At 41.8% G+C, this 288,358-nt stretch overlaps 1 protein-coding gene across 2 annotated transcripts; it reads left to right on the top strand.

Moving 5' to 3' along the window:
- The first annotated feature begins 97,574 nt into the window (after positions 1–97,574).
- OLFM3 (olfactomedin 3) lies at positions 97,575–242,884 on the top strand. Of its 2 annotated transcripts, none has more exons than XM_075936622.1 (6): positions 97,575–98,015; positions 207,059–207,205; positions 211,796–211,951; positions 217,351–217,570; positions 232,397–232,503; positions 238,059–242,884. In XM_075936622.1, exons 1-6 carry the CDS (start codon positions 97,947–97,949, stop codon positions 238,734–238,736), a joined length of 1,377 nt encoding a protein of 458 aa, XP_075792737.1. In that variant the 5' UTR covers positions 97,575–97,946; the 3' UTR covers positions 238,737–242,884. The 2 variants fall into 2 exon arrangements, with proteins under 2 accessions (XP_075792737.1, XP_006119861.2); XM_006119799.4 differs by lacking the exon at positions 97,575–98,015 and adding an exon at positions 199,933–200,143 and having other exon boundaries at positions 238,059–242,881.
- The last annotated feature ends 45,474 nt before the right edge of the window (positions 242,885–288,358 follow it).

Genomic DNA, 288,358 nt, shown 5'->3' with positions numbered 1-288,358 from the left:
ACCCCTGAGATTAATGTTACCAAGGTTAGAAGAGATCTGGAATTCTGATAAGATTGAATATTGCTGGGAAAAGAAAAGTGAAAGAATCCACTTAGTGAAAGAATGTAGTCCTCCCCATGACCCAGATCTATTTATTCTAGGGAGTCACTCTACAGTGAAATTATCTGAGCTGTGGTGATGAAAGATGGCTACTGAGATAATAACGATAGCCAAGAAGTTAATTTTACAAAGATGGAATTCTTCTTGCATACATAAGATAATGAGTGACTTGGCAGCTAAATGATAAACTAAAGACATAATGTAGTATGGTCTCCTTTCATACATAGATCTGACTACTAAATTCAACTGTATATTCATCCACCTTCCTTCATATAAAGAAATATCTTTAATAATATGATGTAGTCCCATGTTTATATTATGTTCATACTAGCTTAATTTAAAAGCATCTCTCGTTGTATATATGCTTTTCATATCATCAGAGGAGTTAGAGATTCAACAGAATTCTTACATTAAGGGATCAAATTGGGGAAAAAGTAGCAGAATCCTTCTAAGCTCCACCCACCAAGACATCACTTTTAGCAGATTGTATAACTGATCATATATATGCTCTGAGAATGTTTTGAGCCTGACTTCCTTTCAAGGGAGACCAACTGCCACACTAAAGTTCTTGAGCATTTAGTTAGGTCATTTCTCCTTCTCCTTGCTAATAAGGCACTACACACAGGGTATGTCTACACTACAGCGCTAATTCGAACTAACTTAACTAAGCTAATTCGAACTAACGGATCCCGACTAAAAAACTAGTTCGAATTAGCGTTTTGCTAATTCAAACTAGCATGTCCACATTAAGTGGACCCTGAACCGGGGTTAAGGATGGCCAGAAGCAGTGCCGGCAGGGCATCAGATGAGGACTTAGAGTGTGGAGCTGCTGCCTCAGGCTAGCCGAGGGCTGTGCTTAAAGGGACCCGACCCCCACCTCAGACAGACAGTTCTCAGGGGTGCCCCGCTTGCAAAGCAGTCCTGGCTTGGAGTGCCCGGAGTGCCCACACTGGGCACATCACAGCACTTGGCCATCAGACCGGCTGCACTTGCTGCAGGCTGCCATCTGGGGAGAGGAGGTAATTGGGGGCTGCAGGAGAGCTTCCACCCTCAGAAGCCCACAGAGCCAGCCCAGTCCTCCCCATCGGGGGCTCGTACCCCATTCCTCCCTCACCTCCTTCCACTTACTATTCCCTAGCCCCCCTTCCTGATGTACAAAATAAAGAACATGTGTGGTCAAAAATAGAATCTCTCTTTATTGAACAAAACTCGGGGAGACTGGGAAAAGGAGGTGGGAGAGGGGAAGAGAGAGGGTGGGAGAGGGGAGTGCAACTAAAATGATCAGAGGTTTGGAAGAGGTCCCATATGAAGAGAGGCTAAAGAGACTGGGACTTTTCAGTTTAGAAAAGAGGAGACTGAGGGGGGATAGGATAGAGGTCTATAAAAGCACGAGTTGGGTGGAGAGGGTGCATCAAGAAAAGTTCTTCATTAGTTCCCATAATAGAAGGACTAGAGGACACCAAAGGAAAGGAATGGGTAGCAGGCTTCAAACTAGTAACAGAAAGTTGTTCTTCACAAAGCAAAGAGTCAACCCGTGGAACTCCTTGCTGCAGGAGGCTGTGAAGGCTAGAACTAGAACAGAGTTTAAAGAGACGGGAGATCAATTCATGGAGGTGGGGTCCATGGAGTGGTATTAGCCAGGGGGTAGGAGTGGTGTCCCTGCCCAAAGTTTGTGGAAGGCTGGAGAGGGATGGCACGAGACAAATGGCTTGGTCACTGTCTTCGGTCCATCCCCTCCAGGGTCCCTAGGGTTGGCCGCTGTCGGCAGACAGGTTACTGGGCTAGATGGACCTGTGATCTGACCCAGTACGGTCATTCTAAGTTCAGGGCTCAGGGTCGGGGGTCTCAGTGGACCACCTTGATTTTCATGCACACCTGCTCCTGGGTGGCCAGGCTGGCAGCTCTCCTGCCCTAGACGGCCACTTTCCTGTGCCTAGTGCGGAGATCGTGGACGAGGTCCACGATGTCCGCACTAGACCTGGCGGGTGCCCGCCTCTTGCGGTCCCGGGCAAGCTCCCGGGAGCCGCCAGCCTGGTCCTGGGAAGAGGGGGAGGGATGGGAGGCATCGGGTGGCTGGCTCAAGCCGTGCCAGGTGCAGGGTCTGCTGGCTAGGTGCTGGCAGGCTTACACCTGGCACAGGCATCGTAGCCAGCCCGTGCCCCTTTAAGGGTTCCGGGGCCGGGAGAGGGGCATACGAGTTTCCCTGGTGTTGGCCAGAGTGGCCACCAGGGAAAGCTGGGGAGGGCTAGCCTCCCACTAGTTCGAATTAAGGGGCTACACAGCCCTTAATTTGAACTAGTAAGTTCGAACTAGGCTTAGTCCTCGTACAATGAGGTTTACCTAGTTCGAACTAAGCGCTCCGCTAGTTCGAACTAGCGGAGCGCTAGTGTAGCGCCTATCAAAGTTAATTCGAACTAACTTTGTAGTGTAGACATATCCACAGAGATTTAGTGAAAGTGAAGATGCAATTTCTATGTGTTATGACTTAACAGAACTAGAGATAGAACTTCCAGAGGCTCCTTCCCATACAATCTTCCCAGCAAGTTAAATCCAGCACAGTTCCAAACAGCTTAAAGGCAGAGCAATTGTTACAGGGGCAATGGCAGTCTGACTCCAGTGAAATCCACACAGGGAACAGGACCACAAAGGCCTCATTTCTTACTTTTCTTTTCCTGCAGGAGGGTTGAAGCAAGAGGTACCTCTTTCTGTACCAAATACTGAAGCTTTCCGCTCTTTAAACAATGCAATGCAAGGGTCTAGCCAGCTAGTGCCTGAAAATGAAGTAGCAACTGTAGCACCACTACTCTCAATCTCTACACTGGATACCTACCACTCAGGTGTGACAAGTAAATCCTCAGTGTAACATTCCCTTCACCTCCCCAAAAAAAAAAATGTCCACTGAGTGGCAGGAGTGGGATATTTGCCTGTGATGTGAGAAAAATTCTTCTTTAGCCCCTTAAACTCTGAGCCAAGTAAAAGTTCCAGCAGCAAAACCAGAAAAAAAAAAGAATCATGAGGGATGTAGGGTGCATAGGGAGCAAAGGTAGATACATGGGAGCACTGACCCAGGAAAAGCAATATAAAACTTCCCCCAAATATAGGTGCTCTCAGGAAAATAAGTTGCCCGCATGACCACAGATTGGACAAGTCTATGGGGGTTAGAAACTACACCACAGTACTGCTTGAGCTCTGCTCTTACACAAGATTGGCAAGGGTTGAGGAAAACACGTCACTGCTCTCTCCCTTCCAGCTAGCCTCCCAATTGTGTCAATTGAGAGGACAGTACAGTCAACTGTAACTTTAACTTCTCAGGCCAATAAACAACTACTCTTGGGAGAATAATAAGCTGTCTAATAGACATTCACATTTTCCAATACATAGATGCCATTTTATTTTGCTTCCTTTATTGCATGATTCCATGGACCATACTAAATAATTGTTCTATCCCTTTGGCATTTTACACTCTTAAAAGGTTGGTTGGCATTTTTTTACCCATTAGTAAGCCATGGTTTGGGCAAGACAAATGTATTAAGTTCTCAACTTTCCTGAGGCACCAGTTTCTTTGTCATATTTTGTTATTTCTCTGTGAATTATCCCAGTTTTATCTTTCTGGTTCCAAATATCCCTCCCCACAAAAAATAATAATGTGCAGTCTTTCAGGTACAGTCTTACTAGTTGTGCATAGAGATAGATGGTCACCACACAGATACAGAAGTTTCATTTTTCTGTCTTATGCACATGAAAAAAAATTGTTAACATGATTTATTGAAACCCACAAAAATTGCCAGGGGTGGTACTGCTCTACACATGATTGATTGATTAGATGGCAAACCATCAGTCACTGACTCTCTCCTAGTCTGACACTGGAAATTGTGGGAACATCACAAAAGGTTTATACTTGGTCTCACGACAGTTGTGTGAGCATTTACTAACTAAGGAGGAAGGCTTCTGTACTTGGGCTATGTGTCAAAAAATCTGATTCATGAGCAAATTGCACTTTTGCAGTTGGGTCACGTTGCCACAACAACAACAAAATTGTCAGAGTTAATATTCAGTCTATAATATTACTTGGAAAAACAGCAGATGTAGTCAATGTGTTCTGAGAGAGTCAAGTAACAACATTTAGGTAAATGTGAACTAGAAGTCAAGTCATATATGAGCATATGGGAAATAGCAAGCCAGATTCTGTTCTCATTTACATAGGTATTAATCATGAATAATTTCTTTGTAATTTAGAGGGCTGCACTGGTGTAATTGAATGAAAATCAGACCTAATCACTTTAATCCATGAATGGGTTGATGAGATAATGAACAGCTAGCCTTTTTTATTTATTATCACAGCTGTTGGCCCTCTTGTACTGTGTAGCCCAGACTGCAACTCCATGGTGGCAAGGATAATTGTTAGTCATAATCACTCACTTTCTCTATCTTCCTTATTAATGAGAATCTCCCCTCCCCCCCCCCCAAAAAAAATAGAAAAAAATCAATAAAATGTTTCAACTGAATAAGACATATTTAAACCAGGCACCAAAATATTGAGGCCTATTATGGTTGATTTTTGATTGCTTGGGCTTTTTTAAATGTGATTTTTGTTGTGGTTATATATGAAAAATAAACCAAGATTACACCAAAGAGAAAATAGAAAGAAAAGGAACAGGTAGAAAGGAAAACAAATTGGTCATATCGGTCACTTGCAAATCACAGTATATTAGATGCATCAGACCAAATGAATGAAAGTTCATGGAATATTAGAAAAGTTCATGAAGAGCGTTCACCTTTTAAACAAGCTCTTAGCCTCAGCATAAGCAATGAAAAGTAGCCATACGTTCTGCTGTCAAATAAAATGTTCTTATGGCTACCCATTGTTTCCATATCAAGGGGAAATTTTATGATAATGTATCTCAAATAGCCCTATTTTTATATGTATTGAACTAACGTCTCATTGTATATTTGTGAATTAAAACCTTTGGTTTGGGGGGGTTTTTTTACAGCCACTATTAGCAGCACATTTTGTGCAGATTAATTCTATATCAAAGCACAGTTAGTAATACAACATAAGAAACTACTGTAATGTTACTACATAATACAATGCATACAGCATATTTACTCTGAGAATCACACCTCTGTGCTTTCTTAACCCCTTTATTCTTTAATTGCTACATACAAAATGTACAATGTAAGTAACTCTGAAATAAGGATTCTATTATTAGTCTCTTAGAATTGATAAAATACATACCCAATTTCAGATTCTTCTTACCCCACAAGCCATAAAAATGGCCCTTCCCATGCAGCTTATTCTATAAAGTTGTGCTAACCATTACCCTGATTTCAAACATTTCTGTTGTTAATTTACCATGTTAATACTGAAAATAACTTGTTTGTAGTATATGTTGAGTCAGTTTTTCATACAGAACTAAATATAAATCACACGTGAAATTTGCTGAAAAGAATTAAATAAAGTAATATTTTTAAAAAGTGTTTCTCAGATATAATGAGCCATTTTAAAGAATATTAGACATACACAAAGCCTATTTCAAGTGGATAAACAAGTACATGCATTCACTACATTTATTGGTAGTCAAATTCATTTTGCTTCAATTCAACTGATTTCAGCAGTGATTAAATTTGGCCCAGAATTTCTAAGTACTTGAAAATAAGGCAAATAGTTTCTTCATGAATCAAGCATTTGATCATTAAGAGCCCTTGGTGACCCTTCTATGCATAATTGGCAGTCAGCATTGGGTAATTTCCTTGTGTCAGTATTACTGCTCTGCTTCTTCAGTGAATAAAACTCTTTCTGTACCAACTGTCAGCTCACTTTAACACAATGAGATTAATTACAGACTCTGACATTGATCTGTGGATCTTTGGCTACAGCAAATCACTGACCAATGACCTTGGCTGCCTCCTGTACAAATAGACTACAATTCATATATATTTCTTTCTCCATATCTTCCAATGCCAACACAATTCTTGTTATGGGAATGAGAAATAGCACATGAGATCCCCCATAATCCTCTTCAAATATCATGTTGCTTGTTGGCTGGAATGGCATGACCTATTCGTGTGATAGTCAATGCCAGTTCTCTGAGAGACAATCTGTACTTCTTGCCTGAGGTTAAACGTAGGCCAGAGCTTTGATTGAGAATGTATGTACTGTATATCACTATAAAATAATATATATTTCGTAGGAAATGGTCATAAATGAAGACTTTTCAAAACTCTTCTTTTCCCTCTCTCCTTCATGCAGGGCAGAGGATAACAACAATCTCTCTATTATAAATTCTTACACAGAGTGACACTGATTAAGGGCTAATTCAGAAGCTTCCAGACAATGGGGCCAACAGCCCCCATGGACCCTGGGGCAAGGTGTGGGGGGAGCAGCTCTGTGCCTCAGGAAGGGGTGGAGCCTCGAGTGCAAGGTGCACGGCTGAGAGTAGTCAGCCCTTAGCACCACCCAGATGCTACACACCCACCCCAGTCCAGTTGAAGCCTCTAGACCAGACTATCAACATCCCACTCCCTACTAAAGTGAGCTTCACCATCTTGGATATCATCCCCCTCACTTTCTGGAACCCCACACTTCCTTCATCCTGAGATATTCTGATCAGACCAGGCCAGAGGAAGAGGCAGTCAGAAAAGCATCACCACACGTACCAGTCTCAGCTGAACCTCAAACACTAGGATGAAACACGACTGGGATCCAACAACCACTACAGCTCCATCCTCTCAACTAACTTCTTTTGTCTTCTCCAAAAAGGACAGCTGTTACCATCTAAGGTACTGTCAAACCTTTTTCTTCTTAAAATGCTCTCCAGCACGAGGGAAAGGGAACAAGGAATGTTATTTAAATTAAAGCCTTACTTAATACTTCACGTACTCAACTGCTTTTCCTTCTTTTTTCCCTCATTAATAAAAGATGCAAAGGATTTTAAAGGTGTCTTTGCCATGTCCTAAGCAGGCTGAGATATCTATATATATATATATATCACACCCTGAATCTTGTTAAAACATTTATTTGACACTGGACGGTGACTTGGTTATGCAAGTCATACCTTTGGACCATGTATTCCACAATAATTAATATACATCCCTTTCCAAATCTTAGATTGGGGTGGGGAACCCTTTTTGGGTCAGGGGCCACAGATCCACAAGAAAAAAAATATCAGTTGGAGCCACACATAAGTGAGAAGAGAAAAAAACCCACAACCCTCACTGACATGGCCAAGAAGCTATGGGGGCCCAGTTGATTGTGTCCACTCTAGCCCCATGGGGAGGGGGCTGGAGTGCGAATGTGGTCTCCCCAATGCTGGAGAGGGAGCCCTGAACCTCAAGGGCTAGATCCAGGCAAGAGGAAATAACTGGAGACTCCTTTGAAGTTTTCAAGCAGCAAAAATCTTAAGTTTCCCATCAAATATTGCTTAGATATGGTTTATTCTTAAAAAAAACTCAGACACATTACTTATGAGATACAAATGAATTTGAATCACTGCAGTCAATGGGAATCAATATTAGGATTTTTGAGTCAAAATGATAATGGAGTCTATGTTTCATGGGAAGCAACCATTTTTAAAATGTTAATAGCAAAAATTATTTCAAATGGGCACCATTCTAAATAATGACTCACTGACTGCCAAATTCCATAATTCAAATCTCAATAGCATCTGTTTTTGGAAGAGGATTAAATAAATAAATCTACCCTTTTAAAAAAACTGCTAAACAAGGTTACCAAAATGGTTTCCTTCAAAATTTTCCGAGAAAAATGAGCTTTAACACTGAATCTGCTATGTGAATTATTTAAAATTTAATAAATATGTTCACATATAGCAGACCTTAACTACAGCATCTCAGACACAATGATGTACTGTCACAATCTACACTATTATTCTGATGCTCTGAACCAGAAGTGAACTCTGTAACCAGTGATCTCAAATCTGTCTCCCATGTTGAAAGCTCCATTTATTCACTGCGTGCTCCTCTCATGCTCATAAAGCCAGTGAAGGCTAATCATTTCTAGACATGCTCTAGAGTGAGTAGAGTGAATGTTGAACATCCAATGGATCTGAATTTCTGCTGGAAGCAATTCCTGTTTAGCCGATAATCTTTAAAAATACAGTCAAGACAAAGACAACAAGAAGCTCAATGCAGAATTATTCCGTCAAAAAATCACTGTGGATCAGAGGCTCCAAGATTAATACACGGGCAAGTTCAATTGAAGCCAAAAGATATTAAGTTTTTGTGGACATAGTGAACGCACAATGCATACTGCAATAGCTTATTGATTCTCACAGAGGTTTGATTGACCCCAGTTTTTGTGATGATTATTGAAACCCCTAGGAGCCCATGTCATGGAAAAGGATGCCATTGTTAGGGACACATAGTACTTGCAAACTAAGAATTAGACAAAAGACCATAAGTGGCTACAGGTAGATGGGGAAGTACAAGGAAATAGGGAGATGATACGTGTCAGCGTGAGAAGCAGTGGTCTCATCACCCCAGCAGCCTGTTGTCAAGTTGTTGGGTTTTTTTGGAAATCTATCACAGGGTGGCTGGCCCCTTAAAGCAAAACCAGTCCAGTTCTCTATGCTAGAATAGGCTTTCCCTCTTTAGCCAATTCAGAAGATGGAGCAGCACTTGGGACCATAAAGAGCCAGGCAGCCAGAAACCACCAGGAATCAAGAGCAGCAGGATTTTCCTGGGGGAGGAAGCCAGAGCAGAAGGTGCTAGAAAAGGGGGACTCAAGGGAGAAAGCTCAAGGCAATGCTTAATTGAAAGCAGTACAGCCAAAGTCGGTGATAGGTCCTGAAGAGGAGGAACTTTTTTCTGAGAGCTGCTACACCAGATTATCACCTACACCCTAATGAAAACCTAGTATCTCTTTAAAAAAGGGGGCCATGGGGAATTAGAGATCATATCGGAAAGATACAGGAACTAGTTATTATACAGGTTGGACCTCCCTGGTCTGGCACCCTTGGGACCTAACTGGTCCCGGATGAGGGATTTTGCCATATCAGGGGAGGTGATTTGTGGCCCCTCCACTGCTGGCCCCACCACCCACTCTGTTTCCAGCTCTCCTGGCCACCCCAGCTGGGTTGCATGGGACAGCCTTCCTAGCTTTCCCCCCTTCACCCTTGCATCAGGCCAGGCTCACCCCCTGGCCCTCCCCACACACACACACATTGCCCTGGGCTCCTGGGGCCCTCCCATGCTCCACAGTGCACTGGGATTCTGTGATCCCGGAACATGTGTGTTCCTGCTGGACCAAGGATATTGGCAGACCAGACAGCCCCAGTTTATAACCAATACACTCAATTTATAAACACTTAAACAGCAATAGGTTATAAGTAATGGTCGGCATGAATTTCCTGCCAAACCAACACAATTTCCTTCTTCGACAGGGTTATTGAACTAATGCATAATCAGGGAACAACAGAGGAGTTATATCTTGATTTTACTGGGGGTATGTCTACACTACCACCCTAGTTTGAACTAGGGTATGGATGCAGGCGGGGTCAAAAGGTTTGGGTATGGGGGGCAGAGGGTTAAGGAAGGGAGGGGCTGGGTGCCAGAGGCAGGCTCTGGTTAAAAGTGGCTCGCTGTGCCACATGGCTCCGCTCAGGCATGAGAGGGAGAGGAGGGAGAAGGAGGATGAGGGCTTTCTACACTGCTCCTAGCAAAAAATCTTGGCTGCTATTGGCTAGAAACTGAGAGATCGGCCAATGGCAGCTAAGAGATTTTTCTGTGGGGTGGGAACAGCATGAGAAGTCTACCTCCTCAGCCATCCGGAGCAGACAACAGCTGGCTTTTTAAATTGTGAACTGATCTCTGCTAAGGATTCTAGTGAGGGGGGCAGGTTGGATCTTGTGGCTTGGCAGGCTGGATCCAGCTTGCTGGAAGCCTCTTGCCCACCCCTGGACTATACTCAAAGACCCATGGGGTAGCTATGTTAGTCTGATTCTTAAGAAACAATGAGGAGTCCTGTGGCCCCTTAAAGACAGAGTTTATGGTGCCACAAGACACCTCATTGTTTACAATCAAACAATTAATTATCTATGGCTATCTGAAAAACTCTGAAGGACCATCTAGTAGGGTTGTCCAAGAATGAGTGATGGGCACAGGCCAGGTACTATGCAACTTGGATAATGGAGTGGCCAGTAAGGATATAAAATTTGCAGATGGCACCCTTCTGATCTGAAATCAACAAGACAATATTCAAAGATAAGTGTAAAATACTAAAACAGGAAAAAAATCAAAATAGGGAAAACTATCTAGTCATCAGTGTTGCATAAAGCCTCCACCTGAGCTATTACTTGATTTATACATAAATTTTCTGGAAATGCATTAAACTGTAAGGTCCTGCCAACACGACTTAGAGAATTACAAGACCTGCTGCTGACTGCATTGTTGTGAACACTGTTTAAGAGGGTGTAAGGGGTTCCACTCTTTGAGCACATGCCCCTTGGCGGCTGAGGGGACTCTTATAGTGTCTACTCACCTGTCTGCAGGCGAGGCATCATCCAATAAGTGGCTGGAGATCAGGCCTCTTCTTTTACACACACACACACACACACACACACACACACACGGTGTGGTTCGCAGGGGGGTTGGGGAGTCCCCGGCCCAGGGACCCTATAAGTAGCAGTTACCTGCTAAGTTTCAAAGTACTTAGTTGCTGTTATGTCCCTGGGCCATTTCCCTGGGATGCTATTCCATCCAGCCCTTTTCTAGGGCCTTGTGGTTGAGTTCCCCTTGCCCGGGGTTCTGTCTTTGGCTTCTTAGCTAGCCTTCAGCCACAGGATCTGGCTTCCACCAGGTAAGATGTCCCAACTCCCACTCAGAGCTCTCCAGAGTGCTGGTGTTCCCCAGTCAGCCCTGAGGTCTTTTTGAATCAGGCTCCAAGAAGGAACTGACAGGCCCTGTCCTAGCAGCTGCTTTTATATCCACCTGCTGCATCCTGATTGGCAGACACTCTGTTCCACTCTGAGGGCCTCTCTACAGCTACTGTTGCTGGCCAGGGTGCTGAACGGTCTCCTGCAGGGATGTTGGGCTTTGCCCACCCCATCATATGAGGGCAGTTGTCTTCTAAGTCACTTTATTACTGATGATTAAGATGGAAATTGTTCTCAGTCTGTTGCTGTGCTCTGGAAGGTATCTTTGTAACCATTGAGCTTTTAAGCTTTGTACTTGTCTCTCTGTAACCTTGCCTTTTAAATTCTGCACCTTGTAAAATTGTTGAGCTTTGCAACTTTGTAACTCTCAGCCACTTTGCTTGTAATTTGCTCTAAGATGCATGCCACCCTGTGATAAGAATGTGTGTGAATGGAGTGTGTTTGAGGTGAGGGAAACAGCAAGGCTGAACACAGGGAGCCAGGAGGTAACTAATTAAAGACACAAGGCTGCCCTAAGCAAACAAAGGGCCAGAAATGAGGGAGCTCTGGGCATGCTCCTCGATGACAATGTGGAGGTAGGACCCCTGTGTGAGTAACCGGAGCCACCCAGCTCTTATAAAAGGAGAGAGAGCATGGCAGAAGCCTTCTTTCTGACTAGCTTGCCGGCAGAGATCTATGGCTAGAGGCAACCCCTCGGAGTCAATATGCTTTGGCTTGCTCTTCAACCTTTTGCCTGTGTAAGTGTGTGAGTGCCTGAGGGCATGAATCAATGTGTGTGTGAATGGATTAATAAATGTGTGTGTGTTTGTGTTGGTGAGTGAGATAGCTCACTCCCCTTCAGTTTAACCCCACAGTGGCATTCAATGACAGCTCAATCCCCTTGAATTTAACCCTTTAATGCAGGGGTTCTCAAACTTTGTGATACCGTGACCTCCCTCTAAGTTGCTCACGACCCCCCGGGGGGTCAGGACCCACAGTTTGAGAAATGTGGCTGTCACGGATTGTTAATTCCTCATTTAATAAATCCATATGGGTATGTCTACACTTGCTCCCTGGTTCGGACTAGGGATGCAAATGTATCCAACCAAAATTGCTAATGAAGCGGGGATTTAAATATCCATAGCATAATCTCACCCATGCATTATTCCTCTCAACAGCTGATTCGAACCAGAAAGTGTGCTCCGGGACGTGTTAGTTTGAATCAAACCCTTTGGTTTGAACTTACGTTACTCCTCATTTTGACCAAAGGTTTGATTCAAACGAACGCATCCCAGAGCGCACTTTCTGGTTGGAATCAGCTGTTGAGCGGAAGAATTCACAGGCGAGATTATGCTAATGAAGCACAGGATATTTAAATCCCCGCTTCATTAGCAATTTTGGTTGGATACATTTGCATCCCTAGCTCGAACTAGGGAGCAAGTGTAGACGTACCCTATGAGTATAACCATGGGGTGGTCTCTAGTGAAATTTGGGGTAACAATCAGCACTGAAAAAAAGGAATGAAAGCTTCCCTAACCAGGAAAGACCCTGTCATGCTATCCTTTCTTGTCAATTCTCAAAGGCCCATTTCTGAAACACTTTCAGGGGTTATGCCTTAGCTTTAGATAGTCACCTGCACTTGGCATTTGAATCTCAGTCAACTTTTATGAGAACAATGTCAATGGAGATAGCACAGGATGGGCAAACTATGGTCCATGGGTTGAATGCATCCCATTAAGGCTTTTAATCCTGCCCTTGGGATCACCACTCCCTGCCTGCCATGGCCCCATGTTGCTTGAAGAAATGGCCCGAACAACCTTGAGGGCCCCAGGGAAAGAGGTCTCCATGTCCTGCTCCTGCCTGTAGGCACCCCCACATGCAGAACCCATTGGCCAGGAACAGGGCTTTATGGCGAATGGGAGCTGCAGGGGCAATGCTTGCAGACAGTGGCAGTGTGCAGGGCTACCTGAATCTTCACCTCCAGGAGATGCTGCCATACATACTAGCCACTTCCAATAACTATGGATATGTCTAGACTGCATCCCTCTGTCAGCAGAGGGATGCAGATTAGGCAGGTCGACATTGCAAATGAGGCAGGGATTTAAATATCCTGTGCCTAATTTGCATAAAAATGGCCACCGCATATTGCCGACTCAGAACTTTGACAGCAAAAAGCAGCAGTCTAGAGGGGATCTGTCAAGAAAGAAAGCCTTTTTAGACAGATCCCTTATGCCTCCTGTAAGGAGGTTTACAGGATCTGTCAAAAAAGGCTTTCTTTCTCTACAGATCCCCCTCTAGACTGCCGCTTTTTGCTGATAAAGTGCTGAGTCAGCAAAACGTGCTGGCCATTTTTATGCAAATTAGGCACGGGATATTTAAATCCCTGTCTCAATTGCAATGTCAACCTGCCTAATCTGCATCCCTCTGCCAACAGAGGGATGAAGTCTAGACATATCCTGAGTGAAGCCAGAGAGCTGTTCTTAGCCACCCTACCTGCCCAAGGTAAGTGGTGCCAAGTCAGAGCCCACACCCCAACTTTTGTTGCCTGATATACAGTTCTCTTACCTAGATGTGGCTCCTGAGATAGTGGAAGATCTCAATTTTTGATACTTAAAAACTAGGCTTAAATTAACAACATTTATCAATAAAACACTGATCATTCCTGTATTCCTAGACAGAGATCCAGATCTGAAGATGGTGTAAATTGTCATGAGCACCACAGAAGTCAGAATGGAGGTTTATTCATCTCTGCTGAGGATCTAGCCCTATGTCATATACGTTCAAGGGAGTCAGTTTAGGTAACTTATCATTGTAATTGAAGCTGGCATTATTATTGTTATTACTGAGTAGTCATAATAAATAATGAACAGACTTCCTCTTAAATGTATCTGATTTGCACATCTGATTCCTATGTTTCCTTTTGCAAGCTGAGAAACTCTTCCAAAAATAATTCCCCAATCTGAAAATAATCACCATTGAGGAAATTACTTTAAAAAAATCACAAGGAACATTGATATGGCAATCATTTATGATAATGAAAAAAATGCTGGCATTTTGGATTCAGATAAATGTGAAGTCACATACAGAATTTATACTGGGAGAGTTAAGAATGATAGCACACAAAGTCAATTTTACAAAAGGGTTTATGCATTAGTAATGACCCTTTGCACTTCTACAATACCTTTCATCCCAGGTTTTCAAAGAGCATTCCAATCATTAATTAATTCAGCGCCGCAAAAAAAACCTATTCTATATACTGTCCTTTAAAGGAAGAAAGATTTAGGTGATACGGCACACAACTTTAAACACACTTTGCAGGAACCCTGTCATAATTGACAAGGTCACAATGAGCGTCTTTAGTAGCAGCCACAGAATGGAATTAGGTATAACCAATTCGATAATAAACTGCATTCGCAAACTCAGTGAGGATGTGGAAGCACTTAATGTTATTCCTCATCCCCGACGATTTTGCTACTACTAGTGGCGGAGGAGGGTGGGGAGTGGGAAGGAGTGAGCTCTACTAACCCTTCTCCCTGACCAGCAGCATCAACAATCAACAGAGGAAAGTGAAGCCCTTCAGCTACAGTACAGTGATTTCCATAGGTGGAAGGCACCATTCTGTATGTAACACCTGTCAGCAGAAGGCACAACCCTGTAGCATAGAGAAACCCTACATATTATCACTCCTATTGTATAGTGAGAGAGATTGGTGTAGAGGGAAGTCATGTGACTTTCTCAAGGCTACATAGCAAATCAATGGCAAAGACAGGAACAAGGTCCTGCAGACTGAGCTCCCTAGCTTGAGCTCTGATCACAACACATATATGTACTCCCACACACACTGCGACTCATCTTGTGTTTGTGGAAACTGTAGCCAGCCTTTTAAAATGGTTCCTGGAAGAAGGAATGTCAGCATGGATGTTTAGTAAGAACCAAAACATTTGGAATTATGAAAAATCTCTCTTCAAAATCTAGTACACTTCCAAAAATATCACAGCCCCATTTCACTTCCATGTACCAATCCTTTATCAAAGTACTCCTGTCACAAAGGTCTTAATGATCACAATTCTGGATGTAGCACATGCTTCCCTTTACCCTTCTTATCTGTGTCCACCACCAGTCTGACATCCAGCAAAGTTACATCATGGACTACAGTACCATGACTTCAAAATATGGGCAAAACGGAGTAAGCTGGTTATAAAACAAGGATTACATTCACGCAAATATCTAGATCAGCCATGATGGACAAGAAGTGCTCAATAATAAACATTTGGGACATGACAGTTTAATGGGGTTTTAGAAAAATATATTCCAGCTCATTTATTTGATTTGTAGTGAGAGCTCCTTAAATTCAGTGAACCATACATTCTAACAGACTTCGTTCACAATTCAGCATCCCAATAGATGAAAGTAGCCCTACTGGGCTACTATGGACTAGTGGTGTCAATGCGTCAGATCAATGAGGCTGTGTGCTAAAAATACTTATGAAATGTTCAAAGAAAATAATATGCAACAGTAGCATAGATGTGCTTTTTAAAACATGACACTGTAAAAAAATCTCCTTTATTTTAAAATAATCTTCCTGTAAACTTTTATTCTCAAGAAAGATACTCCCTGAAAAAAGAGGATAATAAAAAAAATGCTAACAGACCACATTAACTGCAGTGAGATTTAATTGCACCTCCGTTCCACTGCTGATTTTTTTGTAGCAGCTCTCTGATTTTGCTCCAGTTATACCAAGTCCTGTCCTTTTTAAATGTAGTTCACTCCTTTATTATGTTGACAATATTAGCTTTGAATTATTATGTAAATTTAGATTCTAAACTCGGTTTTTGGCTTGGGGTATATCTACACAGCAAAGTTATTTCAAAATAACAGTAGTTATTTCAAAATAACTTTACTAGTATCTACATAGCCAACATCTACACAGTCTACATAGCGGAGCGCTTATTTTGAATTTGGTAAACCTCATTCTACGACGAACACCACCAAATTCAAAATAGCTATTTTGAAATAAGTGCTGTGTAGACACTTATTTTGAAATAAGGGGCCTCCAGCCTTCCCGGGTGCCCTGGTGACCACTCCAGCCTCAACCAAGAACACTCCTCTCCCTCCCCCCTTGCCAGAGCCCTTAAAGGGGTTGACTGTGGCCACAGTGCCTGTGCCAGCTCCAAGCCTGCCAGCCCAGAGCCAGCAGTCACTGCCCCTGGCCCAATGGCCCCAAAATATGAGCCATCAAGCCACTGGCAGCCAGCCCTCCACCACTCCCCAGGAGCAGTCTGCCAGCTTCCAGGAGCCTGCCAGGGCCCAGAGAAGGCAGGTGCTTTCCTGGTCCAGGGCAGAGATCATGAACCTTATTCAGGTTTAAAAGGGATGCCCTCAATATCAATGATCTCCACACTAGATGGAGGAACGTGGCTGTTTATGGCAGGATAGCTGCCAGCCTGGCCACCAATGCCCACATGCAAACCTAGGAGCAGGTTCGCATGAAAATCAAGTTGGTCTGGCGAGAGCCCTAATCTGAGCTTCTCCTCCCCCTTCTTCCCCTTGCTTCCCCCTTCCAGTTCCCTCCTCCTAGGTTTCCCCCTCCCATCTTCCACCTCCTTTCCCCAGTTTCACCAGAGTTTCATTCCCCACCCCAGTTTTGTTAAATAAAGAGAGTTTGTGTTCATGAAAATAAGTGTATTTTATTTTACATCAGGAAGGGGGGTTAGGGAGGGGTAAGTGGAAGGACGTGAGGGAGGAATGAGGCACAAGCCCCCAGTAGAGTAGACCAGGGAGGCTCTTAGTGCTCCTCAGGTTGGAAGCTCTCCCACCAGGCCTCCTGGATACTGACAGCCTCCCGATGGACCTCCCGGATGGCAGCTGGCAGCAAGTGCAGCCAGGCTCACAGCAATGCATCCAAGAGAAGCACCAGAGTGCCCAGGGGCAGCTCTGGCTCCATGTTGCAGAGTGCTGTGGTGTCCTAAGTGAGAGCAACCAGGGCACACAGACAAAATGCTTTGCTGTCCCTCATTGAGGTAGGCAAGCAAGCAGGGAAAGCTGAGAACCAGCTGTCCGGGGGGGAGGGGGGGAGGATCCCTTTAAACACAGGTCTCAGATAGCCTCAGGCAGCAGCCACACAAACTAACACCTGACCTGATGCCCTGCCAGACCTGGTTCCATCTGGCCTTAAATGCGATTCAGTGTCCACTCAGTGGGACACGCTATTTCAAAATGCATTTTGTGTGTAGACTTATTATTTCAAAATAAGCTATTTCAAATTAACAATTTCAAAATAAGATATTTTGAAATAACGCTGTAATGTATATATAGGCATAATCAGTTTTTTCCATTAACTTAATGGAGGCCTGCCAGTTAGTAAAGGCATAGGATTAGAAGTCTAGGCTCCTGGTACCAAATACATCCCTCACCCTGCAATTGATTCTGCATGAATAGAGTTCTAAGCCTGGGTGGATCCCTCCTCCCCTTCCCGCCCCTTCTCCCCCCATCAATGAAGTAGTGTTACCTCAGCTTCCTTGAGAGAGCACTCCAAGCTCAGATTTGCAATCAGATTCATGTGAAATGCACAACTTCCCAGGATGTTCAAGTATTAACAATGACCAAAGGTGCTCTTCTCACTTGCATTTAGCAAAATAAGTTTGCAAGCTCTTTTTGAACATGGAGCTTGCTATACTTGGCTGGGCTTTTGTCAACTCAAGTTTATTTTAACACAATGAGCTGTACTGATCCATAGTGCTCACCTGAACACCACTCACTCTCCAGCTAATGAAGAAATATGGACACAGACTTGTGAAAAGAGATTTCACATAGGGAATATATTACAAACTATATCCTTAGCCCGCAATGCCTACCAACTGGTCTACACATAAAGTTAGTGTTGGTTTTGATTTATAAAGTGCTAAATAGTACTTGACTACTTCAACAATTGCCTCTCATCTCATATGACACTGCAGCAATACACTTGAACTCACAGCTTTCTAGGAGTAAATGGAAGGGGACAGAGCAAGATTTCTAGGGGGCAAAGAAAATTTTTGTAGATCCTGAGATGACAGTAACTAGAGCATACTAACTGAAACAGATTATAGAGATTTTATTCATATTGATTTATTGGAGCTTTGATATGCATTTTAATCAAAATGTGTACAACTTTTATAGATATGAGTTTTAGTGAACTGATATAAAACAATATAATACACACTATTGATAAGCCTGACTTATACATCCAGTCCAAAACAGTGCAAAAGAGAGGGAATTCAGACTAGATCATAACTTTTTTGGTTCAGATTTATCTCTAAGCATTTAAATGGATTGCACAGTCACTGGATGCTTATGATTAAATACATGCGGTCCATAATTACTTCAGTTCACAATGTTAAAAACTACAATAAAAAAGTTACTCTCTCATCTTTCCTTATCTATTTTCACTTTGTGAAATATTCATATTATCACTGCACATGGGAGTGACACCCTGTGTAGGGACTAAATTTATTACAGCAAAACTAGACATTTAGGAAAGTTTATACCTGTAGGTTAAAGCTTATTGCAATGAAATCCCTCATGAATACTATTTTTCATCTCTGGCTGTAATTATGTGTTGCATAATGGGTAATGAGGGTTCAGTACAGTACAGGATTCATTGAGGTCATGACTGAACAAGTGAATTTTAGTGAATAATAGCTGCAGGGTCTAGGGTTATATTTAATATATGTTCCTTTGTTTTTCTCCTTTTATAGCTACTCTTTTGGAAATCAGAATGCCTTATTTCTGTTCAGTGACTTTGTGCCCTTTTTACCATGAGGGAGCTACATTGCTCAGGTCTGCATCCTATTGGACCATACTCAGTGGAGATGTATGTTACACTACATAGTGGAAGTCTTATTCAGTAATAAAGGAGGTTGGAGAGAAAAGATCACTCAGTACAGATTACTCTGTATGGGTATGTCTACACTACCCTCCTAGTTCGAACTAGGAGGGTAATGTAGGCATACCGCACTTGCAAATGAAGCCCGGGATTTGAATTTCCCGGGCTTCATTTAAAACCCCGCTGGTTCGAACCCCGTGCAGCACGGCTACACGGGGCTCGAACTAGGTAGTTCGGACTAGGCTTCCTATTCCGAACTACCGGTACACCTCGGTACACCTTTATACTTACTTCAGTGGGCTTGTGCTAGTGCAAATTAAAGTAAAGCTTGGTCTTTGATATAAGTTCCTGCCCTTTGTTATAAATTGCTAAGTTGTTTTCTTTCAAGTTAGGTCCAGTAGAAAAGCACCTCTCCGTCAACAACAAAAATAAATACTCTTGGAGTTGTATCTAGTATTCTGGCATGCTTCAGGTGCCTGGGAGTACAATATCATCTTATGTTTATCTATGGCCCTTCAGCCTTTGAGATCTCTTAGCGCTTCACAAAGTTGACAAACATATACATCAGAAGCACCAGTTGTGTCAGAAATGGCCACATTGGAAACTTCCCAGAAGACAAGGATACTCAGTTCCTTTAAATTATTTTTATGTGTCATGCTTGGACATTTATGCCCCCCAACAGTATTTCATACATTCTCATTCTTTGAAAGACAGATAAATTCAAACAACAAACTTTTATATCACCAATAAAACAGAACACAGTTTGTACTTACAGAGCACCAGAAAGCTGCTATATAACAATAGTTAGTTAGATGGTTTCTCCTTATTGCTTCAGAACAATGCATATTTTCCTCATCACCAACATATTAAGTCATTAATTCTGTCAAAGACACAACCACTCAAATGAATTCGGAGTCAATCTAAAGCAACATGTCTTTTCCCCTTCCCCACTATACAAAAGGAGACATTTGCCAGGTCTTATATTTGAATGAGTATCATTCAGAGCTACATTGTCAGTCAACCATTGCCTTTGAGATCCTATGTATTAGATTGCGGTGGGCATAATTTTGGCAGGGGAGCTACTAAATAAATTTTGGTATGTGGTTATGAGCCAACTTCACACACACCCCCGGAAAGGGTGGAGTCTGGAGCAGAAGGGCTAGGGACTAGCCTCCCCCCAGAGTTGTCTGGGGCTGGAGGTTTTGAAGTGAAAACAGAACAAAGGGCTTATGGTTCCCACCCCCGCTACTACCATGTGCCTGGCATGGGTCCTAGTTGCTGCCTCTCTTTAAAGAGCTCAAGGCTCTGGCACCTGCAGGGGTAGTGTCGCAACTGGGAGCAGCAATTTAAAGGACTCTCAGCCCCATTGCTACAGTATTGTCCGGCAGCTCCGGTCTCTGCTGGGGTAGTGCCATTGACCGGGAGCTGGGAGTCATTTCAATAGGATCCTGCTGCCTGAACCACTGCCTGGAAATTCAGTGGCATGGGCAACAGGATATAAATAGAAAGCAGCCAGATGCAGCCCATGGGCTGGATGAAAGTGTTAGGTGGGCTGGATCCGGTTCCCTGTACTAGATGCTAGGTTAGACAGTGTAGTATCAGATTAACTAAAAAATTTTGACAGAAACCCACCAATTCAACTAGGTTAAGATGAGCTGTTAGCTGTCATTTATTATGGTAACAGCGTTTCTTATATTTGTAATGGGAATAAGCCATCTATTGGGAAAAGTTTTGTTTATAATTGCGTGTTTATCCATTTGTGTATCTATGCTGAGGTAATTGTAATGGGGCAAATCTTCTCTGTTTGTAACCCATAGGTACCAGTAAAGCCTCAGAAGCTTAAAATGTATTGATTTTCCTGTAAATCAGAGCTCTACCTATCCTTCACCACATCTCATCATACCACTACTCCCAAGATATCCCAGTGATTGTTGATATCAGTTTATCAGTGAAGCACAGCTGGTTTAAGCTGAACCCAGGCAAGACAGAGATGATGCTTGTAGTCAGAAGAAAGCATTATGAAGAGTTTTCAGTCTTCTTTGATTCAATCCAGTCTATAGTTTAGGAGCAATGATGGGTTCCTTGCTAAGATAAAGGTCTCATGCAGCAGCATCTGCAGCTATTACTTTTTACTATCTCCTGTCTGTTGGGTGACTGTCTGATGACCTGGCCTTTCCTGCGTACACCTTTGTCACCTCCAGCAATATAGCATACCTGGGTAAAATGCCACGCAACATAGGAAATTCCACCTCGTACAGCTGTGTGATGCAACACAGCTCCTCAGTGATATGGCTACTGTGGGCATATCAGACCTGTCATCATTTTGCTATTCTGTGGGAAGCCTGCAAGTCATGTTCAAGGACACATTCTTATGATCAGAGCATTGAATAATCCGGGACCAATTATTTGAATAATCATCTGATACTCCTAGATGAAGACAATGGCAGCACCACACTTCAGTGACATTCTGTATCTTAAAGGTAAAGGAGCAAGAGACAGTTCTCTCAGGTGCTGGTCGGAGACAGTGGAATAAACTCCTACAAACATTAAATGACCATCCCAAACATCACCACCCTCCAGTACAAGTGAAAGGAGTATTTCCACCTGTCTTCTCTAATGAGCTGTCTATAGTAATAGAAAGTATAGGTTGGACTTCACTTGTCCGGCACCCAACTGATCTTGGATGAGGGATTTTTCCAAACTGGGGAGGTCATTTCAGGTCCCCTGCTGCTAGCCCCCGGATTGGCTCCCTGCCCCCCTCCCCAGCCCAACTGAACCACACACCAGCTGCCAAATCCCAGTTCCCCCCTCGCAGCCCACATGAGCCATGCACCAGCTCTCAGGCACCCTTCTCCCTGCAGCATGCTGGACTCTGATCCTGGAACATCCGTGGTCATAAGTCTATAGCCCTCTGGCTTTGCCCTGTCATGCACTAATCATCCATAGATGTTTCAAACATCAGCAGGTCAATGCACATGAGAGCTGGGCCCACCCAGCTAGATAGTGTGTGGCAGGCAAAAGCACTATTGATTCACACTTCATCTTGATGCACACTAACTCTCCATGTAGGCAGGCCATGATATAAGCACATAGCAGCATGCATATTGAAAAGCAAACAATTTCAAAACCCCAAATTAAAACCCAACCAAAACAAAAACTCTTCATGATCCATAGAAGTAGCAGACTCTAAAATAGACCAGAATACCTTGTCCAAACATTCATTAAGCTCAATGGTGGAAATGGAAATGTCAAGATCTTTGGTAATCATACATGTTTCCCAATAACTTCGTAAAACGATAGCAAAGAGTAATGGATAAGAAAACAAAGAGAAAGATGGAGTTTCCAGTGGGTGTTCACCTCCCTAAATTTTCCCATAGGAGGAACACCTGGGACATTTAAACAGTTTTAAATGACTTTTTGAAGTATTTTATGACATTTTAAAGTAGTTTAAAGGACTCGGGAGATGAGGTTTCTGGCTGCCTGAAGGAACTTCAGAGATGAAATAAAATGGAGAACAAAGTAAAAATAAAACTTTCAAAGTACAGTAAAACTCCAATAGTCCAGCAGTCCTGATAGTCTAGCACTCCTGATAGTCTGGCATCAAAATGGCAAGAGCCTAGTGAGTGAGCTTCGGCAAAAAATGAGTCACAAGGTAACAGCGGCAGCAGCTGAACTGAGCGAAAAGGGTAAAAAAAGGTTAAAAAAACTAAAACGTTACAGTATACTGTATACAGTATGTACAATAAAAAGGGTTAAGAACACTTTATATACAGTATATACTGTATACATAACGGCTACGTCTAGACTGGCCCCTTCTCCAGAAGAGGCATGCAAAGCAGGCAAGTCAGAATAGGGAAATCCGGGGGGGATTTAAATATCCCCCGCGGGATTTAAATAAACATGGCCGCCGCTTTTTTTCCGGCTTGGGGAAAAGCCGGAAAAGAGCATCTAGACTGGCGCGATCCTCCAGAATAAAGCCCTTTTCCGGAGGATCTCTTATTCCTACTTGCAAGTAGGGCTTTATTCCGGAGGATCGCGCCAGTCTAGACGCTCTTTTCCGGCTTTTCCCCAAGCCGGAAAAAAAGCGGCGGCCATGTTTATTTAAATCCCGCGGGGGATATTTAAATCCCCCCCGGATTTCCCTATTCTGACTTGCCTGCTTTGCATGCCTCTTCCGGAGAAGGGGCCAGTCTAGACGTAGCCAACCAGTTTATAGTACCTCCTGATACTCCGGCATATCTGATAATCCAGCACCACCTAGGTCCCATAGGTTCCGGATTATCAGAAGTCTACTGTAAATGTATTTATTTTAGGCCTCATTTCCAGGCTTGGACTGCTTTCCTGACCAAGTTGAACATTGTGTGGTTGAAAACATAACTCAGTACAGCAGTGATTGCACAGCAGCATCTGAATCTTTTGTGAATCAGGCAGGAGCTTTGCATTTCATACATTATTCACAACTAGCTGCCGTCATTCAACAAGGTCAGGAAAGAGGAAAAATGCTGTACAGGGAATAAAGTAATAGTACAGTTTGGGTTGTCAAATTTTGAATTAGTTCAAAGCTCTCTTATGTCGTTACTGAATGGATACCCTCTCATTGGCTATAAGGGACATATGTCTGTAGACAATGGACATGATTGATGAGGATTTAATGTTTGCATTTCCTCTAGCATTGGGGAATTAATACATGAACAAGTGCTCCTTGAATTTGATCTAGCACTAACTACAGATCTATCGACGTATCAGGCTACAACTTTAGGCCATAGTGGATGTTTATTTAATAGTTCAATTCATCTTTATTGGATTCACTTTCTGCACTCCCTTTCTTTCCCATACGTTCATCTGAAACTCAAGCACTGCTTTCTCATTCTCCTCTTCTGTTTTCTATCAATTAGATTTAAAGGATATTCTTATAGGAGTTCATTATATCCTTTCATGTTTCTATAGTTTACTGAGTTTAAGGAAGCTTTTCTCCATATCAGACTCCTTCCAAAAACCCTCCTTTTACATGACCACATATGCAGACACATCTGTATGAAGAGGCTCATCACTGAAAACCTAAACAGTATTTCGTTCTTGATGGATTGTCTCAGATGCTGAAGCCCTTTTCCCACACAACAGCTGCACCATCACCAACAGCAGTGCAAATTTAATTAAATTCTCCTGTCACCATGTTTTATTCCTCACTTGGAAAAGAAATCTGTAGGGTGAGAAGATGACTCAATGGTGCATTCCGACTTTGTTCTCTGCCACGGAATTGTTACATATCAGGCATAACATCCAGGATAAATGCAAACAAACCATTGTAATCAAGTGACAAACAGCGAAGCATCCTTCACCCTGAATATAAGGCCCAAACAAAGCATATCTAAATCCATGCAGGAATTTAGGAAGAAGGGAGGCTGGACATCATTGGATTAAGGGTTGACTGGGCTGATGTGGGTGAAAGAGAAGCAGGAGATCAGAAAAGGGGTAGACCCAGACTAACAGTAGTGCTGGTAATATGGCCCTGAGAAAAAGCTTTTGTGCTAGTTGGAAAGGAAGTTTCAGAACAGAAAGCTAATAAACTATCTTCTCATACTGAATTCTTACTCTGCTAGGAAAACAGGACTTATATGAATAATCTTTGTAAATAAACAAGATTGACTCAAAGATAAAACACTGCCGTCATACTTCCCCTCCTATCTGTAACAACTATCCTAAATTTGGCTAGCTGATAAGGTCAAAAGGAACAAGAACCAATTTATGCCATTTTCTCCCAGAACCTGATTGTGATGTGAAGTCACATGAAGAAAGTGAGTACATAATTGGTTGCATATGTATACAAATGGAGTAAGAAATTAATACATATCCATAATCCCTAATTAACATATTTTGTCAAAATTCCTTTCCTTTGTAGGTCTGAAATATACATTTCAGAAGCACAATATGAAATTACTAAAATGTTACTTGGTATTGCTCAGGTACTCAATTCATTTTTGTTTTTTGGAAACAAATGAAAATGTACATGCTTCGTTTAAATCATTGCTCTGAAGTGGGATTGGGGATGAAGGGTTCAGTATGCAGGCTGCCCCAGGGAGAGAGGACAACCCCAGCCCTCTGTCATCGCAGCAGCTTGAGGCCAGGTGAGACGCACCTGTCCACGGCTGCCGCAAATCCAGCAGGCATAGCTGGGGGAGGGATGCATATCCGCCAACTGGGGTAGGTCAAGGTTTGTGTGTCCCTGTGCTCCCCAGCCAGAGTGGGGAGTGCAGCCAACTATGCACTTTCTTCTCATTCCCTGGCCCAAGGGAACAGCCAGCATTGTTCCCGTATGTATCGGGGAGGGGGCAGCTTCAACCGTCACGCCCTTTGTAAAGGATGCCTTAGGAGGCGCAAAGCTCAGGGCAGAGCATTCCCAGATGGGGTGCTCCCAGCCAGTCCCTTTCACCTCCCTGGTGAGTCTACCATTTTTCTGTATGGTTTCTGAGAACCAATCTCATTTTCCTGGCACAACCAAACCCTGACCTTGTTTAAGCTATGGTCCTAGTTCTTACCATTTAAGAGGAGTTCTTGAAAAAATGGACAGACAGAAAGATACTCAGATATATAGTAGATTGAACACTGAAGAAGTTGGAGCAATTTAATCAGTTAACTAAAGCCAGTAATATGGGTAAATAATTGTTGTGAATGGTGAAGCTTGCTTTCAGATGGCTTCAGCCTTCAAAGGAGGACAGAGGTTGGATTTACATGGTGAATAACTTTGTACAGACTCTACACAAAGGTGAATTTTTCCAAATGGTAACTGGTATAGCCATATTAACCATAGTTTTCAATGGACAGACAGACATTTAGAATAAACCAAAGGCTGAGTTTGTGTTGACATAGACAAATAGAAGACAAATAGAAGAAAGATAAACCAGATCATAAACAGAACACTGATGATGATTTTTCCCCCCAGGATGAAATTCTGATAAATGTAGTTTTACAGAATATTTTTAGTATAAATTTGTGCAGGATTTCTTCAGTTGATATATTAATGTATCATAATTTGTAATAGTTGAACCAAAGAATGGAGACATTTTAGACTCTGGGAATTATGAAATAGTTTTCCTGTGTGACCTAACACTGCCAGATGTTTGTGAACTAATTTAGTGTTGTATTTGCAAGTGCTGTTTATTACGCAACATTATAATTTGTGTGCAAGATTACTACCATCCAAAAGTTTTTTTATTTTACTTTTTAACTTCTACACCACAGTTGAATAATTCCTACACAGCAGAAGCATAGGCTAGCCTAACTGGCAAAAACATCAAGCTTCTGGGTAAATAGTTCAAGCCTAGCAGACTCAGCTCAGCACAGTAGTCTTCTCAGAAGACCACACTGCTATTGTTACCTGTGCTAGCTGGGTTAAAGCGAATGCAGATAAGTTTGCTTATGCAAAGCTTTTGCTAGGCAGACTTACCCTCAATTTAATTCTCCCATTAATTTTAGTTCTTATATTTATTTCTATTATAGAAGATACAGGTCCCATAACAACTTCTATAATATAGTGCAGATCTTTAAAGATCTTCCTTGGTTAAGTTTAATTTACTGTTCTCATATACATTTTTGTATTTCCTTTACCCAGCTGGAGGAGGACCAACCCGGAAGACATTCGATAAGCAAGTCTCCCACTGAGCCACACAGAGCTCTCAGATACATTTATTTTAGATTTCAACTAGAGTATTGCCATGGGGGTAGCCGTGTTAGTCTGTATCTGCAAAAACTGAGGAGTTCAGTGGCACCTTTATAGATATATATGGACACACACCTCTGTGATTTCCACTCCATGCATCTGACAAAGAGTTTTACACCCACAAAAGCTTAAGCCCAAATATATCTGATAGTCTTTAAGGTGCCACAATACTCTGTTTTTGTATGCTGTAGTGACCCAACACTAGATTTACACTGGTGTAAATGAGGGTATGTCTACACTACAGCGCTAATTCGAACTAATTTAATTCGAATTAGTTAATTCAAACTAAGCTAATTTGAACTAACGCATCCAAACTAAAAAACTAGTTCGAATTAGCGTTTTGCTAATTCGAACTAGCATGTCCACATAGAGTGGACCCTGAACCGGGGTTAAGGATGGCCGGAAGCAGTGCCGGCAGGGCTTCAGATGAGGACTTAGAGCGTGGAGCTGCTGTCTCAGGCTAGCCAAGGGCTGTGCTTAAAGGGACCGGACCCCCACCCCAGACAGACAGTTCTCAGGGGTGCCCCGCTTGCAAAGCAGTCCTGGCTTGGATTGCCCGGAGTACCCACACTGGGCACATCACAGCACTCGGCCATCAGACCGGCTGCACTTGCCGCAGGCTGCCATATGGGGAGACGGGGCAATTGGGGGGCTGCAGGAGAGCTTCCACCCCCAGAAGCCCACAGAGCCAGCCCAGTCCTCCCCATCGGAGGCTCGTACCCCATTCCTCCCTCACCTCCTTCCACTTACCCCTCCCTAGCCCCCCTTCCTGATGTACAAAATAAAGGACAATTGTGTTCAAAAATAGAATCTCTCTTTATTGAAAAAAACTGGAGGAGACTGGGAAAAGGAGGTGGGAGAGGGGAGGGCAACTACAATGATGAGGGGTTTGGAACAGGTCACATATGAAGAGAGGCTAAAGAGACTGGGACTTTTCAGCTTAGAAAAGAGGAGATGGAGGGGGGATATGATAGAGGTCTATAAAAGCATGAGTGGGGTGGACAGGGTGCATACAGAAAAGTTCTCCATTAGTTCCCATAATAGAAGGACTAGAGGACACCAAAGGAAAGAAATGGGTAGCAGGCTTCAAACTAGTAACAGAAAGTTCTTCTTCACAAAGCAAATAGTCAACCTGTGGAACTCCTTGCTGCAGGAGGCTGTGAAGGCTAGAACTAGAACAGAGTTTAAAGAGAAGTGAGATCAAGTCATGGAGGTTGGGTCCATGGAGTGGTATTAGCCAAGGGGTAGGAGTGGTGTCCCTGTCCGAAGTTTGTGGAAGGCTGGAGAGGGATGGCACGAGACAAATGGCTTGGTCACTGTCTTTGGTCCATCCCCTCCAGGGTCCGTAGGGCTGGCCGCTGTTGGCAGACAGGCTACTGGGCTAGATGGACCTTTGGTCTGACCCAGTACGGTCATTCTAAGCTCAGGGCTCAGGGTCGGGGGTCTCAGTGAACCACCTTGATTTTCATGCATACCTGCTCCTGGGTGGCCAGGCTGGCAGCTCTCCTGCCCTAGATGGCTGCTTTCCAGTGCCTAGTGCGGAGGTCGTGGACGAGGTCCACAATGTCTGCACTGGACCAGGGGGGTGCCTGCCTCTTGCGGTCCTGGGCAAGCTCCCGGGAGCCACCAGCCTGGTCCCGGGAAGAGGGGGAGCGCTGGGGGGCATCAGGTGGCTGGGTGCTGGCAGGCTTGCACCTGGCACGGGCATCGTAGCCAGCCCGTGCCCCTTTAAGGGATCCGGGGCCTGGAGGGGGGCAATAGAGTTTCCCTGGTGTTGGCCAGAGTGCCCACGAGGGAAAGCTGGGGCGGGCTAGCCTCCCACTAGTTCGAATTAAGGGGCTACATACCCCTTAATTCAAACTAGTAAGTTCGAACTAGGCTTAGTCCTCGTACAATGATGTTTACCTAGTACGAACTAAGCGCTCCGCTAGTTCAAATTAAGTTCGAACTAGCGGAGCGCTCGTGTAGTGCCTATCAAAGTTAATTCGAACTAAGGTCCGTTAGTTCAAATTAACTTTGTAGTGCAGACATACCCTGACAGCAGAATTTGATCCACTCTTTCAAAGGAAATTTTGTCTATAAAAAAATGCAGGATAGAGACCTATAAATTTTGCCCCTGCGTAATGATGCTTTTAGTCTCCACATTCTGTAGAATATTTACCCACTAATAAGAAGTTTTAAAGGTCTGCTAACTATTCTGGCTTTGCGGTTTCCATTTTCACCTCTAAAATAGAATAAAAAAATTGCAAACAGCTAATTAGTATGTATATTAAATGAGGAAGGGTATGTCTACACTGCCACCCTAGTTCGAACTAGGGTGGCTAATGCAGGGATTTGAACTTGCAAATGAAGCCCGGGATTTAAATATCTGGGCTTTATTTGCATGTTCCCGGATGCTGCCATTTTTAAATGCCCCGTAGTTCGAACGACCTGCCCGCAGCTACACGCAGCACGGACTAGGTAGTTCAAATTAAAGCTCCTAATTCAAACTACCTTTACTCCTTGTGACAGGGCGTTCCCCCTGCACTGGCCCTTTAAGGGCAAACCCCAGCCTGGAGCAGGGCCTGGGAGTTTAGCCCCGCTGAGGCTGCATTAGTTGATTAGGGCCCAGCTGGGAGCTATGTAAGAGCATGGGCTGCTGCTCCCAGGGAGAGTAGTGAGAGCCTGGCTGCTGAGTAGGAGGCTCCCTGGAGCTGGAGCTAGGGCAGGGCAGGGCAGGGGGGAGGCAGGGCTAGGAGAGCTCTGGCCAAGCAAACCCCCAGACTGCAGGGCCTGAAGAAAGGCCTGATGAAGAAACAACCACCCCCGGAAGGGGGGCTCAGAGACCGACGTGGGCACTGCCGGAGGGCAGTGTCCTGAAGAGAACGCCGTGGCCTGGAGAAAGAGGAAAAACACCACCTGAGGGAAGGTACCCTGCCAGCAGAAGGAGCTAATTCCTGAGGACAGACAGCAGGGGGTGCTATGGTGTTGAGTGAACCCCCTCACAGATGGTGGAGAATGCGGGCATGTGGTCCCCCCCTGATACAAGGAGGTTACTTTGGTGAACTCAGGCCATTGGGCCTGCTGCCCTGCGACCAAGGGGGCTGGTTTGGACCCGGGACATTAGAAAACAAAATGGACGTTTATTGGAGGCTGTGGGTGACCCAGCCTGCTGAGCAGCAGAAGAGGCTGGTCGGGCCGCTGCAAGGGTGGGCACCCAGACTCCAGGGTCACACAGGCACCAAGGGCTGGGAGCCAGGGCCTGGACTTAAAACTTGTTTCTCCTGCGGACATCGGGGCCACAGGAGGAGGGAGTGCCGCTACTGGGTCAGGTAAGGAAGGCCCCACCCAGATAAGATGGATATTGGGAGAGCCCCCCTGTGAAGGCAACAGGGGGGGTCACGAAGGTGTTGGGCCTGTGGGGAACCTGGGCGCCTGAAGAGGGAGTGAGCCAGGGGGACCTGCAGGGCCCCGGCTAGCCCGAGAGGAAGGGCTAAGCCGCAAAGGGCCTGGCGGAGGGCCAGGACCCAGGGGAGGCACAAACGGTGCTTCCATTGCCACACGGCAGGCCATATCAAAAGGCTTGCCCCCAGGGAGTGAGGCAGATGGCCCAGAAAGAGAGCCAGCGTAAGGCAACTCCCCAGGAGGGAGTGGTGGAGATGAGAGCTTCTAGGAAGAGGAAAGCTGAGGCCTGGAGGCCCAGCACAAAATGGGGGACCCACCTCAGAGAAGGCAGGGCTTCGGTGGGAACTTAGACTCCTGCTAGGGTAGAGAGGATCACAGTGGGAGTCCAGTCCCTGGAAGAGGGGAGTAGGCTGCTCCTGAGAGTGGAGAGTCTGCAGGAAGAGAGAGACACCCTACGGGCTCAGCTAAGGTGTACATTGGGGCGTTAGGGTACTTCCCTCCCCCCGTGAGAGATACTTAACGGGGAGGGTGTGCGACAGGGCGTTCGCCCTGCACTGGCCCTTTAAGGGCAAACCCCAGCCTGGAGCAGGGCCTGGGAGTTTAGCCCCAGCTGAAGCTGCATTAGTTGATTAGGGCCCAGCTGGGAGCTATGTAAGAGCATGGGCTGCTGCTCCCAGGGAGAGCAGTGAGAGTCTGGCGCTGGTGCTGGTGCTGGTGCTGGGGCGGGGCGGGGCGGAGGCAAGGCAGGGCTAGGAGAGCTCTGGCCAAGAAAACCCCCAGACTGCAGGGCCTGAAGCACGGCCCGCTGAAGAAACAACCACCCCCGGAAGGGGGGCTCAGAGACTGACGTGGGCACTGCTGGAGGGCAGCGTCCTGGAGAGAACGCCGCAGCCTGGAGAAAGAGGGGAAACACCACCTGAGGGAAGGTACCCTGCCAGCAGAAGGAGCTAATTCCTGAGGACAGACAGCAGGGGGTGCTATGGTGGTGAGTGAACCCCCTCACACTCCTCCTTCAATGAGCTCCTCCTGCAATGAGGAGTAACGGTAGTTTGAATTAGGAGCTTTAATTTGAACTACCTAGTCTGTGCTGCGTGTAGCCGCGGGCAGGTAGTTTGAACTACCGGGCATTTAAAAATGACGGTGCCCGGGAACATGCAAATAAAGCCCGGGATATTTACATCCCGGGCTTCATTTTCAAGTTCGAATGCCTACATTAACTACCCTAGTTCGAACTAGGGTGGCAGTGTAGACATACCCTAAGAGAATAACTTATACTGTATATTACACACACCACAATATTTATTCTTCCCATTTTTCATCTCATCTCAGAGTATGAAACTCAGCCCTGTACAGAAAGCCCGGGCTTTGCCTATATGTTATTTATGTTATATTCACAATTAGATCCACCACAGTAAAACATAACTGCAAAGGAAAAATATTCAGTCAGATCTAAAGGTTAAATTGTTTTAAAAAAAAAAGACTTTTTTCTAAACAATCTGAAGAAAAGCTATTGTCTTCATATTTTTAATTAGCAGAACAAGATTTAGCCCGCAAAGGCCTGTTGAGATCAGTGCAAACTTTGAAAATATATTGTCAAAAAAACCCCACATGTGTTGAGAGCAACTCATTACGAGGTTGTTTTGTATTTAATTTTTTGGTTGTTTGTTATTAAAAGAGACTCAAATGGACTTTGCTATCAGTGCAGCTAATGATATTGGCAAGAAATGACCATACAGCAAAAGGGCTATTATTAATCCCTCTTTCCTTTTTATAGTAGTGTGGTTGCTTCAGGATAGGAAAGAGTGAAATTAATGTACTGTTTAACGGCTGTTTTTTTAAAATGCTCTAAAGTCCTCATTCTTATTTGGATTGTGTTGAAAATAGATGTGTTCCTACTCAATGAAAAGTGGCTACCATACAGTGGTGAATTCCCCTCATAGGGTTTGATTCAATTAGATTATTACTCCAGAGCATTTTTTTAAACCTGCATACCTCCACTGAAATTAACTGAAAACAGGATTTGTACATTGTTGAATCAGAGCCACAATCCTTCAACATAGCAGCAGATAGTGCTGAACCAATATTCAGCAGAGCTCTAAAAACAGTCACATGCTAGTCTCTGTCTATGAGCTGTTAAAAGGTTATGCAAAAAGCTGTACAAAGGAAGCCATTTTTGAGTACACTATGCTTTCTTGGTCCTTCAAAACCCAGGAACTATGCGACATTCTTGCAGAATCCGTACTGATCGTTAATACATAAGATAACTATTTTCATAGCTGCAGACAGAGAATAGTTTCAACATTAGTTAAATTCATAGCAGTTGAGTGGTAAATCTCATGATTCTAACTGTTTCTATTGATTCCACAAGATTACTGGGCCAAAGGAGACTAAGACATCAGCAGTAAAGGATTAAATTTTACCCAAAGAAATTGCTGTTTCAAAAACATAAAGGATAAGCAAGCAAAGAGTCACCGGGTAATGTCAGACAGAGGGAGTCTGCTCTAAGCATGATACAACCCATAATCTTAAATTATGATTATGTATGTGATCAATGCATGCATACATACAAACAAAAGAAACAAATTAAGACTGTAAGAGCAACCTTAACTTTGGCATTTGCTAACTGTGGACTGCTGGACACTGCAATCTTACTACTATTTTTAATGTATTGGGTGTTTGGTATCCCAGGCTTTTATAAAATCTAACCAAAAAAAACACCACAGAAATGAGAGTCAGCAGATTTGGAACCTTTAGATCCATCACACAGACCTGTGTCTATCAACCCTGTGCCTAATGAAGATAGCAATAATAGGTTATCATCGTTTACATGGACATGTACCAAGAAGAGATGGGACACTTAGCTATTGGATTTCACTGATATATCTTGACAGCAGAGGAAAAGTGAGACTTAGGAACCTTGGGGGTAGAGGAAAGTGCACTGTATGAGTACAGATTCTTCTTCCTATTCATTCCAAGCTTGACTCCTTCTGCTCCATTTTGCCTATCATCCTGGCTTCTTATTCAAGTCCCATGTTTTTAACCTCGCCAGTCCCAATGTCCACTCTTGTGTCTCATTCACCTTGCCCAGCAAATCCCTATCTTGCCTTCTCCAGATCCCCTGTCCAAGAATCCCTCAGCTTCTACTCCCAGGATCCTTACTTAGCCAGTCTCGCTCCTTGTCTGATCTGTGCCTGTCCCTGCCACCTCCCATATTGGCCACTATCCCTCCCCATGCTCCTTAGCCAATTCAAATTTCCGGTCCGCCCCCTGCCAATCATTCCTAAATATTCCCCATACTCTGGCTCCTACTGAAATAATTTTGTACCCTACTGTGACGGACCAGGCCGTGTCTGGGCACAGCTAAGGGCGTCCGCTCAGGGCGAATTGCTCAAATCCGGGGTTCCTTACAGCCCCCGACTGGCGACCTCTCCACACAGGCCACGAACCAGTCTCACAGAGCGCTTCAGCTGCCTGCCTGAAGCCTCCCGAGCAAAACCCCTCAGACACCCCAGCAATATCCGTGCCCCAGATGGCCCCGGGCCTATACACAGGTGGGGGGTCCTAGCACCCAATCCCACCTACCCCGAACAAGTTCTGTCCGGTTCCAAGAAACCAGCCACAGATCCCTGGTCAATTTACCCTCTGGACCTTACCCACAAATCACGCTGGGCCAATCCTTTAGAATCTATATCTAAAGGTTTATTATTACAAGAAAGAAAAGCCTGAGAGTAAGGTTATTAAAGTACAGTACGTTACATGCACCGAATCTCCCAGTTCTCGATGCAGGCTCTAGCAGAGATGTTGCAGCTGCTGGTTTAAAAGTTCTTATTGCACATCCTACGATCAGGATGGGTTCACAGGTCTTCCGGGCTCTTCAATCCCTGCAGTGTTGCCTCTGGGATGACGTGCTGAGCTGAGAACAAAATGGCATCGACCACATGGCCTCTTTATACTCCTCCCTGGCCTCTTCCAGTATGCAGCAAGTCACCTGGTCAGGTTTCCTGCTGGCTGCCCTCAGGTGACAAATCCCATTCTTTGGGTGTGTCCATAGCCTATTGAGAGTCATTGTTCCACAGGGCTTTGCTACTCAGCCTGTCCATAGCCATGCTTAACCACATTCACAGAAATATTCAGCTTCCACACAGATTACAGATCTACACACACAGACATTATATATTCACATAAACAGTGTACACAGGATCAGAAAACAACAAGCTCCCATTCAATACCCCACATGGCTCCCTTTCATACAGATTTCTGGGGCCAACACCCCCACCTAGGGGTGCAGCAGCGATCTGGCTGCTTCCCTCCAACTCGGTAATGTGACACCCCCAACGCAAAATTGATGCAGGAAGTGATGCCAGTAACATCACTGAGGGCATCACAGGCCTCCCCAACCAAAATGGTGGTGTGCCTCAGTTTCCCTTCTTACACAGGACCTTCTGGCTGGAACCCTTTTTGTCCTGTAAGAAGTTCCAAGACCAGTTACACGTGTTAACCACGAAATAGCAACATCACAATGTCCCCTTACATACCGTCTGTCGTTTGGTACATCTCCAGACAGATTACATGGTATTTTCATAAGCTCATGCACACTGTATACCGTTACAATTCTCTGCAACAATAATACATTGGTTACAAGAATTAACATCAGTAACAAAAACAATCCTATGCCAGGTGTATACTGAAATTCTCCGTCAGGCCCCTTCTCTGGCCCCACACCATTGCAGTTTTGGCCCTTCAGGATTAAACTGCAAATCTTCTTGGCCAAAGCAAGTCCTGCCCTTCCCCCTTGTCCTCTGGGCTCCAGGCCTGAAACCTCTGGCCTGACCAAGACAAAGGGCTGGCTGGGTGTGACTCCCTGGCTCACAATGGCCCTGGAATCCTCCCCCTTCCCCCACTCAGTGGGGTAACAGCAGTGAGCTGTAGACTCCCAAGTCTCTCCTCTGTCCCTCTCTAACCTCTGGTTCCACATGGAACCAGATATCCACCTCCCTGATTGAGTATGAGTGTCCACAGTGTCCAGAGATGGGAGCATAACTGCCATCTCCTGCATCCTAGGGAGAGTGACCACACAGCTGTTCTGCTCTGCATACTTGGCTACCCAGCCCTTCTCCTGAATCTGAGACACTAAGTTCCCACTCTCCTCCTTCACCTGGGAACAATCCTGTCCCACACACACTGACTTCCCAGCAAGCTGGTCACACACAGTCACTGGGTTAGCAGCCTGCTCCAGTTCTCTGGATGTTCCTGCCTCATCTGGAACAACCCTCAGTTCCTCTGAGACCTTTCCAACACCATCCACACTGGGTTTCCCTAAACCCAAGTCAGTGGAGTCACTGTTAACAGACAAATTCTGTCTGTCAGGCACCAAAACAAGTGCCTCACACAAGAAGCTGCTGCCGTTTACAGGCAGAGCTTTCTCCTGAATGCCTTCTCCCAGCAAGGCCCTGTCACCTCTCTCAGTTACTGCAAACTGCTTGCTACAAGCATTGCCAGGACTCTCCTCCCTATGAGCTTCCTTAAGCAGCAGTTCACCCTTCCCTGGCTCTGCAGTAGCATTGCCCTGCTGAGCCCCAACCAATTCCTCCTCCATTTCCCTTACTCCCTGAGTTATCTCTGGCCCCTCAGGTGGATTCACAGACAATCCCCTCTCAGGCACATAGACAGACCCACAAGAGACAGGGTCAGAGGCATCTTCACTCCCTGTGCAGCTCTCTAGATGGCTGTAAACGTCCACACCATCATTAGGCACCAGAGTTAACACACCCTCATTCTCTCCTTGTGCCCGGGCTAAGGGGTCTCCCTGCTCCCACCGAGTAGCTCCCCCCTCTGCCAGCAACACAGCAGCATCAGGCACAATATCAGGGTCACCACTGTCTGGTCTCTGGGGTTCTGGTAAAACACTGACTGACTCTACCTGAGTCACCTCATCCCTCTCCCCAGCAGACACAAACCTTGGGTCACCCCCTTCCTGGGCCTTAGCCATATCCAGACCCAACTCTGGGACAACCAAACTGCTCTCAGCCTTCACAAGCTGTGGGGCACCTTCCGCAGACATAGGAAGAAACTCTTCCCCACACACAGCCAGACAACCAGAGACAGCTTCTCCCTTGTCCCAACACCCCTGGCTAATCTCAGGCATATAGCTAGCCACTGGGACAGCTTCCTTTACTGCCCCACTGCTACTTCCACCAGCCAAATTGCCAGCTTGCACACACTGTGCTTCTTCACACAAATCACTTTCAGCTTGTGCAGGTTCAATTCCACAAACCTCACCAGCCACCAACTCCTCAACTAAAACTTCACTCTGGCCAGCCACTCCAGGCTGCCCCAGAGAAACATTTCCCTGACTTCTGGGCTCTTCCTGCCCTGGTTCTGATTCCAGCCTCACCTCTGAGGCATCAGATGGGCCCTCACCCACAGACTCACTGCCCCCCTGCACAGACACACAGCCATTTGCCACAGGCACACATGTAGAGACACTTTCCCCTTGGTTACAGGGAGACTGACCAGCTCCAGGAAACTTTCCATACCCACATGCACCCCCTTCCCAAACCTCCCTGCTAGCTACAGGTAACACAAAAGGTTTGCATTTACACATGCTTTGGGGTTGGGTCATCACATCAGCTGGGTAAAATACGTCTGCCATATCATAAGCACATCGCATACCCACAGAGTTATACATTGAACCTTCAGGAGAATACAGTCTCTCTTGTTCTTTTAGTCTCTTAAGCTGGAGGTCAAGTCTAGCGTTTTCCTCCTTGGCTAGGGCCATCTTCTTTGCATGCTCTGCCATTTCCTTAAGCTGACGTCTGGCCCTTTCTGCCCTTCTCTCTGCATACTCTGCCATTCTCTCTGCATGTTCTGCTTTTCTCATCTCAAGTTCCCGATCCATCTCCTTCTGTCTCTTAGCAATTTCTTCATCTGCCTTCTGCCTTCTTTCAGCAGCTTCCCTGGCTCGCTTCTGATCCCTTTCATTCACATCTCTGGTTAGTAACAACACTACCAGATCTAGTTTAGAGGCCCTTTTCCTAAAGGCAATGCCTCTCCCCAAGCACAAATCCTTCAGAGCACTTTTGCTCAGACTCTCATATAATTCCGGGATCATCGCAGCGGCTCTTTAATCAACCAAACTCTCAACACCAAAAATCAAATTTAGACAGCGTGGGGTCCTGATCCCAAAGCTCAATTGACCAAGATCTGTGGATCCTGCCGACTACGCCACTGTGACGGACCAGGCCGTGTCTGGGCACAGCTGCGGGCGTCCGCTCAGGGCGAATTGCTCGAATCCGGGGCTCTTTACAGTCCCCCTGACTGGCGACCTCTCCAAACAGGCCACAAACCAGTCTCACAGAGCGCTTCAGCTGCCTGCCTGAAGCCTCCCGAGCAAAACCCCTCCGACACCCCAGCAATAGCCGTGCCCCAGATGGCCCCGGGCCTATACACAGGTGGGGGGTCCTAGCACCCAATCCCACCTACCCCGAACAAGTTCTGTCCGGTTCCAAGAAACCAGCCACAGATCCCTGGTCAATTTACCCTCTGGACCTTACCCACAAATCACGCTGGGCCAATCCTTTAGAATCTATATCTAAAGGTTTATTATTACAAGAAAGAAAAGCCTGAGAGTAAGGTTATTAAAGTACAGTACGTTACATGCACCGAATCTCCCAGTTCTCGATGCAGGCTCTAGCAGAGATGTTGCAGCTGCTGGTTTAAAAGTTCTTATTGCACATCCTACGATCAGGATGGGTTCACAGGTCTTCCGGGCTCTTCAATCCCTGCAGTGTTGCCTCTGGGATGAAGTGCTGAGCTGAGAACAAAATGGCATCGACCACATGGCCTCTTTATACTCCTCCCTGGCCTCTTCCAGTATGCAGCAAGTCACCTGGTCAGGTTTCCTGCTGGCTGCCCTCAGGTGACAAATCCCATTCTTTGGGTGTGTCCATAGCCTATTGAGAGTCATTGTTCCACAGGGCTTTGCTACTCAGCCTGTCCATAGCCATGCTTAACCACATTCACAGAAATATTCAGCTTCCACACAGATTACAGATCTACACACACAGACATTATATATTCACATAAACAGTGTACACAGGATCAGAAAACAACAAGCTCCCATTCAATACCCCACATGGCTCCCTTTCATACAGATTTCTGGGGCCAACACCCCCACCTAGGGGTGCAGCAGCGATCTGGCTGCTTCCCTCCAACTCGGTAATGTGACACCTACATCCTCTTCTTGCTGATCCCAATCAGTCCCTATGCTCCTCTGCTGGCTCCCATGCTCCTTCCCCACTTTCCACCCCTTGGCTTCTTTTCTGGCCAGTCCTGGTGTTCTGCTTCACTCCAAGTCCTAGTCCCAGTTTTCCTTCACCCTCATACAGGCGTCTTGACCTTAGTCTACTTCACCTGACTCCCAAAATCTGGAACTTGTCCCCTTTGCATTCCACTCAGCTTTCTCTTCTGTAGAGACTATGCTCAGCAGAGTATCATTGAAGTGCAGGGCAGACATGCTTCCGGCTCCTAATGCCAGTGTTCAGTCCTGACCCAGCCTGCAGCAGCCCAGAGCTGCAATTTCAGGGAAAGTGCCCCCCACCACAGCATGCTCAGTATGGATGAAGCTTTCAGGGCATTTATCTGTTTTCTCACAGCTTTACAACAGGACCAAATTTGGGCAGATTTATACAGGGAAAGGAAAAAGCTTATCCCTGACACACAGGCCACCCCACTGCCAAATTTCAGTCCTCCTCTAAAGAATGGGACAGTCAGAACTTTTCAGATAAAAAGTCACCAAAATTCTGCTAACATAGGGAGGGAAATATCTTTTCCTTAGCCTCATTCTCAGAAATAACATATCTATTTCAGCTCATTTTTCCCCCTAAATAAGGCTGAGGACAACACTTAGTATGAAAAGCTTCAGCTCAAAACAGATACATTTGGCAAAAAGTTGTATGCCGCTTCAAATTGAGTGTTAAAATGGAAAATGTCTGACAACTAGGGATGTTAAAATGGTTAACCAGTTAACTGTTTTAACTCCGGCATCCCGCTGCAGCCATGAAGTCCTGCCAGCCTCTCTGCAGCCACGGCCACTTGGGTCCAGCCCAGCGTGCTTGGCTGCCACCAGTGTTTGCCGGAAAGGTCCAAAAAACCAGTCAGCATACTGGTATTCTTACCAATTAATGAAATACATGAATTTTGGGGGTATGAGCCCCTATCCCTATAATTTCCTGCAGTTGTGGAGTGCAAATGATTATCTTATATGTGTATTATGTTTTGTGTAGTGCAATGAGAATTTTTACAGTGCTCAATCTTATTGTGTGGTAACATTACTGGAGGACAACAAAAATTCTTAATGGAGAATTCAGACTATACTACTATACATTTTAAGACCCGTGTATGGCAAGCCACATATGGGATTGTTAAAAAATTAACCAACATATCTTATTGTAACAGGATTGGTAACTTACTTTATGAAAGAGGTTCCTGGCATCAGGCCCAGCAACTGGGGATGGGGAGCAAAAAAGGTCAATTGCCCCAGGGCTTGGACATCCCGACTCCAACTGACACCACTACTGCAGTGGCTGCATTAGGTGCCGATGGGCCGCCTTTCCACTCAGTTCTGAGGGCTTGGGAGAATGAGAGGTGGAGAAAAGTACTGCAGACCTGATGGTGCTGAGGGCTGGCTTTCCCTTCTGCCTGAGACCCCACCCCTTCAGGGTATGGAACTGGCCCCACACACTTTGCCCTAGGGCCCGTGGTGGCTGTTGGTCTCTGTGCGTGGCACATCAGCTCCTGAAAAGAGCATTAGAAGAGTTGTTTACAAAGAGACTAGGGAGAGAGAAAATGGCTTAATAGATTTTGTTTTATTGGTTATTGTCCTATAATAATTTTAAAAAAAGGAAAGCCTGGGAGCTTTTAGCATTATCAGTAACAACAATATTTGTCTCTTACCTTTCTCTTCTACCTGTTCCTTTTACCTTAGATTGTGTATTAGATGAAGACATTGAAGTATATAGCTGGAATAATATTCATTATATAATAGTCAAAGCATCCGCATATACACTTCCAGTAGCTAGCATGTGTTTCACAAGTTATTTGACAATGACTTTCTGCAAAAGCTTTAAGGGTGTGTTTTAGAAGTTTTTAAAAACATGCTCAATGCCACTGAGTCTTTATAATGGAATAGAATTTGTCCTAGGAATATACACGTTAACGAGCGCCTTATTCTACATAAGTTAGTAACTAATGTCAAAAGAATAGTAAGTTGTCACAAGATAATGGTCTCCAGCTATAAAACCTAGGCAGAGCAGAGAGGTTTAATCATCAAAGCTGTGGACATTGATTCTGTGACAACATTCTATTCTAATGATTTTATTTCAGCAATCTAAAGTGACAGATGTAGATGTTGTTCTTCACCAAACAGATGCTAGGGCAGTAAGGTGATAGCTCACTGTGCAATTTTGTACACTGAAAAGCTCACAGAAGACACAGGGCCTAGTGTATGATTCAGGATTTTTTTATGCCATCTTATTAAAAAAGAGTTAGTTACCTGAAGTCTTTTGTGTTTTTTGATTGCATTTGCTATGTGTGGATGAAGTTTTATTCCTTTAACTCTTTCCACACAATATTGATCAGCTATCCAACAATGTGTGTCCTGGAATGAAAACTCTTTTGGTGTACTAAGGTAGCATCATTTTGCCAGTAGTCCCATGATATTTTCTGTATATGAGAAGGGTTAAGAAATTTAAGTGATATGGTGTTCAAAATGTTAATGCTTGCAGGAGCCACTCTGCATTAGTCTTCTCACTACTGCTGCCACTCCTGTTAGCAATGATGGGTTTATGGCTTTACTGGCAAAACACTCACCCTCCCATAGATAAGGACCACAAGTGAAAGCACGAAAGCCACTGTACCTTCTCCAGATTTTTGCCTTTTCAGGTCCCCATGCCACTTAATTGTTAAGAAAATTCCAAATAAGTTTGGGAGTCACACTTACCATCTATGAAAGTCAAACTTTATTCATCAACTTGTCATGATGGCAAAAAAATGAATATGCCTGTAGGGTGCCTAACCTGTGTACTATGTGGAAAAAGATGGAGAGAGAGAGAGGGAAAGTAGGCATGTGAGCTTACGCTATGGCTGAAGCATGGCCAAGTGCCAAAAGAAAGATGCAGACCTAGGAATGCCATGTTTTCAGAGAGATAAAAACTATTGTGGAGAGGGGTTGTGCTTAGGTGGGCTTGGAGTTTGCTTTCACTGATTTTTTTTTTTTTTTTTTTTTTTTTTTGTGAGCAATAGAATGTACCAGCCATTACTAACAGTCAAAAGATAGGGTGGGATTTATCCAAACAATCATCTAAAGAAGGATGTGCCATTAGCTCACAAGTCCTGCACCCCACCCAAAGGATGGGGCTACTTTTCAGGCTCCACCCTGGCATTGGCTTCCAGCACTGTTGCCATTTAGTGTCCTAACTAGGATCATCCTTATCGCACACAGTATCCATTCCAGAAACTAATGCATTAGTCTCCAAAATATCTATTAAACTCCTCAGAACATTTCTAGTTACAATAATAAGATTAGCATCTCTCTTCTGGGATAGCAGCTGCCAACAAACTTGTAGTCTGAAGAAGCTCATCACTTACATAAAATAAAATACCTCATAAAACATAACACAAGCCAACATAATTTACTTTAACTGATCCTCCTTGCTTCCTCTCAATTAAAGAGGCTTATTTACAAGAAACCTTCAAAATTTTTATTTATTTGAAATATTTTTACTCTAACTCTCTATTAAAATATTCAAGGCAGCTTACAAAATGCATCAAGGTTGCGGTAACACAACATACCATCAGATATACTGTACAGTTAGATAACATGAGATTAGCAAATATTCTTGTTAAACACATCACATTATGGTGTCTCACATTAAGCATTATCTTAGCTTTTCCTCAAAAGCCATTTGCTATTTAGAGGTTTTTAATAGTTCAAATGGAGCTGATGGAAACATCTGTCAAACTGTCAAGATGTGCCATTCTGTTGGAACTGAAGCATTGAGCTGAATTGTATTGGTTTTGATGAATATTCCATCAGAAAGGTTTCTCAGACCAAGGGCTGGGTTTCTGGACAAAGCCAGAAGGCTGAGGAAGATTCATTTTCTATAGTTTGGGCTTTAGGGAACTTGCTTCAATAGTGCAGGAGACAGGTTCAAGTCTCTGCTCTGAATAAAAGGTGGTATCCCATATGTCAGGAAACTGCCATAACAATCATGCTATTATCTGTTCTGAAATGGTTCTCCTCCTCGGCTGTGTCTACACTGGCCACATAACCCATAAAACCCCTGGGGAAAAGCCGGAAAAGAGCGTCCAGACTGGCACGATCCTCCAGAATAAAGCCCTATTCCGGAGGATCTCTTATTCCTACTTGCAAGAAGAGATCCTCCGGAATAGGGCTTTATTCCGGAGGATCGCGCCATTCTGGATGCTCTTTTCCGGCTTTTCCCCAAGCCGGAAAAAAGCGGCGGCCATGTTTATTTAAATCCCGTGGGGGATATTTAAATCCCCTGCGCATTTCCCTATTCTGACTTCTCTCATTTCCATAGCTATTACGGGTTATGTGGCCAGTGTAGACACAGCCCTCATGTTTATCTTGCCATGGAATATTTCAGGTGGTACTTTTTATTTTATATTGTAACAAAACCAAAGGTTGAAATCTTGACATTTTTGCAAAATGGAATGGTTTTCCAGCTAGCTCTAGGCACATGTAGAACTGGTCAAATAAAACTGCCAACATTATATATATAAAAAAAGCTGAAAAATCTGAGGAAAAATATCATCAGGCAGAAGGGATAATTGAAGAGCCCCACTTGGCAGGAAAAAGCGCTCTACTCATTGGGCCAAACTTTACAAGGCAGGCATGATGTCTTCTGGCTATTTTGTGAATGGTGTGTAAAGCTCACTTCTGAATTCAGCCCAAATGTTTAAGGGCTGGGGCCTAAAACTATCCAATGAATGCATATCCAATTCCTAAGTATTTTTGGATTAACTGAAACTACAGGTCTTTCGACATCCATGGTCCAGCATGATTTTAGTTTAACCAGATGTCCACTTATCACGGATGTGGGTAAGTTTCCCATGGCCCCATAAAATTTGTTTACAGCAAACTTTACAGACCTGTCTGTCAGTGTTCTGTGCTGTTATGTAGCTCTAATTTACTCCTCAAAGTCTTTAAGAACCCAGTAAGCAGTGGAAGTGTTGGTAATGCCACTAGATAATATTGACCTTCCATGGTTTGGCAAATTCTCTGGTTCAGCACCAGTCAGTTCTCAATGGTGCTGGATTAGAGAGGTTCTAGAGATGTGGGGTTTTTAAACAACATTTGTATAATCTAAGATTACATGAGATCATATTAATGGAACAAATTAAAAGTTCTAAACATCTGAAAGTGAAGCAGATAAAAATGTAACATCACTAAAAACTAAGGGTTGTAACTAGCAGTTGGTTGCCAGGTGTTCTGAGCCACATAAAGGACAATATGAATCTAGTAGGGAAAGATTTTCTTGTTAGGTTTAGAGGCTTGTAGGAGCGTGCACTTGCTGACAACACCAGAAAAACCTGGAAAAGTCCTTGGATGCATGTTACTTGTGTCTCTTGAGTTATCCCCATACCAATATGTAGAATCCAGTAAAACAAATGCTGTTCAGTCAGGATGTGTTTTGGGAGGAGCGGAAAAAAAGCACGTGAGATTTTCTTGAAGTGAAATTTGATTGTGAAACCACTGGTTTAGTCTTCATCTTATTTACTTGGCTTTTGCAAATCTGACTCACTATGCTATATAATGAAAGTTATACAATGATTCAGTTATTCAAATGAAGACTACAGACTAAACTCTTAGACCTAATCTACACTATAGCAGAAGGTCAACTTGAGATACACAACCCCAGCTACATTACATAGTTGGAGGTGACTTACCTTAAATCACATTTCTGCACTGTCTACACAATGGGGGGGGGAGGGTAAATAGGTGCAAGAGCTTTCCTTATTCTTCAAGAAAAGCAGAAGTACTAGCTCTGACAGTGGAACTTTCTGAGGTCGATTTAGCGGGTCTTTACCGGACTCACTAATTGAAACCCAGAAGATTGACTATGACAGCATCAATCTTCCACGTAGTAAAGAGGTGGACTTTGAGTAACAATACAAAATATATATATGTAGTAGGGAAGGAGGAAAACTTTCCAGGTCTAAATATTGTTTTAGCTTTTTATCCTACAACAAATACAGTTTCAACCAGTGATTTCTTTTTCAGTATAAAATAAACAGGGATGTTTGGACAAACTAATATTTTTAAAGGCAGTGCTGAAAATTGGGATATTCTAGCTGATGAATAATGCAGTGGTAATTAATGAGCCAAAAAAAGTAATCATTTTAAAAAACAATGTCTCAAAATAACTAAACAGATTGGTCACAGAAGATACTGGTTTAAAAGAGATGACAATGTGCTTGGTACCACAGAGAAAATTTACATCTGGGAGCTCAAAAATTGTTGTCCCAGATCCCACTTAGCGGCCACCACCAGCTTCCCCAGAGCTGGGCCTGCACCCAGAGCAATAGCAGCCTGGCAACCCAGCCTGGCTGTGCACCAGAACTGGAGCCGGACTTCAGTGAGCTAGAGCTGGGCCATGGTGCAGCCCCAGAACAAGCCACCCACTTCAGGAACAGCTAGCCAGGCAGCCACTTAACTTTATTCCATCCCTACCCAGAAGTTAAAAGAAACCGGCAGTCTCTTTATTTTAAATACATGAACATAGTCACCTCTCTGCACTTCATTTGACAATTTGGGTTTTGGTAAAAAGCAAAAAATTTCAAGCAGTGTAAAGTTACATCTTTGCCTTCCCATGCCCCAAACGAGCAAATATCCCAGTTGCCTATGTGAAACGCTGAAAGAGGCTAGCTTAAGAAATTATGAAAAAGAAATGATAGAAACTATAATTACAAAGGAAATTAGGTTACAAAAACACTGTTTAAAAAGGTGAGATATTCAGTTGTGACCATGCCTTTGTCCTCATGCAAAGAGTGGAGGGCCCAGTTTTATGCCCCCAGAAGGGGGTGGAGCTTTAGGCAGAAGATGTGAGGCTGAGGCAGCCAGCTCTCCATGCCACCTGAAGCATAGTGCTGCTCCCACGTTGTACCCACCAGGACAGTCTCCACTATCATAGGGCATGGCTCCATCTCTCAGAAGCACAGCTCTTCCCCTTCCCACCTTAGTTAGTTGGGGCCCTAATGATCTCAGTATTCAGAGAGGTGTCAACTCATACAGGGGGTGGGTGAAGGTAGAGTAGTATTTGGCTACTTCTGCTTTTCCCAACACAATACCCCCCCCCCACACACACACACACACACACACAATTTGGAAGATTCACTACTTTGTGTTCTCATCTCCTGCCATCCCAGTAGAAGATCCCAGAGGGTTTTTGTTCTCTCAGGGATTACCTTTTTAATGCAAACAAGTAGTTACAAGTCTAGAATGCAGATGGTAGAACAGATAAAATTAAGCATGAGACTTCCATGGTTGCAGACGCAAAGCAAGAACCTACTTGTATTTCCCAACATTCAATATTTATTCTATTTAGAAAAGGGAGGGGTGACTTTTTGCACCAGTAACATTTAAATAAACAATGCAGCTACATCTAGACTGGCATGATTTTCTGCAAATGCTTTTAACGGAAAAGTTTTCCGTTAAAAGCACTTTCAGGAAAAGAGCGTCCAGATTGGCATGGACGCTTTTCCGCAAAAGCACTTTTTGCAGAAAAGCGTCCGTGGCCAATCTAGATGCGCTTTTGCGCAAAAAAGCCCTGATCGCCATTTTCGTGATCGGGGCTTTTTTGCGCAAAACAAATCTAAGCTGTCTACACTGGCCCTATTGTGCAAAAGTTTTGCGCAAAAGGGACTTTTGCCCGAACGGGAGCAGCATAGTATTTCCGCAAAAAGCACTGATTTCTTACAGTAGGTAGTCAGTGCTTTTGTGGAAATTCAAGCAGCCAGTGTAGACAGCTGGCAAGTTTTCCAGAAAAGCGGCTGATTTTCTGGAAAAAATGGCCAGTCTAGACACAGCCTTCCTGTTATCTGTGGGTGTCCTGTCTGCAAAAGTCTCATCCTTTCTGGAATAGAAGTTTCAGTAATTCTGAATGGGGAATTTCTATTAAGTTAGCTATACAAGTCCATGCAATTTTTTAAAAAGAGAAAAGGGTTATCATTGCCTAGATAATAGTGTTAATTTATCTTAAAAGGTTAAGCCTGTATAATAAGCTCTACTACCCTACAATAAATTTACTTTGCTATTGAATTTCTAATAAAACATTTAAACATGGAAAAAGTGTATATGTGACTTGTCAGATGAGGAAGTCTCCTTATAGCACACTCCTTACAGCACGCTCTTTGCCAGCAGTGTGGCTACTCTGCACAAAACCATCAGAACTGCAACTGACTGGATGATTACCCCAATGCAAGGGTGACACTCCCATGGTGTACAACCATTATAGGGGATTGTATAACACACAAACTTGGCTTGTTGCCAGGGTCGGAGGAAAAACGGGGCTCATTTCATTGCCTCCTACATTAATCTGATCTTGGGCTACATTTCTGGTTGCTTTAATGTTATGCAGGGAAGAAGAGGGGCACAAAGCAGGATCATAATGAGGTGAATACAAATAATGGAGTAATCCAGCTTCACACAGTAGCCCCTGCTCTGCTCTCTCTACATTTTAGATTTGACCCTGGTGCTGTTCATCTCTACAAATCAAGGATAAATAAGATGGCAATATTAAGGTGAATAAGAAACGTTTATAATTAAAAGTCAGGGGTAAAGTATGCTATAGGAAAAGTAGAGCTAGCTAAAGGAATAGAAGCAAAAATTTCCTTATTTATATGGCGATCTAGTAGATTGTAGGACAGTCTTCTAACTGCAGTGGCTGAAGCCACATTACTTGATTCATTTAAAAATGGATTCCAAAATTATAAAGACTAAAGTAATAGGAAACAATTCTGTAGTGGAAGTAGAAAAGACAAGTTCACCAACTAGAATGATGATCGTCACGTCTAGCTTCCTTAATTCTCTGAAATGTACATTACATATATATTTCTTAATCAATTTCGGGCAGTCTCCCTATCTGTAAAGTGCCATGTAAAATGGCAATATAATATTATGCTTTTCTAGAAGGTCTGCATACAAAGGGCAATAATAAAAATGGATATTTTAATATCTAGCATAAGTTTAATATTCCTTGAAGATTTGCTAGCTAGGGGAAAATGTGTGTGTTGCATTTTTGTAGCCTTTAGGAGATGAACTTATCCATGTTAAGCAAAAGCAATGAGAGAACTAAAATTTCCATTTGGCAGGTTTGTGGAAGTGAAGTTCCAATTACCATTATATCAATAGGCAGACAAGAGAGATATAGCACAAACAGCTCAAGGATATAGGATGTCAGGGAACGTCCACACTATAGAGAAGATTGAAGCTAATGCTGTCAATCTTCCAGGGTTTGAATTACCGTATATACTTGAGTATAAGCCGACCCGAATATAAGCCGAGGCACCTAATTTTACCACAAAGAACTGGGAAAAAATATTGACTCGAGTATAAGCCTAGGGTAGGAAATGAGGCAGCTACTGGTAAATGTAAAAAATGAAGATAGATACCAATAAAATTACATGAATATTTATTTCAAAGAAAACAATAACCTAGCTCTGTAAGTGGAAAAGGGGGTCAACAAAAACAATATGGTATCAAAAATACCGTAACTCCCGCTCAAAGTCCTCCCGCCAATCCAATGAGCCCCTGAAGGGCCGCCTGCAAGAAAGCGCCCAGCGCCAGCACCAGTCACACACGGGAACAGACGCTCGGACACTCGGCCCAACCAGCTCAGCCCCCGCCGCCCCCGCCCGGACCTTTCCCAGGCCAGAGCCCCTCTCGGCTGCTCCCCGAGCCTCCCTGCCGGCGGCCCCGGGGTGAGGCCGCTGGCTCCAAGCAGCACCTGCGGGCGCACCCGCAACCTAAGCGGCCGGCAGAGGCTCCGAGCGCCCCGCGCAGCAACGGCCCCCGACACACGGAGCCCAGCCCGCTCCCGGCAGCGCCCCCCGCCCCGAGTGCCTCGGTTACCGGGGCTGGAGCTCCGGGCTCACGCAGCTAGACCCGGCCGGCGGCAGAGACGCGCTGAGCCCGCCCGCGAGCAGGAGGCATGAAGCCGTTTCTGGAAAGGCCCCGCCGCGCAGTCCATAACAATAACACCTCCTGACAGATACGACAACCTGGATGCCTTAGAACCTGACCAGCGTACTCACTTTCCTAAGTTCTCGAGACGCTGACTCGAGTATAAGCCGAGGGGGGCATTTTTCAGCACAAAAAATGTGCTGAAAAAGTCGGCGCATACTCGAGTATATACAGTAGCCGGTCTAGTTAAGACAGCTAATTTGAACAGAGGGGCACTCTGGTCAATGCTGGTAGTCCTACTTCCACAAAGAATAAGGGAAGTCAAAAGCAAAGTGTTCTCCCCTAGACTTCCTGCAGTGCAGACAGTGCCAAAAGTCGAGTTAAACTACTTTGAGTTCAGCTACGCAATTAATGTAGTTGCAGTTGCATATCTTAATTTGACCTCGTCCCATAGTGTAGATGTACCCTTACAGATTAATTTTCCATGGCATGTCCCTGAAATGCATAACTTTATTAAATACTAGAAGGTTTACCTGGTGTTGCTTGGGTCCTTAACACAAATCATTTGTTTTTCTTTATTTAAATCATTGTTCTGGGTTGAGGCTGGGTATGAGGGGTTCCCATATGCAGTCTGCCCCAGGGAAGAGAGGACAACCCCAGCTCTCTGTCACCACAGCAGTTTGGAGACAGGTGAGAAGCACCTGTCCATGGCTGCTGCAGTGGTCAAAGCCTGGAGAGCGGTGAATGTCTCCTGTCCAGGGGACAGATACACAAACATATCATAAATAGCTGTCAGATTTTTGCATTGTCTGCTTCATATTTGAGAGAATGTATCTACCATATACAATGTATACCATGGGAGCTTAATGCTTTTAAATGCCCTTTGTGCCTTTTCGAAATCTCCTCAAATATATAATGTGTTTACTCTCTCAGGGTATGTCTACACTACCCTCCTAGTTCGAACTAGGAGGGTAATGTAGGCATACCGCACTTGCAAATGAAGCCCAGGAAATTCAAATCCCGGGCTTCATTTGCAAGTGCGGTATGCCTACTTTAACCCGCTAATTCGAACTAGGAGGATAGTGTAGACATACCCTCATAGTTAACCAGTGGCATCAATTCTCATAGCCAAATAGCAATCATCACACAACATAATCCTTTGTTAGAAGAAATTAAATCAGGTCCTTTTTTGTATTTTTAATATTAATCTATATAGGGTTTGATCCAAAGCCTAGTGAAATCAATAGGAGCCTTCCCCTTGATTTCAAAGACTTTAGATCAGTTCAGTGATCTTGCTCTAGGATTTGTTCAAGATGAGGCTTGAATTGTTTCCTAAGTGTATATACAAGAAATCACATTATAAAAGTGTCTAAAGTGCCCCAAATAGGATTGCTACAATATTTGTATATTGATTGAAGATATGTACACTTAAATTGCAGGCCAAACGGTATGGAAAAATCCAGTAAATGTATCTCCTCCATGGGCTTCTTTAATATTGTATGAAATATGGTTGCTTTAATTCTTTCCTCCCCCTGACAAAATACATTTAAATTGGTATTTTAAAGATGGTATCAAAATCTGAATAAGTATTTCAGTTTCTTGGTCTACATAATGGAGATGATACCGCTATAAAGGGCTTTGGGTAGACAGGAAAACGAGGGAGCTTTAAAATTAGGTATTTTAACATGCAATTATACACACTATTTGTTAGCAGTTGTTGGCGGTGTGCATGTTCTCTGTGTGCTGTACAGGCTCTGTGCAGATAGCTGGCTCAGCAGACCACATCGAAGTGCCCAAGAAAACCACAGACTCAGTTCATTGACAAAAGGTGCCTGGCCAGGTTTATTGCCAATGAAGCATGGTAATATCACCCCCACAGACTCTACAGAGATACTAAGACTGTTACATTAGACTAGCTCAGTGACATTTCCTATTTTATAGACTTTAGTTCAGGCCTTAGGCCTTACAACAGGCTACTTATACTAGGCCTCATGTCTCTGGCTCTTTTTTTCCATTACATTATTCAACCCGATTTTATTTCTGATCAGGTTTCTTAGTTAACTGTAACCAGCTCCCTTACAGTTCCACTAGAATCAAAGTCTTTGTCTTAAGCCTCTATAGCTAAAAATAGCTCCATTTCACAAAGTAAAGTTTTTCAGGCACTTTATGATAATGGAAATTACATTCTCCCCTCCCCCCATCAAGAGCAAAACAGCCTCTTTATTACTTGGAATAAAACAGTGACTTTTGCTATGAATTTTAAATATGTCAAGTCATTTCCTTTTGAAAAGTGGCTCCTGCAGAGTGCCTATATTACAGGATCATTTTTAATGTGCTGCAAAAGGTGCAAATGACATGTTTAACTGAAATGACACCCAGCCTCAGGTGGCTCTTGATATGCCTATAGTAATAAAAAGAAACTACTCACTACTAATTCATTAGGCATGCCATAAATGTTGCCTTACTGAACACACCTCATGCAGTCCACAACTATGGGCAAAGTCACTACCAGGAAAAAAATGTTTCATAGTGACTTAATATGCAGAAAGGTGTAGTGCTGACTTTGCTAGTGGATGTTGATGTTGATTTATATTAATGCTTTGTTACCTTTGCCTTAATCTGAGCAAAAGTAACTCTGAATCAGTATTAATTTCATTCTGGTGAACACTGAAAGTAATTCCAAGTAGATGAAAAATCAACGAAAAGTACAAATAATGTAAGTAAATTCAAAGTAGCTCTGAGAGATGCACTGAATATTCAACACTCAGCATTTATTCATCCTAACAGCACACTTTTCAACCAGATTATTTTCAAATACCTGAAGTAATCTTGTGTTATGGGTTCTCCAATAAAATCTTTACCACTTGCCTTTTCCAATAAATGTTTGCTGCATTGCTTAATATAAAGACTCCTGAGGTAAGTCAATAGGATAAACAAAGTACATATTTTAATGATCACACAACATGTAAGCTATAAAATATCCCTCTCGAGTACGAGTTTTAGATTCTGAGGAGTTTTGCATTCGTTTAACAAATGTACTCCCAACAAATTCGCTGAGGGCATAACACGCACCCATGTGAAGAATCTTGGCAAATGAGTAGAGTTGAAGGAAGTATCTTTGAATGGATTCTCTGGATGTGTGTAAGGAAACTAGGAAGAGCCCTCTATGTTGACTTCCTTATTCTCTATACCATCCTCAAACCATAGCAATGTTGTGCCTACCTTTTCTCACTTCATGCCTGAAATGAGGTTTGCGTTTGGAATTCTATAAAAGAAAAGGGGACCTCATACCCATTACGGATGAAATATCCTGGCCCTACTGAAGCTAATAGTATTTGCCATTAAACTTCAGTTAGGCCAAGATTACAGATGTAGATTATGAAACCTGTAAACAAATAAAGTGCCTACCTCCTTCTCTGATGTGCTGTCAATGACAAGATTAAATATAAAGAAGAATTCACTGTTCAGATTAGTCTCAATATTTTAAACATTTAAAACTATTTCAGTTAGTTAGCAATACAGAAGACCTCCTCCCATTTCCAAATCTAGTATCTCAAGTCGGAAAATTTAAATGAAGATACTTGTTGAAGGTGTCACTTCACTCAGAGAACCTCATTAATACTTTCTAGGATTATCCCAAGCTACAGAAGTTGGGGGGGTGAAGTTTCAGTTGCCTTCAGTAAAATTATGTGTGAGGGCAACATTTTGAGCCCTTCTTTGAGACTTCCAAAGCTCGTTTCCAGAGCTATTAGATTAGATTACACTTGGAGTTGATAAATATTGTCTGTGTATTCCAACAGAAGAAGAAACGTTCAATATGGGTTTAATCAGGCCACAACTTTATTATGCCAGGGACTATCTAGCAGATAACAGGAACGGTGGAGGTTATGCTCCGTTGTTTTCTCCCGTAATTAACCAGGATATTACAATCCCCAGAGGTGGGGGACTTCAACCAATTCCTCCCCTTTCCATCTATATCTTGAGCAACTCCATTGCTGGGATCTTACCAGCCAAGCTTTACATATGAGGAGCAAGGTAAATTATAATGATGGAGGGTGGCTCCATGAAGTACCAATCGTAGGAATCCCCAACTACCCCCAGCTTGCTCAGTTACCAAGCACCTCTCAATTAAGTCCTTTCCCCAAGACATTTACAAGTCACTGCATGGCTTCTTTTAGAGCGTCCCTGCACCGAACAGTTGCAACATTAGCTTGGCTGTCTTCTCCCCACACCTACCTGGGTTCTCAGACATCTCATGAGTCAGCCGCCACACTGGCCTCCTTTCCAGCAGTTTTAGGTCTCCCTTCCTCCTCCTAAACCAAGAAGGATTGCTCTTTCTGGCCAACCAGCCAAATAACCTCTCCCTCCCCCCCCCCCCGCCCGCCTAAAATGCAAAGTGGTGATTCTATTAGAATGTGCACATAAATGAATACACAAAAAGGCTTCCTTTGGAGGAGTAGAGATTGAAATTGGGTTTTAGTGGCTGAGGACCCATTTCCCACTGAAGTAAGTGGAAGCTGCTCAATATTTAGTAACTCAAAAAATCAGGGCAAAAGTATATTTTAGAAGCTTGTCGTCATAATAGGCAGGCCTGTTGAACTAAAAGTGTCTCTGTACCAACAGAGTTTTGATTTCAAGTATAACACAGGCCAGACACAGTAGTATACATCTAAATGACATAATTCACATAAATGTTATTTGGGGAAAATCATGGAATAAGGAGATTTTTTCTAACCCTACCCCGTTTATATCATCTACTGTTCAGAGCAAATGTTGGTCTAATTTTGACTGCACATTATAAAAGGCTGAGTAAGGAACTAACTTGCTTATGCCAACCTACAGAGTTTGAAGTGTTATGTTTACAAGGGGGAAAGGAAGCTAAATTTGGAAATAAACTAAGATATAAATAATTGACTTCATTGAGACGATCCATGAATGATTCAAAGCCTAGTTCGCTGTTTGTAGACATCAATTAAAACATATTAAATGTGAGCATGTGCAGTTCTGACACTAGAAAGAGAATGGATTTAAAAATTAAAGGCTGATGATAGTTCTGTTATTAATTATAGAACTGGATGAATATTGCACACAAAAAATAAAGCCCATGAGAGGTCATGTGAGGCACAACAGCAGCTAAGCAATATCCCTGAGCACCTGGTTAAGTATTTTTAAAATCCACATTTTGGAGCCAAAGTTTTGTTCCTCAAATCAATTAAGTAAGAGAAATAAACTTTCTAAGACTCTAAGGAATATTTTCTGATGATTCAGACAGACAAGCCTGCTAGTTGGGTTATTGAAACTCTCAGCCCTGAAAGTGGAAGGTCAGGAAGACATTAATAAAAAAAAAAGATAGTGGAACCATGCACTTTGAGAAACAGTTCTCTGGCCACTAAGATCACACCAGAAGTTACAATTTACTAGAGAAATAAATATTAAGGGAAAGTTTTCAGAAGTGGTGTAGTTATAGCCCATCTAGTTGAAAGGGTAAATAGATTTTGAAAATACCCCAACAGCAGTGGATAAAGAATATAATCTGCAGTTCCTGGAAAATAAATTTAAACATGAACACACAAATATTCACGTGGAATTGAACATAAGAACATAAGAACAGCCATACTGGGTCAGACCAAAGGTCCATCTAGCCCAGTATCCTGTCTACCGACAGAGGCCAGCACCAGGTGCCCCAGAGAGGGTAGACCGAAGACAATGATCAAGCGATTTGTCTCCTGCCATCCCTCTCCAGCCTCTGACAAACAGAGGCCAAGGACACCATTTTATCCCCTGGCTAATAGCCTTTTATGGACCTAACCTCAATGAATTATCTAGCTTCTCTTTAAACTCTATTATAGTCCTAGCCTTCACAGCCTCCTGTGGCAAGGAGTTCCACAGGTTGACTACACGCTGTGTGAAGACGAACTTTCTTTTATTAGTTTTAAACCTGCTCCCCATTAATTTCATTTGGTGTCCTCTAGTTCTTCTATTGTTTTCATATTCATCCAAATAGGGTATTAAAACACAAGGTATTGTTTAATCTCACTCAATACAACTAAGCAATACACCTCAAATTTTGAATATTAGACAAAAATATTTGAAAATATATTTAGGATTAATATTCTGTATGGAAAATTGAAAGGAATTTTAATCTTCCTGTGGATATTCCATGAGCAGTAGAATAAACTAAATTCATCACAAGTCATTTATTATGACTTTAGAGTCAGCTAGTTAATTATCCATCACAGATGCTGTCATCAGTCAGCGTTTTGGGGTTGTCCTGGTGAGTTCCTGACAGGTCCTCTACTCAGTCAGCAATGATAAACTTGTGTGTGTGTGTGTGTGTGTGTGTGTGTGCGCGTGCGTGCTCCCTCTATCTAAAGCGTTAAACTCCGTGCACTTGGGTCAACAAAGTAGACCTCTGAGAGCCCCCAGAAACAACAGATTCAGGCAAGGATGAAACCAGTCGAGCAGGTTTATTGCCAAATGTTATGCTTTAACAGTTGTTAGCAGAAAGTCTCAATGCTAAGCCACTGTGCATTCTGTAAGCCTTGGTAATGCCGCCACATAAAAAAGTGCATGAAGCACACCCTCCGCCCCCATGCAGTGTCAGTCAGCACTCACTTTTGTGGTGCCCTTTTATAGGCATATACAAACAAGTTACATCACTTCTTACATACGAGGTTGCCACCCTCTATTTCCTATGACCTTATAGAAGGGGGGCTTACTTACTATCCATCATGCTGTCAGCTTCGACCCGGTCCTGAACCTAGGTCAGTATGTCCATTAATTTTTTTTTTGCGGGGGGGGGGGGGGTCAGTTGGTACCAAGATATTTCTTACTGAGATGTTCTGCTACTCCTCTCTGGCTTACAATCCGTACCTAGTGCCTCCCTATGTTCTTCCATGCTCAACCTAATTTACACAATCATACAATTATCATTAGGGCCTCTTCCTTGGCTGTCGTGTTACTGAACCAAAATCTTGCTTACTAGATTCCAGGCCTGTTGCTCTTTTTATGTTACAGGACTTTATTCAGTCCTACTGACTCCATGTTACTGACCCTCAACTTACTACAGATGCTATTGTATTGCAGAAGACTTACGCTCCTTGCCATATATGGACCTTTTCTTAACCCACTCACCAGACCAGAACCTACCACAATGGATGACAATTGACTTCAGCATTGAACTCCACCCTGCCAGGCAGCTAGAAAAGATTCTACCCATTACTTGAGGTCCTCCAAGAAAATCTGTGACAACCAATTTTATATGGTAGACGGTCCTCTCTAGATGGCTCTGGTGAAGTAGGTGTAATTGATTCTCAGGAGTGAAATCACTGCACTCCTTTCATGACAATAAACTCAAGTTCTTGCTTCACTTTCTTCTGCATCCATTTGATATTCCTCACCAGAGGTAGCATGAAAGTATCTTCAAACAGACCAACCTAATACCAGGGACAGGTCTGAAAACTTTTCAACATACTTCTTTATCTTAATGAAGGAGCTAACCCTATTTAGTATGTATAAATGATCTTCTGTGGAGTGAGCAATGGAATGGAGTGGAGAATGGAAACAATCTTCCACATAGTAGATGGGGGGGGGGGGGGAGGAAGGCAACCTAGTCCCATAGTATGCATTTCCTTCTATGCCTTCTCAGGCAATCACTGAATTAGGGATGACTGCCCCAGGTCCCCCATGCTTGCTAGATGTTTTTTCTTTACTCCAATGGGTAATATGCCAGACTACATGGAAGACTACATTTTAATATGCATGTCTTATGAGCCCTGTCCATCTCTCCGGTGTGAATGAGAATGACCTAGAATTCTGATTCACTTCAGGTTCTGCCGACATTGCTCTGTAGTCAATATTCTAATTCTAGAACATGGGGTCATAGGTGCACCCAGTTAAATTCTACATTGGACTGGTCTGATTGAGAAATTCAGGGAGTGGTTCCTCATTGTTTAATAGTTTAATGAAGATGTGACCTCCACATTTTACCATTCTCTAGAATGTGTTTCACTGCTTGTGTGCTGCATCTGTACGGAAATGGTATTCCATTCAGCATGTGAAAAGAAAGTCATCTATAATGGGGCCTGAGGCATTACCAGAATATTGGAGGAAGAGGTGTATGTTTGTTTTGGATACCTGCCCAAATCTCAAATTCCAGAGTAATCTAATTTAGTATTCAGCTGAGATAATCAGAACACACAATTCGAAACATCTTATTTTCAGCCCAAAGATCACTTACATTTTAGGTACATTTATTTTTAGCTACAACCATGCAGAGTAAAGTGCACTCTTATGTTGGCAGTTAAATTAAACAAGAGCTATATTGCATATACAAACTAATTAAATGATCAACACAGAATCAGATTTGCAAGGAAATAATGAGAAACACTCAAGAAAAAAGGGGCAAAGAACAGTCATTGCAAGACATCTTTCCTATCAGAAATGCTAATGATTTAGCAAGCACAGAAATAAGTACCCTATTATCCATCCTCCAGTACAGGAGTTAGGTATTTTGGCAGTGTTGGAGCAAGAAAAGGTGGGTGGCTGGACAAGGGAATAGACTGGTACAAAAGAGACTTCTGAGGGAGAATGGGACTGCCTGGGCCAGAAAATTGGGTTCAGTGGAAAGAAGAAAGACTGAGTAAAGATGAGGAGTGACTGGAACTGCTTGTACATGGAGACTCTGGAAACAAACTGTCACAAAGAAGTTTGAGAGGACACTGGGACTGACTGAATGGCGATCTTAAGCGGGATAGGGGATAGGGGTTTGACGAGCCTAAGGAAAGAGGCTATAGTCAGATTACTCTGATGGAAAAGTTTACACTTGTGTGATGCAGTTATACCCACCTAACCCTGGATACAAACAGTGATATATCGATAGAAGAGTTTCTCCTGTTGACATAGCTACCACCTCTCACAGGCTATGGCTACACTGCCTTTTTTTTGAAGAAGAGGATATGCAAATCATGCTCACATTTGCATATCTTCTGATTCTTTTTGCGGAAGAGGTTTTGCCAATAAAAAGCCCCATGTAGACGGGGCCATTTGTCAGGGAAAAAACCCTGTTTCGCAAGATCCTGTAAACCTTGATTTTTGAGGAATAAGGCATCTTGTGAAAGAGGGAGGGGGTTCCAACAAATGTCCTGGTCCACACGGGGGTTTTTATCATCAAAACTTCTTCCACAAAAAGAATTGGAAGATATGCAAATGAAAGCGATTTGCATTTTTTCTTCTGCAAAAAAAAAAAAAAAAAACAGCAGTGTAGTCATAGTCACAGAGATGGATTAACTATGCCAACAGAAGGTGCTCTCCCTTCAGTATAGTAGCATCTTAACTGAAGTGCTGCAGCTGCACCACTGAAGCAATTTAAGTATAGACGTGCTCAGTCCACCCCATCCACCGCATGTACTGAATCCCATTGCGGGGGGGGGGTGAGTATGTGATTATGAAGTTAAAGAATATCGAATGCACAAGAGGACTAAATTAAATTTTCATAGGCCAATTTACTTCTAGTGTTTCCACTGGCATGCAAGACATTTACTTTCTTTCAACAGGTTTTTTTTTTCAATGTATATATACATACCTACTGCTAGCATTCTATTGTGAAAAGTTAAAACAAACAATAGGAAGAGCCCCAGAGAAAAGCAATAGTCTCATCAGCCTCTCATATAAAACTACATCTCTCCACAACACTTCTAACCACCAGCATTCCTGCAGGTGAAAGACTATATTCTGATGTAAAGAACTCACAGAGGAACTGCTAACACAAAGGATAACTCGGATCCGTGAGTGATGAGAATCATAGATTGATGGAGCTTTATACTCTGTAAGGTCCAGGAATCTTTTTTAAAATCTGTAAACTGTAGGATTGAAAATCTATTTAGTTCTGGGTTTGACCTATCACAATGGATCAGTGTTCCTGATGCTTTCCATCTTCTTACTCATTGTAAATTAGTGGGTTTGGCAATAATCTTTCTTACTCAATATCCAACTGCTATTGAGGCCTAGATATCCACTACAGAGTATGACCTGGAAGAAAACAACACCATGTTGATCATAGGGAAATAAGGTTGCAGAGAAGAGATTAGTAATGCTGCAGTTACCTCGCCTCACCACATTCTACCCTCACACACAAACTCTGCACAGACATCTCACATGGTGAAGCTGGTATGGCCAGAACAAAGGAGGGGAGAAGTCAGGATAGCTAGGGTAAGGGGCATGTTCCCAATCCAACATGGGGATCAGCTCTGGAGAGAGGGGGAAGGAAAGCTTGAATTAATGATATTTGAAGAAACTATCCCTATGCACTCAGCCTCAGCGCAGCACAAGTGTGAGAGGAGGGGAAGATAATGGTGCCAAGGCACCTGAACTAGTTTTGCAATCAGGTTAAAGCTTTTAATTAATTTTACCAAAATGTTGTCCTGTTTACCTAGCAGTTATTTCCAACCTGAACTATAAACTGAGCCACACTGCAACTAGGTTCCACTGTTTATCTGACAGTTTTCTGGTGAACTGATATGCTTAAATGTAATCAGTGTATTAACAAAAGCTTGAAAAGAGGCATCTAATGTTTTAAAATAGACTAGTCTATAATTATTGTGGAGAAGGCAAGTACAGTGTACAATGCTTTGCCTCTGAGCACAAAGATGATGAATCATTTTTAAATGAAAAATTGAACAAAACTCAGTGAGAAAAAAAATAACACAGATTGATTCATTGTTCAAACATTTTACCTAATTCGATTCACTGTGGCACTTTTGCAATAGGAATTGCATTTTTCCTGAAATATAAACATAACACAGCTGACTGAAAAAAATAAGTCTCCAATTCAAGTGCAGAGTAGAGTGGAAGAATGACTTCTCGTCTCTTGCTCACAGCACTCCTTTTTAATGCATCTCAGAAGCATGTTTGCCTTTTTAGCTATTTAGTTTATGGTCCATTATGACGCCTGGATCCCTTTTAGCAGTACTCCTTCCTAGACAATCACTTCCCATTCGGTATGTGCTAAACTGATTTTTCCTTCCTAGGTGGAGTGCTTTGCATTTGTCCGTACTAAACTTTATCCTATTTACCTCACACCATTTCTCCAGTTTGTCCAGATCATTTTGGATTATGACCCTATCCTCCAAGGCACTTGATACCAAGCTGGGAGGAGTTGCATCTGCAAACTTAATAAGCATATTCTCTGTGCTATCATCTAAGTCATTGACAAAAGTATTGACCAGAACCAGCCCCAAAACAGATCCCTGAAGAACCCCAATTGTTATGCCCTTACAGCATGACTGTGAACCATTAATAACTACTCTCTGAGAATGGTTATCCAACCAGTTATGCACCCACCTTGTAGTAGCCCCATATACATTTTATTTCCCTAGTTTATTGATAACAAGATCATGTGAGACCATATCAAATGCTCTACTGAAGTCTATGTATACCACATCCACTGCTTTTCTCTTAACCACAAGACTTATTATCAAATAAAGCTATCAGATTGGTTTGACGTGATTTGTTCTTTACAAATCCATGTTGGCTGTTACCTATCACCTTAGTTACCACTTTGTCCACAACAGAGCTACAGGTCAGCTCTCATGTGCTCAGACACTGTCTGTTTGTGCCATCATGCAAGCCATAAAGTAGATGGCTTAAATAGTATACATAGCCATGTCTTCTTTTCCCTCTTCTCTACATACTCTGTGGTGAAGAGTCAGGCCCTAAAAGGAGATCCTAATATAAAAGGGCCTGTATACGCTACAGGAAGCTACTATTCATGGATCTTTATCTCCCTCCATGTTTTATATTCTCAGTAGTAAGTAACCCATCTTTTAACACTCAGGAGAACCACAAGACACAATCTTAGGTCATGTGAGCATCCATTCCAGAGAGATATTGGATAGAATGGATGTTGAATACCTCTTCAGCTGTCTTTGGTTTGGCCTGTTAAAATTTGAGGACTCTCACTGCAACAATGTTAAATGGCAAAGTAGCCATCCTAACACAATGGGAGAAGTGTATGCACGTGCATGCATGTAGCACAAATGTTTGTTGTTAACTAGAAATAATAATTTTAAAAACATTGGTGGCCATCAAAACGTCTGGATGTTTCATTTGTCAGTAATCTGTAACCAGAGCAGGCGTGGTTCCTCCTAAAGCAGAGAGTAAAAGGGAGGTGAAGTGTAGGAACTCTGGCTTTCACTTTGGAATGAAAAGCTTTCATGGGAAGCTGCTCATCTGGATAAAACAGTTCTCCCACAATGAAACTATTCTGATTTACATCAGTTGAGAATCTATCCCTAAGCATCCACATAATTTGGAGCCCACATGCTAGGTGGATTTCAGTCTTACAGAATTGTAAGCTGTAAAAAAGATTTCCAAGCATAGGAAACTGAATTACGCTAGGTAGGAAGTACATTAACATTCAGACCAATAAAATTTGGACATGAAAAGGATGCCAAACCATTGTATTGGTTCCCTCTCCAATACTCCCTTGACTTCACCTGATAAACACACTTATTGTAGTCACTGTTTACAATAATTAAGGAATCATTTGTACCTCTTATGGTAACTCTGATTACAGTGCCATTCAAGAGAGCCAGTTTAAGAATATCTAACTTATTTCTTCTCCTACACAACTGTAATTTCTCTCTCCTGAAGTGTCACACTAGGTTCAGTGCTCATCTAGAACATTCTTATACTTCAATACCCCCTATTTATTATAATGTAAGCATTATTATACCTTTATAGCAGTGAGTTATCTTGTTAGCTGAAATCTTTCAGATGGCATAGTCCTCCTGCCCAGTAATAATGGCTAATATAACTGCTCCAGAGTGCTTCTTTTCTATTTCTACCTGAAGAAATTCAAGTGGGGGTTGGGTGAGTCTGGAAGACGTCGGGGGGGAGTACAGAATGTGATTATATTAAAATCATTGCTTGTATAAAATATCTGGCAATGTTTTCATAAGTAGCACAAGAGGGATTTTCTGAATAATGAAGTTACTCAATTAAAAATAAATTAACGTACAGGATTAGCAGGGTGCTAGAAAAGACTGAAACAGTTACCTGGCAATCGATCAAGGACCTCGTCTTATAAAACAATACTAGCATAAAAATAGCACATAAATCTGAGAGGTTGATTACTAAAGCTGTTGTGGGAGCTTTAGTTTATAAAATAATATTGAATTAATGAGAAATAAGGCTAGGGAGGTGAGTTTAATTATTCTGAATAGTAGGATTTTCATACTTAGCCTCTTAGGACAAGTATGATTATGTGGGTCACGTATCCAAAATGCTATTTGTGCATATTTCACTAAAAGCCCCAACTTTCCCTAAAGAATATTCAACAATAAATCTTATTCATAAAGCATCAACTCAATAGTGTATTAAAATGAAAATATTTCCTTTGTGAATATGCAACCATTAAGACAAACAGACAATAAACACAAAAAACAGATGATTTTTAAGTAATGTACTTCCCATACTAATAATATGGTGGTGTTTTGTTTCCTCTCCAATCTTCTTTTGAATTTATATTAACTATATTTTGGACAAGATTCAAAAAACCGTTTTTACCTTTGGCAGTTCACTGTCAATCTGCTGAGCTGTTAGGTAAGCCTTTTTAGACACATCCAATCAATGAGATTTACATACTGTGCTTATGTATAACATATTCAATAGGATCAAAGAGCAAATAAGCATGTAAGAAAAATATCTGTACTGGCATTGAACAGAGAGACCCTCTTTCCTTTGCACCTACTTTTTTGCTGTTTTAGATGGTAAACATTTATATAACTTCCTTTAGCATGTCTCTACTTCTTTACTTTTTAGTTAGGTTTCGGGTATGTTTTTCTCCATAATAATGAAACACTCCAATATAAATATGTATGTTTTCATTTTCCCCATAAAAATGCTATTTGATGGGTTAATTTTTACTGTAAGACTGAGATAAATAAATTACTATACATTTTCTAACTGTTCTCTAGAAATGTTTAGGAGAAGATACTGGAGAATGATAGATTATAAATAGATTATAAATTTCAATAATATCTTATGGTGTACACTCACCACCAGAGAATCATCTGATCTCAGCATATTAAATTGCAGAAATGTTGGAGCATAAGCTTTTTGTCATGCATCTGATGAAGTGGGTCTTTGCCCACAAAAGCTTATGCTACAACACTTCAGTTAGTCTATAGGTGCCACAGGACTCCTTGCCACTTTTGCAGATTCAGACTAACACAGCTACCCCTCTGATAAATTGCAGGAGTTATTCATTTCTGACAGCTTCTCTTGATTCAACAACAGTAAGCCTCTTATGTGTCCTAACCCTCCAGCAAAGTTGCTCACAGTCCAGGACCCCTTCTCAGGTTAAGGAAAGAGTACCCCAGAAAAGGAAGAGCTAGACTGCTGTGTCTAGACTGGCAAGTTTTTCCGCAAAATCATCTGCTTTTGCAGAAAAACTTGCCAGCTGTCTACACTGAACGCTTGAATTTCCGCAAAAGCGCTGACGATCTCATGTAAGATTGTCAGTGCTTTTGCGGAAATATTATGCTGCTCCCGTTTGGGCAAAAGTCTTTTTCCAAAAAACTTTTGCGCAAAAGTGCCAGTGTAGACAGCAGAGATTTCTTTTCCGCAAAAAAGCCCCAATCGCGAAAATGGCGATCGTGGCTTTTTTGTGGAAAAGCACATCTAGATTGGCCACGGATGCTTTTCCGCAAAAAGTGCTTTTGCGGAAAAGCGTCCTGCCAATCTAGACGCGCTTTTCCGAAAATGCTTTTAACGGAAAACTTTTCCTTTAAAAGCATTTCCGGAAAATCATGCCAGTGTAGATGTAGCCGACATGTTTTGGTTTCCTGGGCTACTTCTATCTTTCCCTGCTTGTCAGCATTGTCCACAGATCTTTAAGCACTGCTTCTCTTGCCTTGGAGTTATGGCTGCTCATGGCTTTTTCCCCAGCTAGCTTCTGATGAGCTACCTCTAAGCTGGACTGTATTTCAGATAATCCCTCTGTCTCTGTCCTCCTAGAGCTGGGACTGTGATTCAGGTAGTTAGTAATACCCTCTTTTAAACAGAAGTTCCTTCAGCCCTTCTCCTCCAGGAAACAAGGCTGTGATTCAGGCAGGCTGTTTTCCCCTCCTTCAAAGAGTTGTTTACCTGGTTCTCCTCTGTGGAGCTCAGGGTATGGTGGGTTAAGTAGTTCACTCACACACCAGGACAGGAGCTGTGGTTCAATATTACAGTGACTCATGCCTCAGGATAAGTGTTCCCACAGCTTTTCTCCATCAAGGTGGTGCTTTGATTTAAGGTGGTGAAGGGCCTTAACTAACTCCACCTTTAGCCGGCCCCTTTTTCCCAGTCAGCCTTCCAGCTCAGAAGATCCTGTACACAATCCTCTTCTGCCTTTTGATGTGGGAAGAGGCTAAATATATGGTAGTCCCCTTATTGAATTCATTATAATTGGCTGGGAGATAGATCCTTGCCTTACCCACTCTGCAAGGCTTTTGATATCAGGCCCTTAAAGACATAGTAACCGAATTCCTGAAAAACACTTAGTAACCATTTCTTCTCTTCCAACATCTCACTTGATATATCACGTATCAGAGGGGTAGCCGTGTTAGTCTGAATCTGCAAAAGTGACGAGGAGTCCTGTGGCACCTTATAGACTAACCTTATGCTCCTACACTTCAGTTAGTCTATAAGGTGCCACAGGACTCCTCGTCACTTTTGATATATCACATCACTCAAAATCTTAAAAGGCCATGCAATAGGACAGGGATATTTTGACTTCTACCGATGACTACTCTTAAGGGGATGGATCACCCATCATTACCTAATGATTTTGTCCACGATCCTGTGAAGACTCTATATGCATGCTTAATTTTACACATGGTGAATAGTCCCATTCCAATCAAATCTGGGACCTCTGGATCTTTATGCATGTGTTTCTATTGCATCAGCTAAAAGACACATATCTCTTAATCATGGTTATAGCATGCTCATAAACCTCTAAGGCTACGTCTAGACTGCAAGCCTCTTTTGAAAGAGACTTTTTCAAAAGATACTTTCGAAAAAGCAAGCCGCTTTTTTGAAAGAAAGCACCCAGGCAGTCTGGATGCTCTCTTTCGAAAAAGCCCTGTTTGCATTCAAGAACGCCTTTTTTCGAAAGAGCACGTTCTTCCTCGTGAAATGAGGTTTTCCGCCACTGAAAGAAAAGCCGCGTTCTTTCGATTTAATTTCGAAAGAACACGGCTGTAGTCTAGACACAGGAGAAGTTTTTTCGAAAAAAGGCTACTTTTTTCAAAATAAACCTTGAGTCTGGACACAGCCTAAGGGTGTGTCTAAACTGCAGGGTTTTTTCGGAAAAAAGTGGCCTTTAAAAAACAAAAACAAAAAAAACAAAAAAAACCATTTCCCCTGCATCTAGACTGCTGCCAGATTCTTTCAAAAGTAAATCAAAAGAACATGGCAGTTTTTTTGACCACAGAAAATCTCGTTTTACGAGGAATAACACCTTTTTTCAAAAGTGCTCTTTCAAAAAAAGGCGCTATGTAATGAAAACAGTGCTTCTTCAAAAAAGAGCATCCAGACTGCCTGAGTGCTCTCTTTCAAAAAAGCAGATTGCTTTTTCGAAAGTACTGGTTGAAGTCTAGACACTCTTTTTCAAAAGGGGCTTTTTTGAAAGTATCTTTCGAAAAAGCCTCTTTCGAAAGAGGCTTGCAGTCTAGACATAGACTAAGTGGCCTAACCACTGCAAGCAGGGGACAGACCAGTGTGCTACTCTGAGTAAGCAGAGGGTTACACATTTTGGCAGAATCAGAGCCTTTCTTGACTGGAGCTATACAAAATACAAACAGATATTATAAAACTTAATCCTCAGACTTGATCTCTCTTAACCCCCCAATGGAATGTATACACATTTTTCCTAAGGACTAGTTTAATAAAATTTTCATGCTAATTTTGCTTGTGAACTAAAACATCATCAACCTCAGGTCTCCCTAGCTGAAAGCTTGTGTATTAGATTGCTCCACGACCTTGTCCACCTATGGTACTGATTAGTCTGTTACAACACAATACATTCATGTGATACCTTCTCTGAGATTTTTGTATTCCTTGTGCTTTTGTATAAATATAGAACCATAATATAAACTTAGATGTATTGCTAACAAACAAGCAAAAGTCTTATAATACGTGGAAAGAGACCTTAATACTGAGACAAAAGTGATATTCATAATATTATTGTAACTTCTTTTTAATATTAGTTGTTACAAACTATTTTGTGCCTTAATGTTGCAGACCAAGTGCATTGTATATTTTAGTTACTTATGTTATAAAATGTTTGAGAAGGTTAAAGAAATTTCAGGAGACTTTTACCTTGCCTCCCAAGGGCAAATAATCCTTCCTTAGCCATAAATTACTTAAACTTTGCCTTGCTTTAACCTTACGCTCTGTGTGTGTGTGTGTGTGTGTGTGTGTGTGTATATATATATATATATAAAATACATATATATATATATATATATATAAGGTTTTCCTGATGCATGACAGATTGATGTCATCAGGTCTCTGGCCATGAAAGTGGTGGGGGAGGAGGGAAGAGATTGGTAAGTACAGGCAGTCCTCGGGTTACATGGATCCGACTTACATCGGATCCCTACTTACAAACGGGGTGAGGCAACTCCGCACTAGCTGCTTCCCCCCAGCAAACCAGGGAGATGCGAAGCTAGCACTCCCCCCAACAGACCAGGGAGATGCAGAGCGGCTTCTCTCAGCATACATCTCAGTTTGAGAATAAAGGACTGAGGGAAGTGAGGTGTGGGAGAATAAAACTGAGCTCTGGAGAAATGTTTGGCTAGAGTTTCCCCTACAATATGTACCAGTTCCGACTTACATACAAATTCAACTTAAGAACAAACCTACAGTCCCTATCTTGTACATAACCCAGGGACTGCCTGTATAGCAAGCAGAGAGCAGCCTCCTAGTGTGTTCTGTTCAAAGATAGATTGGCTATTGAAATTTGTGCTTTGTAAAAAAAATATAATAGAAGTTTAATTACTATAATAAACAGACTGTAATTCTAAGGATTTGGGATAAATAGACATATACTAAGAGGCTGTGTCTAAACTGGGCCACTTATTCCGGAAAATCAGCCGCTTTTCCGGAATAAGCTGTGAGCTGTCTACACTGGCCCTTGAATTTCCGGAAAAGCAATGATGCTCTACTGTACAAAATCAGCCGCTATTCCGGAAAAACTATTCTGCTCCTGCTCGGGCATAAGTCCTTTTTCCGGAACACTGTTCCAGAAAAGGGCCAGTGTAGACAGCCCAGTAGTCTTTTCCGGAAAAAAGCCCAGATCGCGAAAATGACGATCGGGGGCCCTTTCCCTGAAAAGCGCGTCTAAATTGGCCACAGATGCTTTTCCAGAAAAGGGGCTTTTCCGGAAAAGCAGCCTGCCAATGTAGACGCTCTTTTTCCGGAAATACTTATAATGAAAACTATTCTGTTTTAAGCATTTCCGGAAATTCATGCCAGTGTAGACACAGCCAGAGTGTCTTATCGAGACCAGGAAACCTCCCTTTAGTATAACTACCAGTTGGTATCAGCTCATATTTATACTGAATACAAATGAACTTAGGGTTCAATCTAGAAGTAAAATGGGCTACCCAGAAAAAATTTATGCAAATAATTCTACAGTTATTGTTGTTTAAATAAATTTTATTATTACTCCAAAAACTGCAGAGACGTTAAGGATGCCTCAGAAGGTAGTGGGTTCTCTTCAGATGGTAAAAAGTAGTGTATTTGTTTTTCTAAACTAATTAGTTCAAACCTATAATAGACTTGACAGAATTTGATTCCATTTTTTTTGTAAATTTGACAGATAATGCCAATATTTATTTTTAAGCTTTTTCATTTATATCTATTTTAATTTTCACAGATGTGAGAAATGAGGGACATCAGACAATAATTATTTAAAAGCAGTAAAAGTTGAGAATCAAAAAGTTAAAAATGTGTAGCTTTTAGACTCTCATATTTGAAAGCCAGAAGGGACTATGATGATGATTTAGTCTGCTCTTCTTCACATTGCAGGCCACAGAGCCTCATCCACTCTATAATAAACGCACAGCCTGTAAGGCTACATTTACACTGCAGTGCTATTTCAGGATACTGGAGTATCCCAAAATAGCTATCCCACATCTTAACAGCAAACCCATTATTTTGCCTCACTATTCCAATGTCCTGTAAACCTCCTTCCACAATGAATAAGGGATGTTTCAGAATAGTGGGTTATTTTGAAATTTGGTGCTGTGTAGACAGCTCAAATTGCGTATCTTATTTCAAACTACAGTGCAGTGTAGACATTACCTAATTGAGTTACTGAAGTCCTCAAGTCACAATTTAAAGATTTACATGATTTACAGAAAGTGTAAACAGTGTATATCAAAATATATGAAGTATCTTTAAATCAAACTCTAATAAGTTCTCCAGAAGTACATTGTTTCCCTATCCATAAATTTTGATTATTATTGGTATATATATTTTCCTCCAGTTTCTGTGAGTACAATGAAATTGACATTTACAGAGTTTTCAAATAAAAATCTAATCCTGTCAAACCTACCTATAAAGTTATAGCTTTAGGAGTATTTGAATGAATGAAATAAGACCTCATTGTGTCAGTGCCGCCAACAATCATGATTTTATTCCAACTTTTGCAATATTTGGTGTTTTTCTTATAGCTCTGTCTCTTCAAGTCCTGTTATTTGTGTGAGAATGTCAGCTTTCATTTTTAGAGGAAGTTTCTAGCCCTCAAGGTTGCAGAGAACACTTTGAAAACATGATCCCTAAAAACTCAAAAAATAGAACTCAAAATTCACTGATTTAAAATATCTCATGAAATGGGACTGGGGCAGGCTAACTCATTTTTGAAGGGTGGAGGTTTATAATACTGTTTTCTTAATAGTTTGCAAGACAGTTGTCTTAAAAGTCAATAGTTCTTTAATGCAGCCAACACCTCCTATGGTAATCCCATCTTGGCTTGAGATGCCAAGAGTCAAACACACCTTCTTTCACTTTCTATTTCCCACACCACCCTTTCTCAAATCACGTCCTGTGTTCCAGCTAGCCTGTAAGACCCATTACATTTTCCTCTCCATAAAGGATGCAATGTGTTTTAGTGTGGTTAACAAGAAAGAAAGAAAGAAAGAAAGAAAGAAAGAAAGAAAGAAAGAAAGAAAGAAAGAAAGAAAGAAAGAAAGAAAGAAAGAAAGAAAGAAAGAAAGAAAGTCTCATGAGAGGGAGAATACAATGACTCATTCTGCTACATTCTCATAAATTGAAACATAAATTGCTAAATGACACTTGCTTACATAACAGGGATGCTTCTCCCATAAAAGTGCAATATGCAAAAAATAAATAAATAGAATCATCTTTCAGGAACACTGCTACATACACTATGGGTACGTTTACACTGGCGGCTTCTTGCGCAAGAACAGCTGTTCTTGTGCAAAAACTTGCCGGGTGTCTACACTGCACGCACGTTCTTGCACAACTAAATTTACAGTCTAGCATCGGAAAACAGGGCTTCTTCCATAAGAGTTATTCTTCTCCCCAAGAGGAATAAGCCCTTGCAAGAGCTCTTGCGCAAGAGGGCAGTATAGACAGGCAACATGAATTTCTTGTGCAAGAAACCCCTACGGCTAAAATGGCCATCAGAGCTTTCTTGCACAAGAGTGTGTCCATACTGCCATAGACACTCTTGCACAAAAGAACATCTCTTGCGCAAAAGCACATGCCAGTGTAGATGCGCTCTTGTGGAAGACTTTTTGCTCAAGAACTCTTCCTCAAAACAGTTCTTGCACAAGAAGCTGCCAGTGTAAACAGATGTAGCCCATCAGTTTCAATGACTGGAATGCCAACAGCTTCTTACCTGCAACCCCAAAATTCTAGACTCTGAATTAGAGTAGGCCAGAATTATTGATGTGCTATATTTTTCTTATAAAAAACAAAACAAAACATTTTTTCAGTTTTAAATTGCCAAAAACTGAAACATTTCTGCCAAAAAATTGTTAAAACCCAATTTTTTAAAAATAATTTTCATTTAGTTGCAAACCAAATTTTGTCAAAAAAAATTGCAAACATTTTCAACCAGGAATTAGGAGCAGGCGCAGAACCAGGACATCATCCATTCTTCTGTGTCTTCCATTCAGTTTTGCAACGAGTAACAGTGAGGGGCGATGTGATCAGGAACTACCACTGAAAAATGTGTTAAGGCAGAGGATGGTACTAACAGCACACAAGCAAAGCTGTTCCTAGAGCATTTCCCTGTGATGCACAGAGCCCTAGGCTGCCAACCTTCAAATGGTAGCACCAGTGTCACATAGTAGCAGCAGTGAGGAAAGGGTATATGTGTGTACATAGTGTTATACCTGGTGCTAGAATGGCATATGTGAACACAGTATGGCTATGGAAAGCGTACACAAAAATGTATGCAATCCAGTATTTGTGTGTGCAAGACTTAGAGTCATTAATACACATCTGGAAAACACTAGAAAGAGTTGTGAGGCCAGGGTGCTGAGGAGAGTGTACTTAATGGGAGGAAGGAAAGGACTTTATTCCTCACAAGTGATATTGTTCTGTAAGGTGTGTCTATGCCAGCAGTTATTTTAGGAGTCTCCATATGGTTCATGAAACTATACTTTGACACCAATGATACTGTGAGAAGTGAACTCATTTAAAAGCTCTGTAGCTATAGAGTGGCCATGGGATGTGAATTTGGTAGGCTGAAATCACATTTGTGCTTCCTGTGCACTCATCTGGATGTAATGTGGCTAAAGCACAGCATATAACTGTTGCCAGATACACATTGGCTACGTCTAGATTGCATCCCTTTTTCAGAAAAGGGATGCAAATTAGACGTATCACAATTGCTAATGAAGCGGGGATTTAAATCTCCCCTGCTTCATTAGCATAAAAATGGCTGGCACTTTTTTTTGGCACGGAGCTTTGCCGGAAAAAAGCGCCAGTCTAGACGCAGATCTTTCAGAAAATAAAGCCTTTTCCTAAAGATCCCTTATCCCTCTTAAAATAAGGGATAAGGGATCTTTCGGAACTACCTACTCCATGCCGCGTGTAGCCGCGGGCACGGAGTCTGAACTACCAGGGATTTAAAAATGGCGCCGCCCAGCAAGGTGCAAATGAAGCCCGGGATATTTAAATCCCGGGCTTCATTTGCAACTTCGATTGACTACATTAACCACTCTAGTTCGAACTAGGGTGGTAGTATAGACATACCTTTAGATACTTGAAAGCTGCTCTCATGTCCCTTTTCGGTCTTCACTTTTCCAAGGTAAACAAGGTGGAGTTCTTCAGCCTTGCCTCATATCTCATGTTCTCTAGACCTTTCATCATTTGTGTTGATCTTCTCTGGACTTTCTCCAGTTTCTACACATTTCCTGATATGTGGCACCCAGAACTGGACATGATACTTTATCTGGGGCCTAATGTAGATGGCTTATTCTCTGCCTAGGGGCTGTGAGACTGGGCGGGTTAATTTCCAATCCTTCTATTTATTCTTTTCCTAAGACAGGAGGGCACAGTAGTTCTGATAGGGGCTCTGCAGGAAGGCAGCCTGCACTGCCCCCTTCCTGAAACCTTGTGCAGGTGTTAAACAGCTGTCCAGCCCAGGGTAGAGGTGACTGCATTTCAGCATGCCTGAAGCAACACTGCACCAACAATGTACAGGAGAATGGCTCCTGAGCATGGCTTGCTCATGACTGCTTCAGTCCCACTGATGGGCCTAAGCCTCTTTCCTTCCACTCCCCTGCTTTGCAATGGGGCTGTAGACTCTAGGGGAGGGGGGTGGAGGCAGGCAGAGGTGTCTCCCTGCAGCAGATATAGACACGTCTCTGTATTAATCATTCTCTCATTGAAGTTTTTAGCTTTGTAGTGAGTCCTTTTACATGGAAACTTTGTATTACATCTTGGTAGAACAGTCTCTAGGACAAGCGAGGCAAAGACTGTCCCTGTGGGGTGAATGAGGTGGGAATGTATAATGCAGAAGGTGAGCACCTCTGGGCAGTTGCAAAGGTTGGAGAGAGGATGGAAGCCAGATCCAAGATCAATGAGCCCTGGGAAGTGGGCCCATTGAAACGAAACTGGATATGTGGATGCCTTGGGAGTCTGCAGCAAGGGCCTGCTTTGGAAAGCCCCCTCTTTGGAAGTGAATGTGGCAGCTCTGAGACACCACCCAGAAGCAGGCACCACAGACACTAACTGCAGAGTCATGGGACGGCTCTCACAGATCTTGCACATGCATAAGATGATAGATCTGCAGGAGGGGGGGCATTGGCGTAGTGAGGGGGCCGGAGGGGTCAATTGTCCCTGGGAGAAAAATAATATACAATTTAGTTAAACATAGATGTCACACGTTTTTAAAAGGAATACCATATCTCCTGCCTTTTGTCTATTTTTGTCTCTTAGGCCCCCAGTTAAAATTTTCAAAAGCACTTGAGTGATTAAAGTCATTTTTGAAAATTGGATTTGGAAATCTAAGCTCAGATTTTCAAAGGTAATTAAGCTACTAAAGAGAAAGTTGCCAACTCGGATCTTCAAAGATATCTATCTGATCTTTACACACCTTTGAAAATCTGGTCATAAGTGTCCTAGTCAGTTCTGAACATGAGATGTAGGAGCCCAGTCCTAATTTCTTCAGGCTTTTTTTTTTTTTTAAATTTGAACATTTATCTACACTAATTCCCCTCCTTTCTCTTTCACTATCCAATAAATCCATGGATCAAAATTATAGGTACTTTGTGAATATGCTGATTTGAGAGTGGAAAGATTTCCTATTGTCATGTATGATTCCTGGTAACCCATCTCAAATATGAAAAACTAGGTTGATATCTGTTTATATCAGGAGCAGTTGAATTCAGTTCACCATTTGCAGTATCTTATTAGGATGTTTAGTGGAGAAGATATTGTGGGGGTTTTTTATTATTTATACTGTGGGCAAAGCATGGGCTCACAAGAATTCCTCCATTGTTTTACCATGAGTCTCAAAATATTTGGTGTTTTTCTAAAGGCCAGAGTCAATTGATTATGTAGGAATCTCAGCTTTCTTTTAAAAAAAAGTTCTCTATACTTCTGGGCCTTACAGCTAAGGAGGAAAGCTTTAAAACATGAACCCTAAATACTCAAGAAACAAAAGGCCAATAAAAATCCAACATGTTTTATTTTTAAAAAAATCTTATGATTTGTAGACCAGTCTCATAACCTTGTGATGTTTGGGTTGACAATACTGCTCTTTGATTGGTGAATTTAGAGAGGTTTCTCCCTTCATTTTCCCTTTTCACCCTCCTATTTTGTCACAGGTCATCAGAGAATCAGAGACAATGGAGAGTAGGGTGAGCCCATGACTATGGTTAATGACTGGTCAGGGTGACTAACTATTATCAGCCAGTGGTCTGAATGAGCTATCTACAGCCATCTGTTAATCAACTGTAGGAAAAGGCTTCACGAGCAAACCTTATTTATATAGACAACCTACTTTGCCACAGTGATCAGTAGACACACTTACCGTGTCAAAGTGATCAATTTTGGCTCTTTTGGGTTGAAATTCACTTAAGACTTGGAGCTGAGAGAATGAAATGTTGTAATCCATATTGTATGATTAAAAGGTAAAAGACCTGAACTTAATATGACCTGTCTTATGGTCTACCATAACTTGAACACCAAGCAGAGGATAGTGAGTCACATCTAACTGAAAGTCACAGAAGATGGAAACAGGGGTTGCAGAGTCTATTTGGGAGTCCTCAGTTATATCTGACACTTTACATCCAGTGTTTAAAGGCAGAGCTGACTAGAATCAATTGAGAGTCCTTGTCTTGTCTCAGTGATCGTTTGAGCAAAAATCATTGATAAAATCTTGTGTAGACTGACCTTGGACTCAACATGCAGGCAATATGTGTTGAAGGGCAGTACAAAGGAGGCAATGGTGGTGAGGTACAATGTTACCTAGTGAAATCAGTGGTGCTGAAATCACTAAAGACTGGAATTTGACCACAGAACTGACACTTTCTTAACAAAGACTCCATTTTTGCTATTTAAAAAGTAAATCAATGTAACAGAAAACTGCAACGCTCTCTGGTAACTTTTTAAAAATCAAACTTTAAACTTTATTGAAAAAATTGGATAGTTTGCAATTGAAAATATTTGACCTACACTTAAGGCAACTGATTTAATTTTGTGTAAAATTTTGCATAATAAAGGACAGCATTTTTTTTTGAAAATGTTCAACTATATTGATATACGTTTTGATCAGATCTACTTCTGATGTGATATTTGTGTGTGGTTGTGGTTTGTTGTGTGGGTGGTTTTGGGGTTGTTGGTTTTTTTTTTTTTTTTTTTTGACTTGACAAAAAATCCTGGTGGAGGGGGGGAGGGGAGAGGGCTCGGCCAAAACGGTTCGAATTGGGCCCCACGCTTCCTAAAGACGGCCCTGGTCATAGTCAATGTTAGCCTATTTCTCCTGAACAGCTCCACACCCTCTTTCTAGAGCAATGGTGGCAGCATAAGACTCACAGGCCTTTTGTGGTCCAACAGGGTTCTATGTGATGCATGTGAGACATTTTGTTTGCCTTTTCCCACGCCCAGAGTTGCCAGATTCTGCTGGTTTCCTTCTGCATAGTTTTTTTCCTACTGGTGGTGACACCACATAAAGCAAGTGCCCATGAAGAGAAGTGCATTCAGATTGCACGCAACAGTGACTGTGAGAGCCATGCGCTCCTCTGCAACCAATCAAAGTGGTGCATGGATCAACTGGCACACACCACAAACTCTAGGTGCTCAAATGCAGTTAGCAAAACTGCTCTATCCCGGGAGACTGTCTTGCTTTTGACTGTCTTGTGGCTCACTAAAATAAAGGTAGACCTCTTATGAGGCCCACTCGCTAGCCCAGGTTGCCCATTGCTGCTCTAGAGTGTCTTTTTAACTATTTAATGTCCTTTGGATCTTTTGTCTCCCAGTATTGGCAAAACCATTTGGCTAGCTACCTAGAAGTAGCTAATAGCTCAAGCACCATTTCTTTATAATACCCTCACATGTTCACTGGAAAGTTGCTTATTATTAGCCACTGTATTGCCTTCTGCTTCCTTCCTAGCAGCCCTAACTTCTGAACTAAATTAACATATACATAAATATTCCAATAATCCAGTATAGCCAGACAACTGTAATCTCATCACTTACCGTACTGCTAAATGATTGCTGATCAGCCCCCTCTCTTTCACAAGCATGTCTTGGAATACTACCTAACTATAGATTATCCTTCTGTCTTTTTTATATTACATGTGTGTGAATACCATAACAATTTGGACCATCTTGACCATTCCTATACAGTATACAAGCTTCCATCTTAACTGTCTTACACCCAAACATTTCCTGCAATTATCAAAGCCAGTGTAAACAAAGGATACATTTGATTTCCTGTAACTCAGCATTAAGGGCAACTTTAATAGGATCAAACTGAAGGTTTACAGGGACTACAGAGATAGAGTTTCTGAATGCTTAGCTGACGGCAAAACCTACATGCACACAGTAAGGATGTTGTTGTATGAAGGTAATTGTTCTTCTTTCAATTCTTCAGAAAGCTCATGCTGTATTAACATTCTGAGTTGTTGTTTTACATGTACCCTTTATTTTGTGAACAGCTCAAACACAGGAAAGTAAACATTTGCCTTGTCATTTTTGATGTACGTAGAAATATTTGTTCTGGCTCAGTAGAAGAAAACCAGAAGTGATTATGACAAGGGCTTTTTTCCCCTCTCCCCCGAGTATAGATTTTGTTAATAAAGTACACATGTATAAAAAGACAAGATCACTGATATGTGCATGGCACTCTCCCAATCCTGCTTAAAAAACAATTATTATATTAATTTGTTCTTAATTTTCCAAGGGGATTCTGCAGAGCTCACATTCTGCATTAATTGTACCAATCATAACAACATTCAATTAACTGAGATAATCATGAAGATTCTGGTTGTTAAGCCCTCAGTGGGCTGAGTAGAGAGGGGCTCTGTACCAGTTGTTGTCCCCAGGTGCTGGCAGAGTGGAGGCAGTGATACCTTAAACAGGGTGCAGCATGCATTCGTTCCCAGACTGGCATCATGCTACAAAAATGCAAGCTGTGGGGTCTTGGTCTTGCTCCTTTCCCCACTCATCCTTTCAGAACTGTAATGGTATTGTTAGACCCTGCTTGGACCTAGGGCAAAGATGAGTACTTTGGCAATCCCTTACACAGAGATGCAAAAGGAAAAGGTCAACTGTAATTTAGGCCTAAAAGTTGTAATTTTAGAATAACATATCTCACTTAAAACTAATCTATTTAATGTAAAACTCTGTCACTCTTGATTTGTAGCCCATCCCACATTACCTTTCTGAGAGAGGAATAGCATGTGAACTCGGCATTTATATTTTCATAGTACTTTACAAACATTAAATAATCCGAATACTTCATTTAACGGATTGGGAAAAATGAAGACCTCATAAGTTAAGTGACCTGCCCAAGGCTACTTAGTAAGTTGGTGGCAAAGTCAGAGTGAGTACTCAGGAGTTCCTGGCTGCCTGGTTTATAGAAATGCCTATAAAATATATCTGAAGAGACTCCTGCTATGTGGCTACTCAAATATAGCTGGTACATTAGACTAAAACAGCTGAATCCAAACATCCAAAAGAGATGTGATCAATAGGAAGATGACTCGGATAATTGCACTTATGAGGAGAAGGGACTGAACTAATTAGCATCTAGATGGCAATCAGAGATTATTTCAGAGAATAGAAATGGATACAGAGTGCACAGACAATCATTATGGCATAGTGGCTATAGTCAGAGGCATGCAGCGCATGAACCAAGCATGGAATGCATTTGTGTCAACCACCAAAGAGAAATTATCCATGAATAGCAGTAACAGCTCCAGTGTGGCCATATAGGGTTCAAGCTGTGTTGACAGGACTTTTCAAGGTGAAATGTAGCAACTAATACCGGAATGGAAATTAATCTTTCGATTCGAAGCCAAGAAATACAGATTGCCTAAGTTTCTACAACCCTGCTATGAAGCCAAGAAAACAGTATATGTACTACTTACAGAGGGCCAGATTTTCATTGTGGCCTCTAAAATTGCACCCAAAATCAAACAAAGATGCACATGCTAGATCCCCAACTTTGTCTGAGAAGTCTGTGGTTACAAACATCATTTGCTCCCATCAGTAAGTATGTTAGATGTTTGAACTCTGCCTTTTGACTGTATGTATATAATACCACAAATGCTCTAGAAGAATGTGTCTCTTGGTGAAGATAAAGATACTATTTTCATCGACAGTTAATGGCCAATATTACTGAGAATTTAAAGAATGTATGTGGAAATTCCTGTATAGCATTATTATTCTTTAATATTTGTATATGTCTACACTTGCAGCCTATTTCGGAATAGGGCTGCAAACGTAGGCATTCGGAATTGCAAATCAAGCCCGGGATTTAAATATCCCATCCTTGATTTGCATCTTTCCAGCCGGGCGCCATTTTTTGAAATTTACAAGCCCGGAATAACTGTCTGCGTCTACACACAGCAGTGAAACGGGCGTTTGAAATAAAGCCCTATTTTGAACTGCCTGTTATTCCTCCTGCAATGAGGTTTAACAGGTAATTCAAAATAGGGATTTATTTTGAATGCCCGTTTCACTGCTGTGTGTAGACGCGGGCAGTTATTTCAGGCTTGTAAATTTCAAAAATGGCTCCCGGCCAGTAAGATGCAAATCAAGCGTAGGATATTTAAATCCCGGGCTTGATTTGCAATTCCGAATGCCTACGTTTGCAGCCCTATTCCAAAATAGGCTGCAAGTATAGACATACCCTTTCAGTAGCACTGAAGATACCAGTCATGGACCAGCACCCCAATGTGATTGGTGCTATGGGCTACTATTACATTATCCCATTTTAGAAGTCAGTGTTTTCACTGGAATGTTAGTGAAGCCACCTAGTGGTTCAATGTATTTCTTTGGTGAATATTTGAATCTCTGTAGTGTTACTTTTAGAGCTGATCAAAGTGTAGGAAAGAAAAATTATAATTTCAGGAAATCCCAAAGCATTTTTCATCTCTTTCCTTTTTGTTACAGTGATTTTTCATTTTCAAGAGTTTCTTATAAACTCTTTTAAGATTAAAGTGTCATTTTCAAACAAAGACATTTTAGAATAAAATTGAGAAAAGAATCCCATCATGTATCTGAAATAACAATCAAAATTAGAAATATTATTAAAACATTTTGCTCAATGAACCACAGGATAATTTTAAACAGTTAACATTTTCATCACAATTTTTAAATAGACAATTTAACGCACTTTAAAATGTTTTCATGAATAAAATTCCATTTCAAAAAAAGGCCAAATTTAGATGAAAATATTTTCTTTCACTCTGCAGTGGGTATTTTAATCAAACGTAAGTAATATATCTCTAAAAAAACTTTAAAAAGAAAAAGTAGAATTTATAGCTCCTTATTATTTACTCTATCAGTCTGGCATCCATTGAGTTAGACTAAATTATTGGAGTAATCTTTCCACTATATTTAAAAGCTCTCCATGTCATCAAACTGGCCTCCTGCTGAAAAGTATCATTAAAATGCCAGCCTCCACTAAGAAATGCAACAGTTCAATGCCGTGCAGGGGATATTAAAATAGTAACAGGTATTTGTAATATGTATTTTGAACATTCCTTTAGAAAGTGGCTACCATTAAAATGTCAACATTTGCCATGTAATAGCAGCAACCTACAATATTTGTGAAAGGCTAGATTTTCCCAGCTCTCTGAGTCACCGTTCCTTCCTAGAGCTGCTCCTGGGTCAGCCCAGCTCCATGTCACCCCTTAATAAGAACTGATTGAAAAATTACAGTCTAGCCTTACTACTTTACTGAAATTACTGCATCATTACATCTGACAAGGCATTGCTCTCCTACCTGATCTTGTGGCTAAATCTTTGAATACTGATGGAAAACATTAAAAATGGGCACACATTACAATTTACAAGAGAGAACATGTCAAGATTACACACACAGTGGCTACATCTACACTAGCAGCTTCTTGCACAAGAACTCTTTTGTGGAAACTCTTCCACAAGAGAGCATCTACACTGGCATGTGCTTTTGCACAAGAACATCTCTTGCGCAAGAAAGCTCTGATGCCATTTTAACCATAGGGCTTTCTTCCGCAAGAAATTCATGTTACCTGTCTACACTGGCCTCTTGCACAAGAACAGTTGCGCAAAAGGGCTTATTCGTGAGCAGGAGCATCAGAGTTCTGGCGCAAGAAGCCCTGATTTTATACATTAGAACATCAGTTTACTTGCGCAAGAACACGTGGCCAGCATAGACAGGCAGCAAGTTTTTGCGCAAGAGCAGCTGCTTTTACGCAAGATCGCACCAGTGTAGACACAGCCACACAGTTTACAAATTAGGTTTATATCCTGCTCGCATTGACCACAGTATCATATCCACATGTTGTGTCATACATTTTGTAAACCAGTAACAATAAACCTTCAGTCAATTTTTCTGTGAAGCATGAATTTTTATTTTCAGTATTAAGAAAACTGAAACCTTTACTAGTATTTATTTCAAATGGGGGCTACTTCAATGTAACATAAGATTAATACTATACCAGGAGATCTAAAGAAATAGAAGCTGTTTGGGAAATGCTGTTTTTTCCACCCTTCACATTTATTAATGTTAAGATAGAGAATGAGATGTAAGTTTTAATTGCCCAGACAAGATACGTTAATTCTGTAGTTGTAAGCTTCTGTTTTTATTGATAAATTCAGCTCACAAAAAAGCTCAGACTGAATTTGAAGCGTGGTCCTCTCATTAGCTTGACTGCATTTTTCATCTGTGAAATTCAATGCTTAAACTTCTGGAGAGAGCTGGTTGCCAATGCAAAAACAAAGCAAGTTGATATTTGTAAGTAAGAACATGATATGAGAGAGGCTTGTCCTTTTATGTCTGTGGAAAGAAGTTGGGATTCTGACGCTGGCAGAGTAGGTGCATTAGGCCTCAGCAGAGCTCTGACAAATTCACTCTTGGAAACCAGTCTGCTTCACCTATGTATTAGGTTAGGATGAGTACTGAACTTATAACAATGTGTTTAGACTTTATGAAATGGTTGTAAAATGCTGTGTGCATTAATTTCATATATGTAAGCTTTTGCTTTAAAGATGTAAAAAATGTTTACTCTAAATTGTAAACTCAGGAGGGATCATCTTCTAATCATCAAGAAAGCCTATTGAAACTAAATGGACCATTGTGAAACAGCACAATACAAAGATTTTGTCAATCACCCTTTCACACTCATGAAAAGGCTGCATACAAAACGGTTTATCCCATTAGCATGAAGTCTAGAAGAAGGAAATAAAAACAGCTGACTAAAACAGTTTTTTACCTCTCTTCTGCTCTTCGAACTCTCACAGGGTGATAGCTACAAAACAAAGCAGAGATCCCTAGGGTCAAACTGGCTTAGCCCCAAAAGATATTCAGAGCTGACCGATTAATATACTTCTGTTGCATTATGAAATAGGGATGCTAACTCAAGTGGTTACATATTTACACTAAACCACAAGATTTTTTAGTGGTTACACGTGGAGGGGCAGATGGAAGCCAGTGCTCTCAGAGAGCTAGCTCCCACCTGCTCCTCCTCCCCCACTGCCTCTAATAAAGAAGCAGCAACGTGGGTGGAAGGCAGTTCCATGGGAGCTGACATGCATGGGAAGCCAGCTTGAAAGCCAGCTCCCCATATGTACCAGCTCCCACCTGCCTCCTGCTTCCTCCTTCTTCCAGACGCCTATATAAAAGCAGCAGGGGATTGTGCATGTAGTTGGGTAGGATTAACCGATAAAATCAAGCTTATCAGTTAATTGTTTAAATGACTATACGTTAACATCCCTATTATAAAACCACATACTGTAACTCATTTGTTTATATATGTTGACTTGCATTAACCCTATCATTTTTTCTATAATGAATCTTAGTTTATTACTGGATTAACTTCAAGCATTGTCTTTAATGAGAAACCTCAGGTATAAAGTGACCTAAGGTAAGTGACTGGTCTGGGACTGAAAGCATCTTGAATCTTTTGTGATTCTGATGTATAGCAACCAAGTATCAGTGAATCTATTATGCCTGGGTGGCAAGACAGACTGGAATGTCCACAGGGACTTTCTGTGACTCCGTGTTAAGACAGTTAGGCTACGTCTAGACTGGCATGATTTTCCGCAAATGCTTTTAACGGAAAAGTTTTTCCATTAAAAGTATTTGTGGAAAAGAGCGTCTAGATTGGCACGGACGCTTTTCTGCAAAAGCACTTTGGCACGGATGCTTTTCCACAAAATCTAGATGCGGTTTTGCGCAAGAAAGCCCCGATTGCCATTTTCGCGATCGGGGCTTTTTTGCGCAAAACAATACCGCATTGTCTACACTGGCCCTCTTGTGCAAAAGCATTTGCGCAAGAGGGCTTTTGCCCGAACGGGAGCAGCATAGCATTTCCGCAAGAACACTGACAATCTTACATAAGATCATCAGTGTTCTTGCAGAAATTCAAGCGGCCAGTGTAGACAGCTGGCAAGTTTTTCTGCAAAAGCAGCTGCCTTTGCAGAAAATCTTGCCAGTCTAGACTCAGCCTTAGAGTACTTCAAGAGTTCATCTCTGTTACTAGGTTGGTTTTGAAATCCAATTATAAATTAGACAGCTAGTTTGGGGTCTTTGCCCTCCTTCTCAACTGTCTCCCCAGAGGTTGGTACTCATGGTAATTCACCACTCCAGAGAGCATAACAAGGTGTAATATAAATGTAGAAGTGAATAAACGTCTAGTAGTCTGGGATTTGAAAATTATTGAAAAGTGTCCAGAAATTGCTTTTATGTTTTAAAACTATAAAACAATGGTTCTCAAAGTTGTTCACAAAACTGCTTTGAGAAACCTGATAACTGGTTATTCCAGTGTGTTTATTTACCATCTCCATGGCCACAGAGCCTCACGGTTCCCATTGGCACTGGTTTGCCATGTGCAGCTAAGGGGAGTCGCGGGAAGCAGCATGGTCTCCATGGCCATGGAGCAAGTAAATAAACACACTGGAGCAGCCCATTAGTAGGTTTTGCAAAGTGGTTTCATGTACCACTTTAAGAAGCACTGCTGTAAAGTGAAAGAGAAACTGAAATTATGTCATGTTGGGCTATTGACTATTGGGCTATGAGATCTCTCAATTAACAAAAATCAAGCCTTGAACCTTGGGAGAGTCCCACCAAAAAAAAAAAAAAAGGAAGCTCAGATCTTACAATTGCTTACAAACATTCTTAATGTTCTATGCAGAAGGTAGAGTCATGTAAGTTAATGAAAATACTCACAGACAAAACATCTATGGATTCAACAGGGCCAGGATTTTCCCCACCATGTGCACAATAAATGGAATGCATAAATCTTTGTAGGACCAGGACTGTAGGCTACTGCCATGAATAATTTATTCACAAATTACTCAGGTGATTTAGCACTTTCTTATATCACCAATTATCTGTAAACAGGTTGTGTCTACTATGAATTCAGGTTTGTTAGATAGTTTTTGCAGATAAAAAAAGGCCTATAGATTTCTTTTGAGGTATTCAAGTTTTGTATTCCTTACTGCATGCACTTACAATTTAATAGTTAAACTGCGTGATTGATTACCTAGGTCACATAGTAATGTTCCTCTTACCTGATTAGATTACCTAACCTTAATAGACTCCTTTCCAAAATATATTTCCTTTAATCAGGAAACCAATTTCATTTCATGTTTACACATATCTTGACTATGGGCCTAAAATTTGCCTTCTGCAAACATCCATACAAACAGAACTTTTTTGTATGAATATTCACAAAAACTAATTAAAAGGGAGTGGGTGAAAATTAAGAAGGTGCTGAACTGATTTTAAATTCCTGATTATCTACAATTATTAAAAATGCTTTGTTCTTCTTACACAAACAGGAGTATTCATTATCAAGTCCCAGGCAATATTCAGCATAAGTGAAAAAATATTTTCTCAGATGGAATTCTAAATTTTGTCTTTTATATCATGATTCTCTGTATCTGCAGGTCCTTTATGGATGTCAGGAAGAGAGTAGGGCAGCCAGTCATAAAACTTTTCCAAAGAAATTCATGAAATGAGTCCTTTATATGCTATATGAGAGTATTCCTCAGAAGCAGCATCTTCTGAGTGCTACTGTCAAGGCTACCCTAAGCTGGATGTGGTCAAAGAAAAGAGTCCAGAACATAATATTGATATCTCAGGATGCAGGGACATTAACAGGGAAACGGGCAGTGTTAGGGGTTTGCCCCTGTCTGCGGTTAGCCCCCTCTTTGGGGTTGATCCCTTCCCAGTCTTTGCAAACCCCCTGGTCACCTCAGTGTCCGTTTGTCCTGTGCTAACCCCTGGGTTGCTCAATGAGTCCTTGTGTCAGCCAGGAGGGAAGGGGGACTGTCCCTCTCTCCAGGTCCCAGCCCAGGACCCTAAGAACAGGTGTAACCTACAACCTGCTCAGCAAGGGGGGCAATGCCGCAACTCACCGACCCCTGGGTCCTCCTTGACCCCATCCTGGGATTCTTCCTTCCCTCAGGCCATCCTCCATCCTGGCCACTCTGATCAGCTTTCTCCCCTGGCTGCCTGGTGCCTCGCTGGTCTTGGCATCTCGGGGTCCCACAGCTTCTCAGTCCTCCGATCCCGGCTTTGCCGCCTCGCGGGTTCCTGCCGCCGACTCGACTCCTGCCCTCCTCCTCCTTGAGGACGGGTGTCCTCCTTTTTAAAACCGGCGCCCTCTTCCTGGGATGCCGGTGCATGCACTCCCCGGCCCCCCGGTGCATCGTCCAGAGGAATCCCCCTGTGCCTGCACAGGCAGCAGCAGCCCAACAGGCTCGGCAGAGCCGCTTGCGCCGCTCAGGTGCGGGGCTTACCCCTTCAGCCCCGGCCACCCCGTCACAGGCAGATATTGATGAAAAAGAAACTACCTATTGCCTGCATTCAAGAGACCAAATGGAAGGCAGCAAAGCCAAGAGATATTTGGGCAGGCTATTAGTGACTACAGGTTGAACCTCCAAAAACTGGCACTCTCTGGTCTGGCAACATCCATGGTCTGGCGCTACCACTGATATTCCTGGATCAGAGAGCCAGGTAGCCTAGTGTTAGGCAGGAGGGCTATCCAAAAGCGGGGCCAGGCTGAAGCAGCAGGACGGGACAGGGGTTTGGGCTAGTGGCAACCCTGAGCACCCTGCAGCAGTGAGGCTGGAGCCAACAGCAGCCCCCAGCCACCTGTGGCACTGAGACCAGGCCCAGAGCAGCACCCGCAGTTCAGGACTGGGCAGTCGACAGTCGGTGGCAGTGTGGGGCTGGAGCCAGAGCTATGGGGAGCCAGTGGGAACAGGGCCAGAGTGTGCGGGCTGCTGCAGGACAAGAGTTCAAGCCCTTGACAACCCATGGTAGCAGGGCCAGGGATGAGGCTGGCAGCAGCCCCAGCAATCTGTGGCAGTGTGGGCAAGGTCAGAGCCTCAGGCAGCCAGCAGAAGCATGGGGCCAGAGCCTGGGGGCTGCCACCGAGCCGGAGCCCAAGCCCTCAACAGCCCCTGGGAGCTCATGGCAGCAGGGCCAGGACAAGAGTCATCCCCAACCAGCTCAGCAGCAGAACCAGGGCTGGAGCCAGCAGCAGCCCCTGGCAACCCATGGCAATTATGCCAAGGTTGGACCCATAGCAGCACAGTGTGGGGCTGGAGCCAGAGCCTGTGACAGCTCATGACAATGTGGGTTGTTGGAACCCTCAGGCAGCAGTAGCAGGGCCAGCAGGGCTGAGAGTAGTGATGAGGCCCTCAGAGCTGTCAGTGCTAAGAGTCGAGAGCTGAGGGACTGTGGCAGAGACCCTTCCCTGGTCCAGCAAATTCCCTAATTCGGGGTCAATCAGGTCCTAAGAGTGCCAGATCAGGGAGGCCCAACCTTTATATTATGGCATTCTGGTTATAAGTAATGTCCTTGTTTCAGTTTTAGATAAAGAGATGTGAGAATGTGTAGTGGTTGTGGAAAAGAGACTAGATAATTTTTTTGTGAAGTTAGCACTGGAAAAGTGCTCCTGAATTGGGGTGGACTATAAGCAGCCTGGGGAGTAGATGCATTTTGCCAGAATTAGCCCCTTGCAAGCCACCAGATGCTTTATTTACCTGTGCATCTGCAGGTACGACCGCTCACCATTCCCATTGGCCGCAGATTGCTATTTCCAGTTGTCAGCCGATGGTCAGGGCAGTGTGAGTGTGTGTGTTACACCCAAGTCTTCAATTGCTGGGACGCAAGGTCCCATTGCAGTGGGCAGCCTAGGGAGGCTGATGAGTTTAACATCCATGTCTTTAACCACTAGGATCGGGATCCCTTCGCGGCGGGCAGCCAACAGGCTGACAGACACCCCAGAGTTTACAGGGAGAGCTTATTACACCTCAGACTTTGACTGCTAGGATACATGATCCCTTTGCAGCGGGCAGCCTAGGGAAGGCTGAGAGATGCCCCTACGGATCTGTCCTCTGGAAGCGACACAATCCAAATGCCCAGCTCTGCCTGTATCTGTCCCTTATGACCAGCTGGAGTTCTTTTAAATTGTGCTTGGTTCTGTTACAGCAACTGAAGGAGTCAGGTTAAAGCTTAAACAGTTACAGGTTTATTAAAGAAGCTTATAAATCATATGGTTACAATGGCTATTGCTCTATTTCTTAACTGCTAGCAAATATAGATCTTAAAAATGGTTACAAAGAAAATAAAGATAGAAAATAGAAATAATGGCACCAAGTGACAGCTTAATCTTTAAAGAGCTCTAAATCTATGTGTACACTTAAGACAAAGGACACATCCAGGTACAATTTTTACCCCCTTCTGTGCCTCTCGACTCCAGCGTATCAGGCGAGGGCCGGTCCCTCAATTCCTAAGAAAGACGAATTTGAGGTGGGTGTCCCCGTGGAACCTCGGGAGGCCAATCACCTAACTCGACCAGCAGATAGATAGTAGATTGACGCTCAGAGTAAGTGTCCTGCTGGACCCATCTTTATAGCCATAGGGGCCCGTATCCTCTTTCTTATCTAAGATGCCAAATTGTTTTGGTCCGTCTTTGTGATGCCAGTTCTTACAAGGGAGTTTCAACTTAATTTACACTTACAAGAGAGATAACTAAATTGTGAGTACTGGACATTTTTTTTACTGGGCGGGAGATTCCTCCACCCGGACAGTGTGTGTTCATATCAATATGGGTGCCATCCAAGGCAGTTCTCACAGCCTCGAGGTCAACAATTGGCATATCTCTGTTTACGGCCATCTAGGGTCACAGCAGCCAGCATATCTGGGCCTTCTGTTAAGGCTTCAAAGACTATGTTGATCTTACTGCTCTCTCTATGCCCTGTGTGCGCCAGGCAAGCAAAGATGGATGTTACAGGTGGGAGAGGGAAGGGGGTTCCTGTCTGGCTACACCAGTCAACAGCAGCTGCAAGAAACAATGTCCGCTTTCCACAGCCCACTATAGCTAGGAACGGTGACCTGTGTCTAATGGGAGCCACAAGTGGTCATATCTATGGATGCACAGGTAAATAAACTAGGCATCCAACTAGGGACTAACCTTGACAAACTACATCCAGCCTGTGTGCTGCTTATTACCCACCCCTACCTTAAACGTTATGGCTGTGTCTACACTGGCATCCCTTCCGGAAAAGGGATGCTAATGTAGCACATCGCAATTGCAAATTCCACGGGGGATTTAAATATCCCCCGTGGGATTTGCATTTACATGGCTGCCGCTTTTTTCCGGCTTGGGGAAAAGCTGGAGAAAAGCGCCAGTCTAGACGTTATTCTCTGGAAAATAAAGCCTTTTCCGGAGGATTTCTTATTCCTACTTTCAAGTAGGAATAAGAAAGTAGGAATAAGAAATCCTCCGGAAAAGGCTTTATTTTCCAGAGAATAACGTCTAGACTGGCACTTTTCTCCGGCTTTTCCCCAAGCCAGAAAAAAGCGGCAGCCATGTAAATGCAAATCCCGCGGGGGATATTTAAATCCCCCGCAGAATTTGCAATTGCGATGTGCTACATTAGCATCCCTTTTCCGGAAGAGATGCCAGTGTAGACACAGCCTGTATGTGTTGGTGGTATGTGGCAAGTAAGAAAAAGAAAATTTCTGAGGAAAATGCACATTGTGACCTTGAAGGTCATTTGGGGAGAGATGGTAAATGTTTCAAAAGAAACATAGCAGCCTTGATTATGGACATAGAAACAAGGAATAAGGAACGATCTTATAGTACTTTAAGACAAATGATTTGGTAGTTAATTTTTCACTATGAAAGAAGAGCATCTGATTACCAAAAAAAAGTGGTAATAAGAAAGCACAGATAGATTCTTGTTACACCGTGCTGAGTAAAGAACATAAAAAAATTGTAAGATCTTCCCAAGAGAAAACTTTGCAACTCAGCCTAAAATGCTGCTTCTTGACAATGAATTTGTGTCACATATAAGAAGAAATAGTCCAAAGCCAAACAGGAAATCAAGTGGTGGATGCTTAATGAAGTTGGCAAGGAGTTTAAAATGGAAATGCTGGGAAAGATCTCTTCAGAGGGAGTAAGGGAAAATACAAATCAATGGTGGAATCATATTGCAGGCAAAAATCAAGAATGGGCAAAGAGCCTGTTTGATGCAACAAAAACAAAAGCCTTTTCCCCCCATGAGATCTGTTAATGGAATGAAAAAATTCAAGAGCCTGTCAAGGAAAAGGAAAAGTATTTTAAACTTTGGCAAGAGATGCTCCAACAGCAGGATTTTTCAGGAGTATAAAAACACCAAAGAGCTAGCAAAAAAGAAGAGGTGGTAGCTACTTCAGCTAAAGCCATTGAAGGTTTGATTGTACATCTTGAAATAACAGAGAGTGTGAAAGAAATATAAATAGTAGAGTAAATAGACCCCAGTGTTCCCTCTAAGATTTTCCATATAAAATAAGGGATGATTAACAGGGTGCATGACCCTGCACCCGCTCACCATGAAAACCATCCAGCTTGGCACTCAGTCTCACTCCCACCCAGGCTGGCTCCCACTGTTCCTGCACCTGTGGGTTCCCCATCACCTACACCTCCATCCTGTGCACCCTTTACCACTAGCCCTGCATTGTGCCCCCATTGCTCCTAATTTCTGCACAGTGCCCCCTTCATCCCAGCCCCTAGACTTTCCTCCCAGTTGTAACTGCAACTCCTACCCTGCACTTCCAGCATGTCCTGTCACACTGCCCCAACCCCTGCCCAGTACCCTCAATCCCCTTTGCCCAGCAACATCCATGCCAAGTTGCCCCTCACCCTCTGGTTATGGCACCCTGGGCATGGGCCCAGTTTGCCTTGTGACAGGGCAGCCACCCACTATGTGGCTCTGGCTTTGTACAGCAGAGCTGCCACCACTGCCTGCCACATAGCTGCTCCAGCCCTGGTCACTGAAGGTGCTGCCACCACTCACCATGCCGGAAACCACCCTAAACTGTGGATAACAGATCTATCCAGCAGGGAAGGGCTCTTTCTTTTGTATGGCTGTTCAGTAGCACTAGCAAGAACATTGGACAGTGCATACAGCCCCAATTCTTATGTCTGACCTAGTTCAGACAAGCCATCCTACTTCACATATTCAACAGTCCTAGCTGTTTCACTTGGGTACCTGCTGCGTTGCTTCCCTTGACTCATGATTAGTGAGGCACTAGGCTTCTTCAGAAATGACAAAAGGAAAAAGCAAAGAGAAGTTACAGAACTGTTGTAAGTGTGTGTTTGTTGGATGCTGCAGGTGGTTAGAAAATCCTTCTCTCCCCTTTGTGCTAATATGCAAAGCCAGAATGCTGCCAAGCCATCTTAAAGTCTGCAAAAGCAATGGCTGAAGTGTGAGACGCTCGAATGGCAAAGTTGCTCTGCTGGAATGAGGTGCCCATGCTGCAGCAAGGAAACTGGGAACCTTCATCTTTGATAAATGAATTAGTTAAAGACAAGTGGGCAACTGCACATCTTGTAAGTCCTGTAGCAGCTGGAACCTGCATCTCTCACTCCCAACCCCAACCTCCAGATTAAAGAGCAAGCTGCGATTTTCCCTACCTTCGTACAAGAGATTTCTCTTCTCAGTGCTGCCCACCCCTAAGGGACCAGCTCCTCTTGTGACCCACTACTTGCTGCCAGGCAGGATGGGAAAGAGAGCTAACAACTACCTCCACAATCCCATTGCTTAATGCACTCAAGGGAAGCACTTTTACCTCTACCCAGCAGGGCAGCATTTGAACCCCATGCCAGAGGGAAAACTGAGGAAGGTTGAGAAGTACTAGGCAAGTTGGTAGCTTGAAGGTGAAAAACTGCAGCAAGTTGCTCCTGAAAGGTGAGTTTCTGGTGCATTTCAAGAACTTGATACATGAAAAGGGCTTAAGAAGGCAGGCTGAAGGATCCACTTGGCCAAATTTTCAAAGGTGACACAGGAGTGTCCTGATTTTCAGTGGTTCTGCTGCACCCCCCCAGACAGGGAGTGAGGGCTGGCCTGTGGGGGGAAAGTTGCGGGCTTGTATTTGGAGTGCTCCCCCTACAGAAACTTCCCAGTGTCACCACCACTGCCTCACCACCCATAGCGGCTTTTTCGCCACCTTACTCTGAGCAGCCACACCCACACGGCATCCTCTCGCTGCTCGATGCTGCAGCCGCAGCTGGCAGAGAGGCCACTTCTAGGGGACTGGAGAATCCAGGAGAGCTCCTCCTTGGGCACTGTGCTGCAGAGCGGTCCAGCCGGGACCTGTGGAGCCTATGCCGAGCTCAGCCTGTCCTGTGCGGGAAGCGTGGCTCAGTATTTCCCTAGCAGGGGCACGTCTGGGGCTCTGCCCAGCCACTGCCATTGGAACTGGGCTGGTCACATCCCTCATGGTGTTCTCCAAGCCTGTGACTAATGGGCATGATAGGAGCTGTCCTGGCCCCAGCTGGCTCTGCAGGAGGCTGGTTCAAGCCCCAGCTGCCCTGCCTGGCTCAGGTTGAGCCCAACACTGCCTTTCCACTAATGCAGCCTGGGTCAGGGCCACGCTCTGGCCCAACCATCCCAGTTCTGTCCCTACATGGGGACTCAAGCTGCACCAGGCAGAATTGAGCCCTGCCGCCAAAGCAACCACAGCTCCAGCCCTGGCAAAGGGATGAAGATAGAGCCAGGCCACATCTTGGCTGTCCAGATGCACCTAGGGGGCCAGCCACCCACCACATGGCCCTGCCCCAGATTAGATGAGCAGCCACTGCGCAGACTCTGATGAGGAGGTGGGCAGGACTCAAATTCTTGATGCACGCCTGTGCAGATGCACACCTTAGGGGGAACTATGGACAAAAGAACTAAAGATACTGATGAGATCCAAGTTATTAAAGTGGAAATATTTTAACCAATGAGACCGAGATAAGGATCAGTGAGAAATTAATTATGAGTGAAGACAATCCAAAATAACCATGCTATAGGATAAAACCAAACCAGGATCTGGTGGCATCAGAAGTAGCAGAATCATTGAGCAAGATGTAAAATAAGAATGCTCACAATGGCAGATTTGCAGAGGTATGAAAGTGGCTGGGCCAAACAGGCTGACCATAGTGACTAAACTGTGTAATTTCATCATGGGAATGGATATGATGCCTGATGGCTAGAGAAGGAACATATTTACGAGACTAGGAAATATATGACCAATAACTACCATAGCGTTAAACTTATCAGCCACATGACTATATATTATCATTCCTGCAACACCAATTTGAAACAGTAACATTCATCATTTATGTATCTCACTCTCAAACCAAATATCCAGTGCCAGATTGGCTTATGGACATTTACGGTGCCATGTCTTCGATGACCGTGACATCAAGATGCGGACCAAGATTGTTGTCTACAATGCCGTAGTCATCCCAACATTGTCATTGCTTTACCTAGATACTGAAGGCACAAGGATCTGTTTCCACACTTGTGTTTCTTCTGGCTTTCAACATACCACATGCTCATCTTTACCTTTACTTAACATTAGATACCTTGGTCCCAATTCACGTCTCATTTACACCAGTATAAATTAAGAGTCATTTCAAATGCATTAATGGAGTTACTTGGGTGTATAACTCATGTGACAAAAGAATCAGACCTTCTATGCCAAAATGAAATACTTCTATGTTGCCATTTTAAACCCAGCAATTTATACTAAATTTTATAAACAAGTATTTATTACAGATGGTCAGCTATGCCATTAAAAATGCAAGGGTTATTGTCTCAACTACTGAGTATTTTTGGTATGCTTCTTTTTCCTTTTTCCAAAGAAGGGATGTTTTGGAAATATTGTTCACTTACATAACAAAAATGTGCTAAACAATTTCTTTGATCATCTGAACCCACTCTATTAAATATTTTATCTGATAGATTTTAATTACACTGTCACTGAGAAATGAAACAAAAAGTGTGTGCAGCAAACCGTTCTGGTGTCATGACGCAAAACACTACAACAAAGTTTCTTCACTTCCCCTGTAGCAGCAGTTAATTCATAATTATTGTGGTCATAGCAGTGCCAGTTCATCCAAACGAGGGAATGTCTACACTAGGAAATTATTTTGAAATAACTAAATTTGAAATAATAACTCCCAAAATAACAAAATCAAAAGAGTGTGTCCCCACTATGGGGGAGCCTTGAAATTAGTCCAAGACAGGCTCCGATATTGTGGACACACTACCTCGACTTAGAGTTCCAGGAAGCACTGGGAGTAATTACTTCAAATTACTCTGGGGAGTAGTTATTTCAAAATAGCAGTAGCGAAGTGTCAACACTAATGATATTTTGAAATAACTATTTTGAAATAAGTGTTGTTCCCTGAGGAGAGCAGGAGTACAGATTTCAAAATAACCAGCCTGTTATTTCAAAATAATGGGCTTGGTTGTGTGGACGTACCTCTTATTATTTTGAAATAAGTGAGGTTATTTTGAAATAATTCCCTAATGTAAACCAGGGCCTAATCAGTTATGCTTCTGATGTGCTAGAAAAAGGCAATCATTAGGAATTAATCTTTTGTCTTAAACATCTTAAAAGGATATTACAACACAAGAAAGAAATAATTATATAACAAATAAATGATAATATGACCAAATTCTCAGGTGGTGTAAATAAGCTAGCACCATTGAAGTCTATGTACTGTACCAGTTTTCACCATCTGAAGAGCTGCCTCTGTCTTTAATTATCTTTATTTAGAAGAGAGAAAAATAAATTGTTTGTCTAAAAGCCATTGCAGGAGTTCTTGGAGTTATTTTTAATGGGCGCTACAATTTGAACAGCAGTTCCTTTCAGGATAAAGCTTGGCAGAACTGATTGCAAAGGGATTAAAAGGATTATTTGGTCATACACTATTTGATAATGGCAATTAGATACACCAGATTCACTTAGAAAAGACTTCCTTTTTAGAAACCAATAAACTGAAAACCCTGTTTAATGTGGCTTATCCTTTTGTTCTTAAAAATCTGCTTCTTGGCTTCCATTGATTTCAGAGAAAATATCAGTGTTATCTCTTGATCTTTCATCATTATTTAAAATTTAATAGACTTCAAGTTTAGGGACCAACCAGTATGGATCAACTTAAATTTTTCAGACCAATTATTCACTGGCAGCCAGGTGAAGATAAAGTTATATAACCTTAACAATTAACATGTTATTGTCATAACAGTACCTTAGTTATTATCTAAGGCTATATAAGTGTATCTCCAAGTTATATATTAAACTATACTTATTATGATTAATACAAAAGGGCTTTTAAGCCCAAAAATAATTAAAATTAAAATAATAAAAAAAATATTATAGAAAATATACCCTCCTTACAGGAACTCATTTCTCATTATAAGAAAACCTACGCAATCTCAGACTGAAGAAAGAACGACAGTCACATTACACTGAAGAGGAATGCTGGATACATTTCTTGGTGCATTTCTAGGAGGTACTCAGATATGATGATAAAGGGCAGAGTTAAAAAAATAGGCTATCAAGATGACTATCATTACACTAGAGGTGTCAAACTCAGTGTGTAGTGCATGGAACTATGTTTGTATACAATTAAATATATGTATCTTGTATATCAACACAAGTTTCTAACATACAGAATTGAATAACAGTCTATCTTCCTCCAACTGCTAGCAATATGCATTGCAATATGGTTTCCAAAACAAGTTACTCTAACTTTAGTATCACACAGAAAATCCCTCATTACCATTATTAAGCATATGGTTGAATATTTTGCTCAAGTCCTACTGAAGATCCTGGGAATTAAGCATGTGCTTAAAGGTAATGATTTAATGATTTACTTTAGCATTTTACTGAATCATAGCCCTCTTGTTGGTTACATGGCTAAGTTAGTCTGAATTTAATTTATTTTTCAGGCATATTTTGCACATCCAGAAGGGAAAAAAGCACCTCAAATAATAGTTTCTGTCCATTTTCACCAAATTATACACTTCAGCAGATTGCTTTTGGCTCATATGAATGTCTGATTGAGAAAAGTCCATTCTAAATATTATCTTTCTCCCCTACAGTGTGTGTCAATATCATTGGGAATGGGACTGAGACCTTTCTGTTATTCCAGATAATATTCAGAGTCATTATGCAGCTTCCTTTTGGCCAGATCCTTGCAAAATCCAGTTAGCTACCATTGCCTCAAACAAATGATTAGTTCCTGAGTCCAATTAAAATATCTGAGGAGTTCTGAAAATCTGAAGGTTTGTCTTTGTTAGGGGCAAAACAATTGGTCTTTTTATCTTACCTTGTTCTATTCAATATTTGATTAGTTTCAAAGACAGACATTCCAGCCAGCATGATGAAATTGTCAGAAAAATTTACAACTTTGATAAAGGTCTTTTGAAAAAAGTGTTATATGATTTACTTTAAAGTTCTTAAACTTTGCCAATTTTGCACATGATGGGTATGAAAAAGAGAGAAGAAGTGAGGATAAACTACAAAGGAAAGGAAAAGTATTAGCCAAGGATGTACTCTAGAAAGGGACTCTAAATGCTCTCATACTTGTCTTTGTAGTTTTGTAATCTGTATGGATTTTTTTCTATAAGAGGCAATTTCTATTGAAGACATTGTCCATTCTCTTTCCATTGCAGACTCTAAGATTTCCAGTGCTATAGTATTATTGCCTTGGTTATTATTAAACCTGTATTAATATATATGACTGTCCCTTTTGATCTTCTTATTCCTTTCCTATGCCTAATATACATTTTCCATAAGAAACTTTTAGATTCGTTTCTTTCTGTTACACTTTGTAGAAGAAGATTCAACATGGACTCAATACTGGGCCAGATCCTGTTTCAACTGTAATCAGTGGAATGTCAGTGGGAGCCTCCTTTTGTATGCTTCATGAGATTGTATGACTTTTTTTATGTGAAAGGGCATCCTTTGGACATATGCTTTATATGGAAATTAAAGAGTTTACAGCCTAGTGAAAATAAATTGCTGACTGAAATGTATTTGTTTTAATAATGCTTCAGATTAACTTAAAGTATTCTTCATTCTAATTTTACCATTCAAAGAATTAGCAGTTCTTCAGACAACTACGAAAATTTCAAAGAGAATTTGAGATTTGGAAAATACAGTAAACTGCTACCCCAGAAATGGCATTCTTCATTCTATGGCATTCTTTCAGTGACCTGCAACTATCTTCCCTACACTGATGGTTTATCAGATTTCTCATATGATGCCTGTGGTATGTGTGGGGAGGGTCTGTTTTGTAATAGTTTTTATTAATCTTTCAGTGATACTGAGCAGAGCTCCTGATTGGTCAAGCACAAAGGTTATGGACTGGTGGGAAATAGTGGTTCGTAACCCCATACCACCACTCACCCCATCTTGTGGCAGCACCCAACTTACTTCCCAAAGAGGAGAATCAAAAAGACCACTTCCCAGTATCCATAACTGTATCCTTCCTCAGGCATAAAACAAAATAGTCTAACTGTGCTGCTTACCTACCCCTGTATCATGCAGCTTTTATAGCTATTGTGGTGTTATGTGCTTCTCCTGGTAGTGGGTGTGAGTGGTTTGAGTGAGAGGCTGGGAAATGGAAAATGAAAAAGTGTTTTTGTGAAATGTGACACCAGATCTTGTGAAAACAGATTGTGGTGCGAGAAGGCTCTGTCTCAATTAAAGTTTGTTAGACTTTTTGACTGCATGTCTTGCTTCAGCATCTACTAGTTCCTTACAAGGGAGGATCAGGTAGTTTGCAAGGCCAAACTCTGCTTCGTTTAGTGTACCAGCTGCTTTTGCTTTTTCTCTCTCCATACTCTCCCTCCAACCTCTCCTTTCAGGTGGAGATGGGGTAGCTCCAATTGAAATACCACTCACAGGCAGGACTTTAAGCATCAAGCCAGGCTTCTCCTTCAGGGGAGCCTTCTAGATACTACAAGCCTTCTAGATACTACAAGCTACTCTCACAGCTTCCAAACAGACAGCCAAGATTTCCTGTCCCTTTCCTTCTCACTGCTCCCTCTCTGCAACTGTGTCACAGTGGAACAGGAAGAGAGGAGGTGGCCAGCTTAGTGGCCTCTTGACCCTGAACAACAGAACATTTTACTACCAGGTGGCAACCAACATGAGGAGAAAGGTTTACAAAGGGATATGCAAGATTTCTGGGCCTCATTAAATTAGATATATATTAAAGTATCTCATCAAGTCTAGCATGTAACTCATTCAAAGTGGCTACTATTTCTTGTTAAACTTAAAGGCTGTGTCTAGACTGCATCCCTTTTCCGTAAAAGGGAAGCAAATTAGACACATCGCAATTGCAAATGAAGCGGGAATTTAAATCCCCCCGCTTCATTTGCATAAACATGGCTGCCTCTTTTTTCTAGCTCAGACCTTTGACGGAAAAAGGGCCAGTCTGGATGGGGATCTTTTGGAAAATAAAGCCTTTTCCGAAAGATCCCTTATTCCTCTTAAAAAAAGGAATAAGGGATCTTTTGGAAAAGGCTTTTTTTCCCCGAAAGATCTCAGTCTAGACTGGCGCTTTTTTTCCAGCAAAGATCCGAGCCGGAAAAAGGCAGCAGCCATGTTTATGCAAATGAAGCGGGGGGGATTTAAATCCCCGCTTCATTTGCAATTGCGATGTGTCTAATTTGCATCCCTTTTATGGAAAAGGGATGCAGTCTAGACACAGCCAAAGACATTGAAGCCGTAAGCTGCCATTTTCAAAGATGGCTGCCATTTCTTTGTAGCTTTCACATGTGAAATGAAGCTACCTCTAGGAAAGTCGACCACCATCTTTCATTGCATCCACTGGCACTGAAGCCATAATCTCCTTATGCAGATGGCTTCTCTTCTATGCTCTAATGGTTTCAAAGTAGACAACTGTAATGATAGAAAAGAATGTGGGGAGCAGAAGATAAGTTAGTGTATGTGGGGTCCAGCAAAGAGATTGAGCAATGTATTCAGAATTGTGGGATATAGGAAGTATTTTGAACATGCCTGGGTAGAGAGTGAAGATGGTGCAGAGGGAAAGAAGATGGCAAAAGGGAAAATGCAAAATGTGGAATATTGTTATAAACAGACAGCAAAAATATGGGGAAGGGAAGTGAAAACGGGGAACAAGTGCAGGAAAAGAGTTTGGATGGAACATGAAGGGTCTTTCTATGGGCTCAAAAACAGAATGCAAATTTCCCTGCCCCATCATAATATTTATTAATTATTATTATGATTGTTTATTTTATTTTCCTCTACATCATGGGGACTTTGCTAGATTTTGTTTTAAACCAATAGCCTTCAAAACATACAATCTTTAAGCTTATAAAGTGGAAGCTACTGTATATAATGTATCCCCATGATTCACCAAAAAGACCTGATGACAAACTGATTCTATAGCTGTAGGTAGTCATACATTTTGTAAAATCTTCCACAGAATTCCAGCATTTTTAGATTTTCAAATGCATTTATTCTCCTTTGACTTTCTTTAAAATACTCATAGTGCTTAAGAACACTGTCTTCTAGAGGTCAGTGATTGTGATGTCTTGTACTCCTACCATGTTCTTGAGCTGCTCATTCATACCCCTAGGGATTGCTTCAAGTGCTCAAGCAATCACTCAGATTTTCTTTGTTCTAGTTTTCTGTAATAGTTCCGCTTCACAGAGCTCTTCATACTTTGCTCCCTCTACCCCTCTTTTTTAATGTTTCTGTCTATTGGCCATATCAATTAATCTGGACTTGTTTGTCTACAGTCTGCAACAATTATTATCCAACCTGTTTGCCGGAACCATTCAAATCCCATAAAATCTTAGCCTCTTCATTCTTTAGAGAGTTCTGAGTATAGTGGTCATACTATTGCATACTGTGTTTAAATCCCAGGTTGTGTAATATTGGGATTATATGCCCTCTCCCCACAATCATTAGTCTCGATATTTGTCACTTAACTTTGGGGGGTTGGCTAGAAGTGAGAAGTGGGAAACTGGATCATTGGAGGGAAGAAAAGCAGTGAAAAATGTGGAGAAAAGGGACCTGGCTGTGGGTAAAGAGAGAGACCCCTGTAAAAAGATAAAGAAATAGGGGAGAGTTTTGGATGAAGAGAAGGGAAAGGATCAATGAAAATTGCAGGTACTTTGCAACCCTGCTCCTTAATATATTCATCTTCACAATGGGGACCAAGGACTGACTTATGATCTACCTCCCAGGTAAGTGAAAGCCCCTTGAGATCCTCGGTGAAAGGATTAGAATTTGTGTATTATGCTTACATAGAAGGGAACAGGAGACACCCTCTCACTTCATGCTCTCACATCCACAAAATGTCCCTCAAGTTGCTTCTTAGAACTTAGAAGCTATGCAACTCCCTAACAATCCCCGCCCTTCCTAGAGTCCCCGTCGCCGGCCCTTGAACTCTTGGGTCTCAGCCGCTTAACTCCCTAGCTGGGAGAGGCTCCTGGCTGATGGGTAAGAGAAGGGAGTAAGTAGCACACAGGGCCAGTCCCTGATCCTCCTAATGTCCTGGCTGGTCACCACCTCTGTTGCTTTTCTACCGCCCTCATCATCCGTCTCCTGGCGCAAGGTTTCAAGCAGTCTCGGGTTAGCACTCGGATATCTAGCCGCCTCTAGAGCAAGGGACAGAAATGGCTGGCAGCACGTTGCTCTGCCCACAGCAAAATGCTGCTGTCTCCTGCCCGAGGGGGCAAGGAAAACTCTGTCCCAAGGCGCTGGGCAGCCCCCAGCGTGTGGGCTCCGGTGCCCTGCAGGCTCTCTCTACTGTCGCCTCTGCGCAGCTCAGCCTGCCCGCAAACCCGCCAAGTGCAGCGAGCCAGAGCCAGCCAGCCGGTCCTCGTTTGGTTAACCAATTCCCAGCGCCACAGCCCCGAGCCCCCCAGAGCTGTGCTGATGTCACATCCGTTGCCCGCGTCTCAGCCCCTCTGCCAGCAGCGAGGGCTCCCCTCTTTTCTTGGGTCAAAACTTTTGCGGTGGGTTGGTTGCGGGCGGAGGGAAGTTGTGGGGGGGGAGAGGTCCTGGAGGCGCTTCAGCACCACGGCCAGCGCCTTCCTCGCTTGCCTTCCCTGGGCTGGCGCTCCCCTCCCTCTCCGCGTTAAGGATGCCTGCGGAATGATTGTCCCTCGGGCGGCTGCTGCTGCTGCTGCTGCTTCCATTCGGCTCGGGCGGGCGGGCAGAAAGTGCAACTGACTAGCGTGGGCTCTGCAGCGGGAGTGGAGCGAATGCATGAGGAGTGAAAGCAGAGGAGCAACCCCTGGCTCAGAATGCAGGCGCTCTCCAGCATCCTCAACCTGCTGCTGCTGGCTTTGCTCGCCGGGCTCGATCCTTCAAAGGTAGGAAACGGTGGATGGTGGTTTGCATGAGACCCGCTGAAAGCTGCCCTCCTCCTATGCCCTATGCCCAAGTCTTCCCCCCACCCTCCAGCTTCCTCCTGCTCCTGGCGGATGACAAGTTCACCTACCGCAAGGTACATAAATAAATAAAAATACATGTTTTAGGAAGCAGACAATGCGCATCTCTCGCGGTTTGGCTTTGGGAGCGGAAAGGCTTTGGTGTGTCCTTTTGTTGTCCGATCAGCCACACTGGAGAGGAGGGGGTAGGATATGTTGTTGTCAAAGCTCATTGCGATGTCTGGTTCCATTGTTTAAAAAAGAGATGCCTCTTTTCACCCTCTCCCCCCCTTTCTTTGTGTGTGTGCTGGAAATTGGTCAATAATTCTAACAACGCAGACGTGCTGCAGTTTGTGTCCAAAACATTTAGGATACCCGTACTACCGAAACCCCGAATAGAAAGGATTAACTCTTTCTGATCGCTGTTACTCGGAGCCCCCCTCCGGAGTTTACTTTGTCAGCCAAAAATAAAAGAAGCTGGTGATAGAAGCATTACCACGCTCAGACTAGGATGAAAACAATTATCTGTTGAACTCTGGAAGCTGTCCAGCTCTGGTTGAAATTAACAGTAGCCTACCTGAAGTATAAGTGAAGGAGATATTTATAGTGATCAATGACTATACATGGGCTATTATGAAACATCTGGCCCTAGCATCAGTGTAGTAAGAAATGAAAATAAATGTACTTAGACTGAAAAGCTGAAGTGTCACAGGAAAGAAAGGGCTGGGTATTTTTTCACCTTGAGTACAATAGCCATGCTCTAGACTGCAGCAGAGTTGTATTATTTTCAGGTGCATTCAGGTATCAAAAATATCAACTGTGAAATTGAATTATGAGTACTTAAAAGTAAGCAACATTTTATCGTATACAACCTGCCTTGTTTAGGGCATTAAAAAGCCTATAATAATTTATTCAAAATCAGCCTTGTCTGATACCATTTAGTAACACTGGTGACTGAAAACCTCTAGGCCTATAGATGTGTGCAGTAGAAACTTAGAATTTGTCTCATCTGTCTCAGTATTTGTTATGCACTCTTTGGATTCCTTGTAGGCTATATAAAAAGATAATGAGACACAGAACTTCTGTAGAGTATTACCAGGAGAAGAACACGTTGTGTTGTCACCACTTATACAGTATGTATGTGAATGTCGTTTTAATTATGATGGTTAAGTACTAAACAAATTAATGAAACATTTTCAGCACTATTAAACAGCTTTTTTCTCTTGATAGATGTCAAAATTGCTCACATAAAAAGCAATATATATGTTTTCTACAAATACAGTAAACAATGTGCAGCTTGAAAATACACTGACAATTTTAAAGCTATATAAATGTAAATAGAATTTACATCTGTAGAAACAAGTTTGGCAGATTTTTAAAAATAATAAATCTAAGTGAAATTTACCTTACAAAAGCCATAAAGAAGCTCAAATAGCTCTTAACATGTGTTATAAGCTTTGCTAATAAGTTGTATCAACAATTCTATTAAAGAATGTTTAGTAGCTATTGTATTCTACAAAGAGATATTCACCAGATAGATGAGACTTACACATATATGAGCAGCAGCATGTGCTTGTTTTATATTAATGAAAGTCCATACATACATTTTATATTCTATACATACATTTTGTTCTACCTGCTTTTCTGTCCATGTGAGGGGCAATGTTATACCCTAATCAGTTCTGTTAATGTCAAAGAGAGTAACTGCCTAGGAGCAACTATGGGCAGAATTTATTCCAATTTGTCTAAGTACAAAAGCGTAAAAAACCCTACTACAGCAACTGACATGAAGCTGACATACTTCCTCTAGCCCTGCCCGTCAGGTGTCAGCTAAGTCCCCCATCTTCATGATGGCAGAAACTCTCCATCATACATGTCTATATTCATTTAGAACTGAATAGCCACCTGGTATGGCATAAATTAACTTTTCAAACTTTGCTTCTAACCCTTTTGGTACTTATGCAGAGGGCATAAAAATGGCCTTTTATTCTACACTCTGTGTGACATTTTAGGGGGCATTAAAATGTTCATTGCAGCCTATTTTAATTTTGCAAAGGGGTCATGGACTGAAAAGCAAAAATGTCCTTAGGATAATGTAAAAAGAAGAGCCTCCAGTCAAACTTTGCTATTTAACAGTACTGAGTTGGGTTTTCATAGATCTAAACACTCAAGGCATACAGTTCTATCAGTGATATTTTTAACAGGTTAAGCATATTGAATATAGCAAATTATACATCTAATTATTCACATTTTCAGACTTTGAATAATGGCTTCAAATGTCTATGACAAACTGTATATATGCAAAACTCATCTAGTTTTATGATGGCTTGTTTTTTATTGCCTTTTAATATCTTTATTTCAGTTATTAATCATCTTCAGTAAATTAGCACACAATGGATGAAAGGACTTCGCAAATAGCAATGGTACCAATGTATTCACTTATCTATTTAAAAAGAAATGAAGTAATAATTCTCTCCTTTTCATGTGTACCATTTGAAATTAGTTGGAGAGAGCAGGGAGTGTAAATATGACTTTTTTTCAAACAAGAATTATCTGTGATAACTTCTAGCAGCTTTTATGCTTATCCATTTTGGTGAGGGATAATTCAATTGGGGACATATGTGTACACACACACACACACACACACACACACTTATGATTTTTTACACACATGCTGCATGTGCGCATTATAACAAATCACATTAGAAGTTTTTTAATAGATGATACAATATAGTTTTACTAATTTATTAGATAGTGTTATACATATACTCTGTAGACTGTAATATATATATCTGATAAGTTATTTTAATATAACAAATACATACATACATACATACCTTATACCTAGACTTATATAGCAGTTTTTGTCACTAGGTCTCAAGCCCTTTACAAAAGTGGTCAGTATCATTTTTCTCATTTTGCAGATTTCACAAAAATCAAAAGGTTCTCCAACAGAGAAGCCACTGTTAATTCTAGGAGGATCATATGATAGTTACACTCTTAGCAACTGCGACAAGCTTTCTGGGTTAGAACTTACTAGGTTATCTCCCAGTTTCAAAGTGTTTAAGTATCGCCACCTCATGGTAAGATATGTAACTAGAAAAAATGTATAGTTTAGTCTTTAATTTCTGAAATTCTAAAGAGTTGATATAAACTGAGTTTATTTAGTTTCTACACTGACATGTTTTCAGTGTTTCTTTAAAATATGACAGAATATTGATTGTGCATGGAAATTCTTTTTTCACTAAACAGAAAGCAGTTCACTCCAACTTATTGTACGTGTGTTTAATGCAGCTAACAAACTATCAATTGTAGTTCAAGAAAATGATTACAATGTTTTGTCTGTTAATTAAACTATATTCATAATATCTATGTACATGAAAAATTTAAAAAGTGTATAATGACATACTTCAGTAAAGTTTTATTTCCGTCTGAGTGGGTGCATAGTCAGCAAGAATCTTAGTTATAGTCAAAAGGTTTCAATTAAAATACAAAAGCTTCCCTCAGAATTATACATGGATCCAAGATTTTGAGAGAAGGAACTATTAAATATTTGGACATTCCTAAGAATTACTGCTAGATGGCATCTCTGTGCTGCTTTTCGAAAATGGTGGTGTTTTACAATGATCTTGACAGTATATAAAGCGGTCTTCCTTTCTAAGGACCACCTTAGGAAGACCATCATTACACAATAAACAAATAATCAGTGTAACAGAAGTAAGCATTTCAAAGCTGTTCAGCTCTGATCTATGAAGAAAATAACAGAGATGGTGGAAAGGACTATGTTCATTGTTGTTGGAAATATTTAGATTTAATTTTGAAATCCTATTACTTAAATAGGCCTGAAAAGCGGGTATGCATCATTCAAACACATTCAAAAATATCAACTCTGAAATTGAATTATGAGTACTTAAAAATAAGTACTTAAAAGTAACATTTTATCTTACACAACCTGCCTTGATTAGGGCATTTAAAAATCCTATAATAATTTATTCAAAATCAGCCTTGTCTGATACCATTTAATAACACTGGTGACTGAAAACTCTAGGCCTATAGATGTGTGCAGTAGAAACCTAGAATTTGTCTCATCTGTCTCCGTATTCGTTGTGTACTCTTTGGATTCCTTGTACATGTACATTATTTCTCTTAATTCCATAATTATTTTATGTTTCACATATGATTGGTTTTGATTTCTTGAAATTTATTAAAACTGAATGTTTCAGAAGAAGGCTGACTAATGTCATCAGAACAGGATCAAAAGTATAATATAGATGGGAAAATAGAGTAAGTTACATGTCTGCCTTTTATTAACATGATTTTGGAAAAATTCAAGAAACAAAAACATAGTTAAAATTCATCATTTGTTACTACAAAGTACATTCTGTATCTTCACTTTAGATCAGATTGTACCTGTAAATTTTCAAAATCCATAAATTATTCAGAAATTGTAACACTCTTCAAACTGTTTGCACAATTAGCAATTTTTTTCTTTAGTAGCAAGTAAAGGAAAAAAAGAGTTAAAGTTTTCTTCATGGGTATAACAAGTTAAGAAATCTCATAAAGGGAATGAATTAACAGTAATATTATATATGTATCACAACACATTTTTATTGAAAATGACTCAGTTTGATAATCCATTTGCAAGGTACATGTAAAATCTCATTCGCCACCATGAAATTAATTTAGCCTCTTTCTTCTAGTGTCAGTGGTTAGTTCATATGAAAATCTTCCATTAATCATCAAGCCTACATAGGACATTGTAGACTAACTACGTCTACACTGGCATGATTTTGTGCAAGAACTCTTCCAGAAGAGAGCGTCTACACTGGCATGTGCCTTTGCGCAAGAGATGTGCTTTTGGGCAAGAGCATCCTTGCCAGTGTAGACCTCTCTTGTGCAAGAAAGCTCTGATGGCCATTGTAACCATAGGGCTTTCTTGCACAAGAAATTTATGTTGCCTGTCTACACTGGCCTCTTGCGCAAGAACAGTTGCACAAAAGGGCTTATTCCTGAGCGGGAGCATCATAGATCTTGTGCAAGAAGCACTGATTTCATACATTAGAACGTCAGTGTTCTTGGGCAAGAACTCGTGGCCAGTGTAGACAGGCAGCAAGTTTTGGCACAAAAGCAGCTGCTTTTGCGCAAGATCGCACCAATGTAAACACAGCCTAAATTTACTTCTGGAAGAATGCTTGTGCGTTGTAGACAGCCAGCAAGTTTTTGCGGAAGAATGGCTGTTCTTCCGGAAGAAGCTGCCAGTGTAGACGTGAGTCTTGTCAACTACCCTGGTATCTGATATCCCATTTCTGAGCAAGGTAGGTTAGAATTCAGGAAAGAACTGTCTTCAGCTACATGTAACTTTGTCTCATCAATGAGTTAGCCATTAGTGGCTGTTCTAGTCCTATTTGTGAACAGGTCCAAATTCTGATATTCATACCACTAGTTCTTTCAGCAAAATTTAACACAGTTGATCATCAGACAGTATTTTATTTTTTTAACCTGAGAGACCTGGAAAGAGTAACTGGAAATTAATGAAGTTGGGTTATGTATTCCCTCCCCATTTCAACCCCAAAGAGCACCCCTTCCTTAGTGGGTGTGATGTCACACAAGGATCTCCCTTTTCTTCCATTTCATTTAAAAATAATACTATTGGGAAGGACTGTGGGAAAACAAGTGACACCTTACATAGCTGCCGTCTCTTGTTATTTTATCAAAAAGGTCATAATTTTAGAGATGGGGGAGAGATGTTAAGTTGTGAATTATATCAGGAGAAAAATAAGACTTTATCATGTGTTTTTAAGCGCTAACTAAAACTGACCATTGTTTCACATTTTCAATAAGACTGAAGCCACAAGTAGTTTTAGACAAGATGGCTACTGTTTCCCCATATGTACTGCAGGTGGAAGTTGAATGGCTATTGACTTCCAATATTTTCAGTGCAAAGACAGCTTCACAAATGTAGATTTAACTACAGTTATCGATGCATTGAAACCGCCAGGCCCGACTACTATCATTAGCTACATTAAGAAACTAGCTTGGAGACACTGAAGAAGCTACAGCTGACTCAGGACACAGCAGCCCCACTCAATAATGCAGTGAGGTATAAGTACATCAGTACAGAGCTCTGGATTCTATCTGTCTCCCCTCAAAATTATTATTAATTAGTGAATGCACAAGTGGGACAATGAAGATGAAAAATCAGAAATATAAAGAAGGAGCGTAACACAGATGTGCAAGTCAAACAGAAAAAAATGTCAGAAGTATCATAAAGGCTTAGGTAGGCATCATATATTTTAGCCATTCAGTTGCCTCAGGGCCAGCTGTGTGGAGACCAGAAAGTTCTCCTTATAGTCCAACATGAGATGAACAGCCATTCAGTAGATTCTCCACTGTATCACAACTACCCAGTTCTAGTCATTTGTCATACGCCTCAATACCCTGCATTTGAAAGAATTGAGCTTTCCTCAGAAATAGCCTGGCAGTTCAAAACTATGCAGACTTTCATTAGACTGAGGAATGAGGAGGGAGTTTCTTATAGAAGGTTCATCTCACTCCCATTCTGCTCACCACAGCATGACAGCATCTGCTATATAGATGTCCAGAAACATAGTCCAGCTTGGTCTTCTGCTGATGAGTCGGTGGAAAGCACTTCCCATATATCTTTGAAAATTGGCTGTTATAGAATCTACTGGATTTTGTCAAAAACATTATCAGGGCCATCGTGAATTCTGGTGCCCTATGGAGCCCAAGCACCTGCACTGCCGCTGAGGGGGCAGCACTGTGGGTCGAGGGGGCTGTACTCATGGCTGTAGGGGGCAGGAACAAGACAGGAAGGCTGGAGCAGAGGCAGGAAGAATGGGACATGGTACAGCCTGACAGAGCTGCAAGCCAGGAGGAGGAGCAGGGGTCAGGGACTGGCAGAGCAGGCTAGTGGTAGACATATACAACATAGGCACTGATAAATGTGGGGCACAATGGTGCCTCAAATTTAGTGGTGCCCAACCCAATTGCACATTCTGCAGGGCTCTGGAAGTTCTTTGCTGCAATATAACACCTGATTTTAAGGATGCAGGATATTAGCAAGGTTTCTGATAGTCTCTAGGTTTCTATTGATCTCATAGTCCCTGTTATTATTCTCATCATTTGATTCAGGTGTCCATCAACAAGCTTTGTATGGGAAGTTTAACCGTACAGGCATAGTAGAGAGCTAGCACCAACCTGCACAATATTGTATGTTAGAGTGCCAAGTTGAGCCCTCAAGCTCACTTTTGGGGCCATTTCTGCTCCTACTCTTCTGAGCTACCTAAATGTAGGTAGATGTGTGAGCTAAAGTATACTGATTTGGGATCATGTAGTTACTATGACAACAAATATGGAATGTGCACCTTGAGACAGAGATAATATTTTATTTGCATATGTCAGTTAAATATGCTTCTAAAATCATGATGTATCAGGGATAAGTGTAAAAAGTTCAATGTGATATCTAATTAGAGCTATTAGTCCTGTACCTAATACAAATACTGAGATAATATACAGCAAGGAATATTCTAATTTAAAGAACTGTAGTGTTGTTAATGTTGTTGAGGTATAAAAATAAATAGTGACCCTACAAAATATTTAAGAGATTTCAAGAACTTGGAAATGAGGACCAATGAACTTAAAAGTCACAAGTTAAGGCAATAATATCCTATGTCTCACAAACAGAGTTGGCTGATATTTGTGCATCTCAGTGCTGCTGCAGAACAGAGCAGACTATTCTATAATAGCTTTCCAAACTGCAAAGAATAGCTTTCCCTCCTGCCCTAGCTCACAATCCAACCCCCTGCATCTCAGTCCAGTGCCCCAGGTCACAACAGCCTCCTTCACCCAAACTCCCTCCCTTACTCCAAGCTATCTTCTGCGCCTAACTTCTATCCCAGACCCCGCACCTCCTCCATTAATATCATGGAAGAGTATGGCCCTTGTCTGCTTTCCAAATTCTTGGAGTGACCCTCCCCCATCAAAAATTATTACCCTCCTCTGGTATAGTCCTTTGGGACAGTCCAAAATTGATTCTCAGACCAGCCAATAGAAGCTTATTCACTGAGTCAATCTTATGAGGAGAAAGGTGCAGCTTCACTCATTTTGCAAGAATGTTTGCTCTAGTTTGTTTTCCTCCATCAGTTATTTTTGTTTTGTTCACATTCAGTAACAGTTACAGCCTTTGGGCTTTTATTTCCAATCAGATTGTGAGCATCCTTGACAATGCTGCAGAGTGAAGTCTTATTCACTGAACAGGTACAGCATAGGAAATGGTATTGCATGCTGCTCCACATAGCCTCGCTCACCTCAGGGATCACTTGCAGAAGTGAAAAACTAGTTCTGTTTCATGCCCACTCTGTGTGCATCTTTGCACAGCCAGCCAGCAAAGGTGCCTAATTAGTGTCAATGGAGGTGACAGGTTTTTGTGATATGGAAGTTTTTTCACTGGGAACTAGACTGAGACACCTAAACTCATTTTATATCGGTCAATAAGCAGCCGTACGATGGGAACTTCCAATTATTATCAAGCTAGGGTGAATTTGAACTGCTGGCCTAGGAGTAAATGGTATTATATCTCATTGACTCATTCCTTCTCTGCTTTTTATTTAGAGAACAGAGGTTTCAGAACATGTCAATTCCATAAAAATAAAATTTTTACAAAATGTCTACTGGCGCTTTATAAAAGGATTTTATTGAGAGTGAGTCTACAGTATGGCAGGCCTAAAGTCTTTAGAGAGTGTGTCTTTAGACAGCAGGGCTAAAGTTGAATTAAGCTACAACAATTGCGTAGCTTAAGTCGAAATAGCTTACCTCAGCTTTTGGAGAACACTCTTCCTTTAACTTCCCTTACTCCTTGTAAAATGAGTGTTACCAGAAGTCAAAGTAACAAGTCCTCTAGCTCAACATTATTTGGAAATAATGGCTTGTAATGTAGACACGCTCTTTGTTATTTTGGAATAATATCAGTTATTCTGAAATAACACTGCTGTGTAGACATAGCCTATGAAAAAATCATTTAATATTTTAGCCCTTTATGAGTCTCTTGGGGAGTATCTAATGGTTCATAACAGCTTTAGATGGCCCAAAATACAGTACTTTTTGTTTATTCATTCCCCTTAGAAATGTTGATAATCAAGAAGAAAGCCATCAGACTCATTCCCTGATATTTATTCAAATGAATCCCAGTAAATCTGATTATAGCTGTAATCTCCAATTTACTATTACTTCACTTGAGAACATATTTCAGTTGGGACAACCAGGATTTAGGTACATTCATCCCTCTGATTCCAGGGAGTAATACTATTTGCACCTTTCTGCAGCTGTGGGGGAAGTTGTGTTAGAGTAGTGGGGTGAAGGACGATCCCCTACAAAGGCAAGGAGCGGAATTCCTTTATAAATTTCCAATAGCAGTTTAGGGAATTTGTTTGTGTTTATATAGCTGATGTGCCCTGATAGCTTTTGTATTTATTAATATATTTTGCCATATGTATGTATGGTTACAGGTTTCTTTAAGTACCCAAATTAAGGTCCTGATTCAGGACAGCACTTATACATACTTTAATCCATCCCCAGTCAGATGGTGCATAAGCACATGATTAATTTTTAAGCCTGAACTTCATAGGACTTGAGCACGTGTTTAAATCCTGTACTGAATAGGGTTTCTTTCCAGAATGAAGGCTGAAGGTAAATATGATGCAGCAATATTTGATCACATAGTTGTTATTTATTTACATGAACAGTCCCATTGCATATATTATAGGGTTTAGTTTCAATTGTTGTTTGTATTTATTTATTGCCTTTGGGAGTAATGTTTTTTAAATATGCCTTTACATGAGTCAGAAAAGTAATTTATTTAGTGTCCAAATAATCATTTACTCCTATATCATTTAAATAGTGGTTATTTATGTTTCAATTTCAAGGTAGTCTTTTGCGGCAGATTCCTTATTTTTCTTCTCTTTATTACAGTTATACTGATGCTGTGGTGTACAGGCGAACTTACATTCTTAACACATAGTGTATTTCTGTATTTTTTTTAAATAGATTTTCTGTTAAAGTCAGTGGAGAATAGAGCAGCTGAAATCTTGCATTGCTATAACAATGTCATATATCGTACATGGAACATTCAGTGACTGAGATTTACTATGCAGAAGTAGTTCAAAAGAATTGTATTGTTAAAAATAATCCATGCAGATCTTCATGAAATGTTAGTAATCCTAATGTATCATTTTCAAAGTAAAACTTCTTTCTTTTTAACACAATGTGAGCAGTTAGTGGTTTTTTAAAATGGTGAATCACTCTGGACCCAACAGAACTGATCCTCATCCTACTACATTCCATAGGAGCTTTGCTGCTTTCTGTAGTAGGAGCAGAAGCAAGCCCATTATCTGTAGTTTATAGCTCATTGGCTCCCCATTATTTTCCAATTAGATAGTGCTAGCTGAACATGTGGCTGTTCACTGGGACCCTCAGTCCAGCACATGTTGTGAAAGGACTGTGATGTATTCATTCCTTCTAAGGATTCTATTTCTGTACCACAGACACCTCATAAGTCATTTTCTTTCTTAGCTGTTTAAAACAGGGGGGGGGGGGGGGGGTTCTAAAAGTTATTTTTAAAGGGAGAGCTAGAGAGAGAAAAACTGTTAATAGTGTATATATATATATATATATATATATATATATATATATATATATATATATATCAATTATCATGCTCATAAATTATATTCATGGAGAGAAAGCACTTGAAATTAATACTGGCTGGGAAATAATTTTTGTTTCCATGAAGACATTTTTTGGCTTTCATTCAGATTTCTGGTAGAAACTTAATTTCAGTCATCTCTACTCAGAGACCCATTTAACATGTAGTGTTTTATTGCAGATTTTTGTCTTATTGTTCCTCCATGTGTTTCAGACTCAGTTGTTCTGTTTGGGTCCCTCTTTAATATCTAGCAAATTTTAAAGAGAAGTGAAATAGACTTACAGATAGAATTGATTAAATCATTCACATGAGTGGAACACATAGACAATGGCTTCGCCTGTAAGTTTATGAGCATCTTCTGAGAAGTATTGTGTGCACTCCTCTCCCAGCAGCTCTCCAGGAATTTGGGGCTTGGGCCTAATGAGATCTCAAACAAACCATACATACTATCAGTGTGTGTGTGTGTGTATTTTCACAAAGTGTTAAAAGGACTTGTATATGACAACCTACCAAATGTTAGAATATCCCTGTTCATTAAGAAATGAAGGGTATGGCTACACTTTGGGGGTTCATTTGCATATCTTCTTCTGATTCTTTTTTCCAAAGAGGCTTTTCTGATATTTGGCCTGTCTACACGGGGCCAAATGTCAGAAAAACTGTGGACAGAAAAATGTATTTCCTGATTATAGAAACTGTCTTACTAAATTAACTTTTCCATGAGAATTTGTCCCTTAAATTATTTGTTGCAGTATGTCCTGCATTAATTGTATTAATGTTCACAATACATCAACATTTTTTATTTTTGTGATTTATGCCGAGTGGATTTCTACCTAATAGATTTAATCTAGCATTAGAATGCTTATGTCATGACAAGTTAAGCCAAACAATTACTTAAATGTGTATTTCAAACTGTTAGCATTACATTCAAGATAGTTGTTTTAAATTGCTTTTCCTACTGTGTCTGCGTCATTCAGGGTAAAGTATTTTCATTTTCTTTTGTGTTGTGCCCTGATACACCCTGATTATTTCCCAATCAGAAGCTGTTTTCTCCCTCCCTCTTTTTCTTTCTGTATATATGCCTTTACATGAGTCAGAAAAGTAATTTAAAAAAACATTTACAGAGAGAGAGAAATGAAAGACAGAGAAAGCAAATAATTTTTTTGGTGCAATGGCTTTTTTCTTTTTTAGTAACAAATGGTTTTCATCTGTTATTCCACATACTTCTAATTGCAATCAATTGAACAGTGTGAGCATGTGACAAAGACTTTCAGAATGAAATCTGAAGACAAGTGCCCCATAAATATATGGATGACAATGTGGGGAAATGACTGACTGATCTTCCACTAACTCACCTTATTTTTGGTGATTATTTATACATACATAAAAGAGGAGGGAACCAAGAGGAAGGATGGTTTTGCGGTTCAGGCACTGGACTGAGAGGCTATGTCTATAAAGCAACGTTATATCGGAATAACTAATGTTATTCTGAAATAACAAAATGCGCATCTACACTACAAGCCTTTATTCTGAAATAATGTCAAGCTGGAAGACTTCTTATTCTGATTTTACAAGGAGTAAGAGAAGTTGAAGGAAGAGTGTTTCTCTTCCTTTGACTTCCTGCTGTGTAGACACCACCTAAAGCCGAGGATAATATCCCCTCCCCATATGTCTATATTGTATATTTGGACTGTAAACTCTTCAGGACTTGAGGACTGGATCTTGGCTGCATCGCCTCTAGGTGCATCCCTAATACCAATACAGACAGTCCCCGGGTTACATGGATCTGACTTACATCGGATCCCTACTTACAAACGGGGTGAGGCAACTCCGCACTAGCTGCTTCCCCCCAGCAGACCAGGGAGACGCGGAGCGGCTTTTCTCAGCAGACACCTCAGCTTGAGAATAAAGGACTGAGGGAAGTGAGGTGTGGGAGAATAAAACTGAGCTCTGGAGAAATGTTTGGCTAGAGTTTCCCCTACAATATGTACCAGTTCCGACTTACATACAAATTCAACTTAAGAACAAACCTACAGTCCCTATCTTGTACGTAACCCGGGGACTGCCTGTACTAACGATTGTATTATTTCTAATGTAACCAAATGCATCTTTCACTCTAGTTATCTTATAAATGTAAAGCAATTGCTTATTAACAAACTCATCAATTTACACAAAAATAGCTCCTAGCTGTTGCTTAGTCCTGCAGCTTCTTGATCTGTCGTCTCTCATGTAGCTATCGAAAGCTGCTACTGACCTAAGACTATGGTTATCCACATTGTGAATGGTAGTGTGAGGGGGACAGAGAAGGAAGAGACCATCTACTAGTTTGGTCTTTCTTCCTTAATTTAAAACAAGTTCTATCAGGATAAGTTGGTTGAGATACTTTTTCTTTCTGATTCCATAAATTGTGAAAGGGAGCAAAATCAGAATATACTCCCTTTCACATCTAGAACTGGGGAGGGACATATTTGAAAAATCTATAGCCAGATTCATGGTTTTAGTTCTGGATTGGACCATCAACTGGAAAATATCTATTTTTGTTTGTTTGTTTTTGTTTTCAGTGATTTTACAGAAAGCAAATATAAAAGAACAACTCAGTGCACACACATCTAGGGAGCTGATATTCACAAACCACTGAAAATGCAAATACATCAAGCCAAAATGTATAGAGAAGGGAATTATATTAAATTACAATCATTCAATTCCAAAGTAATAAAAATTCTCTGGGAGCATTCACATATCACAAAGGCCTAGAGGTAAATAGTTGTAGTCAACAGTTCACAAACTACCTATGATCTGGAAGGTGTTCATCCTATTAATTATCTATAATTAATTCAGAAAGATGTATATATTATTCATGAGCTAGAATGAAAACCTACATTCACTGAGTTTTTGTTTAATGCTGTTTTACTAGTTCTACTCTGTAGCCGATACATGTAGCGTCACACAAAAGCTAACAAGTTCATATAGATACGGCCATTTTTATTAAACCGAAAAAATAGTTATTCGTTATCATTTTCCTTCAGACTTATGTTCTCTATTCATTACATCTTTTTCCAAATCATTAAAAGAAGCTAGGCATCTGCGAAGACAGATACGTTTATGAACTTCATTCATAACAACTTCTGGAAAAAAAGATAAAATTACATTTTTGATAACGTGGTTTGTATGATATCTGGGCTATACTCTAACCATTTAAAAGACAATGTGAATAATAATGAGTTGTCTGAAATATCCAGTCACGGTATTTCACTTATCTGTGACCAGGAGCATAGGACTGAAGAACAGAAACAGAAGAAAAGTCTATTCCTGAAGCAGAGACCGATGCATTCAATTATACAAATAATGGATGAGTCCAAGTACAAACTATTTTTGCTGTGGTTTGTTTGCGCTGTCATCTGTTCTAAAAATTTTCTTTCAAATATTTATTACATATAATAAAAAAAATGTCCAGTTCAATTCTACCAAAAAAGAAATATTGGGTAGTTTACAAAATGATGGTTTAAGTACTTTAAGTCTTTTTCTTGATTTTCTACATGCCTACACCTTTGTCATAAATAATAGCAGACAACTGAGACTGTGAAGTTGTAATCTTATTTTTTCATTATCTTTCCTAAAGAACAGTTATTGATTTTTCCATATTGGAAGCTCCTCTTCTACAGACATGAAAAGATGAATGTATCTTTCCTAAAATAATTTCCCCCTTCTCAAGAGCGATAATCAGAGACTCTAATTTTGGTCAGTTGAGCAGTATCAAAGTTGAAAATTTCATGCATGTTAGGTACTAAAACATTTTCTGAAGTGACAGAGTCTTTTTCATAATAGCATATAAAATTCTATACCAATGCCATAAAAAGGTCCAACTAACTGAGTAACCCATCCTGATGGTGGCCCATTACCCATATGGTTCTTTTTTAAAAACTTACTAAACGATATCTAGTGATCATGAGTTTCACAGCTTATATGTTAGGTAAGAAATATTTACTATAATCAATTTTAAATTTTGGCCTTAGAATCTACTATAACATCCCTACATTCTTGTATTTTAAGGGGCAAAAAGAAGTACCAATTTACCTTTACTAAATGATTTGTTATTTTTTATACTTTGCTTATGGCCTCTCTTATCTGTTTTCTCTCCATACTAAACAGTGCAATTTTTTTTCAATTTCTCTGCATACAGAAGTCTTCCCAGGCCTCTAATCATTTTATTGGCCATCTCTCAGTGAGTAGTTCTGCTCAATTCTTTGTGAGCCAGATTGACCAGAACTGAATATAATGATACAACTGAGGAAAACTAATTTGTCAAGTTTTATGTTTCTGGTTCTGAGAAGAACGCAGAATAATAATCAGAAGTGACTTTCAGGGAGTGTGTGTCAGCAGCAGGGTTCAACAAGAGAAATACAGAGCCTGATTCTCATCTGACTTCAGTTTTACACAGGTGTGGAACCTCATTGATTTCAGTGGAAATACTCTTGATTGATGCTGGTGTCCAGGAGAGCAGAATTTGGCCTGGTGTTCAAGTATTAAACAGAATCAATCTAATATGGATTAGATTATGCCTCTGAAACACAGCTCTCTTTGGGGACAGTGCAAAGCCACATTGCATGGGTAAAGCATCAGGGGCATTCTGACGGGAGCTAGATGGAGTATCAGAATAGCACAAAGCTTTTTTAAGGGGAGCATTGTGAGCCTTATATATGGTTGACCAGCTGTACTAGGAAGGAGCTAGGAGAGGAGAAAAGTCCTGGATCTCTCTATTCCTTCATTTGTGTACCAGACTCCCCCTCAGGAAGCTACTCCAAGGGCAGAAAATACCATTCATATATTCCTGCTTTACTCATGCCCCCCCACCGTGTACACAAGCATAAGGGCTGGTCAGGATATAGCCCCATGTAAATATGTCAACAATTAGGCTGCATCTACACTACCAGGTTATTTTGAAATAAAAACTCCCAAAATAACTATTTTCAAATAAGCTTATTCCTTTTCACAGCTGGGAGTTTTTATTTTGAAATAACAGGCGTGGTAGTGTGGACGCTCGCCTTGTTTTTTTGACATGAGGAGAGTTATTGTGAAATAACTCCCCAGGGTACACATGCCCATAGTGTAAACCACCAGGAAAGTACTATGTCAAGAATGTGATCTATTAATCAAGACTGGCCTCAGCCATAAACAAATAAACTGATCTCTGAGGCTATGCTCTATGAAGGCCCCACCTTCCATGCCAGCTCTTTGACCCTCAGCCTGACCCTATCTGCATGTCCACCCATCAGCTGGGGCCCCACAAATCTTGCTGGTCAAGCTTTTCATTTACAGTAGTACTACCTGACACAGTTTGATTAGCTCAGCAAGCAGTGATTTACATACCTCTGTCAGTGACATACACTATTAAGCTGAGGGTTGGCAAATTCATCCTAGGGTGGTATCTGTGTGTATGCTAGAAGCTATCTTTTCCCACCAGTTTGCATACAATTGTCATGCAGTGCAACTATTCTTCTCCCTCAGACAAGTGTATCCAAACTGTAAAAGGTAGGAGGGATAAATGGTCCCATAATAAGAATTTGTATAATTAGCATGGTCAAAGCAAATTGTACATTTCACTCCACCACGTTGCAACATGTGGCTATCAGAGCAGCAGATTTAGGCCCCGTGGTTATATACCACCTGTCTCCATATTCTGTGGTAGCAACATCTAATTCATGAACCCCCTAGGCAGTTGTGACTTTCAGCGGGTTAAATAGCTGATTTGCATTCTAATCAGAGGGTTATAAAGACAATCCTTACAGATCTGTTGCTGTTCTAGTACTCTAGACACTGCTAAAATAAATATAGCTTTATTAGCTGATGGCTACAGAAATACTTCTCAACCCTGCTTTCCTTTAACACTTCCTGCAGTGTTCTGCGATCTACATAATACTATCCAAAGAACTCAAACTTCTGTGCTTTTGTCTTCATCTTCTGTTGATCTCTTTGCCCTCCGGAGTTATTTTCTCATTAGACCATGTATATATTACATCTAGTACATGTTCAGTCAGTGAATTTGAAGATCTGTATTTCAGCAATAGATGAAAATCACTGAATCTGAAGTACTAGAGAAATTCCAATTATTGGACTTACATTTTCCTCAGTGGCCTTTAAACTATTCCCATCGTCTTCCTCTGCAGTGGCTATTGCTACAACTCTCAAAGCTATTTACAGCTATCCACAATTTAAACAGCCTTTAAACATTCATCAACCTCACAGCTGGAACACTAATTCAAGTCACTCTTACCAACTAAGTTTCTATTTAAGGCATTTCTATTTGCACTGTTCTGTTTCTCACAACACTAAGAAGAAATGTATAAAGCATAAAAATGGAGCTGGCTTAGTTCCACTATTTTCAACCCCGCTCCCCCCCCCCCCTCCCATTATGTATATTTCTCTTCTCTCTGTGTTTAGTATGAATAATGTCTTTCACACGGAAATATCCTCTTTATGTGCCATTTTATTATTTATCTTTAACACTGAATGGAAAAAGAGTGTGTGTAATCTGCTAGATAAACACTGTGATAAAGAACAAAATCCCCATCTGCAGAACAGGCATAGTAATGGGCAGTGATTTTTCCCAAACTACCCCATAAGGGCTGGACAACATTTTCCACTGGAAATTATTCTTCAGAGAAAAGAGACATCTTTTGAAAATGAAAATATTGCTGACTTTTTTTTTCCAAAATTTCTGACCCTTTAATGGAAAAAAGCATTGTTTTGCTTTATTGCTCTCTCTCTCTCTCTCCTATTTGTCCTTTCCACCTTTTCTTTCTTTTTTACCTCTTTTTCATTTTCTACTATACCACTGTAAAATGAGGGAGGGAGAAAACAAGAGGGAAAATGAGGGAGAAAAACTATCGTCAGTCAGGCAGGGTTGTCCCGATGAGTTCCTGACAGGTCCTCTACTCTATCAAAGATGATAATCTTTAGGCTGCGTGCGTGTGTGCATGTGCTCCCCTGTCTAACACGTTAACCATGGCAATTAGTCAACACAACAGACTCCCAAGAGAGTCCCCAGAGACCATAAATCAGATAAGGATTGAAAGCACCTCAGTAGGATTATTACCAAGCGACATACAGTAATAGTTGTCAGCGAACATACTCGCTGCAGCGCCACTACACCTATGTAAGCCTAACACCCAACTAAACACTCTGGATTATAGCTTCCCCTTCTCGGTCTGCCACCCTCTGTTAGCTAGTTACCATCCTTTACCTAACAGAAGTGGGGGGGAGGGTTCCATTACTATCCATCATTCTGTCAATTTAGACCCTGTCCTGAAACTAGATTGGTACGATTGTTATTTGTGGGGTGCATGCTGGTATAAAGATGTTTCTTAATGAGGTGTTCTATTACAACCCCTCTGGAATGTGCTTACAGCCTATGCCTAGTACCTCTTATGTCTGAGTGTTTTTGTAACATCAGCCCTATTCCTGCAAATTTATGTGAGCAGGGCCTGCCTCTTGCTCACAGATTAACTTTTCTTTATATTAGCAAAGTCTTGTCCATTGTTGTCTAGACTTCACGCCTCACACCCAGCCTGGGATACATGAGCTTATGTTGCAGACCCTCATCTTGCTACAAAAACTAAGGGGAGACCCCCAAAAAAAGCTGAAAAAATAGGGTTTGAGGTTTTTACTTCAAACTTTTAATGAATGTCAATTTTTCTATTTGCATATCACTAGTCAACAATGAGCTCGAGCATCGACACCAATGTGGAGGAATTAAATCTAGGGATGAGGAAGCAATTAAATTTTTACTTTCTGCTGAGACTGGTTTCTAGAGTGTCAATTTTACTTGTTTTTATAGTGATGCTTGCACACGGTTTACTGACTGTCACTTAGGATGCTTATTGAGCCCTAGTCTACACTAGGGAATGATTTCAAAATAACCCCCCCTTATTTTGAAATAAGCAGCGCATCCACACTTCCAAGCCAGTTATTTTGAAATCTGTACTCTTGCTTTCCTTTGGGGAATAAGCTTATATAGAAATTATTTCAAGAGTTATTATTTCAAATTTAGTTATTTTGAAATAATTTCCTAGTGTAGACATGCCCTAAATGTCTATCAGCTCACTTTACCAAAGCCAATGATCAACCATTGGATAGTAATGACTTTTACTAAGTGTCTGATTCTGCTGCTGTGCAATTCAAAACTACCATTGACTTCTGCAATGCAGGGAAGAGCCCAAAATGTTAATATAATGATTTAAAGGAAATAAATGCTGTATCTGATTACAAATCCACTGAGCTATGCATGTCTCCAGTCTAATTTCTCAATAATCATTCTTCAAGAATAGTTAAACAAGTTTCTTAGTTTAATGTTTAATTTTCTGTGCAAATATGAAGCATGTTTCAATTGAGTATTTCTTGCAAAAATTTAACTTCCATTTCAGCTATTGTCATCTCAAAAGCCTATGCCTGTTTTTTAGTCGGTGAGGGATTGCTGATATTTTTTATCCTTCTCAGTAAATCAAGCCCTTCACATTATAAAGCTGTTTTACCCAACAATGCATTATGGGAATTTCCTTGTACAGAAATTCAGTGACTGTATTTTTGTTGCGTATAGTATAAAATATTTGGCGATACTAAATCATATCAGTAATAAAGATAACATTATTGCCCTCTGCTGTGATATGGCAGCATCCAACAATAAAATTCAACAATAACACCAGAGCATTGTGGTATCTGTGCTCTCTTTCAGAATTTTCTTCAGATACATTCTCCCCTGGATTAAGAAAGTGTTTATTTAAGAAACCAGTGCTCTCAGAATGTTCAATTTGTTCAGAACAAGGCTCTTTAAAATATTAAGCACTACACCCTTTACGGTGCTGTTACTCACTTCAGAGACTGAGAAGTGAGAAGCTGCTTTGAGAATGAAACATGTGGTCATGATTAAAAAGTAAACATTCGCTGACAGTTAACATGTCACTGAATCGAAGACACTCTCTATAGTAAGGGCTACAGGATGGTGTTTTGCTCTAGCTCTTAGCAGCAAGCACTGGCAAACCACACAGACTTGGGAGGCACAATCCTCCTTCCCCCAGCTGTCCAATTTTCAGAGCACTCTCTGTTGGGATTGTACAGCCTGATCCCTCTGAGACCCCAATATGGATGGGGTACAGGGCTAACTATCCATCAAATCCTATGTATTGTAGGTGAAGGGACAAAAAGAGGAGCATTCTCTAGGGCATAGGGACCATGATTCTCTCTCACAGATGGGGTGCAAAAGGAGAGAGGAATGCTCTTGTGGCCTCTGATCTCCGAGCATTGCACAAAAGCAGTGGATACTCTGGTTCTTGGAATAGTCTCTGCACTTGGCTACATTTTGCATATTTTTTTGAATATAAAAGTCATTTAAAGCTGTATTGGTGTGGCTGCTTCTGTCATCTCAGACCAATGACTCAAGTCAAAAGGACAAATACCCAATTTTAGCTGGTTTTAACCAGCGTCTCTTACAAGCTTTTGAAAATATTGGAGTTCTTCAGTTTCAGAATTGTGGGTGAGATCTAGGCATGTCCTACCTTGAAAAGAGCAAGTGGGCAGTGGTAGATTTAGAGCTAGTGGATCCCTGTGCACAGCTTCATTTTTGGGACTCTCCTTGGGACTTGGACACAGAGCAGCAGAGATGATCCCGGGCAATGGACAGCAAATGGGATTCCAGGCCTGGTGCAAAAGTAGAATCCACAGAGCCCTGGGCACAGGGAAGAAGCTGGAACCTGGACAGAGGGCAGCAGCAGAGTCAGGCGCAGGGCAGTATTGGAACCCTGGGTGCAAGGCAGCAGCAGAGCCCCACATAAAATGTGGGGATGCTGCAGCACACTCTGGCACCATTAGTTCCCATGCCTATATTTTGGGAGAGGGGGCCTGTTGCTGGGGGTCCTGTTCCACTGCAGGGTTTGTTTAATAGTAAATCTGCTCCTGTGAGTGAGGAGACACACTGAGTCTCTGTTTCATAGAGAATCTCAAGACCCTTTCTGAGGATAGTTAAAAGAGATTCTTGAGGAAGCTCTGGTTTGGCTCCTATGCCAGAAACCATCACTTGACAATCTTGTCAATTATCGGCCGGTTTCAAAGCTGGCATTTTTGGGAGGAGCTACAGTGACTCAGGGGGTGATGATGATGATGCACTTTTTTGCAGTCCTCAAGTAAGCCCTGTTTAAGACTGACACTGTAGCCTTGGCTCATAATCCCTAGCCATGGACAAGGAAAAATTATCCATGCCAATATTTTTAGTCTGCCAGATGCTTGTGTTTCAGGACCTAGCAGGAGGGGGATGGATTCAACTTGAAGTGGCCATGATGCTTTTAGGAATTGTATTATCTATGCATTTAGATGCAGGCTAGTGAAAGAGCTCCTCTCCATTTGTTCTAGACACCTTTGACATTACTCATCATGCAAATCTACCAAATTCCTTTTGCCATGAATCTCTCACTAACACTCCACCCCAATCAAAAAGTGAGTTAAATTAATGATATAAACAACTGAAATGTCATTCTTCCTGGACTCATTGGTTGCATTTCGGGTGAAGTAATTTTGACATGCTCCAGTCCATGTGGCAAGCCAGGTCATTGAGCATTTAGAGAACAGAGTGAAGTCTCTTTTCTGCTTAGTTTCTCTCTGGGATTAGGATCTCAGACATAGCCCCTGTGTTCTTCTTAGTGCACATAGGTGAGATCCGTGCCCCTCCTTCACACTTGCTTTGTTCGAGACAAAATCTGGCCCATGATGAAACAGTTCTTTTTTTTCCCTAAAGTTGGCTATCATAGAAACTAGAGATGGATAAGATTTATTAGGTCATCTAATGCATCTTCCTGCAAAGGAGCATAATAGGTTAGTGTTTCTTCATATGATCCCACATAAATGTGGCTGCTATTGAGCAGTTTTCTGATGAACGTGAAGTGACTAGTTTTTCTGTTAGAAGCATTGGACACCTTTTTCTCCTCTAAGAACCTTCCTGAACCAAACATACTCAGGAAGATATTGGCTAACATTTCCTTTAGCATACTTTGGTATATGTTATTTGGATCTGGTGATTTGTATGTTTTAATAGCAGCTAACACTTTAACAGCTAAAGAGGTCATCCTTTCACGTCTTCATTAGTCAGACTCTTTCCCCAGAGAGTATTGGTTAAAGATAAAAAGAATAATTTTTGAATAAAAACAGACATGGAAAATATTACTGTTTTCTCATTTGCTGTCTTTAATTCTACCTAAGATTCTGGGAACAAAGTGTTTCTATTACATCATTTGTTTATTAGGTATTTACCATTTTGAAATAAGTAGATATAATATATGTTGAGAGCAAAAACAATGATAAGAGATTTAGAAAAAATTACCAATTAAAGAAAAGATTTCTTTGGGGGAAGTTTAATCAAGAGAAGAAAAGGCTGAGGTAGAACATGATGATAACCTTCAACTATGTACAAGGTTGTTCTAAAGAGGATGGTAATCAATTGTTGTCCATGTCCACTGAGGATAGGAGAAGAAGTAAACAGCTTTGCCGGTAGCAAGTAAAATTTAGGTTAGATATCAGGGAAAACTTTCTAACAATATAGTTAAACAGTGGACTAGGTTACCTACAGAGTTTGTGGAATCCTTGTAACTGAAGGCGTGTGACGTGACACAAAAATATGTGTGGCAGGGTGTAGGCACTGACTTAGGGGGATGTACTATCCACTTTATGGGTCTATAATGCTAGACTTTTATATACATATCCTCTTTTTTCTTCTATTTTGTCACTCTATATTGATTCTGCCCCATTCAGACATTTACTACTAAGGACCACTAGGTTTTCTTTCTCCCCAGTGGGATGCTAATTTTCTTTGTGCCACAAAGTACCTATCACTTTCCTACCTAGGAAATGCCTTCTGTCTATCCTTTACTTGATTAGCTAGTATTTGCCATTATCCCTTATCTTAAGAAGGTGACATCATTACTCAGAAGCCTTTTCAATCTCTCCATCCTGTCCTTGCCCCCTCCCCCACACATCTATCCACCCATTTTCAGCCTCATGCTTTGATCTATCAACTGTTGCTCATCAGCACTGATGAATTTTTGCTACTATCTCCAAAATATTTCAAATCTGCTATTAACTCCCAAGATCTTATGTGTTCTGTTTTAAGCACCACAGCTGTCTGATGTTCGTAGGAATAAGTCTAAAACAAACAGATCTGATAAGCTGCTCCTCAGGCTGAAAAGACTCTGGCAATCCCTGCAAGGGCTCGCATCCATACTCTGAAGTTGTTACTATACCAACGGTCAGTGTACCTAAAATAACCCATGACAGACACAACAGAAACATTGCCCCAAACTACCCTTCTTTATACATAGGTTGCTGTGGGGAGGTTGTCTTTTTTACAGTCTATGTCTGCTACTGTAATATACAGAACGTTAACCATAGTTGAAATACTTTATTATTAGCATATCTATCACAGCCAATTTAAACATGAGAATTACACTGGATTATTTTCAGATCAAAAAGTTCATGTCTTCAGATCAGACAGAGTTCATATTTTCAGACCAGGCAATATTACTTCAGAATAGATGCCCTCTGTGGCCTCACGATTTTTTAATGCAACCTCATGTTGAAAATCAATGGGTAAAATTCTACTAGAGAACTTTTGTGAATAGTGCAAACCCTGCCAACTGGGCTTTGGAATTCTGTTTCCATTGGAATCCCTTTCCACTGACCCTGACATTTGAGTGTGGATTAACTACATTCTATATCTATCCCAGTGTGAATTTATGGACAGATCTCACAGTTGTGCACTGCCTCTCAATTCATTCAATTTTTCAAATGCAAGCATATATTAGACTACTGAGAGCAACACACACAGAGAGAGAGAGAGAGAGACACACACACACACACACACACACACTTAGGACTCACTTGTGAAGTATTTGTTTCGGTGAAGCTCCTTAACACACAACAGGAAAAGGGATTCTTGCCACAAAAACAGCTTAATATCTCCATGTCATTTGACTCGGCTGGCGTTTATTTGGGCATGAAACTAGAGTTACGACATAAGGCTGGATGAGGGCTAGCTGCCTGCAGTTTAACCCAAAGTAATATTGAAATCAATAATAGCTCAAGGTGATATTGACTGTGAAAAGGACATTTGTAATTAGCTGCTCATGTAGGTATTTTACCTTAGGCACCTACATTTAATACTTGTTTTTGTTGAAGATTACCACATAAGGCAAATAAAGTCATATTTACTAGGTCACCCTCTTTCTCCTCCTTCTTAATTTGTATAATTGTCAGTTATATGTGCAGTTACTTGGAAACTGCAAGGCTGGTGACTAAATAAATCTAATCTGTAATTATATGTATGATTGAGGTTCCTTTGGAACACGTTTGGCAAAGATTTTTCACTGACTCCACACATATCCAGGTACCCTGGCCCTGGCTAGCCATAGGGCTACACCACTGGCATTAAACAAGAGCTGAAATTGAACAGTTGAAATTGCTCTCTATTGTTGATTCCTTCCAGAAGCCTGTTTTTTATTTATGGAAATCTCTTGGGATCAGTGTTTGGGGCATAAATGCCTCCAAGTACATTTTGGTATTATACTTCTAATATGCCACCCGCAAAATTAGCATTTGTTTCAATGTTTGGCATGTGGTACAATTTCTGCTATTTTAACCATTATGTGTTTCATAATTATATATTTGTTGTAGATGGAGATGTAAAACAGACTACAAATTAATACATCCTAATTTAGTTCGGGTTTTGGGTAGGAAGAGAGAGGACTGCTATTAGAAGTCTGCAGAATGTGATGTATCACGACAGCACTATTAAAAACCATGCTAACCATAATAAGCAGGAATAAAATGTATACATCAGATAAGAAAAAACAGAAGGAAGACCAAATGCTAAACAATTGCAGAAAGAAAAAAAATTACTGAGCACACAAGATAAACAGAAGCACTGGGAAAGGCATTACCAAATTCTGAGGACTATGTATGGTATTTAAGAAAGCTATTCAGCTATTATTGATAAAGCAAGCTATAGATCCTATAAGGTGCTCACTGTTAGGTGAATTGGGGCTGAATTTATTTCACTGATCCATCTGTCTCAGACTCCCAACTAAGTGAAAAAGGGAAAGTCTCCCAAGAAAAACGTAATGGTCACAGCAATTACAACAGTTTCTCTCTCACTGGTTCTGCAGTATCAATCAAATGTGAGTTAGGGGTATATTACCACCTCTGCTACTAAAATACAATAAGAGTCACCAGAACACCATCCATCAAAGACAATCTCTTAAAGGACAAGCACATCAGTGCTGACTGCTTGTGTGAGAAAAGTGATGATTGGAAAGACCTAGTAGGTGATTGAGTGCATTTGCTGTCCAAAGATACTGTTCTTAGTAGACATGAGTAAACAATGAAAAAAAGTCTTCCGCCAATGTACATTCGTATGTTTAAACAATTTACTTTGACCATTTGCATGTCCTTCCTCCATTTTCATTGCTTAATACTGAAGCAAGCAAGATTGCTGGCAAGCACATTTTCTGAAATAGTGAATTGTGAGTATTCATGGAAAGTTGATTTTCTTATTTGTAACTGAAATTGATTCTTTAAGTTTTGCTCATTTACCTAAGGAATAAAAGTATTTAATGTGACCTATTTATCAGATCAAAATAGTAACTTTCAAACGTGTGCAATGAAATGGCCAGGAATATTTTGGCAAAATGGTGAGACAATGACAATCTATTTGTGGACCACTGTCCAATAGAATAGAAGGCAGATATTATTAAATTGATTATGTAGCAGAAATTATTTGCTCAATGACACATGGGATGGTGCTTTAACCTTGCCCCTTTGTCAGGGACCTAACAAATTTCACTTTCTTCTGATATTATATCCAATCCAGCTTTCATTGAAGTACATGAAATAGTCTCCAAACACCTGGGCTTCTGCAGCCTCACTTAAATTGCCCTTATCTTAATTTTATATCTCCTTGCTATTATAACCCTCATCCTTCTCTTGTGTCTGTACTCTTCAAAAATTATAATGCTCATATCAGCCTTACTCACTTTTTGGAATCAGCCAAGGAGCCCTGAATTCACTATATAGAGTAAAGAGATGGAATGTGAAATAATGTAGTCAGTCAATGAGGCTTTGCAGAAAATTATCACACTATATTTCAGTGGCAGTGAATACAATGAGGAGTAAGACAGCCTGAAAAAATCAATTTTTTTCAGAATGGATGGCTGAGGAGTATGTCAGGAAGCAAACAATATAAGGAATAAGCTACAGTTTCCCTCAAGTATTGCCCTACAAAAAGTGAGTCACAGTTATCTTCAAGCTGCATCACTCTTCATAACCATCCAAATGGTTTCAATGAAGAGGTAACAAAAAGGGTGTTTTTTTTAAATCTGCATATGAAAAGCCTATTCCTAATATTATATTTTCGAGCATAGTATTTATTTATACACAACAAAATAAATACTGAAGTTACCAAAATTAGAGCAGAACAAAAATGTCTTTCTAGGGGTGGGATTGTTATCTATATACATATATCTTATCCATTTGTGAATCTGTCTGTCTGTCTTCAAGTCCATTTATTCAAGAACTCCTCCTAAACTGTAAAAGCTAGAACCGCCAGATCTGATTTGCATTTTCCTTTTATCCCAACCTAAAGCAAAGTCAGGGTTTGTTTGTGCCAAGAAAATGGGAAGTGCCAGGAATGGGACTGTTTTCTATAACATGGAAAGGGAGAGGCACAGAGGGGAGGCACATAATGCTGAGAGTGGTCACTGGGGACAGTGAGCCTGCAAGGGAGAGTCATACTGCAGAGAGTCTACTGTGGGCAGCTACATCAGCAAGAGAGTGTCCGGCAGGGCTGGGTCCCCACCACACCATCTTGCCTGCCACCAGACTAGGTAAGTAGCCTCCCTGCCCCAAACCTTTCCCCCGCAACTCTTGGAGTGGGGAGAGAAAAGGCCCCGGTAGCTGGAGGCAGCTAGAAGGCCCTCTCCAGCCAGGGCCGGCCCGAGCCATTTTGGCACCCTGTGCCCCAGGCGCACGACGCCACCCCCGGGGCGCGTGGCCCTGCCTCTGGGTGCACGGCGCATGCGCAGACCCACCCCTGGGGCGTGTGGGCAGACACACGGCGCATGCGCTGCCCAGTCGGCCCAGCCACCGCCGATGGCGCATGGCCCGGGGCCGTCCAGTGCGGGCTGCACCTGGCCATGCAGAGTCCTGTGGCTGCAGGGAGAAGCGCGCTGCTGGCCGGTGCTGTGGGGGTTAACATGGCTCCCGCTCCAGGCGGCCGCTGCAGCCCGCCAGGACCCGGGCGCCCCCCATAGGTTAGCACCCTGGGCAGCTGCCCGGCTAGCCAACCCTTATTCCAGCCCTGTCCCCAGCTGGGGGCCTGGGAGGAGACAGACGACCCTTGCCAGAAGGTAGGGCTGGGAGGAGAGAAAAGGCCCTAGAGGCTGGAGAGGCACGGGGGGAAACAGAAGGCCCCTGCTGGCCAGGGGTGCTGGGAGAAGGCAGAAAGCCTCTGGTAGGCAGGGAAGATGGGGGAAACAGAAGGCCCGCATTGGCTGGAGGACTGGGGGGAGAGGGAAAGAAGGCCCCTACTGGCTTTACGGGTTGGGGGGAGAAAAGATCCTACTGCCTGGGATGGGGAGAGAAAAGCCTGATGGATGGAAGCCGTCCCCCACCCCGAACCTCTCCTCATCCTCAATCCTCACTCACACACACCCCATGTCTCCAGCCTCCTGCCTTGCCCCTCCTCACATCCCCAAGGCCCTGCCCTGACTAATGTACACCCCCCACACCCACCAGCAGTACCCTGCCCTGAAGGACCCAAGCAATGTCAGGTAAATCTAATTAAAATATGACCATAGTCATTGTTGCTACCATTGTTGCTACCACTTTTATGTAATTTCAACAAATCTTATGCAGGCTAACTCAGTGGTTCCCAACCACCGGGCCACAGCAACTGCTGTACAGCCGCTCAGAGGGCTAATGCGTACCCAAGCCTTGGTCTCCAGAGCCATCGCGAACAGACGACTTCAGCTCCAGCAGCCATCCGCCACGTGCCAGCTGTCAGAGTTGCAGCCAGCTGCTGTGTGGCGGCTCTGGGGGCTGGAGCACATATTTTGGCGGACAGGTAATAATTTATTTGCATATTCGATATTTGCATAATGAATATGCGACTATGCAAATAAAATGATGCCAGTCCGCCAAAAGTTTGTGAATCAGTTTGCCAGTCCATGGTATAAAAAAGGTGGGGAACCTCTGGGCTAAATGACCCTGAGTCAATCTGTAGAGACATATTAGAAAAGTATGTAAATGGTAATTAAGGCCATTCAGTGCTAGCTAAGCTAGAACTTTGAAATGCAAACACGTTCCTCCTGTGATTCATAATGCTTTTAGAAAGTTAATTTCAAAGTCAGACCCTCACATTTTTGCAGAAAAATCATTTTAAATTCACAAGGATGAGTATTTTTACTGGAACAGAATGAATATGTGCGATTTATCTGACCAATCAAAATGAACCTGAATATTGGACCATGAATATTGAGTACTTGCAGCAAACTGCTCATGACTCTGGGGGATTTACACCTTCCCCCTGCAGCCTCTCCCCTGGGTCACTTGCAGGTTTAAACTAGTTTAAATGGTGGATTCTCTATAAATTGAAGTCTTTAAATCATCAGATTTACCACTCAGTGAGCAGCTAAGGGTCTATTATAGGAGCGGTCGGGTTAGATTCTGGGGCCAGCAACATGCAGCAAATCAGACTAGATGGTCCCTACAGACATTAAATTCTATGACAAAGACATGGGGATTGTTTTAAAAAAATGAAAATATCAAATACCAAAACTTACATACAGCAAATAAATTTGAAGAAATCAATCTAGTCACAGATATTCTGCGTCTGGAAAATGAAACTACATATATCAAATAAATCACGCGTTGCTAAAAATTCATCCCACTCCATACATCACCTTTCTGGCAAGTGACACGATCAGCAAAACAGTTCAGGAGTCTGTGTCCATGACAATCAAATAAACTGAGCTTCATAAGCTGTAAATACGAATATTACTGAGATGCTCAAGACGGCGTCCAGGAGTTCTCTGCTCTCCAGGAGCCACTTAGCAAATTGTAAGCCTTACCATAAATAAATAAGAAATAAAGAGCTGATAGAATGTATGGATTAGCTTTGCAGTGTGATGTTCAATAAATCTTTCATCATATTTATGGAAGTACCTGAGCTATCCTGCTCTGTTCCTGCCCAGTCATTTTTCTTTAGTGAAAACGATACAGTAGACAGGAGACTGATAGCTTCGCTGTAGCAGAGAAAGTGTACAAGATACATAATGAGATAGTTTTTACAAAGTGTTTATGTAACAGTTTTGAGGCCAAAAGTTTTCTTCTTCTTCTTCTTCTTCTTCTTCACCTGGAAAAGAGGCCTTTGTGGGCTTAGTTAGTTTGAGGTCTAATTAAAAGTCATTACACCTCCTACCCTTTCAATTCTACTTAAAGTTCAGTATAATTCGAGTCTTGAGATTGATTCATGACCAAAGAGCATCATGGATGGACTCCATCCACAAAAGAGAAGCAGGAGTCTGAGCTCTTCGGCAGTTTTTACTTCTTATTGCTACAAAGTTACAAAATCATCTTTTCAGTAAGAAAAATAGCATTCTATTGCATGCCACAGAAACTCCCAGGAGGAATCAATGGTTTTTAAAAATATATAAAACTTTGTACTTCCCTAAAAAATGAGAAGCTCTTGTAAGTTTTTAAACTCGGGGTTGGTTTTTTTTAGTTATTCTTTCCCCCTTATAAAGTTCCTGAAAGGACAGGTTCAATGCTAGCACTGAGCATTATAAACTCAAGTTGGCAGCTGCAATGAAGGGAGAATGAATACAAGATATTTTTTCTTTTTTAAAACACAAAGGCTGCATCTAGGCTGGCATGATTTTCCTCAAATGCTTTTAACGGAAAAGTTTTTCCGTTAAAAGCATTTGCAGAAAAGAGCATCTAGATTGGTACGGATGCTTTTGTGCAAAAGCACTTTTTGCAGAAAAGCATCCATGCCAATATAGACGCGGTTTTGCACAAGAAAGCCCCAATCGCCATTTTTGCCATCGGGGCTTTTTTGCACAAAACAGTCCTCCCCTGTCTACACTGGCCCTCTTGCGCAAATACATTTGCGCAAGAGGGCTTATCCCTGAGCAGGAGCATCATAGTATTTGTGCAAGAATACTGACAATCTTACATTAAATTCAAGCGGCCAGTGTAGACAGCTGGCAAGTTTTTCCGCAAAGGTAAATGCTTTTGCGGAAAAACTTGCCAGTCTAGACGCAGCCAAAATCTTTGTCTCTTAAAAGGAGGAGTCAGCTAAAAGCAGATCAGGGCAGCTCATTTATTTCTTGGCTGATTCTGTGACCCTAGGAAGCCTGAGGGTTTTACCGCAGAGAAGAAGGGTAAAACTTAGTCAAGACTGCCAAAAACTATGTCTTTCCTGATTAGATATTTATTTTGTGATTTCCTTTCTGCTATTCAGGATGTGCGTGAATACAAATGACACAGTATTCCCTCATGTTCCTGCTTCATGTTAGAAATAGATGGGACAGATCCTCAGCTAGTTAAAACACCAATTTACACCAGCTAAGGATCTGGCTGTGACAATGTTCAATTCAGACCAGTGAGAGGTTACATCACCACCTGTCCTGCAGCTCTAATTGCCTCAGGTACTATACTACTGAGGCTCACAACCCTATCATCAACAGCTAGTCAATATGCTAAGGTTCCCAGAATGGCGAGTTACCGTGCTCACCCTGCCTCAACAAGTGAGAGATTTGAAGCTGCTAAGCTGTGTGACAATTCCCTGACACACAAACTTGTCTGCCTTGCTAGCAGGCTCCTCAGGACTCTGCCCATCCAAGCCTTGCTTTCAGGAAACAAAGCAAGAACACCGATTGCCGAGTTCCCCAGAAACATCTCCCTGACATGTCCAGCCTTCTGGAACACTCACACAGAAGTTAAGTTTGCTGCTCCTTTAAAGAGACAGTAAAAGCAAATTATTAATTTAATTTGTGTTAGAAATCACTCTGCTTTCAATCACAGCTCTGAACTGGTTTAATAGGACAAATGGATAAGAATAAAAGGACAAAGGATTGAGTGAAACCTAGTATAAGGAATAAAGATAGAAAGTGTTACAAGCAAACAAATGCCAAAAATAAATGTCTAAAACTAAAACTTACTGTCAGGAAGATACAATATTTGCCTAAGTAAGTTTCTCATCTAAACTTAATTCCCAAAAACTTCAACTCCAAAAGTGTTGCTGTATGATTTCAAGAGCTCTGGCCCTTTTAGGCTCTCTCTCACCCCCAAGTGCTGGATACCTATGAGATTCTCTTCCCTTCTTTAATAAATCCAGTAAATCTTTGCAATGTATTCTTTAAAAAGTAAGCACAGACCACGCTTCTCTCTCTTGCTGAGGTGTGTAGGTGCCAGGCTGTCTTCCCAAAGCTCCCTGTCTCTCTTCCAAGAGGAAGAAAGGCTTCCTTCTGTTCTTCCCTTGCTGTTGATTTCCCAACTCCCCTGCTGATTCATATGTAAATCGGGATTCTACTGTTTTCATTTCATACTATTTGGTATATCCTAGAGACATGTAGATAGTTACCTTTTCCCCGCGTTTGGTCGAAGGCTTGAAAGCATTATATTAGTGAGTACCCATAAATCTGTGCTGTTGATGCACATTTCATGTTATTAATCACCAGGATATCACTAGCTTACTAGATAGACCGTTATAATACAGTAATTTTATATACAACCAGCTGATTCAATTTTGTATAATTTGTGGTTCAGACACCTCCCCCGTCCCCTGAATTTGATGGCTGTCTTTACCATCTATGTAAATGTCCTTCCATTGACTCTGCCTGATGACTAGGGCCCTCTAAAATTCACAGTCCCTTTTGGTCAATTTCAGAATCATAAGATTTTAAAAATAGTAAATTTCATTATTTCAATTAGTTAAATCTTGAATGCCATGGTATTGTAACTGTAGGGATCCTGACCCCCCCCCCCCCCCGCCAAATTGGGTGTGTGTATGTTATGAGGCACTTTCCAGCTGCCCAGCTCTGAAGGCAGTGCAGAAGTGAGGGTGGCAATACCATGACCCCCCTAAAATAATCTTGTGATTCCCCACCCCCACACACCACACACTTTTGGGTCCCTGATCTGAGAAACACTATCCCCAGTGTTCCCTGTAAGTTGTGCGCTTGTGTGGCTTCTCAGGAGAAATTCAAATGTCACCCAGCTGATTAGCACAATGCCCATAGCTAGGTTTTGTGCTTCTATTGTCGGTACACATTTACACATTCCTTGGTGCATATATAACATTTATTCTGCACTTGGATGGAAGAAATTAGAGGGAATATTGTTGGTCTCCCCCCATGAAACTTGTATAGTATAGGGTAAAAACATAAAAAGTCAAGAGTTCACGGGGAGACACCAGGTTTCTGTGATGCATTTTTATGGCCGTGAATTTGATAGGACCCTACTGACAACCAAGTTGGTCAAACAAACAAGACACATTCCTTTCTGTAAGGTAGGCTATGCTTATGTATTGTTTGCCAAACACATTTTAAGAATATAATTCTAGCACATATTTTAAATCTTTGTACACTACACATGCATATATCATTCAAGAATACTAATGATTAGTAAGATTATCCAGGGATATATTACATGCCACCTATTGGGTATATACAATAAAAACAGTGTGATAGGGAGTAGTCAGTGTCAGGCTTGCAAGAGTTGCTGATACACAATAGTGAACTGCTAATGTATCACACTGGACCAGCTGTTTTTTAAACATGCTGTATGTAAACAATACTTTATGCTGGTTACTGTTAACTGACAACCTCTGAACTCCATGGATTAGTTGTTTTCTGGGTGAACAGAAAGGAGGGGAAGTCATGGGGCTGTCCAGTTTTGGGGCTGATTTTATAGCATCTAACAGTGGCTCCCAAAAAGTTTTCCACCAGCTTGTGTTCACTGATGCATATGATCATCCCCTGGCACATCATGTACAGATATTGAACAATGTCCCCTCCCTCAAGTTCTTAGCCTGCTAGAGAGCCACCAAATACTGGAGGAATCCCAATCGGAGAATATCCACCAAGTTTTTGGTCCTGTTCTGTCACCAGAACAGCAGAAAAGACCCAGGTAGGGTCAGATAATCTGATCCAATTTACATACTGAAGACATCTCTGCATCCTCTACATGTGGTGAAACCCAGGATTACCATTTCATTTCTACTCGAGAGACTTTTAACAAAGGAAGTCATATTGCTGTTTACTCTCAATTCATCACTAAATAAATAAAACTGACACGCAAATATTGCCTTGATATTTGAATAAATCAAGACATTCTGACACACACTTTGTCTATTATTATGGGTTGCTCTGAGCTGACCAGGCATGTATAAAGATTTTTTTCCTTGACTATAAACAGTACTGTTACGCTTTGGCAAGGATAAATTGCCCCTAGTGTTTTCATTCTTTTTATCTGGTGACCCACTGAGCTATAGATAAAGCGAGAGACTAAAATTGGGCTGTCAGTTACACTGGTGTAAATACCAAGTGACTCTACTGACATCAGTCAAATTACTCCAGATTTTCACCAGAGCATCAGAGGACAGAAATTGTTCCTTTGTGTACAGAAGAGAAACACAACCTCGCAGAACTTCAGAGTAAATATTAAAAGATGCCACTTATGATCATCCTAAGGCAATCCAAGAACTACAATTAGAACATAGTGAAGTAATGGAGCTATGCTGAATAACCCCAATAGAGGACTAGCTCAAAATTTTGCTATTAGCTATCTGTAGATTCTTACTAATGATGGTTCAGAATCTATTAACATCAATGACTAAGAATCTGCGAAACATAAAGATGTTAATTTTTACTTCTTCTGAGCTATAGTGTCCTGATCTTTGATGTATATTCTGAGCATTGTACATGTGCAATACCATTGCATGAAAACTAGGATAGTTAGAGCTCTGCATGGATACAACATTTGTATTTGTATCTGCATCTGTATCTTCAATCCAGTTACAGACATCCCCATTGACATCTGCGGATGTGGATACCTGTGGATAAAAAGTAGATAGTGCAGATATCCACAAATTTGCAGGGTTCTAGATACACAATTTATATCTGCAGCCAAATCAATATCCACAAAAAATGAGCTGTCTGTATTCATACCCACAGATGTAAAGGGGTATCCACAAATTTGCAGGGCTCTGGGAACAAGCCTTATTTTTTCTCATTCACAATTTATTCATTCACATTCTCGTCTCATGAATGTTTGCAACCAGATACATCTGTTACTAAACAGACAATGTGAACTAAAGCCTGCAGTTCTTATTCACTCTAAAACCCTGAAGGACATTTTTGTCTGAATAAGAACATCAAGATTTGTCCCTATGAGGTAGAGCTTCATTGAAAAAATGATGATGTGTGTATCAACATCCTTGCCAGGCCCCTGGGCAAGTTTTGGCGGGGAGGGTGTTCCCATGTTTCCAAAAGTGGTGGGGCCTCAGGTGGAAGGTTTGGATCCCAGGACCACAAAGCACCCCTCCCCGCCCTCAGTGCTGTCTGGAGTGCACGCTGCCATGCCCCTGCAACCTAGGCAGCCCATAGAGCTGCCTGGAGCTCACCGCGTGGTATTCCAGAGGCGATTTAAAGGACCCAAAGCTCTAGGCACTGCCACTGCTGGGCCCTTTTAGAATATCAGGCCCCAGGGCAACTGACCCCTTTTCCCTTCCTTTTCTTACCCCCATCAGCAGGACTGGTATATATTCCTACATATAATAGCATTTCCTGTAAGCTGTGGTCTTGTGCGGCCCTGCAGGAGAGATTCCAATACCATCGAGCTGATTAGCAGAATGCTTACAACTAGATTTGTGTTTCTCCTGGTGGTGCACATTCATGCATGCCTTGGTGCCCATAACAGAATTATTCTGCACATGGATGGAAAAGGTTAGAGGGGAACACTGACACATAAGTTCACCTTTATTTGTCTATATATTGTGTGTACATATATCTACATTCCTCCATAATTATATATTTCCAATAAATCAAATAACTACTATAACGTCTCTATGCAATGTATATAAGTTGTAACAAAGATTTAATTTACTGGAAACTTACAGCTAAGGAGCCAAGGTGGTATACAAGGCATAAATCCATTCACGTTGCATCAACTTCTGCCAGTAGCGCATCTCCCTGGCGTTTAGGGACCACTGTGACAATCTAGTCTGACCATCTACATAAATCAGGGCATACAATATGATGTAGCTTTTGCTTAATGTGGTTGAGATGCTTAGATGACAGGCACGATACACATTTGAATCATTATTAGTAGAGAAAAATTATGGGATAATTTAAGGAGTGTAAGTATCTGATGTGGCTTTGTGGACTAAAGGAAAGCAGAGCCAATAGACTGTCAAAGCTGCTCAGGATTTAGACCTAAAGATTTAGACCACTTAAGCAAGGAAACCAGGAGTGGAGTAATAACTCACTATTGGGTATGGAGTTGCTCTGTGGAGCCCAGAAATATAGGGCATGGTCCGAGCATACAGGAGCACCCTCCATTACTGGGAGTTCTATGGAACTCATTTAGTAAAATGAATTTAGTCTGTCCTGGAAGAATCTCTAGGGGGTAAGGATGAAGATCCTCTCACTGCCTTTCTTCTTCCTAGGGCAAAGGTACCTTTTGGCACTGATGTCCCAACAAGCGAATTGGGAGATGAATCAAAACACTGACTTTAATGAAACAGTGTGGCAAAGTCTTAACGCTTTGAAGATTTAGGGTTCAGTACATCACCAGTTGATGTTAAATGTCTTTCCCTTGAGTGTAACTGGATCATGCCCTTGGAGGTTCTATAAACAGTCCATGCCTAGATTGTTTCTCTAGGATATAGCCCTCGGTAATGGACATTGCATTGCTGTGCTGTCTCACAAGCAGCACAAAGAAGAATTATGTTCCCTGTTGCTCTCGGGGGTATTAATTTGCTGCTAGTCTGTGCCTTGCTATCCCTGGTAAGCTGGCTCATTAGTACTAGAAGATATGTTAGGGGAATGGAAGCTAGGATCCATCAATTCCCTACCCTTCCTCACCTACAAAATTTGGATATCCCTTGAAGGGGAAAAAAGGAGTGATTCTTACTCTTCCTTACTCCCCTGTGCAGGCACAAAACATCTCATAATCTAACCCTTACTTCTGAGTGTGTTTATAGTATGGAAAGAGAAATTCCATTCAGACAGAGGTGGAAATACTTATAAATGTGTTTGTTGGGAAGAAAGGGAAAGGTGGTAGTTTGAGGAGTTTTATATAAAAAGAGAGTTTATAAAAAAAATAACTATCTCCTCTTTTTCCTGATGATATTTCCTTCATGTTATCTTACTTCAGTTTGGTAAAATATGCCTCAGTGGTTTCAAAGTCTGATTTAGTCTGTTATGAGCTCTGCATGATGTATTTTAGATTTGATTTTGTTGAACCCGCTATGCATTAGTAAATTGTTTTTAATTCATATGAGTTACCTGAATCTCGGAGCTCCATTAACTTTCATTATGCTGTCTTTACAGTTTACTGTGTGGCAAGATGCCAAATTTCTGAAATTTCTTGTGAGAGAATAAACTAGTAAAAATGGGAAAAAAATTAGTCTTACAGAGAAAGTGAAATGTGTTAAGGATTCTGCATTTTAAAAAGACAGGCAGCAGCTTAATTAACATATTTGGCAGATACGGTCATTTGTAGGACCTAGGGAGACATAGTTTAACGAAAGGTTTGAAGTTCAAAGACACCTATGCATCAAATTTGCAGCAGTGTGTGTGTGTGTGTGTGTGTGTGTGTGTGTGTGTGTGTGTGTGTGTGTGTGTGTGTGTGTGTGTGTGTGTGTGTGTGAAGGTATCCTGAAATTTTTTTCAACTATTTATAGACAAATAGCAGAGAAGACAGGGACATGATTCCTTGAGCATTATAAATATTAAGTCCAGCAATTATACTAATGCTGTCTTGGTTAGATTTTTTGGTTAAAAGGCAGTAAGTTCTGTATTGTCAAAGACATGCCATAAGTGAGGACAGATACAATAGGATTAAAGGAAAAGCAGGTCCTAACTTCATTAGCTCCTGCAACCCAATGAATAGTAGAACTTCTTCCAGAAGCAAAAGGCATTACCATGATCCTTAGCCACTTTTCAACAGGCCCAAAGAGCACAAGGCATGGCAGATGCCACCCATTGCTTTTTACCAAGCCCCTTCTGGAGGTTTTTCATTGAGCCATCAGTTCTGTCTTGTAAACATTACTTGATTCTTCAGTTTTTGTAAACTGTTCACTCTGTCCCACAGTTTCAGAAGTTGAAGCCCATTCCTTTAACACAGTGGTTTTCAAAGTATGGGTTGTGACCCAGTACTGGGTTGTGGACTGCCAGGCACTGAGTTGCTTTGCTGTAGGGCAGGGGTTCCCAACTTTTTGACACGGGGATCAGTAAATCCATTCACGAGCTTTTGGAGGACTGGTAATATTCATTTGCATATTTGCATATTCATTAAGCAAATTATGAATATTCAAATAAGTTGTTTCTGGTCCTCCCAAAGCCCCCAGTGACAGTGTTAGCAAAGCTTTTGATACAGTCACCCACAATATTCTTGCCAGCAAGTTAAGGGAATGTGGATTGGATAAATGTACTGTAGGATGGATAGAAAGCTGGATAGATCAGGGTTTCCCAAACTTTTTACTTTAGTTGGAACCCGTTTTTTTCCAGTACTGTTTTTTGCAGCCCAAAAATATAAACACACACATAAAAAAAGAATGAAAAATGAATACATTTTCAGTATTTCACCCAGCTGCATCCTCCACCCAGCCTGGGCCAGGGCTTGGGGGACCCAGCGCCACATGGGCATTCCAGGAGGCAGGAGCAGATTGGGGCTAGGGTATCTGGCTAGGAGGGAGGGTGCAAGGAGGGGTAGGGTTGCCAGGTGTCTAGTTTTGTACTGGACAGTCCAGTATTTGAGGGTTTTGTCTGGGAAACAAATTGAGAAATTACCAGACATATAAAATGTCTGATATTTTCTAATTAGGTAAGTTTTATTATAATTAGGTGTATCAGTCCATAGCTGGGAACTGCCTGGCTGGTAGATGTATTCACGCTGCCTGAGTGTGTCTACCTGCCAAGCAGTTCGCAACTACTCGAGGGAGGGTATGGGGGAGGGGGGACAAAATGGACTACCCGGCCAGACTCACTCGTCTGCAGGGTCTGTAGGGTCTGCATGTGCCCAGTCAGTCCCGCTCCCCCCCCCCCCTCCCGATTTTCCCAATCCAACCCTGCTGCCCTGGTCCAACCTTGCTTCCAGCAGCTGGTTCCCCCCACCCATCTCCCCCGGCCAGCCCCGCCCCCTCCCCACCCGAAAACCTCCCAAACCAGCCCCGCTGCCCCCGTCCAGCCCTGCTTCCACTGCTACCCACCTGCCCGGATCTCCCCGGGACAGCCCTGCTACCCCTAGCCCTGCTTCGGCTGGCTGCCTGCCCGGATCTCCGCTGGACAGGCCCACTAACCCCAACTCTGCTTCCGCTGCCTGCCTGCCCAGATCACCGCCAGACAGCCCCGCTACCCCTAACCCTGCTTCCCGGCAGCTGGTTCCCCCTCACCACCTCCTCCCAGCCTGCTCCGCTCTGCCCCGCTCCCGGCAGCCACCAGGCATGCTGAGGCCCGGTATTTTTTTTCCCCACGTCCCAGTATCGGGCCGCGGCCCATAGTTTGGGAAACGCTGCTGTAGGGTGACCAGGTGACTAGTGAGGGTTGCTAAGGAAGGCTTCCTGCCTCTTCTGGCACCATGGATCACTCTGCACCCCAGAAGTGGTCAGCAGTGGGTCCAATTCCTAAGTGGGGGGCCACAGGGCTCCATGCACTTCTCTGCCCTGAGCACCACCTTCATGCTTCCACTGGGGAGGACAGTGCCTGTGTGTGAGAGCGATCTCCACCTAGGACTCAGTCCTCCTACTGGCTGATCCAGGGCACAGTAAGATGTGAGGTGCCAGACAGGTAGGAAGCCAGCTTTAGAATCCCCACTGCTCTGTGACCAAGTCACTGGAGGTAAATCCACACTCAACCCAGCATCCCAATCCCCTGCCTGCACCCCAAACCCCTCATTCCCAGCCCCACCCCCAGAGCCCACACTCTAGTCAAAAGATATAATTATGTTGGGTCACAGGTATCAACAATTTTCTTCAACTGGCTCTTGAGAAAAAAAAAGTTTGAAAACTACTGCCTTAATACACAACTATTTATTCAGGTTCACAATTAGACATCCATATTAATCTTAGCAAGGTATATTAGTCCTCACTAGCAGATTTTTCAAAGGCTATGTCTATACTACCAGGTTATTTCAAAATAAGTTATTTTAAAATAATAACTCCCAAAATAACTATTTCAAAATAAGTGTATTCCTCTTCACAAGCAGGAGTTATTATTTTAAAATAACCTGCCCTTATTTTGAAATAATGGGTTTGGCAGTGTTGACAGTCACCTTGTTATTTCAAAATATGGGGAGTTATTTCGAAATAACTCCTCAGTGTAGACATGCCAAAACAGGGCCGGATCCAAAGCCCACCAGGGTGAACAGGAATCTCACTGACTTCCATAGCCTTTGATTTAATTTTTGATCCTACTCTTCACAAACGTTGTCTGGGTTTGCAGACAGATTTATATGACATTAGGGTTCATTTAATCACTATTGTAAAGGCCTTCAAGAGTGAAAGAAAAGTAGTAGTCATAATAAGAGATCATTAAGTACATGCAATTTTGGCTCAGAATTGAATAAGGCAATCTAAGAGGCAAAAAGTTCACCTTCACATACCCCTTATCTTCATGCAGCTTTTGGCTATGACTGGTCTCCCTGTACTGAGTAGCAGTTTTTATAGATACAAAATGTCACCAGTTTAACTAATTATGTGATTTTAAAGTGATTTAGGTAAACTGGTACAAAAGCAGTGTGATGCTCCTAATAACTAATGTAACTCTTGTACTTAGACAAGATGATCTCAGATTATCACTGATGTTACTGTTATGTCAACTGAAAGCAGCTGCAATGAACTGAAACTAGAGTGAAATATCTGTGTGGAGACAGTGGTATCCCAGTCATGTCCATTTTCCTCTAGCACAGTAGAGAAAGTTGTCATGGCCAATGGAGGGGATGGCATAAAAGCTCCTACACCAGGCTTTACACCATATGGCTGTGTCTAGACTGGCAAGTTTTTCCGCAAAATCATCTGCTTTTGTGGAAAAACTTGCCAGCTGTCTACACTGGCCGCTTGAATTTCCGGAAAAGCACTGACGATCTCATGTAAGATCATCAGTGCTTTTCCGGAAATACTATGCTGCTCCCGTTCAGGCAAAAGTCTTTTTCCGAAAGACTTTTGCGAAAAAAGGGCCAGTGTAGACAGCACAGTACTGTTTTCCGCAAAAAAGCCCCGATCGCGAAAATGGTGATCGGGGCTTTTTTGCGGAAAACCGCGTCTAGATTGGCCACGGATGCTTTTCCGCAAAAAGTGCTTTTGCGGAAAAGCATCTTGCCAATCTAGATGTGCTTTTCCGAAAATGCTTTTAATGGAAAACTTTTCTGTTAAAAGCATTTTCGGAAAATCATGCCAGTGTAGATGTAGCCATAGGGTAACCCACTCTCAACCAATAAGTTTATCTGAATATAACCACAAAGCTATGTGGTGCAAAAATGTTGTACCACTCAGGAGGTTCTAGGCTTTTTCATACCTGAACAACATTTCTCTTTGTATATTTTTCTAACATATTTGTATTTAACATCAGTTCATATCATGATATCTGGTTTGCACAAACATAACTGAGTTCACAGACATAAAGATGGATACAGGACTATAAAGGACAATACAAAGATACAATTTTATCAAAGGAACTATCAAGAAGCATAGCTGGTACATATACACTTTAGATACACTTAGCCCTTAATAAAAGGCCACCATAGTTCTAATGAACCGATGACTAGATCTTGGATCGTGCCTTTCTAACTTTCAAAGCCCTGCCTCTGCCAGCTTCATCAGAGGAGCTCTATTCCTGTCACTCTTGTGCTTTTAAACCTAGTTTGGATAAATCTTATTTTACAATATAATTGGGGGGAGGGCGTGTTTAGACCTCTTGCTAACAGAAGCCAAGGAACTTTCAAACAGTTGAGTTTCCTTCCCAAATCCTGCCCTGCTCGGAATGACTCCTGCAACTTCAACCATCACTATGTCAAAGGCTGGAGGAACTAAAAGGAGACCCATCCAGGCAGCAGGGTAGAGGCCATTCAGTAGAGCTGGTAGAAAAGAGGTTTATTTTTCACCAGAAAAAAGCAAAGGCTGAAAAATGTTAGGTGACAGAAAATGGAAATCTGGAGTCTGGGGAGAATTAGATTTTTAGATTTTCAATTTCAAAAAAAAATTGAAAATTTTCTAAGAAAGCAGATACTTTCTGAACAAAAAAATTCTGTTAAAAATATTGATGGAAAATTTACAACCATTCCTATTATTGAGCCTTTGGATCTTTAGAAACTTCAAGGTCAAGCTCATAGAACCTCTATATTTCAATAAAACAGTTTTCATTAACAAAAAAATAAAATAGATACCATCTAAGAAAAATTATGCCTAAATTCTAAGGAGCACATTTTATAATAACCCATAAAGCCTATACTGTACTTGAAATGAATTATGTGAAAGCCCCTCCTAGTGAAATCCCCTCCTGGTTTTCACTGATGTCATGGGACCCGTTCTTTTAGATGAGAATGAACAAAAACTGCCTCAAGCTAATAACGATTTCAGCCTTTCCAGCTCTTGCCTGAGTCTCAGAAATCACCTTCCTGAATTTATCATCTCAGAATTACAAAGTTCTCATACAGTTGTCACCATGGCAAAAGACACTTCATGAAGGAGGCAACTGTGATTTAAACAGATTTACAATAGTGACACATGGAAATGGAATAAAGGCAGCAAAGCCAGATCTCAGAGCAGTAAACCTTATGTGGCCTGATGTTCAGTAGTGATTTCTTATGATCACTTTAAGCTGAACGAAAATCTAAACTTTGCTCCATTGGTTTATTTGTTAGTGCAACAAAATTGCTCAATTGCTACAAAAATAAAACTTGTAATGTGCTTTAGAAAAAAAAAAGCACATGAAGTAGCAGTGAATTATTTCCAGCTTCCTGTAATAGCCTTTTAGCTCTCATGTACTGATGCTGATGGAAGCCTATTTATTTTAAAATGTTTGACCATGGCCCCTTCTCACTGATAGATCCTCCATTCTGAGTCTCTCTGAAGGGCATGGAGCAGGGAGAAGAGAAAAGATTCTGCTCCATACAGATGTCTGACCCTATCGATGCCAGAAGAGGCAAACTTTCATACAGAGGATCCCCTCCATGCACTGATTTCAAAAAGACAATCAGGCACAGACATTTGAGTTTAGAGTTCATGAAGCTTATAGGTACGTTATTCCAAGTGCGAATGCACTCGTTAATGAAAATAATGCATCACATCTTTAAATATTCAAATTCTATTCTTAATTGGTTGCCCTCCATAAAAGATGACAGTTATAAGTACAACTAGAAATGGAAAATATGGTAAGGATGGGAGACCCCAGGCAATAACGCACCTTCCACCCTGTTTTGCAATTTATTTTTATCATCATGGCGACGCTGCTCCACAAATGCTGAATAATTGTTATTTTTTGTGCTGTATTATCAGGGAAGCTAGTGTAGACAACAAGAGAGATTGCTCCCTGTCTTAGTTTCTCTAGTTGGAACAAGTTATTGAGCTAGAAGTGCTCCCAGGGGAGTGGGCATTGATGATGAATAAGTCTGATTTTTTCCAGTACACATTTTCCTAGAATTTTGTGTCATTCCAGGCAGACCAAAGGCACCCACTGGCTGGCAAGCATGGGTTTCTTGATTTCCTCACCCAGTGTATAAACAAATCCAAACAGTCCAGTAATGCTAAAGAACAGATCTCATTTAATAACAGTAAAACGAAGCACATAACAGAAACAAAACTTTCACCCCAACATCTCAGTTGGCTAACTGGGTCATTCTTAGTCCAAGGTCCCCTTCTTTCCCCCCGCTCTGAGTCCAGTACTCAACACTCCCCAGGCTCATTCCCAGCAGTTCTCTCTATCCCAGTCTCTACCCAGGGTGTTAGGCTTTTTTGCCCCTACTGTCCTAAGTTTCTTTTCTGGAGTTAAGGGTCCAGGATGGTCCATCCACTGTGACTCTTCTCCAGGAACAGTGAATGAGCTTTATTAGGACAGGCTTCTAGCCAGTATCTGGGAGAACACAGCTAAGCCCAGGCCTTTTCAAATGTCTTCAGCTGCAAACTTTGATCTAGGCATCTCCTGCGACAGAGGAGGGGGAATACAAAGGGGGCAATTGCCTCAGGGCCTGGTGATTCTAAAGGCCCAAGGCTTCCAGCCACTACAGCTATCCCAGGCCCTTTAGAATTGTTGTGGGAGCACCATGCATGCACTATGCACTCCAGTCAGATCTAAGGGCCGTCGGCGGGCAGGGGAGAGGGTGCTGTGCCATCCAGACAGCACTGGGGGCTGGCTGCCCCCGCCTCACTCCTTCCACCCAATGCCCTACCCCTTCTGGGCATGCAGAGCCACACATCCCCACATTGCCCAGAGGCCCAGAAATCCTGTCAGCTCCCCTGAGCATCTCTTCTAGGTTCCTCAATTTGGAGGGGATCTTTCTAGGCTCCTTGTTCAGCCTTCCGGCTCAGGTGTCTGCTGGGGGCCCTCTTTGAAAAACTGCAAACTGTCTTCAGTTATTTTTCCTCTTAGTCTTGCTCACTATGGGATTTTACTTATCACTCCCCGAGTTTATTAAAATAGGCCTTCTTGGAATCTATTATCTTTATTTTGCTGTTCTCCCTCATACCATTCGTTAGGACCATGAACTCTACCATTTCATGATTGCTTTTACCCAAGCTGCCTTCCACTTTCAAATTCTCAACCAGTTCCTCCCTATTGGTTAAAATCAAATCTAGAACAGCCTCCCCTTAGCAGATTTCTCCACCTTCTAAAATAAAAAAATCATCTCCTACACATTCCAGAACTAATTTGTATCTTAGACTTTCTTCAAGTTCGTCACATGCCAACTGTGTGAATTCAATCACAAGATAATCAAGTCACCCTTCCTAGTCCATTCCTTCATGCCACTTTGAGGACTTGATTGGTATTTTCTGCCTTTTTCCTCACCAGCAACCTATTCATGATCTTTGATCTGAGGAAGTGGGTCTGGCCCACGAAAGCTCATCACCTAATAAACCATATTGTTAGTCTTGAAAGTGTTGCATAGTCCTGTCTTTTGTTTCAGCAAGACCAGACTAATATGGCTACATCTCTATTACTATTTTAGTGAAAATAGGATTTTGTACATTTTCTTTTAGAGGGATTATGACCTTTTGAGCAGAGCAGGTGTCTGGGAGTCAGGATTATTATGTGGTATTTCTGGCTCTTCCACTGACTTGCTATGTGGACTTGGGCAAGTCAGTTACCCTGTATGAGCTTCATTATTCTCATCTGTAAAATGGATGGGATTAAAATTGCCCACCTTACAGGCTTGTTGTAGAACTGAATGTGATATGTTAGATCTTTCAAATTCTCACATCAAAGGGTATGTACTGATGCAATGCATTCATATAGTAAATAACCCAAAATTAAGGTGAAACAATAAAGGTCTCATCAGTAGAATTCAGTGCAACATCTTTTAATTGCTCTCATTTTGCAGGCATTGCCCCCAGATCTCAGGAAGAGAGGGAGCATCATAGTAATCTCACCTTCAAAGAAACATCCTTTCTTATTTCTTGCCTCTGATAAGAACTTCTCATTTTCTAATACCAATGAAAGAGGCAATGAATTTTCAACCTGAATTCCTCCTTTCTTCCTGATCATCTCACTGGGTGTCTTCTCCACACAAAGCAGATCCTTTTTTATATAGATATTTAAGCCAAGTAATTAGAAATAATCTCTTTCCATAAATAGGATAACGATTGAGGAAACTTTCCAGCCAATCCATGCAAAAGCACTTGATTTAACCTGAATGTATCCAGTTTTTTCAAAAATCATTCCCCTGACTATATTTCATTTCCAGACATTTTATTTTTCAAGGTACATTAAAATGTTAGCTCAGTATCACAGTTCTAGTTAGTAGTGGGTTCTATTTTCTTCCACCAATGTTTTTTTTCTTTGCTATTTAGTGATGAGGATATTGCCCCAATAATTCTTTCTGGAAAGGTTTCTGTTGATTGTAGCATATCCTGTCTAACCTTCTTTCTGGCAGGTAATTTAACACTGGAATTGCAGAACACAGAATTTGTGGCTCAATTCTGCCTCCCCCCCATAGTCACCTTTTGAAATCCCTTTAGGGAACTTGCATAAAGCTTTTGTCTTTCTAGCAAACTCCTGATTTTTATGCTTATTAAATGTATAGGCTTAGTTTCAGATATCAGCCTTCCATATTTCCACTCTGCCTCTCAGACCATATCCACATTTCTAAGCTTTCTGTAGCATATTTCACAGGAACTGGCTTTTAGTTTGTGGATAGTGTTTGTCAAAAAAGGTCTACTACTGAGAAAAAATACACATGTTTTGGAATTTAATAAATACCTGTTTATCCAAATGGGCTGTGTAGCTAACACAAGGACAGGCAATAATTTTTCATGGGGGTGGCACGCTCCACAAAGTTTGGTAAGTCAGCTCAGGTTGACCAACTAGAAATAACAATTTCTATTGTTTTAATGAAATTCTCTCACCATTTATTGTAAGAAGCCATGTTCCCTCTGAGGTGCCTGGCAGCCCCACTTCACAGGTGATTAATCAGCCCCACCCAGTCAGGGCTCAATGCACAAAGCTGACTGACTGGGCAGGGCTGATTAATCACCTGTGAAACTGTGCTGCAGGGCAGTTTAATGGGACCCCTGGTGAGAAGACCTTAATATGTTCTTTAAACAAAGTAATTACACTAACAATTAGCTGAATGCAGAATTATCCAAAGTTTATCTTAGATTGCAATTTATACTGCAAACTGTTTCATGCACACTTATAAAATTTGTAATAACACTAATGCTGAACTTTTACTTACAACTTATGATAATTATTAAAGTTAAGTGTCAACGAAGCAATGAAAGTCACTCAATGTGAAGAAGAAAGTCTCTGATGGGTATTAAAAAGTGAGACAGACTTACTGGACTCCTAAGCACAGTGGGAGGTGCCTGGCTCCAGACCCTGGAAGGGGCAAAGCCTGGCCTTCCCAAGCCTTCCCTTCAGCACTGTCCAGCTTGCACTGCTCTGGGCTCTGGCAGTGATTTAAAGGGTCCAAATCTCTGATGGCTGCTGCCGCTGCTGCTGCCATGGTAGCAGTAGCCAGAGTAGCTTCTGCAATTGCTGGTGGTCATAAATTGAGATCAGGCCTACAGGCTTTATTTAACCTATCAGTAAACTAATGTAAGGCTGCATTACATCCTGCACTGAGTCCTGGTCACAAAGATTTTCAGGGTATTGAGATATCTGGAATTATAGGCTACGTCTACACTGGCCCCTTCTTCGGAAGAGGCATGCTAATTTCTAACTTTGGAATAGGGAAATCCACGGGGGATTTAAATATCCCCCGCGGGATTTAAATAAACATGCCCGCCGCTTTTTTTCCGGCTTGGGGAAAAGCCGGAAAAGAGCGTCCAGAAAGTAGGAATAAGAGATCCTCCGGAAAAGGGCTTTATTCCAGAGGATCGCGCCAGTCTGGACGCTCTTTTCCAGCTTTTCCCCAAGCCGGAAAAAAGCGGCGGCCATGTTTATTTAAATCCCACGGGGGAATATTTAAATCCCCCGCGGATTTCCCTATTCCAAAGTTAGAAATTAGCATGCCTCTTCCGAAGAAGGGGCCAGTGTAGATGTAGCCATACTGTATTTTAAATGTTCCTTTAAGACAAAATTTCTGGTGACATCTTCAGTAGTTGGTTGGCTCATCTTAAAACAAAGATTGACTGAACTAGACAAAAAACAGTCCCTTGAATGGCAGAAGAACAATAGGAACCATTTAGTGAAATAAAAAAGATCAGACATTTAGGAAAGAAATTGTTTATTGTGACCATCATAGTTTTGAGCAACAGCAATAAACACATTTCAGAGGAGCTGTTTTGTGGCTTCTTGGAGACTAACAAATAAATAACGGCACAAGCTTTCAAGGGATGAGTCAACTTTGTCATATGCATGAAGTGGAAACTTTATTTTGGCAGAGATCTAGACACATGCAAAGATGAGAGTGTGACATTACTGTGGGGAGGACCAGTGCTAATGAGGCCAATTCAGTCAGGGTGGATGTGGCTCACTCCCAACAGTTGATGAGGTGAGAAAATGAGGAAAAATACTTTTTGTAGTGAGCTAGCCGCTCCCAGTTTTATTCAGACCTAGTCTGATAGTGCCAGGTTTGCATATCAATTCCAGCGCTACAGTTTCACATTTCAGTCTGTTTTGGTCAAAGATTGCAACGTTCAAGTCTGTTACTAAAGTGTCTATGGATACTGAAGTGCTACCATTGGAAATTAAATCTACCCTTGGGTAGGGATATTGAATTTTACCATTCCTTTGACGTCTGACTTCTGTCCATTTATTCTTTTATGTAGAGACTGTCCAGTTTTGGCCTCAGTGCTGGCTCATGATGGTCTATATCACATTAGTAAATGTGCAGGAGAATGAGCCCCTGATGGTAGGGCTGATGTGGTTAGGGCCTATGATGGTATTACTTGGGTAGGTGTATGGATGGAGGTGGGCTTGTTGCAGGAATTGGTTCCAGAGTTAGTGTTCCTGTTGTGTGGAGTGTAGTTGGAGGTGAGTATTTGATGCAGAATGAGGGGCTGCCTGTAAGCTAGGATGGACCTGCCTTCCAATGTAGGTAAGACATTGTCATCTACAATAGGTTGTAGATCTTTGATGATGTGCTAGAGAGGTTTTAGCTAGATAATGATTCTGTAGATTTCTCTGTTGGTCTCTCCTATAATTAGTGACTTCTGGGTACCTACCTGGCTCTGTCAATCTATTTCTTCACTTTCCCAGGTGGGTATTGTAGTTTAAGGAATAATTGATAAAGATCTTGTAGGTTTGTGTCTCTGTGGGCTTTTCTATACTACAGAAAAGATCGAAGCAACTGCAGTCCATCTTCTGGGGTTCAAATTAGTGGGTCTAGTGAAGACAAGCTAATTCAAACTCATAGGGTGCTCCTGTCGGTACCAATACTCCTGCTCTAATGAGGAGTAAAGGAAGTCAAAGGGAGAGTGTGCTTCCATAGACCTCCTGCTGAGTGGATAGCCTCAATACACGATTTAAGATACTTCAGCTTCAGCTATGTAATTAACATGGCTGGGGTTGCAGATCTTAATTCGAATTTATCCCCTAGTGTAGAACTAGCCTCAGGGATTAGAGCAAATGCAGTTTCTATCTTAGGGCTTGTATCTTAGGGCTTGGCACTTGGCACTGTAGTAGCACTGGTCCTCTGCATAGTAATATAGCACTCCCATCTTTGCATGTGTTTATATACCTGCCAAACTGAAGTTTCCACTTCATACATCTGATGAAATGGGCTCCAGCCCATGAAGCTTATACTCAAATAGGTGCCACAGGGCTCCTCATTGTTTAAGCAATAAATACACTGCTTTAGTCCTTATTTGATTTCCAGCACATGGCACAGAAAATCAATATTTGCCATTTCAGTGCACTCTTGGATATCTTTGCCTCTCTTAAAAAAATCTCCATAAAATCTATGAAGACTAGATACATTGCTATTCATAATTGCAGTTACCGTTAGAGTACCTGAGGTTTGCGTTTTCTTAATTTATTAGGCTGTGTCTACACTGGCACGATCTTGCGACAAAGCGGCCGCTCTTGCTCAAAAACTTGCTGCCTGTCTACACTGGCCGTGTGTTCTTGTGCAAGTAAACTGATGTTTTACTGTATGAAATCAGGACTTCTTGTGCAAGAACTATGATGCTCCTGCTCAGGAATAAGCCCTTTTGTACAACTGTTCTTGCGCAAGAGGCCGGTGTAGACAGGCAACATGAATTTCTTGCTCAAGAAAGCCCTATCGTTTAAAAAGGCCATCAGAGCTTTCTTGCACAAGAGAGCATCTACACTGGCATGGATGCTCTTGCACAAAAGCACATCTCTGTGTGGACACACTCTTGCACAACTACTTTAACCCAAGAACTCTTGCACTAAAGAGTTTTTACGCAAGATCATGCCAGTGTAGATGTAGCCTTAATGTTTGACAAATCTCCAGTGACTTTTTATAGCTCTGCTGATAAAACAAAGAGCTATTCAAAGAGAAAAGATGGAAAGTTATTTGGGGTGTCATAAAGGCAAAAGTATTGTGACAATTTTGAAAGTCAAGAACAGGGGAGAAGCAGCTTATCTTCCATATTCTATTTATGCTACGTGCAAAAAAAGTAGAAAAACTCTTACAGATGCATAACAATGATTTTAAGATAGTATATTCTCTCTCACCAAAACATTTTCCAGGGGGTCATTTTGCATCCGTCTCATCTTGAAGTAAAAACACCTTCAGTCTATTCAATATATTAAAAATCCATCAACGGAATTATTAAAAAACCGAGTTTAGCTGAAATAGTAGAATTAGTAATATGCCCTCTTAGATGTTTTTAACCAAATTACCATAGGATTCTTAGAGCCTATTGATCTTCTCTGTCTTTCCAGAAAATATGAAGCACTTTTATTACACACTTTCTGTATGCCACGCAATTTCTCGCTTACAATAAAAAGGGTAAATGGAAAGCAATACCTGCTCCAAATTTGTAGATTCCTGTTCTCATAATTACAGTAGGTCAGATTAAGCCCTACAGTGGAAAAAGCTGCATAGAGTATGGAAAGATTCTAATTTTATCCTCACAGAATCCCTATGGCATCATTCCCTTGGAACTCCCAGTACATAAGATATACAAGGATGCCCAGATCAGCTGGTTTCAAGATCTGCAGGTGCGTGAGTCATTTCCATGGGACTCTAATGCCTTTTCATTGAATTCAAGATCATCCAGCCCTTTCAGGAGTCATGCTACTTCCAGATTGATGTTACCTCTGACCCAGGTGTGGGTTCCCTCACCAGGAAATCCCATAGGTACCACTACGACTGCAATCTCCCTCAAGTGGAGCTCCACATCGTTTGTATTAACACTTCAGTCACCTTTAACTTAGGGAGGGAAATCCCAATGGGGATGGGACAATACCACAGGGAATGGCTGCTGTCTTCTGCGCTGCTCCCTCCTACCTGCAAGTCTGCTCTAATGTTCTCCCTCTGCCACAGAATCTGACTTCCTCCATGTGTGGGTGAGGGGAAAGAGGGATAATACACAAAGTTCTTCTGTGCCTCTGCTCAATTCATTCATTCTTTTCATCTCCAGCCAAAGCAGAAAGGATCGTCTGATCTAAATTGAGTGTGTGGGTGAAGGGGGTGGAAGGTAAGATTACACAAATATGTTTCTGCACAGGGACATGGATTGAAAGGAGTAAGGGGAGGGCGGCACTGGGAAGTCGGAAAGGCCTTTAGAGTTAATATCTTCCTAAGCAATGCTTTTTCTACGCTATTGTCAATCTACTTTAATTTCTCTTCTCATCAGTCTTGACATCTGATGCAGCAACGCTCCTAAAATGCTCTGCTCCTTTCAAACACGAAATGGAGTGGTGCATCTCATCCTCTCTTCAATACAATTTCAGGCCAGAATATAGAACTGCCAAGATAAGTTTTAATGAATGTATTCTGTATGGTAACTTAAAAAAAAACTGTGCTAGGCAACAAAATGTTAGTTTATTAAAATCCATAAATACAAATCTGCAGCTTTAAACAGCCGCCAAACCATTTTGAACAGGTTGAATAAAAAGATACTTTTCTATTACCTGTAAGTAACTGGAGATGTTTAGAGCATTTCATGAGCAGATGCAGAACAGGTATTACACATTCTTGAAAGCATTCCCTTAATTCTCAGATTTTCACAAATTCGTATCACAGGCAGACAAAAGAATATTAGAAGAGAGCAATATTATGTTAAATAAATAATAAGAGGCTCTGTATGGTAGGAGAAATGTTTTTCTATAATAATTCATCTAATGAAATACAGTCAACTCATAGTAGGAATTTCTGCACTATTATTGATTGAAATTTAGTAGTTTTCACTGGGGACCAACTGTACGAACTTTCATTCATATTTAAATTCTATTGTGCCTCAATAAAAATGAAACCTCTATCAAGAAAGTATTTAATTTAATTCACATCTAGAACAGAAAACATCAGCATACACAAGGCCTTTTACTGCCATTTGTAATACTTACTGATAAGGAAAAAACACAGAAGAAACAGTAATATGACAATCTTCCTACTAGTGCATAAACCAGGAGTGGGCAATAATTTTTGATGGGGGGCACTCCAAGATTTCAGAAAGTGGTCAAGGGCCGCACTCTTCCATGATATTAATGGAGATGAGGGGTCTGGAATGGAGGTTGGGTGCAGAAGGGAGTTTGGGGTAAGGGACTGGGGTGCAGGAGGGAGACTAGAGTCTGGGAGGGAGTTGGGATGAAGCAGGCAGTTGTGACCTAGGGGCAAGGGAACAGGAGTGCAGAGGTTTGGGGTGTGACCTAGGTTAGGAGGGGACTGTGATCTGAGGCAGGAGATTGGGGTGCCAAATCTAGGAGAGGGAATGGTAGTAAGAGGGGGACAGAGGGTTTGGGTATGTTGAGTGGGGAAGGGGGCAGAGAGTTGGGACAGGAAGGGGCTGCGATGCCAGAAGCAGGCTGTGGCCAAGAGACTTACTTCTCAGCTGCCAAACTAGCCTTCCCACTTGTAGAGCTTAAAATGTTTCCCAGACAGCTAGCCTGCTTGCCTGACCATGTGCTTCATGAATAACTGAGCCCAGGAGAGGGGCTCTAACAAGCAGGGGTTGGGGGTGGGGCAGCTGCTAAAACTTCTCTCCTCCCTTCCAGTTTCAAAACAGAAATGAAGCCCTGCAGCCACGTTTCTGCATGGTGCACAGGGCAAGCAGAGGTGCCTGCCTTTGGCTTCCCGCTGCCTCTGTGGGCCACATCTGTTGGCTTGGCAGGCTGGATCTGACCCATGGGTTTTGCCCAAGCCTGGTGTAAACACTGCAAAGTGGCAAATGTTTTATGAATGCAAAAGATTCAAGCCATAGAAAATGTGATCTGAGCTCTGTAAAGGAGTGGAGAGGTAGGTCTAAAGTGATCATAAATAACCTTTTTCATGCCCAAACCCTGGGGCTGCTGGGGGCTTGCTCACAAAATAAATTAGGGCATTTTAATGCCTTTATGCCTGGCAAGGATTGCCAGAGAGCTCCAGGGACTAGAACAAGGTGGGAGGAGTGGCTCTATGGGTACGTCTACATTGCAGAGTTTTTCTGGAAAAATTGCCATTTTTCTGGAAAAACGACAACTGTGTTCTTTTCACAAAAAGTCAAAAGAACGCAGGGGTTTTTCTAACAGCGGTAAACCTCTTTCCACGAGGAAGAAGCCTTTTTCTGAAAGAGCTCATTTAAAAAAAAGGTGTGGACAGGGAAGAGGGTTTTTTTTGAAAGAAGAGGCCCCCAGGAAAAAGCACAAGTGCTCTGGTGGCCACTCCATCCATAGTAATCACAACATAAATGCAAGATAGTATACATATTGACTGGACACTATCTTTCAAAAGATCGCTTTTTTGATACACTTTTGCTGTGTGGACACTCTCTTTTGAAATAATTTTTCTGGAAGATCTCTTCCAGAAAAGCTTCTTCTGAAAGAAGCCTGCAGTCTAGACATAGCCTTTACCATCCTATTTGGAAATACCTCCAGCCTTGGTATTCCAGACATATTTTTCTAGATTGTTGTGTTAGTGGTAGGACTCACTTTTCAGTTATGCTACTGCTCTGTTTCTTTAATCTACTCCCACCTTGCAAGAGAACGTTATGCTGCATTTCTGACTGATTTTACCCTTCCGCTGCAACTCAGTTCCATCTGGTTTCATCTTTTTACTTGTTTTTATTTTTATAGCTGTAATTTCCCTGTCTTACATTGAACTTTATGATAATTCCCGAAAGTCTTATCTGCTGTATTTATGTTTCTATGATTTGGTTTGTTTGTTTCATTTTTGTATGAAACCAATGTAATCTATTGTGTCTTAATCCCTGGGGATTCCAATTACAATAAGAATATAGTGGTGAGTTTTCTGATATGCTTCACACTAGCTGAAAACTGATTGGCATGACATATTAGCATAGTGGAGCCCATTTAACTTTGAAAGTATCTTATCAGATCTCTTGCAGGTATAAATGTTTCTCTTATTTGATTTCTCATGTCTTATGTATCTTTGGCATTAGTAATGGGTAAGGTAGTTTGGAATTTGTTCCCTGCTCATCAGTACTTGATAGGTAACATAGCACTTGATAGGTTCTCCCATAGGGATATTTTTATTTGCCAAGATAGAGATCATTGCACAACCATCCTAGCTGTCAGTATCTTTAGCTCTCATTTCCCCTTAAAGAGTCTGCAATGTCTTTGACGCCAAACCATTTTCTCTGAGGCTTTTAACTGATCAGTCATCTGTCTCAATTTCTACTCTTTTATTGCAAAAAGCTGGACTTCTTCACTTACAAACTGTGATCTGTTCTCCATGTGTCTCTTTAGATCTCCCCTGCATTACTGGAGACTGCCTTTGTGTAACCAGGCAGGGACACTTTTGGTGCACTGGGGCCGTGCTATTTCAAATCTGTTCTATAAACACAAACAAAAACCTTATTTAATAAAACCTGAGACTCTACAATCATCTGTGGGCCAGACTGGACTGGACTTTTTGCTCAGGAAAGATTAATATGCAGATTAGAGAAACTTAACCCCATCTTCGGCAGGGAGAAAACAGACTGCCCTGCTGCAGTTTCTACCACTATCCCTCTGTGTGTTAGCTTATCTGCCAGCCTTTTTTTCAGAGCACCCTGCACAGTCTCTTCTAGTTCTCCCAAACATCTTCCTTTCCTAGTGTGTTTGAGGTTTAGAATCCTCTTTAATCCAGGCTTTAGCCTTGGAAAGTGTAATCCATTCGAACTTCCAAGGATAGGAAGTGTCTTCTCTATAAATGGTCCACAGATGTCTTATCTCTACCATCTTTTTCTTTCCTGTGGGTTCCCAACTTACAGTTTCCTTTGAGTTAACTCTATGCAGTCAGGCAAGATAATATTACCTAGATAAACTGATGTGAAGAGGATTATAAAAAAAACTAGAAGATTTACCCGGCATTGCCTGAGTTCTTCAGTGCAGGGGGCTGGCTGGCTGGGAGGCAGGGGACGATGCAAGAGTCAGGGGAGGGCCTTGGGGATGGAGGGCAGTGCAGGAGGGTGGAGGCTGTGGGCATGCAAGAGTGAAGGTTGAGGGGTGAGGAGGGCATTTGGCATAGGCCTTTTTTCTCCCCTAGCTACCGGTGTCATTCTCTCTCCCCTTGGCCACCAGGGGAAATTTTCTCCCCACAGAGTTCCCCCAGTTGCCAGGGGCCATTTTTCTTCCCCCTCTCCAGTGCTGCAAGGGCTGGGAGGGGGAAAAGGATTTGGGGCTGGGGTGCTCCTTACACAGGGTGCTGGCAAGCAAGATGGTGGAGCCTTAGCCCTTCTGGCTACTTCCTTGGTGGTATGGCTGCTCCTAGTGGAACTCTTCAGGATAGCTCTCCCCTGAAGGCTCGTTGCCCTCAGTGGCCACTCTGATGTTTTGTTAGTCTTTAAAGTGCTACCATGCTATTTGTTGTTTAAGTTTTTCACTCTGATATTGTGTCCCTCTGAACAGCAGCCCCCCTCTTTGCATGTTTTGGAAAACAGTCCTTTTCAGAGGGCTTCCAGTTGTCTTGGTTACAAACCCTGACCTTGCTTTAAGTTAGAAGAGGAAGCTGTATGCCAAATTTAGTGGCTAATGCATTACAGATGAAGAGCCAAAATAGTGGTGGATACAGCACAAAGAGCTGAAGGGAAAAAGTTGTTGAGCCAAAAAAAAGTCCTGTCCACCGTTTAGTCAAGCAAAAAGAAAAAAAAATGTCTGCATCAGTGTCCCATGCAGACAAAAACACGTTGTCCCTTTCAGAGTCATGGATGCAGGTGCGGGAGCTGCAATTTTTTCTTTGAAGAGCCACATGTGGCTTGCAAGCCACAGGTTGGCCACCCCTGCCCTAGCTCTTACTATTTAGGAGGCACGCCTGACAGACAGACAGTGAGAGAGAAAGAGAAAATGAACACACACTGCCTCATTTTCCACACAGGCTTTCTGTCCGAGCATGCATAGGGGCTATTCAGTCCATGTGTCTGTGGAACCGCACATCACCTCAAAGGAGAGGATATGGGGCAGTGGCAACCTCTCTGCACACATGGGATCTCAGGAAAGACCTGCCCCCTGGTGAGTTACAGCCCTTCCCTAAAGATTAATTTGGGACTGCGAGCCTCTGCATCCTGATTTTACTTGAGGCTCTGGCTGGCTTCCACAAATAATCTTTTATTTGCAAACAAGTAACTACATTTGGCCAAACTTCCTAACTGATTATCAAACTTTAAAGAAGTGGAGCTCAACAATTTGATGGTTACTCATGTATTTCTTAGGACAGATACGTCAAGCCACACAAGTTGGCAGAGACCCATATCTGAGCTTTTGGACCAGTCTACAACAACGATACAGACTAGTCAGCAATGTTCAATTCTAGTTCTGGAGCCAGATCTGAATTTTTCAGAGTTCAGATGAAAGCAAAGTCAGGTCAAGGTGTTTGATTCATTAACTATTTTAAAAATAGAAAGTAATTATAATACCCTAAATATATGTTAGGGGAGGTATAACTATATAAAGGTAGTAAATAAGGTGCCAGTCCATGACATTCAAAACACATGTTCATGGATCCAATAAAACTCATTGTTATTCACTGAAAATTGCTTCCATCATTCTTCTCTTTACACAGAACTCGCAGAAATACACAAACATAAGAAACTGGTAGCATAAAAATCTGTGGTTAGATTTCAGGATCAAACAAAATAATATAATAATAATATATGGAGATATACCATCTCATAGAGCTGGAAGGGACCTTGAGAGGTCATCGAATTGAGTCCAGTCCTTTGCCCTCAAAGCAACACTAAGTACCATCCCTGACAGATTTGCCCCATTTCCCTAAATAGCCCCCTCAAGGATTGCACTCACAACACTGGGTTTAGCAGGCTAATGCTCAAACCACTGAGCTATCTCTCCCCTGTCTCCCATTTCAGTCTGTGATTTACAGACAATTTTCAGAGGCCCTGAATCAGTTCAGTATTGACTCACATTTGATTTCAAAGTATGGCAATTTCCAAGGACTCAGCCCATTGGTCAACAGTTAGCTAAGCTTGTTCCATGTCATTAACATTACTCCAAAAATAATGAAGATGTCTGAGCTGATATTATTCTAAACCTCTTAAATCAAGAATCTGTTTTTGTAGCCTGAAATATGCACTCTGATTACCAGTAAATATTTGCATGTATAAACACTATTCTGATTTGAAAGCCTTCTGAAGATCAAGAACTCATTTGCAACCTTAGGGCCTGTTATTTTTAAAATATATATAAAGTGTATTTTTCAAAATGTCTCCTTTTCTATGAAACCTGCATACAATATTTTCAGTAATAGTCTACTGGGAGTAAATATTCATCCCCATTCTTTGGTATGAAATCTGTTCTCAGAAGTCGCCAATGGCAATCTAGTTTTACCTTTGTCCATTTCTGACTTAATCTAGTTTTTGTTCCCACACTGGAAGATTCTTTTTAATTAGCCAGTGTAATTCTTCATCCATTTTCACACCAATATCTGTGACAATTTCATTAATGCTCATCACAAGAGCCAGACTTCTACAATGCTTTATTTCAAGGTTTTGAATTTATTTGTGCTACATAAAATCCAGGCATAACTGTTGCTACAGTGTCACCATGGTAACAGGCATTATCCTTTCCTTGGTTCTTTGAAATCCTTAATAGTTAAGAAGGATTTTGTTTTAAATTATTTAAATATTCTTGTATGTTATATTAAATATCCCCCTAAAATTTCATTTCACTTGTTTATTTTGAATGTAATCCTAATTTAATTAGTATCAGAGCCCATAGAAATTATACAGACACTGTCCCAGTAAACTATTCTTAATTTTCAATTTGTCTCTAACGGTGGTTGCCTTTTGTGCTTTGATGTTATTACATACATTGCAAAGTGGTTCCTAAAATTATTTAAAATGTTTTTTTCTCAATCCACAGAGGATATTGTTCAACCATATTGCAATTTTATGAAAGTTGTCATTTTCATTTTTTGCGGTGCACTTTTTAAGATAGAATTAAATAGCGACCATGCAATAATCAAGTGGTTTCATCAATTCACTGTAATAAGTGATATAAGTGATTTAGTAAGTGGCATTTTTTCCTCTCTTTCTAGATCAGTCCAGCATGAGTGATTTTCTACTATGGCTGCATTTTTTGTTACATTTGCTCAGATTAGACAAAAATCAAGTTACAGACTGCTGATCATTAAAAGCTATTGTACTTTTCGGAAGAGTAAATTCCCTTCTAGATAATTATGATCTTTTTACTCTGTTCCTTGTGCAATTTAAATGATCACAATTAACTTTTCCATTTCTTGTCCAAAATGTGTTATATTAGTTATGTTTCACTGCATGGAATCGGGGTGGAATTGTTGGTAAGTGAGGTAATCTCCCTCTTGCACCCCACAGAAAAAACACTGACTGTAGTATCTAGCAGGTGATCCAAGGGCATTGCTGTTGAATTCAACACAAAGTTTGGGCATATATTTAGCTGTGCAGTAAGTATCACATATTTTGAGTTTCTGCTTCTGTATTTAAAGTGAATTTTGAGTATTTGTGCAAATTGGTAGCTCTACAAGAATGTAAACAGAAGCCCAAAACAGCCACAATCCAGGTAATACTGGTCACTAACACAGGAAGATTGCCTCTCATTTTTAAAGGGATAGTCCCACATTTAAGCTCTCCTGCTCATGTCCTGACTTTCTTTAAAAACAAGCAAATTGTCCCATATTTTCTGTCTCTCCCTCACCCCATCAGTACTGGTGGGTCCTGCTGCTGGCTAGATCTTTGATTGCCAGCTGCCTTCCACCAGCAGCAAAGAGGGGTACAGTGGTTGATGATGGGGGTGAGTGTGCAAGTGTAAGGCACATACCTACTGGGTGTGGTACACTGTCCCATCTAGTAGCACCTAGATCAGTGTTTCTAAAAGTGTGTCACTAAATCACTTTGAGACACATTAACTGGTCACCCCTGTTTATCTACCGGCGCCATCATCACGGAGCTTCACAGCTCCCATTGGCTCCGTTTCATCCTTTGCAGCCAAAGGTAGTCACGGGAAGCGGCGTGGGCCACTAGGCCAGAAACACTAACCTAGACCACTCAGAGAGAGCTAATAAGGAGTCTGCTCTTCAGCCTTAGCTGAGTGCCAGCTGGCTTCTAGCTCATGCAGTAGAGGCTCATACATGAAACTCCTGAGATCCCAGGTTCTGTTCCACCTGTTGACGCTACATACGGGTATGTCTACACTACCCCGCTAGTTCAAACTAGCGGGGTAATGAAGGCATACCGCACTTGCAAATGAAGCCCGGGATTTGAATTTCCCGGGCTTCATTTGCATAAGCGGGGCGCCGCCATTTTTAAAAACCCGCTGGTTCGAACCCCGTGCAGCGCGGCTACACGGGGCTCGAACTAGGTAGTTCGGACTAGGATTCCTATTCCGAACTACCAGTACACCTCGTGGAACCATTCCACGAAGTGTACTGGTAGTTCGGAATAGGAATCCTAGTCCGAACTACCTAGTTTGAGTCCCGTGTAGCCGCGCTGCACGGGGTTCGAACCAGCGGGTTTTTAAAAATGGCGGCGCCCCGCTTATGCAAATGAAGCCCGGGAAATTCAAATCCCGGGCTTCATTTGCAAGTGCGGTATGCCTACATTACCCTCCTAGTTCGAACTAGGAGGGTAGTGTAGACATACCCTACGGCTGGAAGCAGGACAAAGCTGCAGCATGCAGGGGCAACTGCTCCCCCTGCTGGTTTGTCAATGCAGTCTGTGCTGCATGCTGCCTCCAAGCTACCAGGGCCTCTGTCCCATTTCCAGCCACCACTGGATGTTCACTGCAGTGGCTGGCAAGCGCAGGCAGGTTATGTGTCACCTCAGCTGTCCATCCATCAGCCTTTTATATGCTCCCCCTCCTCCTGATTTGTCCAATCATCATTCATTGCCCAGCCCTGCTGCTCCTCCATATCCCCCTGGTGAGGTGCATCCTGCTCCCAGTGCAGTGCAGAGAACCAGCCCGTGGTCTGAGTGCTCAGCTCACCAACAGCTTGGCAGGCAGGCTTCTTCCTTCTCCCATCAGGGTCATTGGCCAAGACCAGCCAAGCTGTGCATGGGACAAAGCCCCAAACAACACTGGCATGGGGAAGCTTCTCTGTCCCTCAGAGAGCAATGGATTGGTGGGGAGAGCAATTTCCAGCAAGTTCATGCCCTGACCAGGCAGGATCCACAGTAGTTCCCTGGTTAGGTGCATTTAGCACCTTCTTTGTATGCCCCCCACTCTAGGTCCGGCCCCCTGGGAGCACAGAGCTGCTCTGTCCCCTGCTCAGCAACCTCTCTGGCCAGGTTCACTGAAGCTCCTGCAATCAGGTTCACTGGGCCAGTGCATCCTTGGGGCTTACCCCCTTGCTGGGAGCAAAGAGTTATGCTGGGGGCCAGCAGCAATCCTGGAAGTATTTGCTGCCTTTTCATACTGTGCAGGCAGGCAGAGACAACTTGCTTCCAGCCACAAGAGTGTGGGGCTAGAAGGACAGATGAGCTCTGCAAAGATATAGATAGGCCAGGATATAGCTTCCCACTGCTCACCCTCACCCCACTTCCTTCTCTTCTGTGGCTAGAAGTAAGTCCTGTCCCTTCACTCCTGTACAGTGTTGAAACGCTGCAGCAGACCACATTGTGGTATGAACCCTGGCAGAAATCTGGGGCGGGAGGACTGTGACCCTGCATGCCTCGCACTAGACTTTAGAAAGGCATTTGTGATCGTCCTGCCTAACCTTCTCTTTAACAAAATAGATGGGTACGTAACGGATTGGATAATCATTCCCAGAGAGTAGTTATTAATTGCTCACAGTTCTGCTGGAAAGTCATGAGCAGGGCTCTGTTGGGATTAGTTCCAGGTATGGTCTGTTCAATATTTTTAATATTATTCTTTAGATAATGATAGAGACAGCACACTGTGGCAGACACTGTCCATGCCCCAATGGTGCTGTGCTTTTAAGCAGATATCATATGCCTCCGATTCTCGCTGCGACTTCCCAGCCCTTTACTAGAGGAAGAATCGCAGCTTACTGAGCCGTCCTCACCATGGGCATGTCCCAGGACTGGGGTGAAGTCCCTCCATAGTCCTGGTGTGTCCCCTCTGAAGTGGCGTGGGGGAGAACCCAGAACCACCCACTACTCCAGGTTCTGGCCCAGGAACCCTAAGGAAGTGGCAACAGGCAGTGTTTCAGTCTTGCAGCCTTTCCCTGGGCCACTTCCCTAAACACTTCTCCCCAGTACCTGAATGAATGTTTCCTGCTCCTGCACATCACATCCCTCTCCTTACCATCCTTAGCTCTCCAGCAGCACACCCCTTACTTTCAACTCCTGGTTTTTCTCCTCTCCCTTGCCTTTCCTGAGGGAAAGCCTTTTAAATTAGCCCCAGAAGGCCTTAATGGGCTGCAGGTACCCCGATTAACTTTCTGCTTCAGGCAAGCTCTTAATTGGCCCCAGGTGGCTGGCTGAATTGATTATGTGGCCAACTCACTCAGGCTATGTCTAGACTGCAAGCCTCTTTCGAAAGAGAGTGTCTAGACTGCACGCAGAACTTTCGAAAAAGCAAGCCGCTTTTTCGAAAGATAGCAGCAAGTGAGTCTGGATGCTCTCTTTCTAAAAAGCCCTGTTTGCTTTCAAGAACGCCTTTTTTCGAAAGAGCACTTTCGAAAAAAGGCATTCTTCCTCGTGGAATTAGGTTTACCACTGTCGAAAGAAAAGCTGCGTTCTTTCGATTTAATTTCGAAAGAATGCGGCTGCAGTCTAGACGCAGGTGACATTTTTTCAAAAAAACCCCTGAGTCTAGGCACAGCCTCAGGGAACAGAAAACTGTTTTCCCAGTTCCCTGTATATTTGCCAAACTTTTGTAGCCAGCTGCCCTGAGTCTGTCACAACACATATAAAGTTTGCCCAGGACCGCAAGAGGCGGGCACCCGCCTGGGCTAGCGTGGACATCGTGGACCTCGTCCACGATCTCCGCACTAGGCACAGGAAGTGGCCATCTAGGGCAGGAGATCTGCCAGCCTGGCCACCCAGGAGCAGGTGTGCAAGAGAATCAAGGGGGTCCACTGAGACCCCCGACCCTGAGCCCTGAATTTACAATGACTGTCCTGGGTCAGACCAAAGGTCCATCTAGCCCAGTAGCCTGTCTGCCGGCAGAGGCCAACCCTAGGGACAATGGAGGGGATGGACCGAAGACAGTGACCAAGCCATTTGTCTCGTGCCATCCCTCTCCAGCCTTCCACAAACCTTGGGCAGGGACACCACTCCTAGCCCCGGCTAATACCACTCCATGGACCCAACCTCCATGACTTGATCTCACTTCCCTTTAAACTCTGTTCCAGTTCTAGCCTTCACAGCCTCCTGCAGCAATGAGTTCCACAGGTTGACTCTTTGCTTTGTGAAGAACAACTTTCTGGGTATGTCTATACTACCCTCCTAGTTCGAACTAGGAGGGTAATGTAGGCATACCGCACTTGCAAATGAATCCCGGGATTTGAATTTCCCGGGATTCATTTGCATAATCGGAGAGCTGCCATTTTTAAAACCCCGCTGGTTCGAACCCCGTGCAGCGCGGCTACACGGGGCTCGAACTAGGTAGTTCGGATTAGGATTCCTATTCCGGTAGTGTACCGGTAGTTCGGAATAGGAATCCTAGTCCGAACTACCTAGTTCGAGCCCTGTGTAGCCGCGCTGCACGGGGTTCGAACCAGCGGGGTTTTAAAAATGGCGGCTCCCCGCTTATGCAAATGAAGCCCAGGAAATTCAAATCCCGGGCTTCATTTGCAAGTGCGGTATGCCTACATTACCCCGCTAGTTCGAACTAGCAGGGTAGTGTAGACATACCCTCTGTTACTAGTTTGAAGCCTGCTACCCATTCCTTTTCTTTGGTGTCCTCTAGTCCTTCTTTATGGGAACTAATGAAGAACTTTTCTGTATGCACCCTCTCCACCCAACTGCTGCTTTTAGAGACCTCTATCCTGTCCCCCCTCCGTCTCCTCTTTTCTAAGCTGAAAAGTCCCAGTCTCTTTAGCCTCTCTTCATATAGGACCTGTTCCCAACCCCTGATCATTTTAGTTGCCCTCCCCTCTCCCAGCCTCTCTCTTCCCATCTCCCACCTCCTTTTCCCAGTGTCCCCCAGTTTTGTTCAATAAAGACAGATTCCATTTTGGAAGACACGTTATCTTTATTTTGTACATCAAGAAGAGGGGCTAGGGAGGGGTAAGTGGAAGGAGGTGAGGGAGGAATGGGGCACGAGCCCCCGATGGGGAGGACTGGGCTGGCTCTGCGGGCTTCTGGGGGTGGAAGCTCTCCTGCAGCCCCCCAATTGCTCCCTTTCCCCAGATGGCAGCCTGCGGCAAGTGCAGCCGGGCTGATGGCTGAGTGCTGTGATGTGCCCAGTGTGGGTACTCCGGGCACTCCAAGCCAGGACTGCTTTGCAAGCGGGGCACCCCTGAGAACTGTCTGTCCGGGGTGGGGGTCGGGACCCTTTAAGCACAGCCCTCGGCTAGCCTGAGACAGCATCTCCACACTCTAAGTCCTCCTCTGATGCCCTGCCGGAACTGATTCCGGCCATCCTTAAGCCCGGTTCAGGGTCCACTTAATGTGGACATGCTAGTTCGAATTAGCAAAACGCTAATTCAAACTAGTTTTTTAGTCTGGATCCGTTAGTTCGAATTAGCTTAGTTCGAATTAACTAATTTGAACTAAGTTAGTTCGAATTAACGTTGTAGTGTAGACATACCCTGAGACTGTTGCAAAAAAAAGCAAACATCATTCTGAGATGTATTAACAGGAAGGTTGTAAGCAAGACACAAGAAGTAAGTCTCCCATTCTACTTGGTGTTAATTAGCCTCAACTGGCATATTGTGTCCAATTCTGTGCGCCACATTTCAGGAAAGATGTGGACAATTTTTTAAAAAATTCAGAGAAGAGCAACAAAAAATTATTACAGGTCTAGAAAACATGACCTAAAAGGGACGATTGAAAGAAATGGACTTATTTAGTCTGGAAAAGAGAAGATTGAGAGGGGACATGATGACACCTGTCAAAGATGATTTAGATGGTGCTTGATCCTGCCATGAGTGTAGGGAACTTGACTTGGGGACATCTTGAGGTTCTTTCCAGTTCTATTATTATTCTATGATTCTGTGTTGCCTCAAGAAGACACACATGCAGCACCAGGGGGGTGAAAATTTAGAAAAATACAATCAACTGCCTTCCCAGAAATTGGAATAAACATCTTCCAAATCCCATAGTATTATATATAAAGTTCCAACTTGCTTGTTCAAATGTACAGTAGTTTAAGTCTGCTATGCTTACTGTTTATGACACAATCACTGAGCAAAGCTGACTTTTTTTTCCAAAGGATTTTCACAACTCCATACATATTTAAGAATTTGCCACAAATATTTTATCCATTTTAACCTCCTTTTCTGCTTATCTGTGAACAGACACCAGTGACCCTAGAACAGTGGTCACCAACCAGTAGATTGGGATCTACTGGTAGATCTTGGAGCCTCGGACAGGTGATCCTGACTGGTTTAGCCAGGAAGATATCAAGCACTGGCACTTTAGTTGCCCCTCCACCCACTGTCATGCTACTTCTGTTCTCTGCCTTGAAGCTGCCCCCCAGGGAGCCTCCTGCTTGCTGTGTAGCGTGTGCAAGTGAGAAGGGGGTGAGGAGCTGATGTGTCGCTTCTCCCCCCACTCTTGTACCCTATCTCAACACAGAGAGAAGGGGATGGAGGGAGCTTGGCAATGCAACACATTGTGTGTGTGTGTCTGTCATTCTCACAAACACATGCTGTCCATCACTCTCATCTCCCGATTCAACACATATGTGGGGAATTGTTACTTTTTTTACTACAGTACTTGCAAAATGTGTTAGTTTTGGTTTGTGACTGGTCTGTGCATTTCATAATTTTCATTTCTCTCTTACACTTAAATTTAATTCTTTGAGTGGTGAGTTCTAAAATGCCTCACCAGTCCCAACTGAAGTAATTATCCTGATGGTAACTGCTACTCCTGCACATGGCTGGGATGTCTCTGCAGCCCCTGAGAAAGGCAGAGCAGGGGGTCTCCACGTGCTGTCCTTGCTTGCAGACACCACTCCTGCAGCTCCCATTGATCAGTAATGGAGAACCGCAGCTAGTAGAAGCTGTGGGCTCAGTGCCTGTAGATGAGGGGCAGCACATAGAGCTATTGCTGTATATGTCAGCTGCTTTCAGGAGTGGTGCAGGGCCTTAACTCCACTGCTGCACCACTTGGAAGCTGTCTCAGTTAAGTAGTGCCAGCCAAAGCCTGCATCTTGAATCCCTGTTCCAATCCTGAAACGCCCCCCCTCCCCACACCCAACCTCCTTCCTCAGACATGAGTTCCCCTGCACCCAAACTCCTTCCTAGAGCTTGAACCCTGAACCCTCTCCTGGATCCCAGTCCCCCATCCTGGGCTAAGCCTTGAGCCCCTCCCACACTGTGAACCCTTTAGCCCAAGACCAGAGCCTGCACTTCAACCCCCTACCCCAGCCCGGTGAAAATGAGTGAGGATGAGGGATGGAGCGAACAAGGTGAGGTCTCGGAGGAGGGGTGGAGCAAGGGCAGGGCCTCAAAGAAGGGGCAGGAAGGAAGTGGGGCAAAGGTATTTGGGTTTGAGGTAGATCTTACATTGCACTTAAATTGAAAAAGTTATCTTGTGGTTAAAAAGGTTGGAGACCACTGCCCTAGAATTATCCAGTTGAAAGTATTTGATGAATTTTTTGGACTCTCTTTTTAAATCTGTGCATTGATTACCAACATTTCCTTGTGATGCCTCTCTGTTTGCTTCTAGTAGTCATGGGTACATAAGTCACATGGTATTGTTTTTGTCTCCTGATTGAATAAATGCAATTAAGACTTGATTTAATGAATGTCTGTGGAAATAATCATATATGGGGCAGGAGAATAGTTAAAGCCAAGGTATTTAGAAGATGGGGTGAATGTTTTCACATTTTCCTTGCTCTGTATATCTAAAAAGCTTTTTTGTTGCATCTAGTACTGGGACATCCCATCTGGTTGGAGTTGACTATCATCCCAAAACATATGGCTGGGACAGGTTCCATCCATAATTACCCTTCTATTCCCCGGTGAGAATCACACTGTTGGTACTGTGTACAAAAGGAAACAATGCAGTGCAGTGCAATTTGATGGTCTATGAATGTCTCACATGAAAGTTAACAGCAAGAAAATACATATCATTGAAATATGATCTCCCCATCGTCTCGGTTTTGACCTCTGAATTATTTCCTTCAGCTTCGTGGCATTTCAATACTTCTGTCAAATCATCTCTTCTTATGCAGGTTTTACATAATTTTAGAATGAGTATAAATCTGAAACTGACCTCCAGGGCTAATGATGATGGGAGTTATTTCTTTATATTGCTATTTAATGGCCTTAACAACATCAGTACTTTGACAAGCTGGCTAAGGTGTATTGATTTTTCCAGTTCACATTGATAGTCTTTGTTCTTAAGTCTTAAGTTCTCGGTGCCAGCAGACAGACACACTATAGTTATTGTTAATGATGTGTTCATGCCAGGATAGCTTAAATCTTGGATGTGATGGGGTTAATGAAAAATAGTAACTTAGAGTAGTATTCTTTGTATGGTCAGAACGGATTGCTGCAAAAAGGGGAAAAAACATACTGTGCCTGATTAGCATTATTCCTATCTTATAGCAGTGTAATTCCACTGATTTTTCCATTATACCAATTTAAAAATGAAGTGGTGAATAAGACCAAGTAATTACAGAAACACCTCCTTTACTAGTTGTAGTTTGTATGATTTTGATTAGGTTTAAAATTTATATTCTCTTGGATGGAAATATTCCCCCATTGTCATTAAACAACTGAAGTCACTTAGATTTCATGCCCCTTCTTTTTTTCCTGCTGTGTCCAATGGTTTGAATTCTGATCACATTGTTTCATGCATGATTTGTAATGGGAAAGTGACTCCTTGAATTCACTTATCCCTCTCATGATGTTGTGCTCAGAGCTGACTGACTTTAGGATGTCATATGAATTTAAAACTTAGCAAAACTAGTCAACTTTTGAAAATGTGTGTCCATTACATCAAACAGCAGTGGCTACAGATGTTAGTGATAGATGAGAATAATGGCACCTATAAAATTAATTACAGTAATAGGAATCTTCTTAACTACAGCCACAAAGAAAAACCTTCACAACTCAGTGGATCTCATCATGGATTATAATTTCTGTCTCCTGAAGACAAATTCAAGAAGCTCTTTGCTGAAAAAAACATGTAGGCATTGAGTATGCAAAGTGATGAGAATCCTGCTCCTAGCTCAGAAACATATCTAATGTGATGCCCCTCAGTCACTACTTTTGTTTTAATACTCGAAGACTTATTTCAGTGTTTCACTTGTTTGCAGCCAGTATATGATACTGTGTTCTTCAGCTATATTTTTTTGGTCCTGTTCTCCAATGCTTAATCCTATACCTAGCAACATATTTTAAATTAGTATTTCCTTTGTCTTCATCAAGAGTGCTTCCTGAGAAACCATTAGCAGTTGAGAGTTGCCTACATCATAATAATTCCTTGTAGGATGCAGGATTTATACTGCATATTCTTCACTCATTCTTTGAATCAAGTTTCCATTGTTGCCTATGGTGAATGTTTCTTTAAAAAATAAACCTTGCCCTGGAGTAGTTTGCAAATGTTGGGTGATAAATAAAGTATCCGTTTGGCCACTGTGATTCAGTTCTAAGACAGAAAATGTGGAAGATAAAATTACAGCTATGAAGCTAATAAAATTTCCAGGGAGGTACAGAATTTTAGATGGAGAGAAGCTTCTTAGAAATTCTTAGTACGGGTCTTATCAGAAATATTACATTCTTTAAAATCCTCTTTTCCACCAACTCTAAATTGAAACATTTTTACTGCTGTCCTGCCAGCAAGCCCAAGACTACCAAAACAATACAGTTTCACCCCATTAAGTAGCATGTCACACACAGTGTACATTATGCTTCTGTTGTATTTATGTGCTCACTTGTAGTGGGTTTCCAGCTGAAAATTAAGATGTTTGTTTTCCTATGAAGACCAAAATGATGATAACTTGTCTAGTTTACAGATGATCTCTCCCTCTCTCTCTGATTAGCTGAGACAGTCAGTCTAACATCTGGTTTACATACTGGCAAGGGTGCCAGGTTGTTATAATTTTTGGTGGTGCCCAGAATGGGTCCAAGAAGAGCTGTTCCAGCCACAGGGAAGACAAGGACAAGCGCTTAGGCCCCGAGCTTTGTGGGGAGGGAGCTGTGCTTCAGGGAGATGCAGGATTCAGAGCAGCCTTGGGGGTTAGCAGAGGGCCTGGCACTGGCAGCAGCGAGCAAAGTGGCCCCAGCCTGCCCCAACCGGCTCTGCCTCGCCAACTCAGGGCATCACTCAGGGGATGAGGCAGAAGCCAGAAAGAAGTGGGACAGTAGTGGGTGCTGTGACGGTACAGCCCAGTACGGCATACCATCACCTATTTTCCCAGCACACAATAAATGGAATTTCCCCCCACATGTACCGGCTCCTGTTTTTGTGACGCCGCTCATCTCCTGAGGAAGCCTGCTCGGGATGCGAGGCATTTTTTTTCCGGCTTCCAGTGCAGTGTTTTGGCCACAACCACATTTCTTACCAAAAAAAGCACTGCCCCCCCCCAAAGTGTGGGGCCTGTGTTGATTGCCTATGAATGGGATGTCTCTGAAAATATAAGCCCAAACACTTGTTGAGTCAGACACACGTTCCTGAATATTGGTGGAACCTGGGCACCACGGGCGCACATATCTTGCCACCTGTGCATAGTGGGTTGGGTGGTGGCACGGTGTTCTCTCTGAAAGGATTCAGCTCTGGAATTTATTCCCCAACTTGGTCAGACAGAGTCCAGATGTTTTGTCCTCCTGAACTTGTGATTTATAATATACTGGGGGGATGAATATTACTCATATTTATAACACTTAGTGATAGGCTTTAGTGTGTTATATGTGCATGGTTACAGGAGTTTTCCTTTTGTTTAAGTGCTACAGCCTGTGCTTTTGGTGATGAAGTTCCCTGGGGTCAGTCCCTGTTGATAACCATGATATCAGTTGTCACAGCCCCCGCCCACCCCCACTCCCACTCCCACCCCCACCGCCATCCCCCATTTTATGAAAATGGGCTTATTAATACAAATATGCATCCCTTGATGATGCTTTATGCAAAAACTGTCATGTAACAAATCAATTTTAATGTTACAATCTCTTGAATGTGTCTATCCTATTTTTGTACATGTATCATTCTTGTATGTAAAATTATAAATATGAAGTGTGGATCTGTTTATAATTCTAATGTGCTAATGAGGGCTAGTAAGGATGATCCAGAAACTTCACAACTTGGTACTCAAACCAACAACCTGTGAATAATCTTGTTTGTCCTGTAAGCCCAAACTGTAATTGGCCCTTGAAAGATATATGGCTGATGCTGTTACCCATATTGGATCTGGTACTTTTCCACTCACGGTGAGAAAAGTGTGACTAAGCACAAAGAATTCCCACCTTGGGCAAAGGCAATATCAAAAGGAGAAAAACAAACAATAGGGGCAATTGCCAGATGCCAAGAGGTTCCTCCCACTGCTTTTACTACCACAGGGTATGTCTACACAGCAGTTATTTTGAAATAACAGCCGTTATTTCAAAATAACTTTACTAGCGTCTACACAGCCGAACCGCTATTTCAAAATTAATTTGAAATAGCGGAGCGCTTATTTCGAATTTGGTAAACCTCATTCCACGAGGAATAATGCCAAATTCAAAATAGCTATTTTGAAATAAGTGCTGTGTAGACATTTATTTCAAAATAGGGGGCCTCCAGCCTTTCCAGGGTGCCCTGGTGGCCGCTCCAGCCTCAACCAAGAACACTCCTCTCCCTCCCTTCTCCCCGGAGCCCTTAAAGGGGTTGACTCTGGCCACAGAGCCTGTGCCAGCTCCAAGGCTGCCAGCCAAGGGCCAGCAGTCACTGCCCCTGACCCAGAGGCCCCAAAACATGAGCCAGCAAGCCACTGGCAGCCAGCCCTCCACTGCTCCCCAGAACAAGTCTGCCAATTCTCAGGAGCCTGCCAGGGCCCGGAGAAGGCGGGCGCCTTCCTGGTCGAGGGTGGAGATCATGGACCTTATACAGGTTTGGGGGGGATGCCCCCAACGGCCATGGTCTCCACACTAGATGGAGAAACATGGCTGTGTATGGCAGGGTAGCTGCCACCCTGGCCACCAAAGGCCACATGCGAACCCAGGAGCAGGTTTGCCTGAAAATCAAGTTGGTCCAGCAAGACCCCTAACCCTGAGCCCTGAGCTTCCCCTCCTCCTTCTTCCCCTTGCTTCCCCCTTCCAGCTCCCTCCTCCCATGTTTCCCCCTCCCACCCTCTCTTCTCCCCTCTCCTGCCTCCTTTCCCCAGTCTCACCAAAGTTTCATTCCTCCCCTCCTCCCCCAGTTTTGTTAAACAAAGACAGTTTGTGTTCATGAAAATACATGTATTTTATTTGACATAAGGAAAGGGGGTTAAGGAGGAGTAAGTGGAAGCACATGAGGGAGGAATGAGGCACAAGACCCTAGTGGGGCAGAGTCGGGAGGCTCTGAGTGCTCCTCAAGGTGGAAGCTCTCCCGCAGGGCCTCCTGGATACTGACAGCCCCCTGATGGATCTCCTGGATGGCAGCCTGCAGAAAGTGCAGCCAAGCTCGCAGCAACGTGTCCAAGAGAAGCACCAGAGTGCCCAGGGGCAGCTCTGACTACATTCTGCAGAGTACTGTGGTGTTCCAAGTGAGGGCAATTAGAGCACTCAGAGCCCTCATCGAGGTAGGCAAGCAAGCAGGGAAAGCTGAGAACCAGCTGTCCGGGGGCAGGGACGGGGCATCCCTTTAAGCACAGGCCTCAGATAGCCTCAGGCAGCAGCCACACAAAGTAACTCCTGACCTGATGCCCTTCTGGACCTGGTTCCAGCCAGCCTTAAATGCGATTCAGTGTCCACTCAGCGTGGACATGCTATTTCAAAATAGCGAAGCGCTATTTCAAAATGCATTTTGTGTGTAGATGCGTTATTTCAAAATAACTTAATTCGAATTAACTATTTCGAAATAAGATATTTTGAAATAACGCTGTAGTGTAGACATACCCGCAGATGGCTGCTGGAACCATCTACAACTGAAGAGGGAGAAGGATTGGGCCTAAGCTAGGAGGCTGCTTAGTTTGTGAAAGACATGTTTGGAACAACTGTTAAGAGTAAGAATTTGCATGTAACATGCTTTTTAGTGATAGAGATGTAGCCACTTGCAGCCACTTAAATCCTGCTTTTGTACTTAATAAAAACACTTTTCTTTATTATCAGTTCTGTTGTAAATAATTGATAATGGGAGAAAGAGAGGAAACAACCACCGTGCATATCTTCCTTTCATTGATCAAGGGGGAGGACATTATGAGCTTTCTTAGTGTAAAACTTTTACACAGAGTAAGGAGGATTTATTTGGGGGTTTGGCCCCTTTTGGGGATTGGTTTCCGCGTGCTGAGCCCTGATAGCTGAGCCCTCCTGGAGCTGAACTATTTTTCTTTACATGGTCATAAAAGTTATTAGGAATGAATGTCTTTAATATGACATGACATGTTTTGCATTTGAAAGCTGTGAGCATTTTGTATGGAAAAAGTTATCCATCAGCTTCATGTCAGAACTGTTTACTATGACATAAAGGTTTTCTCTCCTCCACTACAATAGTATGTGGTATCACAGAATCAGACACTGGACTACAAAATAAGACAAAGCCTAATCACAATATTTCCAGAGCCTCTACAACTTGTGTAACAGCCTAGATTTGTAATAATAGAAGAGTTATTTATTATCAATTAGAGGGCCCAAGTCTCTGGCTCAAAAGTTATTGTCTCATTCTAGCCTGGAACACACATAAAAGAATGATAATGCATTCTGTGGTGGGGAATCATAAGCATTCAGAAGATTAACTTCTCCCAAGGGCATTAGATATTCATGATGAAGAACTAATACACTCTGCTTTTGATGGTACAAGTCTCAAGAGTCATGGCCACTTCTGAACGTCAGGATGGAAATTATGTGAGAGACTGAACAAGACGTGCAAAATTACACATTTCATTGACAACTTAATAAGCAAAGTGCTTGCCAGCCCTCAACTTTAAATGTTTGCAGCCAGTAATTAACGCAGACAATTGTACATGTGAGTATTTGAAATTTGGCATCATTTACATAACTCATATTAGCTGTAGTAGTTGAACATAATCTCTTTCAATTCATGGACATTCAAGATAATTCATCTTCCCCAACAAAGATATAAACAAGAGGGTATATCACATGTTATCATCTAGAAAAATATTATGTAAAGCAGCTGTAGCTGATCCTGTCATATGATTCCCCTTATGAAAAAATAAATTCTTACTGTAATACTTTTAATAAGTGTTGTCATGTAAACCAATAAGTTTGTATCTGTATTAAAACACAGAACATTTTCCATGAACACATGGTTTAGAAAATGCCACCAAACCTTCACATTAATGTTCTTATATATTGCAGATCTACAAATTTTTTAGACTTTGTTCAAGTGTTTTCCCAGCTGCCTATATTTTCTGTGCTGTTTAAAGGTTATTCTCTTTTCCTTGTAGTGAATTTGTGTTTCTCTTTTCCATTCAAAAATATTGCTTTTCTTTTGTAGACATCGCTGATTTTTTCTGAGTATTGCATTATAAGTTGAAACTAGTAAAACAAATTGAAATCATGGTGTTTTATATGTTTTCCATGTCTTTTCACACTACCAATTTAAAAATACCTAAGCAAAGGAAAGGAAGTGATATTAGATATCTGAGGCTTAGAAGAACATTTGTTATTTTTGATAGTACAATGTGGTTATTTGTAGTTGTTTTGACACCTTTTGAGTGTCAGTTAAAATGGTCTTGCCACAATTAAAAATGTTCCCAGCAATAAAACAGTTTTGAATACTCAGGATTTTAACTAGCTTACTGGATTGCTGACTTTGTTTATGCAGGCAGTTCTTGGACTTACAACACAATTGGGTCTTGAAAACTGTATTGTAAGTAGAAATGTCATAACTCAGAACCACAATCCACTCCATTGTGTCATAAAATCAAAACCAGATGAATCAGGGTATAAATTCAGAAACATCATAAATATCATTCATCATAAGTCAAACATCATGAAGTCAAATTAGTGAAAATGACCCAAGTGCATGCACATTGCACGAATAAAAGCCATCAATTATGAATCAGTGGAATACAACAGTGATTTCTCTTGTCAGACTACAGAGTATTTCCCCAAATATTCACTCAAGTATTTACATAAATTTGCTTTGGCCGTGTTCATGCCTCTTCTGTGTTCCCTTTCTGCAAATTTACAGGCATGAATATTCATGGACTGAGAATTTCAAAGTGCAATGAGAGAGTAGCCATAGATCCAAATGTTAAATGTCTACATGCAAGTAGCTGGACTTGAAAAGCTTGTACATTCACCTAAGCTGATTCAAAGCTGATTGAAATCAATAGAAGGATATCCCCAAACTTCGATGGGTTTTGAAAGAAGCCCATCAGGAACAGACACCTGTGAATTTTGTTATCACTCCCAGAAAAACAACAGTGCTTGAATAGTGACCATCCAATATTTCCAGATAACTATTTGCCATGATTATGTTATTCCTGATTTCTTTTCAAGAGGGTCTGCCAAATCTCTTGGAAGCCTCATTAATAAATTCTTTGAGACAGATAGACACAGCATTTAGCAGATTTAATATGGGCAGCCCCACAATTGGGTGTTGAGTGTGAAGACAGTGGCTATGGAAGGAGTAGTGTTTTGCTTTGTATTTATATTAAGTCTATGAACAATGAATTGGATTTTCCTTTTCTCAGCACTCTTGCTCTTGCCACATTCTTAGGATATGTTCAGAGACAAGGCAATTCTTAAAGAGGAGCCCATTAGCATCAATATGTATTACTCCATTTTTTTCTTTTTTCTCGTTCCCTCTGTGTTATCTTCCCTTCCTCAGACACTCTCTACAAATGTCACTCATGAGGGTATGTCTATACTGCAGGCTTATTTCAAAATACAGCATCTAGGCTACAGGGAAGCCTCCAAATTAGTCCGAGGCAGGCTCCCCTAATGTGGATGTGCTACCTCAACTTAGAGTCCCAGGAGGCACTGGAAAGGAATAACTTAGAAAGGCCCTGGTGAGAAGATATTTTTGACATAGCAGCAGTGGCGCGTCCACACACACCCTCTTCTGAAAGAGCTTTTTCGGAAGACACATTATTCCTCAGAGAATGAGGTTTACCAATGTCAGAAAACTCCCTCTGTTATTTTGAATTTCTTTCAAAATAACTAGTATTGTTTTTCTGGAATAATGGCCATTATTCCAGAATAACAGTGAGGTGTAGATGTACTCTCAGATTCCTACTGATGGTCAAACTAATTCTTTCAATCTAACACTTCAGCTCTATGCAGAAATCATGATAATCCATATAAAACAATAATTCTGGCCCTTTGATTCCCATGAATATTGGTGAGCCCATGAAAATCAAACCATTTATTCACTTATTTAAGCAATATGATGAAATGGCACACATGGCGAAAATAGTTGGTCTTGACAGAATCTGCCACAGATTGGTATTTTTTTAGGCTTGTGTGTAGATTTTGTTCACTCTTGTGGGTTGCTGAAGTTCACTGGCAACAGACTAGTATCATCAGACAATAGACAAAGTTTAATAAATAATATGTTTACACAGACACACACACACACGCATGCATGATCAGCGGGGAGCTGGGATTAGAATCTTGGTCCTTAATGCCTTGCTACCACATCCTTTTTCCTTTTGATCTTAAAGGAAAGAACTTTCACTAGCTGCTAATATGAAATCATTTAGCTTCTCTGAAGGCCACAAGAGGGCAATACCAATTATTCACTTCACCCAAACTAATACAATGCATTATGTCTAGTAGATGCTTTTCCTTTGTAGACCATACTAAGGCCAATAATACGCTATACAGCAAAATTCAACAAAAACACAAGCAATCAAATAATTTAAAATATAATATTTAAAATGGCATTTTATTTCTAATCAGTAAAAGAGAAATAGGAAATAAAAAATAATTCTGAAGTTAGCATACTGTGAGAGGTAACTGGAGTCTAGCAAGATTCATGGGTGAAATTATTTATTTTTCTGCTATTAAGAAACATTATGTTTTTATTCTCAAATAAACTTGCCTGGTTCTGTTTAGTGTTACTCTTAAAGCAAAATCCTAAACTAATATATAGAATCCTTAAAAAAATCAGAGATGTGCTTTGTATATGCTCACTAAATAAACATTATTTTCCATATGTAATGTTTTTCATTACAAACCAAAATACACAATTATATGGTACATAGGGATCATTTTGCCCACCACTGAATGGCAGCCATCTCAGAGGTGAAACTAACAGCACTATGCAGCAGTTTGGGACAGACTATAATATCCAACTGAAAGGACAGGGATCATTTGCTAGGCAGAATGTAATTAGCTAAATTATAATTTGGGACTCTCTACTGCAACAATTAATGCCATTGAGATTTCCCAGATAGCCACATACACTTATATCTTGTACTCTTTCACCATTGTTTAAAAGTAAAACAATTGCATCTGGAACAAGGCATGCATTTAAAAATAAATTGTCACCTACATGCAGACACCCCCTCAGAAAGTGATTTTGCAGAAAACACATATTGCATTTTCTGAAAAGTAACATCATTTGCCAGTTTTTGCCTTTATATCTGCTGAACGGTAACTCAAAATCCCAGAGGGAAAATGCTGTTGATGCTATTAGGGCTAGCAATTCATAATGGCAGATGTGCTCCAGCCTTTAACGCTGGAATTGCTGTCATACTAATTCAAGCCATGCACCAATTTGTGCTAGTAGATCTGGATATGTCAGGCAAAGGGACCTGATCAAACCTGCCAGACCATCTTGCTTACCCAGCCACCACTGAGACGAGCAGAGAGGATGATACCTAGAGAGCAGGAACAGGAAGTTCATGTTGAAAAGACAGAGGGATGCAAAGAAAAATCACAAGGCATGGGGGCAGAGAGATAAGCCATTCACATAATCACCATATTTCTACATAGCATTAGATCAGGGCTACTCAAAATGTGGCCCACGGGTAGGATCCTTTGAACATGGCCTCCACTGGGAACAGGCTCCACAATGGCGAGACGTCTCCCAGGTGGGGTGAGCACTGAAAGACACAAGCGGACGGCTGGAACAGACAGGTATAGGGTGTCGGTTTCCAGCCTCCAGGGAGGAGGTGCTAGGAGCACAGTGGCATTGTGGGAAGTGCTTTGTATTCATGCCCATCAGTATGAAAGAAGCTGTTTGCATATATATTTGCATGCACATGCAACTACACTTAAGCTTGGCATGTCTTGAGAGTATCATTGTGGCCCCTGGGGCTTCCGAAGTTGAGTAGCCCTGGGCTAGATCATTAAACTTACAGCAAGAACTGAACCACTACCAGTACTCCAGGAAGGATTGTTCCAGAGGACCAAAATCTTTAACCCCAATTGCCTGGCAAACCAGAAGACGCTCAAGTTATACTGGCCTTTGGGATGCATAGCAGGTCCATGACTCTAGCACATTCCAGTCTCATGCCCTTTAGGGCAGTTTGTGACAATGGGAACCATGCCTGCATTTTCTTGAGGGTAGAGGCTACGATTGTGCTTGAAGCCTACACACTCTGGAGGGCTCACTGACAGCCTGTGCACAAGGGCCAGGAACCATCTTTCCCTGATGCTTCTGGCCACGTAATAGATGGCTCCTCACATGATTCAGTGCAGTCTATTTTTGAATACCTGTGAGCTATTTGTAAATGTGGATCACCCCTGGGAGTAAAGACATTGGTTTGAAAAGGATGATACTACGAAGCTCATTCTAAAGTTATATTAGTCATTTAGTGCATTTGATTTAACAGACCTGCTGGCATAGGAAATAAAATGAGCAGTTTTATTGGAAATCTGTTGAAATCTTTAACAAAAATAGGAAACCGCAGGGATTAATTGAAAACAAAAGCTTGGTTTCACTTTGAGCAGTGAGTGCTCTGCCCTCCCCTCCTTTTTAAGTTATGTTTCCATTAGCTACAAGCTGTTCTAAACTACTCTGTCCTTCTTTTTGCAAGTCCTTGCCGGCGTATTTAATAAACTAATCCTATTACAGAGGCAGCACTCAATAGCAGCTCTGTACGTGCAGGAATCACAACTGGCCAGGCAGGAGAGGAGAGAGGGAAAAAAGATGCTGATATTCCCAACGAGGATTGACTTCTCCAGGGTGGAGGTTCTGCAAAAGTCCTTATGGACCATTTAAGTCGTAAAGTGAAGCTAAAGCAGTGCACAAGACCTTGTGCAACCCTTCTCCATTGGAAAGAATTCTGCTCTAATCTCATTATTAAGAACTAGGAGTGAATCTAATACAAAAATTGAAAATGCTCCCATGAAAGCATGAAAGCTTATGCCCTAATAACTCTGTTAGTCTCTAAAGCACCACCGGTCTCCTTATTTTTTTCTCCTGTGTAGTGCCACTGCGGTTGTGCTCAACAGAGGTGCTTGAGCTAAGAGTTCCCTATTTTAAACAGTGTGGTGGAAGGGGGGGGGGGCTGATTGTGAAGTATACTTCAGTGCAGCTCCTTGATTATGTAACTCATTCTCCTCATTTTGGGGCCAAACACTGTCTGGCTTTTATTAGCACCATGTCACACTGTAAGGCTTAGGCGGCTGTCGAGCAGGGTGCTGGTCAGTGGATCCTCGGGTGTGGGAGGTTATTGGTTTCCTGAGTGTTATTTTTCTGATTTGGAATTGAACTGACTAGGCAAAGGGCTCCTTGCTTAGAAGTACACCCTTAGCTTTGTATATTCAAATGATTTTGCATATTTCTTGCATAGGTGTTCATTAAACCTGTTCGGAGAAATAAATAATAGCGTGCTAAGAAATGCTGATGTAATATGTTGACTCATGCATTATTTGAAACCCCTTTCTTGCGCTGTGTCTGGAACATATTCTAGAGATGGTGCCAGGCTTGTCATTTGGCTATGGTTTCAGGTAAAGAACCCTTCCTCATCAAGGGTGTTAATATTGAAAGTACCACTCTGGGGCTTTTCTCTAAAAGATATTAAGCAAATGAAACCTCTTTTGTCACAGGATTACAATAGATTCCATAAGAGATTGGAAATCCAACCATTCATAGTTCAGTTGATAAATGGACTTCCAAACCGAACAAACTTGTTTTGCTAGTCTAATAAAATCAGTTTTGCAGTATTTATCTAAATTTTGGCCTTAAAAACTTTCATTTTGGTCACACCAGTCTGATTCTGAAATCTGGAAAAGTATGAGACTTGTCTCCCAGTCCTTTTACAGCTTCAGAGGGGTAGCCGAGTTAGTCTGTAACAGGAAAAACTTAAATAACAACAAATATTCTGGTAGTACTTTAAAGACTAACAAAAGAAGTCATCTCGTGACAACATCTACATGTTTTGTTAGTCTTTAATGTGCTTCCAGACTATTTGTTGTTTTTTAAGTTAGTCCTTTTATATACATTCTGTATGCTAATAGCTTGGTTACAAAATATCCCTTCCAGTCTCTAGTTACTGTTGTTTTGGCCTGGTTTCTCTTGGTTCCTCCTTGTCTAGTTATGGAGGATTGCATATATTAGTGAATGTATGTGTGTGTGTGTGTGTGTGTGTGTGTGTGTGTGTGTGTGTGTGTGTGTGTGTGTGTACGCGCTCCTATATCTTTATCACTCAACCGGATATTTTCTTTTTGATACTCTTACTATTATATTCAATTATTTTATAGTATAGTTTATTGTGGCTATATATCATTCATGATGGCCTACTTATTGAACAAGATTCTCATTTACATTATACTACCTGGCAGTGTAACAATGCCTTAAAGTAAATTACAAAGATTCTTAACAACAACAAAAATCACATGTGTTTTTATTTGATTAAAGTATTTCACAGCATCTTATACTTTCACGATGATGATTTGGGTTATATAGCTTTGAAACATCAATAGTCTGAGATCAGACTTTCCACTTGGAACATTTATAGAAGATATAAAAGAGGGATAACGTGAAAGAGGAACAGGTGACATCATCGGAGTGACCATCTCCCCCGCCTCTTTTAAAGCCCTCTCCGACACCATATTTTGCTATAATGCCAATTAATACATCACATGTTAAGGCAGAGTCCATACATAATTATTCTTTTTATTATATTCCTTTCATTTATAAGACAACAGTGGCTCTGTCTTCTTTATGTGTACAATACCTAACACATTGTAAGCACTAGCAGAATACAAATAATAAACAGGAATAAAAGCAGAAGCCTCATGCATTAACAAAGCTTTTTGTCAAGCTCAGGTTCATTAATATGAAATTGCCCTCTCATATCATGCAGGAAATCTTAATTCCTATATTTTACTATCCCATAGTGCTCAAAATCCAATATTGTAATGTCTGTTTTCTACATACCGCACTTTTGCATTTCTTAAGAACCCTGCCTCTCTTCAGAAGTGGTCACTTTGTGCTTAGAATTGCTGCACTCTGTGCCCTCTCAGCAGAGCCAGACATTAACGTCAAGGGGGATTGAATCAGGATCACTTTGTTCTTTCTTATTGTTCTCCTTAACTTAAAATTAAGCAATTTTAACTGAAAGCGTATGTTTTGCTCTTAGCATGTGAAATCATGACAGACAGCAGTCTCATGTGTTATATGCAAAACAGAGAGAATTATATGATATTTAGGTATCAGATTGAGTTTGCAGTCATACTGCTGAAAAATATTTTTAATTTTAAAACTGAGCAAATTTAATGTGGTTGTTGGTGAGGGAAAACATGGAGCTCCCAGATCTCATTTTATAGCCATACTTTATAAAAGAACTAGATTTAACCCCAACCTGAAAGAGGCCTTTGAAGGCTATTTTCTATGGATGCTTGGATAGTAAAAAGAGAAAATCAAATTGTAATGTTTGGTTCTTAAATTTCATTTAAAAGTATACACAGTTGTGTTAATAAATCTAATTTTCTTTGAAAAAAAAACATATGCTTGGTGTGGCAAAGAAAAAGGCAATAATAGGAGCCAATTTTACCACATGGAGTACCAACAAGTTTTACTCTGTAGTTTGCTTCACATAATACGCAAAAAGTACCCTTGCATATCTCTATGAGGGATTGGGTGTTTATTTTTATGTTAAGATAGAGCTTTTATATTTTTAATTGCATTTCATAGAAACAAACTACTAGAACTGGAAGGGACCTTGAAATCATAAATATCTTTCCCCTGCACCAATGACAGGACCAAGCATCATCTATATCATCCCTGGTAGATGTCTATCTAACCTGTTCTTAAATATTTCCAACTACAGCAAGTCCATAACCTCCCTAGGCAATTTATTCCAGTGATTAACCAGCATTAACCATTTTTGCTAATGTCCAACCTAAACCTCCTATGTCGCAATTTCAGTCTGTTGCTTCTTGTGCTATCACCAGAGGCGAAAGAGAACAATTTTTCTTCTTCCACCTTGTAATACCCTTTTAAGTGCTTGAAAGCTGTTATCATGTTCCCTGTCAGTCTTCTCTTTTTCATACTAAAAAAACCCAGTTCTTTCAATCTTCCTTCATAGGTCATGTTTTCTAGATCTTTAATCATTCTTGTTACTCTTCTCTGGATCTTCTCCAATTTTTCCACACCTTTCCTGAAATGTGGTGCCCAGAAGTCAACATAATACTACAGTTGATGCCCAATCAGCAGAGAGTAGAATGGAAGATTACTTCTCCACGTGGTCTATGCTACAGCAGAAGGTTAAAATTAGATACATTAACTATGTAGCTAGAGTTGATGTATCTTACATCGCTTCTCCACACCATCCAGACAGCAGGAGGCTGATGGATGCAAAAGCTCCCGTCGTCTTCCCTTATTCCTCACAAAAGAAGAAGTACAGAACGCTGGCCAGAGCATTCAATGTTCATATTTGATTCATTAAATTGGATGCCAGATGATTTACCTATGAGATGTCAATCTTATGCATAGTGTAGACATGCCCCTCATGTTTTGCTTACACTGGAATAGTTAACAGAACACTTCAATGTGAATAATAATCAATACATGTTAATTATGATATTTTACAGCCCCTTCCCCATGTGCTTGAATTTATCAACTTTCCTGTTAATTCTCCCATGCAGTTTTTCTCTATCAGCAGATGCTGGGGGGGACACTGGCAAATGACCTGAGAATCCAGAGAATTAATGGAACTTTTTCCTTTCATACATGGTGACTGATTCTCCAGACTGATGCTGTAATTTTATATTCCAGTGATTGAATATGAATTACATCAGCATAAATCTGATGGAGCATAGTGTAGGATTAGGCCCAAGATATTTATACAATCAGAAATGTTAATATGAATGAAATCATAGTTGTTATTTATATGCTTTGACGTTTAATTAAACATATTGGCTATGTCTAGACTGCCATGATTTTGCGGAAATACTTTTAACGGAAAAGTTTTTCCGTTACAAGTATTTCTGCAAAAGAGCGTCTAGATTGGCAAGGATGCTTTTGCGCAAAAAGTGCTTTTGCACAAAAGCATCTGTGCCAATCTAGATGAGCTTTTGCGCAAGAAAGCTCTGATGGCCGTTTTAGACATCAGGCTTTCTTGCGCAAAAAATTAAGGTGCCTGTCTACACTGGCCCTCTTGCGCAAGTATTCTTGCACAAGAGGGCTTATCCCTGAGCAGGAGCGGGAAAGTATTTGCGCAAGAAGCACTGATTTTGTACATTACAAAGTCAGTGCTCTTGCGCAAATTCAAGCAGCCAGTCTAGACGCACCCAATTGTAATTCAACTTTAATCCAATTTACTCTTATTTTTCATATCCTTTACTTAATGTAAACCAGCTTTTAAAAAAGTAAATTATATTCTTAATACCATGCATACTTAATAAACAATATACAGTATGGCTTCATTAAGCAAGTCATTTCCTAAGACACTCCTGACTTATAACTGAGAAAAATGTCATTACACATTTTCCCAAGTAATAGACTATGTATGTATTAATTCTATTCATAAATATAAAACAGTAAGGGTACGTCTACACTACAGCGCTAATTCGAACTAGCTTAGTTCGAATTAGTTAATTCGAACTAAGCTAATTCGAACTAACGCGTCAAACTAAAAACTAGTTCGAATTAGCATTTTGCTAATTTGAACTAGCGCGTCCACACTGATTGGATGCAGGGGGGCATATAAGAGCAGCTGAAACCGGTTCTGGCAGGGCATCAGGTCAGTAGTTGCTTTGTGTGGCTGCTTTCTGAGGCTATCTGAGGCTCGAGCTTAAAGGGACCCCCCTGGACAGCCGGTTCTCAGCTTTTCCTGCTTGCTTGCCAACTTCGCCGAGGGACATCAAAGCGTTGGTCTCTGTGCCCGTCTGTGTCGGTGCTTCCCTTCGGGGGGGCCACCGCAGGTGGCAACATGGAGCCACAGCTCGCCCTGCACCTTCTGGCGCACTTTCTGGACTTGCTGCTGCAAGCCTGCCAGCAATGGCTCGAGGCTGCCTGGCACCACCTGGTGCACGTCAGCCCCCTGCCTCTCCGCCTGGCCGCCCTGGGGGCCGTGGAGGAGCTGCGGCGGCGCCCCGGCACCGGCGTGCCCCGCTGCGTCTGGCGTCTGGACACCAGCACCGACTGGTGGGACCGCATCGTCCTGGAGCGCTGGGAGGACCGACAGTGGACCCAGAACTTCAGGATGAGGAGGGACACCTTCCTGGAGCTCTGCGAGTGGCTCACCTCTGCCCTGCGCAGAAGGGACACTCTCATGAGGCCCGCCATCCCCCTCCAGAAGCGGGTGGCCATCGCCCTATGGAAGCTCTCCACGCCGGACAGCTACCGATCCGTCGGGAACCAGTTCGGCGTGGAGAGATCCACCGTCGGAGCGGTGCTCATGCAGGTATGGAACTCGTCGGCCACCGCGCCGGGGGGGGGGGAGGGAGGGAGCTTCAAGGAGGGGATGGGCCGCCCCAGGGACAAAGGGGGGGCGGGAGGAGGCGAAAGCGCCCCGCACCGGAGGGGTTGGTCTGTCCTGGCCGTACTACACGCCGCCAGGGGGGTTGCTTCCGGGAGTGGGGCGCGGGGCACTGCCAGGGCACGAACGCTCCCAGCCACCCGGGCGCCCCACTGATTGGCACTTTGCTGTGTCTCTCTCCGCAGGTGGTCAAGGCCATCAACTGGGTGCTGCTCCGCAGGGTGGTCCGCCTCGCCGACCCGGACACCGTCATCCGGGGATTCGGCGCCCTCGGCTTCCGCAACTGAGGGGGGGGCCATCGACGGGACGCACATCCCCATCCGTGCCCCGGAACATCAGGCGTCCCGTTACGTGAACCACAAGGGGTACTTCTCCGTGATCCTGCAGGCTGTGTGTGACTACCGGGGACAGTTCACGGACATTAGTTGTAATTCTAATCATGTGGGCTGGTCCGGCAAAGCACACGACGCCCAGGTGTACCGCAACTCCTCCATGTGCCAGTGGCTGCAGGACGGGACCTTCTTCCCCGACCGCCACATCAGGGTCGGGGACGTGGACATGCCCGTGTTCCTGGTGGGGGATGCCGCCTACTTACTGCAGCCGTGGCTGATGAAGCCGTACACGTGGCTGATGAAGCCGTACAATCCCTCCCGCCAGGCCTTCAATGCCAGGCTGACCAGAGCCCGCTTTCAATGCCTCCTCACCCGTCTGGACCTGGCCAAGCACAACATCCCTCCCGTGATGGCAGCATGTTGTGTGCTCCACAATTTGTGTGAGCGAAAGGGGGAGGCTTTCCTGCCTGCCTGGATGGCTGAGGCTGACCGCATGGCTGGACACTACGGTCAGCCCCGCACCGCCACCGTCCGGGAAGCCCAGCGGGGGGCTGTTCAGATCCGGGAAGCCCTGCGGGAGAGCTTCCAGGTGGAGGAGGAGGACTGACATCTCCCTTGCATGCCCCACTGGAGCCTTCTTCCACCCTACCCCCCTTTCCCTTTCCCCTCCCTACCTACTGTCAAATAAAGACAACTGTTTTTCAACCAAAAACGTCTGTTTATTTCACATAACTGGGGTTGGGGGAGGGAGGAATGAGGGTGGGAGAGGGGATGGGGAAACCTGGGATGAGGGAGCTGGAAGGGGAGGGAAGGGAGGAAGGGAAAGGAAAGCTCAGGGGTGGGAGTCCGGCTGCCTCTCCCGTCTCGCCACACTGCGGGTCCGGGGGCATCGGTGGGGAATGGTTGTGGAGGGTGGGGCAGGAGGGACGGGGGGTGTGGAGGAAGCAGGAGTGGGAGCAGGAGGGGGAGCTGGGGGATCAGAAGGAGCTGGGGGGTAGGGGGAGCAGCAGGAGGAGCAGGGGGAGCAGAGGGGCAGGGGGGCAGCAGGAGGAGCAGGGGGAGCAGCAGGGAGAGTAGGAGGGGGAGCAGGGGGAGCAGGAGCAGGAGGAATTGGGAAGAGGTCGAGCAGGCTCTGGAGGTGGCCTCGCATGGCATGGCCCTGCTCCTCCAGGACCTCCAAACTCCTCCGGCGCAGCCTCAGGTCCTCCTGGACCCAGTGGTCCTGGAGACGGAGCTGTTGCTCCAGGAACTGGAGGTGCCGCCTCTGGTAGTCCTCCTGGTTCCTGGCTCTCCTGCTGGCCCGGGCACGGGCAGCTGCTGCAGGCGGGGTGGTGCACCCTGCAGTCCCAGGTGCTGCGGCTGTGGTGCAACAAGACCAGCGGTCAATTACCCCAGGGGCCCAGGTATGTGAAACCCAGCTCCCCTCTGCAAGGCCAGGGCCCCTGCAGGATCCCCAGCTGCTGCTCTGTGGTGGGCAAGGCCCAGGCGCACGGTCCCGGGGCTCCCTCTTGCCCCAGCCCCCCTTACACATAAGGGGAGCACAATGGTACTCACAGGTGGATGCCTCCCCAGCCTCGGACGACACAGGCGAGCGGCTCTGTGGGGTGCCTCGGGGGTCCCAGGTCTTGGGCAGGCTGCTGGCAGGCTCCTGGCTCTCGGAGCCCTCCTCCTCCTCCTCCGTCTCCTGGAGCAGTCCCTCTGCCCCGGGGTCTATCACGTCCTGGGGGGCAGGGACGGCATGAGCCCCCAGGAGGTGGTCCAGGGCGTGGAAGTGGGGGCACGCCTCCGGGTCGGCCCCTGGCAGGCAGGCCCGGGAGTAGGACTGCCGCAGGTCTTTGATCTTGCAGCGCACCTGCTCCCGGCTGCGCTGGTGGCCCCTGGCGGCCAGGCTGGCAGCCATGCGGCTGTAGACAGCTGCGTTCCTGTGGCTAGTGCGGAGATCGTGGACATTGGAGGCTTCCCCCCAAACCTCGATGAGGTCCACGATCTCCGCACTTGACCAAGTGGGTGCCCGCCTCTTGCATCCCCGGGCAGGCTCCTGGGAGCTGCCAGGCTGGTCCTGGGGAGCAGTGGAGGGCTGAGTGTCCTCGGATGGCTGGCTCATGTTGTGGCAGGTGCAGGGTCTGCTGGCTGGGTGGTGGCAGCCTTGCAACTGGCACAAACTGTGTAGCCAGCCTGTGGCCCTTTAAGGGCTCCGGGGCCGGGAGGGGGGCAAGAGAGTTTGCCTGGTGTTGGCCAGAGTGGCCAACAGGGCAAGCTGGGAAGGGCTAGCCTCCCACTAGTTCAAATTAAGGGTCTACACAGCCCTTAATTCGAACTAGCTAGTTCGAACTAGGCTTAATCCTCGTAAAATGAGGTTTACCTAGTTCAAACTAAGCGCTCCGTTAGTTCGAATTAAGTTCGAACTAACGGAGCGCTAGTGTAGCGCCTATGAAAGTTAGTTCGAACTAACGTCCATTAGTTCGAACTAACTTTGTAGTGTAGACATACCCTAAGAGATTTCATATAATTATCCTTCAGTTCATCTGGTCACATTTTCAGGAAATAAGTGAAAATATGTAAATTTTGTAAATATTGATAGATATTGATGATAGACAAATTATTTCAGTTTCTCGTTTGGAATGTTAACTGAAAAAACAGAAATCGTTGTTACTAGACTAAGGGCATGTGTACACTAGGAAATTATTTTGCAATAACTTATTTTGAAATAATAACTCCTGAAATAACTATTTCAAAATAGTGTGTCCACACTATGGGAAAGCCTCAAGATTAGTCTGAGGCACTCTCCCTTAATATGGACACTCTTCCTTGACTTAGAGCCCCAGAAGCACCAGGGAGTAATTATTCTGTATGACTCTGGGGAGTACTTTCAAAATAACCAGTCCCTTTTTTTGAAATAACGGGATTGGTAGTGTGGAATTTCCAGATCAAAATAAGGGGAGCTATTTCAAAATAACTCCCTAGTGTAGACCATGGCTAGGAAACTTCAAATGGGATATGATTCTGTAGCAGGCAATATTTCTACTGATTGAAACAAGAGTTTAGACTTAGAAAGGACTATAGAATGGGAGTTAACTTTCAGAATATTACTATTCCTAAAATACAACTTAATAATATCACTTAAAATAAAAGTCTGAAATCTTTAATCTACTCAGTCCAAGAAAAATATTTTCTTTCTGTAGTGTCAAGTCCATTTGATCCTATGTTCTTGGTGGCAAAGAATACAAAGTAATAAATGTCTTTTTTAGGTTGATTAAAGGCTGCAGAGAAACTGAAGCATCTGGTAAGCACAGAAACTGTTTGTTGTGAGTACACCCCAAACTAATAATAGGAAAAAAAAGAAGAAAATATCATTTTTTTGCCTCATGAGTGTTTTCAAAATACTGTGTCGTGCCTCTCACAGAATTTCCAATTACCCTATTTAGGGTGCTGTCATTGCAAGCAAATAATTGATGAGGGGAAAGGTTTAAAATATACATGAGGTAGTATTTTTAGAACATGTGATTCTGTTTATTTGAGAGGGGATCTTTATTCCTCTTTTTATATCTTTGGGTATTAACTTCATTGTTTCAAATTCATTCAAATGGATGAGAATCTAGTCAACTGCTCATCAAATATCACCCCATCTTGTATTTGGATCTTGCCTTCTCTCACTTAGGCTATGTCTAAGACTGCAGGCTTCTTTCAGAAGAAGCTTTTCTGGAAGAGATCTTCCAGAAAAAACTTCTTTTGAAAGAAAGCGTCTATACAGCAAAAGTACAACAAAAAAGAGATCTGCTTTTTTGAAAGATAGCATCTATATTCATTGGATGCTATCTTGCATTTCAGTTGTGATTACTGTGGGCGGAGTGGCCAGCAGGGCACCTATGCTTTTTCCTGGAGCCCTCTTCTTTCGAAAAAATACTCTTTTCTGTGTCCACACGTGCCGTTAAAAAAATCAACCTTTTTTGGAAAAAGGTTTCTTCCTCGTAGAAAGAAGTTTATGTCTGTCAGAAAAAACCCTGTGTTCTTTCGACTTTCTGTAGAAAGAATGCAATAGCAGTGTGGACGAAAGTGTAGTTTTTCCGGAAAAACAGCAGTGTAGACATACCCTTAGTGATCTAGATCTGGTAGAGAGACAAAAACTTTAGGCTGTAGCACAATGGTCCAAATTTTCAATGAGACTTTAATCTAGTTTCCATTTATGTGCATGACTATCAAACTTGCATGAGACATTTGTTCAAAAGCACTTGTCAAAATAAACAATAAAATTTAGAAACACAAACACATATTTTGCTCAACTTGCACTACTCCCTTGCAGCTTTTCTATGTATTCAAGTTCTTTGCTTGAGTAAATGCTAGCTACCTGTTGCACATGCAAGCAGTAGTAAAAAAAAGTGCATACACTGCTGCAAGCACATGAATGACAGACATATTTTGGAAATTTGGCTCAACTAGTCTTCAGTAGCTCCAATAGGGGTGAAAACAGCCAGACACAATTGTAAAAACAAGTACAATTGAGATCTAACAGTCCTAAACAGAGTAAACTTATTATAGTTAATTAAAAATATACTAAGGAGAAACTTCTCTCTGTACGCACAGGTAAGAGTGTATGTTTCAGGGACCTGGGAATCCTGAAGAGAACACTGAACATGTCAAATATCCAGATTGAAATGGAGACAATAAACCCCCCCAAACAAGTATGAAGACATGTACAGGTTACCATAAGGACAAGGGAGAGCAATAGGTCCTGTCAAGTTCTATTGCTCTCCCTTGTCCTTATGGAAACCTGTACATGTCTTCATACTTGTTTGGGGGGGTTTATTGTCTCCATTTCAATCTGGATATTCAATCTGGATATTCAAACCGACGGTCAGGGCAGTGAGTGGTGTGTGTGTTATACACCCGAGGGTATGTCTACACTACCACTCTAGTTCGAACTAGGGTGTTAATGTAGGCAACCGGAGTTGCAAATGAAGCTCGGGATTTGAATTTCCCGGGCTTCATTTGCATAAAGCCGGGCGCCGCCATTTGTAAATGTCCGCTAGTGCGGACTCTGTGCCGCGCGGCTACACACGGCACGGACTAGGCTTCCTAGTCCAAACTACCGTTACTCCTCGTTTCACATGTAATCCGTTTCACGGAGTCCGCACTAGCGGACATTTAAAAATGGCGGCACCCAGGTTTATGCAAATGAAGCCCGGGAAATTCAAATCCCGGGCTTCATTTGCAACTCCAGTTGCCTACATTACCACCCTAGTTCGAACTAGGGTGGTAGTGTAGACATACCCCGAGACTTCAACTGCTGAGACCGGGGTCCCTTTGCAGCGGGCAACCTGGAGGAGGTTGATGGGCGCCCCAACAAGTTTACAGGGAGTGCTTATTACACCTCAGATTTTTACTGCTAGGATACACGATCCCTTCGCAGCGGGCAGCCTGGGGAGGCTGAGAGATGCCCCAACGGATCTGTCCCCTGGAAGCGACACGATCCAACGCTCAAGCTCTCCCTATATCTGTCCCTTATGACCGGCTGAAGTTCTTTTAAATTGTGCTTGGTTCTGTTACAGCAACTGAAGGAGTCAGGTTAAAGCTTAAACAGTTACTATTTTATTGCTACAGGTAAACTTAGCTGTTAAATGCTACTGCTGTGTTACAGATAACACAGCCACTACAAAGGACAGGACAGAAATTACACTAAGAAGTCACTTACAGGTACCATGAAACCCTTTTGGTTCTCTGAGCTCTTATTAAATGCATGCAAAATAGACACCTAGCAGGTATATATATATTCTCACCCCTGCGTTCCAGACTTGGCGTGGCCAGCGTCTTTCTCTCAATCCCTCGGGAAGAAGTAGGGTGAGGTTGGGTGTCCCACAGACCTCGGGAGACAATCAATACCTGCCAGCAGGTGTAGATGATTGGAGCTCAAATGGGGTGGGCTACTAAAGCCCTCTTTATACCCCTTGGGTCACGTAGGCTTCTTCCTGGTCTCAAGTGGCCAATTAGGAAAAATGGCTTTGAACGCCAAGTTTCCCACGAAGGGTGCAAAGCATAATTCACACCTGGGAAAATGCAGACAATAGGCACCTCTGGTATGTGATAGGCGAAGATTCCTCTCCTGGGACAGTGCAGGTGTGTCAATTACTGGTACTAGCCATCAAGACGGCAGGAGGCCCCGTGTCGTCAGCTAGCCCATTTACTGTCTGATTTCTGTTTATGGTAGTCAGGGACATCAAAGGCTGACTGCCTTTCTTTTGCTCTCGGGGGGGGGGGGGGGGAACCAAGATGGGGTTCATGTCTGGCTACAGGTCCTCACCTGGAGCTGTATTCTTTCAGACTTTCCTTTTCTTGTGGAGAAGAAAAAAGTCTTAGTTGCATCTAGGTGTCAGATTATAAAAATCAAATTACTGAGGTATCAAAAGTAACACTTATTAGTAGAGAAAGGGCTATGCAAGGTTTATAGCTCCATGACCGGAGAAAAATCTACCTGCTCCTTTCCAGATGCTAGCACTTCCTAAATTCAATGCAAAAAAGAGTCTTTTCACCATAAATAAGGATTGCCATGGTCAATTTTATTCACCAGATTCTGTCAACAAATGATGCAGGGATCTGCCATCATCAGAAAAGGTCAATTAAATAGACAAAGTCAGGGTATGTCTACACTACAATTTTAGTTCGAACTAACGGACGTTAGTTCGAACTAACATTCATAGCCGCTACACTAGCGCTCCGCTAGTTCGAATTTGAATCGAACTAGCGAAGCGCTTAGTTCGAACTAGGAAAACCTCATTTTACGAGGATTAAGCCTAGCTCGAACTTACTAGTTCGAATTAAGGGGTGTGTAGCCCCTTAATTCGAACTAGTGGGAGGCTAGCCCTCCCCAGGTTTCCCTGGTGGCCACTCTGGCCAACACCAGGGAAACCCTATGCCCCCCTCCTGGCCCCGGACCCCTTAAAGGGGCATGGGCTGGCTATGGTGCCCGTGCCAGGTGCAAGCCTGCCAGCACCCAGCCAGCAGACCCTGCACCTGGCACGGCAAAGAGCCACCCACCCGATGTCCTCCAGCCCACCCCCTCTTCCCGGGACCAGGCTGGCGGCTCCCAGGAGCTTGCCCTGGACCGCAGGAGGTGGGCACCTTCCTGGGCTAGTGCGGACATCGTGGACCTTGTCTACGATCTCCGCACTAGGCACAGGAAAGTGGCCATCTAGGACAGGAGAGCTGCCAGCCTGGCCACCCAGGAGCAGGTGTGCATGAAAATCAAGGGGGTCCACTGAGACCCCCGACCCTGAGCCCTGAGCTTACAATGGCCGTCCTGGGTCAGACCAAAGGTCCATCTAGCCCAGTAGCCTGTCTGCCGACAGCGGCCAACCCTAGGGACCCTGGAGGGGATGGACCGAAGACAGTGACCAAGCCATTTGTCTCGTGCCATCCCTCTCCAGCCTTCCACAAACTTTGGGCAAGGACACCACTCCTACCCCCTGGCTAAGACTACTCCATGGACCCAACCTCCATGACTTGATCTCACTTCCCTTTAAACTCTGTTCTAGTTGTAGCCTTCACAGCCTCCTGCAGCAAGGAGTTCCACAGGTTAACTATTTCCTTTCTGAAGAACAACTTTCTCTTACTAGTTTGAAGCCTGCTACCCATTCCTTTCCTTTGGTGTCCTCTAGACCTTCTTTATGGGAACTCAGGAAGAACTTTTATGAATGCACCCTCTCCACCCAACCCCTGCTTTTAGAGACCTCTATCCTGTCCCCCCTCTGTCTCCTCTTTTCTAAGCTGAACAGTCCCAGTCTCTGTAGCCTCTCTTCATCTGGGACCTGTTCCCAACCCCTGATCATGTTAGTTGCCCTCCCCTCTCCCAGCCTTTCTCTTCCCCTCTCCCACCTCCTTTTCCCAGTCTCCCCCAGTTTTGTTCAATAAAGACAGAGTCAATGTTGGAAGAAACGTTATCTTTATTTTGTACATCAATAAGAAGGGCTAGGGAATGGTAAGTGGAAGGAGGTGAGGGAGGAATGGGGCAGGAGCCCCCGATGGGGAGGACTGGGCTGACTCTGCGGGCTTCTGGGGGTGGAAGCTCTCCTGCAGCCCCCCAATTGCCCCCTCTCCCCAGATGGCAGCCTGCGGCAAGTGCAGCCAGGCTGATGGCCGAGTGGTGTGATGTGCCTAGTGTGGGTTGTCCGGGCAGTCCAAGCCAGGACTGCTTTGCAAGCGGGGCACCCCTTAGAACTGTCGGTCTGGGGTGGGGGTCGGGACTCTTTTAGTGCAGCCCTCGGCTAGCCTGAGACAGCATCTCCACGCTCTAAGTCCTCCTCTGATGCCCTGCTGGCACTGCTTCCGGCCATCCTTAAGCCCTGTTCAGGGTCCACTCAATGTGGACTTGCTAGTTCGAATTAGCAAAACGCTAATTCGAACTAGTTTTTAGTTCTAGACGCGTTAGTTCGAATTAGCTTAGTTAACTAGCTAAGTTAGTTAACTAGCTAAGTTAGTTCGAATTAGCGCTGTAGTGTAGACGTACCCTCAGAAAACTAACATGGCCTTATTCCACAATGTATTAAACTGAAATGTCATTCGAGGACAGTTGTGCAATGTAAATAGCAGATGAAAGATGATCTAGTGGAAGGCACTGATTTGAATGGTCATACTGGCTAGTTACTCTTCTCATTTTACATGGGTGTACATCTGGAGGTCCTCCACTTACATCTGACACTTAGCTGTGTTAGAATTGATTGGAAACATGAATCACATAGTCTTATTTCTGCTCTTTAAGGCTACGTCTACACTGCACATTTATTTCGGAATAAGCTATTCTGGAATGGTTTTTTTTTTGAAATAGCTTATTTCAAAATAGCACATCTGCACTGCAGGAAGTCTCAAAATTAGTCTGAGGCAGGCTTCCCTTATGTAGACGTGCTATCTTGATTTAGAGCCCCAGAGGAATAACTTAGAATGGCCCTGGTGAGGGGCTATTTCGAAATAGCAGAAGCGGAGCAACTACACACACCTTATTTCAAAATAGCTATTTCAGAAGAGGCATAATTCTTCATAGACTGAGGTTTACAGAAGCTGCAATAAGCTGTCCATTATTTCAAAATAATTTTGAAATAACAGAATTGCTGTATAGATGCTCACATAGTTATTTCGGAATAACACCCGTTATTTCAAAATAACTTTGCTGTATAGACCCCAAACTGGATGAGAGTAACTATTTGAATCAGATTTTTGGTGCAAATGCTTATATTTATTATTTCAAGCACTTGTGTCCTGCTAATATTTGCTTAAAATGCTCATTTCCATGATCATTTTCTCCATTACGCATACGTTTTCTTGAAATGCTGCAAATACTTTTTTGGTCCTGAGGGTCGTATTTCAGGGAAAACTTTCAACCCAAGACTTTCAAATGTAATTGCCTAAATTACTTAAAACTCAGTGTAGTCACTATGCTAAAGATTTTACAAAGACAATGAGAAAAGCAGTTTGAAATGGGATTTTGTTCAAAGGCAATTCAATAAAGGCAATGTCTGAGATTTTCAGCTTATGTAATTCAAAGAATGCATTTTTTTTTCAAATGTATCTAACCCAATGAATAAACATCACATGCATTATAATTCAGATTTTTGTCATGGTTTGATGTAATGGAGAGAAATCAGACTTTCAGAATTACATACACACACAGCATTACACAAATGCTTTGGATACACCACATGGGATGACTGGGATATACGTTAGAAGTAATGTTAGAAGTAATGTTTCCAAGGCATTGTCAGAGACTAAGGCCCATATCATATAATTAGCTGTGTATGGACAAATTCTGGCACCAGGTAAAACATTTCAGAAGTCAATAGAGCTGTGTTTGGGTGCATCTACATGGAGCTTTACATGCTCATCTACTCTACTGGATGGCTGCTTCAGATGCACCTTGCTTTAAAAATAATGAGTCTCGAAGCTAATTATGGATCAGTGAGTTTTGCTTCAGTACCTGCTAAATTTATTGAAAACATAATTAAATATAAAGTTATAAAACACCTAGAAGAGTATGCTATGACAAAGTTAAACCAATGTGCCATCTGTAAAGGAGAACCATGCCTCTCCATTAATTACTGTTCTGTGAAAACATTAATCTATAATGGATAAAGGACAACCAGATTTGACTCCTTCCCCAGAGACACTTAAGGAGCGAAGGAGTCAGAAGGAAACATGTAATGTTCAGCTATGGATGAGAAACTGGTTATGAGGTGAAAAACACAGAAGGAAGAAATAACTCATTTTCACGTGGAAGAAACTTATCAATGGCTTCCCCCAAAACAATTGTATTAAACACATTTATTTTAACTTCTAGAAGAGGTGACGAATTGTGATGTCATAAAATTGGTGAATGACAGAAAATTCATTAAGTCTACAGGAGATGCTAAAAACTAATAAAACTAGAAAGTTAGGCCATCCAGTTCAAATGAAAGATATTGACAGCAAACATCTGTATTCCTTACACATATTGATATATTGTAAACTAAGTGTAGCTAGTCAGCAAAAAGATTTTCAGTTCTGGATAGCTCAATTTAAAACATCAGTGATCAGGAATGGTCAAAATCAAAGAAGATGCAGGCCTGCATTAAGAAAGGCATAGAAAATAATAACAATTCAATTGAATGGTATTAATGATATACTTTCATCTGGAACAGCATATGGAATGTTGGTCCCCAGATCTCATTAAAGATATGCAAATATTAAAAAGTTCCAGAAAAGGGGGGAAAAAACCCAATGAAATGATTAGCAAGAGAAAAGGTTTTAAAAGGTTAGGACTGATGATGATTGGCAATCACTCATTGCTGAGTATGATAATTTTCAATGCAAGTTATAGACCCTCAGGCGGCTGATAAGGCCGATCCTTGAGCCATAAGTTCTATTACAGTGAGGACAGATGTTTCCAGGTACAGCAGGAGGCTGTTGACCATGACTAGAAGCCAGTGTCTCCTTCATCCTGTGCATCTTCTCCCCTTCAGCGTGCCAACAGCAAATTCAAAATGCAGGGAGCCATTATGTAGGACTTGTCTCCATTTTGAGTGATCCTGAGCGAGTGTCTCCCAAGTGTCAACGTCAATGTTGCACTTCTTTAAGTTATCCTTTAGCAAGTTCTTCTAATGTTTCCGTTGTCCTCTCATGTTATGATATCCTTCTTTCAGCTGAGAAAACAGCCTATTTTGGGAGGTAATGCTCTGGTATCCGAACAACATGACCAGTCCAGTGAAGTTGGTGATGGATGATCAGTCTCAATATTGTTGGTCTTTGCCTTTTTCAGCACACTGATGTTAGTGCACCTGTCTTCCCATTTGATCTTCAAGATCTTGTAGAGGCAAGGACTTTCAAGTGATGTCTGTAGGTTGTCCAGGTTTCAGACCCATACAATAGTGTTCAGAGAATAATGGCTTGATAAACAAGAAGTTTGGTGTCTTGTTGGTTTGTATACCTCATACAAACTGGGAGGGTCTCTGAGCTCATCCCTAGAAGGCCCTTGAGGAATTTTCTCAGGAACTTCATCTGCTACCATGGAAATGTGATTAAGAAGATCTTCAAAATGTTCTTTGCAGCAAAAATTAATGGCTTCATTGTCCTTCAAAAGTGTGATTCTATCCTTTGAGCGAAGGGGGTTCATGCCCATGACAAGCTGGCCCATAAACAACCTTAATAGCACTAAATAAACCACATGTATTATGAGTATGCACGAAATGTTGGCGTTCTTGTGCTTTCTCACTCCACCATTTGTTTTTGAGTTCTCTGGTTTTACCTTGGACTTCCACTTTTGCCTTAGCAAGGGCTTCTCTCTTTGTATTGCAATTTATATCATTCTGCCAAGCACAAAATGCCATTCTCTTCTCACTGATGAGAAGCTCAATTTCAACATCATTCTCATCAAACCAGACCTGATGCTGTCTGGTGGGATAGCCAATGGTTTCCTCACAAGTGTTGATAATTGCTGCTCTCAGCTGGCTCCAGTGTTCCTCAATTTCTTCTGGAAATCCTGATGGAAACTTTTCTTCTAAGACTGCTTGCAAGTGGTCATGTGGTCATGATTACTGGGGTCCTTCAGATCTTGAACCGTCAGCTTGTGCCTTATCTGTTTCTTTTTCAGCCTCCATTTGGGGGTGAACTTAATTTTCATTGTGGATCAAATGAGGCGATGATCAGTCCAGCAGTCAGCAGAACTTGTCATTGCTCTTGTGAGAAGGACATCGCTATGATCTCGAGCACGAACTATGACATAGTCAAGACAATGCCAGTGCTTTGAACGTGGGTGTCTCCAAGATGTTTTGAATTTGTCCTTTTGACAAAAAAGAGTGTTTGTGATTATAAGTTCATGTTCAGCACAGTTGCTCAGGAGCAGGATTCCATTTGAGTTGCTTTTGCCAACTCCTTCCTTCCTGATTTATTCCTTTCCACAGATCTGAGTCTCATCCAACACATGCATTGAAATCCTTCAGAAGAGTTATCTTATCTTCTTTAGGGCTGTGTCTACATTGGCATCCCTTTCCGGAAAAGGGATGCTAATGAGACACTTCGGAATTGCAAATCCGCGGGGGATTTAAATATCCCCCATGGCATTTGCATTTACATGGCTGCCGCTTTTTCCGGCTCGGGGTTTTGCCGGAGAAAAGCGCCAGTCTAGATGCGATTCTCCGGAAAATAAGCCCTTTTCCGGAGGATCCCTTATTCCTACTTTCAAGGGATCCTCCGGAAAAGGGCTTATTTTCCGGAGAATCGCGTCTAGACTGGCACTTTTCTCCGGCAAAACCCCGAGCCTGAAAAAAGGGGCAGCCATTTAAATGCAAATGCCACAGGGGATATTTAAATCCCCCGCGGATTTGCAATTCCGAAGTGTCTCATTAGCATCCCTTTTCCGGAAAGGGATGCCAATGTAGACACAGCCTAGGTGTCTCTGATAAAATGGTTTCCAGCTGAGAGTAGAAATCTTCCTTTACATCCTGGCACATAGGCACTCACAATAGTTACCTGTTGGGTTTTGGTGAGCCTCAATTGGAGTGTCATAAACTGCTACTGGCAGCTCAGTGAGCTCCTTACAAACTTCTTCTGAATAGCAAAGCCTACTCCATACAATCAAGGTCCAGCTAAAGATTTTGCCTTCCAGAAGTTTGTGTATCCTCCTTTCTCCTTCCTCACCTATCCTTCATCAGCTCATCAGTTTCGTACAATGCAGTAATATCAATATTAAACCAATTCAATTTGTGAGCAATGATAGCTGAATGTTGCTCTGGTTGATCACTGTCTGAGTTGTCCATCAGGGTACGTATATGCCAGATTCCAAAGCTGAAAAGTTTCTTACATTTTCAACAACTGGGGTGGTAATCCTGCTGGATGAGGCTATCCAGCCAGGAGGAAAAGAGGCAAGACTATTTTTAGGGTACTTTTTCTAGCTCCCTCCCCATGTGCGGTAAGCAGAGTGGGTCCTAAAGAGGACTAATTATAACACGAGGACAGAGGGACACCCATTAAAATGAAAAGTCAACACTTGTAAAAATTGATAAATATATATTCTTCTTTACACAAATCAGAAGTGGAACTCACTGCCACAGCACAATATGGCATTAAAGATCCTACTGGGATGCCAAAAATGATACAATTCATTTCAGTTTCTGAGGGGGAACATGTATGTTTAGCAGGTAAAAGGTTAGGATTTTCTTTTAAAAAACACTGTTTTGTTTCCAGTCTCATCTAAGAATAATGATAGTGCTACTGTCTGTGTTCTCTACATTTTAATGACATTCCGTTTTCATTGGATAGCAATAACAGAGACAATTGCTATGTGTCTGTACATTCCACACACCATAGGGGCCTAATTCTGGCCTCACTTACACTCTGCATTTTTGGACTGTTATCTATTTTGAATGTGCTGTTTCACTGTGTGTTTGACATCCAGTCTTTGATGCTTCACTGTAATGGATTTAACACAGCAAAGTGGAAGAATGCCCTGATTTACTTCCTGAGGGGACACAATTTTGGAAGCAGACCATTTTTCAGGAATCTTGAGGGTATATTATTCTCCTGGTGTTTTTCTTGTTGAATAATACGTTGTTCCTGTTACTATAAAATTCTAAACTTTTCCCTCTGCAAAGCACATCTGGGTTTTAAGTATTTACCATTTATGACTGAAACAGACTGGTATCCATAACTGTACTGGAAGCTGATTTGATTATTATTTCTCCCTTTTTTTTCTTTCCTACTAATTTACACTCGTCTACATTGCAGAGCTTTTCTGGAAAAACAGCTATTTTTCCAGGAAAACTACACTTACGTCTGCACGGCAATTGCGTTCTTCCAACAGAAAGTCGAAAAAACGCAGGGATAACAGATTTTTGGGCTGCTCTACAAGAGGACATTGGAAGATGTCTGGGAATTTGACTTGGTTGGCAGGGAGGCAGCCAAGCTAATAGCTGGTACCTCCTTGTGGCAGATATCCAGGGCAGGTACTTCATCGGGAAGGCTCCCAGTGACCAGATAAATGGCCTGATACAGGAGTTAAAAAGGAGGTGCTGGATAAGGATGTTAACTTGCAGTTATCTGGCTAACTGTGTAGTTGATACAATTATTCAATAAGGATCGCTATGCAGAGCCACAGCGGGGGTAGCTCCAGGACGCTGGCTCAAGTCGGGACTGACTAGTCCTGGCTCGTGCCAGCTCCGGGAGCTATCCCTACAATGGCTCTGCATTTTAAATGTAGTAAGAACCACTGAGCTCTTACTACATTTAAAATGCAGAGGTGTAGCATCCTGGACCAGCGCAAGCTGAGACTTCTTGGTCCCTGGCTCATGCTGAGTCTAGCAGCCCCTGTTCATGGTGGGCAGGGATGTCCACAGATAGGGGCTGCTCCAGCAGCAGCCCCTGGCCATGGCCAGCCCTGTCCACCATGAACAGGGGCTACTGCAAGATGCTGTTGGAGCAGCGTCTGTTTGTGGTGGTGTGGCCAGCAGCTGCTGCCAGAGCAGCCCTTCAGCGCGGCGAACCAGGGCTGCCATGAAGAGAGCTCCTGTCCACACAAGGGAGGGGGGGCAGGGCAGCAGCTCAAGAAATTGTTTCAGGTATAAACTTGTAGCCTTTTTCCAGTTGTGGAAGGAGAAATTGTAGCTGATTGATCAACTCTTTTGTGTGAAAATAGGCGCATGCTTCTTGTCCCTCGCTAGTTTGCAGAAGCATCAGCATAAGCAAAAAAGCCACCCCCTTTTGGACATCAACTGTGCAATATAAAGAATAGTACCAAGGCTTGGGCAGCACAAGCATCCAATGTGTGGCAAGCTAATCAACTCTTGTATCACAGATGATGAAATCATCCTCTTCCTAGCAGAATGTGGTGTAATCAGTATAATAAACCTTGAATCCAGTTGTTGAACATTTCTTGATACACTCAAAAGGACCATAATTTGGTGAAAGATCCATTCCTATACATATTCTTCTATAAATGTAACTATAATAGACATGTCAGTGCCAGCTGGCTTTAGTTAAGACTCTTTGGAGTCCATCCACTGACACAAATGGGACTTAAAGCTGCCTTAAATAGGGAACTGAGCATCCCCGCCCTCCCCAACCCACTGCAGGTTGGCATACAGACCGTATTATAGAGGGCCTTTATAGCACATCCGTGCCTCCAGTCTTGATGTAGTAGCAGGCCTTCCAGAGTTATGTTAGAACCAGAGGGAAACCCTAAGGATGTTTAAATTACAGCAGCCTTCTAGGTGCTCTGTGTCTCCTCCTTAGCACATCCAACCCGTTAACATCAGTTTTCATATCCAAGGCAAAGCATTTGTTGAAATACAGAAAAACATGCAGAACAAATCAATATACAGTGATGACAGGTTTCAGTGAGGTAGAATCATAGAATCCTAGGACTGGAAGAGACCTCAGGAGGTCATTGAGTACAATCCCCTGCCCAAAGCAGGACCAACCCCAACTAAATCATCCCAGCCAGGGCTCTGTCAAGCCAGAATTTAAAAACCTCTAGGGGTGGAAATTCTACCACCTCCCTAGCTAACCCATTCCAGTGCTTCACCACCTTCCTAGACTACGTCTACACTGCACATTGTAGTGCAAGAAGATATGCAAATGAGATGTAGAGATGAATATCGCCACACCTCATTTACGTACTTAATGAGCCACCACTTTTGCGGAAGGGGCTTTTGTGCAAGAAGGAGCTGTGTACACTACTTCTTCTTGTGCAAAAAATCCCTCTTGTGCAGGAGCTGTTATTCCTGAAAATAAACAGCAGAACAGCTCTTGCACAAGAGGGGGTTTTTGCACAAGAAGGAACAGTGTAGACAGCTCCTTCTTGTGCAAAACCCCCTTGTGCAAAAATGGCGGCGCATTAGGTATACAAATGTGGCATGGTAATATTCTTCACCATGCCTCATTTGCCTATCTTCTTGCGTAACAATGGACAGTGTAGACGTAGCCCTAGTGAAATAGTTTTTCCTAATATCCACCCTAGACCTCCCCCGCAGTAACTTAAGACCATTGTTCCTTTTTCTGCCAGCCATCACTACTGAGAACAGCCTCTCTCCACCCTCTTTGGAACCTCCCTTCAGGAAGTTGAAGGCTGCTATCAAATCCCCCCCCCCCCCCACTCTTCTCTTCTGCAGACTAAATAAGCCCAAATCCCTCAGCCTCTCCTCGTAGGTCATGTGCTCCAGCCCCCTAATCATTCTGGTTGCCCTCCACTGGACTGTCTCAAATGCGTCCACATCCTTTCTATAGTGGGGGCCCAGAACTGGATGCAGTACTTCAGATGTGGCCTCTCCAGTGTCAAATAAAGGGGAATAATAACTTTTCTAGATCTGCTGGCAATGCTCCTCCTAATGCACGCTAATATGCCATTAGCCTTCTTGGCTACAAAGGAACACTGTTGACTCATGTCCAGCTTCTCATTCACTGTTATCCCCAGGTCCTTTTCCGTCGAAAAGGCTGCTTAGCCACTCTGTCCCCAGCCTGTAACGGTGCTTGGGATTTTTCTGTCCCGAGTGCAGGACTCTGCACTTGTCCTAGTTGAACCTCATCAGATTTCTTTTGGCCCAATCTTCCAATTTGTCTAGGTCACTCTGGACCCTATCCTTACCCTCCAATATATCTACCTCTCCCCCTAGCTTAGTGTCATCCACAGACTTGCTGAGGGTGCAATCCATCCCCTCATCCAAGTAATTAATAAAGATACTGAACAAAAGCAGCCCTAGAACTGATCCTTGGGGCACTCCACTTGAAATCGACCATCAAACAGATATTGAGCCATTGATCACTATTCTTTGGGCCTGACAATATAGCCAGTTTTCCATCCACCTTACATACCATTTATCCAATCCATATTTCCTTAACTTGCTGGCAAGAATACTGTTCCATTGACTTGAATATGGCCAAGATTTTACCCATTCTATTTATTGTATGTAAAAATACTATGATCATCTACCTAAAACCCAAATATAAACTCACAAATGGTATAATCCTTGTTGTAGTAATAATCCTTTAAACAGGGGACAGCAAAAAAGTCTTAATACTTAGAGCTTTTATTATCATGCCTAATAAACAATACAGAATAAAATTGCCAACATTCAATATTTTATCAATGGTATTGAAGTCACTCATAAATAAGTAAACCTACAATCTGCCTCTCATTTTAAACTATCTGTTCATTGTTGTTGATTTGCTGGACATGCATCTTTCAAAAGGATTTTTGCTTTGTGTGTTTTTGATGCGTTACTAAAAACCTCATGGATTTCCAAATGCATGCTTCAGTTAGTAACACTTTTTTCAATGTTTTGAAACATAACATTTTAGCTCAGTATGCAGTTCCATGGAAGAACTTAATATTTAGATGCATGCAATCTCTCTTGTATTTGCTGCTGAGCCTTTGTGCCGCAAGGTCCCTCATAAGATTATGTAGTAGCTCTCAATGTGCTTTTTCCTATATTTCTTGATTTTCAAAAGACAATGATTGATTTTCTCTACTTCCTAGTTAAGAAACGGGTTGGCTAAAATAATTTTAAAAGCATTTTGGGAGAGAAAAATCTAGCCTGAATTTGGAACACAAGCTCTACGACTTTCAAAAGCTTTTCTGGAGATTTAGAAAGCTTAATTGTAGTGAATGTATTCATGAGCTCCCACACTTCTATATAATTTTTTTTTCAGTTGCTTTGAGGATTTTTTCATATCACCTGCCAAAATTGTTTAAGAAAAATTTATTTCTGTGGAAGTTAATTTTGAAATAAACTCTAGCATTCACCTTATGAACAAATATACTACTCTGTTCCCTTCTAAACTTTTAAGCAAGCACTGTTTCGAGTAAATACTGATAAATACTTGCTCTACCTACCCTATTTAGAGACATATTCAAAATGCACATACTAGATATAACAATTACCCATATTGCATAATTTGTGGTGCAAGCTTTTCTTCTGTTATGTGTACATTATTTTATGACTTCCTCCAAATCTGTACAAACTGCTACTCAACTCAGAAATCATTGTATCACATTAGACAACAGAAGCTCCTGAAGCAGATTTAATGAATCAGCAACTCCCTTAACTCTTGTTTGAACCATACATAATTTATTTTCTGTTCCTCTTCTCAAAAGGAGCATTGCTATCTATTCTGTAGTCACTCTACTTCTGTACGTCTTGTGAATGAGTAATTACAAATTTTACAAATTGTGGACTTATTGATAACTTATGTGACTATTCCAAAATCAGTGGACTGCAGTTTTAGGGGGAAAATCTGAGCGTGACAGACTTTGTGTTTTCCTGGCATCTCCAATAATCCTTCCCACCATTATCTGAGATGAATACAGGTACAAAATACTATTATTAAAAATGTTCCATGTGCATATTTTTAATTAAAGATTGGGGGCTGTGAGGGAAAGGTGTGGGTAAGAACATCTGATTTTTGATTGGTTGGTTGGGTTGAATTTTTAGACAGGTCTTCACATCAGCCTGCAGAAGTTGAACTAACTAGATGCTAACTAATGCTGTAGCACCTTACAATTTTATTCCCTCTCTCCCATAAAAGCTGTAATAATTATTGACATCTAAAGAATAGCTTAATGGTCAGTACAAGAGAGTCTGTTGATGTATCTGTTGGTAGGAACAAAAGAACAGAAGCCGGGGTGGGAGGAGGAAGCTGTGTGTGTTTTTAATGGATGATTAAATCTGGGGAGGTTGATCTCCTTTCATGCTGTGGCTGTTGAGTGCTGCAGTCACGCCTCTCACTGCCAGCCCGCACTAGGCTGATAATCAGTCACTATGAAAACTCATTAGCTCCACAGCAATGAGTCCTCCACTACTCAAGCTTGGTGCTGTTCTTAGTACCATGGCAATGATCTCTAACTGGATGTCCCAAACTCTCCCATCTCTGGTAGGATTAAATATCACCAGACTGTCCACTTCAGATACTCTAGTAAGTAGCTCTGATGTGTTGTAAACCATCTTCATGCTGAACTCGTGTTTTAAGGGATCACAAAAGCTGTGGTTTAAATTGCCTCTTTGTAAACCTCTTTTTAAACTATTAATCTTTATTCTGTAACTTAATGTGTGCTTCTATCTGGACCCTTCAAACTAACTTCACAGTATTTGTGAGGATACTACAGACTTACTAAACAAGATAAACTTTTTTAAAATTGGCTTTTGAAGTATTTAAGATCAAAAGGCTTCATTTTTTAATAGAAAATGTTTAATATATCCAAGAAAATACTTGTTTCTTTAGCTTAGTTTTGTTTCCATAAAATGTATACTGTTATATTGGAGAACAAGATTACTGTACTGAAAAGTCTCTATCTTACTCTGCAGCATTGTCATTTAAAGTGTTTTTATGATAAAATTTTCTGAATTTGTGGAGTAGACAAGTAATGTCTTTTAAAAAGAAAAGAAAATGGGTATTTTTCAGGTTGGCCATAAGACTTTTATTCAGGCTAATTAGAAAATAATGGAGATGATGAATTATTAGTAAGAAATCTTGCAGTACTTGTATTTCATGTTCATATGTCAGAAAATTTTAACACAACAGCCTCTGTTTATGTGGAACTAGAGAAAAAGTGTTATTAACTCTTTCTATGGACTTCTACATGCAATCTAAAAATTAGATTCATATCTCAGTCAGCCAGATGAACTGACAGACTTTTAAAAAAAGAGCAAATGAAGTTGGAACATAATGCATTCTACCAAACGTTTGAGAAATCCTGTTTAATTTCAGTGCAAATTAAATCAGATTAGAAGAGTTTACTATCCTCAAGATTTAATGTCAGTTGTAGCTAAAAGTGATCAACTGATCAATATTTAATTATTTGATTATACACAAAAAGGAAAAAAAGTTGCATGCCAAGTTTTTATATTGTTACTTTTTATTATTGCATTGTATTGTTATCCTAAAGACATACGTTTTATGACACCATGTTATGGGAGTCATGGAGAAATCCTTAATTTTTCTTAAAATATAACTAATTTTCACTTTGAACCATATGTGATACATCTCTAGTTCCTTCTGATACCCACAAGTGTGTGTGTGTGTGTGTGTGTGTGTACACACGCATGCACACAGATATGTATGAATAGGTCCTGAGCTAGTATAAATCAATATCTCCCTTGACTTCAGTGAAGTTCTGCTGATTTTAACCTACTGAGGCTCTGGATCATAGCATGTATGCTTTGTCATTACTGTACTGCTTGCTTTCATTAAGATGGAGGAACTATGCTTGCTTCATGCTTTAGTGAGCTGTGAGGTAATACAAGGGTCAATGACGCTAGCACACAGGGATAAAATCCTTATACATGAAGCAGAGCTCCTTTGTAATATTGGTATGGTGGGAAAAAATCAGATTCTGTAGAGGATTGTAGTCAAGAGGATATCATCTGATTTAGCCACCTTGTTAGGGGGTCTTTTTATTCCTATGGCATGTAATTTCTAAAATGCAGCACTATGAGGTAAGGGCCTATACATAGTGGATTCAGTACAAATACTGGATATGTTTTGCCAGCATATCCTCAGAAATCCACAAACATACATTTATGAGTAATTTGCAGTTCAAATTGAATCTTGCCATGTATAAAACTTTCTAAATATATTTTCCAGGCCACATGAAACTTGAACATTTGTATATTTTGTACAAGAAAGAAAAGAACAAAAAATCATCTCCTTTATATGTAACTATTGTACTTCTTTTCACCTGAGCTGGGAAAGACTTACAAAAAAGGGAATAGAAAGGGCCAGTTTATCTGCTGTAATAATTGTTGAAGTCAATGGAGTTATACCAGAAGAAAATTTGGCCCATCATATTTATTCACAACTAGTCCCAGGAATTATATGTATTGTAGTGAAAAGCATTTGCCCAGGCAGTGGTGACAATGAACACAACTAAAATATTACTTTTGAAATATCTGATAGCCTAAAGGAAAAAGAAACCTTTTGAAGTTGCATACTGTAATACTCACAGCTGAGTACTTTTGAAGTTGAGCACTGTAATATACATGTAATATAGCTGCCTTCCAAGATAATGTTAAATATTAGCTTTTGCTGTGACTCCTTTCTCTTTCCATAAGATTCCTAAGAACTAGCAAGAATATTTTTGTTTCTCCTCTTTGTGGGCTTGGTTATTTCTTTTCTTGTCCACTTACTAAGACCTGTCAGCAGTAAGCCTGCATTTGGGGGTTGCATTTAGCAGCTTTCATAAGATTTTGATGCCTTCTAGCTCCTTCCCTAGGAAGAAGAACAACTTCTCCTTGAGGCTGTGATTAAAATGGGAAAGGACAAAAAAAATGCAGGTATATGTAACACACACACACACACACACACACACACACACACACACACACACACACCTCCGTCCAGACCCTCATGACAGCAACATTTTTCCTACTGAATGAAAGAATCGTGGAAAAAGAGAATACAATAAAGGAATGAAGTTCAAATTTAGAGTAATCTATCATCATTCATTTAAGCATGAATAACCAATCACAATGCACTTCTACTATGTGCCTGAGAGTTTCCTGTTATGATAAATATAAAGCACAAGAGTAGAACAGTTCATTTAAAAAAGCTGAATGCTGAGTGCTTTTATGATAGTACAAGTGTCCCTTCATCTAACACCACATTGGAAGGAAATTTGTGCCTGGGTAAACTTCCTATTTTCAAGAAATGAGATAGAAAAGTATGGTTTCATCAGAACATATAAAGCACTGTTTGGATAATACATCCTTTTCATTACAGACTGGTCCTGATTTTGGTGTGTCATTCATTTTACATTGGTGAAACTTTGTTAACATGAATCAAGTTACTCCTGAGTTTTCCAGTATCAGCTCTCCATAAGGCCTGAAGATTGCAGTGTATCTCTTTGTATTAGGGATAAGTGTCCCTATGCCTCCAAAAGGATAAGAGCTAACATTGGGATCTACTGATATCCTTAACCTTCGACATAAACTTGGTTTCACTACTACTACATTGATATTTGGGTATGAGGACTATAGAAAACCATAGAAGCACCAACCTAAAATTAGCTAACATTGTAAGGGTTAATTGTTTTGACAAGCCTGAATTGTTCAAGCTTACAATTTTACTTGCTATTCAAAACCAATTTAAATAGCCCCTGCAGCTGTAATTTTGTTTAGATTTTATTGTTCACCATCTCCTTTAAACTAGATTCTCTGTGCCCTAAAAACAAGGCTAGAAGAACATCATAATATGGGCATGATTTACCAATGAACCTTAGATATGTCTTTCGAGAAAACTCTAAGGCAAGGTCAGCTGACCTCCATTTACAATCCCTTTAAATTATAGACTTATAATAGGTGATTATAAATAGGTGATTATTACAGTTTTGATCTTGCAATGAACTATACAGAAGGAGAGTCACTACCTTCTTCAGTGACCCCATCAGAAATCTCTGGAACGAAAAGAGGTGATATTCTTTTCTTGCATTAAGATGACATGCAGAGAAGGATCACCAAGGAAATACTCTTTCACCTTTTATTCTAAACTCATTCTAGCGAGAGACTGCATCTGCCCTGAAGTGATGAACTATGCAATAGCTGACTTTATGCTAGACCAGTAAGCATCAATATTAATGCTTACCAGTTTTAATAATTACTGTTTGTACTGTGCCAAAATGAAATTATTCTAGTGGCAGCCATTAGCATCTAAGATTTGAAATCAAGCAGCCAAAATTGTATTTGTTAGCATCTCATGTCTCAGGACTGTGTGGTCTAGTATCCATGTCTTTTACCACTTCACTCTAACAACCCCCTGTGGTTGGGGTAGTGTGGCCCAATAGCCAGAGTCACTATAACCAACCCCCTGCAGTCCTGGTAGTGCAGCCCAATAGCCAATCACTTCATGGCAGGCAAAGCCACCATCCTTGGTTCTGACCTAGGCCCTACTGGTGGCAGATTCACTTGCCACCAGCTTGGCAGGGATCCACCTGCTGAGTCTTTAGCCAGTTCTAACACTGTTTCACCTCTAAAACTCCCTGGGTCTCTTCCTATCCAAGTCTATAAAGTCTGTGGCATCTGTGCTTTGGTAGTCTCTGCAATCACCTCAGTGTCCCCTGTCTGGGGCTATGTCTAGACTACAGGATGGTTTTTTTTTAAAGTGGCCTTTTTTCGAAAAAACTTCACCTGAGTCTAGACTGCCACAGCATTCTTTTGAAATTAAATCAAAAGAATGCGGCAGTTTTTTCGACAGCAGTAAATCTCATTTTACAAGGAAGAATGCCTTTTTTCGAAAGAGCTCTTTTGAAAAGATATTCTTGACCGCAAATAGCCTGTGTGTTCTCTTTTGAAAAAGCGGATCGCTTTTTCGAATAAAGTTGTGGCTGTTCTTCTTTCGAAAGAAGCATGTAGTCTAGACGTACCCTGGATGTCTAGATCTGGTCTTGTACGGCTGGCCTCCAAACCTTGGAGCACAAACAGTCCACTTGCTGGAGCTCACAGTGCACCTTCTTTTCCTCCAGTTGTCAGCCCAGACCAGTGGAGCTGACAGCCACTGTGAGCCTCAGGGCAAGGTTGGAGGGCAGCACTGGAAGAGGTGAGGCCAAGGACAATCAGCCTTTAGCACTGACCAGACCACAGCACCATCCCACGAACCCATAGAGCTGTGTGGACCATGGCAATTCAAAGGGGCCCAGGGCCTTTGACTCTCTGGGCTCTGGGGTAATTGTCCCTTCTGCCCTCTCTGCCCCATTCACAGTCCTGGCCAAGACTGAGCTCCTCAAAGGCCTTTTATATCCTGGTTCAAACTGGAACATGCCCAGCAGAGCAGGAGGAGCATGGCCTCCTTTACTAACAAAGATGAGTTAACTCTTGATGTGCCAATGTAGGACAGATACTCCCATCACAGTTATAAGGCTACATCTGGACTGCAAGCCTCTTTTGAAAGAGGCTTTTTAGAAAAAGAGCATCTAGACTACAACCAGTACTTTCAAAAAAGAGAGCCGCTTTTTTCAAGAGAGAGCACCCAGGCAGTCTGGATGCTCTCTTTCGAAAAAGCACAATTTGCATTACATAGCACCTTTTTTCGAAAGAACACTTTCGAAAAAAGGCATTATTCCTTGTAAAACGAGGTTTTCCGCAGTCAAAAAAACTGACATGTTTTTCGATTTACTTTAAAAAGAACACAGCAGCAGTCTAGATGCAGGGGAAGTTTTTTTGAAAAAAGGCCACTTTTTTCGAAAAAACCCTGTAGTCTAGACACATCCTTAGATATAAAAAGAAGAATGAAATTTAATCTTGACTAGTCATCTCTAAATCCAATACTCAAGAATATTACTTCTGCAAACAGATTTAATTCTACAATCTGAAACTCCTCCATCCTCAAGTTTTATTTGTTTCCTTCTTTCATCTTGATGTCTTTACATTTCAATATATCTTATTATATGTGTCAACCAATTATTTTAATCCATTATATAATATTTAGGAAACTAGGCAGAGCTTTGAGATGTTTGTCACCTCTTCATAAAATAAAATAAAATAAAATAAAATAAAATAAAATAAAATAAAATACTAGAAGTATTTGAGTTCTAGCATGACTGTGAAAAACAGGATGTGCTAGAAATTTCCTTTATCCATTACAGTATTAATGACTAAATTTGCTTCCTCTCATTTAAACTGAAGAGCTTCTTTGCTGTACTTCCCTGAGGCTACTTTGTTGTGGTTGGTGTTTATAGCTATGCAACTGCAAGTCTGTTTTTGGTATACTGCACCCTTAAAAGTGAAGTGCCCTCCCTCTAATTTGTCTTTAGGCTTGAGAGCTGGTCAGCATGGATGGTGTTACTGGACTTCTTTGCAGGGACTTTATATTTGTTCCATTCTATCTATGTTGTTTTCTTTAGTCTACCAGGATAGGGAACCTACATCCCATGGGTTGGATCCAGCCTCTGGCTTAATTTGATCTGGCCTGCACCCTCTCCCACATACACTTCCCACTGGGCTGGAGCACAAGCACCTGCTCACTCCACTGCAAGGGGAAGCCCCAAGCCTTCCAGTAAAATGAGGGAGTAGTGGTTGGGTTTATTGCCTTTTGTGTTTGTTTGGTTTTGTGTGTGTGTGTGTGGGGGGGGGGGGTTCCTTCCTACCTTGAGAGCATTGGGAGTGAGTAGAGAATGGGGTGGGGTTTTTTTGTTTGGTTGGTTTGGTTAATTTTTTTTTGCTTCTCACTTCAGAGAAAGTGAGTTGTGAGGGCTGCTTTTTTTTCTAATTTTTCTGTAGGTCAGTGGCCCCTGGCTGAAAAAAAGATTCCCCACCCCGGTCTAAAGTAAAATCATCCATAAAGAAAGAACGTATTTGTTCTTTGTTCATGAAAAACTGCAACAACCCTCCGGAAGGAATGAAATCAATGAACTTTTGTTGAATCACAAGTAAAAAGCTGTTCTCTTCCAGTCTGAATATTGTGCTTATAATTAAGCTGGACTGTTAGACATTTCTGAAGAACTATTAACAAGGAATCAGATATAATGGAAAATTTTGGTACTTTTACATTTTTCTAATCATCCATTAAGGCAGGGGTTCTCAAACTTTGTGATACCGCGACCCCCCCTAAATTGCTGCAATCCCCCTCTAAGTTGCTCGTGACCCCTCAGAGGGTCGAGACCCACAGTTTGAGAAACGCGGCATTAAGGGGATAATAAAAGATAACTAAAATGAATGTTATTGTGAACACATATGGTATGTAACTGAGTAAGCGTATTTTCTTATGTTTAATTGCTTCCTTTCTCTGTATATAAATAGATAGATATTTTGTTATAAAGAGTTTGAAAAACCAAAAAGTCATTTATGAATATCAGCTATTTCACCCTTTTTGTTTTTGCTTATTATTGTTTTATTACTATAGACTCAAATTAGCCCCAAAGAAGGATGGCAAGTGTATAGTTCAGCCCAAGACCCAGATGGCCGATGCATTTGTACTGTAGTTGCACCAGAACAAAACTTATGTTCCAGAGATGCCAAAAGCAGGCAACTTAGACAACTGCTAGAGAAGGTAAGTCTCCCAAATTATTCCTTCTTTTTGACCATCAAGACTTCCATAGTGATCTGCTCCTTTGCCTCTTTAAAATAATAACTAATGCAGCATTCCATTTTTCGAGGAGTACAGGATCTGCCGGAAAAGCCCCCGCTGTCGGCAGAAACGCGGCAGAACCGCAGCTACACTTTACTTTCACTTTTGACACTGAGCCTGATCAGCACGGAGTCAGAACATGAGATGCAAATGAAGCCCGGGATATTTAAATCCCAGGCTCATTTGCACTTCTGAAGTGCTTGATTTGCATCCCTCTGTCAGCAGAGGGATGCAGTCTAGACGTAGCCTAACTAAGTTCTTGGGATGCCAAGTGGAAAGAAGGCTCAAAGGGAATCCCAAAAGGAGCTACACAAGCAGCTGGAACAAGACTTGCACTGAACCTAGAACAACTGCCAAATCTAGACTAAGATCTGTCTCTCCACTCTGGACCTTACAACTGCACAGATGTGTTGCTGTATGTTCTTATGTGTAACCACTCTTTGCCAGCAAGAGAGAACTCTCCTGCCAGCATTATTAAACCATCCCCAACAAGCTGAATTAGCTATGTTGGCAGGAGAGCCTGTTCCACTGACATAGTGCTGTCCACATAAGTACTTTTATTGATAAACTCTCTCAGTCAGGGTGTGGTTTTTTCATACTGCTGATTGACAAAACTTTGACCACCAAAAGGTATAGTGTAGCCAAAGCCTGATTCTTAACATTTCTATATGGATTCGCTTGTGTCTCAGGTCCCCAAACTGAAGTAAGTTAATAATTAAGTTCTTAAGTAATTTTCCAAAAGCAGACAAGCATCTGGTTTTGGTCTTTTTTTCCACAGTATAAATGACAAGTAACTCCATCCCAAGAGTCTATATGAGGCACTAGTCTAAAACCAGTTTAAATGAGATCAAAATCAGTCTGGTTGTCATTAAGCAGTGTTCATATTAACAACATATAGCTGCAAGCACTTTCAGCAGCTGGGTGGTCTCATTCCCAGAAGTTTCACAGCATTCACTGGCTGTGGTTTTGGAACAGATTAAAAAAAATTAAAGCCAGTCTCAAAAGAAAGGTCAAATCGTGGAGTCTCTCAGTGTTAGAAGCAGTCAGGATTAAGACACTGTGGTTGATTCTCCAGAGCTTTTATTCGAACATGATTCCCAAGCAGTAAAATAAGGATTTTTTTTTTTGAAGTCCACAGCACCAGCCCTGTCAGTGAATTTGGGGTCTTCTACATGAAGGCTTAATCTCTACAAATTGTTTTGTTTTCACTGAAATGATGGCAGATGTGGATACGTAGCATCATTCTACTACATTAATAAAGCCACACAAGGCTGTTTATTACAGTTTGTGAGGGGAAATGGCTTCTGGCAAAGTGAAATGTTTCAAGTTCTCTCATAGCTCTGAAAGGATTTATTTTGTTGACTTCAATAATTAGAAGGAGAAAAAAAGATGGAAAATGTGGATTTATTTCATTAATAGTCCTCTCTAAACAATATGTATAGCTGATTATTGCTAGTTAATCAACACTGCTATCAACACTAAATGGTACATTAAATAAAATCAAATTATATCAGGTTCCCAATATGTGTAGCTCCTGTTCGAGATTCCCTCTGAGACCTCTTTCACTTGGCTTTCCAAGAACTCAGACTCCAGACTGTATCCTGATAGCAGCTTTCAAGTACCTAAAAGGGTGTTACAAGGAAGAGAGAAAAAATTATTCTCCTTTACCTCTGATGGTAGGACAAGAAGCAATGGACTTAAATTGCAGCAAAGAATGTATAGGTTGGACATTAGGAAAAACTTCCTAACTGTCATGGTGGTTAAGCACTGAATAAAGTGCATAGGGAGGTTGTGGACTCTCCATCATTGGAGATATTTAAGAGCAGGTTAGACAAACATATGCTAGTAATGATCTGGATGGTACGTGGTCCTGCCATGAGAGCAGTGGACTGGATTTGATGACCTCTTGAGGTTGCTTCCAGTTCTAGTATTCTATATATCTCTGGCTCTACATTACAGTATCCTAATAACCAGATGCAGTGTGATATAATGGTCATCACACTTGGCTACTAATTGAAACTATGGATAATAGCTAAAGGTTATTTATAAGGAATATCACCCTTTTCTCCTACCTCCATTAAAATCGATGGACAAAACAGGTTTTGCCTGAGGCAGTTCTAAGTAAAATCTTTAAGATGTTCTCTAGTGGCACTTCCCTTCTTCTCCCTATCGCCATTTAGAGTGCATGAATTAAAGTGAATTCGGGCATAAAATTCTTGTACATGAAAAATTCAGTAAAAAGAACCACATAATGTTGTGCTTCAGCTTCATGTCTGGGAATGTGTCATCTACCCTCATATTTTATTTTCAGATAATTGTAAAGTGACCATTGATGAAAGATACATAAAGTGCACACAAATTAAGCTGTCCTTGTCTTAAAGAGGGAAATGGGCTAATTGTATCTTTTGTTCTGCAGATGCTTGGTCAGTTACTTGAAACTCATTTCTTTTAATCATTCTGGGGTTTTTTTCTATTAATGGTTTACAGTTGAATAGATTTATTTATTTTATTTCATCTTATAAAACTATAAACAATCATATATCCTACAGTCTGGCTACTTGTTATATTACTGAGTTGAATAATGAAATTTCAAATGCAATGCATTGCTTTCCACCCAACTGAATATATACTAGCCATTCAAATAATGCCTTCCACAGCAAACAACAAAATACTCTCCAATTTTCAACCTACCCCAGCTTCAAATGTCTGGAGGAAAAGTTGTACATTTCAACACACTCTGAACATAACAGATCTGGGACCTGGAAGTGATTTCCAAAGCTCACGAAGGATACCTTGCCAACAGTCTTCCTTTTATACTGAGAAGGCTCAGCATGCTGATCTTTGTTGATTCCATCTTCCACAATATGGCATTGAAAGAGACAAGTAGAATAATCCAAGCCATTTAGGGCTTAAAAGCCTTTAACTTGCTATGTACTGAGCCTACTATGTACTGAAATAATGGCAAATGTGGATACATAGCATACACTGAGCACTCTGGCCCTGATCCAACAAAACATTTGAGCATATGCCCAATGCTAAGCACGATTCCAATGGGACTGCTAACATGCTTAAAACTGAGCCAATGCTTAAGTGCTTTGCTGGATGGAATCTATTATAAAGGCATCTAAGAATTCTACTTATATACCAGGATCCATTGTACTAGACACAGTAGAAAGCTCAGAATAAAGACAGGTCCTGTTCCAAAGAAGTTACGGTCTAAAGAATGTAACCAGTCACAAAGATGTAGATGTTAATTTAATAGATCTCATTATCTGTACCAGACTTAGGAAATATTTCTGAAGCATGCATAGATAACTTTGAGTAAAGGTAGGGCATAATGCTATAAAGAAAAGAGTTCAAAGCTTTTTTAACACACCGTAGCATTTTACAGGCTCAATCTTGCTTCCACTGAGGTCAGTCAGAATTTTGTCATTATCTTCCATAGGATCAGGATTAAGCCCTAAAAGAAGGTATTTTCCTGACTGGCCAAAAACAGTGGTGTAGTCCTCCTTAAAATTTAAAAATGTAGCTTGAGTAAATGTCACTCTGAAGCCTAAGACTGTGTTTTTCCAAAGCACTGACATTTAAACTAGTGCATCACCAGAGTGTAAAATATTGGGCTCTGCAAAACTTGTATTCATATTTATCAAAAACCCATGTTGTACTACATGTCCCTTAAAGGAGACCCACTGGCCTGGATCCTAATCTCACTTATGCTGATTTCACACTCATGTAACTCAGTTGACTTCAGCAGAATTATTCCTGATTTTCATGTATGTAAAGGACCAGAATCGTGCTTATTCTCTTTAATAGAGTAGTACAGTGTGCAGGGCTAAATGGCTGCTTCTTAGAGCCATATGCTATATGCCGAGCACTTGAAAAAACTCCAGCAAATGCTGTATATTATAGTACAAACTCTATCTGGGTGACAGCATGCATTTCATTTGTCAAGTATAATTTAGGTCCTTGATGAAGCTTAGACAAATTTAAATTCAAGATCATATCTTTACCCCATTCTTCTTCCACACCCCCAAATCATCTACAAATTGGTTTAAGTAGTGAAGTGGCATGGAATCATAAAAGAAACTCAGGTCAATATCCTATTTTCCTGAGTTGTTGAATACTTACATTCTTTTGTTTGGGAATGTTGATTCCCAGACCTCTTTTATGATTCCTTGTTCTGGAACAGTTCTTCCCCTTGCTGAATTGTCATAATCCTCAGTGCACAAGTTTCTTTTTGAGGTATTATATAATGGGCAAAAACATGGGGCCATATTCCTCTAATTTGTTATGGAACAATCCTGTTGATTTCAGAGGGATTACACTTGTGACCAAGACCAAAATGTGGCCCACTTTCTGTAGTGTGGCACAGTTGTGAATTCAAAGCTCCACTGGGGTAAAAAAAGGGCTATCAATTCAAGGAGTGACAGATGCATGACATTTTATCACTTGACATTTAACTAAACGTACAAGAAAAAGAAAAACAGACCAGCCAGTGTTCTTCTTTAACAGGTTCAGAATATGTCCCAGTCTATTGAAGTTTTAAACCTACGGACTCAGAGGGATTTCCAGTATGTTTTAAAAATGGAAACACAAATGAAAGGGCTGAAGGCCAAGTTTCGGCAAATAGAAGATGATCGGAAGACATTAATGACAAAGCATTTTCAAGTAGGTTTTATTTTAATAGTAATTTTGAAAGCTTGCTGCAAGTGATGCACTAAAAAGCAATGCATGGACGTAGCTTGAAAAAGCTTATACAAAAGCAACATTGAAAAGGAACCGTAATATACACTCTTTTATTATGATAATCACTTTTTCTATTGAGTTTAACTGCAATAAGGAGTGACCATTAATTATTAAGACATTAGTTAAATGTCAGTGTAAACAGAATTCTATTTTATTGTATCAATATGCAGCTCATACTGAGAGATTTATATGCAGTCAAGCATTAGTGATAAATGAGGAAGCCATGGGAATTAATGGCAAATAACCAGAGGGTTTTGAACTTTTATAGATGTCTGACATTTCGTAGAACCGAAGAGATGAAAGTTCATAATGAGGGAAGTTATTGTAACTGGTACTTAATAGCATTAAGATTTTAAATTTTCTCATTAGAGGTTGGGGGTTTAGTTATATTGGTCTTGGGGTGTTCCTGCCTTTTAATCCACATGTGCCATAAGAAAAAAATGTTGCAATTCCTAGTAACTTTTCACTGACGGAAAATTTTAGCCACTCTATCTGCAACGAAGTCTAATTGGTAGACTGTTGGTTGCTGTTGTCTATTCCGGGGAAGCCATTTGGGTTTGACAAAGGAGACAAAGTTACATATAATATTGCAACCACAGAGCTTTAACAAGGAAGAGTTTTTGAGTGTGCAATGAATGCAAAATGGGGTCCATTAAATATATCCCTAGGATGAAAATTATGTTAACAGTATGTCTTTTGATATGCTCATGATCACTGGAACATGAACGCATAGGCTTACATTTTCGAAGTGAGTGGAACCTGAGCGGGATCTGATTTTTCACAGGTACTCAGCATCATCTCCCCTTGGTTTCAGCAATTATTTATACTATTAACTCATTTGCCAAGTGATTTATTTATTATTCTCTGTCCATCTGAAAGTAAGAGTATAAATCCTCTCAACCATTTTCAATTTGTAATAAAAGATTTCACCTTTACCCCTTTTAATGCTATTTGCCATAACACCACATTGTGTTGAGCCATTATGTATATTGTATTCTTGTTACATTTTTCCAGAGGAACAAAATACCAGAATTTGAATGTCCAATTTGGCTGTCAAAAGCTGAAATCTGCTATATTACTTCCCTTTTAAATATTCAGTATCTGTTTTGGCTGGACATTCAGGCTCAATTTAACAGTTTCCCATGAGGATAAAACAGATTGCCAGACAATCAAATTAAAGAGTAGTTTGAAATGTCAAAAATAATACTGCTGTCTTGCAAAATGTTGACCCGCTAAAATTTTGGTATTGTATCTTATTCCTGAGGCAAAAAAGTTTATCAGTTATCTTGACTTTGATAACCCCCTCATCACTCCTTTTAATACTGGTGGGAGCAAATCAAAGAGGAAATTAGCTCCTAAATGGTGCAATTTCCTGCTTGTAGTGAAATGTGAATTCATTCTTGTAACAATAGATTTAAATGGTATAAGTAGTACCAATGAAATAAAAACAATTATAATTACAGTGATGATAACACAATCTTCACTTCCTTTAGTGACATGAGAAGATACTAACTGCAATGTTAATATTAAAATGAATTAGCATAGTCCTGTAATTCTACCCACTGAAATTTTTTAGGGTTTAATTCCTGTTCTCATTGAAATCAGTGACAATGCTCCTATTTACTTCAATGGGGGCAAACCTGGGCTCACAAATTAAAAACTTTGGGACAAAGAACATTCGTAATGTGTGTTTTAAATTTCTTTAAATTTAGTGTTCTGTATGCTCAGTTTTTAATAATAAAAATAAACTCTCCACTCACTCCTCTTTATCATACTTTCATTTAAAAATTTCTGGACTTATACGGTTAATGCAAATTCCCTCAGGATTAAAAGCTATACATCAGAACAATAGAAGGGACACTGTTGCTCTCAGTTTGTAGTACAGGTTGAACCTCTCTGGTCTGGCAACATCTGTGGTCTGGACCAGAGAACTCTGAGAGGCTAGTGGTCAGGGCTGACCATGGAGCCAGGCTGAGCCTCAAGGCTTCAGAGTCCGATGGTGGCCCGGGGCAGCAAAGTCTGGCAGCCTGGGGCTGTCCATGGAACCTGGCGGCTGCGGGCCCGATAGCCAGAAGCAGGGAGCCCCGTGGCCCAGAGCTGGCCATGGATCCCAGTGACTGAGAACAGGGAGTCCATCGGGTGGGCCGGCGCAGATCCTGGTGGCAAGGAGGGGCTAGAATTGACCTCCTCGGTCCAACAAACTCCTTGGTTTGGGGAAGTCCAACCCACAATAACATTTTGCCATGTAATTTTAAAATGCAGTTTTCTAATAGTTAAGAAGGCAATGCATACACTACACTGACAACATCTTAGTGTTACAATGAGGGGGTGCATATTAATCTGCTATATATTTGAGAGAATTTGTGTGTCTGTCTGTCTGTGCGTCCATCTGTGAGTTTGTATTTTCAAGAACTCCTCCTAAACGGTAAGAGCTAGGACGATCACATCGTAAGGTATGCAGCTTCCTCTTACCCTAACTTAAAGCAAGGTAAGGGCTTGGTTGCGTCATGACAATGGGATATGCCTGGAATCTGATTGATCTGCATCAGTTGGAATGGGAGGGCTCTGATAGCAAGGACAATTATATTCCACAGTGACCACGGGGAATAACAAGAGGGAGGACAGTTATACCCCAGAAGGCCAGGGAGGACAGTTATACCCCATCCAGAGAAGCAGCCGCTGGCCAGGCAGCATGGTCCCCAGTGAGTAGCTGCCAACCATGCAGAGTGGCCCCAGGAACTTTGAACTAGTCCTGTGGATCAGCTGCTGGCCGCTCCCACCCTCTGCTCTGCACCCCTCCACTTCCCACCCCCTCCTCTGAGCCCATCCATTTCCAGACTCCTCTGCCCTTACTCCTGCCCCCCCTACATCCTGTCCTGACTCCTCAACCCCCACCCCACCCCCATACCTCCATCCCCCTGCCATGAAAGTCCCGAGCAATGCTGGGTCAACCTTCTAGCTTATAAAAAATATTATGCAAATACTATATCCAGTATAGAACATGCTTAAAAGGCAGGAAATTCAGAGGTAAATTCCCTCAAATAAAGTTAACTCTGGCCTTGTATCCCTGATCTATCTCCATCTCCTGAGCATACAGGTATATCATATAGACAGGATCACCAATACACCAACTTTAAAACTTTTTATGTTATTTATTGCATCTTTTAATAAGAAAGAAAATATAATAAATTATGCACATACACACACTCTTCAGCATATTTCAGTGTCTGTAATAACTCTGGTATCTCCGACTGCCAATCTCTCTGTTGCCTTTGACAATGTCACTTATCCACTTTCTCTTGCTTGGGCTTCCATTACACTCTACTCCAGCATCACCTTACTGGAGAGGCATAAGGATCTTGCACAAATAGGGGTTTTTGTGGAAGAAGGAAACATCCACCCTGCTTGTTTTTGCACAAAAACCCCTTGCACAAAAATGGCTTGAACAGATTATGCAAATGAAGTCAATAAAATGCTTATCAGTGCTTCATTTGCGTACTCTCTGCCAGCAAGAGCCGGCATTGTAGACATAGCTTCTATGTTTTCCCACAGGGTAATCTCATCGGCTCCCAAGATCTGTTCCCTCTGTGGCTATAGAGGGTTGGGGTTTTTTTCAGAAAAACAGACATTTTTCTGAAAAAACTTCACTTATGTCCATACTGCATTTATGTTCTTTTGAAAGAAAATTAAAATAACAGAGGGATTTTTCCAACATTGGTAAACCTGTTTCTATGAGGAAGAAGCCTTTTTCCAAAAGAGTTCTTTCAGAAAAAGGCATGTGTGGATGGGGAAGACGGAGTTCTTTCGCAAGAAGAGGAAAGAGGAAAAAGCACAGCTGCTCTGGTGGCCACTCTGTCCATAGTAATCACAGCTTAAATACAAGATAGCATCCATTCAGTGTGGTCGCTATCTTTCGAAAAAGCAGATCACTTTTTCAGTGTGCTTTGGCAGTGTGGATACTCTCTTTTCAAAGAAGTTTTTTCAGAAGATCTCTTCTGGAAAAGCTTCTTCTGAAAGAAGCCTGTATGTAGTCTAGACATAGCCTGTGCTGGCAACCATTGAACCTATATCTCCACCGCTTTTTCTCCCTCTTTTGTCCATGTTTGTATCTTTTCCTTCTCTCTCTCACTCATGGAAGTCCTCTTGTTTCCTTCAGTTATCAATGAAACTATAAAACACCTACATGGATACTGAAAATGATAAACCCAATTACCTTCCATAAATGAAAAACCTAATAGGATTCTTTGAGGGTGTCCTCCTATCAATGGCTGAACAAGAACCTGTTGCCATAATGTAGTCAGACTTATTTTAAACAAACTCCCTGGCAAAAGGATATTAAGTGTATTATAGTTATGAGATGAGAGATAAATAGCAGTTAGGGATTAGAAACAGAGACAAACATTCAGCAAATAGAGTAAATGGTCTATTTTCAACATGGCAAAAATTAAAGGGTAGGATATCTGGGAAAGAGAAAGAATGATGAGGGTCCAAAATTTGCAGATTGCATAAAATAATTTGTTGGTTACAGCTAGAGAAGAATTTGAGAAGGGCAGAGAGATCTACCAAAACTAGTTGACTGGGCAACTGAAAATCCCTGAAGAAAAATGCACATTCGCCAATATAATTTGAATTGCTCATATCATTGTTGTGGTCTAAATTTAATTCTATCCACTTGGAAAAACAATGAGGAATCCTGTCTCCTTAAAGACTAACAAATTTATTTGGGCATAAGCTTTTGAGGGTAAAAATCATTTAATCAGGTGCATATATTTAGTCTTTAAGGTGCCACAGGACTTCTCATTATTTTTGCAGATATGGACTAACATGGCTACCTCTCTGAGACTTTTCACTTAGGAAAAAAAGACCTACATGTTTTTGTTGATAGATCTATGAAAATGTCTGCTTCGGAGTACACAAACAGTCAAAAAATTAAACGAATATCAGTATTTATAAAATTAAATGGAAAATAAGTCAAAATATTATAATGTCACTGTTTCAATGCTGTCTCATCACCTAGAACTGAGTGGTCAGTCCTGGTCACCTTCTCTCAAGAAAAAACTCTCAGCAGGAGTTTTGTATCATGTGCTGGGAAAGATGGGTGTCAGGAGGTTTGTTTCCAATCTTTTAAAAATGAATTTTGTACTTTCAGTCGAAACTGACTATTTTCATTTACATTTATGTTGCTAGATTTTCACAATATGCTAATAATGTATCTGAAACTAAAACCAATAAGACTTTTTAAAGGAATTTTAATAATAAAGGATGTTAGGGGACTGAACTTCTTTAAGCTGCTCTAATGAACAATTGATTACTTTTTGCAGGAGTTGAAGGAGAAGATGGATGAGCTGTTGCCATTGATCCCAGTTCTGGAACAGTACAAAACTGATGCCAAGTTAATCACCCAGTTCAAGGAGGAAATTAGGAATTTGTCTGCAGTTCTCACTGGAATTCAGGAAGAAATTGGTGCCTATGACTATGAGGAACTACACCAGAGGGTGCTCAGTTTAGAAACCAGACTTCGAGACTGCATGAAAAAACTCAGTAAGTTAACTATTTCATGCCATATTTTTCCCTACATTTCGTGTTTTAGACCTTAGATGTAGAGACATAAAATACTCTGTTTTTCAATCCTTTGACACACTGGGACAGATTCCCATCTTTGTCACATTAATGTATATCAAAAGTGACTTCACTGAAGTCAAATGTTACTCTAGAATGGGATTTCCACCAGTATAATTTAGATGAGAATCTAACCCATTAATAATAGAAAGAGTTAAGATGCAGAATTATAAAGGAGGGCAACTTTGAAATCCTAAGGGCGGGAGCCTTCAAACTGAATTGTTTATGAGCTTGTTAATGGACTATAAAGATGTTTTCCCTTCTCATACTAGCTGTAATATAACTCAGAGTGGGTTTGCCATCAAGATGCTCTTTAGTAGCCCATGTGATATATTGTTGGTGGCCTCTGTCCAGCATCAATGGAGAATTATCCACGTCACAAAACCCACCAGCACAAATTAAATCTGGGCTTGAAATTTATCAATGGCCAGTTCAGGAAATGGCTTATCAGCCTGTATTACCTCTGGGCCTCTAGGTTAAGTGAGCAGCATAATGAAATTAACACTGTTACCTCCTACTTTAGTGGAAATAATATATTCATGAAAGCACAGTTGTGGGTTTCTTTCCATAGCCTTGTGATGTGACTTTGGGTAAGCTTCAGTTTTGGATGCCCAGCTGTTGGCTTTCATTTGAAGCTGTGGGTACTTAGAGAAATTAGGGTATGTCTACACTACCACCCTAGTTCGAACTAGGGTGGTAATGTAGTCAACCGGAGTTGCAAATGAAGCCCAGGATTTGAATTTCCCAGGCTTCATTTGCATATTGTTGGGCGCCGCCATTTTTAAATGTCTGCGAGTTCGGACTCCGTGCCCCGTGGCTACACGCGGCACAAACTAGGTAGTTCGGACTAGGCTTCCTATTCCGAACTACCGTTACTCCTCGTTACTCCTCGTTCCACTCCGGTTGACTACATTACCACCCTAGTTTGAACTAGGGTGGTAGTGTAGACATACCCTTAGGGACTAGTTGTCTAATATTGGGTACCCAAAATTAAAGGCTATTTTTTTTGAAAATGTCATCTGTAATGGGATAATAAATACTTCTCTACCTTAGGAATTAAAGTCCCTAGCCTGCTCCAATAAAGTAGCTAACAGAACACTTTGAGATACTTAGTTGGAAGGTATTGTATAAGGACCAAGAATGATTATTTATTGTAAGTCTTTGCCTTCCACTTCTCTCAGTCTGACCCCTTTTATGAGAACTAACTTCACTATAAGCAAAAATTAAACACTAAAAAAATAGAACTTAGGCTTATGAGAAGTCTCTCAATTACCAAATATTGGGTGTGTACTTTTGTAGGCTGTGGGTGGCATCAGAAAAATGAAAGAGGTCCTGCCTGTTAGAAAAGATGTACATTTATTTAGAGTAATAGAAAAAGAGAGAGAAAGTAATCTAGACTGAGTTATCCTCATAAATTATTTATTTTTAGCTTCTTCTTTTTACACTGAATTAGCAACTCTAAGATGGGGGAAAAATACATGAAAGCATTCCTCTCACAGAAATCTCTTATGAGTCAATTCTCCCCCTCAATGCATATACATTACAGCATGCTATTACACTGACAGACTGTCTACATGTGCAGGCAAGGAGAAATAGATATTTTACTATGCAGCAACAAAACACATTTAGTTTCTTAATAGTTAACTTTCTCAAGAAAGAAAGGAGAAAAAAATTGATATTTCTCTATTTTTCAGTCATCTTGTTTTCATTTTCTATGGTGAATAACTGTAACATAAAACAATTAATTGACTGCACTATGGAGATAATTGCCCTTATTATAGTTGTGTAGTCTTTCCTATGGGTTCTTCTCACACCTTTTACTTTCCTTTCAAATATTGTGCTAGGTCAGATCCCTTCTCTTAACTCTCTTCCCAGGAGTTCTTCCTTGGCATACAATTTTTTCCTTCTTTCTTGGCCAATAAAACAATTGGGGGGCCTAAAATATTTTAAATTGTCAATTTAAGGCAGAGAAGTTCTAAAAAAATAAACTCATAAATACACATGCCCTCACCACATTGAAATAAACATCGCACCCTGCTCCACATGTAGGTATACAACTTGGATGAAACTGAATTACAGCATCAGAGAGCCTCCTCACATCCTTGCATGGTAATGCACTCTCTCTGTCTTTCTTGGAAATTCATCTCCAGATTGACTGTGAAATTAAACTCTGCAATTCAATCATCTCCATATATAGAAACAATTATATGCTTTCCCCAGGGGTCCTTTTCTTTCTCTTCACTTCCAGGATCCCACCTCTTCCTCTGCTTTTGAAGTTCTTTCTCATTTTCCTCTCCACCTCCCTGTCCTGGACCTATGTCTCTTCACCCCTGTCTTCAATAGCTTGTAACAATTACATAATCTCCTAGCCCACAGGCAACTGCAGTTTGAGCCTCAAGGGTATGACGATGCCAGACAATAACACTAGTAATACTTTAGCATTCTAATATTTTCATATTCCAATTTGTTTCCATGCCTAAGGAGTTTAAAGGGGTTTCTGACTAGCTATTGAAAGGATTTAAGCTTTCTTAAATCCTAATGCAGAATTGCCTTTGCTCTTGGGGGGGTAATTCTCACAGAGCTAGATAGATTCATGGAGGTTAGGTCCATCAATGGCTATTAGCCAGGATGGGTAGGAATGGTGTCCCTAGCCTCTGTTTCTCTGGAGGTGGGTGACCGGGGAGGGATCACATGAGATTTACATGTTGTGATCCTTCCCCTGGGGCATCTGGTATCGGCCACTGTTGGCAGACAGGATATTGGGCTGGATGGACCTTTGGTCTGATTCAGTATGGCCATTCTTATGTTCTTATCCAGGTAATCAATAATTGATGAGAAATGCATAGCACGGCTCAGGTGGCTTTTATGCTCTCCTAATCCTAGACTGGCTGAGTTCCTGGCAAGTCCCATGTGCAATTTAGAGCAGCCTGAAATCGGCTTAAATTAATCTTGCTGTGTATAGTCCCAAGAGGCTGATACAGCATCTGGGGAATTAGGGACTATAAGGCAGCTCCAGCTACCACCCATTTCACCTCAGCAATGACCACTGCATTGAAGGGCTGTGCCAGCTCTACACCACAACACTACAGTAACTTGACTGTGGCTGTCAATACTGTGTTTAGGGCCAGAATCCTATGGCCGTGCAGGACAGAACAGCAACACTGCACCAGGCATCTGGGCTTGAATGGTTACAATGTTACTGTTGAGTCTTGCAGAACAGCTAACTTAATGGCATCCCTTCCCCCCCACTTCTTTTCCCTCACAGGTATTTTCCAGTAATATAAATATATTATGCATTATTTATACCATTTTAGCCACCTCAAAGTATCCTCCATCTGCATTGGAATCCCTTTCAACATTCATTAACATATAGTGAGCAGCCATTTCACTTTCACAGAGATGTAGAGATAGCCACAGCCACTGTGGTGAGTAAAACTTTTTCTTCTCCTTAGAACAGGAAAATATCACTTTGCAGCAGTTGATAATTATGGCCTACATTTCAAAGGTGTGCATGCAATTTAGCATACTCAGGACTTGTGTGCATGAATGTGGTTATCTGCGTATAAAAGCAGGTGTGTATGTGCTTATCCATTTTTGTGTGCAAATCCTCAGCTAGAAATAGTCAGATATACACAAGAAAAAGCTGCCTTATTGCACTTCATATAATGTGCTATACATATGGTCAATTTTTACTGTAGTAATACACTGCTTTCCTATGATTTATCACCTTTCTTGAATCAGTTACTATGCATTAATGCTGTTAGTATTATTACTATTATTTAGTAGTGACAGAGTTTTTAAAATAATATGGTCATCTAGGAAATCAATATTCTCTCAGATAACTATGACCTATGAAATATGAAAGAAGCAATTAGACTAGATACATACTCAACTCATTTCTAGCTATCTTATATAGCCAGGTCCAGGCAAAATGTGGCATTGACAATTTTTGCTTAGGGCCTGGAAAGTAGAATGCCATATTCAACAAAGAGATGCCATCATATCAATGGCAAAAGAGATGCTAGCATCAGTAAGGGATACTTTTATTGATCGTGGTGATATTTCACACTACCATGGCACTATTAGCTGTCGATTCTGAAAAGCTTTACAAAAACTAAGCTGTGCACAGTTCTCTGAGGGTGGTAAGAATTATCATCCCCATTTTATAGATGAGGAAACCACTATTCAAAGAAGATAAGTGATCAGATGAAAGGTTACACAATAAGTAAGTGACAGAGCTCAAAATAGAATCCAGGAGTTTCAACTGCCAGTGAAACGCTTTTAACCACTAGGCGTATTTCTTGACCTTGGGCTAAGTAGGAAAATAGAGACACGCATTCTAAGGGTGCATCTACACTACAGGGCTTAATGAAAAATAAGCAAGGCAACTTGAGCTACGTCAATTGCGTATCTTATTTTGAAAGAGCTTATTTCGAAATGGGGAGCATATACACAGCACTTATTTCGAAACAGAGCACTCTTCCTCTGACTTCCCTTATTCCTCATACAATGAGGGTTACAGGAGTCAGAGTAAGAAGTCCTCCAGCTTGACAGTATTTTGACACTATTTCGAATTAACTGCCTGCTGTGTAGACACAGACTAAGTTACTTCACAATAGCTCTAGTTATTTCGAAATAGGGTTGCAGTATAGATGTACCCTAAGTAACAAGTGAGTTCAGTCTATAACTTTTCATTTTACAATTGATTCCCATAACAAATGTTTATCCTAAGGAAGAATGTAAAAGAAATAAAGCATCTGGAAACTGCTTGTGCACACTTTGTAAAGTGGACTCACTTCTCTCTACGCTGTTTAGTATCCCATAATAATTATTACCCATAATAATTCAGGTCAGTGTTTAGTATTTAATAAATAAACATCTGACACACTATGCATATAAAAGCCTGATTGACTTCATTAGAGACAGAAAAAGGAAAATCCCATAATGGTTACTAGAAGATCTTAAGAGATAAATATTTTTTAATTTACCAGGAAAATTTCTATTCTGTCCTTGTTCTAAATTTATTCAACTCATTTTCTTTCCAGAATACATCTAAAATTAATCTAATGTAAAAAAGAAACTGTTTGTAGGATCATTATAGTGGGATTGTTTTTGTTTACAGTATAACTTTTAATCTTCAGGGCAAACAGTTGTCATCACAGAGGCTAAGTCTAGACTGCAGGCTTCTTGCACAAGAAGCTTTTATCAGAAGAGATCTTCCGCAAAAACTTCTTGCGTAAGAGCACATCCACACTGCCAAAGCGCATCAAAAAAGTGATGCGCTTTTGTGAAAGAGAGCATCCAGACTTCATGGATGCTCTCTCGAAAGTAAGCTCTGATTTCTATGCACAGACTAGCCACCAGGGCACCTGTGCTTTTTCCTCTTTCTTCTTTCCTCTTTTTGCACAAAAAACCCCTCTTCCCTGTCCACACACCCCTTTTTGCGAAAGAGCTCTTTCACAAAAAGGTGTTCTTCCTTGTAGAATGAGGAATACCTATCCCGGAAAAACTCCTCTGTTCTTTCGAATATTTTTGCACAAAAACGCACTTGAGGTGTGGACGTTCCACAAGTTTTTCCGAAAAAACACTGTAATGTAGACATAACCAGAGACTGTGAGGATATAGTAGCATTGGCTATGCATTCCTATATGTACCCTCAAAATAGACATATGTCCTCTAGGTTCCCAACCTCCCCCACATGTTCTAGTGACATACAGAGAAGCTGCTAGCAGTGCCTCACTGCTCATTGGAGAATTCTGAAATGCATTCTGCTTTCCAGCCTTTCCTAGCATCTGCTTCTACACTCCTTCGGGGGTGTCATAAGCTCCTCCTCCTGTACCCTGATCATCCTCTTAAATCAGAAATTGCCGTCAGTGCAGTGACATTAGTACAAGCAGGAAATCAAGCCACGCACATCCATGAGAAGGTGCACTAGACTCCTTACACTATCACATTTAGTGGGTAAATATTCAAAGTCTTGGCATTTCAGGTAGGATAAGCATTGGACTTTTCTAATGTGCTCCGCACTGGCCTTGCTACTTCCACCAAAATCAATGCATGTTTTTCCAGAGACTTCAGTGGAAGCAGATTTAGATCAATACAGGCAGTCCCCTACTTACGCGGATCCGACTTATGTCGGGTCCGCAGTTACGAACGGGGCTGCCCCGGAGGACACGGACTGCGGGACCTCGCGGTCCTGCCGCCCGTGTACTCCGGGGATTTCTCCGTGTCTCCCTGGTCTGCAGACCAGGAAGACACGGAGCAAAGCCGCAGCGGGGCAGCCCAGGCGCTCTGCCCCGGGCTTCCTGGAATCAGCTGCTGATCAGTTTCAGCAGCAGCTGACTTGGGGACGCTTGGGGTTCTTAAGTTGATTCTGTATGTAAGTCGGAACTGGTGGTCAGTTTCAGCAGCGGCTGAATCTGGACGCCAGTTCCGACTTACATACAGATTCAACTTAAGAACAAACCTACAGTCCCTATCTTGTACGTAACCTGGGGACTGCCTGTACTACGTGCTTTTTTAGATCAATTTCTCCCGCCTTTAACATCTGCACTTTCACATCAAAAACAATGAATGGGACACATCCAGCCCACTTAATTAGTCTTATTAACAGAGGTCCCACAATTGACAGATACTTCTTTTACTGTTATACATATCCTAGTTTCTGTTATTTCCACTCGAATTCATCTGATGAAGTGGATTTTACTCATGAAAGCTCATGATTCTAGGTATTTCTGCTAGTCTCTAAGGTGCCACAGGACTGCTTGTTGTTTTTAAAATTATAGACTAACAAGGCTACTTCTCTGAGACTCTGTAGATCTCACCCTACAGATCTGTTATCTAAACTGATCTGAATCTCTGCAAATCTATCAAACAGGTTCTCATATGAATGTTCCAAAATTTCCTCTTCTTTGCTCAATGGAAGCATATAAGGGCCTTCCTTTCTATCTATCATCTGGTGTTTCTACTTCTGAGGAAAGTGAAAAGCTGAGGTGTACTACTGTCAAAAGATTATGTTCCAGGACAAGAGTTATTTCTACATTGCCAGACTTTTCTTCTGAGAAAAAGGAGCTCTTGGCTCTGAAAAATAATCTATGGGCAGTTTACATTTTTAGCTACCTCTACTGTTGTAAATAATTCATGTGGCAGATTGTTCCTTTGCCTCACTGATCTTTCCCATCTATATTTCTGAATTCATAACTATACCACAAATAGAGACCAACACTGGAGAAATCTGTGACGCAAACAAACCTGTACTCTTAAGGTACTACTGTCAGTCACTTACAAGTATTTCCAACTAACACCAAGATTCAGTAAAACAAAAATCAAGAGGTATAGTTGCTAAAGTCTGCTGCTCATTGCAGAGCTGTTGAAAGGACGTGCTAGGGGATAATTCTGTCATCTCCACTATTGTCGCTCTGCCGCCAGCATGTCTGCCTCCCAGGAATTAATTCACTTTCTATCTTGTTTCCAAAGGAAACAAAAAACCAACTATACAGAAAGCCTTTAAAGAGTTGGACCAAGAGCTTTTCTTTTCTAATTTATTTTCACCTCAAGGGAAGGAGAGCTCTGACATCTTTCTCATTCTGTGGGGCAGGGGTGGGGGGGAGCGGTTAACCAGCTTTTTTTTTTTTTTTTAAACTTTCTTTTATCTGGTCACTTTCCAACTTAAAACAGGAGCTAGAAGTCTTACCAGCTGCTGTAATTCAAACTCCCATTTGGATTCATGGGGCCCAATCAGAGAAATCCAGTGGGATTCACACTCTGATCTACCTGGACTCCAAGAATAGCATTGCAGAAAGCACTTCTGAAAGCCATGAGAAGGTTCATGTAGTCTGAGCCGAAGCCTGAACTAATCTTTTTGCAGCTCCTATCCAAAGAAGGAAATCCACTTTTAACGCAGGTTCTAGTAGAAGTTTCCACCTGAGAAGTCCTTGGCAGTTTGACTCCACAGATTCAAAAGGGAGAACTGAAACAATTAGCAGGCCCTGGTGTGATGGGTTCTGGGAAAGAACCTCTGTCCATTGCACAGGACAGCAATCTGCATCCTGCTCCTCTCCCCAATGAATGATTCCAGAAAAAAATCCAATAAGAAAAGTTCTTGGAGTTGTTGTTTTTTTCTCAGAATCTCTTCCTATGAAGAATCCATGGTTTTTGTACATCAGTCAGCTACAATATAGGACAGTCGTGTTTTATTTTCTTTGGAAAAAATGATGCTCACTGACATTTTATGGAGCTGATATTGAATATTCACTATCACCATTACCTCACAAACAACTTTAGCAACAAGAATAGTTCCCATACAGCCAAATGGACAATTATAGGAGTTTGCACTGGAGATGAGAACACCTGGATTAGATCATTACAGTTTACAGTTAAGTAGATAAAAGGCATCAGTTTCCATTTTTTTGATCAGAACGGAAAATTGGAACGACTTGCCACTATGTAGCAAAACTCCTCTTACTTCATTTATAAATTGTTAAAAGAAGGCTGAGCTTTATGTCAAAATAATTCTCATTCTTCAGATGTCCATGTAGAATGCAGCACCATGCTGGAAATACAGGGGAAAGTTGCTACCATTTTAAAGTTAATATTTAATATTAATTTAACACTAAAATTGATCAATAACAATTAACCAATTTAATAACATTCTTTAATAACTTGTTATAAAGAATGCCATGAAATGCCTTGGGAATAAATTATTCAGTAATAATTAACAACATTTTCATTAAAAACAACTAATACTTTAGCACAGACTGTGTGGTACTTTATAATGTACAAAAATACAGATTGCCTCAAGGTCCAATCTTGTGAAATCTTTACAGCTCCATTGTTGCATATGTGCAAATATATTTGTGGGATCAAATTCCACAAGACAGACATGGAGAAAATGAAGATATCCAGGCACAACATTTCCCAGAGAAGAGGACCAGTGTCCTTTTTAAATTGTTTTAAATTCTATTCATCAGATTTCCTTTTCTTCCGATGTGCCATTGGTTGAAGAGGCATTGCACATGATTTAGTGTTCGTGTCATTCATGGAAGTGAAAGGAGGCAGTGGGGCCTATATTTTCTCGGTTTCCTTCTCTGGTCTCACAATTCGTCTCTGCCCAATCAGTCAGCCCAGAGCCTCACTCTGTTTCCATGGTCAGTACTTAGCAAGCCAGCTGATTTGTGGCACTCTCAGAGGAATTCTCAACCATAAAGGTTATACACAGTGGCTCTAAGTAGTTCTAAATAGTACAAGCTTATCCATCAAGATCGTCACTCAAGTTGAGATGTGCTTTGGGGCCTCTGTTGTCGTTCTGAACAATTCCTTCTGAATTCAAATTACGCAGTGGTGCATATTGGATACTGATCTCGTGCTTGAGCAAAACTCTGACTGTCCATTGCATCCATCATCCTGATACAAAAATGGGAGTTGTAGTTTCTCTTTTCCCCTGCCCTCGATCACTCTGTGCCATCACCTCTCACCACAAAGCAATCTTGTTGAGAGGTGTGACCAGACTTTTGAAATGAGAACTGAAGATGCCTGTCTGAGTGCTGTCACTAAGGAGGGGTGCAGGCATACATGCAGTAGTGGGGGAATCCACTGTGATTTGAAAGGAGGGCAGAACTTCAGGCATATCTCACTACACTACATGTGTGAAAGTCTTAGCTGGGAGGAGGTTGTGCTACTAAAAGAGCTTGTCCTAAAGGACATAGGAGGACTGGGGCCATTAGTCATTTGAGGTAAGTGTTGGCTGCTTCTCCAGTGCCCCTCCAAATTACAGAGGGGAATACATTGGTTTACACTGTCCCTTAACCAGGACTCTCTGGCCTGGTAACATGCATGGTCCGGCATGACCATGGATATTCCTGGACCACAGGACCGAGGAACGGGGAGGTCTGGAAGTGGGGCAGGAGCATGGTAGGGGGAACCAGCAACTTAGTCCAGTGTGGGGAGTGAGGGGGCGCAGAATGGTGGGGAGTTCTAGCCCCAGCGGCCAGGGAGCTCTGGCCATGGACAAGGAGCTGCAATCCCAGTGGTGGTCATGAAGCTTCTGGGCCCATGGAGCTCCACTCACAGAGCCAAGAGGCTACAGAGCTCTGAAGCAGCTACAGAACTCATTCTATGCCAGTTAGGCCCTGGCAGCAGTGGGGCCAGCTTCATCTAGAAAGCCCCAGTGCTGGGGCAGCAGTGGGGCCAGGCTGTCCTAGTCTGGTGGCAGTGGGGGAGCACAGGCCATGAAGAGAGGGATCTCCCTTGGTTCAGCAAATCTCCTTGTTTAGGACCGGTTAGGTCCAAAGGTTGCTGGACAATGGAGGCCCAACCTGTAGTCTGAGAGCAGTTACGTTAGGAAGCCAACAGACCCGGATTATGCCAGATATAACTGACCTGGATCCAAAGTTACCTTTAGAGTGGAGATGGGATGGGATGAGGATAAGATGTGTTAGCCTTAATTAGTTCTAAATAACTCAAACAGATTCATCAAGTTCCCCACAGAGAGAGAGAGAGAGAGAGAGAGAGAGAGAGAGAGAGAGAAAGAGAGAGAGAGAGAGAGAGAGAGAGAGAGAGAAGCTTCGGGACTTTTGTAATGAACAAAAAGGAAAGGGAAAGCCAGGAACTGCAACAAAGACAGAGAAGAATGTGGAGGCAACATTCTCTTTTCTGAGGGTCTGTCCCTATATAAAACTAGAATTTTGTCTCTTTTTAAATATAATTTGCTAGTTAGTTAGCAAATTTCCCCTGCAGCAGTCTCCTCCTCTCACTACACCATCTTATGTGAGCCAAAATATTTGAGAGCCCAAATATACACTTGATCTATGGCCTGCTGACCAGTCAGCACTTGTAGTATAATGTACATTCATCGCTTTTCTTCTTCTTTAATTAGCCCACCATAGGTTTTGAAAGATAATTATCCAACAGTCATTTTGGAAATTCTAGAGCTAAATTTTAGGACTAATTTTTCACACATCTATATCTTCCTGAACTAAATATTCCTTTAAAAAATCCTTTGTTTTAGAATTCCAATTCTTTCAAAAATGGAAAGTGTCTTGTAATTCTAATTTTAACACAGTTCTTGAGTAATACTAATTATGTACTCTGGAAATTCTTACATTATTCACTTTGTATTTTCCATTAGTTAAAAAACAGCAAATGTAAATTAGTTGCGGTGATTAATTTCATTCTAATATCTTTCAGCACAGTGTATGTTTTCCATTAATTTGATTCTCAATTCATAATTGTTTTAGTACTTTCCAAATGGTTTATGATTTCACCACATACATATCCTTCACAACACTATTGTGCTGACATGCCATCTTAAATAAGGCTAAAACTTGGCATGACTAGACTATATTACTCAACTCCCCACAATGGAATTTTACAAATCATACTGGATTTGTAGCATTTAGGCAATGAATGACACTGGTAGCAGTTCTGTAAAAAATCTCTGATGAGACAATAAATACTATAAACTGAGCCAGGGGGACAGAATTTTTAAAAGTGGTGTCTTCTACATACTTAATAGCAGTATGTCTTCAAAAGATCCTGCAACTTCAGTCTGAGATACACAAATGTTTCCTTGTGTAAATCAACATTAACTAACTAATGAATTAGCTCCCTTCTAATGAAACTGCAAAAATACAACCTGTGCTATTCATGATATTGCCAGTGCATACTTAGATTATGTTAATTTCTGTTATATCCATTTCCCTAGCCCAGGACTGAATTCCTTTTGGTGATAATCAGTGTTCCCTCTAAATTGGGCGGCAGCACAGCTTCACAGGTGATTAATCAGCCCCTCCCAGTCAGAGGCTCAGGGCTCCATGCAGGGAGCTGACTGACTGGCAAGTGACCTATGAAGCTATGCTGCCCCGCAGTTCAGGGTGAATACTAGTGATCAATCAGAAGCTCCCTGAGCAAAAGCCCCATTATAAATTACTGAAATAGATACATACAATGCAGTGCATTCTTTCTCTTACATAAATAACAGAATGAAATCATGTGATTTGCTCCTTTGAATGATATACCTTAGCTTTTAAAGGGATTCTATTTGTTGCTCACCTTATCCAGCTAGAAACTGTATTGTGTGCAATAGCAGTTATATCAGAATGAATTATATATTTGTATCTAAAATACTTTATAAAAATCATGAAATATTTCAATATTTATGTTAATCTGGAATATTATTTTTCCAAACTTGCAAGGTTACTTATTCATTTATACCTTTCTATCTTATTAAGTCTTTTGGCATGTTATTAATGTCACTTAAAATTCAGATTTTTTTGGATTATTAGGAAGGTCAGCATTCAAGATTGTATTGACTCTCATTATTTCCTCCCAGACAACCTAACAAGGGTCAGTATAGTGGATTAGATGTCCACTGAGGAAGCAAAAGTTCCAGAATAATTCTTGTATTTGCTTTCTTCATTATGGTGTTTTTTTTCTGATTCCTTTGCACATAAATCTATGGTGGTTTTACACACTCGAGTCCACATCTGTAACTGTTATCTGTCATATATTAGATTTAATGATATGGTAACGTGGGACATAGCTACTCTACAGCGTTATTTCGAAATAACAAGGCGAGCGTCCACACAGCAAGCCAGTTATTTCAAAATAATTCTGAAATAACTGGCTTCTTCTTTCAAACTAATAAACCCTCATTTCATGTGGATGCTCCACTGCTGCTATTTCGTAATAGCTCCTCGCCAGGGTCAGTCAGGGTGCTTCTACACTGCAGGCCTTACCTCGAAATAAGCTATGCAAATTGAGCTACTTCAATTACGTATCTTATTTCAAAATAGCTTATTTCGAAATAGGAAGCAACTACACAGCACTTATTTTGAAATAGTAAGGAATAGAGCACTCTTCCTCCGACTTCCCTTATTCCTCATACAATGAGGATTACAGGAGTCAGAGTAAGAAGTCCTCCAGCTTGACAGTATTTTAACACTATTTCGAAATAACTGCCTGCTGCGTAGATGTGGACTAAGTTATTTCGGAATAGCGCTAGTTATTTCAAAACAGTGTTGCAGTGTAGACATACCCAGAGGCTACGTCTAGATTGCATCCCTTTTTCGTAAAAGGGATGCAAATTAGACGTATTGCAATTGCTAATGAAGTGGGGATTTAAATCTCCCCTGCTTCATTAACATAAAATGGCTGCCGCTTTTTTTCGGCACGGAGCTTTGCTGGAAAAAAGCGCCAGTCTAGACACAAACCTTTTGGAAAATAAAGCCTTTTCCGAAAGATCCCTTATCCCTCTTAAAATAAGGGATCTTTCGGAAAAGGCTTTATTTTCCGAAAGATCCGCGTCTAGACTGGAGCTTTTTTCTGGCAAAGCTCCGTGCCAAAAAAAAGCAGCAGCCATTTTTATGCTAATGAAGTGGGGGAGATTTAAATCCCCACTTCATTAGCAATTGCGATACGTCTAATTTGCATCCCTTTTACAAAAAAGGGATGCAGTCTAGACGTAGCCTCAGTGTAATTATTCCCCAGTTCTTCCTGGAGCTCCAAATCGAGGTAGCATGCCCACATTAGGGGAGCCTTCCTTGGACTAATTTTGAGGCTTTCCTGTGGTGTGGATCTGCTATTTTGAAATAGTTATTTCAGGAGTTACTATTCCAAAATACTTCAGGGGGTCGCTGAGTTAGTCTGTTACAGGAAAAAAAACCAACAAATGGTCTGGTAGCACTTTATAGACTAACAAAACATGTAGATGGTATCATGAGTTTTCGAAAGCTCATGATACCATCTATATGTTTTGTTAGTCTATAAAGTGCTACCAGACCATTTGTTGGTTTTATTCCAAAATAGTTTATTTTGAAAAAAGCACATAGTGTAGACATAACCTTGGATTATTATTCCAGATGTGCCTGTGGAGTTAAATTGATTGTATGGAGAGAAATTAGAAAATAATGAGCTGTGAACTAAGTCTCATAAACTAATAGCAGAGATTAGTCAAGTCTTTCTATAGATGCAAGTAGATTGGATTTTAGATCTGCCATTTTCAGTTTTCTAAAAATGAAATCCATTCCCCTTGCCTGAATCTTGAGTTGTACAAGGTACTGGGGAAACTGAAAACAATAGGATTTATTCGTATTAGTAGACACTGATGCCAGTAATGTTTGCAGGGTAGAGCTGTTAGTGCTGATTCACCCAATGGCAGAGGAGCTCAAACATAGCTTCTTCTGTAATCTTCACTGAGGTGTAAATTGGATATAATTTTGAAGAAAGTCAATTCAAAACCTTTAAGCATATGAATATTTGGATTATGCATACTGAGAATCTGCAATAGAAATGTCTAATTTCCCTTTTCTCCTTCTGACGTGTTAAGCTGTTAAGGAAGAGCTATATCTCTCAAATCTATTTGGAGGTAACATTAGTTTCAGCCTTTTCTTATTACATGAATATGGGGGAGATATTTTAGTATATTTTATCTTATTTTGTTTGAACCCAGAAGATATAAAAGTGTTTCAGAAGAATCTTTATTGACTTTTCTATATATATAAAAAAGCCTGTCTCCTTTTTCAATCGAGAAAATTTAAACTACCGGTGTTCATACATCAAAGAAGAGGAGTCACTTTCAAACGCCGCATTCCCCCCGCCCTCCCACCCCCATATTCATCCTGAAACCATTCTGTAGTTTATAGCAATTAGTCTTTATCTCTAAACAACTCTTTGACATCAGTCAGAATATGGTCAGGTTATATTGGAACTATTTGCAGCTTTCATAGAGTACATTTGCTTTTCTGATTTCAGCATGTGGCAAATTGATGAAAATTACAGGCCCAATTACAGTCAAGACCTCTGGAACCCGATTTGGAGCCTGGATGACAGATCCTTTAGCATCAGAAAAGAATAACCGGGTATGTTGAGGCACTGAATAGCTTTCAGTTTTATCTGCATGTTTTAATCTTTACAATGAGTTCTTTTCCTACATGAGATTTTACCAGCTAGTGTTTATTTTTTGTATTCCCTGCATATTTGTATTCTATATTTTGAAATACTTCAGAAAAAATGTAAAACTGTCCTCCTAAACATAATCCAGCTATATTACAAATTTTAATTAGTCTTAAACTGCTTGTTTCAGAAGGGATGTATACTTGTCTGTATTCTGCCTACAATTACACATTATTTTCTTTCTTTTAATTATATTTTCTTCAATGGCCAGCTTCTAAGAGCCCAATCCCATAGACAGTTCTTTCTGAGTAACTTTGTTACAGTCCTGCCTGGACTACCCACATGAACAAAGGCAGGGAAAACGGGGCGCTCACCCCAGGCACATCATAATCAGGGGTGCAAAGATGCAACAAGTAAAAATAATAATGTTCAACTGTAAAGAGCACCATGTGTGCTAACCTAAGGAGAGGTGATGCATAATTAATATTTTATCTTGGGCGCAAAAATACTTAGTTACAGCACTGAGTCCAGGAGAGCCAACAACCTTGCTGGGACCCTGGGCAAAGTAAGGGTCTCCACACTCCTGGAAAGGGCACTGCCTTGGTGCTTTTGAGTTGCTGGGCTCCAGGGCAATTGCCCCTCTTACCCTGCAACAGTGGGCCTGAGGTAGTCTCTCTGATGTCAATGTACACTAACACACATCCACGCAGAGTTAGGCCTTCAATGTGGTTCATCCAGGTCTTTATCTGATGAGGCCAATGCTGATACATCAGCACGGGTAAGTATGCTTGATTTCAGCCTGACCTACCCGAAAAAAGGTAAATATGTGTCTCAAAAATTTACAACTAATTTTTTTTATTTTGAGTTTTACAAATTTTCAGCAAAAGAAAATTGGCTTGTTTTTATTTTTTATTTAATAGAATCATAGAATCATAGAACTGGAAAGGACCTCAAGAGGTCATCGACTCCAGTTTCTGGCCCTCACTGCAGGACCAAGCACCGTCTAGATCATCCCTGACAGGTGTCTGTCTAACCTGCTCTTAAATATCTCCAGTGATGGAGATTCCATGACCCCCTAGGCAATTTATTCCAGTGTTTAACCAACCTGACAGGAAGTTTTTCCTCATGTCCAACCTAAACCGCCCTTGCTGCAATTTAAACCCATTGCTTCTTGTCCTATCCTCAAATTTTCTCCCACCTCTAACACCTTTTAGATACTTGAAAACCACTATCATGTCCCTTCTCAATCTTCTCTTTTCTAAACTAAACAAGCCCAATTCTTTCAGTCTTCCCTGATAGTTTATATTTTCTAGACATTTAATCATTTTATTGCTCTTCTCTGGACCTTCTCCAATTTTTCCACATCTTTCTTGAAATGTGGTGCCCAGAACTGGACACAATACTCCTACTGAGGCCTAATCAGTGCAGAGTAGTGCGGAAGAATGACTTCTTGTGTCTTGCTCACAACACTCTTGTTAATGTATCCCAGAATCATGTTTGCTTTTTTTGTAACAGTGTCACACTGTTGACTCATGTTTAACTTGTGGTCTACTATGACCCCTAAAATCCCTTTCAGCAATACTCCTTCCGAAACAGTCACTTCCTATTCTGTATGAGTGAAAATGATTGTTCCTTCCTAAGCAGAGTACTTTGCATTTGTCCTTATTAGACTTCATCCTGTTTACCTTAGACCATTTCTCTAGTTTGTCCAGATCATTTTTAATTTTGACACTATCCTCAAAAGCAGTTGCAACCCTTCCCAACTTGATATCTTCGCAAACTTAATAGTTGTACTCTCTATGCCATCATCTAAATCACTGATGAAGATATTGAACAGAACTGGTCCCAAAACATACTTCTGCAGAACCCCACTTGTTATGCTCTTCCATGTGAACAATTAATAATTACTCCCTGATAATGGTTATTCAGCCAGTTATGCACCCACGTTATAGAAGCCCCATCTACTGCATTTCCCTAGTTTATTGATAAGAAGGTGATGCAAGACCATGTCAAATGCCTTACTAAAGCCTAAGTATACCATGTCCACCACTTCTCCCTTATCCACAAGGCTTGATATCCTATCAAAGAAAACTATCAGATTGGTTTGACATGATTTGTTCTTTACAAATCCATGCTGGCTGTTACCTATCACTTTATTTTCTTCCAGATGTTTGCAGATGGATTCCTTAATTACTTGCTCCAGTATCTTCCCTAGCACATAAGTTAAACTGACTGGTCTGTAGTTTCCTGGGTTGTTCTTATTTCCCTTTTTATAGATGGGCACTATATTTGCCCTTTTCCAGTCTTCTGGAATCTGACCTGGCTTCCGTGACTTTACAAAGATGATAGCTAAAGATTCAGATACCTCCTCTATCGGCTCCTTGAGTATTCTAGGATGTATTTCATCAGGCCCAGGTGACTTGCAGGCATCTATCTTTTCTAAGTAATTTTTAACTTGTTCTTTTATTTTAAACTTCTAAACCTACCCCATTTCCACAAGCATTCTCTATATTAGATATCCCATCACTATCCATCTTCTTGATGAAAAACAAAACAAAGAAGTCATTTCCAAGTTTCCTGTTATTGTTTCTCCCTATTCACTGAGCAATGGACCTACCCCGTCCAGGGTCTTCCTCTTGCTCCTAATATACTTGTAGAACATCTTGTTTCCCTTTATGCCCCGGCTAGATTTAGCTTGTTTTGTGCCTTTGCCTTTCTAATCTTGCCCCTGCCAGTGTTGTTTGCCCATATTCATCCTTTGTAATTTGACCAACTTTCCACCTTTTATTCAACTCCTTTTTGATTTTTAGATCATATAAGATCTCCTGGTTGATCCAAGGTGATCTCCTGCCATACTTTCTATCTTTCCTACATAGTGGAATCGTTTGCTTTTGGGCCTTTAAAATGTCCCTTTACAAAACTGCCAACTCTCTTCACTTGTTTTTCCTCTTAGTCTTGCTTCCCACGAGACCTTACCTACTAGCTCTCTGAGGGTATGTCTACACTACAGCACTAATTCGAACTAACTTAATTTGAATTAGTTAATTCGAACTAAGCTAGTTCGAATTAGTGCACCTAGACCTAAAAACTAGTTCGAATTAGCATTTTGCTAATTTGAACTAGCATGTCCACATTGAGTGGACCCTGAACCGAGGTTAAGGGTGGCTGGAAACAGTCCCGGCAGGGCATCAGATTAGGACTTGGAGCGTGGAGCTGCTATCTCAGACTAGCCGAAGGCTGTGCTTAAAGGGTCCCGACCTCCACCCCAGACAGACAGTTCTCAGGGGTTCCCCGCCTGCAAAGCAGTCCTGGCTTGGAGTGCCCTGAGTGCCCACGCTCGGCACATCACAGCACTCGTCCATCAGCCCAGCTGCACTTGCCGCAGGCTGCCATCCAGGCTGGGGGGTCAATCAGGGGGCTGCAAGAGAGCTTCCACCCTGAGGAGCCTGCAGAGCCACCCCAGTCTTCCCTGTCGGGGGCTTGTACCCCATTCCTCCCTCACCTCCTTCCACTTACCCCTCCCTAGCCCCCCTTCCTGATGTACAAAATAAAGGACACGTGTGTTAAAAAATAGAAACTCTCTTTATTGAACAAAATTGGGGGAGACAGGGAAAAGGAGGTGGGAGAGGGGAAGAGAGAGGGTGGGAGAGGGGAGGGCAACTAAAGTGATCAGGGGTTTGGAACAGGTCCCATATGAAGAGAGGCTAAAGAGACTGGGACTTTTCAGCTTAGAAAAGAGGAGACCGAGGGGGGATATGATAGAGGTCTATAAAAGCATGAGTGGTGTGGAGAGGGTGCATAAAGAAAAGTTCTTCATTAGTTTCCATAATAGAAGGACTAGAGGACACCAAATGAAAAGAATGGGTAGCAGGCTTCAAACTAGTAACAGAAAGTTGTTCTTCACAAAGCAGAGTCAGCCTGTGGAAGTCCTTGCTGCAGGAGGCTGTGAAGGCTAGAACTAGAACAGAGTTTAAAGAGAAGTGAGATAAAGTCATGGAAGTTGGGTCCATGGAGTGGTATTAGCCAGGGGGTAGAAATGGTGTCCCTGGCCTCTGTTTGTGGAAGGCTGGAGATGGATGGCACGAGACAAATGGATTGGTCATTGTTTCGGTCCATCCCCTCCTCGGTCCCTAATGTTGGCCGCTGTCGGCAGACAGGCTACTGAGCTAGATGGACCTCAGGGCTCAGGGTCGGGGGTCTCACTGAACCACCCTGATTTTCATGCAAACCTGCTCCTGGGTGGCCACTAGCTATCCTGCCCTAGATGGCCACTTTCCAGTGGCTAGTGCAGACGTCGTGGATGAGGTGCACAATGTCTGCACTAGACCAGACGGGCGCCCGCCTCTTGCGGACCCAGGCAGGCTCCCGGGAGCCACCAGCCTGGTCCCGGGAAAAGGCGGAGGGCTGGGTGGCAGCGGGTGGCTGGTTCATGCCGTTCCAGGTGCAGGGTCTGCTGGCTCGGTGCTGGCAGGCTTGCACCTGGCACGGGCACCGTAGCCAGCCTGTGCCCCTTTAAGGGCTCCAGGGCCGACAGGGGGGCAGACGAGTTTCCCTGGTGGTGCCCAGAGTGGCCATCAGGGAAAGCTGGGGAGGGCTAGCCTCCCACTAGTTCGAATTAAGTGGCCACACAGCCCTTAATTTGAACTGCTTAATTCAAACTAGGTGTTAGTCCTCTTAGAATGAGGTTTACCTAGTTCGAATTAAGCGCTCCGCTAGTTCAAATTAAGTTCGAACTAGCGGTTCGCATGTGTAGCGCCTATCAAAGTTACTTCGAACTAACATCTGTTAGTTCGAATTAACTTTGTAGTGTAGACATACCCTGAGTTTACTAAAGTTAGTCTTTCTTTCTTCCTTGCTCCCTCCCTCCCTCCATACCTTAGCAGGTGCAAAAAGGGGAAAAGATGGGGAGTGAAACAAAGGAATAAAGTGTGGAAGATAAAAATGGGAGAGAAAGTTGATGGGGAGCTACAAAGTGGAAAATTGGAAAGTTGCCACGAAAACTCCTCCACACATTTTCATGGAACATTCTCTTTCCTGAAAATAGGCCATTTCAGCTGAGAAATTCCAACCAGTTCTAACCCTGGGTATGACTCAAAGGTTGAAGTCACACACAGTTTTTCTTCCACCCTTGGGAGTGTCACAATCTGGGTACAGAATGAACAACACAAATGACTCATGAAGCAGAAGCCCAACCTTTTAGAACACCTGGAAAGCAAACTTCTCTGATGCTGGCAGACATTGTGAAGGCAGCTTGAGAGAGGTTATTGAGTAGGTTTGAATCCAAAATGCTACAGTTACAAATGGCTTTGCAACAGATTAAATGTACAGACATATCCTGCACGTCTATAGGTTTTACAAGCAAGCCTAGTGACTTACAAATGGCCCTCCAGAAGACTTTACAAGCAGGTCTAGTAACTTATAATGGACTTCCAGAACATTTTTAAATATACTCGGAATAAAGCATGATAACCATAGAATTTTATTTCAGTAGCTCACAGACTATTCTTTGTTTTTCTTTTAGGTCTGGTACATGGACAGTTATACTAACAACAAAATTGTCCGTGAATACAAATCAATCACAGATTTTGTCAGTGGGGCTGAGTCAAGAACATACAATCTTCCTTTCAAATGGGCAGGAACCAATCATGTTGTGTACAATGGCTCCCTCTATTTCAACAAATATCAGAGTAACATCATCATCAAATACAGCTTTGACACAGGACGGGTGCTTGCGCAGCGTAGCCTGGAGTATGCTGGCTTTCACAACGTGTACCCCTATACTTGGGGTGGCTTCTCAGATATTGATCTGATGGCAGATGAAATTGGGCTGTGGGCCATATATGCTACCAACCAGAATGCAGGCAACATTGTTATCAGCCAGCTAAACCAGGACACGTTAGAAGTGATGAAGAGCTGGAGCACAGGCTACCCAAAGCGAAGTGCTGGGGAATCCTTCATGATCTGTGGAACTTTGTATGTTACCAACTCACATTTAACAGGAGCCAAGGTCTACTATTCTTATTCCACAAAAACCTCCACTTATGAGTATACAGACATTCCGTTCCATAATCAGTACTTTCATATATCCATGCTCGACTACAATGCAAGAGATAGAGCTCTCTATGCCTGGAACAATGGACATCAGGTCCTGTTCAATGTCACTCTTTTCCACATCATTAAGACTGAAGATGACACATAAATTTGTTCCCCCCACACACATACATACACGCACACTTCAAAAGTGTCATTTGTGATAAACTCTAAAACATCTTTCTGGATTTCTTTTAAGTTCTTTTTCATTACAAAACAAAAGCATTTTCTACTGTGCAATGTGTTCCAAATATGGCTGAACCCATCAAAAATGACCCATTGGAAATACAAGTATCTTAACTCTTGAAAACACAAGGCCTGCGATGACCTTGTCATGAAAAGCACTAAAGAGAATTTAAATGGCTAAAGACAGTTTTAAAAAGATTCTGATCTGCCTTATATTAGAGTCAGAGACAAATGGTGGCTTAAATGCATGAATGTCTTTTTTTACCTTATATCTTTTTTTAACCTGTCTATTGCTCAACATCAGGAAATATTTTGGTAGCAATCTGAAGCATAATGCACATTATTTATTAATAATTATTATTATTCCAAGTGAAAGATCTTAGGGATTTGATTTACTTTGAAAAAATGTATATGATTCATGTTGCCATCACACAATTTCTGATGCGGTGCTGTACAGTATGGTTTGAACTCTCTTGCAGTTTATGGAAGATATGTATTTCTACCATTGTAACCACCATCGTGCAATTGTATCTCTTCACTTCCGTGAAAGTAAACTAAGTACTATTTTTTATAAAATATATTGAAGTTTAATCACAGTTCTAAACATGGGTCAATTGAAAATGTTATCAAACATGTGACAGCAGGTCCCCAACCTTTAGCTGGTGGATGCCCCCCCCCCCCCACACACACACACACACATGGGGCATGGTAGCAAATCAGCACTATTCGCCTATCTCCACTTCTGCCAATCTCTGTTGATGCCATCAATTGGTTTGCACATTTTCTCTGTCCTGCCATTTTCTACCTTTTCTTCATCCCTAAATCATTTTCTTTTTTATGCATTTTTTCACTCTCTAATTTTGGGTATTATTTTGCTCTGCTGCTTTGTAGCTCTCCCTACGTTTAGCAAAAAGCTGCATGCTGCTTTCCGTGATCTGTCTATGGGGTCCTCCTTTGGGAGCAGATTTTCAAGGCTTACATGAATACTGCAGGATTAGAGGAGAGAGATTTAGGACTGCATGCTGGCTACTTTCTCAGCCGGCACTCCTACAGCTGCCCCTGTGATTGGCTGTTATAAAGGCCAATGTAGAAGCAGGGATGGAAGGTGGATAGCTTTCCTGGACTTACCAAATTCATTACTTACAACTACAGGAACCCATTTCCACTAAGGGAAGGCTTATCTGGGCATACAGTAGCTAAAAAAAGGAACAGAGAGTGGTCAGGCATGACATCTGATATCCATCACGATAGTTTCCTGAGAATGCCAACTCCAACACTAAGCATTGACACACCTGTTTCATATGTTATTTGATGCTCTCCTGGTTTATTGATTTAAATGGGAAATGAATTGCATGGCTAAACAAATTGCAACAGATACTTTGCAAAAAGTTCTAGATATTGACTGAAATATTATTGTTGCCTCTGGTAAAAATCAATTCTCCAGAAACAAGTTTTCAGTGAAATCTGTGATTTTTACTCATATTACCAGCTTCAAAACTATGAGGGACAGGAAGGGTCTGTTTTGAGGGGATTTATTTACTTAATTTGCAATTGATGTGGTATAAAAGAAGATGGTATATAACATCAAGAATGATACAGGATTTTATTATGTTGCCATGATGTATAACGCAGTTAATGAAAGCCACAAGTCTGCAGCACAGAATACAAAGGCTCTATTTCCCCAAGCTGTTGAGGTTTAGCATAAACACTTTTTCAAAACCTTTTACTGAGAAAATGGAAAATCTTTTTATGAACAATTTGTTCTTTTGTCAAGAAATTAAAAATGTGCTTTTTTACCAGCTCTATTTTGAAGCTATTTCACTTGTTAATTCTACCTCCATCATACCAAATGAGATCAGTTTATCTACTTCCAAATGTTAACTTCTTGAAGTATATTTGCTCTCAAAGTCTATCTGTTGTGCAATATATAGGCACACAAGGAAAGGAATAATAAACTTCTCATGCATGTTAAGAGTTAAAAAAAAATGTTTCCCAGTTGATGAAAAGGAAAGATTGCTGCCCAGCACCGTTTTCCCCCTCTCCTCTTGCAGGAAAAACAATGGTAACACTTCATATCAGTTACACTGAATGTTAGGACACTGGATCCATGTAAATACAAAATGCATAGCCACTGCCCTAACCCACCTCCATCAGGGCACATCCATACTTACGGGAAGATCAGCACTCCAAAGAGCGATCTTCTGGCCTTTGATTTAGTGGGTCTATGTGGGCCCATAAATCAAATGCTGAGAGCAGCTTCCACCAGTGTATGGTACTCCTTTTGAGAGGAGTAAGGGAAGCCAATGGGACCGTGTGTTCCCATCAGTCTCCTGCGATGTGGACTCAGCCAAGGCTCAGCTTAGGGTAGCTGACTCCCAATTATGCATTTTGCATAGCTGGAGTTGCATATTGCATACCAATATGGGAAATAACCATGCAAGAAAGATGCTGCTCCTTCCTGGTTGTACTATCACTGTTTTTTATTTTTTTATTTTTTTATTTCGCTGACACACCACCATTTATCTGGATTTCTTTCCCATATTGCCACCTCAAGTAATATTTTTAAAACTTAAAAAACACTGCCATTTAATACATCAGCACTATAATTCAAATTGTTCTCCAGATTCAATAGTTCAAATGGAAATTCTCCCTAATGTGGCAGAACACCCCTCCCCCCTCCACACACACACCCCTCAGCAGAAGCCCAGCTGGGAACATGGTCAAAACAAGTTTTATTCTCATAGTAAAGGACTAGATATACTGACAGATAGAGGTAGTGAGCAAAGTAATTTTAGAACATTTTAATATCTTTGGGGCTGATCATGAGCCCTTGATTCATTAAGGTAGAACATGCACTGACCACAACACTCCTGAACAGAAAGGTGCTTAATAATTCCCCTTGATGCCATGATGCTAGAGGAGAGGGAGACTTTAGGGACACAGACAGGTATCCCAGCCAATCCATGCAGATTCTAAGGAATGAGCAGGATGTAGGCAGTGGGACCCACAGCCTTTACACAGAATGGGACAGAAAAGATCAAGGATAATTCTCCACAGGGACACTTCCTTAAATCTTTCTGTTAATCTCCTCTAGCAAATTTTTCTTTTGGTAGGACCATCGGGAGCATTGTTATTCAGAAAGACTGTTCATCCAGTCCTATCTATCACAGCCTGTTAAGCAAACCAGAGAGACTAGTTGGGAGTCTATTTGGCACTGGAAGCACTAAAAGCAGACAATGGTAATCAATTAAAAAAAAAGTTGAGTGAGTTAGGATAATAGGATGCTTCAATCACTGACTGCTTATATCTGAGAATATTCATTTCCAGACAAGCCCAGAGGCACTAAATGTCACTCAGCTCAGTAGGCTGGATCCACAGCAAAATCCAGTTCATGGCATGATGTCTATTTCAAATAGACAACCACTGCTGGAATAAATCTGTTAGCTAATAATTTGTCATGATAATTGACTGCTCAAATGGGCTAGTTCTAGTGCTCAGCAAACAGTTAATAAGAAATTTTGTATCCATTGAACTTTATGCTATTCAAAAACTCCCTGTGAACAGACTTTGATTTGTACTAGTTTGTTTGTTGATGAGCATTTTAGGCAGCCTGTGAGTTGCTGCTGAATTCTTTGCTGCAAGTATTGCTATGAGTCCTTTGGAATCGGCAAGGGGATGTTGAGAATTTGGTAATCTAAATCACAATATGCTGACAAGTGCTACCTTTGAAGTTGTGGAACAGTCCAACTCAAGGTCTCTGTGCTGAAGTTCAAAACTTTCACTGCTTTGACTCTACTCAAGAAGGCATCTTTCCCTCATGACTCTGTTCTCCCTTGACAGCTACATTACACCAAACAATGAAACTCTAAAGAAACAAAAGGGCTGTGTCTAGTCTGGCAAGTTTTTCCACAAAAGCATCTGCTTTTGCGGAAAAACTTGCCAGCTGTCTACACTGGCCGCTTGAATTTCCGCAAGAACACTGACTTCCCACTGTCTGAAATCAGTGCTTCTTGCGGAAATACTAAGCTGCTCCCATTCGGGCAAAAGTCCTTTGGCGCAAAGCTTTTGCTCAAAAGGGCCAGTGTAGACAGCTCAGATTTGTTTTGCACAAAAAAGCCCCGATCGCGAAAATGGCGATCGGGGCTTTTTTGCGCAAAAGCGCATCTAGATTGGCACGGACATTTTTCCGCAAAAAGTGCTTTTGCGGAAAAGCGTCCATGCCAATCTAGATGCTCTTTTTCGCAAATGCTTTTAATGGAAAACTTTTCCATTAAAAGCATTTGCGGAAAATCATGCCAGTCTAGACGTAGCCAAGGAGAACAGAGTGTGCAGAAGACAGAACTTCCAGAGCTGCCCATTAGAAGTGACAATTCCAAAGGTGTGACAAATACTATCCTGGATCTCAGACACTGCAAATATTGATGTACATGACATTTATCAGTATGAAGAACAGAAGTTCATGCATGTCATTTGTTTCCACGCTGACAATCTGGGAATTCCCATGGTTTTTCAGTGCAATCTCAAGTAGCTGTTCACTAAGACACTCATGCTGAGTTGCAGGCTGACCATAGTTACCTTTCTTGAAAACATATCAATAATGATTGGTATATCTGGTGTCAAACAAGCTGAGAAAACAAGGGGCGCATCCTCTCCTTGGTTATACATGTTCAGCTTCCATTGAAGTCCATGAGGGTTGCATGTTTGTGCTTAAGGGCAGAGATTTAATGTTTATGCCTTTTTCTACAACCACTATGTGCAAGAAACCTCTTTTTTAAAAATAAAAATGATGTTTATTGAGGGAGTTGAAGGAGCTTAGGATTTCCCCATGAGGTGCTCAACATCTTATAGGATCAGAGTTTTGTTTCTCTTTCTTAAAAAGAGAAAGAGATAGTAAAGTTTATATTTTCCTTAAAATTAGAAATATTTGTTTGGCTCATAAGCACCTTGACAGAACCTGTGGCGCTTTTCCTATATTTATTGCTAAAGATAAACAAATTAAAATACTTACATTGTTGGGACATGTAAGCAGCCCAAGTGAAACCAAACATGTTAATGGGTAAAAAGCACAGATTTTGGAGTTCAGCACAGTATGAATAGAGACTATGATTACATCAAATGAATTCTGCCTGCTATCCCTGGTTTAGTTCTGTGCAAATTCAGCCTTCCCTGAATACAGTGCAATTGCATGCCACAATTTCAGAGAAAAGTAAAGGATACAAATAAGAATGACGATTAGAAGGTCAAACCTGTATCCAAAATCAGTCCATTTTACTGGACTTGGCACATGCCATATTTAGTTCATGTTGACTTGGTACATTTTTCTTCTTTTTTACAGCCAGAGTCCAAGGCTATAAATACCATTTCAGTTTCAGCCTCCAGGGACACAGAGGAGCATTTTTATTGCACTATGCTGCAGGCTCTGTCTGGACCCGGAAAGGACATGCCTGACCTCTGGTCTCCAGCAGAGAGCACTGCCATCTGGCTGACTGTACCTTCATAAAGTGTTCATCAAACCCGGAGATAATATCCCACAGTGGTTACCTTTCTTTTATGTTAATGAAATCTTTCTCACTGAAATAACAGTTTCCTTCTTAGTTTTGATTAATATTTAGATCAATGCAGTCTAAAGTCCTGTCCATGCTGCAGTTGAAATTGTGATTCTAGGAGTCAATGATTTCTTTCCTATGATAGTCAAAGTGTGTTATGGTGTACACACCAAACACCCCCACAACCTTCCCAGTAATATATAGGACTGTCTTCAGAAATGGATAACAAAGTCTGCTTAGGGAATTGTTCTAGATGTGTGTTAGCAATGACTGTGTTTTAACTTCAGAGGAGTAACCAAGTTAGTCTGTAACTGGAAACACTTAAGAAACAACGAATAGTCTAGCAGCACCTTATAGACTAACAAAACATATAGATGGTATCATGAGCTTTCATGGGTACAACCCACTTCTTCAGATGACTGGACTATTAGAAGTCCAGATCCAAGAATAAATAAAGGAAGGTAGGAGTGGGGGGGGGGGGAAAGAATGCCAGCAATGTCCTACTGCCATGTATATTGGCCAAACTGGACAGTCTTTATGGGAAAGAATTAATGGACACAAAACAGATATCAGAAAAGGCTACACACAGAAACCTGTTGGAGAACACTTTAACCTGCTCGGGCACTCATTAATGGATCTTAAAGTCACAGTGTTGTTTCAGGCCAATTCCACAAGCCAAATACACAAGGAAGCTTGGAACTTAACTTCATTTACAAGTCTGATTCTTATCAAAGACGAATGAATAAAGATATTGGCTGGCTCACACACTACTTTCCACATCCTAATGACTTAACCAACCAAACAAACAATGGTTGCTTATATAGATGCAAATTGTTCTTATCCGCCTCTTGTAACTTGAGCAATCCAATTCACTATTTTTTCTCTTTTTTTTCCTTTTCCTCCCTCCTTGTTTCCTCCCCCACCTTCCCTTATTTATTCTTGGATCTGGACTTCTAATGCTCCAGTCATCTGAAGAAGTGGGTTGTACCCATGAAAGCTCATGACACCATCTACATGTTTTGTTAGTCTTTAAAGTGTTGCTAAACTATTTGTTGTTTTTGTGTTTTAACTACTGTTTAATTAACCCTGTTGACTTGAATTAGTAGGTACTGTGTGTATGGTACAGTGTCAGCCATAGAGTGTTCAGGAAGTTTACTTTTAAAAATAAGTTAATCTTCTTATCCAGGATATTGTAGCCAACTACATTTTAGGCCTGATCTACAGTTCAATGTTTTACCAGTACAACTATATTTATTAGGGTTCTGAATTTTATTGACAGTTCTACTGGTAAAAGTTCTAGTAAAGATGCAATTATACCATTGTAAAAATGCCTTAAACAGGTACCCTTCACCTTTATCTTTGAATCAGAAAAAGTCATACCAGTATAAACCCTTAATACTTGTTTAAGTGTCCACACATGTTTTTTGTTGGGGGTGGTGATTTTTTTGGTTTTGTGTTTTTGGGAGAGTTGATGGTTATATCTGGGATTTTTTGTAATTCTAGTTAGACTGATTTGCAGTGTGGGGACATATCATCACAATCAACTAGATTGATGGAGAAGTGATCACATAGTATAGACACAATAAATTGACTGCTGATAACTTTCCCATTGATTCTGGTACTCCACCAGAATGAAAAGAGGAAGCGGAGTCGATGGCTGAGCTGACCGAAAAAACTCTCCATGGGGGTGGACCCCATAGTAAGTAGATCTAAGCTATATTGATTTGAGTTATGCTACTAATGTATTTCAAATTGTGTAGCTTATATCAACCTGTTCCTGTAGTTTAGACCTGCCCTAAAAGAGCCCTTAGTAGCCCAGCCAAAAGAAACTGAGTAGGTACCACTGAAGAACCCTTTGTATTGCACAAGTTTTATCTTTCAAATAATTAAATTCTACAATTTGATTTATTTCCCAAAGAATTACATTCCTCCTTTCCTTCACAATATTACCTTTCCTGAGCTCTTTTAGACAAAAGTATCTCTTGCTTATTAAAAGACGTGTGTGTATGTATAGCTTATCATAAATAAAAACAGGAGAGAATGGGAGCACTGAGTGAAATATAATATACACTGGGTGAAACGATATCATTGTGTGCCTCTGTATCATCTTCTTTTCCCAAGGATCTTTAAGAATTTTACAATCAATAAAGCCTCATAACATTTCAGTTAGGTAGATCTTACTGTGTATTCTTTTTACCAACAGCTATATTGAGGGGAAGAGTCATTAGTGTGGAGCCTTTAGCTAGTCACTTTAATTAGGAGAGCTGGGAATGAAATCAGGTATCTTGGCTTCCAGTACTGTATTTTAATCATTAGACTATGTTTCCTCTCTACAGAAAAAGAACATATATTTGCTGTGGCATCTTCATCAGTACTTCCATTTGGGGGTAAAGGAAGAGGCAATTTAATTACCTTAGGGAAATCAAATCAAATGCAATATCCATTTTCCAGGCAAGGTTCTTACTTTCTCCTAACCAACTATTCTGAGAGATGCATGGCCTGGATTGAGCACTGATATGTAACTCAGGATATGTGGGAGCTATTTGGGAATTTCCTACTGGCCTGCTGGGTTACCTTTACTGTGCCTCGAGTACCCCTTCTGTACAATTGAGGAATGATACTGGCCTCCTTTTGAAGGGTTTTTGGGATCTATTGATGAAAATAACTTGTAGTTGGGTGCTTATCCTACCACCCCCAGTGAGACTGTTAAAAAGCCTGAAGCCAGTTAACCAGCTTGCTCACAGCTGAAGATTTAGCCAGGACGATTAGAAATAAAGTCCAACTGAGGGAGAACAAGACTTGTTCCCACAAAAAGCTGGAAGGGGCCGGTTGCAGAGGAAGTAAAGAGTTCCTTTTCCTGTGAAGAGGGCTGAGGAGAAAAAAACAGAGAGGCTACTTGAGGAGTGAGTTGGAACTCTGAGTAGAGATAGGGGATCTGAGGAGAAGTAGCCGTCCCCTGAGTAAAGGAAGGAATGTGCCAGCCCCTGGGTGATCGGTTTGAGGCACAGAAGCATGTGCTTTGACAGAGGGTCAGTTTAAAGCAGCTGAAGGTTTGATTTTTGTAGTCATTCCTTAGGACTGTAGTAAAAGGGTCTCTGTTCCAGAAGGGGCAAAACTCTATAATCTGATAGGAGGTGACAAAGGCTGGAGTAGGCCAAAGGAGAGTGAAGGGAAACTGAGGCACAGTGCTGCACTTTGTAGGGGCTATGTAAAAACTAGGTACTACTATTTTCTGCATTTATGCTATGAATTACTGTCTCCCCTCATTGCTATGCACACGATCTCCTTTTTGAGGAGGGGGCACTCTGCGAATTTTGGAAGTAGTCGCAGGCTGCCCCGGAAGGAGCGGGGCCTCGAGCAGAAGGGGCAGGGCCAGGAGACTTAGAGTGCTCCCCCATCCACAAACCCTGATTGGCCTGGTGTGAGGGAGCAAGTGAAGTCTTTGCGCCCTGCCAGGAGTGCCCAGCACCTAGAGAAAACCACCAGCTGTTTTGAACAGCTGAGGGTTCCCTCAAGGCACCATGCGTCCCTGCAATTGTGAGGAGACTTCCCGCGCTTCCTCTGTCCCCAGGCCAATGAGGTGTAGGGGGGAGGGAAGGAAGGAAAAAAAGAAGCATTGGGTGGGGGGGGCTGAAAGAAAGCTTTCCCTCTAGTTCAGGAGGTGCCTTGCCTCTCCTCCCTGCACCTCCCAGCCACTGCGAAGGGATTGGGAGCAGGGGAGTGGACATTGTCTCTGGCTCCCCTGCCCCGCCCCACAAGGGGGGCATGGTTCCCTCTGGTGCCGTGCACCCCTGGCAGGGGGACGAGACTTTGCGCATTCCCCTGCCCTCCAGGTCTTGATTGGCCTGGGGGTGAGGAGTGGCAGGGCAGCCACAAGATCTAGCCCGCAGAGGCCCCTTTGCCCACCCCGTCTTAGTTCCATGCAGTAGGCTACATTCTATCGGGTTCTACAACGGTCGCCAATCAGGGTAAGCTGGCTATGGGCCGCAAGACATTTTGCTGCTGTTGACCTTCTGCAGGCACCACCCCTTGCAGATCTCAGAGTATGTCTACACAGCAAAGTTATTTCAAAATAACTATCCTAGCGTCTACACAGCCATTCTGTTATTTCGAAATTAAATCGAAATAGCAGAGGGCTTTATTTCGAAATTGGCAAACCTCATTCCATGATAGCCTCAGGCAGCAGCCACAGAAACTAACTCCTGACCTGATGCCCTGCCAGACCTGGTTCCGGCTGGACTTAAATGTGATTCAGCATCCACTCAGTGTGGCTGCTCTATTTCAAAATAGCAAAAAGCTATTTCGAAATGCATTTTGTGTGTAGATGCGTTATTTCAAAATAAGCTATTTTGAATTAACTATTTCAAAATAAGATATTTCAAAATAACACTGTAGTGTAGACATTCCCTCTGTGACTGCAGTTTAACATTCCCAGCCAATGGAGGCTGCCAGAAATGATGGCCAGCACAACCCTGCAGCCCGCACTGCTTCCCAGAGCAACTGTTGGCCAGGAACGGGAACTGCAGTTGCAGAGGGCTGTGGACCATCAACATCAGCAGAGTATCTCATGATCTGCATTTGGCTTACCCTGATGAACAACCTGCAGCCCATGGGTTGCAAATGCCCCATGACTGGTCTATTTGCTTATATTCCTTTGTCATATCACTTCTGTGCTCCTTCTAAAACTTTTGGGAAGCCCTTCTTTAAAGGTGATAGGCCTCAAAGGGAGAATTTATGCAGCTAAAGCAAAATATGGCACTGGAACTACAATAGGAGGTGTACTACAATGGCTCCCTGGCAAGCGTGCCATTTTGGACACATAGGGGTGGCAGCCGCCCTGCGCTCCAGGGCACGGCTTGCTTTCCATCCTGTTCCCCGGATGCTAAGGGAGGGAGGGGAAAGTGCCCTCAACACAGTTAAAGGAGCTCAACAGCCAGGTGTGAGAGGAATGCACGAAATGCAAGCATTTTCCCCTTACTCCCTTAGGTACAAGTTGTAACTTACTTCAGCCATTTATTAGGCTAGCTACACTGCCCAAGTCCATGGGGGTATGTCTACACTACAGAGTTAGTTCGAACTAACTTAGTTCAAATTAGTTAATTCGAACTAAGCTAATTCGAACTAACGCATCTAGAACTAAAAACTAGTTCGAATTAGCATTTTGCTAATTCGAACCAGCATGTCCACATTGAGTGGACCCTGAACAGGGCTCAAAGATGGCCGGAAGCAGTGCCGGCAGGGCATCAGAGGAGGACTTAGAGCATGGAGATGCTGTCTCAGGCTAGCCGAGGGCTGCGCTTAAAGGATCCCGACCCCCACCCCGGACAGACAGTTCTCAGGGGTGCCCCGCTTGAAAACCAGTCCTGGCTTGGAGTGCCCGGAGTGCCCACACTTGGCACATCACACCACTCAGCCATCAGCCCGGCTGCACTTGCCGCAGGCTGCCATCTGGGGAGAGGGGGCAATTGGGGGGCTGCAGGAGAGCTTCCACCCCCAGAAGCCCACAGAGCCAGACCAGTCTTCCCCATCGGTGGCTCGTGCCCCATTCTTCCCTCACCTCCTTCCACTTAACCTTCCCTAGCCCCCATTCCTGATGTACAAAATAAAGATAACATTTCTTCCAACATTGACTCTGTCTTTATTGAACAAAACTGGGGGAGACTGGGAAAAGGAGGTAGGAGAGGGGAAGAGAAAGGCTGGGAGAGGGGAGGGCAACTAACATGATCAGGGGTTGGGAACAGGTCCCAGATGAAGAGAGGCTACAGAGACTGGGACTGTTCAGCTTAGAAAAGAGGAGACGGAGCGGGGACAGGATAGAGGTCTCTAAAAGCAGGGGTTGGGTGGAGAGGGTGCATTCAGAAAAGTTCTTCCTGAGTTCCCATAAAGAAGGACTAGAGGACACCAAAGGAAAGGAATGTGTAGCAGGCTTGAAACTAGTAAGAGAAAGTTGTTGTTCTTGCCAAAGCAAATAGTTAACCTGTGGAACTCCTTGCTGCAGGAGGCTGTGAAGGCTACAACTAGAACAGAGTTTAAAGGGAAGTGAGATCAAGTCATGGAGGTTGGGTCCATGGAGTAGTCTTAGCCAGGGGGTAGGAGTGGTGTCCCTGCCCAAAGTTTGTGGAAGACTGGAGAGGGATGGCACAAGACAAATGGCTTGGTCACTGTCTTTGGTCCATCCCCTCCAGGGTCCCTAGGGTTGGCCGCTGTCGGCAGACAGGCTACTGGGCTAGATGGACCTTTGGTCTGACCCAGGACGGCCATTGTAAGCTCAGGGCTCAGGGTCGGGGGTCTCAGTGGACCCCCTTGATTATCATGCACACCTGCTCCTGGGTGGCCAGGCTGGCAGCTCTCCTGCCCTAGACGGCCACTTTCCTGTGCCTAGTGCAGAGATCATGGACGAGGTCCACGATGTCCGCACTAGCCCAGGAAGGTGCCCGCCTCTTGCGGTCCCGGGCAAGCTCCCGGGAGCCGCCAGCCTGGTCCCGGGAAGAGGGGGTGGGCTGGGAGACATCGGGTGGATGGCTCTGTGCCGTGCCAGGTGCAGAGTCTGCTGGCTGGGTGCTGGCAGGCTTGCACCTGGCACGGGCACCGTAGCCAGCCCGTGCCCCTTTAAGGGGCCCGGGGCCGGGAGGGGGGCAATAGAGTTTCCCTGGTGTTGGCCAGAGTGGCCACCAGGGAAACCTGGGGAGGGCTAGCCTCCCACTAGTTCGTATTAAGGGGCTACACAGCCCTTAATTCGAACTAGTAAGTTCGAACTAGGCTTAATCCTCGTAAAATGAGGTTTTCCTAGTTCGAACTAAGCACTCCGCTAGTTCGATTCAAATTCGAACTAGCGGAGCGCTAGTGTAGCGCCTATGAATGTTAGTTCGAACTAACGTCCATTAGTTCCAACTAACATTGTAGTGTAGACATACCCTGGGAGAGGGAGCAGAATCCAGAGAAATATGGAGACACATGATCCTGGTTCTCCCCTTTGACCCCACACTCAAAGAGTTGCAAAGAGAGGAGAGCTAATGCACCTGCAGAGGGGTTGGGGGATTTTACTTCTCTCTTCAGCTCCATCGGGGTCTGTCAATGTCCAGGCAGTAGTTTCAGGGGGGTAGCAGAGTCAGTCTTAACTGGAAAAACTCAAAAAATAACAAATAGTCTAGCAGCACCTTACAGACTAACAAAACATTTAGACAGTATCATGAGCTTCATGATACAAAGCTCATGATACCATCTAAAAGTTTTGTTACTCTTTGAGGTACTGCTAGACTATTCGTTGTTTTATAAGTTTCCCCAATCTAATACTATTACTTAGGTAATTAGGCAGAGTCTACCAGCCACAGACCTACAGTAGATTGTTTATACTCGTAGGTATCTATACGAGTTGCACTGAAGGAGATAGATTCTCATTTGTGTACTGAAACTTCTGATAAAAGAGCTTTCTAGGGTAAAAGTCATATTTGATAAAATCCTAAAGTCCTGATTTTCTTTACTTAAGGTCTCTCTACCCTGCCAGAGTGATGCAGTGAGGTATTGGCATAAGTAAAAATCAGACCTTGCAGATTTATTTTTATGGAGTGTCAGGTGGTACCCTACAAAATGAGAGCATGGACATAGTTTGGAAGTGGAAAATGAGTTTTTGGTGAAGCAAACTAATAAATGAATTGAAAGTAAATGTCACTATTTTATTAGCAGCAGGTTTGGTACACCGTCCCATTTACTAAATTTTGAATAAATTACTTTTTGTTTTGCCAGCATCACATCTCCCACACCCAAACCTTTCCGAATTCCTTTTTAGTGTTTTGGGTTTGGTTTTGTTTTTTAATCTTGATCACCAGCTTTGGCCTTGTTCATCTGCAGAATTAATTGTAATGCAGGGTTGTTTTGATGGAATTTGAAACTATAAAGGAGATTTATACTACAATGAATATCATCTGGAAAAGGCTTTAATTTATCTTCCCATTTATGTAAAATTTAGTTTTAGTGTGCCTGTACAAACTGCTGGGAAACATCACTGATTATATTTCATGGGCTGCTACAGGAGTGATTTAAAGCAGAAACGAGAGAGTTTTCTTTCCTTTTATTTATTTGGATATTTTAAGGAAATATTAAGATCCTTCTCAGCAGTGGTGAGAAATTAGATCAGAATCATCTTTCACAATAGCACATTAGGTATCATTTCCCCATTCTGAATCCTATCCTGCAGGTGGAGGACAACAATTTTGTCTTCAGGACTTCAGACATCATTGTAATTGAGTATGCATCCTGCCAAAGGTGTTTATGCCTTTCCTGTGAAGCCTCAGTTCAGTTTTACACAAGGTAAAGAAGCCATTTATTCAGATTTTCTTCATCTGGGCAAACTGTGATCTTGTCACTTGGGAGGACACTCTTGATTAATGTTTACTTGGAGCACTCTAGCACTCAAGACAAATGCCTTTTCAGAGAAAACCTTTAACATTTTACCTGTTATTGAGAAAAGAACATAAAGCAGTTGACACTTTGATATTACTTGCCCTTCAGGGATCTCTCAGTAAATTTACAAAGGCTAATTAATCAAATCTCACACTATATCTACCACAAAAGGAATTACAAACATCCCCATTTTACAGATGGAGAAACTGAGGCATGGAACAGTTTTATGTCCTATGTAGTCCCCATATATAGTCCATGTTTCTATTTCATTCTTTTTAGAGTAGTAGGCAGTAGGGATGTGAATGTGTACTCATGTATGTAGTTAACCGATACACGGTTACATGCATCTTCCCTCTCCGCCCTGCACTTCTGCTTCTGTATCAGAGTCAGCAGCCCTGGGGGAGGCAGGCCCCAGTGTACACGTGAGAAGCCAGATTTTAAGCTGGCTCCCCATGTATACTGGCAAGCAGCACAGGAGTGGGGCAAGTGGGAGCTAGTGCTCATGGGGAGCTGGCTTAAAAGTCAAAAAGCCAACTGCCCCTGAGCACCAGCTCCTGCTTGCCCCCACACTCTCATGTGTAAATGTCTAACCACTAAAAATTTCAGAGGTTACACGTATACAAAAATACACGCACTTCAACATCCGGCAGGCAAATACCGCGGCTTCTTGCAGTGAGAAGTTATTTTTTTACTTGGCAAACACATTGAGTGAGTGGTCAGGAAATTAATCCATGTACGTGTCTCATGGGGTAATTGCTTCTAAATGGTCTTGAAAGTTCACAGGTAATTGGTGACTGTTACTCTATTCTTGCCGGGGGCAGGATCAGAGAGGCAATGCTGGGTAACAAACTACTTCTGTGCAGCCCGTATTCTGTGGCTAGGAAAGAGCCTATCCAGTTTCTGCTGCAAGGTACTACAACCTCAGTCTGACTGCAACCTATAGGCATCCCCTATCCCTGGGAAACTGAGACTGCATCATAGTGCATTTGAGCTGAGCCCCTGACATGTCCCCAATCCAGCCTTAAATCAGGGATGGGAGCAACTCCATCACAGAGCCCTTTCGCTATGCTCTGTACTGCAGAGGATAACTGTAGGCAAGCAACTTTTCCCACTTTAGGGCCCATTTAAACTGTTCTCTCAAGGGGCCTTAGTGTAACTGAGAACCAAGCTCAAGACCTATCTCCCAGTTTAAGCCCTCAGACCAGAACTTTCATAAGAGGGATGTAAATTAGGCAGATTGAAAGTGCAAATGAAGCGGGGATTTAAATATCCCACGCTTCATTTGCATAATTGCGTCACAGCGTTCTTTCAAAAAAGGGTATTTCGAAAGTGAAACCGCTGTCTTGATGTGGTTCTTTAAAAACAAACAAACAAACAAACAAACCCCTTTTTCAAAAGATCCTGTATTCCTCTTTCAGGGTCTTTTGAAAAAGGTGTTTGTTTTTTTCCCCGAAAGAACCGTGTCTAGACAGTGGTTTCACTTTTGAAATACACTTTTTTGAAAGAACACTGTGACGTGATTATGCAAATGAAGCATAGGATATTTAAATCTCCACTTCATTTGCATTTTCAATCTGCCTAATTTACATCCCTCTTTCAAAAGAGGGATGTAGTTTAGACTTGCCCCAAGTTATAGAAAATGTCTTATTTCCAAGGATTCATACAGAATTATAATTCTAGATACAAATCAACCATTCATGTCTTTTAAGAATCTGATCCACATAATGTAACAGCAAGCCCATCATTAAAATACCAACAAAAATAGATGAGGATGCATAAATAGCAGATCTTCATTTACAAGGGACAGCTAGCCCACTCCTATATTAGGTCTGCAATCAGCTACAAAAGTATCAGACTGCCCAATGGCAAATAGTTTCAACCTATAAAATATATAGGTTCTGCTACAGAGAAAACTGCTCCTTGGATGCCCTTTGAGTCTTTTTTGAAGTCTTTACAACGGTGGCAGACATAACTGTCTCTCCCTCACTTTGGGTGGAACCAAGTAGTTCAACCATTGTTAGGGAACGTCTACACTGCAAGCTTATTTTGGAAAAAGCTATTCCAGAAGATATCTTCCGGAATAGCTTATTTTGAAATAGTGCATCCATATTAGGGGAGCCTGCCTCAGACTAATTTTGAGGCTTCTCTGTAGTGTGGAAGGTCTATCTCAATTTAGAGCTCCAGGAGGCACTGGGGAGGAGTATCTTTAGAATGGCCCTGATCAGGAGCTATTTTGACAAAGCAGCAGTGGAGTGTCCACACCCTCTTCCAAAAAAGTTTTTTTCAGAAGAGGCCTTATTCCTCATGGAATTAGGTTTACCAACATCAGAAAAAGCCCTCTGTTATTTTGATTTTCTTTCAAGATAATGCAATTGCTGTATGGATTCGAAGGCATATTGTTTTTCTGAAATAATGACCATTATTCTGGAATAACGGTACAGGGTAGACACACCCTTAGATGTGATTGCTGGGTCACAGCTTCCCTGTTTCCTACCCACATTGACACCAGAGGTCCAACTCCATTTGCACCTATTAGCCCTTTCACTGTGGAGATAGTGATAGAAATGTAGCCGTGTTAGTCTGGTGTAGCTGAAACAAAATACAGGACTATGTAGCACTTTAAAGACTAACAAGATGGTTTATTAGATGATGAGCTTTTGTGGGCCAGACCCACTTCCTCAGATCAAATAGTGGAAGAAAATTGTCACAACCATATATACCAAAGGATACAATTAAAAAAATGAACACATATGAAAAGGACAAATCAAATTTCAGAACAAAAGGGGGATGGGGGGGGGGAAGGTAAATGTCTGTGATATTAGAGCTAATGATATTAGAGGTGATAATTGGGGAAGCTATCTTTGTAATGGGTAAGATAACTAGATCCTTTGTTGAGACTCAGGTGTAAAGTGTCGAATTTAAGCATGAATAACAGTTCAGAGGATTCTCTTTCAAGTGCAATCTTAAAAGGCTTTTGAAGCAGGATGCAGGTAATCAAGTTGTTGAGACAATGTCCTTTCTGGTTGAAATGGCAAGAAACTTTTTTCTTTGTGATCCTGTCTAATATCTGTTTTGTGGGCATTGATCCTTTGGCGAAGTATCTGAGACGTTTGTCCAATGTACATAGCAGACGGACACTTTCGGCACCTGATAGTATAAATTATATTTCTGGATGCGCAGGAATATGTGTTCTTGATCTTATAACTCACTTGGTTAGGTCCAATAATGGTATCAGCAGAGTGATGTGGAGATGTGCTTCTTCAGCACATTATCGATTCACCCAAATGTACAGAAATAATTAGAGCAAAGGGATAAAACAAAGGTCCACACACTTTCCCTTTACTTTAACCTAAATCTTTCTTTGCAATGTTAGGTACACTTCAGCCAGGCCAGTTCCCTCTGTCTCTGGATTGTAAGGAAATTGCCCCTGCATCTCTCTGTCTCCTCGCCAACCCATCACCTTTTGGTGACACTCCCAGGAGCATCCCCTTCTACCCAGTCCAGCATATTGTACGATCCACTTTGATTCTAGACTTAGTCTTATGAAAAGCAATCTATTCCAGCTGAGGCAGGGAGAATGCCTGCTATTCTGGCTCTATCACAGCTTCCCTATTGTGTCTTCAAAAACACTTGTCCAAGCCACTGTTTTCCTTGATTGGTTCCTTTGACTACTTCTTTAACTTTCAGGAAGTCTAATATCACATGTGTCCTAAGGAATCTTGGATATTTATTTTTAAAAAGTACTCCTCATAATGCCATCATTTTCCACAACATATAAAAAAAGCACTTTATTTTCTGCTCAGAAAATAGAGAAATCAAACTTTTATAAATCTGGTTTAAAGTAGAAAAGGAAAGTATGTTATTGTGTATTTCTTTTAGGTTATAATGCCCTGCACTTGAGGGATAAGGCATTTGTCTTTAAATACTGTAAACTATAAGGTATCAAGTCCAATTACAGCATGACCAGGGTAATTTTGTCCAAAGCCACCTGGTGATTACATTGTCAGACCCAACGAGCAATTCCCATTACCACACAGTACAGAGCTCATCACTGACAGTCACCGCCAGTATGTTACAAGAGAAGGGGGAATGAAACAATTTTTAAATGGTTACACTGTGTTCTGAAAGCTGAAGTTAGACTTAGAATGTATATAGGCTTCATTCTGGGCCACTGTCTAGAAATCAATTTCACCCTGAAAGAGTAAATTGTATTCTTATTTCAATGTTAATCGGTTAGGGTATGTCTACACTACAGAGTTAGTTCGAACTAACTTAGTTCGAATTAGTTAATTCGAACTAAGCTAATTCGAACTAACGCATCTAGAACTAAAAACTAGTTCGAATTAGCGTTTTGCTAATTCGAACTAGCATGTCCACATTGAGTGGACCCTGAACAGGGCTTAAGGATGGCCGGAAGCAGTGCCGGCAGGGCATCAGAGGAGGACTTAGAGCGTGGAGATGCTGTCTCAGGCTAGCCGAGGGCTGCACTTAAAGGGACAGTTCTAAGGGGTGCCCCGCTTGAAAACCAGTCCTGGCTTGGAGTGCCCGGAGTGCCCACACTGGGCACATCACACCACTCGGCCATCAGCCCGGCTGCACTTGCTGCAGGCTGCCATCTGGGGAGAGGGGGCAATTGGGGGGCTGCAGGAGAGCTTCCACCCCCAGAAGCCCCCAGAGCCAGACCAGTCCTCCCCATCGGGGACTCGTACCCCATTCCTCCCTCACCTCCTTCCACTTACCCTTCCCTAGCCCCCCTTCCTGATGTACAAAATAAAGATAACGTTTCTTCCAACATTGACTCTGTCTTTACTGAACAAAACTGGGGGAGACTGGGAAAAGGAGGTGGGAGGGGGAAGAGAAAGGCTGGGAGAGGGGAGGGCAACTAACATGATCAGGGGTTGGGAACAGGTCCCAGATGAAGAGAGGCTACAGAGACTGGGACTGTTCAGCTTAGAAAAGAGGAGACGGAGCGGGGACAGGATAGAGGTCTCTAAAAGCAGGAGTTGGGAGGAGAGGGTGCATTCAGAAAAGTTCTTCCTGAGTTCCCATAAAGGAGGACTAGAGGACACCAAAGGAAAGGAATGGGTAGCAGGCTTGAAACTAGTAAGAGAAAGTTGTTCTTCTTCAGAAAGCAAATAGTTAACCTGTGGAACTCCTTGCTGCAGGAGGCTGTGAAGGCTACAACTAGAACAGAGTTTAAAGGGAAGTGAGATCAAGTCATGGAGGTTGGGTCCATGGAGTAGTCTTAGCCAGGGGGTAGGAGTGGTATCCCTGCCCAAAGTTTGTGGAAGACTGGAGAGGGATGGCACGAGACAAATGGCTTGGTCACTGTCTTCGGTTCATCCCCTCCAGGGTCCCTAGGGTTGGCCGCTGTTGGCAGACAGGATACTGGGCTAGATGGACCTTTGGTCTGACCCAGTATGGCCATTGTAAGCTCAGGGCTCAGGTTCGGGGGTCTCAGTGGACCCCCTTGATTTTCATGCACACCTGCTCCTGGGTGGCCAGGCTGGCAGCTCTCCTGCCCTAGACGGCCACTTTCCTGTGCCTAGTGTGGAGATCGTGGACGAGGTCCACGATGTCCGCACTAGCCCAGGAAGGTGCCCGCCTCTTGCGGTCCCGGGCAAGCTCCCGGGAGCCGCCAGCCTGGTCCCGGGAAGAGGGGGTGGGCTGGGGGACATCGGATGGGTGGCTCTGTGCCGTGCCAGGTGCAGGGTCTGCTGGCTGGGTGCTGGCAGGCTTGCACCTGGCACGGGCACCGTAGCCAGCCCGTGCCCCTTTAAGGGGTCCGGGGCCGGGAGGAGGGGCAATAGAATTTCCCTGGTGTTGGCCAGAGTGGTCACCAGGGAAACCTGGGGAGGGCTAGCCTCCCACTAGTTCGAATTAAGGGGCTACACACCCCTTAATTCGAATTAGTAAGTTCGAACTAGGCTTAATCCTCGTAAAATGAGGTTTTCCTAGTTCGAACTAAGTGCTCTGCTAGTTCGATTTAAATTCGAACTAGCGGAGCGCTAGTGTAGCGCCTATGAATGTTAGTTCGAACTAACGTCCGTTAGTTCGAACTAACATTGTAGTGTAGACATACCCTTATTCTTCTAGCAGTAAAAAAATAACTATGCATAGCAACCTATACTTAAAGCATTCATTATATCCCTCCAATTGGAAAGAGAAGTAACATTGTAGTACAGTAATATACCATATTAATAAAATGAGCTTGGTTTGCTGTGTATTTTCCATTTTATCCAGGTTCTGTTATAAGTCTTTTGCTCTTCGTGAAAATATTGTCTAGCTTATTGAATAACCCTAAGCAGGTTTTATTAAAACATAAGTAGATAGTGACAAATTATTTTAGTGGTAATTACTGAATTTCGGTATTTATGATGTGTCGGGAGCTTTGTGAAATTGGATTTTCATATGAATATTTCTTATTTGTAATTAGAATGAGTTACAAAATATTAGAAAATTAATCATAACCAGGGAATGCGTTTACTCAGTGCATTGGGTTTTTAAAATACTTATCTGTAACTCAGCCCAAACATGCATTGCTACGTGACATGATCTCTATATTGAAGATGGAGGCATTGTTTGAAACTCATTGCGTCTAGCACTTTGAACATGTGTATACAGAAGATACGATATTAGATTTCAGACACAGATGTTTTCTGACTGTGCACAGTGCAAAGGAACTAAAGCACAAAATTAACTTGCATATTCAGCCTATAACAGAGACTGACCTTTCTGGTGGCAGTTATTTCACAGTGCCCCAGATGTTGCAGTCCATCTTTCAGTAGGTGGACTCAACCCTCCAGATAATTAGAGCCCTGCATATCCATAGATAGCTGCTTTATATCTGTAAGTATCCACATCTGCAGATATGAATACAGATATTGATGGCTCATTTTTGCAGATACAGAGGCAAATGAGAATACAAATTTTGTACAGATAACTCACCAGTTTAATTCACCCCTTTCTAGGTGAAGGAGTTCAAGAAAATATATACAGTCCAACATCCCCACGAAAGAAAGGGGTCTTCTGCCAAATCCAGGCTACTAGGGATGGTACACCCTCCGCTCGGGGCTTACAATGTCTATCTTCTTCCGGCTCACTGGGGAGAAGGAAAATAGGTTATGCCCCCTCCAGAAAAAGGGAAGTTGGAAGGGAAACCCAGATCCTCCCCCTCCAATAGGATTTGATCCAGGGTCTTGTGAGAGCCAGCAAGATCAAACATCCCAGAGTTCTTCAGGGCTGCCTCTCCACTGCTTGCTTCCCCATAAGGGCTCAAAGTCCTTCACTTATAGTCCAACAGAAAATAGCAAAACCAACTTAATCTTCATCCCATCTGGGCACAGCCACCAGTCTTCTTTGCAAGAGAGCTCCAGCTTCAAATGGGCCCACATTCTGGGATTTTACTCCCATCACTTGAGGCTGTCATGTTCTCCTTTTACCTAGAGTTTCAGGCAGACTGCAGTCCCTGGTTAGTCCATTGCCAATGAGGCTTCCCTTTCAGAGCTCAGCTTTTCAGGATTTTTTCAGCCCTCTGCCCAGCAGAGAAATCTCCCAGCTACCTATCTTCATAGGTGGTTGGTAATGAAGGCTGGTGGAAGTTAAGCCTCTCCAGACCTCCACTAATGCTCCCTGCTGCAGCATGGGGAAGGCCATAGCAGGGTTCAGAGCTCCTCTGGGCAGCCCATGCCCAGGACTCTGCCATGACTGGTGGAGATTCCTCCAGACTGCTCTGGGTGAAAGTGGGCCAGGGCTTAGGGCTGTGAGAACATGGGAGCATGGCCTCTGGTGGAAGGGGCAGAGTGGGGAGGGGCCTCGAGCAGAAGTGGCAGGGACCTTCCCTCCATAAACGAGTGCACACATCATCCATGCCTCTACTCTGGGTCTCTTCTCTGCCCTTTTCTAAGGGCTGTCTGTAGCTGTTGCTTTTCAGCCCCTACCTTGCGATAAGGGCCCCTGCTGTATCCTTATTCAGGCACGCCTAATAGGTCTCTCTTTCTTTACTGCCTCCTTCCTATCTACCTCTCATGCTCCATTTCCAGCTGGAACAGGTTCTGCAGATGTCATGAGCCAGAGTCAGCTGGGCCCAGAACTGCTCCTTAACCCTTTGTCCTAGTGCCCCAATTCAGCAAGGTATTTATACACACACCTTGGAGATGACTAGGGATGCCACTGGTAATTACTTAGGCCTCGAAAGGAGCAAAATCTAGAAACGTGTTGCCTCCTCAAAGCATATTTCCCTTGCTAACCAGAACAACTGACATCTAAAAGATTAGCCAACATTAGTACTGCCTAAGCAGCAGTATTTCATGCCACAAATGCCATCACTGTGATGGTGGTACAGGAACAGCCATTGCCATGAAGTCGCTATTCCAAAGAAGCTGCCTTTGCTGGCTGAGCAAGGGGGATTGCTGTAGGCGGGGATATCAGAAAAATAGTACAGAGTCAAAGGACTAAGTTTGTATAACCTCAGATCTCTGGGATAGTCTCTGTCCTATTCCATGGATCTCCAGCCTACTCAAGGCTACTCCATTATTTAAATCCTGGGCTTCATTTGCAAGTTCGAATGCCTACATTAGCCACCCTAGTTCAAACTAGGGGGCTAGTGTAGACATACCCTAAGGTGCTACAGGACTCCTTGTCGCTTTTATAGATTATTATTGTTGTTGATATTTAATATCTATCATAAAATCTTACAATGGGTTGTAGTACCGACAACCACTATATGGTTGCAAAATCAATATTCAATATTATGGTTGTTTTGGGGCAAACTTCTTGTGCATTATTGTTACTAGACATGGATAAATCAGATTGGTAAATAGAGGAAGCATTGAATCTTCATTCATTCCTAAATCAAATTTGAACCCAGCCTCAGATGAGACTGAAATATTTGAGTGATTTGTTTTTCAACAGGGCCCAAAAGTAGTTCTGGTGGAGACGTAAAGAGAAAACCGGTTCTTTCAATTTTTCCAGACAAAGTGTGTAGGCTTCGGGAGTTTGGCTTATGGATAAAAGTTAGAAATATCCCAACTGTGAAAACTTGCCCAAAGTCAAGCCAGTTTCTTCAACTGTCATCTCTTTCACTAGAACTGTCATCACTAAGGCATATATGAAACTGACAGGAATCAGTAGCATATGTGAGCGTCTACCACCACATCTGTCAAGACAACTCTTTTTGCTTGGGCTGGATTGGCAGCAGGAGCCAGGAGAAGTGAGAAATCCCTAACATAGTGTAACTAGGGACAGTTTCTGAGACAATCAGCAGTCCTGTGATAGTGAGTTAAGGATGGTTGAACTGATTATGGTCTGCATGGTGATAACCTTTGCTCATTAACAATTTACCTCACATTAACTGAAATAGCAGAAACATAGAAGGGGTGGTACCACATGCAGGCCTCACATTTACTGCAGACATGGATCACTGAGAGAATATATTCATAAACCAAGTGCTGCAGGCTATGTCATTGTCCTCTTCCGCCTGCTCTTCAATGCAGCTAAGAAACAACATGCTTTCTCTTCTCAATGCTTTTCATTTTCCTCCAATATCTGGTTTAAGGGTGAGGGAGGGTGTTTGTTTGTTTCTTCCCCCCACCCTCCCTCATCACACTGTGCCAATGGTGCTGCATACTAATGAGAAAACATCAGGTGCATTCCTAACCAGTCATTTGTTTAATAATTTGTTTATGCACAAACATCTGAATTGCCTCTTTCTGGATGCTAGATAGCTGATAGGCATTAATTGATGAATGGTGCTCAGCTAGGTATAATATTTTTGCCTTGATAGATCTTTAAAGTCATATTGCTTAAAACTCAGTTAGACAACGATGTTCAGTAAGAAGACTAAGATCCTCCGGTAAGTACACTGATGTAGCTCAGATTTGTAACAAAGGAAGAAGGATGCAAGTGTCCCAGACGAAGGTTCTGAGATTTTTCTCTTCTCCCAAAAAGGTGAGTGAGTCCACAACAGCAGAAAATGTCTGCTGCTTTTTTATGTTTCCATTTTTGTTGGGTTTGGTTCTTCTTCCTTTTGGTAAGGAACTGAGAGGAAAACAGCCTATGAACACATTTACTTACCCCCAAAGAGGTGAATTTGAACAGCACCTACCACAATACAGTCCTGTTTCCTGATTCAGCCTCCTACAATAATACAAATACAAATTAATAATAAAGGTAAAATTACATAGGGAAATAACGAAATCCCTTAGAGGAAAGCAAGAGTAAATGCATCCCTATTTTACATTTATAACTATTGTTCCTCCATTATCCATGAAACACAGTAGTGGACAGCTTCTGTTCAGAAAAAAAATTCTCCTTTGTATGTCCTGCATGAATCCTGCTGTATGTATCCATTAGTTTAGGAGATAATTGGGAAGAGTGACTCTCACTTCAATAGCATTTAATGGCTCTAATCAGGTGAGTAAAGGAATAGGACTTACTGAGATGTTCATTTACTTATCCGTAAGTTTCTTTCTGGCACCAATCACCATATTATCTAATCATAAACGGACACAAAATTAATAGCTGAAGTTCTATCTGAAATCCCAAATTCAGATATTAACATAGAACATTAACTAAGGCTTAAAATGTGAAGCTGCAGAAGCCAGGAAATTCTTAGTTAAAGTTCATCCAGCAGTCATAATTCTCCACCCCCTACTCATGTGAATTATGATAGGCTCCTGTCCTGTGTTGCACTGGACAGGAGGCTAGATAGCAAAGTAAATCACAGACAGACTAAGACCAGGCAAGGACAGTTTCTGCCTCACAGGATTAACTGGTATTTGCCAAAATCTCTAGTGCAGGTGGTACAGCAGATTTCGTGAATGGGGTAAGAGTTTCAATGATTGCCACCTGATTACGCAGCCTGTTAGCAAGAATGAGAGGCATAATTCAATGTGGAGAGTTTGATAAATGAGCCACTAGCTACAACAGGACCACAAAAAAAATCAGGATTTTGTACATTTTTTTCTATTTGTATTCTTTATTGATAACTTGCTCATCTGCCGCTGAATGGAGGCTCTCTCTGGCCAGCCAAATAGCCCTTTACATTTGCATATATTTACATATATTGACATACAAATTGGATATGTTTGAATCTGGTGGTGTTCATATCTAACTATTAGGAAAATTATTGTTCATGGCCAACAGTGAAGGTATCCAGCACCTGTGATGCTCAGTCTTAGGTCTCTCTACCTTACAGATATTTTTATGAAGGGATATTTTAACTGGAGTGTCTTCTTTGTTTTATGCTTTAAAATTGTTTTTCTTCCCCCTTGCAGACTTTTAAAAAGAGACTGAACTAGATATTTGGGAAATTTGTCTAGAAAAATATAAGATTTAAGCATTAAAAACTGTGTCCTCTAGATTCTTGCTACTACCTCTAACATCTGCTCATGATATCTGACTCATGAATTAGGTCATTCTTTGGGGAATATTTTATTAAGAGTCAGTTATGATTCTGTATGATTCAAAAGCTGATGTTGCAATTATTAGCGAAGGATTGTTTTATAGACTTTTGATGATGAATATAAGACTTCAATAGTTAATTTACTTTTTCAACCATTTTTCCTTTATATATAAATCATTAGTAAATGACTGACGCATCCATAAAGTCTAATCAGCATATTTGGAATAATTAAAGGATGACTTCTGGCTTGTCAGTAACTCCTAGGGGCAAGCATGTCACCAAAGAGGATTATATTAGTGCAAATGTGGGATCTTTACTTTCATATGTGCAGCATCCATATGGAGGGAAGGATTTCATCTTAACATATTGGTGGTGCACACTGTTATTCCTAGATCGTTAGATCAAACTGCAGGGTAGTGCAAATATATTCTTAGTTTCAAGCATGGATCAGGATTCCAATCACAGTCACTTGGGAAACACAGAATACATGAGGATTAGTTAGCAACATTTCAAAAGAATAATTTGGTGGAAAAATGTCAAAGTCACAGAACTTAAAGCTCAGTCCCTCAGAAAGAATAAGCACCTCTCGAGGTGAGGCTGTCACAAACAAACACAGTTTTGGAGATCTCGATGTAGGGCTAATGCTAGATGTTATCTGGAAGTGAGTTCCACAACTGTAGATCAACGGTCAGAAAAGTTCTCATATCTAGGGTTGACATTAGATACACTGCTGCAGTGGGTTATAGCAATTGTGGACAACTTGTCTCACAGGTGGCTTAGTTCATACTCAGGTGGCTTAGTTCTATCCTTTGAAAAGTGTAGGGTTCTGTATTCCACAGAGCCAATGGTGACTCTGGAGCCTCAGAGTGATGTATTACTCATTAAACAGGCTGCCACACTCTGAATGAAATGGAACTTTTCATTGGTCAACAGAATCAGTCCTAGGCTTGATTATTGCAGTTCGCCTAACAGTTTTTAAATGATGGTAAATTTCCAAGAAATGTATTGTAAAATCTGTGTAAAAGGTCACTCCTAATAGGCAACTTCCTGGCTTAATAAACCATCCCAAAGAAGCTCCAGACTTCCATGAAGTAATTGATTTGTGCTGGTCCCTTGACTCAATTGGTTTCACTGCTTTTAACTGGTTTCACTGCATTTAAATTCTACAACATTCCTCCCTGTTTCCAATTTTACAAAATTCCACATGTTCCATTCAGCCACTTGTAATAATTATTGAGTGATATTTTTAACCCACCATTTACCTAAGCATTCTCAGAGTAATTAATAAGCTTGTCTCAGCCTAAGAATGCTTAAGGAGCGGCTAGAATAAAAACAGCCTGGTTGTTCAGTTTCAATAGAAAAAGACAGAGAACTGGACTGGTATGTTCTGGTGATGCAAAGCTCAGATAACCAATCCATTTACAGCCAGGTTTACAGCTGCTTTATGTCACCAGGATGAACCAGCCAGAGCATACCCATAACTTTTATAAGGGGAAGACATTCTCAGCAATATTATTAACATTAAGAAAACAATTTACAAAAGTAACATGCTGTATGAAGTTGATGACTTACAAATGCCCGATGCTTGACAGTTACTTCATCATTCTTGACTGCTGACCTAAGTAGTGGTTAATTATACTCTAGTTTTCTTGGTCCATCAATGGTAAATTCAAAGACTGTATTAAGCAAAGTCAATAAACAAGATTAAAGAGAGATACTTTAAATCCTCAAGAAGACTAAGCATACACTCTGTCTTTGTGAGATGGCATTCTACTTCCTATAAAGGCTGACATTACAATTAAATTGAGGAAGACTTATTTTTATCTACTTGGGAGTTAGACCTCTATTTTCTACACTTTTTAAATTTTAAGTTGTAATTTAAAATATCTTTGGACAAAAATTCCCATTGGGATTCTTGTATTAAGTTGAGCCTTTTTCCCTGAGAGTGTCACTAAATCCCACTTAATCCTATTTTCACTCAATCATCAGTAGCTCTGTGCATACATAGATAGAAATAATGCTATCAGGGATTATGCTTGTGAAAGAACCATAAACTATGCTCCTTGACTCATTCCTTAACAAAATAACTTGCTAATTCTAAAAAGTTAATTTTAAGCTACCCGAGTCAAGAGTATATTGAAGCTAGTTTAACGCTTTTGCAAAACTTCATGTAAAAACCCTTTAAAAGAACTACAGCAAGACCAAACCATGTGAAAAACTCTCAGTGATGAGTGCTCATTTTAGCATAATAGTACATTACTTCAGTAGAACAAAGGTAGGGAATATGTGATGAAGGATTATAAGCAAAATCTTCAAATACTATAAGAGTATTTATAGGAATTGAAGGCATCAATTAATGTTTACAAAGAAGTACCAAAAAGATGCTATTTATATTTGTGTTAGCATATTCGATACAGGTTTCTTGGATAGGGATGGACATTTTTCACCCACTTTTGAAAGCACGAGAAAGCAGATTTTAGGAAGCCTGATCAGTGCAACATATTCCAATGGTTTAAAAACAAATCCTCATAGCAAAAAGCAAGTCAGGTCAAAACTGATGAGCTTCTTTCACCCCAAATATTATTGCACGCAGAGGCAAATTACAGAATACTGTGTTCAGATTTTTAAAAACCTAGCAAAACTGAAAGATAAAGTCAATGGACTAGGATGTTGTCTTTAGATAATGATCTCCCACTGCTTCATAAATGTCATGGCAAAGCAGAGATATTCAAAGCAGGAAGAATCTGATCTTGTAATGATATTCCGTTACAAAGACTGATATACCAAATGAATGATGTAAATTTAATTATTTCAGACTGTGGATGTTGATGCAAGAAAATGAGTTACACATTGCGCCTCTGTGAATGAATTGCTACAATCTGATTGTCAGAAACTATGTGCCTCAGCCAATAGATCCTTGTTCAACCTTTTAAATGGAGGGCTAGAACCTCAGTTAATGTAAAACCACTGGTCCTTTTAAGCCACTGAAGCTACACTGATTTACATTAGATGGGAATCTAGCCCAGATTTAAGATTAATTGGTTCCTGACTTGCAGAAGTTGGTTTTTATAACTTTTATCAGTCAAATAAAGTCATTCATCCAACAATCTAATTGACTGACAGAGAGTCTATATGGCATAACCATAAATATCCCTAGTACCACATTGAAGGAGGCATCAGATGTCTAATGACAATGAAGATCTCACCTCTCTCCTGACTAAAGACAAAGGCTGGTCTCAGTGAGAGACAATCTCCCTGAGAATTGTTCCACCAATGGAAAGCTTGACGCTCTACCCTTCCACCATGAAGGATCCCCTGGAACCTACAACATGCTGCAAACATCCATTCTTAGCTGCTGGGCTTCTGCACTCTCTCACTATCGTTGGTCTTCTCCTGTCCATAAGTAGTGTGGGATCCATTCTTAGGGACCCCTGTGGGAATAGCTGATCTTGATAATACTATCTTAGATTGCATTTTCTTTACTGTGTAATCTCCACAGAGATAGAGAGGGTATAACATATATTCTATCTGGCACTCCACCCCAGCTCACTGCCATCTTCAGAGCAGACCTTACTCCACCAGTGTACCCTCCACAAAGTGCAACAAAGAGGGAAAGAGCACCACATAGGCACCTTCTCCAACTTTTTTTCCCCTAGAAAGGGGAGATGCAATCCACTATTGAGAAGCCAGTCCACTTATGCACAACATAAGATGTCAGGTTGTTTCCAAAAGATGAAGAGATCTAAAGTGAGGCTTTCTAAGGCAACTGAAAGTTAAAAGCACAAATCTCATTAGCCCAGAATCTCCTAAGCCTCCTAGCCATTTTGCAAATCCCTCCTCCTACTCATCTACTCCATATTTTAAAAAGGACATCTATAGAACAGTGTTATTTTGGAGTATATTTAAATTACTGTTATAGTCCGAAATGTGATTTCAGAATGACATTTTCTTAATCAATAATTTCACGTCTGATTACTTTTACTCTTGCTAGACCATCAGAGTCTACATAGCTGTGGGAAAGCAAACAGGAGTCTATTTTGAAACAGATAATGTCATTTGAATTGTTAGTGAAGTATCGATTTGCAGCTTCTTGATTACAATGAACGGGGTTGGGAAAGCCTATCTACTAGGGTAGTCTCACTGAATTAATTGAAGCTTCAGGGGGTAGCCGAGTTAGTCTGTACAGGATAAACTTAAAAAACAACAAATAGTCTGGTAGCACTTTATAGACTAACAAAACATGTAGATGGTATCATGAGCTTTCCTGGGCACAGCCCACTTCTTCAGATGACTGGATGTTACAAATGTTACAGAGTGAATCTCCAGTAAAGACTTTGTACTTGTGCTTTCTTTATTGTTTCCTTTAATGATGTACACTATAAAATGTTTGTTCATTTGCAATATAAGATCATAACTCTGATTATACACAGTGCTTTTTTTTGTGTAAAAAAAAAAAAGTGCCGGTACTCCAGGGGAAAAGTTGTTGAGCAAAAATGCTGGTACTATTGCCCTTTTAAGAGTACAGCCCCTTTAATACATATGGCCCAGCCAACTGTCGGACATTTGCGTACAGAGATGCTGGTACGCTCCATTCTTTCAAGCTAAGCTCTGACTGGAGGTGCCGGTACTGTCACAAAAAAAGCACCGTTAAAGTGGAAAAGAACCTAGGCTGATGTCCAAATATGAGGGTGCATTTTTATGGCTGGAGTTTAGAAGAATCATCTTTGAAACGGAGAAATGTAGCCATGTACCTTTCTTGCCCACAGATATATAGATACAGAATAAATGTTGATATAACTGCAACACCTCTGGTGTAACTCTTCAGCCTCTTGAAAAATTGTTGGAGACATTCCTGCTATATCGCATTTCTCTTCAACCTTTGGCATTGCACATTTTGTTATATCGCTGTCTCTTTGAAATAGCTGGCTTTCAAAAGCTTCCTCCAACATATAACAGCAACCCCAGAAGCTCCATCATTTTTGCATGGTTATGTTTAGGCTTGGATAGGTTTCCTAAATTGTTTCACATTGTTACTAGTAAGAAGTCATTTCACTGTAAGTCTGATTTCTGGTTTTAAAGCAGTATCAATAGGATAGAAAGTGTTCTTCACTTTTCAAGGAATTCATGTTTTGGAATAAAAAAAGCGAAAAGACCAATGGAAGGGAACATCACATACAGTACCAGTAACAAATCAAATTATTCAACCAACATAAATGCATCAAGCCTGAATTTACACCTACATTATTCGTTTAGCCTTGAAAATGTAATTCAATAATATGTGCTATGCTGCCTGCGCTAAAACCCTGAAGGACACACAGCTCCAGTCTCTCAAATACTAAATCAGAAATTAATCTGAAAAGTACCAGAATATGTGAATTCAAAAATAAATCCCTCTTGCTTGTCCTTGTAGTAGCCAGAATCTACCCTACACCTGTTTTTATCTTAGAATGCATAGTCAGCCTCCAAATGCAGAAAACTGGCACATGACTTTTGACTTTTGGAATGACAAGCCCATTATGTCCCACCAGATCATAAGTAAATATTTTTCTTAACCATGTTAACACTGTTCCTAATTTGAAAACTCAGATTTGATGTATATTGGATCTACTACAATGGCAGTATATGAACCAAGTTAACTAGAGATAAATCTATCAATGTAATTTGCACACAGGGTGTAAATTTAACAGATGATGAAAGTAATGGGGTGTAATGAGAGGATATTGCATGCTGCACTTGTCTGGCATAATTTACATGGTGAAATGTATTAGGGGCCACCAGAAGACAAAATGTCTCATTTAAGGATATAACTAAAAGCAGACTTTGCACTCCCTTAGCTGCAGCACAGTCTCATTGAAAACCTTACTTTTTAATCACGCTGTGTTCTATGAAGTTGGTAAAATCACAGTTTACCCTACCAGTACTCTAAAACTGTGGTGAACGAACAGCTCCTACTACAGTCCCTTCCTGTTCCACCACATATAAAGGCAACTAAAATTGTGACCAAGAGTAGTCTTAACTTAGAAGCTTGACTGGGACAGAGCCTGGCCTTGGGTAACCCCCTTTTGCCTCATTCCAGCAGCACAGAGGCACTCCATAGCTGCTTTAATCAGACAGCTAGGCTACGTCTACACTGCAGGCTTCTTGCGCAGGGCTTCTTCCTTCTTCCCCACAAGGAATAAGCCCACTTGTGCAAGAGCTCTTCCACAAAAAGGCAGTGTAGGCAGGCAACATGAATTTCTTGTGCAAGAAAGCCCTATGACTAAAATGGCCACCAGAGCTTTCTTGCACAAGAGAGCATCCACACTGCAATCAGTGTGGATGCGCTCTTGTGGAAGACCTTTTGCACAAGAACTCTTGTGCAAAACAGTTCTTGCGCAAGAAGCCTGCAGTGTAGATGTAGCCTTAAGGATTGTAACAGGCTAGAGACTCCTTAGCTGTATAAGGCAGGCAGAGCTCTCCCTCCTTCTTTCTGGTATGTCTTAGACTAGAACCAAATTATGAGGCACTCCATCTTTCCTGGGCTGGTGGAATGGGCTCTATGGGACTGTTCTACTTGATGTGAGTTACAGCACTGTTTCTATCCATTTTATTGATACCAGGGACTGGCTTGCTGCATTCCCAAGCTAATGGCATGGAGATCTCGGACTGGCACTGGTCCAGAGACTGATTGTTGAGCAACACTGAGTTAGAGCAACCATATGCCTCCTTTTAACTTGCGCCAGGAATTAGTTCAGTTTGCAGTTACCCTCAGGATTAATGAGGAATATATATTTCTTACAGCCACGTTCGCCTGCCACTTAGCTACACCAGGTCCAAGAGTTTAAAAAAAGGATTCCTGTGTTTATATAAATCAAAAGATTAAAGCTTCAATTGACTTTGTCTTGGACCATCTTCAAGCCTAGTGCCACCTGGTCCTTACTGGATCCTCAGACTGCAGGGAACAGGATAGGGGCCTATTGGAGGGCTCTCATGTAGATCTTTTCAGGAGCAGAGGTCCTCACCACTGGAGGACTTTGGTAAAGTTCTGATCTGTCATGCTCCCTTCCCCAGCATGCTATCCTATGCATGGGGAGACAGAGGGCACAGAGGCTGGAGTGTGCAGATGAGCCAAAAGGCATTTCCTTGTTGATAGGAGAATTTTCTGTTGGGCAGCTGCAGCTGAATTTCAGCCCTTTGAAATACATGAGAGGTATTTAGATATCTGGCCCCAAGGGTGGAATTTATACATAGTTAGTAATTTATGAGCAAATCCTAGATCCACTTTTTCTGTAGTGCATTCTCAACCAGATTCCATTATAGACGCCACTAAACTGTACACTTTGGACTGATAGCTCTTACAGAGCACTCAATTGCATGGACTTTCTACTAATGCTCTGATTGCATAACCATTTAACACTCTGGGGCTGCGTCTAGACTGGCAAGATTTTGCACAAAAACTTGCCAGCTGTCTCCACTGGCCACTTGAATTTGTGCAAGAGCACTGACTTCGTAATGTACAAAATCAGTGCTTCTTGCACAAATACTTTCACGCTCCCGCTCAGGAAAAAGCCCTCTTGTGCAAGAATACTTGCCAGGGAAGAACTGTTTTGCGCAAAAAAGCCCTGAGGGCTAAAATGGTGATCAGGGCTTTCTTGCGCAAAATCGCATCTAGACTGGTCACGGATGCTTTTGCGCAAAAGCACTTTTTGTGCAAAAGCATCCATGCCAATCTAGACGCGCTTTTGTGGAAATATTTAACAGAAAAACTTTTCCGTTAAAAGTATTTCCACAAAATCATGCCAATCTAGACGCAGCATCTGTGCCTATAGAAATAGAGATCTAGAGATCTAGCTTTCAGGCCACATAGCTAACATGAGTACTCTCAAGACACAGATGCATTAAAACATGAAATTATTTTGCAAGAATGTGTGTGTAAGGGCGTGGCATTATTTCCTGTAATGTTACATTGTGAGGCACAATTTTGGACACTAGGTTCTAAATTATGTACAATCTAGGAAATTGTACATTTTATCTGCAGCATCAACCACTACAATTACATAAGTGAATGCGCTAATCCACCCTTTTCACAGAGGCTGGGCCCTTGCTCCTGGACGCAATGTAAGGGTCTTCAACATAAGCACTCCCCCACTGCCATTTCCTGTAAATCTGGGTCTTCCACAGCCTGGCCCTCTGACCAGTCACTTAAACAACCTGTCCCTTTCTGTGGTAGCAAAAGTCCAACATTAAGTCCAAATAAATATTCAACCTATTAATTCTGCCTATTAGGCTACATTGAATTTTTTGACTCTTTGCCTCTGCAGTTGTTCAATGGTGATTCCTCCCTGCAGGTTTCCCACTCCCTCAGTGCATCCCTCCCTTCCTCATGGTTTCCAGCTGCTTCCCTCAGGAATCTCTTTGCTCCTGAAAAGCTCTACATGAGAGCCCTCCCATAAGCCCCCATCCTGCTCCCTGCAGTCTCTTCTAGTCTAACTACCCCCAGGCCTTTTCCAAAGAGCAAACACCCCCTTTGTTCTTCTCCTAGGTCTCCTTTCCCTAAAGGGCAGGCACAGCTCTGTTTAAATAGTCTTTTCTCTGATTCCCTTGCAGCTGAGGTCAGTCATTATAATTAAGTCTCCATCACACACATCTGCAGGATAATTTGTTTAGTCACAGGCAAGTCTGAGCCTGGCTTCCCTGCAAGAGACTGCCAGCCTGTGACAGTGAACTAGTTATGGGTCTATTTGTAGGCACAAATACTTGATTTTCATGCAGAGTCATCATAAGTGAAACTGTAAATTAGGCACAACATATAATGCCCATTTTTCTGCATGGACCTCTGCTTCTGGCTCTTTGAAAATCGGCCCCTGTCTTTTGAAGTCATGACATTATGTACTATTAAAATGATGTTATTAAAATTGTGAAAACACAAACCTAATGATGATACTAGAGTAATAAAATTCAAGTTGGCAATCCATTGAAGCAATTAAAAATCACTACAAATTCCTTCATGCTCAACAGTGTAAAATGACTTAAGTTAAAACAAGTGTTGCATTTAAAATTATAGGTGGAATTAGCAATAAACATTTGAGGTTTCCTGTGGAAGCAGAAATATTAAATTGGAATTGGTTTCTTTTTGTGTTGTAAAGCAGATGGGCAAAAAGAAAACAATCCATGTAACCAGAACCCTGAATGGAAAGGATGCTAGTCTTTTAGAACAACAAGAAGTCAATGTGGCTTCTGCCTGGGGAAATAAGGCTGTATGGCAATTTACAGGAGAAAGAAGTTGCAAAGAGAATGAGTTTTGACTGATATGGGGCTTCATGTATGGAAACTTTGCTAATTGCCTTGCAGGATTCTCTATTTTTGAGCAAGCTAATACAATCATATTGAAAATAAAAATATACAAAGAAGATTGCCCAGAGTCAATGCCCATCATTTCCCAAGAAAATTACTCTTTCCATAAACCCAATCCTTTCTTGACTGCTTAAATGCAGTGTATTCTAGTTTAAAGCATAAGGCTTGAAGGTCCAGGTTTCTAAAGGTATTTAGGTGTTGGTCTGGTTAGCATTGCAGCAGCTGTCATAGCTTTGCCAGCCTTCCTGACTAAACTTACTAGACACCACTCGCAGCAATGGTGTCCAGTCGAGAAATTTAGCAACCCTACAACTCATCTTTAGAGTCTTAGGCACCTAAGTCAGTAAGTCATTGCAATCAGAAAGGAAGCAACACCTAAAAATCTTTAAATTTTAGGTCTGTGATGTATAAGGCTATGCTACGTGGGACAGATAGAAAAATAGACAGACTAGATTCTGCACTGCAGTGCCAGTCAAATAAATGAAAGAAATCCATTTAAACAAACTAATAGCAAAAATACCAATTCTGAAGCCTATTCAGGATTTCAATTCATTGTAAAACCATCGTCTGTGATTACATCAAAGTATTTTATTACCACAGCTAGTTTGTTTTGTATGGTACCTGGTTATTTGAAATTACTATATAAGAAGATATAATTGACAATGAAAAATATTTTTGACAGTACTACAGTAAACCTAGATTTCTTCTAAGCAGTATGCATATTTTAGTGAATAAATGGTTACAATTTTCCCATAAAAGTGAGACATTTTTCTATTGTATATTTTTATAAAACATTTATGACAATACAAACTAGGACAGCAGAACCGCACATACTGTATATTGTAAGAAGAGTCACACAGCATGAAGAAAAAATTAATTTACTAAGACTATCCAGAATAAAACCACCTACTGTATATCTCCACTTTTTTTCTTCTTTGAACTTAAAAAAGCTAGCAGCTGTATGCAGTTAATATATTAGGCTTTCTTTAGAGATTTCATGCACATTATTTTGGAAAGTCAGAGACCAGCATTAACTGTCATATTTCAGCTGGAAAAAGAATAAAAAATAGATTCACTATATCTACATAAGAGAGAAATGCTGCACTCTTTTTTCCTAACTATGTTTAATAATACTGAAACACAAAAGTTTTTCAGTTTTGCACTGTTTACCAACAGGCCATAAAATGGAAAGCTTCAGATTGTTAAAAGGAAGAAAATACTTGCAATATTTTGATTCCTTTGACTCTAAACCTGAATTACAGTGCTATATGTCAAAGAAAAACAGAGCGAATTCAGTTTTATGTGCTGTTTTATCTAATAAAATTAATTTCTAATTAACTAGATTTTCCTGTGCTCTAGATTGTCACTGCTTGTTTGTTTTCTTGCAATGAAAATGTCTGTTATTTTTTGCGGGAAGAGTAGTCCATTATTGGTCTCTGTTAATTATTATCTAAGCCTGGGTCTACAACAGCGCGTTATTTTGAAATAACAAGCAGAGCGTCCACACAACCAGGCCCTTTATTTTGAAATGAGGGGCTGGTTATTTCGAAATAATAACTCCAGTTTTCAACAAGGAATAACACTTATTTCAAAATAGTTATTTTGGAAGTTATTATTTCAAAGTAAATTATTTCAAAATAATTTCCTACTGTAGACATGCCCTATGTTATGAGAAATTGAAATAATTAAATATTAATTAAATATCTAAGCATCTAAGCCTCTAATTCCATGACTGGAAAATAAGTGACAAGACCTCAATCCTTTTGGTAATTTACCTTTATATGTCAGCAGACTGTATTTCAAGTTCACACAGCGAGTGATCTCTTCCCGATCTAAGTTGCTTGTTACACAGATCTATTTGTTCAGACATAGATTGTAAATTAATTTCCAGGTTTTCCAAACAATAAATAATGAATGTGATCATTACCATAAGCTCAATACTCACATGGTTCATACTTGAAAGATAATAGAAAAGCAGTCAATGTGAAATTAATAATTTAAAGCTTCAATACTTCCGCCTCCCCCCTCCACCCCATTTTAAAAGAAAACGAGTTGACTGAAGCATTATCAGGGGTATATTATTTACTGCTATTTACTGTGTCTTTTGGAAGCATCATCTACTATTACATGGCAGTGGATTCCCACAAATTCAGAGACATACACCTTGTGGAAAGGCTCCAACGTAGGAAACCTAGTCAGGTTCCCTACACAAGGGGTCCCAGCCTGCAGGGCTCTTCTCTCTCTTGTGTGCTGTGGACCAGTGCTCCAGCAGTTGTGTCTGCCTCACAACACAGAGGGGCTATGAAAGAGGGGAAAGGTTGCTCAAGAGAGTGGACAGCGAATCCATTACCATGAAAAATCACTAGCAAAAACCCAAGAGGAAGAGAAATTAAGAGATGTATCTTGGGAAGAGGATTACATTACTCGTGTGCAAAGTGCACACACTTTATCTTTCCACAGAAATCAGGACAGTCTGTTTTTCACTCATGGAATACATGGAATGAGGAGTACAGCTAGTTCGGATTAGGAAGCTAATCCGAACTAGCTACTCCGTGCCGCGTGTAGCCACGCGGCACGGGGTTCGAACTAGCCGGCATTTAAAAATGGCGCCAGCCGGCTTCATGCAAATGAAGCCCGGGAAATTCAAATCCCGGGCTTCATTTGCAAGTGCGGATGACTACATTACCCCCCCTAGTTCGAATTAGCGGGGTAGTGTAGACATACCCAGAGTGACTCTATGGCCCATTTCACTGTGAGGGCCTCCTGCTCTATTGTAGAGTATCTGGTCTCCCGTGGGAATAGCTTGTGGCTAAGGTACAGAATGGGGTGCTCCTCACCCTCTGTCACCTGGGATAATACCGCTCTAAGTCCTACTCGGGAGGCATCCATCTTCAAAATGAACAGTTTGCCAAAATCTGGTTGAACGAGCACCGGCCCCTGGACTAACCGCTTCTTCAAGGCCTGAAAGGCAGCTTCGCACTCAGAGATCCACTCTATGCGGTACACCCGGGGATTCTTAGTGAGGTCTGTAAGGGGTGCTGCGATGGTCGCAAACTTTGGTATAAAGTGGCAATAGTATCCCGCCAGCCCCAGGAACTGCCGTACTTGCCTCTTCGTGGTAGGCATAGGGCTCTCCTGCAGAGCCTGGACTTTGTCTATCGGGATTGGAGCTGCCCCTTCCCTACTGTATAACCTAGGTAGCTCACCTCAGGATATCCCCAGTGGCATTTGGCCGGGTTGGCCATGAGGCCGGCCTCAGCTAACGCCTGCAGCACTTGGGTCAGATGTCGGAGATGTTCTGTCCAACTCTGGCTGTATACCAAATATCGTCGATATACGCTGCTGTGTAGTCATTATGTGGACTTAGTACTTTATTAATGGAAGGTGGCTGCTGCCCTGTGAAGGCTGAAGGACATTGTTGTAAACTAGAAGAGTCCAAAAGGGGTTGGGAAGGCCGTTTTTTTATGAGATGCTGGTGTTAGGGGAATTTGCCAGTAGCCTTTAGTTAAATCAAGAGTGGATATGACTCTGGCACAACCCAACCGCTCCAACAGGTCATCCACCTCTGGCATCGGGTAGGCATCGAAATAGGAGATGGTGTTTACCTTCCTGAAGTCCACACAAAACCGGACCGACTCATCCGCTTTTAGCACCAGGACTATGGGGCTCCTCCAGTCGCTTTGGGACTTTTCTACCACTCCCAGAGCTAGCATTTGGTCCAATTCTCTTTGCACTGTGTCCCACAACTTCCTGGGGAGCAGATGATGATGGTTGTGCACCTTCTGCCTTGGGGGGATGGCTATGTGGTGGCTCAATAAGCTCATCTTGCCAGGTTTAGATGACAGGACCTGGAGAAAGCTGCTCAGAAGCCAGCAGAGCTGTTCCTGCTGTTCTGTATCGAGGTCAGGACTGATGTCCAGGCGTGCAAACGTGGAGTCTTCTGTGGATGGCCCCAACTCCGGCTCCATGGGGTACGGAGTGATCATCAGAGCCTCTCGCTCCTTCCACCCCTTAAGAAGGTTTATATGATATATCCACACCTCTTTCCTCTGCCCTGGCAGCCGTACTTCATAGTCCACCAGACCCACCTGTCTCTCCACCTCAAATGGGCCTTTGCCATTTTGCTAGCAGCTTGGATTCTGAGGAGGGGAGCAACAGTAGTACCCAGTCTCCTGGCTGGAAGGTCTGGTTCCTGGATTCTCGGTTGTAATGAGCTGCCTGGACCTCCTGGGCTTGACATAGATTCTCTTGTGCCAAGCACCCTAGTTCCCAAAGCCGATCCCACAGGCTCAGGATGTATTGCACGGAGCCTCGAGCTGGGGTCTTTTGTTCTTCCCAGGTCTCCCAGACAAAGTCTAGAATCCCTCGGTGCTGTCGTCCATACAGGAGCTCGAACGGCAAGAATCCCATAGAGGCCTGAGACACGTCTTGCACTGCGAACATCAGTGCTGGGAGCATCTTATCCCAGTGACGGGCATCTTCCTTCACAAACTTGCGCAGCATTTTCAAGATGCGGTTGAAGGACTCTATCAACCCGTCCGTCTGCAGGTGGTAGACCGAGATCCTGAGTGCACGGATGTTCAGTAAATGACATGGCTCCGCCATGAGTCATGATATCAAGTTCGCCCCCTGATCTGTGAGGATCTCCTGGGGCAGACCCACCCAGAAGAATATCTCTAGCTACTTCCCAGCAATGAGGCAGGCGGTAGCCGTCCGCAACGGGACTGCCTCTGGGTACTGTGTAGCATAGTTCACTACAACTAGGATATATTTATGCCCCATCTGGATCCTTTCCAGAGGTCCCATGAAGTCCAGGCTAATGCACTCGAAGGGCATTCCCACTACAGGTAGAGGCACCAGAGGGCCCCGGGGAATGCTGGCGGGGTTAGCCTTCTGGCACTCAGGGCATGATTCACAGTACTCTCGCACTTCATGGTGTATTCCTGGCCAGAAGAACCACTTGCTGCAGTGTCTTCTCTCTGCCCATATGACCTGCCCAGGGGATCACGTGGGAAAACTATAACAGGCCCCGGCGGAAACGACGTGGGACTAACAGCTGGTGCATCTCATCCTGGGTCTGGGGGTCCCGTACTATGCAGTAGAGAAGGTCCTGCCATACCTCAAAGTGGGGCCCTTGGGGCTGGCCTGGATCCTGCTCCTCCCCTTCTAGTCAAATAACTGCTTGTTCCCAGGCTTGGCTAAGTGTGGGGTCGTTCCGTTGTTCTTCCAGAAAGTCCCCATCTAGCTCTAGGTCGATAGGTGGGGGAACCAGAAGGGATGCTGCCCATGCTCAATGCTGGTCTCTTGGGCGTATAGTCCTGCGAGGCCCCTTCCCCTGCCGCTGCCTCGAGGGGCAGGCTTATCCGGGACCAGCGAGCCTGCCACACTAGGACAATATTTGGCACTTCCTTCTTGCAGTAGTGTGGTAAACCCCAGCCAGTCCCGCCCAAGGATCACCAGATAGGGCAACTTTGGTGCTACCATGACTAGTCAGTGCACCCCACACTGCCCGTCTTCCAACCTTACCCAAGCTGTGGTGTAGGACCGTACATCTCCATGGATACACATCATCTATACTGGAGGTCCCAGCTGGTCCAACCCCACAGCCACCCCTGTCCGGACAATGGTTTGGCTACAGCCTGAGTCCACCAGGGCGGGGGTGGGGGTTCCATTCACCCACACGGGCACTACAATCTTGGCCTTGTCCCACCTCCGCGCCCTTTAGCTGGCCATCAGCATCTGCCAATAGTTACAGTTCTGGGGGCACTGCCTCTTTCTAAACTGCCCCATCTCTTATATCTCCCTTTGCTTTCTCTTGTTTTTTCTTTTTTTGGCTAAGTGGGTCTCCTTACTTTCCCCTCATCGCAGAGGAAAAACGTGCCCACATTCTCCACCACATGTGGCGAGCCACTCCCGCCTGGCCCTCCTGCAGGACCTCTTAAGTCCAAGGCCCTCCAGCCTGAGTCCAAAACACAGTTTAAATCTGGCCCTTTAAGGCGAGGCCAAAGCCCCCTGACCCGAGTCCAATACACAGTTCAGGGTTGTAGCAGGGACGCACTCCAGGTAGAGGGACCCGGGCCCACCCTACTCTACCAGGACCCAGCCCAGGGCCCTGTGAGTGATCGGATAGCATGTCACTCCCTCGGTAGGGCAATCCGGCCGAAATGCACCAAAGTTCATGGGGCGGGAGAGGCGGTTCCCACTCCTGCCCTGGGCCACTTCCTACCTGGTTCACTGCTTTTCCTTCCCATGTACTCGTCCAGCTTCCTGCACCCTCTGGGCCGGCGTCTCCTTGGTGGTCAGCCTGTGGGATGCACCACCTCGCCTCCGTGTCCCCACCGGCCTCTTCTGGAGTCTCTGGTGACAGCTGAGCGTGAGCTCCCTTCACAAGTCCTTCTCCTACGGCTGCCACCCCGATTGAGTCCTTCCCCAGGCTTTTATAGTGGAGCCACAGCCCGGGCATGCTCGGTAGGGCTGCGGGGGAGGGCCCTCTGCAGCCAGGTAACCCTGGCTGCACCCTGCAGGCTTAGTGCGGTGCTGCCTCACCCCATCACAATGCTCATATTGTTATTTTGGAATAACAGTCGTTATTCTGAAATAATGCTGTTATGTCGATGCATCCATAAAGTAATCTCATCTAGTAGAACATATGGGAATGCAGGAAATGAATTTCTTCAAGCACTTTTGCAACAGATCCTCAGGTGCTGGAAATCAACATTGCTCTACAGATGTCATTTGAGTGATTTCAATTTACACAAAGACTTTGAAACTTCTTAACAATGTTATACACTTGCCTTTAAAGGGCAGATTCTGATCAAAGTTATACGCCACTGAATGCATTGGGATTCCATGGGTGTGTCTAGACTACAGGGTTTTTTTGAAAAAACTTCCCCTGCGTCTAGACTGCCGCCGAGTTATTTCTAAATTAAATCAAAAGAACACGGTGGTTTTTTCCTCATTTTACAAGAAAGAACACCTTTTTTCAAAAGTGCTCTTTCAAAAAAAGGCATTCTTGAATGCAATCAGGGCTTTTTTGAACGAGAGCATCCAGACTGCCTGAGTGCTGTCTTTTGAAAAAGCAGCTCACTTTTTCGAAAAGTGGTTGCAGCCTAGACACTCTCTTTCTTTTGAAAGAGGCTTGTAGTCTAGACATAGCCATCATGAGTGTAAATGAGAATTTAAACTAGCCTAGTTTCCCCAATTTTATATTATGTTTTCAACTGAATTCAGAAACTTTCACCTTTCTACAGCAAGCCTGTCTATTGCACCCCCTACCTCCCTCCCTGTTCTTCATCTGGCTCACCTAGGCTATGTCTAGATTGCATCCCTTTTTCGTAAAAGAGATGCAAATTAGACGTATCGCAATTGCTAATGAAGCAGGGATTTAAATCTCCCCCGCTTCATTAGCATAAAATAAGGGATAAGGGATCTTTCAGAAAAGGCTTTATTTTCTGCAAGGTCCGCGTCTAGACTGGTGCTTTTTTCCGGCAAAGCTCCGTGCCGAAAAAAAGCGGCAGCCATTTTTATGCTAATGAAGTGGGGGAGATTTAAATCCCTGCTTCATTAGCAATTGCGATACGTCTAATTTGCATCCCTTTTATGAAAAAGGGATGCAATCTAGACGTAGCCCTATTGTACAACAGTTGAATCAAGGCAGAAAAACTTCAAGATTTCAAGTTCTCTTCGTTTAGCCATGTTTAATTAACTCTGAAATATTTAAGAATATCAAACACATAATACTTCAACAATGTGTATATGATGATGACTCCAGACCTGGGATGAGTATCAATATTTTCTTGCAAAGACAACAGTGAAATTGGAAACTCAAAATTGCCTCACACTTTCATTAATTTAAATATTTATTTTCTGTGGAAAAAATGTTTTAGCTGTAAAAAAAAAATGCAACAAATGCTTTTTAAAGGTTTACAAGTTTCAATAAACTTTGCTATTGAGCGGAATCTCAAGTTTGTATCTATTATGGATGCATACAGGCTAACAATGGTTTTAACAATTTGTGTCTCCCGCTTACCTGATATGATAACACAAAAAATCCATCTCATTCTTAGTCAGTGTTTATTTATTCCCTCTTTGTTTGCACAGACGAATGAAATGTTATACCCCATACAATGACAATTGTTCCAAATCTCAGGATAAATGTCTTGCCTTAAGAAAAGAGTAAAGTAGAATGTCTAATAGAGTGTTACAAAGATGTCTCATTTCTCGGGCATGATGCAGATAAAACTATTCTGTTTCTAAAACCTGTTAATTTTCCACATCCAAAGGCAACATCTATTTGATTGTTCATTACAGGAATTCACTTTAAATGTATATGTTTGATCCTGAGCTTGTGGCTTATAATGCCAGTGCTGCTGATTAGACCACAATTATATATAAGCACCGTCTCTGTCAATATACAGAAATTTGGGTAATTTTGGTGCTGTGCTTTACAGCTGCTCAGTATTCTGAGGCATGTCATGGCAGATGTAGAAGGATGAGTTAAGAAAGGACCATCGAATTAAATCCCAAGGCAAATCAAAGGAATAATCAGTTGCGCTATTTGATATTCCTAGGTTTAGTGAAATAAATAAAACATTTCTTCTAGACCCAACAAATTCAGTCACATGTTCCTCTGAAGGATATTACCAATCATGTATAGAGTTCCATTAAAATCCCTTCTGCTGCAGCTAACACCACAGATGGATTTGATACAGAATGGCTCACAGGTAACATTTTGTTATGGCTAATATATTCAAGTATCTACTGAAATCATCCTCTTGTTGACACAAGCCATGCAGGCAAATTTTAAATGAACTACAGTAATAATACCTGCAACACCAGTAATATTATAGGAGACACCTCAGTACTATGTGAAGTGAATTAGATATGCCGATCCCATCTTTGTGAATGTTAGTGCATGGTGTTGAAAATTAACTCCAGTGTTTCATCATCAAATTCAGTTTATAAAAGGTCATTTATAAGGCAGCATCCTTGATCAGTTACCTTTATGATGCCATAAGGCATATGTCTGGATACTGTACATCTAGAGCTCAAAAATTGTTTTAATAATAAAGAACCTTTTCTTACTCATCCCTCACCTAGGTGCACATGAAGGTATAGAATATATAAGAAATGGTCTAGGTATACTTTATCCTGCCTCTGCATTGGTGGATGGCCTGACCTCTTGATGTCCCTTTCAGCCCTGCATTTCAGTGATTCTGTGAATGTACTCCAAAACAGGGAATATTGCTAAATACCTCCAAGGTGCTCTTCAACAGAATTACAAGGCTTGCGGGTGAGGTAGAAATGGTAGATGTAGTGTATAGTAAACATTTTGATACTGTCTTGCATGACCTCATAAACAAACTAGGGAAATACAACCTAGAAGGAGCTGCTATAAGGTGAGTCCATAACTGGTTGGAAAACTGTTCCCAGAGCACAGTTATCAGTGGTTCACAGCCAAGCTGCAAAGGCATATCAAGTGGAGTCCCATAAGGTTCAGTTCAGGAACTGGTTCTGGTCAATAACTTCATAAATGATTCAGATAATGGCATAGAGAGTACACTTATAAAGTTTGTGACTGATACGAAGCTAGGAGGGACTGAAAGTGCTGTGAATGATAGGATTAAAATTCAAAGTGATCTGGACAACCTGCAGAAATGGTCTGAAGTAAACAGGGTGAAATCCAATAAGGACAGGAGGGAACAATCAGTTGCACACATAACTAGACCTTTACTGCAGAAAGGGATTAGGGGGTCATAGCGGATCACAAGCTATTTGTGAAAATGTAACAGTGTTGCAAAAAAAGAAAACGTCATTCTGGGATGTATTAGCAAGAGTATTGTAAGCAAGACACAAGAGGTAATTCTTCCACTCTATAGTATTCCTATTAGACATCAGCTGGAGTATTGTGTCTAGTTCTGGGCATCACATTTCAGGAAAGATGTGGACAAATTGGAGAAAGTCCAGAGGAGAACAACAAAAAATGATTAAAGGTCTAGAAAACATGACCTGTGAGGGAAGATTGAAAGAATTGGCTGTGTTTAGTCTAGAGAAGAGAACATTGAGAAGGGACAGGATGACAATTTTCAAGTACATAAAAGGTTGTAACAAGGAAAAGAGAGAAAAATTGTTCTCTGTAACCTCTGAGGACAAAACAAGAAGCAATGGGTTTAAATTGCAGCAAGGGCAGTTTAGGTTGGACATTAAGAAAATCTTCTTAACTGTCAGGATGTTTAAGCACTGAAATAAATTGCCTGGAGTAGTTGTGGAATCTCCATCATTAGTGATTTTTAAGAACAAGTTAGACAAACACCTAGCTAATACTTAGTCCTGCCACAAGTGCAGAGCATTGGATTAGGTGATCGCTTGAGGTCCCCTCCAGTCCTGTAATTCTACCAACGCTCTCCATAAACTGTTGCAGAGCCGGGGCATCTTCTCATTAAACTGACATGAGCCTGGAAATCTACAGTAGCAAATAAATGTTCCATCCTTACTGATATAAACTGAAAGGCATACACTTCTGGTTATGGTGGATTCTTCTTTGTCGTATTCTGTGGCCAATCCCACAAGTACAGCAAATATTGCAGAGAATTATACAAAGCACAGAAAGAGTGACTTACAATTGATTTGCCATCCAGTCCTGATGAAGACAATGAAGAGGATGACACCTGTTCATATGCAACCCAAAATATTTTAGATTAAAGTAACATACTCATTAAAGCATGTCAGGAAACACCAAACATGCTGTTTTGCTAGGTGAAGTCTCTCTCAATTGGAGTATTATAGTGTGAAAGAAAATTAATTTGCTGCTATTAATACCTTAAATTCATATTAAGGAATCTTAAAACTAAGCTCATGTTATTATCTAGTAAGCCAAATAAATACTTGAACAACTAACAGGAGGGTAAGTGCACTGTATTGGTAATACTTACAAAACTCTCACCAGAACAATGATAATCTAACTTTCTCTTCCTTGTGCACTATACACCTGAGCTTAATAGCAATTGTCTTGGTTACTGTGACTTTATGCAATGAAGAAGTTCAAGCCAGATAGTTCAGGTGTTAGCTTATAAATATTCAGGTAGCACCCAACCCTGGGGGGGTTGATTCAGAATGGAGACTCTGGGTTCTACCATAATATAAATAACAGCATTAATAGTTACAAATCTATTCAATGTCCTTCAAACTGACTTATCTGTCTGTGAGATGGGACGGCCAGTAGTTTCAGACACTTGCAAGAAGAAAGACAAAGGCACCAGGAATGTGGCTTATCCAAACTGCAGCTCTATTGAGTAACACATCTGGCAACCCCTCAGCCAGTGCAGGTCTTTCTTCCTTTGCAATCTGTTCCCTATAGTGATGGGCTCTCATCAGCCCCAAGACCTATTAACCTGATCCTAGCACTGTTTCTGGGAGCCATTGTCCTCCTGTTGTACCAGGGCTGAATAGGCTGATAAGAAAGAGTTGTGTCTTCACTTAAGCAGCCACTAGCAGCTCCTGGCTGCATTTCCCATCTTCAGGAGATGTGTTCTCCTAATCCACATCCAGTTCTAATTTACCAATGAAATAATCCTCCCCCGCCCCATCATTGCATGATTAGGGACTTGCCACCATAAGGCTCTAGCAATTTGCTTAGCTGCCTTTACACCAACCTTGTTAGACTCCTCCAGATTGTGAAACATTCCTTCCCTAACAGTGGCCAGAATCATAGACATTCCCCCATCAGAGAGGTGAACACATCTTCCTTGCGTAACTCCAGTACTGAATATGCAGTTTCATAATGGGCAACCATCAACCTTTCCCATTTGCATAATTTACCCACTGGCTGATTTACCACTCTCCTGGCTTTGTCCATCCATTAAGGTCCACCCACTCCCCATCCATAGGAACTGTTAGTGCATAAGGTTGTACTGAAGAGACTGCACTTAAAGAGGGTTCCCTCCTCCCCCCATTTTGAAGGGTTCTATTTGTCTAAAAGATATTCCCTTGTGTTAAGAAGGAGAATGCTACTGGCATCAGTAATCTCTCTCAAAATCCGATACAATTTTATTCTACACAGTGTTAGTGATAGTTTGTGACTTGCCAAATTATTATCATTATGCCCATTATTTATATTACTGTCAATCCCAGAGACCCCAATCAAGATCAGGGACCATTTGTGCTATGTGCTGGAATCCTCAGTGGGCAAAGAGACATTATAGAAGCATTGGTGGTGGAACTACGGGTGCTGGACATGTGGCAGCACTCCCCTGGCTTGAAGTGGTTTCCATCATATGCAGGGTGTGTAGTTTAGTTGAATGGCTCTCAGGATCCCCACTATACAAATTGTTCCAGCATCCCTGCATAGTAGCTCCTATGCCATTCTGTGTGTCTCCCTCCATGGGCACAGCAAAGGAAAGTGGGCATAGCATGCACAACTCTATACTGTAGTGATCCTCAGCCTCTTGTGGCTTTGGGTGTAATTTAGAGCAGTTTGGGAACTGAACTGGCATCCAGCAGCCCCAAAATCAGGGTATAGGAAAGATGGAACCTTTGCACAAAGCCAAAGCTGCATTGGTAAACCAAGGCACTTCCCAAAGATCTGGTCCACTGTTACTATTTCAAATGCCTTACATCTAGTCAATGGGCAACTTCTGCTTCACAAACATTCCACTTGCACTGTTTTAAAGGACCAGGATGTCGAGGCTGACAAATTGCAACCCAGACTCTTTTCTCTCTGGCTCATCTCTAATTCTCTCAATGATATTTTATTTCAGAGTTGACTCTTAATTATGTGAGGAGGACAACCTTTGTTGAGTAGTGCACTGTATTCAGATACAAAGCAATTTTAGATTTCGGAAATGATTAGTAGATTGACAATCAGCCAGAAATAGGCTTTCCAAGCTGGCATGCTTTTAATGCTGAACAAACAAATTATCTTCTACCGAGATTAAAATATCTATAAAGTATCTCTGATGGTAATATACTCAGGTACTTATGGAGCTTAATGGGTATCAAAATAAAGTAGTATAATTTTATAAATTGTTTAATATAGAATTCACTGAATTGTGCAAAAAAGAGAGAGAGATTGTCCATTTTTGTGGAGCAAAAATCACAAGCACAATATCACAAGCACAAAATCACATGAGTCTGATATGCTCAAACTATACAGCAGAGTGTGTGTGTTTATCTATCTGTCCATAGCTATATCTTTCTTCCAGTGTTTTTATATTTAAACAGTTCAATGTATTTATCATTATACCAGCCTCCTGGCTCTTTTAGATTCTGTGTACATTTTAAGGAAGTAAAAAGAGAAAAAATACCATAAGTGAAGTCCTGACCCCACAGAAGTCAGTCTCAAAATGCCTATTGACTTTAATGGGGTCAGGATTTCATCCCATATGAGGATGTATTGCTGACATCCTATTTGCATGTTCTTTCCTGGCTGCACATCTTTGGGGAAAAAAAAGAGGCAGCATGTAAAGCATTTTTACAGAGTAAACAGTCTCCACAGTGGAAATTAATATGAATAGTGGTAGATTCAGAGTTGTTTGGTTTTTACCCAGAGGTACAGGCAGGGTGTTCTGTGGTGACTGAAAAAATGGGATTAATTTTTCCTTAAAATCAGAACCACAACAGTGTTTTGAAATACATAAAAGGCTATTCCGTATTGTTTAATAGGTTTAATATTTTCAGACTCCTCTGTTAGTATTCTAAGCAATATATATCAGGACATTCAGGAAATATAAAGTATTAAATTGACAGTTTATGGTTTTTAAGGCCAATAACCATGGGTTTTTTCCTTTATGGTTCACCTTGCATACTATCCATTTGTATTCAGTTTTCTTTAGTAGCCAAAAAAAAGCAATATCCTGGAAAGAACATTGCTGAGAACCATAATTGAAAGAATCAGCTCTGAAACTCAGCTCTATGCTGGTCTAGCAAATGCCAGAGCCTTAAAGAAAAATTGTCTCCACTTTGAAGCAATATCAACAGCAGTACTTTATAGATGAATGCAAAAACATAGGGTAAGCAAACCCCAAAATTTTGCAGCACCACTTTGTGATACAACTCTAGCGAGGACTCTATTAACATTTAACAATTTGAACCACAGTTTTTTAGGTTTACTATGTTGGCTATTTCAAATCAAACCAGGTTAAAAATTGGAATGTTGGGCATTGGTTAAAAACTGATAGGATTTTTAGTTGCAAAAATATTGTTTTCAGTTTTTTGTGAAATAAAGTTCTGAGAATAATCTAACTATGAAGTGACAAACTCTTTGGGGGAAAAATTGGAAAACCATAACTATATTTACACTTTCAGAGTGAAGATTAGTGTGTTACAGGAAATAGCTAAACAACCGAACAAAAACATGTAAAGCAAATTAGTATCACCTCTGAATCCATAAAGAATCTTGAGAAGTGGAGTATTGTCTCCCATTTTTAATAATGTCATATTTATAGTTTCAAAGTGAAGAAAGATGAGCTGATTTTCTTTAATTGCTCTTTTACTTTTTTGGTTTGTTTTCGTTTTATTTCATTGTCATGGTGGAAGTGCCAGCTAGCTCAATATGGAACACTTTGGCTCTGACTCCCTTTTTCACTTCCTTCACATGTGGCAATAGTATTGTGATAACTACAAGGGACTGTATTCAGGAAGGTGAGTAGCTGGAAGATAGAAGAGATTACTGGCCCTACCTTCCTTTTGTTAGTAAATTTTATGAGTCAACACAAGGCAACATGGTAACAGCTGTCACACTTCTACAAACAATTAGTTCCTTTATTTTTCAAGTTAACAGGGTTACCTGACTCTTTCTTCTTCAAAATTTCAGGCTGCATATACCCTGGAGCTCATACTCAGTTACTTGACCATGTATAAGCTCAA

Source organism: Pelodiscus sinensis, chromosome 9 (genome assembly GCF_049634645.1).
Source record: "Pelodiscus sinensis isolate JC-2024 chromosome 9, ASM4963464v1, whole genome shotgun sequence".
Lineage (NCBI taxonomy): Eukaryota > Metazoa > Chordata > Testudines > Trionychidae > Pelodiscus > Pelodiscus sinensis.
Note: the sequence above shows the minus strand (reverse complement) of the source record. Positions and strands in the feature narration are given on the sequence as shown.

Bases quoted from the DNA above. Each gene is read 5' to 3' on its own strand.
- OLFM3 (XM_006119799.4), top strand. From the start codon at position 200,015: ATGAGTCCTCCACTACTCAAGCTTGGTGCTGTTCTTAGTACCATGGCA. The intron at 211,952-217,350 runs GTAGGTTTTATT...TACTTTTTGCAG, and splicing joins TAATGACAAAGCATTTTCAA to GAGTTGAAGGAGAAGATGGA. The intron at 232,504-238,058 runs GTATGTTGAGGC...TTTTTCTTTTAG, and splicing joins CATCAGAAAAGAATAACCGG to GTCTGGTACATGGACAGTTA.